The sequence below is a fragment of the Diuraphis noxia genome, unplaced genomic scaffold, assembly GCF_037042655.1.
Source record: "Diuraphis noxia isolate RWA-SAM2 unplaced genomic scaffold, SU_Dnox_SAM2 contig0002, whole genome shotgun sequence".
Taxonomy (NCBI): Eukaryota; Metazoa; Arthropoda; class Insecta; order Hemiptera; family Aphididae; genus Diuraphis; species Diuraphis noxia.
In genome coordinates this window covers 35022920-35253623 of record NW_028301712.1, presented here as the reverse complement: position 1 = coordinate 35253623, position 230704 = coordinate 35022920, and the positions used below count along the sequence as shown (strand labels likewise).

Sequence of the window (230704 nt, the reverse complement as noted above, 5' to 3'; positions counted from 1 at the left end):
TTAATCCGTTTATAGATATTATATATTGTATTTTATTATAAATAAATATAGGTAATGCTGCATTTTGCATTTTAAATAATATAAAATAATATGTTGCTTAAGTAGGTATAAAATAATTATTTTATGGAGTTAGATAAGTTTGTTTCCCGTGTGTAATTATGCTTATTATAAATTATAATGATAAATATGTTGATGGTAAAAAGTGTTAAAATAAATACATTTAAATATTACTAAAATACCGAATGCAAGCCAAAAGTACGTGTACCAAAAAAAAATATATATTATAAAATAGAGAAAATTATAATTTTTAAAAATAAAATGAAATAGGAGCCAATTTTTTTTTATATATATATTTGTGATTACAACTTCATTTAAAGTTGAAGTAAATAAAATAAAACGTAGATATATAAATGTATATACAATTTAAAATGTAGACAAATTTAAACTAAGATAGCCTGAGACGCCATTGCTTTTAAAATAAACAGCATATTTAATTATCTAGCTTATAATGCTAATATTATACTATATAAACCTATAAAATATTTACTTGCAGGCTGCAGTTTAAACATTTTAAAAAGTACTTGTATCTTCTAAAGTTATAGCAAAAATTAAAAAGTATGGTGGTAGTGTTTCTGAAGTTGTACTGAATACTGTTCAGTGCTCCTCCTTTATACTTAATTTTATACCTTAAAATATTCTAATCGTATATAGTTTTATAACGATGATTATTGCACTTTGAAATATTTAAACAATTCATCGCTCCAGTAGGCAATAGTAAGCTGCTTAACTATACAAATTTAAAAGTTTGTTGGACTCAATAATTTACGACATTCCGATATACGGCAATGGGATTTTAACTAAAAATAGCTATATCGCACTAACGCAGTAATTTTATAACAAACTCAGATTGTAGGTGCCTACTTATATTACAATATATTATCATATTATGTAACAATAACTAAATAATGAAAATAGGTATCATGTTAGAACATAGGTTCTTAAGCTTTTCTGGTCCATGGACCCCTTTGAAGTATAAAATAAAATCACGGACCCCCCCTCCCCCCAAAAAAAAAACAGTATATATATAAATAAATAAACGAAATTTTTGTTTTAATTATTTTTTAATGATAAATCTAATACGTAATACTACTAATTACTAAAACTATAATAAAAATGTTTAATGTGACACTTGCTGTTGTCTTGATTGCAATATTGCTTTGAAATCTGGGACCGTATTTGGACAGAGCAACGCGCATATATTCTTTAATGTCCAACCGATTTCTTGCTTTATTTTTAATTGTGACCATTGTGGAAAATCCAGACTCACAAAGATAGGTAGTTAGCGAATGGAATCAAAAATTTCATTGCCCTGGATACAGTCTGCTCTCGAATAAGCCTTTGTCAATGAACACCGCAGTCATCATAACTTCTATTAGATTGGTTGGTAGAGTTTTTGATGTCAAAGCGTGCCGATGAAGAAAACAATGAGTGATGATGATCACTCATTTTTCAAGTGGCCGAATGCGGGCAAGACATTATTATTGTTATCTTAAAAACGCTATCAAAACAAATTTATTTTTGGGTTATTTATAAAAAATTCACAGCTACTCCGTGGACCCCCGAGTCACCATCTATGGACCCCCGGTTAATAACCAATGAGTTAGAACGATACCTCTATACCTCTAGATATATCTCTACGGTTCTACGTAAGTTTACCCGATTATTAAATGGAAGTAATTTCATTTCATTTCATAATTAATATTTCGGTGCTATATGATTCTTTTAACTCAATTTTGAAAACAGGCATAATTGTCTGATGTTGATATTTTGGGTAGACGCCAATATTATCTTGAGTATAATATTATTATCTAATATTTAAGGCTAATAGACGATCAATCGTATTTATTACACGTTATTGAATAATGTGTTTCTATAAATTCATAATCATATCATCATAACTGTGTTAATAAATATCTCCAATACTTTTTAACCTTTACATATCAGATTTTCCTACAACAACGAACACGGAAATAGCTTTATATGCGGACGATAGTGTCATTTATTCTAGTTCCGATAAAATCGAAAATAAAATAGTAAACATCCAAACTCATCTTGACGTAATACAAATATGGGCGCAAAAATGGAAAATCGTTCTCAATCCGACCAAAAGCACAGCAGTTTTTTTCTCACTTCGTAGACCCACTAATTATAACTCATTAAAAATCAACGGACACAATATACCATGGTCACAAAACATTAAATATCTTGGAGTCATTCTGGACAAAAAACTTACCTGGAACCCACATATATCCTCTAAAGTGCAACAAGGATACCAACGTTTAAAAATTTTATACCCATTAATAAATCGGCAAACATCACTGAGCTGGAAGTGCTCATTACTACTATACAAACAAATCATTCGTCCTCTATTACTATACGCTGTCCCTGTCTGGGGTCAATGTGCACCTACCCACATAAATAAAATCCAAGTTTTACAATCCAAAGTTCTTCGTGTGATTTAAAATGCCCCTTGGTTTGTGCGAAACGATGCCCTGCACACTGATTCAATAACCTATCGGCAAGATTCTTCTGTCATCTACGCAAAGCAAGTGGTCCACAGCATTACAGATTAAATGTCAGCCCCATCAATCGAAGACTAAAACGTGGTCGTCCCCATGATGTCCTAAAGTAGCTTATCTTCAACCTAGTTCATTATTACATTATATTATGTTAATACCTTTTTTATAAATAGCCAAAAAAAAAATTGTACTTTATATAACTAAGTTTAGATGATTTTGTCAGGAAAACTTTATAATTAATAAAAAAAAAAAAAAATAACTGTATTAATCCATCTATAACGGAGATTCGTTTATATTGTGAATTTTAAATATTTTAGCGCGATGCGTGTAAACTAGCAGATTCATTAACCATATATGCGTGCAGTATACAGGGTGATTTTTTTAGCGTTCTCACCGGTTCACTCCCATATTACCCTTGTAGATATACTCGTACCCTACTACTCTAGTACATTTTTTTACCTAAATTTAGATTTTTAGAATTTTAAAGTAGACTTAAAGACAATATTTTTTGTACTATTTAGGAATTCCTGTGTGACTAATTTCAATTTTTCAAATGAGAACCCCACTTTTTTACTCAAAATTATTTAGTGGATAATTTTTTTGAAGATGTTTTGGTTTTTAAATTCAAAATTCCAATGAGTAGTTTCTGAGTTGATAAAATGTTTATTTTAAGGATAATAATCCTTAAAAATGATTTTATAAAAATAAAAGCTATATGTTATGTTAAATGTATAGTATTTATTATACTTGGATTATTTTACAAATTATTTATATAAATAGATCATATTTAAATCAATAGTAATTGTTAACTTTTTCAAATCACCTGAGCGTCCTACCTACTTAACCCATTACTACAGACATAATATCCTTAAGACACAGTTACATAACACAAAAACTAGCTTTAGATATTATCAAAATTCTCAAAAAAAATCTGCTCAGTAAAAAAATAAAAAAGGAAGGTTCCTATTTGAAAAACTGAAGTTATATAATCATAAGTATTGTTATTACTCACAGGATCATTCTTAAGTTGTACAAAAGAATGTCAATGAATCGAAAAATGGTCTCAAGTGTATTTAAATCGAAAAATCTGAATTTTAATGCATGCATAATTTAATCGTAAAAATAGGATGAGCATGCTTAAAAATCACTTTGTTTATATATATATACGAAAATAAAATACGAGTATATTGCACTATCGTACTATACAGATATATAATATATTTGTGATTTGGCCATTTGGGTCCTCGCGAATATGCCATCATTTAAATTGAAAAACGGAAATATGTAATGGTATGCGAAAACACGCGCATAAACACACGCGGGGGAAGAGGGGTGGATGAGGACATTAGAAGAGTGTAATATATTTATAAGACACGAAAAACATAATAATATATCATCATATTACAATAATATTATTATATTTTAAGCGCCGCCCCATTGCGCGCACGCTGTGTGCACAAGTGCATTTCTATAATATTATATTTTGCCCGTTTCAGGTCGGCTATTGAACTGTTCGCGTTGTGGATGATGGGTATCGCGTCCGCCGGACACACCCGAGGCTACGGGATCTCCGGCGACCGGTGGTGACGCCGAAGCTTATATACGCATTGTACACGGACTCAATGTGTAGCGGGGGCGTTGGTATGTATACGTGTGTGTGTTTATGGCGTGTACTGCACGATATAGATGATGATAATAATAATAATAATAATAATAACACGTCTTCGTCTGGTGCATAGAGTATGTGGTGTGCAGTGTGCACGCACAGAACGTGACCGGACCCTATGGCACGGGATTAAAACGCTTCGCATGCGTCCACCGGACGGCCGCCCGTCGTCGACGCCTGCACTGTCGCCACGGTAATCGCTGCAGCCGCCACCGCCGCGTGTGGATAGCACGGTCCGCGTCTCCCCGGGTACACATATATAGGTAGTGTATACACATAATAACATGGGATAATATAACGATATGAACATTTGACACACACGTTCTTGACTCCCGAGACACAAAACCATATGACTATAAACAATATCATAATACAGTATCTGCGCAGCAATAGTTCAATAATTACAATTATTCACAAAATATATAAACATTACTGTTGCATCAGTAACAGTATAACGCCGAACCGTAGTTCAGGCAATAGTTCGATTGAACTGCTTTCAAAATAAGGCGAGTGGGTAAAATAAAAGAGTATACTCCCTAATCTTGTAGATGCTATAATTTTTTTAAACTCAGAAATGTCATAATAAAATTATTTATTTATAACAATTCAAGCTTGTTTTTCAGTCGTTTGAAGGGATGAGTTGGCCAATCGAACTATTCAACTGTCAGTTTCAATTTCATTCGGCGTGGCTGATGAGCAGTGTAAGGTTAAATGAAATGCTATGCGTGTGTGCATATCATAATAATATATTATGTGTATATTATGTGCATGAGTGCATGAGTGCATGTGTAATATGTGCATACTATAGTATTCATATTATGCATAGCCACATATAGGTTATACTCGTATTTTAGAATCTATTAGTCTAAAGCGTATTAGTGTGTATAGTCTACACACTAATACTGTCTACACAGTAGACTGTATCAAGAAAACTGAAAAAAACATTTATTATATGTTATTATACTAACTCACTACAACTATAAAAGTACTCTATAGAGTAACCAACTATAGTTGGAAAAATGTTCGTTCATTTAATTTGTAATGAATTATATATCAATATACCACCATGTTGATATTAGTATGTGTAAGTATAAAACTATAGGAACTATTCGCTGTGTGTAGGAGTTCTGAGACCTGAATCATATAAATTATAATATGATTAAAGACTAAAAGGTGTTTATACTATTGTCATTTAGGTATAATGTAGTATGTACGATGTACCTAAAAATATTATATATTAAATATTCTATCGATTAAAATGATAAAATAGTAAGTTGATATCGTGGTTTAGTATTTCCTCTTGCTGTTAAAAATTAATTATGCACACATCTTTTTTAATTATACCACCTATGCTTTAATATTATACATAGTATAATTTCTTACTTTTTTGTCGCTTCATTAACGGACACTGTAACTGACCACAATAATATAATCGTTTTCATTATAATAATATTATATAAAAATATAAATGTATAATTTTATTATACTAATTTGTTATCATATACTTATTTGATTTTAATATTGGTTCGGCAACTTTCGATGATATTTTAGAAATTATCAAATTGACAAAACTGATGATTTCTGATTATAGGTAGACAGGGGTGGATCTAGTGGGGGTTGCTAGCGTGCTAAAGCACCCCCCTTGGTTCGTGTTGATCATTTTTTATTTGATATGAAATCATTTTTAATTTAGATGGATAATACCTATAGATAATAAATAAATGGGTGCGTTCGTGTGACGGTTATCACCATAACCATAATATTATGTCATGGTTAACCTGTTATCGGCGGTTATAGTTTTATAAGAGTGATCATAGTGATATTTTCATAAATTTACAAAAAATGAAAATGGTGTGGCGAGGCGACGTGGTCACATATTCCTCACAAAGACAACACTGACACATTGTGAGTTGTGACTGTTAGCACGGATCACATGTCAAAATTTCAATATTCATACCATTTTTTATAGATCACACTATATGTGAATTAGAAACTAGATTCAATGATAGATTTGTTAAAATTATTGCTTTAGAAAGTCTAATTCTTGCATACGATAATTTGTATGACATAAATAGTATACTGTAAACTAGACGCTGCCAAATTATATGCACAAGATATTCATATTCAGAATTGGAAATAACTGCTGAAATAAATTAATGGAAAAATAAATGGAACAATATTGAAACTGATGTCTAACAAAATGCTGTTGAGGCATTATAGCACATTGTGATGATTTTTTTCCCAATGCAAAAATTTTATTGCAAATGTTCTTCACGATTCTGCGGTTACTTCAGCCACTTCTGATTTCTGAACAATCGTTCTCAACTTGAGGAAATCAGAAAAATAATTTACTTTCAACAATGGTAGAAATAAGATTAAATGGTTTAGCCATATTAAACATTCACAAAAATATGTCTGTTGACGTTGATAAAATTGTGGACACCTTCCAGAGACTAGAATCTTGATGATTTCTATGGTTTAGGTTCCTGTTCGGTTCCAAGAAAATCTTAAATTTCGGTTTAAAAAAAAATAAAACTTTGGTTTCGGTTTTTTTTCGGTTTAAAAAAAAACTATAATTTATGTTTGGTTCTTTTTGGTTATTACAAAATGAAAATTACGTTTCCTGTTTAGGACTTATAGTTTTATACTTTAAAACATTTTATTCAATTTCGATTCTTTAAAAAATATTAGTATTTTCAAATTTTCAAAACTCAATAATTGATATCAATTATGGCAGGTCAATAATAATTTTCAACCAGATATTTTACCAGTTGCTTAAGAATTAAAACTAATGAGAAGACTAAATGAGTAAAAAAATATTCACCACTGTCATTTAATGAGCATATTATTAACCTTGTTTCAAATAACCCTTTTTGTTTTATTTAGAAAATAATGAGAACAAAATCTTTAGAAGATTAGTGTATGTGAAAAAATATGATTTATTAATGTTATTATTATTTTAAATAAGTAAGTGAATGATTTAATTAAATCTGAAATGAAGAAATAAAATTTTTTCCAATACTGTGATTTTATTATTTTTAAATATTGAAAATTGGTACCATGATAATTGACATGTAAAGTAAAAATGTTCTAATTTAACCTGTTTGGTGAATGACGATGATTTCTAATAGTAATTGTAGCACCCCCCCCCCCCTCCACCATAAAATAAATCTATATATCCACTACTGTAGTCTGTAGGTAGGTGATAATGGGACACAAATTAAATTTCAGCATAAATGTTTGAGTTACAGATCCCTACGGGATATCGTCTGCAGTTCTTTGAGTTGAATAAAGTTTTACAGATATAGAGATTGAGTTTAAGCGAATATTCCGTGCGCCCGAGTACCTACCTGCAGTGGAGTAGAAAATAATATAGGTACGTTACATTATACTAGATGTCTATATATGTATATATATATATATATATTGTGTTCGATGACCTTATTTATGCTCCACCACACAAAAGTTAATGAACTGCCATGCGTTTAATATATATGTATATATTTATTTATATTGTTTGTATTTTATATTACACAAAAAATTATGAAAATTATATGAATGACCTAATGTTAACGAGCAATACGAGCATCTCCAAATTAAGACGCATGTGTATAATAATGATGTTAATTGAACCCACGAAGTCGTTACGTACGTTTGTTTGTTTGTATGTAAGAATCATCGTGTTCTAGTTGTAATTATAATATATAATTTCATATTTTATTCACATGTCATAAATTATACATTTATACACTGCAATCGTCCAGGCGGTGGCGATCAACAATTACGTTTCTATGAACTTATTATATAATTATCATAATATTGCGTGATTTATGAATAATAATACTTAAATATATTAAGTGAATACCTATTCATATATTATTATAATAAAATATTATTTACAATGCGGAAAATACGTGCGATAAGAAATTATGTCGATAGGTGACACGCAGGTATTGTGGTTACGATTAGGATTATTTCATGAAGTTCCTTCTACCTGAACTCGGAGAATCGATGTAACTGTCGCAATGGCGCCAACGAGTAATGTTTAAGCTTTAGAGGTGTTCGCGGAACGTGTTATTTCTGCGATTCGACTATCATTAAACATTTAATTTTATCGAATTTTCAATTCTTTGTTTGGTATTCAAACATTTCAAACCTTTTCTGTAGGCCGGCCAGATATGACTCGAAGAAGCAACTATTATTTTTATTTTTATGAATAATTTAATCACTCTTGTCTTTGATATACTTATACAGCGACAATAGTAGTAATACCATATACAAACCGAACAATGACCAATGTTATTACCTAAATCAAGTTCTATAATTAATATTGTTAAAGTAAGAAATAAATTAATATGTTTTTAGTTTGTTGAACGTTTAAGTTTATTATAAAAATTGTACATTTTATTTATGTAGTTTTTTCTTATTTTCTTATTATTTTATTATTCGTAACTTATTTTTATGACAACCTAAATTAACAACTTGAACAACTATAGATGCACTAACTATTACCTGCAGGAAAGATAATAGATAATAGAATAGAAAATTGAAGTACTTTTACAATAATGTGTAATATATAGAGATTTTTTCCATAAAAACCATATTTTATGTAAATAGTCATCTAATTTAATAATTGTGACATAATATATCATTTTGTTTTCATGTATAAATTATAAAATGCAAAACGATAGTACACAATACAAAATGTTTTGGTATAATAATAAATATGTTATTTTACTTTTAAATGAAACAACTTAAATTTTAAGAAATATGGGTACCACCAGTTTCGGTTAGAATTCCTAAAGAAATCGAAAAAAGTTCTGACTAATTTTCAGTTCAAGTATTGGGATTTTTAATTTTGATTCTAAACCCTGTATTTTTTTATGTCTAATCAAATAAGTACAATTGATCAATCAAGAACTAGAAATAAATATAGGTAGTACTCAGTCGCATACTCGCACCATGATGCATGTCTTCTATTAGTGTTAGCTAGTCGATTGTTTTTATTTCGAATATTCGTTATTCCACCGTTCGATTGTCCATCAAACATTTAAGTTTTCTAACTTTCGTTGTTTATAAAGACAATTTCGGCGAGATAAATTAATTATAATGTGTGCTTCTTGTGATTTAGTTAATTACACTTGAAATTCGTTCAAAATCTTTTGGAAGTCGTTCTGAGTGCAGCACGTCAAGCGTGTGTTTGTTATGCATTTTTTTTTTTAAATCTATTTAAGCCTCAACAACTAGGGTTATTGTCTAACATTAACATTAATAAAGAATAAAGATTTATTGATACATTATAATATAAGGTTGTAAAGTTTAGTCCTTTGTAGAAATGTTAAAATGTTGCTGTAGTTTTCAAGACTGGGTCCAAGTCTTGATGATCCGGAAAGTTTAGAGATATTCTGGCATCGGATTATGCATTTTTATATAATTAAATTTCACGCTCGTACTCAATGGTGAATGGTAATAGTGTAGGTTATAGGTATCCGAAATTATTCCAAAACGTCCAAATTGGTTCCCGAGCTATTATTTTAAAAGCATTTTTGAATTTTCCGCCCATTTTATAAGGAATTATGACCATATTAAGCAGTTAAAATTAACAATTGTGTTTTTATTTTTGTCGTTTTTGCTTAATAAAAATACTGCAGCCATACAGGTCAACATTACATATTTTATAATGTAATCAACATAATTAAATTCAAATTTTAAAATTTTATTTTCTGTAACTCATTACTAATGGTAACCCTATATAAAAAAAATATATGTATATATGAACCCTGTACAATCCTTTGTAAGCCCAACTTAAAATAAGAATATTAGGGAATCCTTTTTTAGTGCAACGATTGCACTGTAATCAGTGTAACCTGACATGGTGGTACCTTTTTTTCCTGTTCAAAAACTAGGAACGGGTTACTAGGGAACTCTTCATCACAATATTACCACCTGTCCATGTATCATTTATTCACCAACATTGCAATTTATACAAAGGTGGGGGCTCTAACCACACAAAAATGCTAGCTTTCGGCCAACAGAAAACGACACTTTTACCCTACTCGTCCACCTCTAACGTGCCTGCAGACAATGACATGGCGGTACATGGAAAATTTTAAATTTCTAACTATCATAGTTTTGGTTGTAAGTTGATTATAAACCAGTCAATTAATTAGATTATAGTTTGCACTTCTTCTTTTATGTACAATAAAGGTATTAAATATAAAAAGGTATAAATATTTAGTTTTTAATTTTTATAATAAAATCCGAGACCGTGCAGGCGATGCTTACGGTAGGCCTGCTCTGACGAGATGGTACTGGCGGCTCGAATTCCCGAAGAACGCTGGAGCCAATTCAATCTATAGTATATAGATTTACTATATATTTGTATTAATCCGTTTTTACTCTATACTGCAGAGTGTAGACACACGTAGTACACACAAATAACGATGGACGTCGCCGCGTCGGTCTGTCATTTTTATATCTGCATTTGGTCTCGCCGGCGTGCACACATTATCGAATAATTCGATCGATTCCTATCTCTACCCGCGAGTATCGGTAATTATGATGAAGATGACGACGAACCAAGTGCCTACACATACTACCAGTATAATAATATATTGCGATAATTGATAGATGTCTATTATAGATTATAGGAGGCAGGAGCTCGTGTATAAACGATGGATAATATATTATGTATATAACATCTTTCCTTTAACCGCATTAATCAAACGCGTTTTGATTCATCATAATACAATTTAATATACATTTTTTATTATTTTTTTTATTATTATTACTTATTTAATTATTAACCATTAACCATCTCCACCTTTCCGCCAGTTACCATATCGTATTGTGTGTTTATATGTATGTGTGTGTGTGTGTGTGTGTGTTCAGGTACACGCGATGGTTATATACACACAGTATCGTGTGGCGCCGGCGCCAGACGGACAACTCACACAGTCACACAGAAGTCTATTGCATATAATAAACTAGCTAGGTATATGTATAATATAACATATATACTCTATTACTCTAATATATATATATATATAAGTATATACCTATTATACCTATAAAGATATACACTAGATACACTATCATATATACGTATTTATGGTCTACGCTATTCAATTCGTTAAATATTGTTGCTCGTTTATTGTTTGTGTTGTTATTGGTCCTGGGTTCTATATAGAAAAAAATACACACTTAATATAATAATAAAGTGATTAAAAAAAATTATGATTGAGCGCATTTGACGAGACGCAAACCCCACATCACGCATTTAAACAGAACAACCTGATGCCGATTCCATATATATTAGTATATTACATAAAAATGTACATTACTAATATAAGTCGCGGATATCTTATTCTATTTCTTATGCACACATTAACTATATTTAATACGTGTATAATATACCATCACCATCGTATGGATATACGAGTACAACGTATATTTTATATTATACTTCCCCTATGGCGCCAAACTATCCAGTATATTACATTATAATGATTTAAAAATTGAATGCGATTATCATTATTACCATTGTCATTATTATTTCTTTTCTCGTGAATAAAAATATGAATTTTGTTTACACGTTATTTCGTATGAACACTATGAACCGTATGATTGTCATTGGGGGTATCATACAATTTTGTATATTTTTTTTCTATTCGTTTATAATTATAATACGCAAGAAGTAATGTTATTGTACGTTTTTTATGTAATAATAATCAAAGTATACGGATATACGTATATAGTAGTACGGATACTTCAATAATAAATCAAAATTATAATAATTATTAACTAATAACTAGAGCGAGGATTTGTATGCATTTGCATATTTATTCTAGTTGATCGTATGATATGCTATAAGTGAGCACAAAATTTGTTTCATGGCATAACGATTTAAAAAATGAAACTTTGTTTGTGCATATTTTTGCATATTTCGTCATTTTTCTATTTTAAGGGCTTATTTTACAATTTTAATTGCATATTTCATCTTTTAGTGCATATTTCGATTTTTTTTTGTTTTATTGGAAATTTTTTAAATTTATACTATTTTCAATTGTAATATAAGAAAAAAAAATTATATTTTTATAGTTTCAATTGTTACGATTAATATTAAAATATCAAAATATAGGTAAGTAAATTTATTTTAGGAGACATTTTTGATATAAATTGATTTCTTTATTTATATATAGATTAAAGCTACCTGAAAATAGTGAAAGTGGAAAAAATAAAGAAAAGTGTTTTTAGTATTGTTCAATAATTTTTATTTATAATATATTGTATTAATTAAATGTTCTAAAAATAAATTTTTTTATGCATATTTTTTTTTCCATGCATATTTTAACATTTTAGTGCATATATTTATGCATATTTAAGATTTTTTAGCGCATATTCGATTGATTTTTAATGCATATAAATCCGCGCTCTACTAATAACCAACTACAAGTAATAACTACGTAGGTACTTTATAAGGAATTCCTAAATTTAAAATTTTCTAATTTCAATATTTGTGTGGCCTGTTTGCTAGGGCGGTGGTAAACTCTCCCGATTGTATGGTAAACTCTCCCGATTTTTAAAACTAGTAAACTCTCCCGATGGTAAACTCTCCCGGATAAGTATTATGTTTACCTGAAAGAAATGTGTAAACTCTCCCGGGTCAATATTATGTTTACCTGAAAGAAATGTGCAAAAACTAATATAGCTATAATAGTCAATCTCAATTGACGTACAAAGTGATCGTTGTTGTGTGAGTAAAATTAATAATAATTAATAAGTAAGTATAAATATAGGTACCTATAATAAGCAGCATTAAGCATAAATACCGGCTCAATTGTTTTAATAATAATACCTTAAATCAGATAAAAATACAAAACAGCCGAATAATAAGTTATAAAAATTGATTTTTAATTTTTGCAGTATATTTATATTATTTATTTAGTAGATATTATGTGTTTAAATTGTTTCATTAATTTTTTTCCCGTGGAAAACGCATAAACCATATTTATATTTGTATAGTACTGCAACGATGTCATCGCATGGTTAATAAATTGGCTAAATAACTTTTCATCCACACACACACACACACACACACACACATATAAACATCATAATAATAAACACAAAAAACCTAGAACAGGGATATACAGACGGCGAAGGGATTGCATAGATGTAGTGTAGAGACTAGGAGCTATAGGAGGGGAATACGAGTATATGGTGGAGGAGAAGGAGTAACGGAGAGTGACAAAACGCAAGACTGCAGGAACAGTATAGTCCGTGTACTTAGAAGATATCTGTCGGTTAAAATTAATAAGTCTGCGAGCCGACTACTGCGAGACACGAGTCTATTTGTGGTGTCGGGGGTCGTTGGTCTTTATAAACTGTAGTGTTTCTGTGAGAGTGCACATATATATTTTGTGTGTGAGTATGCATTATATTGGCCAGGTTCTAGTAACCGAATTAAAAAATGAAATTGCTTATGAGCACAAATAAAACTATATATTCGATAAACACGTGTAGGATGTGTAGGTAATAATGTATTATAGGTACTTATTACAAAACTACCTATATATTATATATTGTACTTTAATAAAATTTACGTTAAATTTATAGTACCTATTGGCAGGCGTCGATAGATAACGTATATATAATGGGTGATCGGATTTTTAGTGACGAATTCTGAACCCATATAAACGTGTTCTAAACCACTGTACCCTCACCCATAGGCTACAGTAAAAACACTAAAAACCATCTAATAAACTTAGGTTAATAACCTTAGATGTCAAAACCTTAATTCAATAAAATAAAAAAATAATAATATAATACATTTAATATTTAGTAATAGGTATAGGCTGATATACGGGTTTTGCTCAAAATCGTTTTCCGTATGTATAATGGTAAGTATAATATCAAATTTAACATATCTATTAATGACTCACATGACATCAAATGTACAGCAGAGTACAACAATATTGTACACGCCTGACCACCTTTTTTGTATGATTTGTAAACACATGTTCAGCTTATTTATTTAGTTATTTTAAACAGTATAAACTGAATCGCGGAAAAAAAGTCCGAAGTAAAAAAGTCCTAGGAATAAAAGTCCGGGCAAAAAAGTCCGAGGCAAAAAAAGTCCGCCGTAGAAAAGTCCTAAGCCTAAAAAGTCCAGTACTTATAATATTATATTATCAAAAAAAAAAAAAATCAATGATAATAATTATAATATATAAATAAATATAAAACTATCAAAATAATTAATCATACAAATAAAATATAATTATATATTAAAATTATTTCTTAATTAAATTAAGTATTAATTTTTCCTTTTACCTAATTATATGACGTACCTATATCGGACTTTTTTACTCGGACTTTTTGGTAGTCTACCGTATAAAATTAATAATTCATCAAAAATCAAACGACATCCAATAACGACAAATATCCAACTTGATTATAATAGAATAAAGTAATGATTGATACAATAAATAATGTACAACATGTCAACATACAATGCATGGTGAATAGGTACCCTTCTGTAACCTAACTGATTTAGTGAACGCCCGGTGTAAAAAGACGCCACGCTATAATGAGGCGTGTCTCCAGCTTACTACTCATCTTATAAAAGTATAACAAATCACATTTTACGCGGATTGTACTCGAATTTTCACGTTTAACTTTTTTATAAATGGATTAAATTGACCTATTATAGAATTTAAAGTTGAAATTATAATTTAAGACATCTGTGAGGCTCTTACTGATAATTTTGAAGCAAGTTTTATGATAATTTTTATATTTTGCAGTTTTAAAATGCACATATAAGCTGCTAAGTTATTATAATATCAATATATAAATGCCTCTAATATACATGCCAATAAATAATAACTTTAAATTGTATAATAATCAATTGGTGTCTTTAATTTAAAAAATAATAAATTAAAAATGATTATTTTGAACGTATAATTTGCCCTGTTGTACGATTTTAACTTGTAAGACGGAGACAATACATCATATAGGTGTGGTGTGTCCTCTTAAAGCCTAAAAGAGACAAAATCTGGGTTATAAGTCATATTGAAAACATTGTATGGCGTCGCCAACGTGATGTCCACGGATGTCACAATTGACGTCAGATGCTTGTCAGTTGTCTGGCGTATTTATTATATTATTATTATGGTTATACGATAAAAAAAAAAACGTCTCATTGTCGATGTTAGTATTATTCCTATTTCCTAAGGGCTAACTGCTAAGTGGTTCCATGCCGGCGGCGCCCCTGCAGCTATATACAAACTGCCAAGAAGAGAAACAAGACATAATATAAAAGACGCGGACGAGAATTTATTATATATTCGGTGGGACGGCGGCGTCTTAAGGATTTTCGGATCTCGTTCCATGTTTAATATTTAATCTCCAAAAAATTCTCGTCAAAGTCGTTTCAACCGACTGCCCCGGTATCGCGCGTCTGTTGTAACACTTTTAACGTTTAATTATATTAATAGTATACTTGGCGGTGTCTTCGCAATCGCTGATATACAGCGATATGCATGCTGCACTGATGACAAGTCAAGTTGATAACTTTTTATATATATTTCAGTATACAGGATGTTTTTTTATAAGCATCCTCATTCCGTTTTTTTTCAAATGTATAATACAGGCGATAGGTATTTTTTATCGAGAAATGGAACAGAACCACTTTTATAATACTTCGTCTCAGCGATGGGCTGCCACATCACTGTTTATTGAATCAAAATAAGTTAACATTCGAACATTTGACAAAAAAACAATTAAAACATAATATTAATACCTACATATAGGTAGAAGGCGCTCAGTAGAGTTTTACAGTCAAGCATAATATTACTTATGTTTTATGTATATTGTGTCAGTTCTGTTTAACACATGTTTGAAGTATTAGTGGTCTGATTTCAGGACTGGATATAGTTCCGGGTTAGCAGAACTAAGGTCTAAGGCCGGGGCTATACACAGCGTATTCCGCCGCGTTTCGAACGCGGCGTATTCCGCGGCGTTTTCCGTCGAATTCAAAATGCATTGGTTTATATCGGAGTAGCTATACACGACGGATGTAATACGCCGCGTTTTCATCCGCGGCGGAAAACGCCGGTCGGCTTGCGTTTTGGCGGACGAACGCCGAAGTAATAAAAACGCAAACTCCTAATTTTACATTGTTTTATATTAGGATGGGCTATACTGGTGACGGAAAACGCTGCGTTTACACCATAATTTTATGAATACAATAATTTGACGAGGATATTCAATATTTTATCTATTTAATTTAACTACCTACTCATAAATAATAAATAGATTGTATATTTTATATATAGGTAGGTATTATATTATATTAATTTTAATATATGTAAAGAAAAATGTTAAATTATTTCATATTTGATATGTAGTATCAAAATATCTAAGTAAATATTTTAATTAGTTTAATTAGTAATTGATGTTTATAATTTGTGTTGGTTACCTAATTTTAATTTATGGAAGTATTAAGAACAGTTTTGTAAAGAACAATCGTAGAAAAGTTCAATAGGTGGTGTTGTAATTAAAGAAATTATAGAAATAATTATTGGTAGAAATTATTGGTATATCAAAGTGCATTGAAGCTTCCTCCTATTTCCCCCCTGACAATAACTTGAAAATTGAGTGATGCTAGTTGCGAGGACACTAGGAAGAGCATTTGTAACTTAAAACAACTTTGTGAATAAAATGGCCTATGTTAAAAACAAAAAAATACTAATTTACCTATGTAAACCCCAATGAAAGTATGGAACAGTACAATATTGTCCATCATATAAATTATAAGTTATAGGTACTCAAATATAAGCCATAAACATGAAACCAGCTAATAATAAGACAAAATTAAATAATTTCTGTTTTATTTTTAAACTAATATTATATTATATAATATGATGGGATATTAAAACTATTTATATAAATTATTTTAATATATTGTGCATTATTTTTCATACCACCGTGCTGGTTAGCTGTGTGACTCGAGCCGTACCTTCGAGCTGTAGGTAGTCTTGTTTTGAAAATGTATAATAAAATTAAAAGCTACCAAAGTATTTAAATAGAATTGTTATTTTAAAATAACTATTGGAAAAATATAAACGTGTGATCATATTATTTTCTTTATTTGAGTGTTCGACACTGTGACGTTGACATCTACGGACTCGTGGTCAACTAATCATTTATTATAAAATTAATAAGTAGGTATATCACATTTTGTGCACCAGTATTATACCTTTACTAAGGTAAGTAAAATTATTAATTTTTTAATTGTGTTTAAAATAATAAAATGTATTATAAATTATTTGTATACATTATTTAACTTAATTTTCTACATTACAGAAAAATATGTCATTTGATACTGATTTTTTCATTATATCTATTGAACAAAAAATAAGTATTTGGAACACATCATGTATGGAGTACAGAAACCGTGATTTAAAGTTAAAAGATTGGGAAGATATTGGAAAAACTATGAATCTTAATTTTAATGATTTCACTGCGAAACAAAAGGATGACTACAGTGAGTATCTACATTATAATAATAACAATAGTATTTATAACCAAAATTTATTTAATAATACGCATTTGTGTGATCATAATATAACATAATAGAAAAAAATTATTATTATAATGTTCCACCTTAATTTAATCACGTAATGCTACTTATTGTAACATGATAATAGTATTATTATTAAATATTAATGTACCTAATACATAAAAATATATTTATTATTTAGTAAGAAATTATTAAATTTTAAAATACTGCCACTCCAACAAGCCTTCTGGGCTATTAAAATATTTAGCATAATATTCTCTGACGTCTTTAGCGTTTGTACCTGATGATCCTCGAAATACAGTGTCTATTGAATCCAATTCACAACAAAGTGTTTCTTCATAATTAATACCATCACGTCTTCTCACAAAATTATGCAAAACACAAGCACCTTTAACTATTATTTCTGCAAAATCAGGTTCAACTAGTAAAGGGGTATGAAACACCCTCCATTTATTGGATAGTATCCCAAATGCGCATTCCACAAAACGCCTAGCTCTTGACAGTCGCAAATTAAAAACTTTTTTCTGGACATCCAAGTTTTTTTTAGGATACGGCCTCAATAGATTTTGGTGTAGACCAAACGCTTCATCACCAACAATTACGAAGGGTTGTTCTTGACCGTGGTCGTCGTTTGGTAGCTTCTTAACTCCGGGTACATTTAATTTATTGTCGTATAATTGTTGTCCTAGGGGAGATCTTTTAAATATATTACTATCTCCTTCTCGACCATATGCACCTACATCCACTGTCAGAAAACAATAATTAGAATCAACCAACGCCATAAGTACGATAGAAAAGAACTTTTTATAGTTAAAAAAGTCTGTTCCACTATGTTGTGGACTTATTATACGAATATGCTTTCCGTCCACTGCTCCTAAGCAGTTTGGAAAGTTCGCATTCTTATAAAAACCTTCCGCAGTATTCAACCATATTTCATTTGTTGGTACAGGCATCTCTAAGGGTTGTAACTTTGTCCACAGTACCAATAAAGTTTCCTTTATTATCACACGAATAGTGCTTTTTCCAACAAAGAAATCCAAATGTAATTGATTGAAAGTAGCTCCAGTTGATAAGTACCTGGTAAAAATAATAAGATTTACTTAACTTAAAATTTAAAAAAAAAAAGGTGGGCAAGTGGATGTCGCTCTGCTGTACAGTAGGTTACAAGTGGGTCACTGTATAATGGATGGTATTAAATTTGAATTCAATGATATAATATCATTGTATAAGAAAAACGATTCTGAGCGGAGACGGTATGTCAGTCTAGGTTTAAGACATATTATATACTTATCTATGGTATTAAAAAAATAATTCACCTATAATAAATTCCAAATACATCAACAACAAACCGTGACACTATCACAGATATATAATAGTTTACTTTAGAAGTTTCAAGTACCCAAAAATAATATTGTACAATCACAACAAAATAACTAAAAAGAATATTCTAGGTTTTTTAATTTGTAATTCGTCCAAATTTGAACTTAAAATGACTATAAAAATAAACTGTGTTTATGTATTTTTTAGATTTTTTCTTAACATAATTATCTACTTACGTGGAACCTTGTTTTAAATTTTCAATCCTAAGCTATAAAAGTTGAACATTTTATAAATGATTAACTACAAAATAATTATTAAATTTTAAATTTGATAAATGTTGTCCAAATTTGAACTTTAAATGCTTATAAAAAAAAAATTGTGCCTATGTATTTTTAATATTTTTCAACTGCTATTGTAACAATATAGCAGGAGCCTTGCATTAATTTTTCACGCTTTTTTAACCAACAAATAAAATTTTATTGATATTTATAGAAAAAAAAACTAAAAAAATTGAAAACTGACAATGTCCGTAAACAGTTCAAAAAGGGTCGAATTATTTTCAAAATTGTATCGTGTATAGAAACTGCAAATATAAACAACCAGTTAAAATTTCATGCATCTACGATCATTTGTTTCAGAGTTACACCAAAAACCAAAATCGATTTTGATAAAAATCAATTTTGCGTAAAAATTCCCGTTTTTCCTTAATTTTTCTTTTGTTTTTCACGTCGCTTTTGAAAACTACTGAGAAATTTTTACTTTTGACCCCCCCAAAGTACCAACTAGATTCACTTTCCTATCAGAAAAGTTACTGTTGAAGAAAATCGAAGCATTTTTACTGTCCTAAAAGGTGATGACAGACACAAAAAAAAATAAAAAAAAACACACATCATTGTAAAATCAATACATTCATCGCTTCGCTCAGAATCTAAAACTCATAAATGCCTAGCCTCGAGTATTAATTTATTAACAAATTTAGGATTCTGAGTGGAGCGATGAATGTATTGATATTACAATAATGTGTTTTTTTATTTTTTTTGTGCCTGTCATTACATTTTAGGACAGTAAAAATGCTTAGATTTTTTTCACCAGTATCTTTTCTGATAGGAAAGTGAATCTAATTGGTACTTAGGGAGGTCAAATATTTCTCATTAGTTTTCAAAAGCGACCGGAAAAACAAAAGAAAAATTAAGGAAAAACGGGAATTTTGACGCAAAATCTGTTTTCGAGAAAATCGATTTTGGTTTTTGGTGCAACTCTTAAACAAATAATCGTAGATGCATGAAATTTTAACTGGTTGTTTATATTTGCAGTTTCTATACACGATACAATTTTGAAAATAATTCGACCCTTTTTGAACTGTTTACGGACATTGTCAGTTTTCGATTTTTTTAGTTTTTTTTTCTATAAATATCAATAAAATTTTATTTGTTGGTTAAAAAAGCTTGAAAATTTGATAGAAGGCTCCTAGTATATTGTTTCAAAGGCATATGAAAAAAATTAAAAATCGTTAGTCACAGTTTTTATTTATAAGCATTTAAAGTTCAAATATTGACAAAATACGGAAAAATCACGAAAATTAGCAAATTATTTTGTGTTGAAAATTCGTAAAAATTTTACTTTTAAAATCTAAGATTTTAAAATGTAATACAAGATTCCTTATAAGATAACTACCTTTATCAAAAAAAAAATGTCCATAAGAAAGTCAAATTAAGTTTTTTTTTATAAGCATTTAAAGTTAAAATATTGACAAATTACGTAAAAATGTCGAATATTTTCAAATTATTTTGAGTAAGAAATGTATAAAAACTTTTATTTTCAAATCTAAGAATATGCTTGCAATTTTAATTGAAATTCATATTTTTTTAGTTAAAGAACTTCAGAAGAAATGGAAGAGTTTACGCGATGCTTTCAGAAAAGAACACACCAAGTATGATAGATCTGGTTCTCAAGCATCAAAAAAACCGAAATATTGTTATTACGATGCTTTGTCATTTTTAACACCGACATTTACAGTTCGACAGTAAGTTTAGCCTACTTTGGTTACAAAATAACAATATATACCTACATTAGCTACTTTTTATATAGAATTAATTTTTAGGCTATATACTATACATACATGATAAAATGTTCTAAATGCTTTGACTTAATTTGAACTTTCTATAGACATGAGAATTTTTCGGAATTTTTTTTAAGTGGTTGAAGTCACAATTTTTACAATTTTCGTCAAAATTCCTAAAATTTGCAAATTATATTTTTTAGTAACAAATTTTTTTTTTTTTTATATATCTAGGAGCTGAAAATTTAATAGTAGAATCTTCATATGACATGTTAAAAACTAAAAATCATAAAAAAAAAAATGTTTTTTTACAACTTTTTTTATACATATTTGAACTTTAAATTTTTGTAAAAATTAAATATATTATAATATATTTTACGTATAGGTATTTTATAATACACAATGACATTTTCAAAATGTTTAGATTAATTTTAACTTTTAAACTAATGCCCAAATACCATGAATCTATACACACTGTTCTAGAGCAAGGTAGTATATTGACTCAAAAGTGAATAACAATAGTATAATATGATAAACATATTATTATGAAATAGGCTGACAGATCGTTATTACTTATTACGCTCAGAATCGTATTTTGTTTACAATGATAATATACCATTGAATTCAAAATTGACACTCAGTGACCGATCACTATCGATACCACCCAACCTAACCCACTTCCTCAGTCCTCACTTTTTTTATTTCAGAACATCAGGTAATATTTCACTATTTTCACTCGAAAATACTATGAATATGGAAGATGAAAATCCAACAGAAGATTCACCAGACATTGACGCTGATCCTTCTTGTGATTTAACTGCAAAAATCGATACACCCACCATGAACACGCCTTTGCCAACATCCATCTCGGGAACAAAAAAAAACACGAATAGAAAAAATAGTGATTCGCCTTCTTTATTCCAACAGAAACTTTTAAAAGTTTTGGATAAATCTCAGAACGAAGATGATGATGACGACAAACATTTTCTTCTGTCATTATTACCCAGAATGAAGGCAATTGATAACGCCAGTAAAATGGATGCTAGGATTGAATTGATGCAGGTCATACAGAAATATGCCAGGAAACGTCCCGCTGAATCAACTTCACCATATTGTCTACCCATACAACCAATTCAATATCCACCATCTATGCCAACTTTGAATACATCTCACGAATATGGCCTGCAGGTTCCTGAGAATGTAATTCCTGGCTCAAGTAATAATTGGCCACCCCACTATTAGATCAAAATTTATTTTCATTTTTTATTATTTTGTTAAGCACAGGTGTTAATATTATTTTGTTTAAATATGATACTAGGTATTTTTCATTTATTTAATTTGATTTTATAAGTTGCATATAAAGTGTTCAATTTTGATTTAATTAGAAATAATAGGTAATAAAGTATTTATTCAAATAAAAAATTGGTACTTACTTTAGAGTAATCGATAACCTTTCCACTGCCGGTATTGTATCACCTTTGATGTTTTGTTCTTTTTCCAAATCACTTTTTACAATATTTAAAAGTTCATCAAATGTTTTTACAGACATTTTATAATAACTAAAAAATTTTTCAGGAAATCGTCGTAAGTCCTCATATATTATATTGAATTGGCCCTTTTCTGCCCTTTTTTTCCCGTAGGGATGTACCGCAAACTTCCTGTGTACAGATTTCTCTCCTTTTTCTTCCAATGCCTCATTTATGGCAATTATTAGAGCTGGTGTAATTTTTGGCATAATGATAATTGATAAACCTACTCCTACGAACTGACTAGTGCAAATGATCGATCGATGAGTGTCTATTTATTAATTTGTGCTATTCGATTGCGATTAATATATTTATTATTTATATTATTGATACAATAATTATGGGATTTACCATTATTTTTAAATATTGTATAAATATATGAGGCGGAATACGCTCGACGGATACGTCTTGTATAGCTCGGCCGTCGGAAAACGCCGCGGAATACGCCGCGTTCGAAACGCGGCGGAATACGCTGTGTATAGCCCCGGCCTAAGATCTGATCTCCGTTCGCGTATTAACTCCTTCGTATTGGGAAGATTCTCTGTATAGCTGTGTTAGAAATATTGTCTACTAGGTAATAGACATAAAACATTTATGATTATGATCAAACATAAAATATAATATATGATTTACATTTTATTAACTTCGTTTATTTGATCATGTTTATGCGAGTCTAATGTATATAGCCACAGTATTATAAGTTCTAAATATAGGTACCTAACTTTTTTACATATTTAAAAGATTATACTCAATACACCATATAGGGATGCATTTGTATATATCTAGGTATACATTATAAGTTTTAAAGCTCTAAAATCTAATATACATCATGTCATCATGTTGATAACATTTTTAAATAAAATATTCTGGTTAAAAACATGTGATAAAATTATTTAATACAATTTTCTATTTAAAAAAATTTCTAACATTTTTTTTGAAAAATTATATCAAATATCAATTATAGATAAACTTAAAAATGTCAAAAACCATTATTTAAATAGCTGCATTGGTAAAATGTATAGTTTGAAAATAACCCTGTATAGAACAGGGCGCTTTTGGGCCCATTAGCAACCCGTTATATCATGGTCGATTAGTCTTTTGAATGTTTTACTTGACGTTAGCATGTTAATAATGCGTCTGAACTTAACGTTATTACTTCTTATTAATAATTCTTATTATACGTAGATAAGTATGTATATATTATAAATATGCGTACGTATACTGTGCCTACCATTATATTGCGCGTCACTGCCAAAGTGCCAAATCAAAATGGTTTATGTCCGTATCCACACATAAGTTGGTATACATTTAACGGCTCATTAGTTCACAGCAATCCCGAGTTTCTTTTAGTTACACAATTTGTATTTTTGCGTTAAGTCATGTCAACGAACATGAGTTTACTAATCTCATTTGAACGACGTATATAATATTATAATATAGTCATCCGCAGTCACTATATAACTGTATAAAAACTCAAATCGCGTGGCAGTAGGAAATATAAAAAAATATTTAGTTGATTTGACGAATATGAGATTGGTGGTTAGAATAAAACAACAGCCTAAAATTCGTTATAAAAATTCAGTTTGATTTAAGTATATTTTTTCTTGGTGCCAGTGTTGTGATGAACAGTTCCCATCTGTTCCTGGTTTTTGAACAGGAAAAAAGTATATTTATATTGTTGTACTATAGCTGTAAAACCTGATTTTACCCGGAAAAATGAATATTTAATACAAATTACTGTGCTACATATGTGTATCTCAGTTTTAGTGTACCTATCTCAATTTTATATTGTACCTCAGTTCATGCTAGCAAATTCACACAAATGTACCAAGATATAAACACGGGTATTTACTTAAAAAATTATTATTAATCTAAAATAATTACAAAATAAATATTTTTGTAAAAATATTTTAGTTTTAGTATCCTACTATAGTAATAGTAATAACTACAGTGAAAATTCCATAGTTTGGCATGAAAAAAAAACATCACTATTCTAGGACAAATAGGCCATTAATAATCAACAGACATGTTGTGTTACATTTTGTGAAGTGTGAATCTATATAGTTGTGATATTAATAATTATACGTTGTTAAAGTGACTCCGATGATGTATTTAGAATACAAAGTACGAATAGTTAAATAGTTCATCAAACACATTGGAATAATTTATATTCTAATTATAGTGCATTGTACAACTATACTTTAATACTTAAATTCTTAAAAAAAAGAGGTTAATGAACTTTGTATAAGGATTGGATGTAATCGTATTTTCATGATTTCATGAGTATTATAGACATTGGACGAAATATTCCTTTGATTTCAAAACTGAGTCATAACTCATGGCATCTGCAGGGGATGCAGGGGGGATGCCCTCTATTTTAGTAAATGTCAATTGTATTGTCATTTGTAAAAAAAAAACATATGCCAGTATTATCAGACATTTTTTTACTTCCCCCCTCATGTTTTATATTTCTGCGGACGCCCTTGCTCATATAAATGTAATGTTTTAGCCACAAATAAATAGCATTGGACCTCAATAATATTTCATTAAATATCTTTCACAGTTGTCGATAGTTTTAGCACCTATATTGCATTTTACAAATTATATCTTCAAAATAAAATTTAGATTCGATTTCTGTTCATTGTAGTTGCTACTTGAAACCTTTGTACAAATTATATGTCTGTTTTGACCTCTACAAAAAGTATAGTAATAATAAAGTATATAATTTTCAATTATAAATTATGTAAACATTGTAAAATGTGTGATGTTATTTCGTAAATCCATAGACGATAGACACAAATATTATAACTTTGATTACTGATGTCTGATTGCAAAAACCCAAAAAGTTCCTCTAATGTCCATTACAACTACAAAAACATAAGATACAATAATGTAGTTACTTTTAACTGCACTAATTACTTAATAATAGATTGATGATTGCTGTTTAGTTTTCAACTTGAGTGCATGTGTGAGAAATATTCACACAAATTATACTAGTTTTATCCTTAAAAGATTAACCCCTAAAAAAATATATATATATACCAACAAACATACTTAAGAGTATAATGCTACGAGTATAACGTAACATAATATTGTTTAGAATTCTTAATCTAAAAATTATCTTCATATTCTAGGTGCTAATAGTTACTATCTCACTTATTTAATATTAACTTAAGAACAATACTACCAAAATATCAACTAAATTGATAGTTCTTTAAGAAACCCTAACCGTATTCGATGTTGTTATTTACAGTGTTGTAGCATAATATGATATAAGATAATAGATAACTTTTCTTAGTATACTATTATTATTGCAGTTGATGAAGTTAGTCTTGTATTACAATTTCTACATCCAGTACTCACCCACCAACTCTGAACCCACCTATTTAAAATTATCGGGCAACTGCGCTTCATAATCACGGTCAACACGCCACTGAATTCAAGAACAAAGAACATTTTCCTTATGATGTTCAAAATGTGCTATGCGTATAACTTATATGAGTATTGAGTGACGTGCATTATAAAATACACATTTCTCAAATGATCAATTAATTTGGTAGAAAATAGGTCAAAAATGTGCAAGATGTGTTAATATACTTATAAATAAGTTAGTTAAAAAAAAATTTACATACAATCATTATTTGCACTAAAATTGTGTTTAAAAATTAAAGTCAGTAAATTATTCGTTCTTTTTACTAACAAGGGACAATATAGTCAATAAGTAGATAGGCCTTAAGCCCAGGTTCATATTTTATATTTTATAATAGTACTGTATTTTGCAGAAAAGTTAAAAGTTAAAAATCATATGAAATTAAACTCAGAAATAACGGTGCAAAAATTATATAATATAACATATTCTTTATATAGTATTATACATTTATAACTTTTACACATTTATAACTTTGGTGGCATGAGATCTTTTACTATAGTTTATCACGCGTTATTAAATACGAGCGAACTCTTAAACTTTCAATCCCCCCTTCCCACCAAAAAAGTTCACTCACCTCTTTAGTCGTATACATTTTGTTGCCAAATTATTAATTTAGTTATAATGCAAAACTAACCAGGCATTGCCTACAGATGTATCGTAGCGTTTTGATACAAAAAAGTCTTGACAGGCGAATACTTTTATGATCTGCTATATTTTACGATCATAAATGAATAACAATATAATATTATGCCAATTTATACATAATTTATTATAAGTCATAAGAAATAATTATAATATCATCGGCATCCACTAATTAATAATCAGGCGTGCAATTAGTTTGAAGTTGTGACTGATCAGTAATCGCTCAAATTTTATCAGAGCAGACAGTACAGCGAAATATAAGTCTAATTTAGGCCAAAATCGTTTTAACTATACCTATGAAAAGTTATTGCACATTTTAGACATTAGTTTTTCGTTATTTTAAGGCGTATTTTTGTATTTAAGCATTTATTTTGTTCATAAAAATTATATACATATTTAATATCACACATAATATATGATAACTAAATATACACTTTACTTAAATTTTAATGAAAAAGTTATTAAAATATTTTTTTATTAGTGTCTAAATACTAAATATGGTATATTGTACCACACTGAATCTTAATTTATAACATATATCAGAATCAGACCCACATTAGATGGACGCGCCATATGTCAGCTAATTAACAACGTAATCCATTTGCATTGTTGTTATAGCATATTAGCATAGCGTGAGAACTAAATATATGTATATTTGATGATATTATTGTGATTAAAATTATAAATTTTACTTTCAGGCACGGTGGGAAGGTGGGATACCGTTTGTCTCATCTAGAAAATCATATTTCCAGCACGGTGATATGAAAAATAATTCACTTAGTAAAATATTTTTTCCCAATTACTTTTATTTATTTTTCTTCATTTTGTGATATAAAATAGCCTTAAGAGGGCGCAACACCCGTATTTGTTGTCTCAGTGTTACAAACGCGAAACATAATAAATGTACGCTCAGCAGTTCACGTTTTATTCCGTTAGCTTACTTAAAAATTAGAGTGAATATAGACCTATTATGAAACTTGATGCGGTGAGAACATTATCTGTGCTTTGTTGGAAGTATTTTTAACGATAATTCAGTTTTTAAGCGAGTTATGCACGTATAATAAATTGTAAAATAAAAATGCCCATAACTCACTAATAACTCACTTGTATATAAGATATCGGTTCGTCTGTTACGAAGTATAAAAATCAAGGGTACAAATTTTAACCCACTGTGAAACTCTCGAGATTTGATCATGACTTCATGAGTATTATGCGTGCGCCATATAATACTACCCTACCTAGTACCATTGAGTATAGATAGTATAATACTATAATACTATCTATACTCAATGCCAGTGGCGGCGTGAACTATTTTATTTCATGAGGCAAGTATATATGCTCGACCACCACCACCTAAATATTATCACACAGACGCTTCATAACTTATATTTTATAATATATTAATAAAATAATAACGATACAACTTTATAGTGTTTCCGGTTTCGTGCAGTTACCACGATACCACGTTATAGTACACACTAGTACACTACACATAGTGTATTTCCACTTTCCAGTAACCGTGAGGTACAAATCATCCTAATTATTATATAATTAGTATAAATAGTATTAGTTGACCACTTGACCATATGTGTATTTTAATATCCATTCAAGGAGGTACCACCACCTAATCGGTCGTGAGGCAATTGCCTCATGAAACACCCTATCACGCCGCCACTGCTCAATGCTAGTACCTAGTAGTACCTAGTAGTACCTAGTAGGATATACGATATAATATACTATGTATACAAATTATATTATAGTGTTTGGACATTTAAATTTATAAACACATAGGTATTGGTATACGGCACACGTAGTAATATGTATAAATTGATAATTTATTTTATATTCATAATTTAATGTAACATTTAATAATAATATTAATATAATTATTAATTACCCATCATATATTTTATGACGGATACATACTATTACAATATGTGTAAATACAATTTTTCCAAACGCTTTATCCTTCAACATAATTAAAAAAAGCAATTATCCTATTTTTGTTTTTAAATTCGCATTGTTAAATATATTTCAGAGTTTCAAAAATGAGTTCTCATCTAAATGCTGGTGAAATTTGCGATGCTATATAATTTCCTAAAAGATACGTATTTTTATTTTTATATTATACTTGTATTTTACATGATGATATATTGAAATTATAATTTAAAAAAAATGTTTATAATACTTTTGTACCTTGGTAATGCATCATATAAAATTAAACACTTTTTTCATGGTGGGACATAAGTAATCCCACGTGGCACCTACAATAAGTTTCTAAAAAATAATGTTAATTGTTTTTTAACACCGAAGTCTTATTAATTATTTAAACAATAATTTACTTTATCACCTAAATTATGATTTTTCTAAAAAAAATTCTCCTGTGCAATATTGGTTAAAATCAGTGGCGTACCCAGGATTTTCGAATAGGGGGGGGGGCTAAATCTATATCGGTATCTCAGGTATCTGGTACCATAATGAACGTAACGTTTATGCTTTGCTTATACTAGGTCATTGTTACTAAAGATAATGCGTTGTATTCAATACCGTTTTTTAGAAATATCATGGTTTGTACTTGGTCTTTTATAATATGAAATGTATTCCAAAAATCCAAAATACAGCCAATGGGGGGGGGGGGGCTAAAATGTTTAAATAATTATTAAAAATCGTGCGTGAAAGAGTATGGGCGTTAGATACTACCATTGACCTTTTAGTAAAAGGTCTATGGATACTACTACACTACTACAGTAGGTTAAATTAATTTCGTCAAAAAAATTACGATTGAAAATGTTATAATGAGTATAAAATATAATAATATACTCTAAAAGCTTCATATACCCACGAACAATATTATAAAATCACAACAAAATAACTGAAACCGTTGTTCTTGGTAGTTGGTTTTAATATGTAATTACGACCAAATTTGAACTTAAAATGTCTGTATAAAATAACAGTTTACCGAATATTTATAATCAATGATAATAGGTATGTTTTGAACATTGAACTAAAAATAATAATTATTATATTTATTATTAAACTTATTAATTATTATCATATACATATAAAATATGTTTTATATGTCTGTGACACGGATTAATATATTAATTTAATTAATTAATATATTAATCCGTGGTCTGTGATTATTAATTTATTATATAGTTCAATCCATAAATAATTTATAAATCCACCTTGGTTCAATCACTGAATAGAATGGTTTTGAAATGTCGTGATAAGTGATAACAGATAACATAAAATCCCTTGAAACGGACATATTGATTGGACGTTTTCCCTCCAAAATAACAATGTAACGAACAAACGAACATCAGTCACCGAAACACCGACATTAAATCGAGGACGCTCGTTTTCATTTTCAAGTTTCAGCATTCAGCAAATCTAATAATTCTAAGTATTTGATTAATCGCTCGGTTATATTCTCTTCCTCCTGTAAGTGTCTCTCTAAACATAGCTATAAGATTCTTTGTTATATTTAATACAAAAGTATACTACCAACTTTAGGACAAGCATGTCTGCTTTTACAACTCCTCGCAAGTCTCTTCGGTTACGTAAAAATGAACCATCGCCATTTTTAACAAACCGAAAACGTGAATTATTCCCAGTAGATAATTGGGATGAAGACAGCCATGACATTATTCCTCTGCAATCATCTCCTGAAGTGTATGATCCTGGACTTGATTCTCCAGAATCGTCGATTAATATGAATTGCACTCCAATCACTGAATTAAGTCCATCTATGAGTGATAAGTTTGAAAGACTTATGTCGGGATCAAAGAATGGACATGAATGTTCAGCAACAATTGTCATTGAGGAAACTCCAAATTCTAGACGAATTAAAAATGTTAACACAACACCATTTGAATCAGAGACTAACAAAGCAGCTAAAACTCCTTCAAAGAAAAGCTTTGGTTTAAATAATAAGACTGCATTAGGAGTAAAAACAATAACATTTTATGGCAGCAATCAAGTAAGAAATGAATTTTAATTATTGAATTTATAATTTAATAAGTACATCGTACATGCATTATTTACCAGTATATATAAATTAGTGTGTGTGTGTGTGTGTGTGAATATGTTTTAACTAAAAATTTGGCACAATATCCTTTGCGTTATTAAAAAATCAATCTTAATCACTAATGTTTTTGTTTATTGATAGATATCATTGGAAGATCTTCGTGTTAAAAGATTTACCCGCTTGAATTATAATCCAAAGGTAAAAGCTAAACTGTTTAAAGATACAAAATCAACGAGTAAGAAAAGACCAAGATCAACCAGTCAAGAACAAAAATCCAAAATAATTTTGTTTCCTGGTGTCACATTGCCATTCAAAAAAAAATCTTCTGTAAAAAAGCCATTCATCAAAACAGAATTATGTGATGAAAAGGATGATTTAATTGAAAACAATGAAGTAATTAAGAAAAACAATTTTGATTTTTCAAAACCATCTTCTTCTTCAAAAAATGTCTGGACTCAATATATTAAACAGGAAAAACCTGAACGTATAAAAATTGAAGATTCTGATAACAGAAAATTTTTTAAATCTAAAGTAATTCATAATGATACATCAAACAGGTGAGGATATTTTTTCAGTTTATATTATTTAGCAAATCAATATACCATTTTTAATATTTTTAATTTTTCTTGCAGAAAAGATAATAGCTTTAACTTCAAAGTTGTAAACTGGGGTGATGAAAATAGAATGAGCACTGTTGATCAATCTGATTTTAACAACACAGAAGTACTTGATGATGGTGCACTTGAACAAATTGGACAAGAAGTTAATGAATTAATAGAATTGTTAGATGATGAAGATGATGACGACGATTCTACAGCTGTACGTTACCCTGGTCTTGCAACAAATTCTACTAAAAGAAATCATGAAGATCAAGATGGTATAAAATTATTTATATAAATATCAAACTTAAATTTTAATTGCATACATTCTTTAGAATATTAAATTATTTAATATAAATGTGTATAAAATTTGGGATAATTTTTTTATAGAATAAATTTTTAACATTTATATCTCATTCAATGATAACTTAAATAATTATAAATTATTATTTAGATGAAGATTCATATATGGAACTAGATCCAAAACGTTTGAAGTCAGATGTACAAAGTCACAACCATATTATTTTAAGAAGCCAAATGCCAGATTTAATTAGAGATGCTTATGCTAGTGATGAGAATTATTATTCAGCTTATTCATCACAAAAAGAGTAAGTAAGAAAATTATTATAATTAAATTAAATTTTCAAAATTTAAGATAGTTGACATATCTCAACATAAACCATTTAATTAAATATCTATTTATTATTATTTTTTAGTGTGTCAAATACATTTGAATTAAATAATATGGTCTTAGATGAACCAATCGATACTTCAAATAATGCTTCTGTAGTTATAAATGAATCACCTCAAACAAAGTTTTTCCCTATTTTTACCAATCAAACACCTTCACCTAGTCATATTACATGGTAATTGTATATTTGTTTTTTATCTTGAATTATTCATTATTATAATATGTAAAAATAACTACACTTTTAAATTATTTACTATAGTGAAAAACCTACGGCACGGAGAATTAAAAGAATTATTGATGCTACTCAATATCAAATTGATGCAGGTCAAAAGAAATTCGGTGGATTTTTGTGCAAACAATGTGGTCTTTATTATTCAAGAGGTGAACCAGAAGATGAAGCAGAACATGATAAGTACCATGTAGCCAAGAATATCTTCAAGTATAATGTATGTTAATTAAAATAAATTGTTTCCTTTTATGACCTAAACATAATCTTTATTTTATAGAGCTTTAAAAATGAAAAAGTACTTTATCAGGACACTAATGAACGTATTGTTGTCATATCTGGATCAGATCCTAAAATAGCATGTACTAAGGCTTTAGAAGTTATATCATTTGTTGATGTAGAACTTGGCTTTAATACACAAACTTCTGTTTTACCTACGACTAAAAAGGTATTTGTTAAATTTTTCTTGCAATAAATTAATTTGTATTATTAATGACATTTTCATGACACTGGTTTTCAATATTTCAGGTTTATTTGTATATAAAAGATAAACAAGTGATAGGATGCCTTGTAGTAGAACTAATATCTGAGGCTTATCGTAATCTAGAAACTGAAACAGAAGATATGGTTATTGTTTCTGAAGAATCATATCCTGTAAAAGTTGGTGTTAACCGTATTTGGACAAAATGGGACTGTCGTAAAAAAGGAATTGCTTCAAAACTTCTAGACTGTTTCCGGTAAGATTTTATGACATATTGTATATTTTATCGCTTATTGTGAGTTGCAACTACCTATACTCTATTGAAAATGAGATCTTAGTGATCTTACTTCTCCAAGTTATTGTCCCTGACTTTCCGACGTATTGTCAATCACTCCTCGTAAAATCCAGTGTTTTGGAATGAAGCCTCGCCCATGCACAGAAGTTTGCTGGCGAGATATGAATATATGATCTCATTTTGAATAGCCTATATGATTTTCCATTTAACTTAATTATGTTATTGTGACTACTACAAGTTAACATTGGTTATAATATAATTTGTTAGTGAAATTTTTATTTTTTCTTTCTAAAATAATATAAATGTTGGTCTACTCAATAAAACTTAAATTATCAAACATATAACAGTGATGTACAACTGTCGTTAGATAAATTACTGTGACTTTTCCACAAAGTATTGGCCATAATATTAAATTGAAGAAATGTGTCAAGAACTCATATAGGTATCAAATCTACATTTTATTTCTGAATCAGATGTTTTGGAAATGCAATGTGAATATGTTGCAAAGCATTAGTTGTTTGCATACCTTTTTATACAAAGTTTTGTATGAAAGACTTACTCATATTTTTTACTGTAGATAAAAAATGTCCTTAAAACTATATAATCCAGTGTTAAAATGTGATAATTTTAATGCCAGGGTTAAGTTAAAAGCAAAAAATCTAGGATACTTTTTATATTGATTAATTTTTTAATACCAATATTCGTTATTTTAGTAAAACCTATGCCTATGGTCATATATTGACTCTTGATGAAATAGCATTTACAGTACCCACTCGTGCCGGAAAACAATTCATTAAAAAATACACAAACAAGAATGATTATTTAGTCTATACTGGATGGTAATAATAAGTTTTCATTTCTAACAATAATTTAAAATAGATTTTTTACTATTTATAATTTTTTTATTGTTAAGATTAGAGTATTAAAATATGATATTTTTATGTAATTTTAATATTTAATATTGACCAACTTTTTAATACTAGAAACTTATTTGATTACTACATCATTAGATTTTCTTCAAGTACAATGTTTTCATAACCTAATGACAATTAAAATTTTATTTTTATACTTATTTAATTATAATATTATAAAAAATGTTTATTTATGCAATTCAAAATCAAGATTATTTAAAAATACTTAAGAATTATGTTAAATTAATATTATCTTAAACTATTTGAATCAAATAAGTAAGTTTCTTCATTCGGATTCATTTAAGTGTATAATATTAAATTTTGAACTGTAAATATGCTTAGTCCTAATGTGAACAATTTGTATAGTTTATTTACTTAACTAGTGATAGTAATATTTGTGTATTTTCTGTCTTATGCATAATATTTATTTTTAATAATTTATTATAATAAAGCTGTGTTTCATTTATTTGTGATTTTGATTTTAGAAAACAAAAATTAACATGTTTTTAACCAATTGCTTTTTTGAATAATTTTACAATAACAGTTAAATAAACTTACCATCTTATATTTTTTTTTACTATATACACAGGCACCATGCCGTCCCTAATTTACCTAAATTAGAGATGGTCCACTGCAAACCTAAGTTGACATAATTATATTTGAGTAATTAAGAAGTTAAGATAATAAAAAGGAAATAGTTTAAAAAAAAAATAATTTTGAACTACAGATATTACATTACTAATAATTTAACTAAAGAGAGACTACATTATATTTTATTTTTTATTTTTGGTATTATATTCCAAACATTTTAGTTGTTAGTTATAGTTAAACCATCTAAACGTGTATGCATTTTTAATTAAATAGTATATTATTTAGATCGTTTTTTTTTTTTTTTTATTGTTACGGAAGTATAAAAAATAAATACATCCACACATCAAAAAATTGATAAAACAGTAATTATAATTTTAATATTTTTTCATAATTTTATTATTCCATTATAAAGTTGCTTACAAATTACTTACTATTGATTTTTTAACTGAAAAAATAATAAATTAAACTTTAATATAATTGAGATCCAAAAAGGAATTCACTAGTGTGTACTAGTGATGTTACAATCAATAAATTTTAACATAACAGTCAAGTATAAAAAAAAGTATTCAACTAAAATTTACATATTGATAAATTTAATTTAATTGAAATCAGAAATATTAAATAATGCTTAAAAATTAAGAGTTCTATTAAGCATGTATTAAATGATTAAAATTATATATTATATCAAACAAAATACCTAACCTGACTATGTAGAATGAATACACATTTTATTAAATACATTCAAATTGTAAAATACAACTTGGTTAGACTTTGGGACAAGGACAGATTGGAGTAAAAACCAGCTTTGGCTAAAGAAGTTAACAAAAGATTAATTCCAAACATGGCAATACTTATATACTTGAGTTGGATTCAAAACCCCGAAATTAATTTTTATTTTGCTGATAATACTGTATTTCACCTTTGAAATTTCAATGTGAAAGCAAAGTTTGATTATTTTGGTAACAAATTTATGTCTGCAAAGTATATATGACTCATTGCTTGTTCTGCTGATATTCTATGTGATGGATTGCATACCAGAAGTCTTTGTAATAAATCTCGCATTTTTGTTGTTGATTTAGGCACAACCTAAATTAATATATACAATAAAATATTAAACTTCAGTTTCATTTTTATATTATTTTAACCACCAACTTGAACGAGTGTCATATTAGGCTGATACATCGGCATGGGCTTGAAGTCAGGTAGAGTTGTCATGTTAGGCCATGTCTCGTCGGTAGGCGTTCCCAAAAGTTTAAATATCCGTTTTAATTGATCATCTACATCTGAACCAGGAAATAGAGGTCTTCCAGCATTGGCTAACTCTAAACAATGTACTCTTTTATAAACTGTGAAAGAATAATGAAGTCAAAAAAATATACCAGCAAATATACATCCAGCAGACCACATATCAATAGACGTTGTATAAAGTTTAGCACCAAATAGAACATCAGGAGGCCTGTACCATAAAGTGACAACTTCTGCAGAGTAACATTTAACTGGTATTCCAAACGCTCTAGCCAAACCAAAATCGGCTAGTTTTAATTCTCCATTCTTTATAAGTAAAATAAAAATAATATTGATTATTTGAATAATATATTTTTAATAATTCTAGTTTTGTAACCTTATTTATAAGAAGATTCTGTGGTTTAAGATCTCGATGCAAAACATTATGACTGTGACAAAATGCTAATCCGCGTAATAATTGGTACCTAAAAATATAAACTTTATTTAATTACATATATCTAATAAGAAAATTATTTTTTAATACATGAATGATTTCACAACATTAGGATCAATATCCCCATTCAAACTATCAAAATATTTTTTCAAATCTTGATCGCAGTGTTCAAACACAAGTACCAATTTCTTATCACTATGAAGTACATCATAAAGTCGAACAATATTCTTGTGTTTTAACTCCTTCAGTAAACAAATTTCACGTAAAGCCGACGATGGAACACCCTAGAAACATATTCTACTTTAATAACAGATATGAGTTAATTCCTTACATATATACCTCATCGTCATCATCAAGTCTCACACGTTTCAATGCAACGATCTCTAGAGTTTCACGATTTTTGGCTTTGAAAACCGTACCATACGTACCTGTCAATGATTATCAAACAGGTTCATAATGTAAATCAATATACTCATTGCATTGAATGGACTTACCCTCTCCGATTTTATCAAGTTTTTCGTATTTTTGCATGTTTGTAATGAAATATATCAAAAATTTTGTACGATGAGAATTATTAGCAGTTCATCTTCTAACCAAGTCTTATGTATACAAATTACAAATAAAATTAAACTAATTAATGCCTAGACAATAAAAAAAAATATATAGAGTGCCTATACATAAAATATATTACAGTCTGTATGCAATGCAGCGATGCACCACAGCACGGAATACACTTATTTATTCTGTATTTTCGTGAGTAGTGTGGTTATAGATATGTATTATAATATCTATGAGTGAGAGTACCGACAACTGTAACTGTACAGTACACTGTCTACTATGGTAAGTATTAAGTAATAAGTATAGTATACTGTATAATCCACGGTCTTAGACCATAATTTGGTAAATTTAACTTTTGGAATATACATAAAAAAATTAAAAAATAAAAATTTAAGATAATATAGACTATAATATGTTATTATATATATAAAATATTATGTGATAATTGTGATATAATATAGATGATCGAATTGGAATAATGCTGTTGATAATGGCTTATCGGAGAAACTGTGCATACTGCAAAGCATGGACCAATTAGATAATAATATACAGGTCGGGAAACGATATGGCTGGAGGGTGTGAGAGGTGCTTCGAATTTTTGTCAATAATGGCGCTATCTAGGTATCCAAAACAAAAATTAATAAATCGGTATGCGCCGATGCTAAAATAACAATCTATGGGAACACTAATCATTTTATAAGATTTTCGCGGAACACAACCGTAAAATGAAAAAATTTACTTTTTATGAGTTATTTGTGCCTAATGATTTTTGCAGATATTTTCAATATCTGGCCGTATGTACGATATTGCTACTCTCATTTTCACTTCAATATTTCTCAGCCTTTCTCGTTTCTTTCTTTTGATCACGAACTGCTTTTGATATTCATCAATTTTGAAAATCCAAGCTCACAACAAGTATGAGGTTGAAAATTGTAATAAAATTGAAATTGCTTTATCAGAAATTTTTTTAAATTCGGTTTGAAAATTCTTCAACTGTTATTTCAGAAAATTTTATTTTTAGAATTCAATCTTTTGTTAGCGTTATGAATTCTTTCTCTTCTTCTAACGTAAATTCATAATTTGACGTTGTTGAATGTAAACAACACACCCTATAGTATGTAGATTATAAGTAAAATTATTCACACTGTAGTACAGCAGACGCTGAATAGGCATTTTGTATTACTAGCATCATATTCGTTCTATGTAGTAGCCTGTAGGACGATTAGTCGTTGTTTTTTATATTACGCCTCGGAGCACTATAGTTATTCGTATCAATTATACATATTATTATTATATTATTACATATATCCGATCTTATTATTATTTACCTTTAGCTTCTGTGTATCTGGTGTACTTCAACAGACGTGTTGATTGTAGAAAATGGATTTCGTATCCAATCATACTTTTCCATATTCAATATTAATAATAACATACATTTATCGCACTGAAAGGAGATGCTTATGATATATTATTCAATTATTTGTGTTTTTTGGAAGGTGGATAACGGCTACATTGTAATTTTTAATTATTTTTTACCAAAATATAAAATTAAATTAAAACATGAAATACTTGTTGATTTTATAAAAAAATCAGAATTATAAAATCTCCATTATTTCAAGAGATATCTCAATGGGTAAATCCTCACGGAATACCCTGTAGTATACAATACCATTATATATAATATAACTTAAAACTTTCCAATGTATATGGTGATAATTATAATATTAAGTGCTTATAAAGTCCAGTATTTTTCCATAGATAAAAAATAATAAAACAATCAATTAAAAAATATATATATATTAGTAATGTGTTAATGTGTATAATATTTTAAAACAAAACATTAATAAAATATATGACAAAAAAATTATTGTAATTATTGTTTTACAATTATTTTGGACCATTACAAATTTTTCTAAACAAATTTCTGACTATAGTCGAGTAATAACAATATAAGTCAACCCCAACGTTCTAATTCTATTTCTTTTTCGATTCGGCTCAATAATAAATTAACATATTCTTTATCCAAAATCTACTGTTTGTCGAGTGATAGTAAAAAGAAACCAGATACAAATAATTGCAAATTGGCTATCGGGGGAAGATATTTCTACAGATAAATTTTTAACATTGGTATACTACTAAATTCTTTATAATAAATTTTATATAATCTGTGCTACTACTACTATATATTATCTATGCATGAGGCAACCTGTATAATCTATAAACCGTGGATAGATCTATATTCTATATAAAACTTTACTTATACTTATACTACTAACCGGACATTGATTTGTAAGAACGGCCCTTAATCTGTGATAATTCTATGATAGATCTAAGGTTGATACCACGGATATAGATATACGGATATAGTATCTATTCTTTATCCGTGGTTGATACAATATAGGTTGATATCAGCTACAACCACGGTTTAAGATATATATATATATATATATCTTAAACCGTGGCTACAACCATGTTGGTCTGTGATAACGTGATATACTGATATGAAGATAATATGAAGATAGCACTAAACTTATGTCAACATTGTCAACAGAAACAGTAATTAACATTTAACATTATACAATATTCTTTAATAGTAAGTAGGTATTGTATTGTTACTATGGTCCAATGGCTTACAAAATTATTTTAGTATTCAAACGTGCCACGTAAACAATGTACATTTAATTATTTGTTATAACACAAGTAGAATGCAATTAAACAATAATCCGTTCTGATTTTTAAACTTGTTTAGTATACAGCAATCAAATACTCTCGTCAACTGCAAGATTTAGAAGGCTGATGAACCATGTTACCTCCACACAATGGTGAAATAATGCATCTTAATGTTGGTGGTACTAGGTAAAGAATAATGTATAAGATTAATACATTGATGATGATTTAAATTATTGCCTATACTACCTGCATTGTAATATAAATAATACTTTAGGATATTATGTATACTTAACTTAAACAATAAATACATTTTCTAGCTTACTCAGTGATAGATGCATTAAAACATTATACAATTGTTACATTACCATTCAATTTTATTATTATTTAAAAACCTAATTCAATTCATCTTCCCATTATATTTTAAATCTTTATTTCCTCCTTGAACTCTTTTCCTTTTTTTCCCCATGTTATTAATGAGACTAATGTGACAATTTCACATTCAAAATCCCTACTTATTAATGGAATATTTCTTATGTTAACCATTAATAATATCCCAATAAACATGTTAGAAATTAATTTAAACTTAAAAACAATTATGATACTTAATTCAAAAATATCTGTCTCTAGGTTCTCAACATCTCGACAAACATTAACGTGGGTACCAGATTCTTTTTTTACTGCTCTTTTAAGTGGCCGTATTTCTAGTCTACGGGATGATACAGGTGCTATATTCATAGATCGTGATCCAAAAGTTTTTGCCATAATTTTGAACTACTTACGAACACATGACATAGATTTGTCTGGTACTGATATTAGAACATTACGCCATGAAGCGGAATTTTATGGTATTATGCCTCTAGTCAAACGCCTCATTCTGTGTGAAGATCTAGAGCAATCGTCATGTGGGGACATTCTGTTTTATAGCATGTTACCAGCTCCAAGTAAATACAAATTTCAATATAATTAAATACATTTTTTTAAAGTGTTAAGAATATTATATTGTATTAAATTTTACGATTTAGTATTCTATTTTATTACCAATATCTTCTTTTAATTAGTTTAATTTAAAAAAAAAAAAATGTTTTTCTGAATAATATTCTTAGATCCTCCTATGCAAGAGTCCGAAATAAGTAGTAATGCAACTAAAGTAGATGATCAAACAAGACCTGGTTCAATAGTCCGTGTCCCTGAACCAGCTCCACCACCAAATTCACCATCATCAATACCTCATACTCATGGTTATCAAAGGTTGGTAAATAAATATATAATATTCTATAAAAACTAGTATCTACAATTCAATATTTCATAAAGTATTAGTTCTAAGATAAAAGATTGGCTTATAAATGGCAAAACATTTTTCTAGTCGTTGTCATTCACGAAACTCATCTTTAGACATTTCTCGAGTTACTGTAAATGGCCGTGGATCAGTCATTAATGGACGTGGCAACGGTAATAGTGGACACTCACGAGCAGCTTCTCTTGGTAACCATGTACCCAATCACCATTCCAGAAACTCATCAGCTGATCTCAATAAGTATATTAGAAATGATGCATTAAACTTGGTTTTTGGTTATAATCAAGGTTCTAACTGGGCTGATCCATTGCGTGTTCAAATCATCAAAGCTCACCATAATTGGATTGTAGTCGCTTATGCTCATTTTATTGTTTGTTACAGGTAAATAAAAACTTTTGTGTTTAGGAAAATTATGTAGTGGATTTATAGCTCTTATAAATGGTTTAAAAATCAAAACCTTTGATATGCATTAAAATTCTCATAATTAATAATTAATTGATAATTATGCTCTAAAAATGTAAATTTTAACCAAAATTAAAAGAAAATAATTATACTATTATTTCTTCAATATGAGCCGGTCAACGATTAATTTCGATTGATCTACTTAACACACATTTTTTCCCTAATTTTATTGTTATTAGTTTAATATGAGTATAAAAGGTATTTTGCATCCTACTATATTATGGACTGTTAACATAAAAAAAATATACCAATTCACCACATCCAAGATTCACCAATTTTTTCAAATTGTCAATAAAATACAAATGAATATATTAACATTGATATTTAATATTTATATATCATTATAAACATAATTAAACTCTATATTTCAATTATAATATGTTCTTTATTACAAGAAAAATATTGCAAGAAATTTAAACTGCTGAGACAAGTAAATAAATAAATAAGCTCAGCTATATCTTTTATAGTTGATTCAAATCCAAAAGGACATTTGTGTAACCTATCTTTTGTGGTAAATAACTCTTTGCATTCAATTATTATTAACTGTACTTTTTCAGTTGTCAATTATGTACTGTAACTTATTTTATGTTGTATTTTATTTTGTAAATTGGAATCAATTAATTTATTACTAAAACATTGAAATATAGTGCATAGACAAAAATTACTTTTAAATCTTTAAATATGCACTAAAGATTAAAAATATAATTAAAAATTATTTGTATTTTAATTCAAAGCACAATGTAACATATTTTATGTTTACTTAACACCAAAAATAAACAAATACATTAGTTTTGTAATTGAAATTATTAGGTAGTTTTTTTATAACAACCTAATACTTATTCTTGAATGCTTAAACTATTTAGTATATTCCATTTCATCTTAAAATTATTGTTTTTGTAACTTAAAAAATAATATTATTATATAAAATAACAGATTGAAAGATTCAAGTGGTTGGCAACAAGTTTTCACATCGCCGCATATAGACAACTGTATTGAACGAATAGCAATTAATGCTAAAATGAATAGCCAAAATGGTAATTCTGATGGTTCCTCTGTCATGGTTGCTATATCATATGGAAATCAAGTGCGACTTTGGGGAGTATCAGAACAGGGGTCACGAACCAATATAGGTAATATTTATGTTATATTATTTTAAAAATGTATAAATTTTAATTAATAAAAAATATGTTTAGGTACATTCAATTTGAATGTTCGTGTAGAACATTTATTCTTTATTGGTAGCCAACTTGTTGCTTTATCCCCTACTGGTAAAATAGGGGTTTGGCATGCAATGACTCAACATTGGCAAACTCAAGATGTAGTACCAATCGCATCATTTGATACAGCTGGTTCATTTCTTCTACTTGGTTGTAATAATGGATCAATATATTATATTGGTAAGAACTATATAAAAATTATATGATTTCAGTACAAGTCATAAAAAGAACACTTACAGTTCATACATTCATTAAAATAAGAATACTTTTTCTAGATATGCAAAAATTTCCATTGCGAATGAAAGACAACGATTTACTAGTAACTGAGCTCTACAGAGATACATCAAATGATCCAATCACTGCTATTTCCGTTTATTTGACTCCTAAAACAAGTAAGTTCTTATGAATAATAAATTACAATATCTCTAAGAATACTCGGAGATTGTCATAAAAATCAGTTGAGAACTTTTTAAGTATATAAACAATAGACAAACAGGTTTTAAAATGTAATTTTTTACTTAATGCAATGGGATATCTAGGAGGAGGAAATTGTTGTGAGCGATATATCTCCCTGACCATTTGTTTAGTCAGTTAAGAGTACGTAAAAGTGGTATTTGTTGTCTCTGTTTTACCAGTGCGTAATATTGTAAATTTACGCTCAGCCATTGGCGCAAATCACCAAAAAAACATTAGGGGGGCTTAAGCATCAACAATTTTTGAGGAAACAGACCAAACTCGTGAGGGGCTTCGCCCCTCACACACCCCAATAGTACTATGCAATATATTATATAAATAAAAATATAAAATAAAAATCAAACAAACACAACTAAACATTTTATTATTATTATTATTTATTTATTAAAAATGTAAAGGCAATGTGCGCTTATTTTCAGCAAACTTATTTAAAATTATGTCTTTATCAATGACTAAATCGCTCTCAATAAGAATTATCGATAAGTCAGATAGTCTTTCCTGACCAATCGTGGTACGTGTCCAAGATTTCACAATTATTATGATATTATATAATATGTTTTATACGTCATTGCAGTTTAATATATCCAGACGTAAACTCGACATATTATATTATAAATAATTAAATAAATATAAAACTGTTTTTGAATTTTTAATAAATGTAATTATTTTGAAAATGTGATGGTAATAGTACTATAAGTTATAATCACGGGATTCAGGGTGCTAGCATTAAAATTCAGGGTGCTAAGCACCCTTAGCACCCCTGCGATTTGCGCCTATGCGCTCAGCAGAACATTTGTAGCTCCTTTAATTTAAAAATTATAGTGAATCGACCTTTTATGAAAGTGTGTGGTAAGTACATTATCTATGTTTGTATTTATGTTTATATTTATGATAATTCAATTTTTAATTAATTATGAGCATTTTTAATGTACTGTATATTATATGCTCATCACTTGCTTAAAAATTGAATTATCGTAAAAAACCAACGTACAAACACAGATAATGTTCTTACCATCAAGTTTCATAATAGGTCGATTCACTGTAATTTTTAAACTAAAGGAGCTACAAATGTTCTGCTGAGCGTAAATTTGCTATATTACGCACTGGTAAAACGGAGACAACAAATACCCCTGTTACATTCTCTTAATTATTGTTGGTTCAAGAGATGAAAAAAAATATCCTAGTTATGCCTCTGAATCAAGTCTATGTAAATGCAATGATTTGATGCATGCATTCATCTAATTTAGTCAAGTAACCAATGGCAATCATTTAAACTAGAAAGGTTATTTCCATCATGAATATCAAAAACCTAGTGTGAATTTGTGAACTCTCTTTAAAATATAAATTTTTGAAAAAAAAAAATAATTTCAATATGCTCCTAAAAGTGGTCAGTTAATCAGTCAAGGCGTGTTCAATTATGTGTAGATTGAATTATTTTTTTTAACTCATCATGTATATAAAATATAGATACTTCAAAAGTTTCAAAAAGGTACTCTCTTATAAAAATTTTAAATTGTTATTCTTCATTTAAATATGTAATTTTGTAAAATTTTAACTTAAAATATCTATAAAACAAACTGTATTTAGGTACATATTTTTATATTTTTTTAGGGTACAGTATGAGAAACCGTGTTATACATTTTCAATTTTTACCTATTAAATTAAATATTTAATAAACTTATAACTACAAAATAGTTATAAAAATTTGTAATTTTGTTGATTTTCATCACTATTCCAACTCTAAACGCTAATAAAAATATATTGTGAATATACTATCAATAATTTTTAGTAACCTAACTATAGGTTTCTTTGTTTTCCAATAGCTTACTTTTTTTGTGCATATACTTTTGTGACCATGTTTTGAAAATTTTTTTAAATGTTCATCAAAACTTTGTAGATGTAATAAATAATAAATTATATTTGTAATTTATCAGCCTATAATACTTATATTAACTATTAATAATCTTTCCTAATAATAAAAAATAACTATTAATAATGTAACAACTAAACATTTTTATAGTATAATATGGCTCCTCCTAAAAATATCCCATGCATCAAAATATCCCTCGTTCAAAATATCCCCCGTTAAAAATATCCCCGTTACAAATATCCTACGTTGAAAATATCCCTGTTACAAATATCCCAATTCAAAATATCTCTAGTAGTATTATCCCTTAATTTATAACAATATACATAAAAAAAGATTTTTAAACTTTAAACTTTTTTTAACTTCTCATCAATTAGGTTATAGTTATATTAACATACATATTATTTGTAAATCATAGTGTATAATGAATAAAAGTAGAATTCAATATAATAGTCATTTATGATTATCTCATTTTCGATATCTATATATTAAGCCGCGTAATCAGATACTATTAGAACTTGTAATAGGAATACCTGTATTTTGTTGAAATAATAAAAATGATAAAAGTGGTTCTTAATTATGAACATGTTACTGTACTTAACTATTTAAAAGGCATTGCGTGTAATTTTCATTTTAAAAAATCTTTTATATGTATATTTTATTTAAAAAATAATGTTAAAAGTGTTCTGTGTTATATGACTATTACATTGAATTCTACTTATATTCATTATACACTATGATTTACAAATAATATGTATGTTAATATAACTATAACCTAATTTATGAGAAGTTAAAAAAAAAAAAGTTTAAAGTTTAAAAATCTTTTTTTATGTATATTGTTATAAATTAAGGGATAATACTACTGGAGATATTTTGAATATAGGATATTTTTAATTGGGATATTTGTAACGGGGATATTTTCAACGTAGGATATTTGTAACGGGGATATTTTGTAACAGGGATATTTTTAATGGGGGATATTTTGAACGAGGGATATTTTGATGCATGGGATATTTTGAGGATGCACCGTATAATATGATTTATATTATATCTCCCTAAAAGTACCAACGACCCTGGACCATTCTATAATTTATTTTATAACATTTGCCAGCCAAAAGGCGAATAGGATCCTGCTACCAGCAACTTTAACAACACATTTTCGTATTAATGACATTTTTCCTGAGTACAATATTTTTAGCTAGTTTTCCTGGACACTGTTAAGTCATTCCAAGATTTTGTTGTACTTAATTTTTACCTTTGCAGCTTTTTTTAAGTTTATACTTCCAACAATAGAACTTTATAAATGAATTTTGCTAACATAGAGTTAGGTCAGGTGCCAACTGTTGGCGGCATAAACTTAAAAAAGAGCTTTACTATTTAAAATAATGTTGGAGTTCTTATTTGGAGTTTTAATCCGGCAATGTCAAATCATGTTTACATCAAAAAAATTGCAAATATTCCCACTATGCCACAGCGTATTTTCAAGATCATTATTGTAGCGCCACGGAAAAGTTAATAATATAAATCCAAATTAATTTACGGCAGCCCGCGGCCGTATGGCCTCCTACAATGATATAGTGCAGAGCCGGCGGTATAAAAATTATCAATACCTAATTATTTTTATACGGATGCCGGCGGCTGCATGGCAGTCAATGTGTTAAAAGAAAGTTAATATTTATTTGTTTTCCTTCAATATTCAATGATAAATATTTGCTAATATCTTAATGTATTGAATTAAGTGATGGAAGTAGCATATTTATTACATGATGGTCTTACAAATTTTAACTAATTTTGGTCTATAAGCTTGATATATTTACCTGGAATAATTAGATTTCAATCTTGAAAAATATTTGAAATTGTTAGCCTATATTCAGTTATTGTGTGAAAAATGTATTTGATATTCCAATTCAAATTGCCTTGAAATCCTATTTTGATTTATTTAATTCCTCAAGTTTTAAGTGTTTACTTCTCCTGTTTTTTTTAATGTAAATGAAACAAATATTTATCAAAACTTGAATTCTTCGATAATCTAGAAAACATTTTTTAAACTCAAAATATGTACAAAATTAAAATATGATCATTTATTGATCATTCTAAATTTCAAAATAGGCTTGAATTTTAACGGACTTTTAGATCAAAAATGGTTTAAGTTTACTTATTTTTTTATAAGCAAAATATTTTTTTTAAATTGAATTATGTTATGTGTATATTGGTGTTTAAAATGTGGACACTGGACAATACTGAAGACATTCATACAATTTATATAATTTAAAACACTGTATGACATTACTCAACCATATGTATTAAAGCAATTTTCTATCAAATACCCTTCGAATAGAAAAGGCATAACCCTACATTTTTTGTGTAGCTACAAACTTTTAGTCCACATGATTGGATAAATCCATGGACGGGTATTTTGGAATTGATCATCAACAACTGATGGCCCAATCTATTTGAACAATTCAATATGTAATGATTATTATTTTACTCAACCAGAAAACATAATTTAGCATGTAAACATTTTTCAAATAATAATTTTATACTAGATAGTAATATAGTATTATTGTATAACACTTAAGCTATTTTAATAACTTACTTGAAAAGTAGTGCCAGCATTTTAGTCCCTGCCATTCTCATTACTCTCACAGGAAAATTTAACGTACAAAAAAAAATGTATTGCTCGGTTATTATGGATTGTGAATATGTGTTGTTTCATAGGCTAAGCATCCATAACTAATGATAATGTAGAACTCTATATCATGAACTTTAAATGAACAATAAACTGATTGGTCTTCTTAATTTCAGTGTGTGTGACCACAGTACTCTTTAATTTATAAAAACTCACTTTGCAGACATAATTTAATGATGTAAAATTATATTGCTCATTCCATAATTAAACTTTATATTTATATGTATTTAGTTTATCATAACGAATTATGTACATAATTCCAATATATCCATAACATATTATTAGAATTATCATTATTATGTAGTTTTAGTCAAGATTTCAATAGTTTCAAAAACTACACTTTTTTATAAGACTTATATTTCCAACAGTCCATTTATATATATTTTATGAATTATTATTGCTTATAAGGCAACTACATAAGTGCATAATTTAATGTAATTATAATTTGTTGTAGGTGTCAGTGGTAATTGGATTGAAATAGCATATGGTACAAGTTCAGGTACAGTGCGTGTGATCGTTCAACATCCAGAAACTGTAGGACACGGTCCTCAATTATTTCAGACATTCACCGTACACCAAAGTTCTGTTACCAAAGTTTGTGTTTTAATACTGATTTAAGTTGTTATGTTTTTTGTTTATTTTTATCTGTTATTTTCTTATAGGTTACGCTGTCAGAGAAATTTCTCGTATCTGTTTGCAGTGAATACAATCATGTGAGGACATGGAGTGTAACTAGATTTAGAGGCATGATTTCAACACAACCTGGTTCTACTCCAGTTGCTTCATTCAAGATACTATCGCTTGAAGAAGTTGAGCCGTGCATTAGCTACTGTGCTGGAAATGATTGTGGTTAATAACTTTTTATATGTTAGACTATATATCCTTACAGAATAATTTAATATTTTAGTTAATTTATGTATCATATTTTTCTGAAAATTAATATAGGACCATATGGTGAGCAAGATGACGAACAAGTATTTGTTCAAAAAGTCATGCCCGAAACTTCTGAACTTTTTGTTCGGCTTGCATCCAACGGTAAAAGGTAATATGTGTATAATTTAAAGTAATTATATATATTAGATTACCATAATTTAGCTTAATAAGATAAGGCCCAAGAAGTACATAAAAAGAGAGTAACCTATGTGATAAATCACTGGGAAGATTATTCAATAATGTCACATGATATTGATGGAAATAATTATTGTTTTTCTGCTGACTACTTTAATAACATGTTAAAATTTAATACTTATGGAGGTTTATGTGAACTGGTGGTAGCCGGAAATTATTATTGGAATTTATTGAGGTGTACCTCAATGGTAAACTGTGTGAAAAATTTGGTTCAGAAAGGAACCCCGTAAAGAGATTTCGTTTTAGTTCTATGCAAAATCTATCTAATGGAAATTTTGATATTTATTTACCATATGAAATGAATTGACTATATCTGTATCTGATGATTGTGATAACATACCCAGCTCTCTGAAGCTCACTAAAAAACGACGGAAGAGATTTACAAATAATATCAGAAAAAACAGCTTATTCAATCTGCTGCTAAATATCAGCTGAAACATCAAGAAGTTCATAAATTAGCAGCAGCCAAGTATATATATATATAAAATAGAAGTAAATAGTGTACAAGTTAATAGATATGAACAAAATAATCCAGGAGGACGATCAGAAAGGCGAATCCTTCCATGGAAAATAAAAGCTTTTTCCGGCATGAAATTTGAATCGGAAATGGATTATGATAAATAGATTATATTATGAGTCATAAATGCGTATACTGCGATGCTTTTAAATTCAAAGAAGTGGCGCCTGGAATGTGTTGTAGAACTGGTAAAGTACAACTTCCGATTTTTTTTACCTATTCCTGAACCTCTTTATTAGTTTGATTATGGGGTTCCATCCTGATCACAAATATTTCATGGATCGTATTAGAAAATATAATAACTGCTTTCAAATTACATCTCTTGAAGCAAAACAAATTATCGAAGATGGATTTAAGCCCACATTCAAAGTGAAAAGTCAGGTGTATCATTTAATTGGCAGTTTGTAAGCTTTACCTCAACAGAACCCTCAATTTCTACAGATTTATTTCGTTGGAGATGATGAGAGAGAAACACGCTTGAAATGTAGCAATTTTGCTGATGTAAAGCAAAGCCTGGTAAAACAATTACAAGCAATATTGCACCATTATAACCCATACATAAAGGACTTTTAAATCACATTTGAAAGAGTACCTCAAAATAGTAAAAACTTTGAAATTATAATACACACTGTTAGAAAACCCGAAAATGCTCACAGAGGACGTTATAATGCACCAACAGCAAGTGAAGTATCATTGGTCATAGTTGGCTAACAATTCGAAAAACGATATATTGTGTTACAAAGTCATGATAACAAATTGCAATATATTAGTGAATTAATACTCTGCAGTACCCGTTACTTTTCTGTCATGGTGAGGATCGTTATTCCATTAATATCTCTCGGATTGATCCAAAAACTAAAGTACCACTTCAGAAAACAGTTTCTGCATTGCAATTTTTATTCTTACCACATCATGATTAGATAAATGGAAATCAACCATTTACTGTTCTGTATATCACTTATGTAGTTGATGCGTACGTTAAAATTGAAACAGAGTGGTTAAATGTTATTAGAAACAATCAAATGCAACTCGGAGCTGATAATTAAATAGGTACATCTTAGAGATGCTATTGGGAGACAAGATAACGGTCTTGCCCATCTTGGTCAGATGGTAGTGCTTCCGTCATCTTTTACTAGCTAACCGTGGTATATGCATGAAAAAACTCAGGATGCAATGACATACTCGTATGTTTGTCATTATAGTCGTCCTGATGTATTCATAACTTTTACATGTAATCCTCGACGGAAAGAAGTTTCAATTGCGTTACTATTTGAAACAAAAGTCCTAATCGTCATGAAATTATAGCTAGGATATTTCATTTAAAAGTTAAGACGTTAATGAAATTGTTTACAAAAGGGAATTTGTTTGTGGAAGTGCAATGTTTTATTTATTCGGTCGAATGCCAAAAACGTGGTTTGCCACACATACATATTTTGTTATGGCTAAAACAGCGGATTTCTCCAAATGAATTAGATTGTATCATTAGTTCGGAAATACCTGATCCTGAAAATGATTCTCTCTTTTACGATATTATCAAATCCAATATGATCCATGGGCCTTGCGGTAATGCAAACAATGGATCACCATGTATGGAGTCAGGTAGCTGTAGCAAGAAGTATCCTAACCTTTCATTCAAGAAGCACAGACAGGAGACGATGGATATCCAAAGTATAGGCGAAGAGCTCCAGAAAATGGTGGTTTTAATGTTGAAATAAATGGTAAGAAAATTGATAATCATTGGGTAGTGCCGTATAACCCAGTGCTTTCACGTACATTCGGTGCTCATATTAATGTAGAGTACTGCAACTCTGTAAAATCTATAAAATACGTTTGTAAATATATTACAAAAGGAAGTGATCAAGCAGCATTTGGTTTTGAAAACGATAATGATGAAGTCAAGCTTTATGAAAGTGGTCGATATATCAGCAGCTCTGAGGCTTCTAGCTTTTCCTATCTACAAGAGATTTCCAACAGTATTCCATCTTTCTATGCAAGAAAACGGCCAGCGTGCTTATTTCAACCTTAATGACTCCAGTCGTTTAACAGACATGATTAACAATCCACCAAAACTACTCTTTTAGTATTTTACGACTATGTTAGGTTAGGTTAGGTTTAGCCTTATACAAGATGATGCACTATCCCCGCTACTGTTTAACTTAGCACTTGAAAAGGCGGTAAGAATGATGCAAAATGCAGAAAGTGGGGTAGCGGTCAATGAACATCGAGTGCAGATTTTAGGTTTTGCGGATGATCTGAAAATCCTTGGTGAATCACTAGAGGATGCTTTAAATCGAACGATGGCTCTCGAAAACGCTGCAGCAAAAGTAGGGTTACAGATTTATGTGGAAAAAAAAAATTCTAGAGATTCTCGACAGCGATCCATCACAAGACATATTTGAGTCAATAGCTTTCGAAAAAGTGGAAGAATTCCAATATTTAGGAGCGCTTCTTAGTACAAAAAATTATTGGTCACGAGAGATAAGTGCAAGGATAGCAAAGGCAGAAAGAGCCTTTTTTGCATTATCAAAATTTTTCAAGTCTAAAGCGTTGTCTAAGAAGACAAAACTAAGACTATACACAGCAATAACAAGGCCTACTCTCACTTATGGGTGTGAAGTATGGACAACAACAAGCGTGACGAAAAGAAGACTTAGAACCTTCGAAAACAAAATATGGAGAAAGATCAGTTCGCGACGCAAGAACAAATGATTTGAGAAGAAAGTTTAATAAGGAATTACAAGAAGAACTGGGCCTAGCACCAGTCACTAGCTACATAAAGGGACAGAGATTACAGTGGTTTGGGCACATAATGAGGAGAAGCAAAGAAGAAACTATAAGGACAGTGATAGAATGAGACCTCGAGGCAGACCAAGGAAAAGATGGCTTGACATAATAGAAGAGGATCTTAAGACTGTGGGAGTTAAAGAATGGAAGGAAATTATACAAGATCGAGAGAAATGGAGGGACATAGTGTTGGCGGCAAAAACTCTAATAGAGTTATAAAAGCCAGTTATGATGATGATGATGAATTGTAGGTAACACAAAAAACTGTACACAGGCAAAGCCGGGTTATTCAGCTAGTATATATAATATATTATTAATGTATTTTTTTGTACCTTTTATTTTATTTATTTAAGTAATTTACAATCTATACAACATCATGTACAATGAGCAAATTTGCTTATTGATCGAGTGCAGGAATTTTTAGGTCTTTGTGAAGATTATTGTTTGTGAAATACCAAGGAGAAGATGTTATTAATCGTAGGCAGATAGATTGAAAAGCTTGAAGCGTGTTGGTATTAGAGGGCTTTGCAGAGCCCCATAACTGGATACCATATGTCCAAGCTGGTCGAATTATTGATTTGTATATAGTAAGTTTATTGGAAAGGGAAAGTTTGGATTTTAAGGGTGGTCTGAGTATATGAAGTCTAAAGTTAACAGTTTTACGTTTAAGTTTTATGTGTGGGCTCCAGGTTAAGCGTTTGTCGAGAATTAGCCGAAGGTATTTAACTTCGTTTTCCTTAGAAATTGTTATGTTGTTTAACGTAACAGGTGGAGAATCGAGATTACGTAATGAAAAAGTTACTTGAATAGATTTAGTTTCGTTTATTTTAATTTTCTATCTGTTTTCCCACGAGCTGATGATATTTAAATGGTTTTGGATCATTTCACTGGCTGTGACGTGGTTTTCGTGGGACGCGGTTATTACCGTGTCATCAGCATATGTGCCTAAAGATGTATAAAATGTCTTGGGTATGTCATGAGTGAAAATCGAGTAAAGGAGTGGAGCGATGTCGCTTCCTTGTAGGATTCCAGCTTTAATAGTGTAACGGGTTGAGTAGGTGTTGTTTAGGCGAACAGTAAAGAAACGATTTGACAGATATGATTTTATCAAGAGGAAAAGAGGGGCGGGTAAGAACTTTTTAAGTTTGTACATTAGTCCGTCGTGCCAAACCCGATCAAAGGCTTGGGAGATGTCAAGGAATACTGCTGTACATAACTGTTTTTTTTCCAGGGAACTGGATATGATATCGACTGTTCTGTGTAATTGGTGTAATGTAGAATGTTTTGATCTGAATCCGAATTGTGTGTGTGGAATTATGTTTTTTGAAGAAGCAAAATTAATGAGTCTTTTTAAAAGAATTTTCTCAAAAATGTTTTAAGTTATTTAAGTTCACTGTAGAACATTTTCTTTTCTTCTTTTGTCGTATATCTCATTTATATTCTGTACCAACTCTGCATATTTTAGAAGCTCCATGTTCATAGGTACATTCTAAATATTTTTATCGTTTGGAAGTTAATATATGCATTGAATAAGTGACTCTTACAAGTCAATAACAATTAACTGTAACTTTTTACATATAGTATTAAAACAGCCATTAAAATATTGACATGAAATTATTTACAAAAAATCCTAATTTTTTAAAAAAAATTTTATTTTACGTAGCGTATTAATATTAGGGGGATTAAATATTGAAAATATAAAAATGTTATTCATACACCATGCAAGATCTTGTTCCTCTCCCATAATATGACCCTGGGGGTAATGTTGAATAATAATACTGTCTAGTGCCCAGTGGTGTAGCTAGGAATTATTCAAAAGAGGTGGGGGTTATCTTTATGCACATCACTAAAATCGTTTAACCTTAAGGCCAAGGAGGGGTTGAACCCCTGACACCCCACGGCTACGCTATTGCTAGTTCCATTGACATCATTATATCTGTGTGTTATTATACTATACCTTTCTGTATCACTATTATGTGTGTATATATTTGTTTGATTTTTAGTATTAGTCTGTTTAAATTTCAGAGTTTGCATAATTCGAGCTGTGGATTGTACAATAATCACTTGCTTTTGTGTGCATGAATGTGAAGGCTCTAGTCGCATGGGATCAAGGCCTCGACGATTTATACTAACTGGACACTGTAATGGAGCTATTCAAATGTGGGATTTGACCACCGCTTTAGATTTAGCTAACAAATGTCTGCGTGAGTACAAAAGTTTAAATATATATAATTAGGGCTTGTAAGTTATTTATTTTTACTTAAATTTTTCCTAGTCTTATTAAATGGTAAGTTTAGTTAACATAAAAATTAAATTCAAGATGACAGGTTTCTAAACCTATGATATAAAATTGAATCTTGCATATATTATTTCAGTATAATCACATAGTTTTTAAATTTAATAAGCATTTAAAATAGAAAAATTTGAATTGTTTTAAATAATTTTTAACACATTGTTATTAGTTTTGTTGTAAATACATGCCAATTTTTTTGCGCAGATCAAAAATAAAATTTGTTGAAAACTTTAGTTAGATTTCATATTTAGTACCAAGAAAAGCATTTTAAATAATAAAATCTGCTCACCAATCAATGAATATTACAGTATACAGTGATCTGAGTTCAAATATAATTTTTAATATATTAACTAATACTGAAATAATTAATAAATTATTATAACTGCATTTTAATATAATATAAATTTTGGTTTGTTTGGATCCAGCAGTCTCTATTGATGAGGATTGATAACATTTGTGACGTCACACTAATCATGCGTATATAAACATATATATATATATATATATATATAACAAAAACATAAACCATTTAATGATTAAAAAATTAGACATTTTTTATTTGTTTTCATTAGCTGATGTAAAAACAATTATAAATTAAATATTAATGCATGTAAAAATATAAATATATTTATTCATAAAATTATTTTGTTTTGTAACAGAACCTATTCCAAATGGAGGTCCAACAGCTGAAGAATTGTTACGTTTGCTTGACCAGTGTGACCTGAGCAACAGTCACTGTTCAACACCTAGTATATCTCCATACCCAGGGACATTAATCACAAAAGGAAACACAGCTAGATTAAAGGCATCCAATGTGGCTTTTCTCAATCAATCTCAACAAACAGACGCATCCACTTCAACATCATCCTTGTAAAATGTTCTTAAGTATACACATTGAAGCACAAATAACAAGTTACAATCATAAATTCAAAAATTAAAATAACTCATGCAAGGTTAAATGCAGATCATTATTTTTAAAATTGAATACTCATGTAGGCATTATAGATAGCAGATGTGTAATAATTACCAGTATTTTAGTTAATTTCATTAAATTTAACTATTCAATTCAAATAAGAACAAAATATATATATTTTAAACACTTCATATGGTTTATATTATATTATAGGCACAAACTCAATTATTTTTTGATTACATGTTAGTTGTATTTCTTTAACGGTAACTATAAATTGAAGATCCTTGTTTTATAAATATTGTGCTACAAAATGCATGAAGTATATATAATTATATATGCAACATAAAATATTTATTTACTTATAATAAATATGGGACCAATTTACCTTTTCAGTAATAAATAATATATGATTCAAATTCTTAATTTTTTTTATATTTAATAATTAATGAAAACTAGTTGTTTTCTCTACACAAAAATAATATATTTCTAAAACATATTAACATTTTGATAAATTTATGCTTATAAATTATCATATTGTTGAATTACATTATCATAATATCATGTAATTTTATTCATATATGCTTGTTGTGGGCTGTTATTTCGATGTTGTAGCATTAACAAACTCAAAACATATAGTATCAATATCCAGTTACTAATCAATTAACAGTGTCAATATACTAATGATAGAAGTGTATTATAATAAAATGGGCAATTAAACAAGCTATTTTTAATCAATCTTTTTTTAAATCTATCATTATTAATTATTATCAATGTGATACTAACAGATTATGTGATACTAATAATTACTATATTATATAAATCTCACCAAACCACCAATTAGATATTGTGAATATTTTTATGCTAATGTTTAAAAATTAAAATGTATATGTAGATTATAAAATAATGATACTCGATTAGTTGAATTTCATACTAAAGTTTAAAGTTGTAATTTAATTCATTGTATTACAGTACTTATGTAAGTTTCATTATTTTTTTATTATTTACAATAAAATATTTTTTATCATTAAAAATGTTGAATTTTACGAATTTTGTTCAAATTTAAATTAAATAATTTAACTATAAGACATTTAAAATTCAACTATAAGTTGAGTAATAATTATGCCTTAAACTAGCCCTTAAATAAACACTGAATACTATCCATTCAAAAATAAATTAGATATATTTTTGAATTTTTCCTCTCTAACTATCAACTAATCTACTGTTTCAAATATCGTTGATATATGAACTATGTGATCCTAAAATCCTTCATATCTATAAGCTTGTTAAGGTGTAAGTGTGTTTGTCTGTAATATTTGCACATTGTACAAATAAAAACAGTTAATTATTACTTATTAGTCATTTTTTCAAACATTATTATAGCTTACTCGTTTATAAAGTTTATTAAATTGTTTATATTTAATATAATTTAACTTATTCACAAAGAAAAGTAATGATTTTTAGCATTGGCGGATAACCGGGGGGGCTTGGGGGGCTTTGCCTCCCCTGATAGCTGCAAAGCCCCCTCTAAAATGTTTGCCATATTATAAAAATATTGTACAGTTCAGTAAAAATATTAAGAAACATTTTTTTAAATATATATTGTACATTTCAGTTAAAAATGTTGAGACAATTTTCATTATATTATATACCTTTACAAGGTGACACCCGTTAGATCACTCTGTATATAAATAATTTAGAACACATACATAGCACTGTTGAATGATGATATGATTTTTGTTAAATTGTTATTGACTATTTGCAACAGTTTATTGAAATCTGAAATGACTGTTGCCAGAAATTTTATAAATAAAATCAACAATGATTAAACTATTGACGATTTGAAAACATCAATAAAAAAAGACATTTTTCCAAATGTCTATAAAATGCTTCAAGTAGCACTTACTTTACCTGTCAGCTCTTCAACTTGCGAGCGGTCTTTTTCGGCTATGCAAAGAATAAAGACGTGGGTGAGAACTTCTATGTATCAAAAACGATTTACAAATCTTTCTATTCTACATATAGAGAAAGATGTAACAAAAAATATGGATACTGAATGTATTTTAAATGAATTTTCTAAATCCTCAAGGATGATGGTTTTAAAATAAAACATTTAAGACAAAATTTAAAAATTGTGTTAAAAATTGTTAATTGTTAAAAATTTTTCGATGGATATCCGCCAATGATTTTTAGTATAACTTATTTAAAATATTTTCTTATCACAGTTATTTCTTAAGTGAATTGAAAATACTGTATGCATATTATTATGTACTAATTGATTGGTAAGGTTAGCAATTACTATTATTTAGATTTAACTAATTATTTCTTAACAGTTTTTCGTGGTTTATATCAGTTCAGTTGTTTATTATACTACACTTATCAATGTATTTTACATATTTATGTGGCCTCACAAGTTGTTATTTAAATTATTTTATTCTATGCATATTCAATATTTGTAAAAATATAGTAAATATTTTTATACTATTTATCATACCATATTACATTATATATATATTTTTATAAGACCTATGTCATGTATAATTATTAATAAATACAATGACAATCAAATCATTATACTTTAAAATATGGATACATTTGCCTTGTTTTCACTTTAAAGCAACTGTAATATTATTTTAGAAAGAATTGTTTTTCATTTTTTTTTTTTATTACAATACTTATAAAGAGTATCCCACGAGGATTTACCCATTGCGACACCTCACAAAATAATGGAGATATTAAAATTCTGGTTTTGTAATAAGACTCATAGGGATAATAACTACAATTATTTCATTTTTTAATGTATTTTAATGTTTTGGTAAAAAATTAAAAAAAAAAATTTTTTTATTTAATTACCTATTTCCAAAATAAATTAAAGATAGCCATTTTATAGAGTTTATTTTTCTGAAAATATTGACACTTCAAAATTTTATTTTCATTAAATTCCTGATTTTTAATATTTTTTCTAGTTTTGAAGAAATAAAATATGATTATAACTAGGCACACTGAAAAAATTCGGCCGGTCAAGCGAGCATGCACACTGAACAACGGGTGACATGTTTCATAATACTACAATATTCAATAATTCATAATTTTTCTCGAAACTAAAAAAAAAAATTAAAAATTAAGAAATTAATAAAAATAAAATTTTCAAACGTCAATATTTCCAGAAAAATATTACTATAGTCAATTTTTTTTGGAAATAAATAAAAAAATATACTTTTAAAGTTTTTATCAACACATTAAAATAAGTTAAAATATGAAATAAATCAGTCAGCAGCTCTTCTACCTATAGACTGGATCTTTAGCTTTTGAATTCATAAAAAGAACTAACAATCATATTTTATCTATGTATGTAAAGATAACTTTATTTTGAGTTGTCGATCATTTTTTAAAATGACTTGTCTACTTCATGCTTAATATTAAATTTCGAGCAGAGTGATGAATATATTGATATGTTTTTCTCTCTACGATCATCTTTTTGTTCAGTAAAAAGCTAAAAAAGCTTCAGCAATGAATATCTACTTAATTGTGAGTTCACTCAAAACTTTTCTATTCAAAATTATTAAATATATTATTATATTGATATACACAGTGCACTTTTTCAAAATAATTAAATTGATTCTAAGCTGTTGCCTGTCGCCTATTTACACCATTCTACAATAAGTTGGTGTTGAATATTGAATCAAAAGTTAATAATTTATAATAATAATTATACATATTATTGATATAATAAATGCAATGTTTTTGTTAAAAATCAATTCAACCTCTGTATAAACAATAGTAAAATAAATTATTATTATAGCAAGATAAATGTAACTCTAAATAAAATATTTAGTGATATCAGTTGACTAAATGGGTATTCGCTCAGAATTATTTTTGTATGCAATCATTTAATTCATATTTAACACATATATTAGTACATTAAAGATTTCAGTACCTAGCGTATTGTCTATAATTAACAAGGTATATTTTGACACCTATTGTACTGCAATATTCTGCCTGAATATTGCAGTACAAAATTGGTTACCTTAAGTCTCCCATTTTTCTAAAAGGCATTTTAGAATGTGTTTATCTTACAATGATGAGTATATTTTTTTGTGTGTACACAATTAGTAGATGAAATAATGTTTTGACTTCAGTAACTTTTCAAATAAGAAAATGAATCTAGTTGGTGCGTTAAACTAGTTAAAAATTGAAAATTTCCTATAGTTTTCAAAAACAAAGGGGTAAACAAAAAAAATTAGTATATTTTCACAAAACTGGTTTTTAACCAAATCAATTAAGTTTTTTATGGTAATTTAAAAGCAAACTATAGATGCTTTGAATTTTTACAAAACGTTAATGTGACCATATTCTATACAAGATAAAATGTTCAAAATATTTTGAAACTATCGTATAGAACAAGTAACAATCAATATTAAAATTATTAGTTAAAGCTGTTAAATAAACTATACCTAGATACCTATTGGCTAATTTTATTATTATATAAATTTAAATTTAAATATACAGATTTTTATGTCAATCTTTTAAAATGAAAGCAAAATGGATCTAAATTTTATTAGTCAGATACCTAATATAGATTTCAAACCCAAGACCACAATTTAGGCTTAAATTGAGTAAGATTTTATATTATTGTCGATATGGAATTGTGAAAAAAATAGTAAATATTTCATATTCATCAAATTCTTAAAACTATTTTTAACTCAATAACCAAATTGGTAATTACTATAAAAATAATTATCAACCGGTAACTTGCATTTAAATCTAAAACAAATAGCCATACATTTATATTATTAACCTTTTTATTAATAATTTGCTTATTAAATAATAGATAGATACTTACCATAATAAATAAGCAACAAAGCAAACATATAGCCATATAGGTATGTATAATAACAATGCATTGTATTATTTATATTACTTCTGTCACAGTTTTATAATAAATATTAGATGTAAATATAATATCAGTTAAAGAATTTAATATTTATTGTAGGTATATGAAACTAATATTTATTAACTTTTCATTTCAACTTACACATAAAAATGCACATTGAATTGTATACCATTTTTATTATAATTATAAACTATTATTATTCAAATTATCAAACATATTTATATGTTTCCAATAACAAGAAAATTATATTACATTAATGAAAAATGTTGTATTTTTATTAATATTTATCTACTTTTTTTAAATTCTAAATATGACATTAAGTCTAATCTATAACATCATCTAAGGTTTTGTCTGCCACATCTTTAGCTCCGTCCATCATTTCTCCCATACCATCTTTCATATTCTCATATCCATCCTTCATTGGCTCGGGCATCGAAGGTAAATCTATTCATTAAAAAATAAATAAGTTGGAAGTTAATATTTAATTATTATCTTATAATCTGTATCACTTGTATTTACATACAGACATACAGTGTATTAACTATTATTTATTGCAATAATTAAATTAAAAGAATTTTCAGGCATTTATTTGGTTCGGGGGTTTTTTATAAACGACAAAAAAAAATTTGTAAGGTTAGGAATGTACCTAGGTACTCTCAGTTTGGGCTCAAGATGGAAATCGAACACAAAACCATTAACTAGTTAATAGGTCTATGCACAATGCACAAAACGGATAGGAAGACGGCTGCAAACGAGTTATGTCCCAATTTCTGAATTGTGTCCCCAGGTTTTTTTTTAAGTTACACGAGTTTGTTCTTGTGATTTTTTTCAGGTTACACGAATTTTGTCTTTAAAATTTTTAGTCCTACAAGTTTCGTACACAAATCATTTAATTAATATTACACATACTCCAAAAATGTAAATGATACAGTTTTTATGAATTCAAATTGTGAATTTTATCTTTTACAGTATATTATGTACAAATATAAATTTAATACGTAATACAGTTGGGACACAGCTCATCGCGTGCCAGAAATTTCATTGGGACACAATTCGTTGAATGCTAAGACCTAGGCAATGATGAATAGATAGGATAGCCAACATTTTATCACGGATAGGACTTTAGTAACTAGTAGACGATGAAGAACAATATTGACACATGGTAGGGAGTGATGGAGGCGATTGTTATAGTTACGGTAAAGGACCTAATCGGCCCGAAATATCTGCGTATTGTAAAATATAAATGATAATGTAGGTAATCTAAACTATGTTTTATGTTAACCTATAGGTAATATTCAGATTTGTATTGAAACGCATTTAATTGTACTTAATTATTGAATCAAGTACCTATTTCCAGAAGATTCCTATTGCATTTTTTTCATAGTTGTGGACCTAAACCTAATCACTATAGGTATTATAAAAATTATAAAATTATAACAATCGGACCAATAGCGCTGAAGTATTTTTAAAAATATTGTGACCGATTAGGTAAAACATATAAGGTACCAAGTGCACCTTAAAATATTCAAGCCGTCTTGATGAGGGTTTGCCCCCCCCCCCACACACACACACACACTTGAATCTAATCTTTTATAAAATTGTTTATTTAACGCCTAAAATAATTTGCAAATTTTCATGATTTTGTTTAATTTTGTAAAAATTTAAATTATCTGAAGTTATAAAAAAAAGTTGTTATCGATCTTCAATATTTTTAAATTGTGATTATAACAACTTATACAGAAGAACAGAAGACTAACAAATAACAATCGTAGATACTTTAAATTTGCTTATATTACTACTTTCTATACACCGTTACATTTTAAAAATATTTTGACTTCTTTTGAGTTATAAATAGACTTTATAATAGATATGAGAAAATTTCAATTTTTAAAAGTTTTTTTTTAATTACTATTGATAAAAAAATTTTTACCTGGTCAAAATACTTTGTAATTTAAAACAAGGTTCCTCATAAGTTGTTGTTAATGGTAATTTAAAAAAATAGTGAGTATATCCAAAATAATTTTTATTAGCGTCTGAAGTTAGAATCTTATCTAAATTCTTCAAAATCATTTAAACTTGCAAATTACCACGAGTTTCAAATTTATAAAATGTTCATTTTTAAAGATAAAAATTGAAAATGTAAACCAAGGTATCTGATTAGTAGTTGTAGTTTATAGTGTCACCAAAAATTCGAAAAAATCATATGTATACAGTTTTTATTATTGCTAAGTTCAAATTTAAACGAAGAAAAATTTATGAGAGATTTATACGAACAAAAAAGAAATGGTTTAGAGGTCTTTCGATTTTAATTTCATTGATTACTTCAATAAAAAGTAAAACCTAAATATGTTATACGAGTAAGCTGATGACAATTGAACCAGATTGCTGACTGCAGCTGACGGTTATTAAATTGTTGTATCATGCATAATCATAAAAATTGTTATTATTAAAAATGTTAACGAGGTTAAGTAAACATGTATGGCGTATGCAGTAAAATAGTATTAAATCTTAGTTAGTAAGTTTTAGCAGATATAGAAAAAAACAAACTAGGTTAAGGTTAAGCAATATAAGATATAAATTATACTAATGATAGTACAAGAAAAATGTGAAGTGAATACTAGTGGTGACGATCGTGTGGCTCGGTCACCACAATAGACACAAATTTTTATTAAAGGCACAGCTGATTTTATTTTTTTGTACATTTATTTGAGTACAACTGTGTGCCTACGTCTAAAGTAATCGGCGTTTACGAAAATATTGTAATTTTAAATTTATCAATATAATATAAGGTTAAGACATGGAGTTGTATATTACAATCAGTTTTTTAATTTAATTTAAGAACTATTCTATATACGTAGTATTATATTTAAAATTTTAAAGTATTTGAGAATATAAATTTAATATTTATGTACCTATGTCAAAATGAATAACAGATTATAAGTATAGATCCTGTGGCTTATTCCAAAAATTTCAAATCATTATGCTACTTATAGTCCCCATAAGCCACAGTCCACAACCATATAATAACCACTATTACCATTTACCAACCACCTCATCAAAAAAACCTAGACCCCGTGTTCGGCGCCACTGAATCAGACATTGCATAATATATATAAATGAGATTGACTTATATAGTTATATCATAAAATTTAGAACATAATTTAAAATTTTATCTCGCATTTGAAGTCATTCAACCTTTTACACTCTGGTTTCATAGTAACTGAATATTGGAATATGACCATATAAATGTCATTGTATATTATAAATAGGACATAAATTATAAATATAGATATTATACTCACACGAGTAGTATTTATCAAACGTATCTTTAATATAGTCAATACTACTAGTAGCTAAATTTGACATTCCATTAATTATTGAATCTTCATCTGGTTCACAATTTCCTCGTTCAATCTAATTCAACGATAAAATATTTTATACAAGTGTATTGACAATATTATTTTTATACCTATTGTATTATAGTAACATTAGAAAGTGGTATAAATTATTTTTTAGTATTATAAGTTATAACAAAAAAAGTTTTATCTTACTTGGTAAAAAATACTGATCAACAACAAAAACGCTAAAACAAATTTCATGATTACTATTGGAATTATTTCTCGGTAAATCTCAAATGAATCTGAGAGTGTCAGTGTGAGTGACATTTAAATTTTATTGTATATATAGGAAAACGAGTATCTGTTTAAGGAATTTTTATTATTCAAAGACATGATCACACTCTACAATACTACACATATATGCATATACCTATATAGTTTCTTAACATAGACTGTATAATAATTTAAATTTGCCTATAGTTATATTATGCTAATTTTAAATCAATAAACAATGTTGTGTACTAATGTAAGATTCATACCTGATTAATTTTACAAGGTATGCAACAATTTAGAAATAAACAAGTCACTATATATTGGTACGTAAGGAACATGTAATTTTACGAATATGCAGAGGCGGATTTATCTTTTTTACGGCTATAGGCACCAAAAATTTGCCGCTCTTATAATAGGTGAAAAAGTTACAATACCCCTCCAAAATACTTACTCTAAATATTTAATATATAGACAATAGTAGTGGACATCCATTTTAATTTTTAGACTATTTTTTTCGCCTGAAGTTATTTAGCCTACTTTGAAAAAAATGTCAATGGTTGTTCACTGAATTTGAATAAAAACCTACAATGATAATTTTTATTAATTATAAACCATCATTCATCAATAATAAATATATAGTATAATCAAAAACTGTTTTCTATATAATTGTTTACTATAACATTTATAGGTAATGACTATAAATTATAATGAACCAAAATAGATTGGTATACTGAATATCATATACGATGTACTATATGTTTGATGTTTTTTAATAAAACACTACAAAATTTGCCGCCCCCCAAATTTTGCCACTTTAGGCAGCTGCCTACATGGCGAAATCCGCCTCTGCGAATATGATTCGTCTGTTACTGCTTTATTACTGGATTGTACAGTGGCGTAATTGAGAATGTCATGGGAAGAATTATCAAAATAAATATTGTATGGAGGGTTTGCCCTAATTACTAATTAGTACGGTAGAGGACTTGTAATAAAAATATTCATTTTACAGTGATCTGTTTTTTTTTTTGTGAATATATACACGATTTATAGCAAAAAAATTTAATGATTTTCTTCAATATTTTGATAGGAAAATTAACTTAGTACCTACTTAAAAACAAAAACAAAAACAAAATTAGAAATTCTGTGTAATTTTCAAAATAATCAGGAAAAACAACCCTAAAAAAAATTATTCCCCTGAAACAATTTTCTTACTTTATTTTCAATATTTTCACGAATTTTCACGTAGTTCTCTTTAGGTTTTCTGTATAATTTTAATCAATTAACCTTAAATACTTTAAATATTCACCAAATGTTTGAACTATTATTTTTATACTTGGTATGATTTTTAATATGTTTTGACTTTTTGTGCTATTTATAGACATTTTAAATTTATTTTTGTAAAGAGTTGGTTATTATTCAAACTGCTTACATAAACTATTAAAAACTTAAGTAGGTAATAATTTTTTAAGTATTATATAAGTCTCCGCTTAGAATAGTTTTTAGTAGGTACTAGTAACTCAATGAGCCAATATAACATTATTATTAAATTAAAATTTAACTCATGCAATATAGAGTGAGTTACTCACTGGACACCTACTTCCGTACAGGTACCCACTAAGAAGTCATGCCGCGATGGAAAATGCCGATTTACTGTAATAGGAATACCCAGGGGTTAAAGTGGGGGGGGGGGGGCGCAGGAGGACTCGGTCCCCTTACCTCTGACGGCGGTTAAAAAGCGTCCACTTTAACAAATTAGGATTTTATACATTAGACATTATACATAAAACGATATATGGAACGCTAAAACGCTTAAAACTATATGGAGACATTAGTCTCCTCTGGAATTTTTTCCCACTTTAACCTCTGGGAATACCTGCTAGTTCTTGCGACTTTATAATAATAATAAATATAGATGCATATTGTTGTCGTCGTTATACGAATACGACTAGTAAGTATGAACGATTTCTATTCTAAGTTCTGATATCTGGTAATCTGCCCATAGTGTTCGGAAAGACAATTATGTAAAAATAACAAATATGATAATAGAAATATTAAAATATGTTTAATTTTTTTACCCAATTATTTGAGACTTGCAGGGTATTTCAAAAATATTTCAATGTAATGGGGTGGCCACCAGGGTGGCCTGTAAATATTTTGGGTGGCCGGGCCACCCCAGGCCACCCCTCAGTTACGTGCCTGGTCATATTAAATTATTTATCATTAATTATTTAATATGTGGAATGTGTGTGTAATGTGTATACTGTATACGCATTACCTAAACACCCTTCACACAAAATTTGCCTCTTGGTCTAGTTGTTTATGAAGGAGAGGAGTCCATTAAAATATTGAATAGATCAACTCCACTGGCCCTTCATTATAGTTTAGAACATATTATTGTTAAATAAATCCATGCAAACGTATATATAGTATATATTATACAGTCGTCACCAGTTATTGGTATTTAAAATGTAAGCAGCAAATTATATTTAAGTTGTTTGGAATTTGTTTACCAAATTATTTTCTAAGTAGTAAACAGTTTATACTATTTTGAATATTTCATAATTATTCATATTTGACTAATTATTTCGTCACAGCGTTTTGTTATTTGTATTCATTATTTTAAAAGTATGATTATCAACAATCAACATATTGAATATATCAAGAGTGTTTTCAGAAATATTTCTGATGAATTTATTCAAATTCCGATTTTTAAAACTTTTTACCTACTAATAATGTCGTCTAATTTATTGCTTATAAAGACTATGTTTTAAAATTCTTTAGATTTTTTTGTACTTCTGAAGGAGTGTGCTGAGGCGATACAAACTTCTGTTTTTCAAATCCGACTCCTAGTTTTTTGTTATAATTCATTAAGTGGGTATATATATATTTAATAATAATGTATATATACCTAATTTTTAAATAAAAATTATAACTGGTAATTGTTCAATTATTTAAATGCTTGTTGCAAAAATATAAATAAGACGTACCTTATTTCTAATATTTATTCACATTTTATACACTTATTATTGGACCATTTTTGAGCATTCAGAGTTTGAATTTTGACAAAATACGTAAAAATCTCAAAAATTCGCAAATTATTTTAAGCTAGAAATTTATAAAAATTTTTCTTTTTAAATCTAAGATTTGAAAAATTAATACAAGATTCCTTACAAAGTTACAAGTTTGTCAAACTCTATCACAAAAAAAAAAATGTCCACTAGAAATTCAAATTACATTTTTTCAAGCGTTTTAAATTTAAATTTTTACAACATTGAATTTTCACTAGATTTCTCATTTAGCGATTTTCTTATTTTGGTGTAATTCTAAAACAAATGACCGCATATACTTGAAAATTTAACTGAATGTTTATATAGGCATTTTCTATATTTTATTTAATTTTCAAAATATTTTGATTCGTTTTGAGCTGTTTACCGACATTTTAATTTTTCAACATTTTTAGTTTTTTTTTTCTATAAATATCGATAAAAATGCATTTGTTTGGTAGAAAAGCTTGAAAATTTAATACAAGGTTTCTAACATATTTTTACAATAGCAGTTGAAAAATAAAATAAATTCATAGTCACAATTTTTTTTTTACAAGCATTCAAAGTTTGAATTTTAAACAACATACGTAAAAATCACGAAAATTTATGAATTATTTTATGCTAGAAATTCATTAAACATTTTCCTTTTATATCTTAGAATTTAAAATTTTATATAAGGCAAAGCTCCTAACATATTTTTACAATAGCAGGTGAAAAATAAAAGAAATATATTAATACATTTTTTTTTTTACAAGCATTTAAAGTTTGAATTTTGACAACATGTGTAAAAATCACGAAAATTCGCAAATTATTTTAAACGAGAAATTCATAAAAAATGTTCTTTTTAAATCTAAGATTTGAAAAATTTTAATAATCTATAATTTATCCTAGACAGATACACCGTCTCCACTCAGAATCGTTTTTCGTATACCTACAATGATATAATATCATTGGATTCAAATTTAATTCCATCCATTCAGTGGCGTAGCCAGGATTTTTCAATGGGGGGGGTTTACGGTTTAGGTATATATAAAACAAATTATTTCAAATTGTATTGTACTTCAAATTTCAATTAAAGCATTTATTTATTAATGTCAAACAAAATTTTAATCACATTACAATATTTACATCAACCGTATTCTTCTTGTTTTAGTCGCTAATTTATTTAGGACATCATCAGGGTCTATTATTATATCATTATGTATATTCATCATTGCTAAACCATTCAACCTATTTTCACATGTGGTGTTTCGTAAATATGTTTTCAATCTTTTTAATGTGGAAAAAGATAATAACCATAAATAATATCTTTAATCGTGGTCATAACCACAGTGTTTTTGAAAACTCGTGCAGATAATATTAAAAATATAATATTATTATTATTATCAAATATCAATCAGGTTTCTGTCGTTTCTGGACGAGTTCTCTGAATATTCAGAAACGTTTTATGTCATATATTTTCATAGATAGTAGGTACTAGAATTAATGAAATATATCATAATTTATTAGATGTTGAAAGTCAATTGGGGGGGGGGGGGTTTAAACACCCAAAACCCCCCCCTGGCTACGCCACTGCATCCATTACAGTAACCCACTTTTATCCTACTGTATACAGCAGAGCGACATCCACAACTTACCCGCTTTTTTAAACATTTAATTAATACAATACCTTCATTCAAAAATATTTTCTCATATTGGTATACATATTTAATTTCCCCGACTATTGATCCTCGGTCACATTTAAGAAAACTGTTTATACCTACAAGCAGTGCTCGACTTGGGGGGGAGGGGCGCAGGGGGAGGGAGTACCCTAAGTGATAACATATATAAATAAATAAACCTAAATAAATAGTTTTTTTTTGTTTTGTTTCAATTGTTTTTGAGTTTGTTATATATTATTTTATAAGTTAAAAATATAATTTACAATATAATATTTACATAATTTTTTTTTTTAAATTTAATTATTCATAAATATTTCCTATATGATTTAAAGCGGTGTATTAGGGGGTGTGAGTGTGTAGCCCCCGTGGCTTTGTAACGTTTAACAAGTGGTGGGGACGCTCTTTTTTTAAAGTAAACAGAGTCCCCCTACTTTAATTTTGTCAAGTCGAGCACTGCCTACAAGTATAATTATTGATTTATTTTGATATTAATCGAAACCATAAGAAAATAAAATGTTTTTCTTATATTATAATACTATTATAGGTACTAAATACACGAAAATATGCACTAAAATATGAAATATGCAATTACAATTTTAGAATAAGCCATTAAAAAAGAAAAATATCGATAATATGGGTTAAAAAAGTTTAATTTTTAAGGTCGTTATTATCATGAAACAAATGTTGTCCTCAATTGGCATAATTATACGATCATCCAAAATAAATATACAAATGCATATATACAAATCCGCGCTCTAGTGATGCCTGATGAGCTGGTTGAAAACATTTCGGTATAACTATACGGTTTGAATCATAGCTGGCTAGAGTATTACTCAATTACCTATACAAATAACACATTTGAATACAAATTACACAGATATATTCTATACTATTACTATACTGTCTATACTAGTATACTAGCTACCACAGTCCACAATATAGATATCAGTGACAAATAATAATATTATCATAATGCAGAACTGCAGAAGCATCAACACTCATCATAGACAATATACTGTGAAAATCAAACATAATTTTTAGATAACCACTTATCGCAACTAATAAACGTAATTATTTTATATATCATTAATTTAGATGATTGACATGAAAAATGAATTATAAAAGTTTATTCAATTATTTTGTATGCTTATCTTGAAATAATTATTTCAGTTTTATAATAACTATATAAGGTAAAATTAATTTGGTGTGTACACGGTAATTATTTTTATGTAAGAGGAAATTTGGTGGACAATGAGTGTGTAATCACCGTATTGTATCACGCGATAAATCGGAGTGCTCTAAGGGAGACATTCCCGTTTGAAACATTTTAGTTAGGTACCGTGGAAGAGCTGGCTGTGAACGAAAAAATAGATACTACTACCTTTCACAAAAATTCTACTATTTTATAAGCTATAAGTTTTAAATCTACAATAATCAATACTATTGAAACCTTTTTAAACATCACATTTTAACACATATCTTATTAATTATAATAATAAAGTTTATACCTAAATAACTCTTTTTATTAATATTATATTAATGATTAAGATAAACCAGTAAATATTAAATAGTAATACACTGTCCACTTCAGTATACATCAACATGGACACAGTACTTTTTGATGTGACCCATTGGTTAAAAATTGATTGTAAATCGCGTTAGTAATCCATATGCCTATAAAAAAAATGGCATGCTTTCCGCACAAAGGCAATTATATTCAAAAAAAATTTAAAAGTGGCGGATTACCCATTAGGCTTGCGAGGTTCGAGCCTAGGGTGGCAATTTGTAGGGGGTGGCAAATTGTTTCATGTTATTTTATTTTTATGAACAAAAAAAAGAAAAAGATACTGGCATTCAAATGGGGTACTCATAAGTCATAATGTTTAGTATCTAAAGAAATTAATTGCTACTTGTTTCTTGTTATAACTTGCATTATTATACAATGTTTTGTTAGCCCCCCCAGAATTTTAACCCTAGTTGCGTCTATGGCAACAATAGGACATCTCCATATTTTGGTCAAAATTAGTTTTTTATTGCACATTAAATTGTCATTAATAAATTATTAAGAAAACAAATAGCGTCGTTTGGTGCAATAACCAGAAAAATCTGATTGTTAAATACAGAGAATCAATATTATTTGAAATATCTCTTTCAATATTTAGTATTGCCAGTGAGGAAAAACGGTCTTGAGTCATAGTTGACCGTATATATGTATTGATACGTCTCATTGTCGAAAATGACCTCTCACATGATGCTGAAGAAATTGGTAAGGTCAGAACTAAATTTAAAAGTTTATATACATTAGGAAAAGTTGAAATAGTATTATAAAAATGATTAAAATGATATCGTTTTTATAACTCTTGATAACAATAAACTCACAAAATATTATGTTAAGTATTATCGCCGATAAATAATTACAAGAGTGATCATTTTAGTATTATCATTCATTCATTCGTCACAAGTTCAATATAATAAGCACAATAATTTATATTTAACTATTTTAACTCGACGAAATAATCAAAAATAATACAAATAATTCTGGGGGGGCTATAATTCGCACTGGGGGGGGCTAAGCCCCCCCCTCCCTAGATACGCCTATGGATATCATATTATAAAATATGGAGATGATTTGTTTTTACACTAAAAATATTTAATATATTACGCGAATAATTCCATAATATATATATACATACTGTATTATACATATATATTATAAATAATTAGACATCTCTCGCATAGTCGCATCTCCGATTCCAAGTTTTATTTTTTGGTTTTGAAATCATACAAATTTTATTCTGATAATTGGTCACTAGCCACTATAGGCTAGAATAGGGGTAAGTGTTTGCCACATATAACGTATACAAACAGACAATTTATTAATTGGAGATGTCTTCTTCTTCTTGCTCCCATGTCTTCATTTGTTTAGTACATACACTATAATATTAGGTATATTATAACTTATAAGACTATTATATTTATTAACATAGTTCGTTCGTTTTTTTCACCACGGACCGCGGTAATTTTACACCATGTCGACATGTCCAAGCGGGAATGTTCGCCACTGAGTAGGACGAGTAGGTACCTACATAGATTTGACCGTAGTACACATCACGGGGAGATTACACAGTCGTCGTCCACCTATTGTCAGCTCACACAGTAATATTTACCATATACACATCAATATATCATTTTTTTTGATTTTTTTTTCATCCTATGTAAACTCGATTCGCCAAACCTTACTATAGAACTGAAATAATTTGTGTTATTTACTTGAAATAATTATTTCAGTTTTATAGTAAACCAGTAAGGTTTGGTGACTCGAGTTTCAAAGGATAAAAAAAAAAAAATAATAATAATATGTATGCGGTAAATATTTGTGTGCGAGGCGGAAATAGTTCGACAACGACTGTGTAATCTCCCCGTGGTGTGTAATACGGTAAAATCGATGTTCTCAGAGGCGTACGTCCCTCTTGGACATGGTGTAATTACAGCGGAGAAAAAAACTAACGAACTGTAAATATACAAATGTAATGTACTTACATACCTACTACTATTGATAATATATTAATATGTAAAATCAAGTTAAGTAAGTACAAATGTACGATATTATTTTAACGGTACCTACCTATCTATTACTTATTAATTTAAAGTGACGACACTTAAGAGGACGTGATACCCGCATGTGTTGTCTCTGTCTTACAAGTGCATTATATAGTAAACTTTACGTTCAGCAGAACACGTGTAGCTCCGTTTGCTTAAAAATTAGAGTGAATTGACCTCTTATAAAATTTAAAGGTATGATTGTTATCTAGTCAACCTCATATGCTTTTTAATATATTTAAATTTTAAAGGAAGTTATGAGTATTTTAAGATGCACAAAAAATTCACAATTTTAAAATACTCATAACTCGCTTTAAATTTGATATAAAATAAAAAGCATATGAGGTTGTTTAGATAATAATCTTACCTTTAAATTTTATAAGAGGTCAGTTCACTCTAATTTTTAAGTTAACGGAGCTACACGTGTTCTGCTGAGCGAAAAATGTACCATGTTACGCATTTGTAAGACGGAGACAACACATGCGGGTATCTCGTTCTCTTAAATTAACCACGCTAAAAATTGTTGGCCTAAATATTTTGAAATTATCATTGTGTATACCTACTGTATGTCTGTGTAGGACGTAGGTGCTACTTCAAAAACATTATTCAAATTTAACACATTAATTACAGCGATACCCACTTGGGACTGCCAACCTATATATTAATAATTAATATATAATTTTATATAATACAATCAGTGGCGTGGTGAACTAAAAATATAGACCCCCTTATAGAAGACCCACCCCACATGTATTTGCATGTAAATAAGTACAATCCTTGATACCCACCCCCCAATATTTGAAAAATCCCAGAGGCAATTGCCTCTGAGATTACTCTTTGCCACGCCACTGAATACAATAATAATTATTATAAAACGTCACTAATATGATATTGCAGTAACGACAGATAACGTCACAATGTGCCATATCCTGTACAATGTTATATTTTGTATACGATAAGAATATAGGTAGGCGTATGTCCTAAGTAGACAATAGTACCTACATATTGTCATATTGGTGTGTTTTTTAGCAATTTAAAGTATAATAGTATCAATTAAAGATTATATTAAGTAGTTACATGCCAACATTTATAAAGGGTTCTTTAAAAACAGATAACACCAAATGGCAAATTTAAATGTTCAAATAAGCTGCATGCCCATTGACGGTTGCTTATTGAAAATGGCTTCCTCATTTTTGTACTAGCACAGTCGCACCTTTAGGCACTAGTCTCTAATGCTTTATATAACCCCATATAGGATAAATAATATTATCTTAATTAAATTGTTGACTGGTTACGAGGAATTATTGTTCCATACAATGGTTCGGCGTTATAAATTATAATCAATATAGGTGCATATTCCTTCTTTAACAGGTCCTGATTAAATCGGCTTAAATAGAAAATAGAAATTATGACTTATGAGACATGAATACAATATTGTCGTATATTATTGTGAAAGTGTGATACCAGATTATTATAATAATTATAATATGATATATTAATATGAGGTGGTTGGGAATTGGGCAAGACGTAGTTTGTCCCAAATAAACTATGTTCCACAAAAAAGTTATTCCAACAGACTTTGTTCCGCAAAACATTTGTTCCATTGGACTTTTGTTCCATAAAATATCTGTTTCCATCTACTTTTGTTCCATAAATATTTATTCCACAGAACACTTGTTCCACGTTTGGAACAAATATTCGTGGGACAAAGACGTGTATTGGTATAAATGGTTTATGGAAAAAAAGTCTATAGGAACAAATGTTTTGCGGAACAAAAGTCCTTCGGAATAAATATTTTGTGGAACTAAAGGTAAAATTTGGACCTTAATTAATTTAGAATAAATAGGTATATCGTGGAACAAAAGTTTTGTGGAACAAAAGGTAGTGATCCGAAAAAAACATAGATAATATATATATATATTATCTATGGAAAAAAAGGGAAGGCAAGACAGGACAGCACAGGTAACAGGTAACCTACCCATTATAATATTTTAAAATTTATGCAACTCACCGTCACGGCGTCACGATCGTCATGCACTCATGCTATCACTATACACTATGCAGTACTCTAATATTTCTAATTTCTAAATTTTTTATTTTTATCGTTTTAAGTTTTTCACTGTGTCAATATTCAGATTTCAGACCAGTGTTTACTGTCTAGACGTGTTCGAGTTATAAATTATAATATGTTTCTATTATAGTTATGACATGATTTTATGGTATTCATATTTCATTTCTAATTTACAAAATTAGTCTTGCTCCTATTAACAATTCTATTTTATATATATTTCATCCGTTTCAGAACCGCTTTCCTCCCGGGAATTATATGTTTGTATTATTTTTAAGTAGTTTTATTGAAAGCCTGTTGCTTGAATTGTTATACTGCTGAGAAAGTTATACGATAATCATGAACGACGATGAACTTGCAAGTCTTGAACTGTAATCGTTTTTTAGATTAATAGTTTTATGTCGTCGGCGAATGACAGTTATTGATGTTTTCGTTTATTTTTAGCAACAATATTTCACAAAAGTCTCCTCAATTGTTACAAAATATTCCGACTGGTGCTGTTGGACCGGGTAGAGTGGCTCCACCGATGACCACGACTGCAACACATCCTCCAAATACAAGTCCTAATCATCCTCTCAACTTGAATGGACAAATAATTCAGAGAAGAGGTGTCCCAACGCAGTATACTATTCCCAACAATATAAATAATACTTATGGTGGAGCTTTCAATAATTACCCTTATAGAGGTATGACAAACATGAACATGGGTGGATTCAATCCTTACAATATGTATGGGCAACCAACAAACCTAACCAACAATACACACCAAAATCCGTAAGTCTATATTTTGTTTCTATCAGGCACAGGCTAATAGCCACTAGTACTAAACAATTATTATGTTATCTCTTGTGTATATTATTTATTTTTTGATTACAACTATTAATCGACTAGTTTTTCTCAACAGTTTATACATTATTTAATTAATTAATAGTTGTAAGTTATAGTAAAAATGTAATATATATTTTAGACTATTAGTACTCTACCTATCAGTGGCATAGTGAACATTTTTTATAAATCACTAGCTGAACCCGTGCACTTAGTAGCCCGTTAAAAATCTCTTTTATGGTCCATAGTTCATATTGTGTGTTAAATTAATTTCATGTGATGTACCTATATTTTTATACATAATGATAGATAGTGGTTAAAATATATTATAATCTTACAACGATATTCAATTTCGTATATCATTATGTAATTTTCTTCGTTTTTTCAATATAATGTTGACAATTTAAATATTCAATTCAATGATATTTAAGCATAACACTTTTTAACTTAGCATATCTTCTACCCATATGTCTAATAAAATTCTGTACAAAATTTTGTCGCAATCAGTCCAGCTGTTTAAGAATGTATATAGGACTAACAGATAAATATATATAAATATATATAACCATCACTAATAACACAGAACAATTAATAACCGTCACTAAAGCAACCATTAGTGGTATGTATTTGTATGTTTACAGCCAGCTTTTATATTTATATATTATTATTATAAAAAAAGTTTATTAAATAATTTGTGTTCTTTACTTGAAATATTATTTTTATAAAATTTAGCGATATTTGATTGAAAAATTAAAAAAAAAAACAGAAAATCTAATAAAAAAATAGTTGATGCGGTAAATATTTTTGTGCAAGGGGCAAATAGACGAACAATTTTGTGTAATCACTGTATTGTGTTACGCGGTAAATCGGTGTTCTCAGAGGGGAACATTTCCCCTTGAACAATTTTTTTACCGCGTAAAAGCTGGCTGTGAACATACAAATACATACTACTACCATTTATAAATAAAAAAAAATGTCCATCCTAAAAATAAGTCCAGCTGATCTCAAGAGCACTTGTTTGTTTAAATGGTTTCTGTTGACTACCAAAAAATATGAATATTATTTATTTTATTTTTTACTGGGCAGATGGCGCCACTTTAATTTCATCACACCCTCATCATATTTCTCTAACCCGATAACTTTCTCAATTTTTTCATCCGTAAGAACCTTCTCATGGCAATTACGACCCAAACAAAAAAAGAGTGAGCGAAATCGGTTCAGCCGTTCTCAATTGATGAATTGTTATACATTTTTGTCTCCATTTATATATATATATATAGATTATGCAGGGTATATATTTCAGTATCTATCCATCATAGGTGGTTATTTAATCAAATATTTTAGGGGCTTGACATTTTTACATTTATAAGTAGATTGAGCAAATATAAAAGACAAAAATATAGCACTCGATCTTTTTAAATGAACGATCCATTTTGAATGAAATGCCTAAATATTTAATATCTTTATGGTACTTAAATATTATTATTATTATTATTTTAGTATTTATTGGAATTAGCTATTGTCTATTAATTATTTAAAGGCAGATATTTTTTGTATAAATATGTTTATTAAGTATCTTAATTACTAAAAGAAAATCATCAATTGCTGGGCACTAACTAACAAAATATAAAAATTAGAAATATTGCATAGAGACATACATCACAAATAAAATCATATACCTAGGTATATACAAATAATAATGTACACATATTTTACTATATTATGTCTTATTGTTGTTCTTTTACGACGACTTGGTAATTTCCGCCTCTATGCAGGGTTGTGATCCATTATGAAAAACAGCAAAAATAACTTAATGTTAGAGTAATTGAATTTAATAATTAAAAATCGGTGATCATAATAATATACCATGTGTTCACCAATCTAAGGAACACTGAATTTCTCAGCTGGATAATGTTGGAATAAATCAAATTTTTTTTGACGAGTTAGTGGTATATAAATACACATTTTTAGATATATTTCAAATTGTTAACCCTTTTAGTACGCACAAGCGCAACGCAACTTTTTTTTTTTTAAAGCGACCGGTATTTTTGATACCAAATTCGGATAGACTGAATTTTTTAAAATAGTTTTGACCAATTAATTATGGCTCTAAAACCAAAATTGATTGATTGAGAGCCATTCACATTTTAATAAATAATACATTTTTACAATTCATTATAAAATGCATAAAATCATTTATTATTATTTATTATTGGTTACTTTTTGAATATTTTTACGGGGGTTTTTTTTTTATACATGTTATAAATAAGATAAATATAATACGGATATATAATTATTTAATTAAAATTGATTACAAGTTACTACTGTATGCGTAAAAATATGTCGGTATATAATTTTGTATCTTTAATATTTTTTAATTTCTAATAACAACTTATAAGGACCCTTGTATTTAATTTTCAAACTTTTTGAGTCAACAAAAAATGTCGGATATTGATAATTTAAAATAAATTATTCAAAGAAAATTAAAAATTAAAAATGCCTTTAAGTATCTGAGTCAAAATATATTAAAAATTGTATCATGTAGGTATAGAAAAATAAACATTCGTTGAAAATTTCAAATATCTATGATTATTTATTATTTATTTATAACACAATAAGATAATTTTTTGATTACATTTTTTTTTTTTTTTAATTGTTAAGAAAAAATATGAGGAATCTTATATTAAGTTTTCAAATCTTGAATATAAGTAGAAAATTTTTAATGAATTTCTAACTAAATAATTTGAAAATATTCTTAATTTTAATCAATTTAGTAAACATAAGTAGGGTAAAAAGCTACTCAAATTTTTCATAGAAATAGCTTAAAATTTAACGTTTATTAGTTTTTTAGGTACTTAAAAAAACCTAATCAGACTTAATTTTTATAGGCACATCATGCATCTGCTCTGTTGCCTAATGGGTTCAGTCTGGACCTGTGTAGACTTATATTTACACAATTTTTCCGAATCAAATTCAGTCATTTTAGAAAGAATTTTTTTTCATTTCATTTATATTGAAATACTTATATGTTTCAGTAGTAAATAAAACAAAAAAAATTTATAATTTTCAGTGGTGGTATTTTAATATGTAGTTCAAACACATGTATCAATTGTCACAGATATTTGATAATGCAATAGTTTATTGTAAATATCTGTGCCCTAGACAAAGAACAAGTGTGAAATGATGTAAACTAACTCAAATAAAAAAATAGTTAAACATCAGGTAGTCTAATCCATAGAAAATATAATAAGCTAATATTAAAAATTTAAAAATTCATTAGGTATATTACATGGAGTAGAGGTGAACTGTTTGTACAAAACTTACCCCCATGTTGAAACATTTATTTAAAAAAAAATTTAAGCTAGGTAACAAATAATATAAAGTTAGATCATCATAGCTGCCGTGATCATCCGTTCCTATTATTTGTATTGATGCCTTTAAATATACCTAATATCCAAGTTTATATTTAATTTTGTATTCTTACAGATTTGTAATTGCAGCTCTTGAAAATTCTCGTCCTGCTTTTGATTCAATACATTCTGTTGTTGAATCATTTAACTCGGTCAGTATGATGTTAGAGTCTACATTTACTGCAATACACACGTGTTTTCAAGCATTATTAAGCGTAGCTGAGAATTTTACTCGTTTAAAATCATTTATGATGAAATTTTATTCAACTATTGTATCATTCAAATTAGTTCGTTGGTTTTTAACTAAACTTTTTTATCTTTTAAGTAAGTAAAGTATTAATTGTAAACAACATATTATGTTTGCTTAATATAATAATCTACTTAGAAATGGTTAGAAGAGATAGAGGATCAAGTACGGAAGAAGACTTATGGACAGCTTTATCATCTAAAAATAATCATAAAGAAATAATTTCATCTGATGGACGATCTTGGCCATTAGTTGTTTTTACTGGATTGCTAGTCTCTACACCATATCTTGTATACAAACTACTCAATCCAACAACACCAGAATCTGGTTCTATTGTCAATAACACTCTATCTTCAAACAGTTAGTAGAACTTTCATATTATAATTCAACTAAAAATCAATATTTTATAATTTTATATAGGTGGGTCGCAATAACTCGAAGTCGAAGAGGGATAAAGATTTGATTCGAGATATCTAACTAATTAACTGGGGAATAATTTTCTAAGGGAATAAAAAAAAAATTTGAGTTATCACTACTCGACTGTACTTACCTTCATACACAGCATATTGAGGAGTGTTTATTTGTGTGGTGGGATGGTGGTGCAAATGTATAATTTTAATACTATTATTTTTTTTTCTTTGGGTGAGTGGGTCTATTCACAAAAAAATTTCAACAACAATTTTTTTTAAATTAATTTAATTCTTCATTAAACAAATTTTGACATCATAAAAATTAAATAATTTGATTTCAAATATGTTGGATGTATAATTTTCTGTATTTTTGACAAGTGCTGCCTAAGCTTATTCTATCAAAAGTAGTCTTTTAATCTAAAGTAGTCATTATCAATATTCATACTGTTTTCCTTACTGTTTACAGCGAGCATTACTATTGCACAATGTGATTGGAATAGTACAGATGCAAACACTATTCCTTTGGTGAAAGGAAAATCTTATTTTACATCTCAAGAAAATATAGCATCAGCTGAAAAAACTGGATGGCTCCTTGTCGCTAGCAATGGGCAACATGGATATGCACCTTTGATGGGTTTTAAGGAATTTAAGACTGATAATCGCTCATCAAAGTCTCAAATTCAAGATAGTATGGCCAATGTGAGTTTCGATCCTATACCATCAAATTCACTTGAACAAATGCAACCAAAATTATCAACTCCAGTCACTGATGTACATGGTAATCCAATAGCTCTACCTCACCCATTGGTAGATAGTGATAAATCTAACATTGGCAAGCAATGATAATCAAAAAACATTTTTATTATTAGTTGTGTATTTGTTATGTGTTCTCTTACATATATAAAAAACTTATCAAATATTAGGAATTTTCAGGCTTTAAATGTAGACATAAAAATAAATATGAACAATATTTATTTTGTTTAATATTTTATTATCAGTATCAAGTCTGAAACATACAAAACTCAACAATACTAAAAATTTGTTTCCATCATATTTGGTAAGGTTTCACTTTATACTTATGATTTTTTATTTATTTTACATTCATTCCATAGTTATTTTTTATGGAAGTAAATCAATTGTATTAGCTAATAAGTCTCATTATATCATTAAAACGAAAATGTTGTTATTTTTTTAGAGATAAAAAAATGTTTGTTGGTTAAGTTTTATTCTTATACAATATGTCTAAATATATCAACATTTTAAAAGATAATTACATTATTGAATTTAAGCAATATATTACATTTATGCTTATTATTGTATAAAACATAATATTAATTTATGTATTATACAATATTATATTATGACGAAACAAGTTTAATTTTTATAGTATATAAAAATATTTTATATGCCATATAATGTACTGATATACTAAATTTCAAAAATAATAAAAAATTATGGAATTCTAGGTTTTAAAAATTGTCTTTTTATAATTTTGAAATTAAAAACTTTTTCTGTGTAAATATGATGATTTCTGTGATAATAAAAGTGTATTTAAACTTGACTTTAAAATTTAATTTTTGCCCTTGGGCATAAATTAGGGAGAAAAAAATGCCTTTCCCCAAATATTTCTTAACAACCTCAAAGTGTAGTAAATTATGTTATAAATGTTAATTGATATTTCAAAAGATTTTTAAACATATCTAGTGCCGGTAACTTTATTTCAAATCTGTTAAGAAGACGTGATACCTGCATATGCAGGCCCGTCGTAAGACATTTTCCGCCCTAAAGCGAATAAAAATAGTAATTAAATTTCTGTATTTTTTGGAAATTTAATATTACAATTTGCCGCCTCAATTTTTTTAAATGTTATGCCGCCCTAAAGCAACGCATTGGCTTGCTTGTACCCTAGTGACGGGCCTGTGCATATGTTGTGCTTACAAGTGCATAATATAGCACATTTTATGCTCAGCAGAAAACGTGTAGCTTTTTTAATTTAAAATTTAGAGTGAATTGACCCCTTATAAAATTTAAACTAACAAAGCTACACGTGTTTTGCTGAATGTAAAAATTGCTATGTTACACACTTGTAAGACGGAGATACATGCAAGTATTAGGTCCTCTTAAGTGTAATATTATACAACCTCAAGTAGAAGTGTAGAACCTAAATAAATAAATATTCATCTACTGATTATCATTAATATTGCCATGCACTGAAGTTACATATCTTTTGGGTTAATACTAGTAACTAAGTAGTCAATACCAATAATTAGTTTGTTTTTATTCATCATGTAATAAACCAGACCTGTAAAAAATTCGAAAGGAGAAATAAAACTTAGGTGTGTTGAAATATGGCCAAACACAAAACAATGGCGTAGAACCAAATTTTAGAACACTCATCATCATTCAATTAATTAAGTTGCTGATAGTGTGGTATGTGTAAAATTAAAATTTAACAATATCAATGTTTGTTTGAACACTTGAATGACATCCTAAATGGAGCCAGGATTGTATTGATTTTATTATTCTTATTTAGTTTATTACTGAATAGTAAGTAAGGTATCTAGTAAATAATTCGTAGTACATTTCTAAATTGATGGAAAAAAACCAAAAACAGCAGAAAAATTAAAATATCTATGGAACACCATTCTTTGATTAAATTGCTTTTTAGTTGTAGTTAAGAATCTACTTTTTCACTGAATATTCGTTTAAAAGTTTTAGGGCTGTATTCATTCATAGTCTTTGTTAAAGATAAAGAATTTTTTTTTTTTTATTGAGTATAACGAGTAACAACAGCTAATAGCTAGGTCATTAGCCTGTGGTTGTAGATACAATATTAATGGATATTAAAGTTATGATTGAATGTTACATGATTACAGATTAAGTTATACAGTATTATATATTTACATTATATATGGTATGCATAGATTTAGCTTGCAATTTAGATTTGTTTGTCAATTCCAATGGATTTGAAGAAGCTATAGATCAGTTGGTGTAATGTTCTTCAAGTGCTTCCTCCATTGAAGAAGGTTGGTTGAGAATACTTCTTGCGTTGACATACAGTGGGCAGTCTAGGACTATGTGTTTTTGATCTATAGCAGTTCGTTACACTGGATACAGAGAGGATGTTCTTCATATTTATATGTATATAGGTGAAGTTAGTATGACCGATTCTTGTTCTTGTGTTTATGGTTTCGGAACGTCTAGATATATTAGCCTGGGAATGCCATTTGGTAACTTTTTTTTAATTGACTTTAATTTGTTTGACATTGGTATTTCATCTCAGGATGTTTGCCACTGGTAGTGTGTGTGTTTATGATTTTTTTTATATCTTGGTATGGAAGAGTAGTAATGGATGAGGACAAGGTTGAGGCGATTGTCTCATTTGCCAGTGTATTCGCTTTTTCTTTCCTGGGATGCCTGTGTGAGAGGGAACCCACATGAATTCAATCACTTTTTGGGTCAAGGAGATGATGTTATGAATTTTGGTAAATCATCTCATTAGAGGAGTTAGGTGCTTTGATGGCTAGAAGGGCACTTAGGGAGTCACTGATTATTAGAATTTTATTTGCGGAAGTTGACTTGGCAAATAATAATGCTTCTTTGATGGCTTGAGTTTCCGCTGTGAAGTTACTGACTTCAGGGAGTAGTTTGAAGCATTTTGAAGTATGGCTTGTGTAGTAAGTGAATCCTACTCCGACACTGGTTTTGGAAGCATCACTGTAAATTTGTTTGAAATTTTAGAATTTGGTATGTAAAATTTCGTTAAAGATTGCTGTAATTGCTGCATGTGGAGTGCTGTTCTTTTTGGAATGAAGAAGCTGCATGTTAATTTTAAGGGACCATTGCAGATAAAGTATTGTTTAAGCTATATTTATGACTCAAATGAGATTCATAAACTAGACTTTTACTTGAGAAAAGAAAAGTATTACTTGATTTTAAAGTTGGTCCAGACCTACCTTAAGTAATATTATTGCTACCTTATTTTTACCAGGTGGCATGTGTACAATTTTTTTTTGTCTGAATTATATTTATTTTATTAGGAATATTTTTAAACACCCTATATAAAAGATAAATAATCATAACTTACTACAAAGTCAAATCTCTATATTATCTTCAATTTTAATTGCTTGATTATAAAAGCTGAATAATTGTTAATCATTAATAATATATCTGTGATATGAATATAGCCCAATGCACAGTCCCTACTCACATTTTTTATAGGTGACTGATTGGGCACTGAAAATTTAAAATTGATATAAAACATATATTATGGTGACCTCAAGATGAGGTGTAATCAAAACCTACTATACAGCAAAGCAGATTACTCAGATTTTCTATTTTATAAAATTTTGATCAAATTATGTTATACATTGTGACCAATTCCAATTTAACATTGAAAATTAATTAATTAGACCATTATGGCTATTAGGAAAAAAAACTAAAAAAAAAATCAAGCAACATTATAAAGTTGTAAAATCACGTTTTTATTAGATAAAAATAAGGATTTATAAATATGGTTCAGGAAATTCAAAAGTGACTTCCCTACCAGTCAGCTTTCTGTACACTGAAGCGAAAGTATCCACCTGTAATAACAAAATACATATGATTAATAATTCTAAAATAATTATCTATATTATTATAGCTGTAGCCAGATCTTTATTTCAGAGTATTCAAGAAGCTTGTGCATCAAAGTAAGCTTAGTGGGGAAGTGGGGTTTGACTCCAAACTACCTTCAGAAAAATTCACATTTTAATACTTAATAGATTTTTTAAACATAGATAAATTAGCTATTTCTTTTTAACTATCAAACATAATACATTGTTTGGACAAATCAAGTGTTAATAACATCAAGCTATAAGTTACAAAACTTTGATATAATGACATATAAAATCTTTATTAATTGATAAGTTATATAGAATACTAAGTTACTTTAAGATTATATTTCACAGTGGCGGCTCGAGTGCTCTGAAAGTGGGAGGGCGATATAAAATTGCTTATTTATGGAAAGTATCGAACACAAATAATTTTAATAATAATAATTTATTTTAATCTGTATAATATTTTAATACATATAAATTATTAATTATTATACATATATATTTTAAATTGTCAACACTTATTTATAGATAGAATTGATTAGAGTTACGACGGCACAAAGTAAATAATAAATACGCAAGTTCGGAATTTGTGCATAACGGCCAACGGGCGATTAAAATCATCGCCCCGGCAGAAGTATTATTATTGTGTTCCCCCTTCTTAGTTTTTGTATTCCAACCATAGTAATGACGAGCGACTTTTAACATCGCCCAAGCATCGCATGTACTGCTTGTAGTGGTAGTCATGGTCGTACCCAGACATTTTTCGAAGGAGGGGCAAATTAATTTTAAAAATAAATGAAAATTTTTATACATTTTATTTATAGTAAATTATTATGTTTCGTCATTATTACAATCATGAATTAAAACTTTACAATTAGGTAGGTATTATTATTACAATTAAAACATTTAAAACATTATTATACCAGAATTTTACCAATTGCTGTGGAAATAACATTATTCCAGGAGGGGGGCAAGTGCCCCGTATTGCCCCCCTGGAGACGCCCATGGTGGCAGTCATTGGCCAGAGAAAAATGAGAGTACAAGAATATACCGGGCTATCACCTCAAATAGCACTGTAAATACTCTACTTCCAATAAGGCAGTATCCGTAACATTCAATTAAGGTGCTATATAAGATTTTTTCAAGGTAACTGTATCTTTGATATTTACAGTTATGACTTACCCAGTGTGACAGGGCCGGATTTAGGGGAGGGCTGAGTGGACTGCAGCCCAGGGCCCCACCAATGTTATGATATTTCAATTAGGATACAGAAAAAATATTTTATTTATATATTAAATACTCATATTTACACATATGTAATTAAATAATATTGAACATTATTTGGACATATAAAAAATTTAATTTTACTAACTATAATAATAGATGTATTCGCATTTGTTGACAATAAACGGTGTCTAAGAATCTAGATAAGATAGGTTTTTAAGCCATCCGTAATCGGTGTTGATTTTCAAAACATTATTAATAAGTTTGTACAAATGAAATTAAAAAAAGTTCCAGGCATTTAATTTTAATTACCTGACATTATTATTTTAATTATTCTTTATTTAATTACTTACATCTAATATTATGATGATATTACTTATACTATAGTTATACTTGATTTGATTGTTTTTATAATTATTTATAATTAAATAAGTAGTTAAATTGATTTTACTATAGTAGTATACTAAATATGATAAAAAATGTTATTTAATAAGTAAAAAAAATATATTTTCTGATTTATGTGTAAGGGTCCCCCACAATGAATTCCATCCAGGGGTCACCAAATACCTAAATCTGCCCCTGGTGACTAATCAATGGTACATCAAATAGATTAATATCACTATACCAATAATACGAGCATAGCATAATTCTACAGCACAGGTAATTTAATAACCATTTTGCCAAACAGGCGAATAAACCATATTTATGAAGTTACTTCCGGTTATAAAGCAATTATTATATTAAGTGCATACAATCAATTCATGATAATTATATAGAAATTGGATTATATTATTAGTAAATATTACTTTTAATTTATGAACCAATAAATTAGTAATTAGTAATTACCTTATGTTCAATGTTTGTTTGCTGAGTTTTGTCCAAATGTACTTTCATAACTTGTTTACCATCCAATTTCACACGAATGCGTTTGCCAACAATTTCAGCAGGAAACACCAAATCATCCAAAATAGCATCATAGACCCACGTTAATGTACGGCTAAATAGATAATTATAATAAAAAATAAAATAAATTTAAAACAAAAAATTTGACGAATAACATTTTATAAATTGGGTTGTATAAAATTTAAATTAATTTAATCAATTATTATAAATAATAAGAAAAACAGATAAATATGTAATTTTGCAAAATTTAATCAAATTGTTTGATTCAACAATGCAGCAAAAGAAGTTCACTGTTAAATACAACAATAATTAATACAAAAATATAATTTCAATTTCAAATTTATACCTTCTGGGGCGTTTTTGTTTGTTTTGGGTGCGAGTTTTTCTTGTTGGTTTGGGCAAAATTTTTCTGTCACCAATGAAGACAACATGCTTACCACTGAATTTCTTTTCCAATTCTCTAACAAGACGAGCTTGAATTTTTTGGAACTGTGATCTTTGTGGCATCGGTACATAAATAATGATACTCTAAAATATAAAATTACCAATGAATTATCATTTATATATTTTAAATAAATAAAGAATTTCTTAACAATCTAAAGAATTGCCAGAGAACCAGGGATTCTTAACTTATTTCAGACATACACCCCTCTCTTGAGGATATAAATAAGTAAAACTAATATGATATCCCATATGATATTGTTGCCAGATTTCATTATCGTATAAAATTTATTACCCACATAATCTTAAACAAAGTCTGAGTCATCAATATTAATCTTAAAAAAAAAAAATGACAGAATTAAGAAATATAAACTATACTAAGAGTAAGGGCAACACATAGTGGTTAAACCGCCTAACAAATTCATATTGTTTAATTTTTAATGCAACTGTCTGATACGCATTCACACATACACGGTAACAGTTGCAGCTGAAAAATTGACCGCTTTGTGTGGTCCATGGCTAAAGGTAGAAATACTATACCTTACATGCATATCCATATTTAAGAACAATTCTAGTTTAACAACCTATCAATTTTTTTTTTTTTAAGTGCCGTTTTGCATGCTTTTTAAGAATGTATAAAAAAAAGGGTCGGACAAACTTTGTTTTGAAGTTATCAGCAAATAGTTCTAGTTATCTGTAAAAGTTCCATATAATATACCATCATATAACAGTCTAAAGTTTATACAGTATAAAAAACACAACATGAAACAATTTGATGGAAACTTATCCTGAGTATATTTTTAAATCAATAAAACATACCTTTTTGCCTAAGAGCTCAATTTCTTTAGCTTTTGTAATATACAACTCACGAAGTTGAGCTTTTAAGTCACTATTGTTTTCCAATTCCAAAAGCGCTTGGGCAATGGACAACTCAAACTGATCAGGGCCTGCACTGCCCTTTTTAACAATTTTTGCTTGTGTTGGGATAGGCATCTGTAAATAAATAATTATATAATTCAATAAAATACCCAAGAGTTTATTGGCTTTTTGGAAAAAATAGACATAACATTTAAAAATAAATAAAAATGCATACAACTAAGAATTTTATTAAATTTGCTATGCATAAAATGTCCAAAATATATTTAGTTATAAATATATTTGGGTACTTTACATGGTAATAAAGGTGTACCTATCACCTTATACTAATGTATCAAAAAAAAATAAAAAAAAATGCCTTATTAGGTTAATCGACAATTTTTTAGTAATTGTTTTGAACGTTCGTTATCAGAACACCTACTATCACTTAACCTAAGTATCGTACAAATACAGTATATAATGTATATATGCTACACGTTTGTTTAATCTTATAACCTAAATCTCGACAAATTTACCGATAATTGTATGAAAAAAAAATTAAATTAAATTAATTTACTGAACTAGCGGCATTCTATGATAACAGAGAGTTTTAGAACTTTAATTTCCACAAAATCTAATATGATTTCTATGAATTAATGATGATTTATACTCGTACACGCGCACAGGCACAGCGGTAGATAACTAACATTAATATTTAATAGTTCAATAATTATATTCATAACACCGATTACAACCTAATATGAAAACAATAAGAACAGAATTACGGAAACACATACCTTGAAGCTCGAGTAATGTAACGAAAGGACCGAAAGAACGACGATAATCGCAGAAAAGTCGAAACTTCTCAAGCTATCACATGCATCATGCACGTTCGATGAAAAGAGAGAGAAACTTCGGCGCGTCGGCTTCTGCAAGAGTCGAGATAGCTACCCAATAACAGTCCCCTGTTGTACAGGCTAGCAAACTCATGAAAATCGATTTCCAGCACTGCGGTATAATCATTTTACGTTTTTTAAGATTTGCAAAATGTAATATATTGAAATTGATTATTTCATTAGATTAAAAGTATAAGATTAAAAAAAACTAAAAGCGATTGTACTATTATAAATTGTCTATAGTGTTTTTATTTTACATAGATTTTAGCATAAATAGCACATTATTAATTAATCGACGGTATCAGCTGCTGCAGCTGCTGGGAATCATTCATGATGTAAATAGAAATTCGTGATTGTGAGCAATGAAAAATAATTTTATCGGCGTTACCAACTTATCCGTTTTTGCTTGAAAGGCGTAAACTATATCCTTTTTTTCTATTCGCATATTGACCTTCTATAATCATGTGTTTAACCCCGTCGCGACAACCAGAGTAAATTTTCTTTCTTTAAACCGCTTATTGCTCGCTACTTTGACTTTCCACTTTCCCAGCCGAGTCCTGGCGGAAAAATTCGTCGTCTACCATCTCGACCGTAGGAGTTAAGTTTCGTACTTAAAAAAACAATCCTAAATAAATAGAAATGAATTCAAGACTAATAGTCCTGGGATCGAAGCTCGCCTTCCGAAGTTCACCGCGGATGTTCACTACCTCGGCTGCGAGGTTAGGCACAAGCAAAGATGAAGGTAAGCGATATTTTTTTCATTTGTAGTTAGTTTTCTGCAATTGCGCTCTATTAAAAATACTCACCTACTTATAATTGTTTTAATGTCTAACCTTTACTGTAACAATGGAATACTATCTTGACTAGTTAAGACTGGTTACGAAAAAGGATCTTTTATGTAAACGCTAGTGTAAACGTATTTTAATTATTAATTCTTGCTGATTGATTATTTTCTTTTGATAATAAAATTAAAATTTTATTTTCATTAGTCCTATTATAAATTTATAATAATACGTTAATTGCAAATTGTACATAGCTATCTGGACAATATAAAACTATTTTTTAGGTGGTATTTATTATTTAATAATTCTACCTACATATCTGTATCTATACACCCCTTTAATACCAATTAGAAATTGAATCATTAGATTCTATTTTATGTCTTCTTTAATAAAATTCATATTTTATTAACTTATATTTAAATCTAAGTATATATTTAGTATATTACAATTATTTAAATTTAGAAAAACAAATATACCTAGAAGTTTTTAATTAATTAACTTTAATGTAATAATTAGTCATATTGATAAGGTTTCATTTGGTTATTTAAGTATTTTGAATTTTAAAACCAAACATTGATGAATTTACACAAAATGGATTACAGTAAATAAGTTTATTATTTCTATTAGAGGAAGATACACAATATGTTTAAATTTATAACTTAAATCTATAATATATTGGATGCAATTTAGATGTTTGTATGGATTTTTTGGCTACATTTTAGGTATCGTTTTTAAATACTGTATCATTGAACATCTCAATAGCTGTTGAGGATTACAAATCTGAAGTGGAAGGCAGCTAAATACTTTTTTTCTGGAAAAAGTTCAACTATACTTTTAGTACATAATTGATTATAGATAACAATTAAGATAAGATTTGATAACAATTTTTACAATTTTTTTTTTTCAAGCTTACATCTAATTGTATTCAAAAATCTAAATGATTCATCCGAAATGCGTAGGTGTATATACTTAGCTTTTAGGTTTAAAGTAATATAACATAGTATTTCAAACTCATTCCATGTATAACTGTTGCGATCGACTAATTCTTAACTTTCACTGTAGACTGTGATTGTTGCTAATGTTGGACGATTGTGGTCTTGAGATCGTAGAGTAACACTATGCTTGAGAGGGTGGATGTAAATAACTTGTATCACAGGAAAACTCATACGTTTATAACACTAACTAAAGTGATTAATGAGTAAATATATTTGAGTAAATTGGGTACAATTGTAGAGCACAGCTAAAGTATTTATTTTTTTTTTAATTAAAAAAATGGGTGGGTGTGTTTAATTGCATGACCTCTCAAAATACCTTTTTTAACCACTGACTATCACATTCCTGTGTTTTATAACATAATCATTTAGTAACGGTACAGTTATAGGAAACCCTGGCTCTCATTATTTTAAACTTAAATAATTAGATCATAATATGAAAGCCAAAATTTAAATTTAAAAAACAATTTATATTAAAATATTTTGTTTTATGTAGCATAAATAGTATAGCAGTGAAAAAGATAGTAAATTTTATTTTTTATTTGTAATAGTTCTATTTTTTAGAAACTTTAATATTCAACTTGAAAAATGTTTGTCATATTACCTAAGTGAGATTAATATTAATATTTTATATTGGTAAAATTATTTTTCACAAAGTTAAACGCATATTTTTATCAGCTAAATTGTTAAAAAGAAAGATTTCCATACATTAATTTAAAAAGTTTAAATAGATTAGAGATATTAGAAATGATCAAAAATTCTTCAACAATTCATTCTCAGGGTCGTTTAAAATTTTCTATTTGCGCTAGGTATAATATCCCATTGTTTTTTTAAACTTTTTTCTTAAATTTGTCATTTATAAAAATTATAAAAAATATTTTTGTTGTATACTTATTATTTAATTTATTTTTATGATTAAGTTTTGTGGACTATGTATTTATGACTGATACAATAATAACTCATGCATTATATCTTATCTAATATCTATTATCAGTACTTATGAAGGGGAAAAATAAAAAGTAATTTAATTAAATAACTTACTTTTCTAATGAAATATTTCTATTACAAATTATTTTAATACTTATCATCAACTCATTAAATAATCCTAGTAATAGTGTTATTATTATCAATTATTATTTTCAGGATTTCCCGATCCATTGGATTTAGCTACAGGTATCGAAAAAAAAGAAATGCTTTTGCGTCTAGCTGGAAATGATGTAAGTTTTATACTATTAAATTATCTTATTTATTAGGGAGTCTATTCATTTTTATAGAACTAGTATTTATAGCATATAATATGTTATGTTGCATTATAGGACCCATACAATTTAAAATCTATTAAGCGAGGTGTGGGAACCAAAGAAACACCAAATGAAATTCCATCTGCCTTTGAAGCTAGAATTGTTGGTTGTGTATGTGAAGAAGACTCATCACATGTTAAGTGGATGTGGCTACACTCAGGCGAGCCAAAACGTTGCTTCTGTGGACATTGGTTCAAATTAGTTTACAAGGAAGCACTTGTTTAGATAATTATATGTCGTCGTTGTTCAACTATATTCAACAAGTTTAGTCCTGCTCCAAATATTTTTTTGTTTGTAAAATTGTTTTGTCATTAAAAAAAAAGTATTGTTGGCATCAGTATCAATTATTACTTTTGATTTTTATTGTTCGATACAGACTGAACAGTATTAAACAATATTGTTCCTTGAGAATTAGCTTTATATCAATGAAAGCACTTATGTTTTTCTAGGTCTTTTACAGTTTGCAGATAAATAATTAAAAAAATATTTTACCAAATAATTATATTATTTTATTATTTTAATATTATCTGTTTTATTAAAGATCTTAAGTTAAATACGCAATAAAATATCTGATGGTTTCTCAACAAACCATGTCTTGGAAATTGGAATTGCTTGCAAGAGCAGTGACTTAACAGACTGAAGGTGCTTTCTCCCTTACATATTTTGTGAATTATGATTATGATATAATATAGTAATTAAATATTCCATTGTGTAGTCTACAAGTACTACATGAGCAATTATGGAGACAGCAATTCGGATCTCGTTGGACGACTATTGTATCTTTAATCGTGATTAAATATGAATAATACGATTTTCACAAATATAATTGTTATGTATGCAAAGAACAAGTTAGAAGTGTACAACTTTTATTATTATATGATATCCAAACGAACCTAGTTCCTACATAATATGTTAGTATAACTGAATGGATTTATCTAAAATATTAGCTGATTTTCTTAAGTATAAATGTAACTATAATATAGAAATTCACTTAAGTAATAACAATTAATTCTTCATAATATATTTATTTATAATAATAAACGGGTCAGGCCCTTGACATTTACAAACATTAATAATTATTAATTTAATAATACACATACATAATGCTAAGACAGATAATAATATACAATAAAAAATAATTAGTTACAAAATAAATTGTTTATATGCCATTGGTCCTATTAGCTAATATCATATGCAAAAGGATTCATTGTATAAAAATTTGTCACAGATGGGACCTGGATTGAAGAAAGCACCAGAAACATTAAAATGCATCCTCACTAATATATTTGGAGCATCAGCTTCCCCACATTTTATATTAATAACCTGATATATTTATTTTTAAATTAAAAATTAAAAGTAATCAGTTTATAGATTTTATATTTAAAAAAAGAATATTGTAAAAATACTTGGTGTATCGGAACTAGGGCTGTGTGATTATTATTTGAAGCAAATATTTTAATTTTTAATTAGGATGTATTTTGCATATGGCATGGTTAATTATTTTTTCCATAAACATTGCATGTAGTTATCTTAATTAATAATACCTTATATTATCATACTAGCATAGATATTAGATATACATTATACATATAACCTGGTTTGAGGGTAAATCGTTATTGTTACAAGATTTCATAAAAATTTAAAACTCAAACGCCCAAAACATTTTTCCTATAATGGCGCTTCAAATTTTCTTTATAGCTGTTTGAATCAAAACTTATAATATGGAAAACTTAGTGTTGAATTTTTTAACCTTAGATATAAATACAAACAATTTTATGAATTTTAAACTACAAAATAATTTGCGAATATTTATGGTTTTGACGAATTTTTGTCAATATTTGAACTTCAAATGCTAATAAATAAAAATTGTGCCTATGTATTCTTCTAATTTTTTAATCACTATAAGAATGACTTATGATGAACTTTGTATTAAATTTTCAGGTATTTTGATTCGGCCAAAAATATTTTATCGACACTTCAAAAAAAAAAATCAAACACTTAAAATTTTTCCTATAATGATGCTTCGAATTTTTTCTATAGCTTCATGAAGAAAAACTTATGGAAAACTTAGTGTTGTATTTCTAATCCTTAATTATAAACACAAAATTTTTCAACTTCAAAATTATTTGGAAAATTTTAGCGTTTTCGACAGATTTTGTAGAAATTTGAACTATAAACGATTATAAAAAATATAATTGTGACTAACGATTTTCAATTTTTTTTTTAGCTACAATAAGAACAACTCATAAAGAACCTTGTATTAAATTTTCAAGTATTTTTTGTCATCCAATATTTTTTGGCCGAATTAAAATACTTGAAAATGTAATACTAAGTTCCTCATAAGTTATAGTGATTAAAAAATTATAAGAATTCACGGGCATAATTTTCTTTTATAAGCATTCAAAATTTGAATTTTGAATTCACACGTAAAAATTAGGACAATGTTCAAATTATCTTAGATAGAAATTCATAAAAAATTTTGCAAAATAATATAAATTTTAGTTTCTATTAATTCTAATGATTATTAAGGTTGATTTTTTTCCGTTAATTCATTTATATTGTCTTTCATATTGGATGTTGATATGCCTTGTTGCTTATAATTGTGAACAATGTTTATTTTTCTAAAAATGTATTGAAAATGTCTGCTAGAAAAGATTAGTGCAACCGAAAACAGTTATCATTTTAGGTCTATACATTGTTTAAAAGCAGTTTTAAGAATATTGGTGTTTTGAAATTCTATGACTTCCATCTCTAAGTTAGATTCAACGTCGTCAATATTAACAGACAAAGAGTTGAAATAAATTGTTTGTTTTTCTTGTGTGTAAAATCAGAAAACCATATTGAAAATTCATTTTGTAAGTATTCAATTATATATTTAAAAATTAATTTTTACATTATGAAATTAAGATTTTAAACACTAGTATATATATATATGTATAGAGTACACGGGTATAAGGCCATGGGTTACCAGTACCAGCCCTAAATAATAATCTTACCCTTAAGTATTGTTAAGAGATCACTTCACTCAAATTTCAGAAATTATTATGATTTATTATTGTAAATGTAATAGTTTCTCTGTAAAGTCTGGGCAGAGAGAAAAAAATGCACTAACATCCTATTTATAGTTGGAATATATTTATATTTTAGACAAATGCGGTGATGTACAGATGTGGATGCAACATGGCATGTATGAGCAATTATGGGTTTTATGGAGAAAAAATATTACATTATGTACTTGTGATTGTTTTCTTATAAGTTACCTATTTGGGCCGGTCAAATTATTTTCCCCTTCTATTAAACACAGAAATAACGTCATTAATTTAGAAAAAAATAGGAAAGCTGGACAAAACTTAATTAAGTGAATAATTTGCATCTTGAGACTATTTTTACGGATAAGGTAAGTTAAAGGTTGATATTTTATGTAAAAAAGATTATTTTATTAATATTCAAGTGACATTTAAGGGTATACAAAATTAAAAAATATATACTATAATAAATAACATAGACAATAAAAATATAATAATTTTAAATAAATATTCAATAGAACAAAAAATGCTGTTTTTATGAGAAAAATTGGTATACAATTAAAAAAGCGTAGATGGATATTTTTATAAAAAGCCTAAAATAACACATATAATTCCACATATAACTAAATTAAGTAAACCAAGATTACGATCTTCTCCAAATTTTCCCAAATGCCAAATTATAGTGATGACTAAGACAAGTTCAAGTAAATATTCTGTTTTTGAATTTTCTTGTGATATTTTACCCTATAATATTATAAAAATAATTTTTGTTTAGAATTAAATGAAATAGTTAATTTAATGAAAGCCAAATGAATGTGTAATTTAATGAATGTTATTTTATACACATTGTTAAAAAATGTTAAAGTTTTTGTATTATTCTTGATATTTCTGACTTTAATTTTAATTACAGGAGCATTTTTTACTATACCGTCAAAATCTTTTGTTAATAGAAAAAAAATCAAAAGAAATTATGACATACTTTGACCTTTGCCTAAGAAATAGTCAAGTATTCTATTTTGAATAATCTATATTCTAAGACTCATGTATTATATGCTTAGGTGTTTATCGTTGTTTTTTAGTAATGTAGATATTTTACCAATAAAGAACATATTCTGAGTAGAAACCAGACCGTTCTATTTTACAAAACTTCGATAATTAAAAAAAATATTAAATTTTTTGAGCTATTTGATTTATCACCAGCAAATACAAAACCTAATAGGTAGCTCCAAGTACGCTATTTTCCCTTTACGGGTAGTTGGATCTGTTTCGTTATTGTGCAGATACATTACACATTAGTACACTTTGAATATTGAATATTATCCAAAACAAATTTTTAATGTTAATAGGTTGTCTTATTTTTTCAAAGATCCATTCACATTGTTTAATGTATTTGTGATTAAACTACACATTTAAAAATATCAAATAAACTACACCAGCATTATTTTACTTTAACTCGGCAGTTACCTTTTTTTGATAAGCTATTACACCTAAGCACCATACAAGAACTCCAGTTATTAAATGCAGCATTGAGCTTCTTTTTGATTCATTATTATTCAAATTTTGCTTTAAGATAGAATTTTCTTTCTCTAGCAGATCAATTGATGAAACATTTAAATGGATCTTCTTTTCTTCCATTATAATCTTTAAAAAAAAATAATGTATTCATATCAAGTAGGCAGTAGTTTTATAGCTTAGAGGTCAAAATTACAAATATAAAAATACTATTTTTAAGATAGTAAATACGTGAAATTATTAATTAAAATGAGATTAAAAGAATAACTTTTGAAAGCAAATTATTAATTCAAACTTGAAAAATCAATTAATTCTATAACAAATTTATTCATAATAAAAATAGATAATGAACTTTAATTATTATAAAATTTACCTTTTTTAATTCTAAAATTTCTTTGAATAACTCTTGTTGTTTATTTTCATAGCCATTTATGATACATTGGTATCTTTCATTAATAAAATCTATTTTCTCACCAGACTTGTCGATTACTCTATTATTTTTTGGTCTTATTTTTTTTAACTTTTGTTGAAAATGCTCATATAACGATTGAAAAATTGATAGTAATTGAAGAGATGCCGAATCCTTTTCTTTAATTATACATAATATTTGTTCTTTGTAGCATTCTTCTAAACTATTTAAATTACACTGATGTTCTTTGCTGAGACGACCAAATTCCTTTTTATAAGCATTATGTATTGAAACAATTTCATCATTAGATGTCTCACTCAATGTATCATAATTCCTAATACAAAGAAAAATTTTTTCAAATTTTTAGATAATAAATAGATCCTTTAGATTTTTTAAAATATTATATAAATACTCCAAGTTCACAAGGCCAAAATTATTAGTTAATAATAATTAATTATTAAGTACATATTTTACATAAATATTTAAACTGAGAATCAATGTTTTAGTAATTAAGACCAAATAAACGAATAAATGTAAACCAAGTGCTTAATTGTATAGTTGTATATTTTCTTATTAAAATAAAAAAAATTAAAAAAATGTAAACCAAACACATTTTCAACTCATAGTTAAATTAAAAAAAACATTAGTAAAGATTATAACACTAAGAACTTAATAATGTAATACAACTTTATTAATATACACAGTAGTCCATATTAATTAACTAGAATTTAAAATATTATATATAATGTTTTGGAATTGAAGAAGTAGGATACTTGCTTTATTAACTTAACTAGATAAATAAAAAATGTTACTTATAAGTATTTTAATCATTTAACATTTTCCTCTTTCTTCTTAATATGATATTAATACATTGATGCATAGGCGTGCACAGGGGGGATGCCGAGTATGCCATGGCATCCCCTGCAGTCTACTCAGATAGCTTATTGTTTTATGTTTTTACTTTTAATAATGAAAACTATCAATATTATCATAATTTTTATCACAAATGTAACAGAGAGTTCTGTAGTTATGTATTACATTTTTTTAGAAAAAAAAATTCTGATTTATGTTTATTTTATTTTTTTTTGAAGAGAGTTAAAAATTGAGTTATTTTGAATTATATTGGCATAATGGCATCTCCTGCGAATAAAGTCTGCGCACGCCTATGCATTGATGGTAACATTAAACAAATCAACATTCTACTATACCTAGTCACTTTTATTTATCAACTGTTTGGGTTGTAGTCTTGAAGTTAAATAAAATATTTCAACAACAAAAATACTAATCTATTTGCATAAAAATAATCTAAAATAGTACTCCTTTAGACCTAATATTAATTATCAGCTTTCTATGTAAGTTATGCCACACAATCGTGAATTCATATATTTAATATTTACATTAAAGACATCTAAAAATTAAATTTTAAAATTTAAAATTTCAAGTTGGTTATATGTATTGCTGAAGTAAAGACAAGAACGTAAACATTAACCAGGAAGTCCAAATTGATAACTAGTTAATTAAAAAGGAATACCACAGGCAGTGTTTCAATTGACAATTTATTTTAGTTTAAAATACTTACCACTTTTTCAAAATATATTTCAAAATATAATACTCACATGACTAGATAAAATTGTTTTGATACATGCAAATTGATGCAATAAAATATAAAAGTAGGTATAGGTAGTAGAAATTATAATATTAATTATTTGTACAATACTTAACGCAAATGAAAAATGAAAAGAATTATTACTAAATATAATTGTTTTTTTTTTTTTTTTTTATCATTCGTAGACGGTACGCAACTATAAGTACAGACTTGGATAATGGTCAATTACAATAATTTACAATTTATTTATAATACCTAGAATAATCACAGACCATATAGTCTGTGGTACCTTGGTATCTATAATATTACCCATATTCGTTTGTTTGTATTTATATATAAAGATATATATTTAAATATAAATTTTATTGTTATAACCCATTTTTGAAAAACAAAAATAGAAAATAGAATATAAATTAAACATTATTAGTTATCAGATTATCAAATAACTCGGTCTTCTAGTTATAATAGTCCATTCGTTATTATAATAGGAAGATTTCTAATTCTCTTGGCTTCTTATAATTTACACTATTTACAGTCTGACAAGTTTAGCCTGACTTAGATCTGTTTAAATAGAACTATTGATTAATATGAAGTTAAGAATATAAATTATGAACTGTTTAGTCATAGAATATTCTATGGTTTATTGCCACTGTAAATGTAAAACGTTCATAAGTCGGTTCACATTAATCATTACTCACTGTCCACTGATAAAAAGCATGATGCCCAGGCGGCAGGCGCCCAGGTTTGAACTTTGAAGTTAGGTACTTTAGTAATCGTGTCTTAAAAGTTAAAATATTAGAAATATAAATTATTCCTTTATCTTTAAATTTAAAAATGTTATCAAATGTTTCATTTCATTAATATTAGCGGGAATAAGAGATGGTTTAGCCAAAGAGATCTTATAAATGGTTAGCAGTTATTGGCAACCATGTTTTAAATTAAATGTGTAACCATGCCCCATGCCTGTAAAAATGGCTGAGCACGACCTGTGAAGTTTACATACAAAATAATAATGTAATAATCTTTCGATGATAACCATTTTTTCGAATTATTTTATTTTACTTTTCATCTAAGTTAAATGTTACTACGATATCAAGCCAAATAATATTCCTAGTTAATAATGAATAAAAGATACTTTCAGTAGATTGTTTAAATTTAATATTTTTTTTTTCATTTAATAACCATCGTATTATTTGATCGATACTTGGATACAGAGTTTACGGTAAAAAAACATAAAGGTGAGTTTACCTAGAATTAGGTTTGCTTATAATAGTTATTTCTTGATCATCATTAAATACGAAAATTAATTTTTCTTTCGATGTTTAATTAATACCAGTTTTTGAATTTAACTCGAATTGCCGCTTTGTGGTTTGTCCATTGACCTGGTTTGGTAGGACATGATCTTTGGTTCTGTTTACAAGCTAGGTAGAAATGTCTTGTAACCATTCGGCACAACTGTGGTTATAAATGTATAGAGTACAGATACCATTGTGGATTTGTGGCAATGTCCGGCGTCCGCTCTCTGTTATAAGTGTTTTGACTTATTATTTAATCGAATTATCGATATTTGATTTGTTTAATATTGTATTTAATTTTTGCAAATTACTGTAAAATTATAATTCACACACCTACAAAATGTTACGCTTTAATTATAAGTTATCAAATTTCGATAATTAAATTGAAAACCTTTTCAAAAATCATCCCTATCATTGCTTTTAAACAAAATAAATCTCAACTATACTCACAATAAAGATAAACTATATATTAACTATAATGTAATATTATTGGAGTGATATGTAAAAATGTAATGGTAATTAAAGTATATTGGCAGTTATAAAATGTCTTCATACCACAATGTTGAACATCTACTTATTTATATTATTTATGGAAATATCAAATAGGTTACAAGTCAAAAATATATTTTCTAATGTGTACCTATGCATTTCATTATAATATTAGGTACTTTATGTCTTCCTTTCATAAACGTTTTAATTCTAAATTTCAAATCACAATATTAATAAAAATATGTTTTTTACATTGTAGCATGGTCAAAACATAATATTATTTGTACATCAAAATATCAAATACACTGGCTTACATAAGCACTGCCCCTGTAAGACATGTAGATAACCTTTAAATTAAAATAAATCAGAATTGTATAGGATAATTTAAATAAAATGTGTACATACTACATCAGTGGTTCTCAAGCTTTTTTGATTCACGGCACATCATTAAACATCACAAATTTTCGCGGCACACTCAACACAAATGTAATGAAATAAATTACTGTTATAAATATTTTTACCAGCATAATTACAAATATCAGAAACTTCTCGCGACACACCGGTTAAGAACTACTGTACTACATACATATTATTGTATTACTATAACAATATGACTAGGTATATTAGTTACACATAATATAATTACCAATTTATATAGTTTGATTTTAGATTACTAGTAGAATATTTATTTATTTTTGAAGCTGGTTTAAGCCAATATTTACTGCTAAGGTGCCTAAGAGCCCCTAAGCGGCCTAAACACATCTAAAACTGTCCACTAGTTTAAATAACCATTTTTTATTATCAAGTATAGATTATTTAGAAACAATCAAGTTATAAACATTATTTTATGTACTTTTTAATAACATATGTATATGTATATGTGTATGTTTGTTTTTTTGTTAATTGAAAATAGAAAATATTCATAATCTGTATTATTTTTGAGTAATATACAATAAGCAAATTGGTTATAACTAGAGCTCGGATGTTGTTGCACTAAAAATGTTATAAAATTGATTGCATTATTGCTGTGAAAAAAAACCAAAATTGCAATAAAAAAATATATATTAACAAATTATTTTATGAAATGGATTAAGTCATTTTATTAAGTAATATTATAAAGTTTTATTAGATAGGTTTTAAACGAGTAGAGAATAAAAAAGATTCAAATTCTCGTCAGTTGTCATTAAAAATCTGGTAAATTGTGCGGTCTTCTTATTTTTTCAGAAATCTACAAATAATTTTATCAAAATTTAAAACTTTTTATTTAAACTATTTTTGATTTGTTTTTTTAAAAAAACCTTACTTTACCTTAAAAATTATTGCACTGTATAATCTAACAAAAAAAGTGAAAACAAAAAAATATATAAAATTGTATTGAAAATGTATTGAAAATGACGACAATCAACAAAATTGAAATAAAATTGAAATAAAATTGAAAAAAGGTCAAAAAGTTGCATTTAAAATTTTTATATATTAATTGGTACTCGTTTGAAATAAATTTATAACTTACTTAGCAACGAATCCGAACAATAGAAAAAAAATTTCAAATGCAACAACATCCGAGCCCTAGTTATAACATATATTACAAGACATGGTCCTATGAATGAGTGTATCATCAAGTATAAATAATAAATACATTTTTTAAATAAAATCTGAAAATTTTGTGAATTCCGTAAATATGGCTAACACGCAAACAGACCTAGAAAGTTTATGGTCAATATTAAAATCTAAAATATTAAGAAAAATGCTTGCGGCTAATGAAAATCTATTGCCACACTATTTAATTTGAATGTCAGTAACGCTCAATAAACAATCTGAACAATTTATTTATAAATTTTTTGGAAGATATAAAAAAGTTTATGTTTCATACAAATTTTGACTAATACTGATTGTATCATTTGTTTTGTATACACAAAGAACCTTAAATGTATTAAATTAAGTTATTTTTTTTATTGAATTACAATTTTATTAGATAATATTAGGTACCTACATATTTATTTATAATTTTTATTTTACATGTTGTTTACTGTTTTCTCGGTAGATCACACACTAAACCTTAAAATGCCCAGTAGATCACTCACTTTACCAATGCCCTACTAAACTACCTAATTTAAAGATACAAATTTAGGGTTTCCCTTAGTTCTTGTAATTTAATTGCATTGATAGGAGATTGCAACACTAATTTTTTTTGAAATTACAAGGAAAGTTGTATGGTAACATATTCAAAGCAAGATTAAAAACAAAAAGTTTCAGTGATTGTGGATGGTTTTATAATAATTTCCTAATTAATTGGTTGTATAACAAGTAATGTTTAGATTTTGAGGTTGTGGAGTGGCATATGACATGTGTGGTTATTTAAACACCAAATACATTAGTACTGTAATAATATTAAGTTTTTTAGTATAAATTAAAACTTGTTAAATGGATTTTAAAAAAAGTATTACATTTTGAAAATATTGTTAAATTAAGGCAATACATTTGTTTACTGATCATATCTGAATGAATCACTATGATGGTTATTGGTTATATAACCTCATTAAGTTACTATTTACTAAAAACTTGTAGATAACTTAAAAAATAGTATGTATTTTTGTTTTTATTAAAACAAGTATAGATTGTATTATTTTAATATATATATATATTGGTCATTGGTGTCTTGGGGCGAGATCCAGTACTCCCTCATTAAATCTGTTGATATACTTACATATTATCCATTCTGAATTTAATATCTAATGAAGTCTTATTGCATTGTATGTATTGTTCGTATCAAATACATCAGAAGTTCATTAAGTTTGGGTTGCATTTATATTTTTGGTGGGTCACATTAAGTTTTGTAATATTAACATATATATTTCAAAAATGTTAAATATTTAATATTAGATTATTTGAGAATGAATAAGTATAAAAATAAAATATATTATATTATAATATGGATAAATTAGAATAAAATATATAATACAGTATTTTCCATTTACCTAAATCTTATAGAATGTGTACATTGATCTTTGAATTTAGTTTTATCATTCACGACGATTACAAGTGTACCACTGACATGTCATCATTAAGCTGCTGGACTAATAGTTATCGCGATTATAGTGATCACTGATTATCAATTTAAAAAAATGCCATTAAGAGGTTTTGGGTCATCAAAATTTGAATATTTTGCAAAAGAGTCATAGCTTGAAAATTATGGGAATATCTGAAGTAGATGACACATGTAGTCTGTTAAATTTTTTTGAAAATACATTTTTGTATGATATAGACAATTTTTTTTAGGTTTCCTAGTACCTAAATGATAAAAAATATTTTTTAATTATAAAGCATAGAATAATAAGCTATTATGCCAGAATAATAATCCAATCTATATATATTATATAATCATAGATTTAAGAATCATTAGTCATTGCTCATTACCAGTGGCGGCTTGAACTTTTTTCCCTCAAATCACGTTTAATATTTATACACCACCCACCCTAAAATATAGTTATTTACTTATTATTGTACATTATCTGCCGAGTACACATATTGACATATTATATTTATTATTTATAATTTAATATTTAAATACCAACCTGCAAAAATGGTCCAGTTTATCTTTTCCAACCATCTGATGGTTGTAATTAACTTAGGGTGGATATGATAACAAAAAAAAAAATAATAATAATAATAGAAAAGACAATTTTGAACACTTTAAATATATTTTTAATATTGCTGTATTATATACATATCAAAATTAATAATTATTCTATTATTTAGGAATATTTATGAATTAATGATGTAATATTATAGGGTTTGTAAGTAGTGCTTTTACTAAAATCTAACACAAACCGGTGGCAGTTTTTCTAGAGATGTTTTTTATTTGTGGTGGGTGGACTAAATAGTATGTATAGTGGTCTCCATTCTCCTAACAGTCCTAACTGGAGTCCTCGGTGGCTTGGTTCTTAACAAAACATCAAATATTTATGTGAACAAAATTGTGTGTTGCATTATTGTTTTAATTATTTGAATATTTTTATAATTAACATTCAAACTTAAATATGAAATAATAATTTAAGGAACAAATTCACTTTAACTACCCAGCACATTTTTTTTTTGAAATATACGCATTTCTGCGAGTGTATATTATGATATAAATACTAGTATTTATAACCAATGGTTGTACTTACCGTTTTCATACTTTCATGTCAAGTAATAATAACAAGGCGGGGGGCAATATCGTGTTTCAGATTGAACGGCTACGACTGCGCTAAGACTGCTTACGACCAAATTCAACATTGGAATAAATTATTATATTATTACGTTATTAGTGATATTGGCGTGAAAGAGTCGTTAATGGTGAATACGCTTGTGCTACTCGTAGATGGCAGCACGTAATACACAGTTTCATCGCTATTAAAACGCGCCGCTGGAATACTGAATCGTAGCCGCGTGAGTACATATTGAAAATCATAATAGTATTTTATGTAATGATATTTTATTCATAACATTACCAATGCTCATTATTCGATTGAATTAACGTAATATTATAATTTTGTATTTTCAACGAGTAGTGAAACTTCGTAGGGTGTTGGCCTGCACCGTGCGCGTCATTGGTGTTTGTCTGTGGTGGTGGTGGTGGTGGTGATGGAGGTTTAAGTGGAGAGGCGAGTAGATGTGTGTATATTATAATAATATAAAACAATAATAAACGTAATGACATCGGTTATGAATTACGATTTAAGTCCCGGCATTGAAAATTTATTATTAGTGGTACTCGACACTACTGCAATGGACGTTTTGTACAACGACTTGGTGCCCCACACAGCGTTAATGCGAAATTGCGAACGCGGTGTATACGTTTCTCTAACATTTAACTACGAACCGACCAACGGGCTAGTTATAGGTAGACCTACGTTATAAAATACGTCTTATAATTAAACAATATTATTATTATTATTATTATTATACTCGATACCGCTCGGCGTTGGCCATGTACACGACGCAATAATAGTTCAGTCCAATATTTTATTATTATTACAATACGTATAGAAACACAATATTATTATGGCGGTTTACCGTTGAACTCGGTATGACACTTCGTAACAGGAGGGAAAACAAGCGCAAGTTTCGCATATCCTCTAAACGGCTCGTGTGTGTGTGACGTGTGTGGTGCATTTTTGTGTAATTATCGTAATGATGAATATAATCGTATACAAATGCTAATATATCTTATTTTATCGACACGAAACCTTTTGTTTAAGTGTGTGGGGGACGGGGGTGCTCGAAGTTGTGTGAGACAGACCATCATATTTTTGTTGTTGTGTTTTTTACAATGTTGTATTCAATCTGTTTTAAAAAAGAACAATAAAAACAACTGTGGTAATAGATAGCAATAAAAATTAAAATAACATTCACCAGTGTTTTTTCAAATTTTAAAGTCAACGCCGTTAACGTTGCGGAAGGTCGTGAACGCATCAACGGCTTGTCTGGTGCTTCCCTCCCACCCTCTACAATATAGTTTTCCACACCGACATCAGCTTTGTCCTCTTCCCCTTTCCTACACGTCATTCACTCCTTACCTCTTCCCCTTTTGTTTCACCACCGCAACCTGTCCTTTTCATCGCACATTGTGTGTATACGTATAAATTTTTAGTTTAATTATTGTCGTCCATTTTGTGTGTGTGTATGGTAACACCACATCGCGGCTTTTGTCATCGCTGCCGTATTACACCCGGTTCCGCGGGTTATATATTGAACGTTTTCGTTTATCCCTCTTCTTTACCATTGTTTTTCCTTCAATATTATCATATACCGTGAGTTTAACGGTCCTTAAATAGCGACTGCGATCCTCTTTCTTTTAGAAACGTGTGCGACCAGTCGCTTAGGTTTCAAGCATAGGTGTGCGCACAGAAGGAGAATAGCCCGCGGCCCCATACTAAATGCATAGATATCTGATATATGTACTTATATCCATTTAAGTGAGTACACTCATTTTCTCGAAAAGTATAAACATTTTTTTTTTTTTAATAAGAAAATATACAACTATATAATTAAGCACAACAAGTAATAATGATGAAGAGGATTACATAACATGAAAAATGGCACGATGTAGTAGGGCTTCCAATGGAGCTACCTATACTTGGGTATTTTATTAATTAATGGAGGAGGTCTCTAACCCATTTACGTTTGAGCCTTCGTGGAGCTTGTCAGGGATGTGTTGTGAAGCAAGATAACTAATGTTGGGGTTTCTATGGGAGCTAATTTTTTTGTGGAGTTTTTGGTAAGCAGTTTTAGTGGCTTGGTTTACATAATTTATTCTCAGGTCAGAGTGAAGGGTTTTGTTACTTACATACCAGGGGGATTTTGTAATAGTGCGAAGGCAGATGGATTGGAATGATTGTATTTTTTGAATGTTACTTGGGGCGACGTTACCCCAAATTTGAATACCATATTACCATAGAGGAAAGATCAACATTTTGTAAATTAGGATTTTGAGTTTAAGGTTTAATTTTGATCGTAAGAGAGGACGTAGTAGATGTAATCTGGAGTTTGAGTTTAGTTTCTTTCTTTTGTCAAATATGTGGTCTTTTCAAGTTAACCTTTTGTCGAAAATGAGTCCTAAGTATTTAACTTGGTTTGTTGGGGGTAATAATTGGTTACAATGTTTGACTGGTGGACAATTGTTTGGGTGAAGGGAGAAAGTAATATGGCTAGATTTGTTTGTATTAATTTTTATTTTCCATAGTGTGAACCAGTTTTCGAGTAAGTTGAGGTGGTGTTGGAGTTTGAAGCTTGTTATTGCGGGATCAGAATCGGTGGCTAGGATACAAGTGTCGTCGGCAAAAGTATTGAAGATGGTGCAAGAGGTTGTAGGTATATCTGCAGTGTAAATTAGGTATAAAAGAGGAGAAAGATCACTGCCATGGGGTACACCGGCGTTAATCATAAATTGGTTTGAAATTGAGTTGCTTAGATTTACTTGGAAAGAACGATGAGTGAGATAGGATTTGAGTATTAAATAATATGGGGCTGGGAAGTTTGTTTTTAGTTTGTGGAGGAGTCCTTTGTGCCATACTTTGTCGAACGCTTGAGCGACGTCGAGGAAGACACCCGAGCAGTATTTTTTTTTGCTCAAGAGAAGATGGGATGGCATCGGTGAGACGATGTAGAGGGTGAATAGTATAATGGTGAGCTCGGAAGCCGTACTGTGAGTTAGGAATGATTTTATTTATTTCGGAGATATTTTGTAGGCGTTTTAATAGAAGTTTTTCAAATAATTTACCCAGGGATGGGAGGAGGCTGATTGGACGGTAAGAAGATGTTGAATTTTTGGGTTTGCCAGGTTTGTGTATTAGTATGATTGTTGAAATTTTCCAGAGTGGTGGGAAATAAGAAAGTTTGAGCATTGCATTGAAGATGTGGGTTATGTTGAGAATTGCTTTATTTGTAAGTTGTTTGAGTATATTGTTTGTAATGAGATCGTGTCCAGGGGCTTTTCCTACCTAACCTAACCTACCCTTGCTTGGAATGAAGTGTTTGGGAGGTGTAGAAGTGGGTAGAGCGCTGATTAATGATTGGTTGATTTTATTTAAATGGTTAATAGGCGGGTTAATATTGTTAGGTTTAAATACTTCGTAAAAATATTCGGCAAATGTGTTCGATTTTTCCAAGTCAGATATGACTAGCTTGTTGTTGGGTAGTTTTATTGGCGGGATAAGTGCTTTGAGTTTTAATATGTTTTTTTGTTTTACGCCAGAGGGAGCCGTTAGTTGATTGAAGTTTGGTGATATTATTTTCATAATATTCTGAATTAATTTTATAAAATTATTTTTTTAATATGTTAGAAATAGAGTTGAGTGTGTGTTTATCCAGAGGGTGTCTAGTTGATTGCCATCTGGCTCTTGCTCTTCTTTTTTTGGGCTAACATTTCTTTGAGCATTTTTTGGGATATTATTAGATTTAGTAGATTTATTAGGGTTGGACGAAGAGTCTGAGACATTAAAAATTTTTTTTTTAACTTTTAGGTTTATATTTTTTTTAAACCGTATTATATTTTAATTTTTTTCACCCTAATATTTATTGACAAAACTATTATAAACTTTTGATTTTCATATGGTTACATATAATGAAAATATGAATTAATAAAACCATTTTCTCATGAATTTACGTGTTAACATTTTTATTTTTCGTTGTTTGTGAGAGTATATAGCTATAGGTAATAGCTCCTCAAAGTATTGATGGTTTTTAGTATCAAACTATTTGCTATTTCAAAAAAAGTTAATACTCTTCGAGATAATTAGTGTGCTCACTTAAATGGAACATCCTAGATGTATACTATATTAAATTAATTTTTGTTATTTGTATATTAATTTAAGAAATTGGTACTTTATAAAATTTACAATTTATTATTTAACTATACTAGTAGTCATTTGTACAAGAATAGGTAGTTGTTCAGACCTTTTTAATGTACCCCCTCCCTGCGGATAAAGTTTGCGCGCGCCTATGATTACACGCTGAATAGTATTTCCCATTTAAGTGTATATATTTTTTAGATAAGTACGTAGTTAGCAGAAGCACAGAATGTGCAAACGTCGTATGTTCCACTTTTCATCGAAATTGTAGTAGTAAGATTTTAAAATATTATTCTTCGACTGTTTGTTGGCCATTTTAACATGAGTTAGATGTTGTTAGGTTACTCTTGGCGATTCAAGGTTAGTCCCTAACCTAACCCCAAAAAGTCTTTTCAAAATATAAATGTATTCGCACTTAAATTTAGACTGACTTCAATGAAATCAATAGTCGAAATAAGATTTTAATAAATTTTTTCTCACTTCTTTCAATATTTTGGACTTCAAGAGAGTCATATAAAAATATATATTTATAAACCACCTGAATCACCCAAACGTAGACAAAACGATGATTCTAATAATATATTAACACATTCATATAAACTTTATACTAATATCAGTAATAGTGTAAATTTAAAATTTGTCCACGAGTTCAATAATTAATATAATAACTTTGTATAATAATTAGTATATTAAAATAATTAAAGATTAAACACTGAAGCGCGTGTTAATTGTTTTCTAAAATTCAATTTTAATTTATTATCCTGTGAAATGAGTTTTTAATATATCAGGTATAATATTATGTTCATATTGTACATACACATTACTTTGATTTCATATGTTATAGATTCTAGATAATATTATTAAGATCTGTACTCTGTAGCGACTAGCGGTGATAAAATATTGTTATAATATTTACATATTATCAAGTATATATTATAAGAATTTGCTAATAGGTTACTTATTATTAGGTAATTATAGTTAATATAAACAAATCATAGGACATTATTGGTTCTTAGATTACCTTTATCCATAACAGTTTTACTTTGCCAGTTTAATTAGGTATGGCATGTATTGTTATTGCACGTTTTGCGATAGAAATTGTAAATCGCAGGCATACGTGACATTCAAAACAATATACTAGTTAACTTCATAATCTTGTACCTAAATAAAATATCAAAATACAACGAGAAATGATGCAGAAAACAATTAAAACTTTGTAAAATGTGTAAACTCAATCCTTCGAAGTGGTGTACCTCATTTTATGGCATTCCAGATATGGATTTAAATATTTACAAAGCCATTTCTAAAGTTTGATTAAAATAATAAAACAAAATATTTACTATTTAATTTTTGATGTTTTTGTTCTAAAATAAAAATTCTTTAAAAAGAAAAAAATGCCTACATTTTTTCAACTCAGATTGACTAAAAATTGTGGAAATGTTACCGCACTATTTGTTTTCTCTCTCTGACCCACGTGCAATATAGCAAATTTTAGTTCAGCAAGACCAACCCTGTGTTATAATTTTTAATATTATAGTGAATTCTCTTTTTATCAAACATAAGTTTAGAACATATTATATACTATATTCCTATTTTATGATATTTATATTATATGTAAGTTATGAGAATGTAAATTATTACAATTTAAAAAATTGTTTACATAATTAATTGTACCTATATAACATTGTAAAAAAGCCATGTTGGGACACCGGTAAAGTTTATAGCTTAAAGTTTGATATTAGGTGAATTTATTTAAATATTAAAAGTAATCATAACATAGGGTTGGTTCTGCTGAACATAAATGTGTGCTATGTTGCGCGAGGATCAGTCAGAGAAAACAAAATATTTGTGTTAACATAATCTTAATAGTTTGGGTAAATTGGTGTTAAAAGTTACTCGTAAGACGTAACTGGAAATTTAAAATTTAAAATATAATTAAATTTATATTATTGCTTTATTATCTGTTTCTGTTTGTAATTTTCTTATTAATTATCATAAGATGATAAAGTTTTGATAGTTCATTTCATAAAATAAGAGACTTATTAACCTAACCTAACCTAACCTATGAACAGTAGAATTTGTTTTGAGGCTATACATACTCCATTAAAATGTTTTAGTTTTTAGAAAATAAATGTTTGAGTTGATTAAGTATAAAATAAGTAATAAACTAATGAGTAATTGAGTAATATACAGTTTATTAAACAGAGTGATTTTTTAAGCATATTCACCCCCATTTTAACCATGCATTTATTCGAATTCTGATTTTTTGAATTTTTAGCTGACTTAAAGACCATATTTTCAAATTTCTGATATTTCTTGTACCTATTACTTTAAGAGTATCTTATGGCGATCCCAACTCATAATTTTCAAATAATAACCCGGGTTTTTTACTGAAAATTATTTAGTGGATCATTTTTTTTTTGAGAGTTTTGATGTTTCTAGCTATATCACATAAGTATCGATATGTCCAGTGGCATAACTAAGATTTTTGGGCCACTGAAATAAATCTCCAGGGCCCCTTAATTTTTTTTTAAATAAGCAAAAGATAACTCTTCGTTATTTTATGTTGAAATTGATTTAAAATATGAAAATAATATTATTTTCATATTTATTATTTGATTGTAAAATCTGTAATCTAATATAAAAAAATTATATTGTTAGGTATAGTGTATAGACTACGGTCGTCATGAACAGTAAGCTCTTGGCGTTTTCCAACCTCGATCACCCGATTTTTACGCCACTGGATATGTCATAATGAGTAATATTATCTATTGTGTAAATAAAACAGTATATAATAATTTGTTCGCTAATATAGGTAGAAAAATATAGAATCATAGCAGTTGCTACAAAAATAATTAAATAATATCATGATCTGATAGCTTATAAATATGAATTATTTTCGGAGGTTTCACTACGCTATACCTATAAGGCCCATTATCAGATAAATTATAAATAATATTAGTGTGCATGTAGGCGGCTTATAATAGAAATCACACGGGGCAGCTGGTTAGTACAGTATTATCGTGTTATTTTAATACAAAAAATATATATACAGGAATGTCAAGGATATTATAGTGCCATCTTTGTCCGTTGGTTTCTATCTCACCGCAGGCTATACCAAGTTCTGCGTGTTTGCCAATAGTATTTTGTATTATCTTCGACCTTGTGGCACAGTCAACTCCTCAGAGTTGGCAAAACAACAATACTGAATAATTGTATCATTTGTATACCTATTAGTTATTACCTAGTAATAGTTTTATGGAACTATGTTTTTAGCGGTGCAACACGATTGGGCATTTTTACCTGTTTGGTAGAAATCCACTTAACATTTGGGTACTCAATATCCATAAAATATATATCACAATAAGCCATTAAAATGAAAGATATATGTACCAACAAAAAGTATATATGCCATATATTATATACTATAATATAGGTACCAATAATATTTATGATAGGGACTGGGAAATAGGCACATAATCTAAAATGTATTACGTTAAATTTGTAATTTTGTATAGTAAATAATAATAATAATAATAATATATTATATATTATTATGAATATACCTGTTATATATTCAAATTGAAAAATAAAATAAAGATACCATTTTTTCCCCTTGCTATCGAATTTCCATTATTTTTGGCAAGACACGTTTACTGCTTTTTATTGATCCATGTTATCCATTGATCGATTGATCATATATAAGTATATGATTTTTTATAAATATACATATAATTTTACATTTTTACTTATCTACAAATGTCAGATACCTGTTGTTTTAAGAAACCTACATATATATTTATTATGGAATTTAGTGCCCAAACGTGTTACGAGTTACGACATTCAACAAAAATAGTGACCTAACCTGTTGTAATTTTAGAGAGTAAAATTTGTTTACTACTTATTACTTATTAGTTATTGCTATGATGATAGGGTGTTATGTAGTTGGTTTATTGATAGAACATCAATTACCTACCGAATTATCTTTGTTCTATGGTATATAAATAATAAATGCATAGTATTTAATATTAAGCTACAAACAGTGGTGATTGGAGAGTATACGCGGGGGTATGTGAAGTATATATATTTACTATTTGACGATTAGCGTATTTAATAGCCTGTCAGTGCAATATTTGTTTATTTCTCTCAAGCCAACGCGCAACATGGTTAGAAGTTTAGAACGTATTCACCTAAAATCAATTTTATGACTTTAAGTAATCTTAGATCAAAATTACTCATTACAAAAATTAAAGATGGAAATATTTTTGAGCGTTCGACATTGGTTTTATTTATTTTTATTATTATTTGACTTTAAAAAAAATAAATGTTAATATAAATAATGTTAAAATTATTTTGAGATAATGTTTAGACAAATGGATATACCATACCCTCAACAATATTATTATTTTTTTTTTTTTTAAGAAAGAAACAGTCCGCGGCAGCTGTGGATATTCGATGCAATATTACATTTATATTATTATTATTTATACATCAACAGTTGACTAATCGTAAATACACAAACAAAAAACAAAAAGAAAGAAAATTCAGAGACAAGGTTGAGTTTCTAATTAAATTCCTCAACATTATTATTTTCTATCCAATAGAGAATAATCACCTATTACAAAAACCACAAACTCTATCGTTTTTATAATGGGTGATTTTACTCTAATATTACACTAAAACATTAAAAATAGCGATTAATTAAATGTATGGTCGATGAGGAAATAAACACGATTTTAATAATGCAAACATTTTAATATTTAACTATAGTTTTTTAAGGATTTTAATGATTTTAAGAATAATTTTTGTTTTTTAACTCAATTGATTTGTTACAAGCATGATGCATTTGCACTGAAAACTAAATATATCTGGCACATGCCTAGAAATGTTTGTTATAGGGGTTAAACTCAAAATATAACCATGGGCGGATAGGCCACCGGGCAACCGGACATTTCCCGGTGGGCCCCCCTTCGTATTTCGGTAATGGGGCCCTTTAATATCATGTATTATAATTTTTTTTTCATATGGGGGTCTCTTTTTAATTTTCCGGCAGTCCAAAAATGGCCTATCCGCCCATCAATTTATAACATTACTATACTCAGTTCACCGAGAGAACGCAACTAGGCGATGACCAAAACTCGTCCTTCCTCGCACATTCCCTCCACTTACCAGTGCGTGGCAGTGCTCACCAGTCGCCGCGTGGTAGGAGAAATTCAGCTCGAAATGACGGAGCTCAATAATTTGGATACGTGAACGAGTTGCTTCCTCCCGGTGAACGGAGTAAAAAAATAGTAATTTTAGGTAGAAGTAAAAATTATATATTTATATCTTATAAAAAAATAATAATAAACATGTTTTATTTTCATTATGGAATGAAGGTATTTCTATCAATTAAAGATCTTTTATAATTTGTATATTTAATTATAAATAATTAATATTATAGATATTCATAAAAATCATACTCTTGTTTTTTTTTTTTTTTGAATTTTGTTGTTTTTATTTTTAGGTACCTATCTATTATATATTATCAAATAATATAACATATCATAAAATTATCATACATTATTTATTCAGTTAATAATTGACTAATCAATTACAATTTTACTTAAATCAATATTTTAGTATTTAGTTTAATATTATGGATTGTAATCAGTAGCGTAGCGTGTGTGTATGCTATTGTATGCACAGCATATACTTCCCAAATTGATAAAATAATTTTTCTTCATTATCAATGTTGTCAATAGAAAAAAAGTTATTGGGAGAGTTGAAAAAAAAATCAACGTTTTATGATGAAGTAATCAAAGCTTTCCTTACTAAAAATAGAAGAATTGATTTAATATATAAGTAATTTTGTAGTTAATAAGTTTATTATTTTTAAAAAGTGATTTATTTTTTGTTCTTTAAATATAATATTATATATAATATATAATATATATTATATTTTATATGATATATATTATAATAATATATACTAAAAATTACGTAAAACTTTGTATGTTTCGACGTTTCGAGTTATATTTTAAGACTACGTTAGTTATATTTTAAGGCTACGCCCCCCACGATTTTATTAACTTACAACTTCAACGCTTACACTAAGCTGAAACGCACGCTACGCCACTGATTGTAATTCATAATTTAAAATAAATACAAAAACATAAATTTATCTTCAAGTGAAACTTCAACATTGAGTAAGTCTGTGTAAATTATGTATTCAATTTGAATTCAATGTTAAATGTTCAAGTTTTTTCATAAAAAATCTTACATAAATAGAAAATAACTCAATAATTTCAAATATATATTAGAGCAGCGGTTCCCAACCTTTTTAGTTTCGTGGACCACTAATTTTGTAAGAAAATATTCGAGGTCCACCCATAGCATACCTATATACGTTATCATAAAATTATAATATATATATACATGTATAGAATATAGTTATTAGGAATAAAAAATTTAAAAAAAACATTTGTTTAAAAAAAACATTTGTTTAAAAAAAAAACTTAATTATATTATATATATATATAATATTTAATATTATACCTATGGCTCGCGGCCCATAATTAGAGATAAAAGTATTTAGTGAAGATTTCTAAAGTTAATAGTTATTAATTTTCAAATTAGAATAGAGAAATATAAAACTCACAATAGGTCAGAAACTTGCTTACAACCATTTCCATTTTCTCTTATTTTTTTTCAGTTCTTTTAAATAGTACTGGTATACTGAATATACTTTGGTTTTGGTTTGAGTGAACCAATTAGTTCAAATTGCTACCAGAAACTATTCTCAAAGTAGAAAGTCGACGGTTTTGGTTTAGTCGAAGTAGTTGTTTTTACAACTGTATGGTATCACTGTATTGTTTAAGACCAATAGTACGTTCCCACCCGTATATATTGCTTCAATGTCTGAATGTCTCGTCTTAAAATCGTATCTAGACAAAGAAGCTTTTCCCATGCTTCAGGCATGAGTTTGACGTCACAAATTCATTTTTTGTAGCTGTTTTAAATGCTATATGTCAACATTTTCAATCAGTCTAATATAGGTTGAAACCCCTCTTGTATACTATACTACGTGTTTGAATAGAAAAAATGTTAATTATTAATCTTTAATGAAATTAAATTATATAGCACTTGTTTTATATAGATAATTAAAGTTTGATTTTGACTAAGCTGAAAATGTTGTTTGCTTCATATTGTATTGAAAGGAATAAGACTACACAATGTAATTTTGTATATTTTTTAAAAGTTATCAACATCTTATTTAAATAATTTCGTTTTTTTGGTTATGATTTTTAAATCAGTTTAATGCTTATTGAAAAACATTCATTTTAAATTCAAAAAGATTATATTAATTTTGATGAATATATACATTATTGTACACTGACGTCTGAGATAAAAGACGTTGTTCCTTGTTGAGTTATAATCAATAATGGCAATAATATGAAAACGATTTAAAGATCGTATATCGATTTTATTCTAGTTGTTTATTAATAGAGGTCACAACTGCATTAGTAATTGTGGCGCGACTATATCCAATATTTAAATAATATTATCTGATACATAACGGCTTATACAATTTGTATTAGTAAAAAATGTCGAATAAATTATGATAATAAAAACTTTATTCAATTTTACATTATCATAATATTTTTACGTAATAAGCTTATATAATAATATTAAGTATAAATAACATTTCTATTAAGATTTAATTTATATAAAATATGGTGAAGTAACTATTGTTTGTTACTTAAACATCTTTTATTTAAACATACAAATGCAATGTTCTAAAATATAAATCTGGGATAGTGGGTTCCGTTCTGCTGTTTATTAGGGGTCGTGTGGATCACCGTAATAGATAATAATATGCTGAATTTAAATTCAATATTATACCAATAAAATCATTGTATAATATGAACAATGATTCTGATTGTGGTTACTGATCAGTCAAAATAATCTGACAATTTAAATCATAATAGTACTTTATTACAAAAAAAAAAAAAAATGAAATCGTTATTCTTCGTTAAAATGTCTAATTTTGTCCAAATTTTAACTTAAATATATACCAAAAAAGGCTTGTTTATATAATTCCTGGATCTTTTAGTTACACTATAAAATACTTAGGGGAAACCTTATTTTAAATTTTCAATCCTTAGCTATAAAAATCAAAACATTTCTTATGCATAAATAAATGTTAAAAATGTGTCTATATGTTTTAAAAATAATTTTGTGTAAATTTTGTGAAAAGGCTAATTTTTGATGAAAATTTCAGGATCTACGGTCATCCGTTTTTTAATTACGACAAATAAAGAAAATCGTTCCATCAATAATAAGTATTAGTTCACGGGTCCGAAAAAAATAAAAAAGGTTTTTGGGCATTTAATGCATTAGCTGAAGTGTAAAACTATCAATTGTCTGAGTTAGTAATAGAAGAAAGTTGGATATTTTAAGTGGATTGGTTTGATTAAAGTTACAGAATTATTGTAACAATTAAACAATAAGAGGTTCGAGTGGGAATATTTGGAGTTGCAAAATCTGTATATTTAGTGGGTTGCTAACGATTCTCATCATGCCGTGTATAATATACTATTATCTATTACAGTATTACTAATTAGCAATTATCACAAGTAGATCGCTTGTTATACATTCGTAGTCATAGATTTGAGATCGGCGCAGTATTTGAATAAAATCTCACCTAATAATGGAATTATTACAGTATATATTTAAAATAAGCTATATAAGGCACCTTTTTAATTCTTTACAATGCTGGAAGATCCATTCTAAACATACAAAACTACAAAAGCTCTTAATTCTATAATATTCACGAGGAGGCCGTTGTATATCCGCTCCCACTCGTGCCGTACAGTAATAGTAATTATAATAGAATACTCCGTAGTGTCTAGTGAAGTAGTGACTAAACAATGGATACATTTCTTTAGGGCTATGTGAAGTCGCGCGTGCGTGTGTGAAAGAGAGCGAATGTGAGTGTGGGAGAGAGTGAGTGAGAGGAGTAATACGTGCGAGTCAATTAGTTTTACTGCGGTGTTGCCACATAATGTCCATGTACACATTCTGCACGGCAACACTGTAGCATGGAAAAACCTCGGTTCGCGGTCGGTGCCTGCGCGTTAGAACACTCACGAGGGAGAAGTTGTCGGCGGCCCTGTTCACAGTCGTGGTTACTACTTCGCAGTATTTGTCGGCTGGACTAGTGTTTACTGTACGCGTTCATTCACTTTATCCACTCTCTCCATCACTCTCACTCATTTCTCTCTCCCACTCTTCATCTCCCTCTCACCATGACGTCTTAAATTTGTTTATATTATTATTACTGTTCCGAAAGTATTTTAGTATTTTACCATCTGGAATATACATAAAATTAATATATAATATTTATATCAAATTTACATATTATGCAATAAATTGTTGTAAAATATTGCAATATATTATTAAATCAATTTTTCAAATTACGTTCACTGACTAATAACAATAAACAAGTATTAAATTTTGTGCTTTGAGTTCGCCGTGGAAATCGGTTTGATTTGATTATTTAGTGCGGCACATATAAATAATGAATAAACCTTTTGAAATCGGGTTTTAGTGATTTGTTTTTTCTCCTTTCCGGGCCTTAAAATCTAAACTTTGTTCGAGAAATATCGGTCTACTGCGGTGGGTGCGTTGTATACTGGATCACAATGTTTCCGGTGAGTGACACCATATTATTATATTAATATGTTGTGATTACTGATTATATTATGTTCGCCAACACTTCATGTGACATTTCATCCTACTTTTAGCAAAAAGAATCTTCAACTGATTTACTTATAACTTGGGTTATAAATTTCGTCATAAAAGCATTATAGATAAAATAAATGTCTATGTGCATTTGATCAATAACGTGGCCTAGATTTTATATTTTATATCGAATGACGAGTGTTTTTTTTTGCACAAACAAAATCAAATAATTAATAATCTACATTTAATTCAAATTGGAGTATTGTAAATTTTATTAATAAATCACGTGACGATAAATATTCTCTAAAATTATTCAAGAACTTTAGGTAAGTAAGTAGTCAAGGCAACACCCACATTAACGTGCCTCCAGTTCGCTCCCTTCTTGTGCTGTGATACAAGGGTGGTGTATGGTGTATACTCGGAGGGATGTTTTGCACATACACGTTTTTAGTCATTATAATAAAATGCCAGTGGCATAGTTCAGATATTTCAAAATTTAGTTTTGTTTAAAATATAATACCTATTTAAACATTTGGTATTGTATTACTTTTTAAAATTAAAATTTGAAACAATGTTTTATTTCATTTTTATAAGTATAGGTACAGGTCTATTCCCTTGTACATGAAAATATTGATATTTTAATCTTAAGTGGTTATGTCTTATGTGCTATTTATTAAGAATAGTAAAAAATCTGTATTATTCATTTATTTGGAAGTTAAAATTAATGCATCGATGGATTAATATACAAATATCAATTAGGTACCAATCATAATATTTGAATTATATTCCCGGGGATTTAATTCTAAATTATTAAACATTTTTCTACTTTATATTCATTAATATATTTATAGTAAAAATAGTGATATTAATAATAATTAGTCATTATTTAGGCATACAATTTTTATTCAATATCGTATAGGTTTATATTTACTTCCCATTTCGATTTTGCAATAATTACGATTTTGATCGTGAAATGGTATGAAATTTTAATTTTTTATTTTCTTGAAGTCGACAACAGACATTTCTCAATCGTTTTAAAAAATACTTTTAATTTCTGTTTTCTGATGTTATTCGTTCTTCAAATCAAATTATGATTGCATTAAGTTTATTATAATATACAGATAAATAACATGTTAAAATATAGTTTGTTTTAATTTACTGGTAGAAACGCCTTTAGTTTGCAATTCGTATATTACACTAGCACAGAGTAAATTGACCGACACTGTTTAATGTAAAAAGGTCTGGCGGTTTCATTGACATGTTATTAAGTCGAAAGATGAAAATATTATGTGATATGTTTCAAGTGTTTTTATATGGATATTATTAAATTTTAAAGTTATATAATATACGTTATATTTGTTAGACCACAATTTTTCTTTTGTCATTTGTCCTGATAAATTATAATTATGATACTAGAAAATTTTTTTCTTTTTCAATTTTTTATAACAGAATTTATTTAACTATTTATGCACTTCAATTAAGTTGAGTTAATTATAATGAAGAACTTATTCGAAATAATGTGAACTGTCATAAATTTTTAGACCTTTACATCAAAAGTTAATATTTAACATATTTATAATTAAATTCCCTGATTAAAGACCGTTAAAATCAGTAAATACATTTAAAATAGTCTAAAATTATTATTAAAATTGAAATTCTAGTTTTTAATAATATTCTTTTCTTTAATAGTATTTTTTAAATTTTGTATTTTAATTGAGCTCATTATACATTTCACACTTAAAAAACATCAACAAGGTTTTCATAAATTTATACCCTCCATACAATAAATAATTGTAGAACATTTTGATGAAATATTCATAGCCTATAACAATAAATATAGGTAAATATTTTGATAGAAAAATTATTTCTAACTTCATTTTACCTACATTTCTGGATAAATAATTAATAATAATATCTAATATCAAAATTTTGATTAAAATCGTTTTGAGCCAACTATAGTAATTTGAATGACAAAAAAACATCTGGTAATAAGAATTTAAAAACAAATTATTTTTCTTAGTCTATATACCGACGCTTAAAATTATAACAATAATCACAATTAGTAAACACATAATAAAATAACTTTCCAGTACTATGACAATCACCTTTTGTGTATCTATTCCTCCACCCTCTCTTCTCGTCACACCTAACTTATACACACACGTGTGTTGCGCTGTCTGTGCCTTGACACCAATTCAGCGTGTTTGAATAGGTTGACAACCGTAACTGCTGCAGTTGGTCCTTGTAAAACGAAAAAAAAAATATTATTTTGTAACAGAATAGTTCTTCAGTAAAAACCGTTTATATCAACCGATTTTTTTGTGAAACTAAAATATATTTAATATACAATAGAAGAATATAGTATATTCAATATTGTTTCTTTTTTATTAGATATATAAAAAAATTAAAAAAGTATGAATATGATCATTTTTCATTTGTTGATGTAAATATCTTGTATTTTTGTGTGCATATTTTTCTTCTAAAAGTTGTAGTAGTAATTTGTATGTTGTATCAAAATTCAAAGGTATCAATAATTATTGTTAAATAATAATAAATTATTTTAAAGTACTCGAGGTACCTAACTGATTAAATGTATCCAAAATCATTAACCCATCTATTCTTATACATGTCAATAGTCGACAATCGTCTACAAATTATCAATAATGATTTTAATAGACATATTTGTGTTTATTACTATTATTATTCAATTTTGCTGTCTTGCTATTAGGTTACGCAATTATAAAGCCTAAAATTTAACGTTGTCGTTTAAAGTAGTCAAAATGTAAACAAGTGGTTCTTGATTTTATACTTCCAAACAATTTAAACCATATTTTAATTTTAAACAAAGGTAAAAAGTACGTTGTCTTTTTTCTTAGAAGCTAAAATATATATGATTTAAATTTTTTATAAGGGTATTTTTAACTAATTTTAATGGAACCATATGTGCTATTCATATTATTAAAATTTAAAACTCTCTCCTGCCACCACGTGTCCACTATTGTACACACATACAAATTAAATATTGAATTCAAAAATGGCATCTTTTATTTATAAAAAATTTTCTGCAAATCCTCAAATATATTTGTTTATTATCTTTAGTTCAGTAATATTATACAAAAATAATACCGAATAGTAACTATTATTATAGTTAACACCTGCTGTATGTATTTTTTCAATTATTTACCTTTCTTCCGATTGTGGTGTAAGGGACGGCATAAGAAAAAACTATTCAATATGTACTGTAAAACCCCCAGGGATAAAACGCGTGTGTTAATACACGACGTCAAAGAACGGGTCTGTCCCAATTCTACCCCAAGGTACAGTGAACCCCTTGTTACAAACCATCTGGCTGCGTGCGTCTATGAATAAACAGAACGCATTTTTAAGACATGTGTTAGAATATATTTTGTTTTAAGATGTATTATTAATATTACTTTCGTCATTCATTTATTTTTGTCATTAAAGATTATGTATAACAAATGGTTTTAAAGATGCTTATTAAATATTGTAGTAGATATTCAGCTTAAATATAGGTTCATAATAATTAATAATTAATATAATAATAATATTATTATATTAATAATATTATTACATCTGATCAAATAGAGGTATGCATTATTAATTTTTTTAAATCGCGTTCCCAATTATTTTATTCTACGTGTAATTTGCAACCGTATGGTATAACTTCTATTGCCATTCTGGGCGTACTCTCTCTTTTGGCTCCCGGGGACCAGGGCCTGTTCCTAACTAGGTCAACACCGCCTCCGTAGCTGCCACCGACGTCGCCGCCACCGCGGTCACCACTAAACTTATCTGATTGCGCTTCGCGCCCGACTCGTTAGTCGTTTCCGTTGCATGTGTATTGATTATAAAATATTATTAGTTATTACATATTATAATATATAAATATATAAATATAATTGAACATTTATTGAGATTTGATGCTAATGATTATATTATAAAAATACGTATTCAAAGACCAATGTAAAGTGAAACGTTATATAAAATGTAAACGATAATGGCTGTGTTAGCATAAAATATTAAGTTACACCAATATAATATTGTTCTTTAAATGCGTATATTTGTTATTTGCGGGATCTGTCCAATTAGACTAAAAAGACTCGTATTTTCTCCAAAAACATGCCAAACCATTTTTATTTATTTCTTGGCAGTTACCTATTAATATTTATTTTAATAAACTTATACAATTAGAAAATTAATATTAATATTGTTTATCCAGATAGGTAGGTATATACTATATATAAACACTTATTAGTTATTTTTTTTTTAATTAGTTGTTGACATCTGCACAATAATGTTATATTGATTAATATTTAATCGCACCATCTTGTAATTATCATCATTGCTGTTGTGAAATTAATTGACGAACCAATACTCAACCATTTTCGCTTTCACGGAACGTTTCTTTCGCTTTCGCGATTTTTTCACTCTTCTCGGCTTCTCCTGATGCCTTCCACAGATTGCACTGACACGGACCACCGGAGGACAGTTTAATATCGTGACCATAATTAATATTAGTGCAAATCCTAATGACTAATTATTGTTTGTATAGTTATTTATATACCTATTATACCTATATGTTTATAAAAAATGTATTCTCTAAATAGTTTTAATGATTAGAGTGTGTTTAATAATTTAATATTTGATTCAATTTTCGATTGAATAAATAATAAAATACACAATTGTTAAATAGTTTGTGTATTAAATTTAAATATCCGATATTAATAATGGTTTTTTTTTTAATTTGTGTATAAATATTTACACACAAGTAAGCGCATAATATTCTATCTGTGCCTCGTATTTTTAAAGAGTACCACTACAATACTGGGTAAATTCTCCACGTGTGTATAGTTGTGTGTGTGTAGTGTGTGTTTTGTTGCCGTGGGTTGTAACGGTACGATAAGAGGGTGGACGGACCAGGGAACACGGCGTAAATATATGACGGTTCCCTACCCATGGAAACAGCTGATGAGAATTATTCTGCAGATGCCTCAATTTAAGGCGGGACAGAAGTACAGAACGGTCGTTTGTTAGGGATCGTGTTATCGAAACCTGTACCATATACTAAGCATTGGAATATTGTATAATTCTAAATTACAACATCGGATACAAAATATTTTAGATAACTTATGCTCATAAAGTAAATATTTTGAATAGTTCATAATTATACCATGTTAATAATTCATATGTTTCATTAAACACAACTGTTTAAGATTTTTATAACTATTAAAACCTTTATAATTATGAATTACTAATAAATGATTACATTTAAAAAGTGATAAATGTATTAACTATTATAGAATTGGATACAAATAATTACTTTTCAAATGTAATTAAAATAACATATATGTATCAAATATAAATATAAGTACTAAATTATAAAATAATAGTAATGTAACATAATTAAAATATAAAGTTAATTTAATTAATATAATATTGCTAACAAACAGAACATGAAACTATAAAGTTAATAACAAAACATTGCATTAAAATAATGCCTTAAGTACATTTATGTCATAAATACAAACAAAAAATATATTTTAGTATTTACTGTGAATCTTTATTGATGTTGGCAATCCTGATTATAACATTATATTTTAATAGTAACACGGCATATTGCCTATGTTATGAAACAAAATTAAAACATTATTAAAATTAACCATGTATTTTACGTTTTCATAATGTAAGAAATAAATTATAATCGTTTTTTAAAATATCATAATTTTATTTATCACATTTTATAATTAGGTAACATTTTTCCTTTTTATTATTATTTGAAAAGTAACAATTTTTATTACAACCACGGGTTATATACAAAGATTGTATTTAGGTAAAAAATAATCCTTTTTAGTATCTTTTATATTCAAATTTTATGTTATGATAAATAATATCATATTTAATTGGCAAGTTTAATATTGTATTTCATTACAATAATCTGGAACTTTGTGGAACTTATCAGTGCGTTAGAAATACTTCACATAATATAATCCACTTGAAATAGTCTGTTAAATAAATAACTGAAATGTATTTTCAAATTAGTATTTTGGGTATTCTTAATAATATTAATCTTTTGAATGTTGGTTCTCGTATTTACATTTTGACATACTTACAAATCATACTTTTTCATTTTTTTCGATTTTTAATAAAATGCAAGTCTTATAATATTAAAAAATATTAAACGTAACAATTTTACCTACTTTGTATAGTCTCGGTAAGATTAACTAACAACCGAACCAACCTTTTTTTAAGAAATTAAAAAAAACGCTTTTTTTGTAAGGAGAACCCGCGGCAACATAGGCCATTGGGTGTGAGGTGGTACGGTAGGGGTTATTTTTGTATGTTTGTTTGTAGGTTTTTAAGTGGGTAGGGTTGTAACACGTGTTTGTGTATGTGTGGCAAGGATATGTTGCTAAAAATCCCGGGTGGTCACCCATCCGGGAGCTAGCCACTGCGGCCGGTACGTACGCTCAGTGCGCGTTAGTTAAGTATAAATACAGTTCACTATTTGCTATTTACTATTGTTATTAATTTTGTTAGCTGGTCATTCAATTTTTTATAATTTTTTTATTTTTTGAACTTGTTATCTGTTGAGTTGAAAAATCAATATTTGGTCTTAGAGTAGGTATTAAAAATCATAAAAATTTAAAAACCATATTTTTAGGAATAAAATATTGTTATGTGTTTTACGATTCATGAGTTATAACTTATAAGTGATAGAAATTCATGAAACATATTTGAACATCCAGTATCCCTCAAAGTAAATATCTTTGCTTTGAATCACTTAAGTTTAGAATAATACGATGAGTTTTATCATTGCTTTATATAACATTGTGCTGAGTGCTCATCGCCCTAGTATTTCTGTATATATTTTTTTCAAAATATATTTTCACAAAGTATAAAGGATACATACAATGGGAGTATAGAGTTTACACAAAAGGTCTATAATAATGAAATAGCTTATAATCTAATCAAGTTGCAGTTCCGGTCATTGGCCCGGAAATTGGGACTGGGCATTTCGATCATCACCTACCACAGTACCATTATGACATACTCGTTGAACGAATTGGCTTTTATTAGAAATATTATTATAAAATTGTACATATTACTTGTCAATTCAGTATCCCGGTGAACTGATTTAGCTGTAGTAATTGTTACTTAAGTAACCCACAATTTAAGCGCTATTGGTTTTTTTAGTGTCCGATGTACAAATATCCTAATATTTAATTATTTATAAATTAATGCGAAATGCAGAAGTGACTATACTAAGAAATATTATTTAACATCATGATCTTTACACGAGCATTGAGCATATTGTTAAGTATTTTTTTTTTTTTAACATTTTGGTACCTATCTTTTTTTTCGTGTGTAGACTATTGTCATCATAGAGATCAATTTATGATCACAATGAAAATAAAAAAATGGGAAATGAAAATCAATATTTATATTTATAATTTATTGTGTGATGGTGATTTTAAAACAACATTATTATACTATTCTCAGGCATCCCAACATTTTTATAATATGATATTATACAGGGTCTCCCGCAAGGATTTTTAATAAGAAATCGCAAGGATAAGAACTACAATTATTTCATATATTTGTTTATTTGTATGTTTTGGTAAAAAAGTTAAAAATATTTTTTTTTTATTTAATTATTTCCAAAAAATTCACTATTTTGAAGAGTTTATTTTTCTGAAAATATTGAAGTTTCAAAAGTTTATTTTCGTTAATTTCCTAATTTTTAATTTCGAGAAAAATTGCGAATTATTTAACACCTGAGTGTTACCAAACATGAGAAACGCTGCGCCGTCCTCGTGGTCGTACGGCCAGCCTACCGTTTTCAGTGTGCCTAGTTATAATCATATTTTATTTCTTCAAAACTAAAAAAAAATAATGAAAATAAAATCTTGAAACTTCAATGTTTTCAGAAAAATAAACTCTACAAAATGGATATCTTTAATTTATTTGAAAATAATTAAATAAAAATATATGTTCTTTAAATTTTTTACCAAAACATTAAAATTAATTTAAAAATTAAATAATTGCAGTTCTTATCCCTATGAGTCTTATTATAACAAAACCAGAATTTTGATATCTCCATAACTTCGTGTGATACCGCAATGGGTAAATCCTCGCGGTACACAGTGTATCATATTTCATGGTCATCACTCATTACGATCCTACTGGTTATTTTTGACTTATGTAATTGTTATCATTTAAATATAATACATTTTCTTTTTGGGTTCTTCTTTTAAAATATTATGTATCTTTTATTTTCAATAGGTATTGTTCAATTTCAAAGTTTATGAACTGATTATTAATTGATAATATTAATATTAAGTGAAATTTAATTTACATTTTAATAATTTTCTATTATAGTTTTTCTAGAATATTTTGTTAAACACAAACTTTTTTATTTTAACCATCAATAATATGCTTATAATATAAATCTATTTGAAGAATATATTATACAAATACAACTATTAGACGAGTTACAGGCATGTGACTGAATATTGTATGTAAACTTGCGTTTACTTGATGCAGTAAAATGTTACGTTATTATGGATGTTGTCTGTATTTACTATTTTTTATGGTATGTTGTCAAAAAATAAGTGCAACGCGTTGGTGATGGTGGGCGTTTACGGCACTGCATACAAATTCTAGTGATTGGCGGGCAAAGAATTACCGGTGAATCACGGGTGTTCGGGGACTATCGAAGGAAGTATCTATGTAAATTAATTTCACAATTATTATTACCGCCAGTAGGTCCAGGATGAGGAAGGGGTAGAGGAAATCATGGAAGGACAGTATTCTAAAAAAAATAATAATAATATTAAAACAAATGGCCAAGGCCGACGGCGGCAGTAGCTATTGAATACGCCGTATCGTCGTTACTCGTTACTGCAGTCGTTTGAAGGTTACAATATGAGAGGATCACAAAACTGATACGATTGGCAAGTGTTTATAAGTGGGGGCTATAGTGTATATAAGGAGTGTAATGAGATAGGTAAAAAGGTAGGAGGTACTGTATAGGTACAATACATCGTTGTCATGTATAAATGTATTCTATCCGTGAGAAACTGTGGTCACTTCTCTCGTTATGGAATAATAGTAATAAAAAAGTAAATTAGATTTCTGAAAGAGAAGAGCAAGGTGGACGGACGGAGAGATTGCCATCACTGTTATTACTTATTACTATTATAGTGTTATTATTGTTATTATTATTACTTATTATTATAAATTGCGTACCTACCTATGAATAATATTGTTCGGAGCAATCAATACTATACTTTGATTCCATCCAAATTAATGTTGTCCTTGAAAAATGTTTCTGAAAGAATCTGTCTATATTCATTTTGAGTGCATTATTGTAACGTAGTAATACCTTGTAAAATTAATCAATGCAATGGGTTTTACTTAAAAACCTCATCAAATGGATTTTAGATCGTATTTATTTATTTTCGTTCTTAAATTCATCGTTTATAGGAAATAATGATAAATTAAATTCATGATTCATTATTTTTATTATTTTATTTTATACGCCTAACATTTATATTAAACTATAAGTTTGAACGTTTTACCACACCTATACTGGGTAATGGGCATTATTAGAAACAATTAACTGAAATTATAATTTGTATACTTAAAATTAAATTTTAACATACCAAAATATTATAACGCATTTAAAAAACCACACAAAAGTTTATATAATTCAAAAAGTGGTTAAAATGGTGTCTACAATCTTTAATTTGCTCATTTTATTGTTTGTAATTTAATTTTAAATTCTCAATAAGATTAAATATTTTAAAAATTGAATAAATTATATATATGTAGTTACTCCATGTTTAACCATAAACCATGCAACATTTTAAATGTTATAAAAATATCTCCTTTTAATAGATAATTAAATATTATACATTTTTAAATGTTTTAATCTATTAAATAACACTCATAAGACACTCATTGTTTTAAAAACTATTAATTTTTTAAAAATAATTATAATTTGTTAAAAAATAATATTTTTATACTTCATTTGCAGCATGCATACGATTTAATTCCTTAATGCTAAGTAGAATATTTTTTAGAATTCTCCGATATATTATAAAAATCGAATTTTTGACTTGAAGTTTTTAACTGCTTAATATTTATTAATATACTAGGTATAGAGTATAGTTCGAAATTTGATTTCAATAGATTGAAATACTTCCATTTAATATTCTGTTTAGGAATATGAAATTAAAAATATTTGAAAAGAAAGGCTTTTAGGTAGGTAGGTATTTTGTTGCTTATATTATTATATATCTAATGCCCCCCTCCCCCTAAAATTTGGTCTGGCACTGGCATGGTTCATTCATTTCAACGATACTTTATTTTAAATTATAAAATAACAACATTTTGTGGTTTTATTAAAAAAAAAAGAGGAATTCGATCTTTTGCATGATGTATCGTTCATTTAGAAAGTTCAGTAATAGGTATATGAATTCAATCATACATTATTTCATACCGAAAACGATCCGTATTTCATACCGGATTTATGATATTAATTTTATCACAATTCACAATATAGTAAAAATATTTCTGTAATATTGTTCAATATCATTGCTCTTTAGACCATTATAAATAGATTTATAGTAAAATAGCTCAAACTAGTCTAAATGTTTTGAACATTTCACATATATAAAAAATTATAAGCTGCGCAATAACAATAACTTTCAAATCATAATTGATTTTCTTTTTTGGTTACAGTATAACTATTATTTTTCTTAAACATCAACATTTTGTTAAAATTTGATTTTCATATATCTGAAAAATTGTTATTAAAAAAAAAAAATAATAACTTATGAGCAAAATTATATTATGTTTTTAATGTTTAATCGTGAATAAATATGGTCTACATATTTCATAAATATTCTATAGAATAAAAACTAAAAAATGTTTGATTTTATATCAACATAAATCTAAAAAAGTCGTGGATGTCGCTCTGCTGTACAGTAGGTTACAAGTGGGTTACTGTAATGGATGGAATTAAATTTGAATCCAATGATATTATATCATTGTATACGAAAAACGATTCTGAGCGAAGACGGTTTATCTATCTAGGATTTATTATAGATTATTAAAAATGTTCAAATCTTAGATTTAAAAAGAAAATTTTTTATGAATTTCTAGCTTAAAATTTTTTGTGAATTTTTGTGATTTTTACGTATTTTGTCAAAATTCAAACTTTGAATGCTTATAAAAAAAATTGTGACTGAATTTCTTTTATTTTTCAACTGCTATTGTAACAATATGTTAAGAGCCTTGTATTAAATTTTTAAGCTTTTCTGCCTAACAAATAAATTTTTATCGATATTAATTTAAAAAAAAACTAATAATGATCGAAAATTTCAAATGCCTATGAATAGTTCAACTTAATTTGAAAATTTCATGTATCTTAAAAATGACCTTTGTTTTAAAGTTACATCAAAAACCAAAATCGATTTTGTCAAAAAATGAGTGTGCTTAAAATTTCCCGTTTTCCCCTTAATTTTTAGTTTGTTTTTCTCGATTATTTAGAAAAGTATTATGAATTTTTTACTTTTGACCCCCCAAAGTACCAACTAGATTCACTTTCTGATCAAGTAAGGTACTAATGTCAAAAATCGAAGCATTTTTACTGCCCCAAAACGTGATGACAGACAAAAAAAACACACACACACATCATGGTAAAATCAATACATTCATCGCTCCGCTCAGAATCTAAAATTAAATGTCTATAAATAGTTTGAAAATTATATCTTGTCATAAAATGCTTATATAAATATTTGATACAAATTTCAAGTATCTAAGGTTATTCATTTTTGATTTACCACTTGTCTAAATAAATTTTGCCGAAAACTTTAAAAAAATTCTGTTTTTCTGCAATTTGTTTTGTTGTTCCAATAGCTAAAAATCTAAAATTAAATATTGTAAATATTCATGTATTATAAAATTAAAATATATAAACGGTCACAATATAAAAAACATTTTAAATCCGCTAATATTATATAATGTCAAGTACACGTGACCTTGTCTAGAGACCATGGACATTCCCCTCCTCGTTATTGCAGCCCCACTTGTGTAGTAAAGTATAGACTATAGGTGACGTGCGTGTTGTGCGCCGGCCGTCCCCACAGCCTAAAAGGTTTCTGCAAATCGCACTATCTAACCGTGTTTCGCAATGACTTAATGTCATGCCAACTATAAATACATTTTAAAATGTTTCGTACAAGCCCACTCTTTTGTGCGTAAGCAACAACGATGCATAATGGGTACTATATAATAAATTTAAATAGACACAACTACCGCAGTAACAGCATTTTCACTTGTTTTATTCTGTGCATTAACATACGCGGTGCCCCGTTTGTAGCAGTTTTTCTTAAGATGGTGGCGTTTGTACCTTTTGTTACTTGTTGTTTTCGAGCGCGTATACTTGAATTTATAGAGCCACCAATTATTAGTGGCCAATAATCAGCATAATAAATTACCGTTATAGACTATATCAGATTTTCCTAGATTCACTACATTTTATAAAAAGTCTGGTCAAAATACTTAAAAATTTAATCTAATGTTATAAACAAGGGGGGAGCATTGTACCATAGCTTATAAGCAGTATTACAGTCATTATGTATTATTTATAAATGTACGATCTGAGCTTAAATTTTAAACAGCCTAAAGCAGTTGCATAAGTACACAATTTTATTGAACTTTGTTCTTTTAAATACTACAATATTACTGTTATTAGTTATTACAGTGCGGTGGCATACAAATGCAATAAACTATTATCTACAACCATAACCTAGGCAATATCAACAGAAAATTGTGTTGGTAACGAATACAAAAACTTGCGTGCTCAGCTCATCAGACACATTTCTAGGGAGGCCAGAACCATGAGTTGGTTTAACCCCTCCGAAATAGTCGTCGGGAACGCGGCCATTCCCTCTGGTTCTTGTATTATTAGTAGATACTCGTTTATTTTATTTTTACTTGAAATTATTTAAACGTAGATGGCATTTTGTATTTTTCCTTCGCACCATCATTGTAACGCCCTATAACGTTGATGAAATGATGACTACCGTTTTGTTTAAATATTGTACACTTTGTTTTTTTCCACTCGACCGAAACAAGCACAGGTTGTGTTTGTTTCCGCCCTCATTCGAACATTGTCGGTATATGCGGTAGGAAAAATTTCGTTCTCTCTCGATTCCACTGCTACTTAACCTGACTCTTACTTGTCGTTTTGTCCCATTGTTATTTAAAATTTATCCTCATTTTCTACATAATATATCAACTTTATGTCGATAAGAAGAAGAACATTACATTATGATGATTAAAATATGACGTGGGATTAATTTTGTGATAATGGACTTAAATAATTTAATGAAAATCAATTAAGTTTTCATATTTTATTTATTTATTAACGAAGTAATACTATATTATTAGGATATATTATACCTACCATTATAAATGTTTCCAACGCTTTAAGCCTATAGGCAATCATAATAAGTCATAATATTACATAAAACTCATATTTTTTGAATTATTTGTAACTTTTTCTAAAATCACCAACAAATAAAATGCAGCAGTATTTTATTTATAGAAAAAATGTATTCTTGATACTTACTCGATATATAATATATATACCTAACATGTCTTTTTAAATTTTAAACATTACCTATATCAGAGATATTCTGTCTTTTACCTTAACTAGTGTGCCATCCATTATTTTTTAAAATAATACTGGCCAAATAAATAAATGTTTTAAAAATACATGCTATTTAAAAAAAGTTCAAATGTGTTCGCGGATCTCAAATTATGATGATGCGGGTCACATGTTGAAAAACCCTGCTGTATATTATAGGTTCAAATACTACAAATGTCAAATACCTACATTAGGTAATAATAAATAATAAATACCTACTTATAATGTAATACGAATTTTTCATAATTAATATTTATATAAACTTTAATTAACTACATACTGTAGTAAGTTTTTTATTATAAAAAAAAAGAACAGTATAGATATTTAGTTTCTAAGTAAATACATTTAAAATCTACATTTTTTTTGTGGACGAGTCTGCATAATATTTAACTGTTGATCGGTAGTTGGTACGGTTACGGTAGATAACATTTAACAGTAGTACGGGGTGGGCCTGAGAAACGGAAAAATGTAAAATAACTCTTACAGACGTTTAAAAACTTTTTTTAAATATTTATTATTAAAAACATAGAGTACATAATATGCCATTTTAAGTTCAAAACACTAAAATATCAAGTTCGGAAAATAATCTCAGTAAGATGGTGTTCTTTCCTCTGTATACATTCCTGGAATCGTGTATGGAGGTTTTGCATGACTCTTTGTTTGAGTTCGCTGAGCTCCCGGTGGTTTCTTTTTGAGAGCTGAACCTGTCTCCTCAAAGTTATTAACCCAAGTTTTAATTGCTTTACATGATGGAACACGATCATGGCGTCCCAAATTATAATGGCGTCGAAATTCCCTACGAGCGGCAGTCAGACTGTCGCTATTTTTGTAATACGCCTTTACGGCAATAGAGCGTTGCGAACCGTTCCACTGATCCATGTTTACTAAATGGCATGATTTAAGATATACTGGTTAGACGACGAGTAAAGATAATTGATTTTTTTGTGACTGGCAAACTGAATCGCCATATCAGCAGCTGCAAAAGCACTAATGAATGGCGCTTCCAGTGTGCATTTCGTGAACTTCATATTATCATTTTTTTCCCGGGCTTTTGAAATAAGCTTTTTACAGAATGATTATAAAATTTAAGATTAGATAAGATTAGATATTTTTTTTTTACTAGGTATATTGCTAAGCGTTTAGTTCGTAAAACTAAATGTGAAATGTGTGTTAGGGGATTAAAAACGCCTAATATCTCACAGGATTGTATTGGTAAGAAATCAGATTTGGTAAAAGCAAAATCCAAAGGCTATCTTACTTATCCTGATAGCAATTTGTTTATAATTATAAAACACATTGAAAATTGTTTTGCAATACATGCAAATTCAAACAATGTATTTGAAGAAATTTTTAATGAATTTTTTAAACTATATAAAATTAAAATTTGCATGTACTGATTCTCAACATCAAACGGATATGTTAACAAATATTTTTACTTATTATATCACAATGCGTATGAGACAATACAGTTACATGCAAAATCAAAAAAAAAACAAAAAAATCAATAAAACGAAAAAAAAGTTATCTAAGCTAGTAAAAACTTGAATTGTAAACTTGAATTAAATATTTGTAATTTTAAATACATACTTAATAAATTGTTGTTATTAGTCATTACTGTAAGTTGTCTGTTACTCTGTTGGTTATTAAGTTATTTAGTTATTATCAGTTTTTATTAGTTTGAGAACAGGTTCTGAAGTATTTTTCACACTCCTAGTTCCAAACTGGGGAGATACGGAGATATTCAATCGGGGACTTTGAGATTTAATGTCGAGATATTTGTTTATAAATTAACGGAAAACGGATTGTTAATGACAAATGCGCGGGATCAGCTAGTATTAATACATAATTTTCTCGTTTGGAGCGCCTATAGTCAGTTCTGACCACGGCTTAAGATAGAATGGTTGCACATCGGGCTATACTGCGCAATGTTAGAAGGCGGTATACGAGAGTTCTTATCTAACAAACGAAAAAGTGAACTACTACTAACGCTCTTGGTGGTTGTTAATTGGTACTACAGTATTAAAATATTCCCATTTCCCGCCATAATATTAAATTATTGCATTTTCAATAATAAATATAATATAATTGAGTTAATAAGTAACTCAATTATTATAATCACGATTCACTGATCTCATACTCTATCTATATAATAATTAAATGACAATGTTATGTTTATGTATTATCTTTTAAACGAAATCTCATCACTGTAGTCTGTGTTTGATAATTGGTTTTGTGAATATTCAATTACGTTTATTGCCTTTTTGGTCATTATGCCTAATTATTGTGAAATTCATGAGTCACATTGTGCGTCCAAAACTCTTTTTAGCGTTCCTAAAGAGGACGAAATAAAAAAACTTTGGGAGGATGCTCTAGGTATTAAATAAAAAAAAAGTTTTTGAGTGTGCGCCTCACATTTTAAAGAATGTGATATTATTAGCACATGGGAGTCTGGTGAAGGACTTAATAAGTACACCATAAGTTTACTTCTTTATTGAGCTACATACAATAAGAATTTGTTGTATTATGAATGATATGATATTATTCAATACACTATATACCTATGTGTTAAAATATGTTGTAGTCTGTAGGTATTATTTTAATTTATAGATATGCTTAAAAAAACACAAATTAAGAAAGGGAGCAATTCCATTAAAATTGTGTGAACCAGAAACTTCAGAACCCGCAGTGGACCCAGTGGATATTGGAGTAAATAGCAATTACAATTTGCTGATAGATATTATATCTTTTACTAATATGTAAATTGTATAGAGGCTATTACACACATTGCTATTTACCAAATAGTAAATTTTAAATTAGTGTTTATTTGTTTTGGGATATAAAGTTTTATTACATAATATGTGAAGCCACTACAAGCACCTTATTATTATTGATGAAATAATTTTTCATTTCATAATTTGATGAGTTTGAAACTTTAAAGGATTATCGGATTATCCATAAAATTTGTAAATTACTAATTAGTACTTTTTGAATACCACAATATAAAATAAGAATAGAATTTTGATGATGTATATGTAAGCAACTAGATAGCGGTGTAACGTAACTTTTAACAGATTTCTGATAAGAACAATTGATGATCACAAAATAATGACTCGTTGTGCAACCATTCTATCTTAAGCCGTGGTTCTGACACATAATTCAGATTACAGATTCTGTTTGACGGTCACGTTATCACATTTCGTCGTCTAACCAGTATTATCTTAAATCATGCTAAATGGCAAGTACCTATGAATTTATTGATGACACTACCACGTTTTTAAATAATTCCCAGTGCATCCAACTTAACTTTCAAATTTTTCCGTTTTTCGGGCCCATCCTGTATATGCATGGAATATGCCTATTCCGTATATAAGGTACACACTTCATATAATATTGTCTTCGTAGGTACTTAACTTTTAACTTACATTATATTGTAAATGTAAAAAAGTCATACAGTCTGATATAAAAGTAAAAAGAATGTTGGAAAGAGTGATTAAAATTGAAAACAGAATAATATTGTATTGATTAGTAGAGACGTTTGGCATGAAAAATTGATTTGAATACGAGAAAATATATTATGCATATCATATAACAACGTTTTAGTTGTCTTTCAGCATTCACTATTCAAATATAAATATTATTGTATTACATCATATTAAATAATTTCGTGCATGATAAACGATAGGCAGTTTGATACTAATTATATTATCGTACATTGGTCGGTGGTTGAAAACTATCATTGGTTGCTTTTTTTTGTTCGTGGCGCCGCGCTGGCGACTAACACTGTTTGGAGGTAAAGGGAAGGGGTAGTTATGGAATTAGAATTTTACATATATGGACCGTCAGACGTGTTTGTTTGATATATTTTATTATTATTATTACGTTTGATTATATACTGTGGAGAAAATATATCATCTTCTACGGAATCGACGATAAAGCCGGAAAAAACTAATATAATAAATTACTACAATTATGAATATATATTGTTGTATCTATACGATACGCGGTGTCAACTAAAAAGGCGACGACAAAAAAGATCGATGACGCTTTTTGCCTTCAGTGGAAGGGTGGTGCCTGTTAGTCTTTCTCCCCTACCCTCCCCACCCCGCCAATCAACCTTTATGCAAGGGGTCGCGCAAAACGATCTATGGCGTCGTTGTGTTTCGATTTGATTCGGGGCGGTGACTGCGACGCCAGCGGTTGTGCCGTTTTTAGTGGCGTCTGCTGTGAATTAGAGCGCAAGCGCCGCCGCCTCCGATAATACGCATTTTGCTCGCGCACAGCAACAGGAGCGAAACTGCACGGGTTGGCCCAGGTCAGTGATGACACACTAAATTTTAACACATTTGGCCGTTGCCGCCGACGACGACGTCTGTCTGCGCATACACACGTTGTATGAAACGCACATGTGCCAATAACGCGTCATTTTGCGCGGTATACACAAACGAGCATGACGTTTAGACGTAGACGGCCGATTAATGATTTTATTATATAATGATGTACTACGTGTTGCAATATTTTATATTTTATATTTTTATTATATTATATTATTATGTTAAGTTGCGATTATTATCGTTATTATTACGCAAATGAGTGATGCGCTTTTGACCCAAATGACCGGCGCTGACCCATTCCCTTCTATCAGCATCACTGTTATCCTCCGTCGACCAGTTTTTGTAAATAAATCTACCAGTATAATCGTTTATTAAACAAATACCTATATCGAATTATATGTTTAATGTTATCGTCTTGAGATTTATACCGCTTTTTAAACCGAGCATATTATTATTCTACAACGTTTTGTTTATTGTTTCATACTATCGCTGATGTGTTGATTTAAAATCACCTATAGATCTTTAAATTGAAATTTGTTTACATTTTGAACCGTGCAAGAGCACACATTTGTATCGCGCTTTAACTCGGCCGGTTTACTAGTCTCAATGCGTACCTTAACATGTTCAAAATATGATGGATTATTTAATTTTAAAAATATATAGAGAAGGTCAACGCATATTGTTGTATGCTATAGAAACAAATATAACAATAATTATATCTTGGCCAAGAATTACGCTTTTGAAGTAATTGTTTAATGCTGATGAAATAATCTTTCGGTATAATTAAATTTTTTTTTTCTATTAATTATCGTCAATTAAAGTTTGATAAAACTACTATTACAAACTCCTTAGGTAGGTCTTCTTTGTTTTAAACATTTGTTGTCTTTCCAACAGCTAGCTGTGTTTATAACTAATTATCCGATTATCGTTTAGTAAAATATATTAGCATGTAATCAATTTAATTAGGTAGTTAAATCTTACACAATATCAAAAATAAAAAAATACTTGTTGGATTTCATAGTCAATGAATCCATTAAAGTCATTTTAATTATTATCGTCTGAAGATTATGTCATTTTAAAAATACACCTTTTATTGATGAGGATTCGTCAATCATATCTTTATAAGTTTGTAAAATAACTTTTCTTGATTGACTGACTGACTTATCATAGCCTAACTGGAATCGCTGAAGCTATGAGTATGGCATTTGGACAGTAATTTCATTTTATGATATAGATACCTACTAAGAAAGAATTTTCTAAAATTTACATATCAAAGGAGTCTACAATCAAGAACTTTGTGAATCGTGATGGAAATTGAATTTTTTTCTTTTTAAATGGTTGCATTTGTTGCAGATTATAATAATAGTAGTAAAAACTAAAAATTATGGTTTTTATTTTTTTTTTCATTTAAAAATGGACAAATGTTTACATTGGTATAAGTATGCATCAAATCGCCGCGTTTACATGGCCTTGATTAAAGAAATTGTATCTTAAAACCAAATATATTCGTATCTTATATATCCTCAAAAACTACTTATTTATTTTTGACAAAAATCGCAGAGATTTTTTTAGAAATATAGGTGAAAAAAAGTTTTGAGAGTTAGTAGTTTAAACGCTTTTAACCACGTTACCAATATACCAATTGTTATATCCAATCAGTGACTTGTGGTTGCCCCTCTAGGTCTAATTATTTCACAAAACTAGATGCATTGACGTTCATTTTTTCGTGAACTGAAGTACATTAAAACAGAAATACGCTCAAACCGAGATATCCCTTTAGAGCGTAGATATTAAATACAATTTTCCGCGACGAAAAAACTGCATACGGTGAAGCCGCCCGCAATTCAGTTAGAGATTTAACTATATTAACTTATTATACAATATTACATATATAATTAGTATATCACATGTTTTTTCTTTGATTGTACATTAATATTTGGTATTTAATATTAGCTCTTAATATATTAATTAACAAGTTAATATTTTGTACATAGGTACATTGAAAAAATTTCATTATAGTTGTTTTTATTTAAATGTTCGTACAAAATATTCAAACATGATGTCTATATATTGTTTATTTTTAATTTAGCTTATTTATATTACTTGCATATAATTATTGTTGTTCTTTTATTTTATTCATAACTAATGAGTCGTGATTTTTTGTTGCAGGTATGTTTCAATCATTACAAAATATTCATAAATCAATAATATAAAAATAAACAATAATTTTGTGGTAAGTAAAAATGTACTTGAAATTACATTTAAATCTACACGTTTTTTAATGGAAAATACGTATTTATACTAAATGATTAATCATTTAATCCTTATTATTGTGTTAGGGTACCTTATCTAACTTAGGTTTTACACTGAGTAAATCAAATTTTTAGGGATCAATACTTCAAAAAGAACGTGATAGGAATATTATTTAATTTGTTTTTATTTATATCATTATTATTGTTCTTATTGTTAAGCCATGAAGGGTTCCCTATTTTAGATTTTATTTTTAAAGCTAGGTAGTTGATAAATATCAAAAATATGTCCAATGTCCATGTGTACTTTGTATAGACATTTTAAGTCTATTGTTCATTTAGCAAATTTATCATTATATGTACGAGATTGAAAATTCTATAAACTGGTATAAAGCCTCTTCAATTTGGATTTTTTAAAAATTAAAACCGATATGAATACTAATATCAGTGATTAATTTTTTTATACGTGAGATTTACTTAAAATTAATTTCAAATTAAGTTTTACTTTATGTTTGTTCAACTATGTATCTGATAAATTATCTTGATTGCAAAAAATTATGAGCGTTAAAGAATTTTTAATACTGTAAATTAAAGATTTTTTTTGGCTTTTTTGTTGTTAAAACAAAAAATAATTGTACCTTTTCATTATTCACTGTGCTGTTCGTCAATATTTTATTGGTTTTCCCAATTATTTATAAAATAAATTCTTGAAAAATTGGTTTTTTATTATTAATTTATGTTAAGTAGCCATAGGCCATAATATATATAAATATTACTTAGTGACAAAAGGTGATGAACATGATTTACCTTTTAATTTTAGTTATGTTGCAACCTCTTAATTTTATGTGCAATTGATAACCTATTAAATTTGATAATATAGTAGTATACTAATACTAGTATATAATATAAAATAGAGTCAACGAAGTGCGTTTTTTCTTTTACAGTTTTTGATTAGTTACATATTATATTAAATAAATACGGAATTTTTGCCGAATTCTGATCATTTTACATTTGATACTAATCTGCGACAATCATTTTTATGTATACCGATTTGAATATATTTTAGAATTGTTTTGTATTGGTCTTGAATAGATTTGCCTATAATTGTGAAGAATTTTATACTTACTGGAGAGTCTGATTAAACAGTTTTTACTAGTTCAGTTTCTTCCATAATGCGTATGTTGTAGAAAAGTATGTAAAACTGAAAACGTATAGCTGGACTAAATAACTAAATTTAAATTGACTATAGTCGCATGTACACAAAAGTGTTCACGATGAAAATTTAGATAAAATCAAGGTATATGATTTTATTGGTAACTGTAGCAGTGTTTTTTTTAACTAAAAACGGAAGACTCTAACTCTGATTTCAAAAATATTTCTCCTTGTAACATTAAAATAGAATGACGGGCTGTAATTATACAAGGATATTAAGGTTTTGGGATCTATTTCCAGCATGATATTCGTAGGATTGTTAAAATACGTTTTTTATTGTTCATATTTGGTCCAACATTCTTATTTGGTCGACTGAAAAGAGCTACTTCATTAAATGTCATTTTTTAGAAACCATATAAGATTACGCAAACCAAAAACTATACTTATTGAATTTTAAATCACCAAGAATTTGATCGAACCACATAGGTGCTAACATACAACCAATAGAATGTATTAAGTCATACCCCAAATTAAAAAATACTTTGAAAAATGTATAGTAGGTACTACTACTTCTGAACTCTTTCTTCGATATTTTATTGGAAAACGCTGGAGATCAGTATATTTATCTAATTTTTAATTGTATAATAATTATTTTATTTTATAAAATGTTTATTGTGCTTAAATTGTTTAATCCTATAATTTTATTTTTAATCCATTTCTTATTGAGAATTTGATTTATTTTTATTATTTTGAATTTGTATAGTCGTTACAAACTAACCAAGTTGTATGTATTCTAATTTTCTGGTAGATCATTCATATTATGTTATTAAAGTACTTAATTAATATTAGGTGGTAAATCACCTGCTATACGAAAGCCTAATTATCTGTTATAAAATTTAATATACCAACTATAATAATACTTATTGAAATACTCATTCTGGTTTTATTTTTTATCAACGACGTTTTATGCTTTTTATAATAAAATTAGGTTAGAATATAAATGTAATTCTTATGAATGTAGAATAACTTTGCATTAGATCTCTAAAGGTTATAAGTTATAACAGGGCCGTAATTAAGGGTTATGAGGGTATTTACAGATTTCGCTAAAAACATAATCCCCCCCCCCCCCACAACTAAATTCCTAATTAATCCTTTTAGTTATAATACATATGTATTATTTATTATTTATATATGATATCTATTAGGTATGTGACACTCTACTTTGATAATTCCTGTTTTATCATTATATTGTGTATGAACTTGACAAATTTACCTTTTATACATCAAAGCAGTATAGTGAAAATGTTGAAAGTATCTCGTATATCTAGTTTAGGATGTAAAAAAAAACATACCATGAGTCATTTAATATAAGATAAGAATTTATCTTTGAATATGGAATATGATAGTAAAAGTTAACTAGGTACTAAAATTTTAATCATGAACTTTTTTTACCATAAAAAATATATCATCATTGGTTCGTGCAATGCATTACATATAAAATATATGCAGAGCACACTTCGTTATATCTTCTCTAAGATATCATTGATTAAATAAGAAAACAACAACTATTGTAAAAGTGATAGTTCATCCTTGGCGATTAATGATTTAATTTTTTTTTTTTTAATATCATACATTATTTTATTGTGAACGATTTTTTTTTATCGGCTTGGGTATTATGATAATAAATGATACAGATGTTGTATTTGCACTGTAGGAGAGGAATGTCGTTTCATAACGGCATTTATTATTGTATCTTTTTTACAAGATACTCATTTGACAATGACGATGAAAAAATTATCTGGAACGGCTATAAAGGTGAATCAAAAATCTGCAATTTTTAATTCTTACCACCTACTTACTTTATCTATTTTTATTATAATATCGTGCGTGCGCGTGTTTGTTTTTACTTTTTCTACCACTGCTGCATTGTTGTTAGTAACGAGTTTATGTATATATAGTATTATATATTTATACTATGTACAATAAAGGGTTATTGGCCTCTCTCTCTAACCTAAAGACATTATGACAGTACCTACTTCTGACGTGAACTTGTGCAGTGCAGCGGCAGCGATGTCATGCAATAGCTGCTGCCCCCTCACTTGTCTTCCTCGTTCCGGCCTTGGGTCCGGTTAAACTGCCGGTGTTGCATCGCGCGTACATTCTGTGTGTGGGTGTGTGCGTATGTGTGTGTGTGTGTGTGTGTGTGTGTGTGTGTGTGTGTGTGTGTGTGTGTGTGTGTGTGTGTGTGTGTGTGTGTGTGTGTGTGTGTGTGTGTGTGTGTGTGTGTGTGTGTGTGTGTGTGTGTGTGTGTGTGTGTGTGCGTTTGTGCAATAATAGAGGAGGTCGATGCAACGCCCAACTTTTTCAAACAGTGTATATTCGTACTTATATGTGTGCGTTGTGTGCACTGTGCCATTTCGGTTGTCTTGTGCAATGGACCAATAAGATGTTATACAGAGGGTCTAGACCAAGGCCATCGTCACCGCTATCGTTTCTTCTCTCTCTCTCTCTCTCCCGTCTTGTCTAGTATACTGGTGTATATAGTAATCGTCTTACAACATGCATCCACCGTACCGTTAAAAAAACCACAGAGTATACTCGTATATCGGATTTCCGTATTCATTCTACGTAACATTCATGTTAAATTATAATACCATATCTACAACTCGACTTACAACCACTCACATATTCAGAAATATATAAACATGCAATACATTTATTGTCGTCGTTATTAGCCGCAGGATTATAGTTGTATTAATTAATATATTTTTACATCGTATATGGCGTATATTGATTGTCAATTCATCCTTACATTTAGTTATTTATTTAAATTTACTATTACTTAAGTATTATTGAATAACGATCGTACGCCTTCATTATCAACTTTAATTCATTGATTGCCCTTGTAAAATGCTATAATTTATTTTCATTTTTCATTTCATCGGCTTTATATATTATTCATATAATCCATACGCTCTATAGCTTTGAAAATAACTTATTTGTAATTGATTGACGGGATGGGCGGGTGGCTACTTAATCATCGGATGTGTTAACCTGTTACATGAATTTTTAAATGTTGATTATTGTCTGATAAAGAAAGTCATTAAAATAGCGTAATAATATATGTTCCATGGAGATCTGAAAAATGACAATTGTACTGATATCAGGAACTAGGAACCTTTACTATTATCAGAATACAATAATTATAATAGAAATATTATATATTATATAAGAATATTCTGATATTCGTCTAAAAAAATTTAACTAGGTATTTAGTTATTGAATATAACAATTTATTATAACCAACGACTGTTTTTCCATTTTATTTTTTGTAATGAAACTCGAATAGTTATACGAATTACACATTTACTTATTTAATTTTATTTCAATAAAAGTCTTATCATACTTTGTATAATTATTCACATTTATAATTTAACAGGTTAAAATATTACGTATAGTTTAAGTTATAAAAATTCTAAAGTAATATAAATCAATCCATGACTCCTATTAAGATGGAAAAATATCAATGGATTAATCCTGATAACCATAGTATTGCTGTTGACGACCAGAAACAACCAGTTTTAAATGAAAATGGCGATCTTATTGTTTTGGACAACGAAAGTGAGTATTGTTTAAAAATGATCTTTTTCAAGAAGTGTATAAATACATTATATACAGTAGGTATATAATATATATACTCTTCAAAGTTTGTCGTATAAAGAAAACGTTTTATTTTTTACACCACATTGTCTGAAGAAAAATTATACAACGAACATTTTTAGGCGGAAAGTGTATAGCTGTTCCTAACTCGGAGGATGTATTGGAAATTTTTGGTTTTGGGTATCATGGGAGTTACGGGTCTCCCCCCGGGTCTCCAAAAGATTCGCCTGAACACGATATGAAACCAATTGTCCAAGTCTTGACAGGTAAATATATTCCTATATTATTATAATATACGCACTTAATTGTTTATCCGTTTCATAATGTAATTTGTAATAAAAGTATGTTAGGTATGCGATGTGGGTAATAAATATTTGTGGATTCCCTTTCTACATAACCGCTGTTCCACAATTTACGATTGTAACTCTGTAGTTGACGTCTGATTGAAGGTCTCGTTTCTTTATGTACGATAATATTGTTGCCAGTCATCAATGACTTATCATTAAGAAAAAGACAAATTCTTGTGTCTTGTCTTATAGTTGATTATAGAAATTCTTAATCCAAATTTATTAATTTTATGCATAAATATTATCATGATATTATTATTAAATGTATTTTGAATTGAATTAATTTGTAAAAAAATCCTTAATTTTTAAAGATTTTTTTTTATTGTCCTCAGCATAAGTTCCACGTATTTTACTCTTTACCTATTGAGTGCCATAACCTTGAATTTCATATCAAATTGTCTTAATTACAATTTTTAATTAATTATACAGTTTATAAAGTAGGTATACTCAATAATAATATATATAACTATCTGAGTGAATATTTTTTTTTTTGGTTTTGGTTTTGAACATTTAAACATTTAAACATTAGAAAACAACACTGTTCTTTTTTTATATTCAGTAATAATCGACTGGAGGGGCCATTTTATAAGCCAGCAGGTATAATGCATTTGTTATAATTGATAATGTTTTCGAGATTTTTCTTATAATTTTATCACCACATATTAAAGTTGTTTTTAACTCTATTATTTTTTGTTTATTTATATAGTCATCATTTGATTGTAAAACGAGCAATAATAATACATTTAATGAGCCATAAAATATTTTTTAATGGTATTATATAATTTGTTTTTACTATACAGACATTCATACACCAATATTCAGTACATGTTAAATTTATAATATCATTTTTAAGTAAACACTATTTTAATGATAAAAAGTAAATTTAATTGATAATAATGCTGTACGTGTCTTTTTTATTAGATTAAAACATATTATATAGGTAATTGAACAAATATTTAACAATTTTAATTTCGGTCGTACCGTTTCTTTCGTCCTATGTTCTTCCTACCGATTCAAGATTGGTTGCTAATGCAATGCTAAGATCACATTTCGCAATGATAGTTGTATTTTATGTATAATGTAATAATGATTTCGACTGTTAACTACTCCATTGCGTTATGACTTATGAAACGGATAATTAATTATTAATTATTTATATTCATAAACCTTATAATACCTAATAAGCCGGTGTTAATTGTTTACTGATGGGGGCGGACTAGCGGTCATAAATGGCACTTTTCGTGTATGATTTATGACTGAGCTACAATATTGTACTCAATCTCTCTATATTGCACTTTATCAATGCTGGTTATCACTGTTGTATGTTTACTACAGCTCCACTATAACATAAGGTCTATGGATATTATACTACTTATTAATATTGTCCACCACTAAATATACAGGGTGTCTCGTACCACCCAATCGTCTATTGCTGAATAATATTATACTTCTCATCTGCCAGTATTTACACACAAAATGTCAAAATATTGACATAAACAGAATATCGGTATCTCATATTTTTAACAAGCACAAAAACCACATTTTTACAATTTTTCTGTTTCGAGTTTAGGCCCTTTGACGCCCAGTAATAGTTTTCCAAAATCGTATTTCACTGACGGGGTGGAGGAGACATCCGGTATGTACAATATTTATATAGTATTATACTTCATCTAAGAACATTCATAATTTCAAAAACTATTACCTTTTTTAATACAATGTAAAATATTTTTTTACATAATTCTAGATCGTTACAATACATTTACACACAATAACACCATTGAACTTTTTTTTTTATTGAGTTTACGAATTACGAATAATTAAAGTTTCGATGATTATAATGTAGTGAACCAACATTTTGCAGGGTACCCTTGATCAATCTAATTTGCTCATCAAAACTTAAAATATTAATAATTTGTGAACTATATATTACCTACTTGTTCAAAATTCGAATCTAAACACCGAAGTAACCCATAAAATATTATTTTTATTTTTATTAGAATCATCTGGCATTTAGTACATGTTATTATAACCTCTTCCCCTAAAAACTAAATTAAATTAAATAAGCGTTACCATACGAAATCTGTGCATCACTGTATTGCAGACGCCGATCAACTTCTGTGGAGTATGAGGACACCGTGCCAGAAGGATATCGAAGCGACCAGAGAGATGCTAGGTTTAGTGGCCTCTAAAAAATACCAGGATATGTTCAACGACCAATGCACGGTCAAGATTCGGGTGTGGAAGCGGATATGTGAGGAACTTATGTCTAAAGGTTACAGAATCGCGGATTCGGTGAATGAAGGTGGCATTAAGTGCCACCAGAAATGGCGCAACCTAGAGAAGTCGTACCGGAACTACTTAATTAGTTCGACAGATCCGAATAGTTCGGCGCCTAAAAAACCACCGCCGTACTTCGAGGCGCTGCACGACATTCTCAAGCGGAAGAAGAAGTACGCGAACGCAGCCACGTACACGCAAACGGTGGTGGTCGGCGACGACATGGCCGACGCGGACGCATCTAGCGTCAGTGGCATGCAGAATCATCATATGAACGACTCGGATGTGGCACTGGACGACATGGACGACATGGACGGCACGAATGACGACCACTGTTACGTGGTCAACAGTTCTGGTCACGTGTCGAAGCGGTTCAAAGTGGACCCGCTGACGATGTGCTCGACCACCAGTGGTGGTGGCAACGGCGGCGGAGGTGTCGGTTCGTCATCGTCGTCCCGCCGGCATCATCACATCCAGCAACCAGACGTGCTGGAACAGATACTGGAACAGATGGTCCGCGTGCACCGGGACACGCTGTCCATGCACGACCGGCACTTTACCAGGATGGAGAAGCTGATGAAGGAAAACGCGACACAGACCAAGCGACTGGCCGACGTCATGAGTCAGTTGTTGCACAATAGCCGTATGGACGATTGTGGCAGTGGCAAAAGCAACGACAAGTCAACCGGTATGACGTCGTCAGACGTTGAATGATAAGAGTCTCATGTGACTCTTAGTATATATAAAGTGTATAATATTATTATAATATATTCGCGAACGACGGACGTGGTGCCGATGAGGAACACACCTCTAAGCGTCAAGTTCATATTTTTTTTATTTTTTGTGTACTACAGAATAATGTACGCATTTCGACAATTTTCATTTAACCCACATCCCTAACCATAAATTTAGGCTCTCAATTTATTTCGAGTTGATATCAAATGATTTAAATAATATGTAATATCAAATATACATACGCATTTATATTTAAGACTTAATAAAGTAGCGTGCCTTTTCCATGTATATTTGTAAAGTAGTGACGTTCAGTGGTTCATCTTGTTCGGTATTTTATTCTCCTCTTGTGTATAATTCATATTAATTATAAGTTATTTGAAACCATTGTACTATTATGATAATAAAACCATTATTATAATATACATTATTTGCATTTCATGACTTTGTGTATATTATTATAACACCGCACACACACTTAAGTATACACAGGTACAAGTCACCTTGCGGCTGCATCAGATTTTTATGGTCGGTTTCCGTGTATTTTTACTTAAATAAACAATCAAAAGCAAGTTTTTGAAAACCTTGCTAATATATTCACTAAATTATTTACCCACCAACTATTACACGATGTAGGTAGTGAACTGTATGTATTTCCGTCCCGTAAAATCCTAGGTACCAGTGTAATGTATAATATACCACGGTTACTATTGATTAACCGTCATAACAAAAAAAAAAGGTATGTATACGAACCAGACACAAATAATACTGTTTTCATATATTCTAAAAGTCTTCAAAATATTTTCGTCTTAAGTCAAACGTCATCATTCTTTTTTTTGTAATTTCTTCGTTTACCATCATATCAACATCGTATATGATGCAATTTTTCTCACGCTATAAAAATCCTATGTATTGTGAATGTGCTCTAAGAATCAAAAAATTTACCATAGGATTAATAAAATTGTTTCCGTGAGTATAACAGTAAGATGATGGACGTAACCATTTCGCTTATTTAATGTTCTATGCGCTCTCCATTTATCACTTTATGTATAATTTATTGAGCATCTCGTTTTTGGAAAATGAACAGTCTACATTCTACATTATAGATCAGTAGAACCTGAATATCACCAGCATGATTCAAAAATTCAGGGTCCTTTAATTCGTTTTGATAACATTCGGGAAAAAGATAATAATAATAATAATAATATCACAAGTTATATCACCTGATTATGATAAATTATAGTGTGTTTGACAATGGGCTGTATTTTAATCATATATTAGCAACAAAATGATACTATTGATACTACTATAGTAGTATTAATAAGATTATTAAATTATAATAAATAAAGGTCGTGAAGTGGACATCTTGCACGCTTGAGTCGGCGTGTATAGGTGGGTCACGTATTATAGATTGTAAAATTTCTCGCTGCGAACAGAATTAATGTGGTTGAAAAAATTGATTGCTGATTTCTTTTATTTTTAATCAGTTATTGTGTGTAGCTGGAAGTTTTGATTGAGTGCAGGATACTACAAACGAACCATGGATCATAAGATATTGTTCTAAGAACTTTATATTGATAACTTGTATTTTGCGTATGTGAGTTCTAATCTCCTAATACAATTCCTCTCACAGGGACGCCGTATATAAGAGGTAATGGTCGTAGAATTTACTTTCAAAGCTTTTAGCCTCTGGTAGCCTTATACTGTAGTTTGAAGGTGATAATATGTGTGGATTTCGCCTAAGTTTTCTGTTCAAAATTACACCGAAGTATTTGATGTTAGGCAACGGAGGAATAATGTATACAATCATTTTTAAATTACTAGCAGTTTTGAGACGACGGTCGGTGAAGAGGATCGCTGCGCTTTTTCGTTCGCTTAAAATTATTTTCTTTTTTTTCCGATTTTTTGAATTTTGTCTCGATGAGATTGAATAAATTTGAGTTTCGAAGTGATTAGAGCTTGAGTATACCAGAGGTGGCCAACATAAATACGTCCACGAACCAAATGAATAAATATGATGATATCAAGAGCCAAAATATTAATTATAAATACATTTTATAATTTTTATAATTTTATCATTCATAAATAAATATTGATTTTTTTTAATAAGACGCCAGCCGCAAGTTGGTCATCCATGGTATATATATACACTCTCGTCTGCGTATTATGATATTTCAATTTTGTTCGTTGTAGGGAAATCCGAAACAAATAAGTTAAAAAGTAAACTTAAAATTTTTGAGCCTTGAGGTACACCCGCGTTAATTAGTCTAGTTCCCGATGTTATTTCGTTTATTCGGACTATAAAACAGTGAGTTGAGAGCAAACTAAGCAACTAAGCGTATGCATTGTAGTTAGAGTGTATTATGTGTTTAAATTATATAAAAGTCCGTCGTGCGTCGTGCCAGACCCGGTTAAAGGCCTAGGCTACGACTAAGAAAACTACCTGTATGTAGTTTTTTTTTTTTATCTATCGTTTATATATTCCGACGCAGAAGTTGTTGAGTAAGTGGAGTGATTAGATTTGAATCCAAATTGGAAATGCGGGATAGCATTTATTGCATTTAAGTAATTGGTTTTCCTTGAGGGTATATAATTGTTTCAAATATTTTTGAAACTGAAAACAAAAAGCTAATAGGTCTTTATAATTGTTCAAGTTCGAGTAATCTTTGTCATTAACTATGTAATTTCACAGCACAATCGCTTCTATTAGTACTATTAAATGCTTTATATTTAAAAACATCCAAAATCCAAACGGAACTCTGGCATACGTTGGTACTGTTATCAGTCTAGTAGTTAGGTCAAATTGTGGGGAGGGTGCGCATGTATAAAAGAGTCGAGTCGGAGTAAAGACTGTACTAAAATAACAATGGGTTATAAATTCATCTGCGTCGCCTTGTGCATAGATATTATGCATGCATGTATTATATTGCAACGAGGGGTCGTGCTAAATCCTCATTACCGGTACTGCACTTCCCCTCCAGTCGACGATCGTTTTTTTTTTCATCAAACGTACCATGCATGCAATGTTGTACGCAACACGCACGCGGTACTTAACATCCGCGGCGTGCAAAAGGGTGCAAACGAATACAATGCCACGACGGCGTCGTCCTTAACCTGGGGCAAGGTCGATTTTCTTGTCCCTTCTTCTGAGCCCCGGCAATGTCGCGCGCATTTTTCTGTGTGTGTGAGAGAGAGTGTGTAAACGCTCTTATGACATGTTAGGCATTTGGCATTTGGTTAGATTTAACGCCATTGGTATTTTTTTGAAGACGATGGTTTATGCAGATCCGCTTGTCAATCTTCAAGACTTAAAAAACATAATAATACAGGCAGCATATGATATTTTAAGTGAAAACCAAATCAAAGCGTCTACTGTGACTGAATTTTTGAGACGACTGGAATCATGTTTATAATAATATGATCGAACAATTCATACGATAAATTTATCTAGTACATTTTATTTTTTACCACGAATTATGCATAAATCCAAATTTTGTCTTACTCTAATTTGGTCAGTTTTTAAAATCGAAAAAATTTTAAATCGATCCGAAAATATGTACTTGTATTTAAGTACTCACTATCACCTCCTGAAAGCCCATCTGCATGAGATATTCAGCGGTGCCTATACCTAATATCGTATATACACTAAAATATTGCCGTACGTATTTTGTTACTTGAAAATCTACACACTTTGACGAGTAACGGTTATAATAATAATAAAATATTATTAACGCGTGTGTTTTGTAATTGTTATATACGTCTTTTATTCGTTTCTTAATCCTGTTGTCAAGTCAAACATCAGTTTCCTGCAGGCGTACCTAATAAATTGTGCTCTATACGATTTTAATAGGCTTTTAAAAATTATTTTTAATCATGCAATCTCGAGAGTCCACATATTTCTCAATTTTTAGCCGATACTAACGTATAATGTATACGGCTCATCATTACGACGGTCTTCAAATTGTAGTACCGTATAAAATATAATAGGTACCGCACAGAGCCACAGACTGCAGGCGACTGCACGAGAATTATTGTGTTTAAACTGAAAATGTCATATAAAATGTGCACGCCTCATTGCCTCGTATACATTATATAGTGTTTGAAAACTCATTATGTTCCGGGAAAATAGTCTTAATTTAATAATTTTACTCGGATAGAACAGAACAACCACAGTTTTCTTCTGTCCTACTTATTTTTGTACTTGATTATAATTTATAAATAATATATAATTATATTGCTTTTGTTTTAGCATTTGCTCCTAAGAACCGTCTCCTTCCAAACACGTCAGAATTCAGTTGTCTGACTAATAATTAGTCGCGTGTACGTGATTAATATACTTGATAATATGTATAAAGTTGCATGTACACCTATATACGTATGATGGCTTATGCGTATATAATATACCTATATAGGTAGTCAAAACATGGAAACGATGCCAAAATAGCACGGCAACTTACTATAGCAAGTGAACTTATACGTAAATGTTTATGTGTCAATTTCATTTATAATAACTATATGCACTATTCCAAGATTCTGCATTTGACAGCTCAATTCGTTAAGAATAGATTGCGATCTTTGATCAATACGTGTTTAATAGTTTATACACGTGTTGGCGCTTGTTGTTTTCGCCGTCAAAAATATGTAAATTTATATAGGAAATATCATATTATAAAACTTCGACGAAATGTCATTATTTTTATTTTATTTGTAAATTTACCAAGTTAATAAAATCCGATATTTTACACCGTGAATAACTTCGACATTCATGTATACGTATTATAATTAATGCAACTAAATATAGGACATGATCAAAAATATTATGTTGCTAGTTGCTACCCGTTTCTCTTAACTTTTTTCCCATAAAATAACATAATCATGACGTCATTATTTTTTTATCTATATCATAGTTAAACATCATATTATAAATTACAACCACTCATCGTCTATGAATATCTGAATTCGTTATTTAGTACTACATAATATATATGTGTGTGAGTAAGCTTACTATTGTTATAGCTATCACAATTCACAAAAATGTTTTATATTTTACTTAGGTTTTGGTTATGTACGTATACATTTTATATTGTAAAGGTCAAATAATATTCATTTTAAACCAATGTGCCTCTTATAAATAAAGAGAATAATTTGAAGAAAACAAAAAAGGTCTCTCTCATAAGCGCAACTAGGAAGAGGGCTGGGGGGCTTAGCCCCCTCCCAAATAAATTAATCAATTGATTCTTAAAATATTAATAAACTTTTAAAAATTCAGCTGTATTTATTTATTTTTATTTTTTTGGAAAGTTTTTAAAGTTTAAAATTATTTTATATTGCCTACCTTTCTATAAATAGTGGCTAATATACCAGAGTCCTATACTCGACATATTTCATCTTTCCTATGATACAAGTTTTTATCGTTCGTATTATGTACGCACTGGTTAATTGGCGATTATCACTGAAAATCTGTTACGACTTACGGGTACACTGTAAATAGCGAATAAATACGTACTTAAGATCTACAATGGAGCAAGATAGATTTTGTAATTTATCGATATTAAATATTGAAAAAGATATAGAAATTGATCCCGAGGTAATTTTGGAACAATTCATCACAGCCATCAACAAAAGAAAAATGAATCTTATATAATATGTCAAATGTCAATAATTATTTCACGATGCATATAAAATATATAATTAAAAGTAAATGTTGGTATTAATGGTGTTTAAATTTTAAGATGGCGTTGGGGGGGCATAGCCCCCCACGGGTTACTTTTGGTATAATATTGAGGTGGGGCTATAGCCCCCCTAAGATTTTGTGCTAGTTGCGCCACTGATCTCTCTGCATGTAAAATTAGTTTTATGTTGAAGTGAATAGACACACTTTTGGTATTACCTTGTTATCTGATGACGGTAAATTGTTTTTTTTTTTAAGAAAACAAGTTTGTTGTATTCATTTTGACTTGGCATTAAAAAGACCGCTGGTTTCATATGTGATATTTTCGCATATAAAAAGGGCCTTACTTGTTTTGCTAATTTGACTTCGCAGCAGATTTAACACACCAATCGAATTTCGTTAGATCAGAGACCATCATACTACGTTAATATACATCCAGACTTTGCGTTATGAATTCTGCGATGTAACCATAAACCGGGCTAGGACATGCAATCCGGTGTGTAGGACACACATATCAGGTACAAGTTATAGTCACCAGAAAATCTACAATATAGTCTTGTTGAATGACTTCTACAAGACTGAAATAACAATAAAAGTATAGCATATTTTACGGCAACAGACAATTTATAATAATATAATATAAAACCGAGTTTTCATAAAAATAAATTGTTGATCTTTTGATAAATATCATGCGGATTTCAGAAAGTTTTTGGTATGAAATTAGCTATGATACGTTTTAAATGAATTTGGCGGAAATACGACAGTAAATTATTATATATGTATTATACTTAATATGATAGGTAGACAGCTATGAATAATTCTATCACGATACATTTTTATTTACGATGCCCATAAGTAATGTGTGTCACCATTTTTTTAAAAATAATTTTTAAATTGACAATTTGAGGTAAGAATGTTATTTTACTATTTTTGGTTGACGAAAATATTAAGTAGTTGCTGCACATGCAGAGCACAGCCGCACTGGTATTCATCAGAAATGTAGAAGTATTTGCTCTAACATTCGTGATTTTCTCGGTCAACTGTACACACTATAGCTACATCGAGATACCGTAAATGTGCAGTGTACCCATAATATATTATAGGTATACATAATAATAATAATAAAATTAATCATATGTTGTGGGTGATGGATATGTATAATAAAAGATCATTCGTATTATGGAATAAATTCATTCACACGTCACACCGATAACATTTTTGAAATGCGTCCAAATATTGTAATAATTAAATATACCTCTATTGGAACTCAGCGATTTAGGTGATGCAAGACGCTTACAATAATTGATTAGAAATAGAGGGTGTCATCTCTCTAGATTAGGTTACTCGATATATAGACGTTCTAACCGGCGCTTGTGTATTACCTATTATGTATGCAAGTACAATGCGTTGCTTTTATAACAATGAAAATGTCACGTCATTTAAATTACTATTACCTTTTTTTTTATATCTTAATGGCCTGTGGCCATACCTCGAAAAATGTATTTAATCCAAGTTGAGACGTAAACGACTTTCCAACTCCACACCTCTTTGCTTTAAAATTTAAACATTATTTAATATAATATTTATGTGCAGTTAATGTTATAAAAAAATATGTATTATACTTCTTACACAATTACACACTTACTGCAGTACGTACACCGAGTCTTAGACACAGACATAGACATATAAAACAATTAGATAGCGGACTGTGAATTACATTCCCATAAGAACGTTGAAGTCGGGCCGCCATAGCCAACAGGGCAATGTTTACTTAAAATCTCAATAGATAAGGTACCTATATTGATAAGTGATAATAAATAATAATTCAAATAATGAAAAAACGAATTTCTTTTCATATTCTATAGGTAGTCAAAATGTCAACTACAAATAAAATTACATAAAGTAGTAATAAGTACATAATATACTACAGTACAAATATTTATATTAATTTTGTTATCATTAATAAATATTCTTATCAACCATGCGATTTTGTAAACATTGCCCTGTCGGCATATGGCGACTGACTTCAATATTATCCCGTAGTCGGATATCTAGTTGTTTTATATGTCTATGGACACAGAATACAGATTATTTATTATGTTAGTTCTAAGTAAAAACTAGAAAGTAGCATCACTTCTAATCAAAGATCAGTAGGTTTCATTTTCGAATTTCGTGTAGATTGCAAAATAATTTACTAATATAGCATATAATAAAAACCGATCGCTTCATCCTTAACATCTTTTCAGATTTAAAAATTATCATAATTTAAATTTGGGACATCAAGATAAAACAAAATTATAATTTTTTTCAATATTTTATCCAAACTGATTAAGCAGAAGAAAATTCAGATGATTTAAGAGATTAGTTCTCTAATGTTTAAAATAAATATTATATTCTGGCAATAAATATATTGGTAAGGGGAATTTAAATTTAAAAAATAACTTATATATGTGTTAGAAAATCATCCATAAATTCCATCATCAAAATATAAAGGAGATCTTTGGGTTAAAAAAACACGCCCCTAGTGGCAACAAAAAACGTTAAAATCGTCGAAATAATTTCATAGTTTACCTGTCTATACATACCAATTATCGGGGTGATGAACGCAGAGCGACAACTGTTGACGGCGTCCAAAAGACCGTTAAGCATAATAATGCTTGAACCAATGAACACGAGGGCACGTTGATTGAAAAAGAAGGGAAAAATTCTAGTCGTTTGCATCAATTGCAGTACTTATAGTATTGGACTTTGGTACGTTGGTACGTATACGGTCTGCGAATTAGACGTATTGCATATTATTATTCATAAAATGCATAGGCGTGGGCAGACCTTGCTGACAGGGGGGGAGGGGGCAGAATGTATTATCTATTAACACGCATTATCAACGCGGTATCCCTTGTAGCTTGAACAAAGTTGGACCTTTGACAACACAAAATATTATCGTGCACCGTATACTCAATATTTTCAATATATTATTATTCATTGACTCATTGTAATATAAAATTATATTATAATGTTTTTTTTTAAACTATATTTGGTAGAAAAAAAGTAGCCCGCAGGAGGGGCAACTGCCCACCCTGCCTCCCCTCGTGCGCACGCCATGATAAAATGTAATAATTAATAAGTATATATAGGTATATATGTTTGCGCATTATAGTACCTATATATATATATAAAGAGAGAGAAGTATTTTTGTAACCAACCATGGTCGCGGTTATACGGCTTAACGTTTTTTTCCGCACAATTTTCAAACCAGACGCGCTCCCACCAGACGCACGCATAATATGCACTATGCAGCCTCTCCGCGGTCTGAGAATGCGAAATCGTTTGGCGCGCGCACGACGCTTCGGGGGCCGGTGATTGTTATTTCGTATTATTATTATATTTCTATCCTCCGTCCATGGAATTATATTGTATATTATTATATCTGATCGGGAGGAAACCAGTTACTCTTCCTCGCGTCAGCTCACCGAAAGACATAAAAAAAAATACCCCGTGCTTCTTTTCTCCCTATAGCTGTATATTACAATGTAATAATACGTTTCCAACGTACAATTTTTTTAAATTTTTTTTTTTGTTATCTCTTGTTTTATGCACGTCGTAAATCCGGTAACACTGTCCCGGCATTTTATACGATATTATAATACTATTTGCTATTTTGTACATTATCAAAATGTGTATAATATACCTAAATATATATATAATAATAATAATAATAATATTATTACTATTACTATATACAGTCGGATAAAAAGCCTGCGCTGCCTCATCTGCAGTTCTTATCTCGTCTGCGTTACATTTAACAACACCAAGTGTTCTGGGTAGTATAACCATCTGTATCTAAATATCAAACTTCTCCAGTTGACGGAGAAGTGTTTTTTTTTTTTTTTCTTAAAAGGAAAACATTTTATGCGAATCTTCGAGTTTACGATTACTGCCACGACCTGGAGTAACGGCGACGGATCCTCGTTTTATTCGTCGAAACGAAATCTCATCACACCACAACAATTCTGGATCTAGAACATTATTTTATATACACATGCACTATATTATATTTTGCGCTCGTAAATTTTGATTACCTATTATTTTATTCAAAACGTCTGCGGTGTCTACAGTATAATAATAATAATAATAATATGTAATATGTATATGCGTGATGCGCACCGCTATTTATACTTTACAGTCATGACATGTATATTACACAACTGTTTTTATATTATTATATATGATAATATGTGACTCTACTCCTCCGGGTACAGCGAATTTGAGTATAATGTAACTTTGTGAAAAAAATCGTCTTCGAATAATATTATGTCAAGGGCCCTCTTGTACATAAATTCGAATGCATGTACAAATATAATCTACTGTAATATATACATATTACATTTAATATTATAATATATGTGAACGGAATTCGTACACACTTTAAAATTCGCACGCGTGGCCTGGAGAACTCTTCGAACATGGGTCTGGTCATCGTGTGATATTATTATTTTTTACAGTACACCGCAGTGGTTCCCAACTACTGCTGGTCACGATCAGAATTAAGTTCTTTGGCGTTCCGATTATTATTTTATTTTTTTGTTTTTGTTTTTGCTGTCCGTATTCTAAAATTATTTCAAATTGTAATCGCCATATTTGTTTTTAATTAACGTTTTCGAACTGTATATGAAAATGTTTACAAGACTGCACGAATTGCATGGCCGTCAATCGCGATGATATATATTTTTTTATATTGATCTTGAAATTATTACTAATTTCTGCTTCGACATATGAGGTCATTAGCTTTACATTTAATGTTATTCTAGAAAAAATTAAAATCAATTTTTTGAATTTTATAAGTTCACACTTGTTGGAAACCACTACTTATATAATATATTCTGTTCACATCATACATCGATATACACTCATACATTTTATTATGATTTAATTATTGTGTATATTGATACATTCATGCTAAATTTTTATGAACGCAAACAAGGCGGGGCTTGAAAATATTGGTCCTCGCTAATTTGTCCGGTATTTTCATAACCTCACGACCCGGATTGTATCTATATAGTACCTATATTCATATAATGAAAGCGACGGCGTCTTCATGCATTGACAGTGTAGCATGACACTAAAACGCATTTAATTACCATTTTTTACAGCAAATCGTAGCAGTTATTTTGTTGCACCGTACAAAATGTTTGAACGAAATAATAACTTGACGAGATATTATTATAAAATAATATTCATTAAACATTCATAAAGTTTGCTGAACGAGTTTTAGATGCACATTTTTCACACGTACCTGTGTGTAGTCTGTTGGACGTTGCATTAATTTTATTTTATTATCGCTGCGCGTACGTAGAGAGCGTAATTCGACATTCTTAATTTTTTTTTTTTTTTTGAAGACGCGTAAAATATTTTAAACGTGTCCTTCAACAAATAATAATATATAATATACTGAAACAGTGAAACGACATTTTTTTTCCTGTGAATATCAAACCGCTGTCTCATTATTGTGAATACATATATATATATATATATATATATATATGGATATAGTATGTAAATAGTAAGTACATATAAAATAAAAATCGTGTGTGTCATTAATAAATGTTAATAATAATTATTCGTCGTCCGTCACTTGGCCTCGGTGCATGGTCACATATAATTCGTTCGGAAGTAGAAAAATAATTGGAATAAAATATACGATAACAACACACTAAAATATACATCGCATCAAGTTTCAAGTATATATCTAAGTTTGAATATACTATTTTCCACATTACAGTGATTGAAGTTGTGTATGCCAAGAACTTTTAGGTACTTATGTCTTGCAAAAAGTCTGCTTGTGGATCGGTGACTGTAGTGTATACATTTTTTTTAATATTAGAGTATATTAATGATGTATAATAATACACACCTATACTTTTTTTTTTCATTATATATTTTAGTAGATTACAAAATTAAATTTATCCCTCAAAGCAATGCTGTATGTATCATTTAGCCCATTTAGGGTAGCAACACGGAAAGTTTTTATTTCCACCGATTAATACCGTTGAAGAGGTATTGGAATTTTACGATGAAGAGTATAACGACCTTTTTAGCGTTTATGTGACGCATAAAAACCGATTATCGCAATAGGTTTTGGATACGAAAATTCTGTAGTAACCGCTCCTGTTGAGATCTAGGTATGCTTAAGTACTATGTATAAATACGAGTGAGTGTATGTTTAGAAGGTACATATGTATAAATATAATATATAATATATAATATACTCGTATATATATATATATATATATCAGAATCAGTTCACTCGTTTGATCTCGTCGTCGAGCAAAGGGGCTGTTGACGGTAATGGTTTGGCAGTTCCGACCGGAAATAAACTTCAATGTGGCGACAACGACCGTCTCTGTACTATATAATATTATATGCGTACATGGTACGTACCCCATAGGCATATCTATTATTATACTACGTTATTAACGCGGCTTGACATTTGACAATGAAAAAAAAAATAATATGTCTAATAAGTGTAATATGTTCGTTCGCGACGCATAAAAATCGTGAGAATATGTGTGTGTACTTTCGTGGCATATTTTTATTTAATGTTTGTTCCACCAGACAAGCATGTATGCGTTTATTAATATACGCGTATATAATAGTATATGTATACATCCGTTGGTACCTATAATATATTCATTTAGGATGATAATTATTCGGCATAGAACAATAGTGAAGTTGATGATGTCGATTTATCGATCGTTTCTTGTTCACCTGAAGGAAAACCAACATGAAATAATATATATTGTATAAATTAACGAATTCGGGGATAATCGCATTTCATTAGACGCGTTGTCGTTAGTAAATAGGATGACGTATATTATACACATTTTTGTATGTATTACATACCTTTTTGTATATATTATGTGTATGAGTTTATTATAAATAATCTTTCAAAACTGTTTTTTTTATAATAGGTATATTGTAAACACACAATATATACCTACATCGGTATACGCTGCCCCTGGGGTGACTTAAACATTTGGTTCTTTGATTTTTTTGGTTCCTCTTTCTTCTTCATTCTTGTATATATCACGTGGATATATACCGATTAATAAGTGTAATGACGAAATTCAGTGTGCGCCGCAAAACGACAAAATATTCCCACCAAATAGATTTAAATTAATAATTATTAATTTATTAATATTTATTTGTAATAAAATCACGCGTAATATATAAGATTTTTTTTTTTTAATTTTCACGATCAAAGATAAGTGTAATTACAGAATGGTTACAAAATGCCATGATGTTTTTGTTTTAAATGCGTTGCAAAAAAAAAGAACCTGCCAGTTAAAAAATAGGTCAGAACATTATACGATTCGCGACACTCGTCGTTAGAGTTCTCGCACCTTTTAAATATAAATGAAATTGGTTTTGTATTCATGATAAATCGATTCAAACTACGTTTCCTTATAAAGCTGCATTGTTAGACTGTATATATTACATATTATGTGTTTAATGTATATATATATATATATATTATTATGTAAGTTGAATAATAATTCTGGTTCTGCGAATGCTGCTGCGACACAGTCACGATAAATTTAAAAATAGCATTTACTACAGATTAACATCGTTGTTTAAATTTTAAACACGTATATTTAAGCTTCGATATTTACAGTGTACACCTATACTTGGACGATATAACAAACAAAGCTGGTGTAATCTAATTGCATATGTTTTAACGCTATGAGAAAAAAATTATAGTTAATTATAGATTATTATGTGATATTCATTTGTACTACTATATTTTATATGAAAAAGTAATAGTCTGACCTTAGAATTGAAATAATTTTGAAGTAAAAAATGGGGGAAATTGATAACCACTTTGCTGTACAGTATACCTTGTCAGTGAATCAATGTATTTTTTATATGATGTGTTAAATATGAATTCAATGGTAATTCATTGCATACGTATATGCTCTCATAGTCTCATTACATTGTCAGCTTATACTAAGTATATTTTATAATATAACTTATGATGCTATTTAAGTAATTTATTTTATTATTAAATAATATAATTTAATTAATTATTGTTGAAAATACTACAATGGAAAATATAATTGTACTTATAAAATATAATAATACACGTTAAAAGTTTCAAGTACCTACTTAAGAATAATATTTTTAAATTACAACAAAATAATCAAAAATATTATTTTATGTTTAAATATCTCATTTATTCCTAATTTGAACTTAACACTTAACATGTCTCTCTTATGTTTAAGAATTGTTGGTTATATTATGAATTGCATATAAAGAACCTTGTACCTATTACATTTCAAGATTTTTCTAGATTTTATTTGGTTTCAGAAACCACCCGCTGAAAAATTTAAAATTGAATCATTTTTACTGCCCCAAAAGTTGACGACATATAGAAAAAACACTCTAAAATCCATATATCAATCGATGCTCTCCGAATCTAAAAAAATACAATAATTGTTGCCGAAGTTTATCTATTTACTATATTACTTATTAAGTATTTATGTATTATACGACTGTAATGATATTATATTGATAAGATTCGACTTAAAGGCGTAAAAGATACATACATTTTTTTTCACTAAGAGCTTTAATAAAATTGATCAGTTACGGTCATAAACTTACTAAAGTGTCAGCAAAATTCAAATGAGATTTAACATCTAATCATGTCAGCAAATATTTTAAATTAAATTGTCAGCGTTTTATCTTTTTGACCGAATTTCTATTGGATAACTTTTCATCTATATTTTTGGCACGTTTAGAATCGGATCACACGGACACGGGCTTAGCCTTTTTTTCAAACTATAGAAAAATTTGAATTATAACATTTTGTTGATGTTAGACCAACTAAATAAACGAAGAAAGATATCACATATTTAATTTTTATAATAATATGGCAGTAAGTCATAAATGAAAATTATAATGTTTTTCTACATTTATACGAATTTTTTTATACCTTAAAAAAGCTTTATGCTTACGAAAAAATGTGACTCGATAGTTGAACAGATCCTATTAAAAACGACAAGGTCAATACATTTTATACACTCTACATATGTACCTTATGTACTGATCCATATAAATTATGAACTAGGTACCTATGTACGAGTTCGGAGTTATACGTTTTGTTACTCAGAATCATTCATTTGTATGATTACTATAAATATATTATTGTGGTACACATAACAATATATTGCGCTTAAATTTACTAAGGTGTTTTGTCCGCATGTGCAGTAATGCGCCGCTATTTAGTTATCTATCAGTGTGGTTATCTTACATTTTCATGTTGAATAATTCAAATATTTCTATCGTTATATAATTTTATTGCTGGTGATTTCCAGTAAGTGTAGTGCGAAAAAAAATGTTTAGTTTCTAATGCGTTCTATAATAAATTCATGAACAATACCTATATAACGTGTGGTAGGTACTGTAATAGTCTGGATGTGGGGTCGAAACACTGTATATTATTATTTATTTAAAAATAAACATGCTATTATATATCCTTAAAGGTATTATTTATGTGTTTTGTCACAAATTTGGCGTTATGTTTTGATGGGAGGAAGGAAGTCCTCGCATTGGACACGGTATCCAACGACTCCAATTGGAGTCCCACAGCTAGGCCAAAAAATTTTTTTTTTCATTTGTTTTTTACTCAAAAGTCATAAAATTAACACTCAAACTGATATTATTTTTTATATGATTTTAATTTTCTTATCGGTACCTATATAATATAATATTATAATTTTGTTCTTAAATAATATAACCTACACCTAGATGCATTTTGTTTTTATATTCAATAAATTAACAATTATCAATTTGTATTTATAAACAATACATATAACAGAACAGAACACATCAAACACATGTTGAGAGAAGTCATTTAGCGATGAAATCTTATATAATTTAATGAATTATTTTAAATTTCGTTATATTACTTAACATGAAAAACAATTTATAATATTATTCATGTTAGGTTGTATTATATAAAGAAATAAAAAGCCTAATACATGTATATGATATTATTATTCAATAATTAATACATAAGCAATTATCAGTATACCTGTATATAGTAGGTATGTTATATTAAAATTGATAATATACTACAGTATACACCATACTGCTATGTTTTTAAGAAGATGTCAGCACAATATTTGTTTTTTCTCTCGGACCCACTTGCAACAATGCAACATGGATAAAACGCTTTCACTTTTAAAATCGTTTTTATGACTTTTGAGTAATCTTAGAGTAAAATCACATGTTACGAACATTATATAGGATAATATTTTTGAGAGCATGACCAGTAGCGTATATAGGGGGGGGGGGGGGCTAGTGGTCTGCAGCCCCTCCCGAAATTACAGTATTAACTGTTAACTATATTGTAGTCTCTAGGTGCTAGATAATTATTGTTAGTCGCTATATATTATAGCCTACCCCAAAAATTAATTCTATATGACTATATACGCTACTGAGCATGACATATTATCGGTTTTATATTTTATTATTACTTGACTTTCAAAAAAAAAATGTGTAAACTTAAATTATGTTTAAATTGTTTCGAGAAAATAGATAGACAAATAGATATGTTTATCCTCAAAAATATTATTCTCTATCGTTTTTGTAATGGGTAATTTTACATTAAATTACTCAAAACATAAAAATAAATAAATCTGTGTGAATTAATTTTGTCAATGAGGCGTGTGGCTCGGCGTGGGCCAGAGAAAAAACATCCAGTGCACTAATATCCTCTTAACAATTATATTTTTTTAACAGACATATACGCATATTTTTTTGCAAAGTTATATTTATTTTAACCACCGTCGTCAAGTTGACACGTAAGTATAAAGAACACGGGTAACAATATAATTTTTCGCACCTAATTTTGTCTAAATACAACGACCAATATATATTATATGGTAAAAAAATCGTTTTTGTCCAAAATCATTTCGAATATATCATCCAACTCTTTACTTTGGCAGCCTACTGCAGTGTGAAGTGTGCCGCTGAATATTATTCGCTCTAGTTATAAATGATGATCGTCATCCAAAGGTACAGTGTGGTGTTACGAAAATATCGATTTGAGGTGCCTGCGGGAAGTTTGTGAAGGATGAGGTGGAAGTGCTTAATGCTATTATACGCACCGTTCGATCACGATAGGGGAACGAGAAAGGTCGACATCAGCAGTGTTATAGCAGTATAGTAGCATTTGTCGTACTTACGCGTCGTCGCAATAATGTGGGACAAGGTCCATTCGGTTGCATTCGATGAGTTTTCAGGGCAAGGTCTTCTATACCAGCAACACTAAATACTGTTTACCTAAACTACTAACCAAAACTGCAATAAGAGTAAGGTCGGGGGGGGGGGGGGTCATTTCTATCCCGTTTATGTGACGTTATTATTGTTATTGAATAGTGATCATTATACGACTTTTTAACGGAACATTCGATGGCGGTATGGCACATGCGCAGAACAGGGCGGTGCGTCATATACCTACTCCCACGTTATCAAGGCCGACCTTTATAACGGGTAAAGGCCGTTGGTGACTGCACCGCCCACACTCATCCCTTACGCTAGTCCGCCTGCCATTTTAACCTCGTCTTTCACAAGTCCCCGCTGTCCTGTATACACGGACACGACCAACAAATTTATAGAATAGTAATTCACGTCATATTGTTAAAAGTTTAAAACACGCGCCCAAGTATATATAGGTGCACGGTGTGTCTAAAACTGTCAGTTTGAGCATAATATTATGCAACACGCACGAAATGACATTTTAAAATTTGTAATCCTATACATTTGACTACATAATAGTTATTGGATTTTGGTGCAGTGATTAAAACTGTTTATATAGTTTTACTTCTTAACTTCGAAAGTTGGCGGTTTTACTTGCGATTCCCGTTGAGATTTAATAGGTTTTCCAAACTTTCTCTGAACACACTAATACACAATGTACCATAAATAATATAATATAAACTGTGTGTGTGTGGTTAGGTTAAATGCTGCACCATTTTTCGAATTTTCCGACCTCATATTGCGCATTTGTGCGGTAGTTCCCTTTTGACCACCCTAAATGTCACCATCTATTATTCGATGTTCGTATGACGTAACCTTTTTGTCGACCGTCTTTTGATTGTTATTTATTAGTAATCGTTTTACTCTTTTTTCATATTTCGTATCGTTTACCGGGTTTTCTCCCATAACATTGCGCACGCCAATACGCCATCGTAAAATGCTTCCAAGTACCCGCACACACGCCATTGATTGCTATATTTTCACGTATCATCGTTACCTACCGGTTCGATATTCTCTTGTGATGATAAATCATTAAATATTTATATTTATTCTTAAATTGAATGTTAAAGTACTCTTACGTAAACACAAACTTATAGTGGTTTAACTTGTTGGTTGTCAGGGTGTAAATATCAATGACATTTAATATAGTGTACCTATAGAGTCTATACCTTTCGATTTAGTTTCGCAACGAAATTTCGTACTTAATTATATTTATATCGTATATTATTATTTTTATATTGTTCCGTTCTGCACACATTTGTATATATTTATAAATATATTGTACATTATACCTATACAACCGGTTGATCGAAATATTATAATCGAAACTTTCTTTCATGTTATAATATTATATTCTATACTTTTCACGCGTGCGCACGCCACATGCGCCATTTCATCTAGTCGCAATTACTGTTCGGTGATTTGACAAAAAATAAATAAAATGTATACAATACATCGTATAGTCATTCCACCTGCATCAATTCGCGTGGCGTTATTACTTATTCTAATACTCCTTTTTCGCTATTCTTCTGTAAATATTATTTTTATAGGTTTTTTATGTAATAACACACGGATATCGTTCTTTGTTCGCCAACGAATAAAACTGCACCGGCCTGAGGCTACGAGGAAAACATCAGCGATGTTATAATTGTATCCACGATTCTCACTGACAACTGACAACAATGGCAAATTTTATTATTCTCTTAGATGATTACGATGACGCACCACGACCACACTATTGTTTGTCATCAGTTCATCACACTATTCGTCCGAACCAATCGTTTCTAAAGTTTGATGTGATGTAATTTTCTAAAATGTGTGTTTTCTCCCTCGTTGCCTCGTTGGATAATTTTTATCTAGATTTGACATTCGGTATTACATGAGCAAGTAAATAATGTAATAATTCGTCATACTAAATCTATATCGATCACAAAATATGCCTACAAATTACAAAATAAAAAATAATAATATATTTTTATTATGTGTCTTACGTTTAATTATATAGTCATCCTCGTGGTAGGATAAACTAAAATACGGAATAGGGGTCAAATCAATATAGTAAAATATGTAAATAAGCTTATGCTATTCAACCATGGTATTATATATTTATACGACCACGACGAAACTCCCATTAAAAGAAATATTTTTGAGAATCCAAACCAATAATTTATTACATAAATTTATGTAATCCTATTTGACAATTTATTCAATAATATATTAATATATGATTTTTTTTTGTCTATCAGGACATAATATTATGGATGTTTCGCTGTATTGTGGCTCTATATAAAATTGTCAACGATGACACAGAACTAATAAATATATAATATGTGATAATTATCATAATGATAACAATATGAGACTGTTAATAATCATAAATAAGTACCTACCATAATTATTATAAACATTTAATAATTGTATACTTCCATTTTTCATTTTTCGTTTAATCTAGTTCAAGTACTTTAATTAATTAATAATTAATAATTAATATTGTAGTGCAGTTATTTTTTTCCTTCCGAAATGTCAAATATCCAAACTATTATTAGCTGGTTTCATAAAATATTTTCCTGGATACACCGTTTTCATTATTATTTTTAAAATTTAATTATTTATCAAAACATTGCTGTCGGAAGTACTCGTATAATGTGTGTCTTAATATTTTATTTTAAGAATTAGCTCGTTAAATTCTCGGAGGAAGTAAAAAACGGATGTGTATAATATGAAACGCTATATAAACATCGCCCTAAACGGCCAAACCTATACGTAGGGTTTTCTTAATTAAATATTTTTTCTCGGCGGGGAGCCGTCTATAATATAACAGATATTATATTAAACTACGAAAGACGTCATTATCCATTATCCAAGATCGTGTATTTTTAATTCCAAGTCTGTAAAATTAAAAGTGCACGTATTATTAATATTTATTATTGTTATTAGGTATAATTATGTTTTATGTGCATTATTTTAATTTTATTATACTATGTATACCGTTATATTAAATGCAATTAATTTGATTGCTAGCGAATCATCTAAAAAAATGATGAGCACACGAAAATTACAAAAGTTTCTCGAATCTGTTGTTTTTTCATTGTCTTGGGAAAACGTGCAAGATCCAGTGCAGTGCACAATCTACGTATAATTTATTATGCCACTAGGTCGATACTGTCACATGAACACGGTATGGTCGGTATGTGTTAGTACCGTGGTGGATAAAATTCTGTTGGAAATTTATACAACGATCGCGTGAGACCCGCGTTAAAAATATTAAAAATGCTCACAACACACAAAAGTAATACCGAGTACCTACTACTGCAGCCGCTTGCCCATACAGTACTTTTGCAGTTTGGTCATGTCTGTGAACATAACTGTTTTAGATTTCGAGCTATATGTAAATTCGTTGATATTGTATTTTATAGCGTATGTTTGCAATTATTGGGTACTGACTTGAACATTTTGACGGTCAAGTATGGTTCACGGTCGTACGGTAGGCGCTAGCAATGGGGTTTGACGTCTGGAATTTCAGATTTATGTCGATGATCGCGTGGTAATATAAAGTATTAATAACGTTGTTATTTGCCGACGTCTTCCAAATTACAATCGCGTGTTAGTTTTCACCCAGTGCGTATTATAATATTATAGTAATAATATGTAATGACGGCGATAAAAATAAATCCAAATTTAGTAAATCATATCATGTTTTTCTCGTATTATGTTACCATATTATATTATTATATTGTACCAAACGATTATGAAACTAATGAGTAATGAGTAATAAATAACAATAAACCACCTAGACATTAATAATGTATAGAAAAAATTGTGTAATTGTGGAGCACTATATCAATATAACATGCAATTACAAAAATCTACCTTACGGCAATAATTATTATTGTCGTTAATAAAAAATAACGCGATGGTAACGTCCTGCATTGCATCGAATGAATCGAATAAATTGCCAAAACTGAGTATGACGTATTAGTTAAATTACATAAGTCTTAATAAAGTAAGTTATCGAAATGAAAAACAACGAGCGTCATCGCTCGTCGGCCCGCATTTTTCCATAATCATTTACCGGCATGTTAACTCTGTGTAATACGGACGTTGTTTGTCGTAAGTTATGTGCAGTGTAAGTTACACTGCACGTTTACGCGTACGTTCGTGTGTACTATCGTTATCATAATTTCATATTTTGTGACCTAAGTAAATTCTTGGCGCTATTTTCGCGACATACAGTGCTTAAAAAAATACGGATCAGTAAATATAATTTACGAAATTTGTTGAAATCGACGGCGCCCACGTAATAAAGGTACAATCATCAGATCAAGAAATCGTTAAATAATTCCTAAATCATATTAAAATGTCTCTTCGTCGAAGCCAACGGATGACCACGTATGGTTCGTAAATCTTTCGTTTTGCGTCGTGGTGCGATGCATTATACTCTTGACGATTTCATTTTTATTCATAAACAAAGACTTAAAGGACAATACAGTTTTACCATAATGCTATTCGTTAAACTTGCACATAATATAGGATATCAGTATGTCACACAAAAAAGTACACATGATTATGGTTCCGAAAAAAAAATCAATCATCGCGAACGGGCACAACGTTGTTTTGCCTCACTATATCTAAACAGGTACCTTCATTTTAAGCACCTAGTTAATACAATATTTGGTTACCTATTCGAATTAATGAATTGAAAAAAAAAATTGTAATTCGGTGTCACACGATTATCGGTTTGTCATTCCGAACCCTGCCTACACCAAATTGTATATAATGATACGCATTGTATATTAATATATTATACTATCTGTATACCGATACGGCGCTATTATTTTATCGATGGTGTACCTATACAACATATTATTACCTAAACATTACATACGTAAAGGCGAAGTAGACGTCTATAACATTATTACTTTCATTTTTCTGTTTCTGTTGTAGATAGGTATTGTTTTAAGTAGACATCATAGTCCGCCTAACGAATCCAAAAAAAAAATCCCCTCGACCGATTTTAACTATTTATATGTTACGCCAAACGTAATGTGTATGCGTTATCCATTGCTTTATCATTGAGTACAAACTGTTGGCTTATTATGCTACCTGCATATAACCAGTAACGCTAATATTATTATTATCAACGATAGTATCGAAAATAAAATCCTATTCGTGATGTGTCCAAGTAATTTCCTCAAGTTAATATCCGAAAATAAATGTTTTGGCCATCCGGAAAAAAAAGCATTGGTTTTGAAGCGTAATACCGATGCAACATTGCACTCAGTTGATAATACTGTGCAGATCGTCGTGGTTTTGATTTTTTTTTTTGAAATTCTGTCGTTGACCTTGGTGTAAACTAGAAACTCGTACCTACTCGACGACCGATGTTTGTTTTATGGAGAAGTCACCGCGGTATTAAAATACAGTTAACTGGACATTGGTCACTATTCTGTTCGTTGTCGGCTGTTTTCTCTGTGCGACTGATTTACGTATTTATTAAATATTTATCTATCTGTTTTACCTATTATCGTTATTGCGTGTATACCATTTTCGCGTCACGGTCCTCAAGAGTGTGCAGTACTGCGATGGAATTTCTGCGAAACGAGTCTATTATAATATTTATAATACTACGTAAATTATATTTATAATAAGCCTCAATCTCTTTGTAGATTCGTATCACTTGACTACTTGAGGATTACTTGACTGTCCAGTGTCCAGGTAAGACGCTCTCGGTGCGCCTGGCACCTACATAATATTAATTTACACACAAATTCCTCGTCAGAATATTATACATCAAATTGTACTTCATTTCTTCGGCTGTACAGCCGTTATTTATAATTTATTGGATTTAAACCGGGTAATATTATAATGTTGATTATGTATGAGATACAAGTTTAGAAAATTCAAGTAAATTCTTGGTATAAAATAGCAGCGTAATATAACACATTAATAGCAATTATTCGTCGTAAAAAATCAATGGATCATAATATAGTAATATAGCCTATCACTGTATTGAATAAATAAATTGGGTAATATTGGGTATGGCGCTTGATGCTTGTAAATGGAAAAATGTCACGTTGCCTTTTAAAACTAATATGCCTCCGTGCCGTAACCATGAGAAAACACACCCATCTTTAAATTATTATTAATATTATTGTATATTATAATACTTATACGCTATCATAATATGTATTAATCGTATTTACTGTATTGTATTTGAGTATTTCGGTTGTCGAATGACTAATATACTATGGCAGGTATATAGTAAAAATGCTCTATTGCATGCACCAGCCGTTAATCGTTGTCTATCTGCAGGAGTCGCGCATTTTACCATAGTTATTTCCAACAATAATCTTTATGTTAAAATCATTGGAATGCATACACGGTTGTCTCATTATTAATCAAATAACGCAATATCAAATTTAATGTAGGTATCCTAGTTAAATTGTTTACGATAATAATATATATACGCTTACGTACGTGGTTACTAATTGCGGCCGTCGTTGCAGCTTTATCAAACGACATAATAATATGGTGTAAAATTATAAAGCGGTAACCTTGATCAACAAGCACCCGTAAAATCGATCAACTCCGTTTGATCGTCCGAATTACGTACGCCACAAACCCACATAAATAAATAATAATTATTTCGTAAAGCGTCTCCTCCAAGTTGTAGATACTTGATACCGTGTTTATGGCATCACTGCATCAATTTTCACGATCATTACCGCTCCCCTCTCCTACTCTTTTATAAACAGTCGTCATATCCAGCATAGACGATGAATTTTTCTTCGTTGTCTACTTGTCTAGGGACAGACAACTGTCGGCTATAGGTCATACGAAATGTTTCACCTTGACCGTCCAATTAAATAATTATGTCGTCTGAGAGTCCGGCGTAAATTATTGCGAACGTGTTTACTGTTTAGTCGTTCAGTTTGACGACGACGGACTGCGTTATTCCTTACTATTATAGTAAAAACGACGAATTTTAATATTATTTACATCAGTTATACCGATCTGGGAAATCAATATGATTAATATGAAATGAAGACTGCGCCGAGTTCCAGTACTCAGCTTATACTATCACTTATATTTCGTTAGTTTTTAGATTAATTTTTAATTTTTTTCTCGATAATAAGAATATTGGCGACTAGCCACCGGCACCGGGTTACATATTATTTAATGGGCCAGTTGGCTGAGTGGAAAAGGAGCTGCAAAAAAAATTTAAGACATCAAACGGTATAAAAAGAAATGCATTAAGATGCATCAGATATATAGTTATGGCCGTTATGGTTAAGTACGGATTTGAATGCACTATAAAGAGAATCACAATATATTCAAATATAAAAAAAGAATTAGGTTATGGTAAAAATAATGAACACGATAAAATTTAGTGCCTGTTAAAATCGTTAAAAATAACGACGAAAGTATAAATCGTGAAAATTATGCAGCAAAATGATTTAAGATTCGATCAGTATAGGGAAATTCTCGTAGAATATGATAAATATCTCGTATGAAATAATAATATAATTATTTTAAGAAAGCGACGCGTGCACTGTTAACTACACCTAAATAGAATAATCACAATTTTTGAATTTTGTATTTTCGTGAATCGCGTAATAAAGACAGCGGTTGAGTCATAACCGAAGCTGTAGTCGTTTAAAGCCCGAGTCTTACTTAGACAACTCATCTAGACAAGTCGTATCTGAAAATGCAGGAAATTTATACTTCTGCTCAGAATCTATAATGAAAGTTATAACTTGTGACTTTCAGAGTATTGAAACATAAAAAGTATTTTAAGGTATTAATACATTGGTTGAAATGTGAGACCCCTAGTTTTCTATAAAATTTGATAAATAAACCTTATGTTAAATTAGAAGAGACATTTTTCACTATCAGAAATATTGGAATGCATTGTAGGAATATATATATATATAAATTATAACAATATCATTAAACATAATATTCAATAATATGTAATTACTAATTATGTTTATTGGACAATATATTGGTATAATTAAATATTAATAATTACTATGGTCAGATCATTAATAGTAATTACTATATTTATAAGTCATAGCGTTAATATATTTAAAATTATTATGAAGTGTAAATAGTTTTTTCATAATTAACTATTAAAATTTTCTGTTTTCCTAATTATTATTTCTCAAGGAAATATAATTCTATTCCTTCTTTTTTACGTAACTAGAATAGTTTCTATCCGGCCTTGAACTGGCTGAACACAAATACACAACACGATAAGTAATAACTGATTAATGATAACCTTATTTTCTATTTAGTTTCCATTTACAATAAAAACATATTAATATGACCCATCCAATATAAATTCAAACGATTAAATTAACTTTGTCTGTACTGCATTAATGCAACAGTGGTTCACCTATTTTCATAGGTTCATTTTATTTTTGGCTGCCAATTTAATCGAAGCTATAAAAAAATTTAAAATACGAGTTTTGACCTAACCTAAAATTTTAGATTGATATTCTTTAATTATTTTTTCGTGTTGATAATTTATTATTTTTCTTAACTTAGTAATGGATATAACTTCCGTGATTTATTGTAATTTTAAATTAAAATCAACAAGCATGTAATATTTATTTATATTTTTAGAATTTCATTAAATTATAATTCTATGATATTTTGTTAATTTAAAATAAATTATGAATATTTTGTGAAGCCCAGTCAACTTATATTATTTCAATTTACTCATATTACACTCTTCAATTTATAATTATTCATTGCAACATTTTATAAAAATGTATTCAATCAACAACATTATTCTATGTTGTACAAAAAATTTTAAGTTGTAAGAGTAAATGTAATGAATTTTATAACAATGTTATTTTTAATAATTATATTATATTATTATATTGAATTGTGTCTGCCGCCGGAAATAAATAATATTTTATTTTCGTTATTTTCCTTATCATTGTTTGCAAATTGCAAGTAAATAATTAAATATTTAAATTATAGTGTAATCTGCGGAATCATTTTTCTCTGAACTTAAAAATAAATTTACGAAACAGGTACTGATTATTACAGTTTATTGGCTTTTACTTTTAAGACATAATGGTGTTAAATAATTAACGAATAAACAAACAATTAGGTGCCAATCTATTATGAGCATTAAAATATGACCAAAAACCAATTACCGATATTACATGTATAATATGTATATTCTATTTCGGCATTTCATATTATTAATTTATTAATTATATCATAATATTTTATATTAAGCTGGTATAAATATGAACGACTTCCATAGGACTAAATTTCATTATTTTGATGTTTACATAGTATACGCATTATTTCCAATTAATTTCAGTAACAATAACTAAAATTTAAAACTGATAAAAGTATATAACCACGGTATTACATAATAGATTACACATTTGTATTGTGCTTGAATGTAATGTTATGGTAACGAACCTGATGATATTTCATATTGTGTTAAATATTTTTGGTACATTGTTAACGAATAATATTAAATTAATACATCTAACTAAGGAGTATCAATACCCATAAGTCTTGCACGACAAAATTTGTGATACGAAAATGATATACATTTCGACATGATATTTTCTATAATATAGCGTAATATCGTGTACAAACTATGCATAAAAAGATAATCATTATGAATGAAAAATGTAATATTAAAAAGGTTTAGTTTGAATAACCTTTTCAGAACTATTAATTATTATAATATGTTATTAGATTTTAGTTTTTTTCTCGATGTGGTTGGTGTGATTTTTTCGAAAGCAAAGAATGTTTTTCTCTATAAGATAATAAAATAGATTATAAATTACTGAAATCATGAGAATCCCCTAATTAATTTAAAGCCACAACATGAATCGTTTTATCGACATATGTGGTATTGTTATTAGTTATTAGTTTATTACTCACTACTCATTACATTATAACATTTCAATTAACTAATATATTGCGTATCCATCAATAGAACCAAAGCTATTTATATTTCTCGATTAATGTCAGTCGGCGAATTTAACTCTTAAGATTATTTTTAATACTATAATAAACTGCAGTGATTTTGGGTTTAACGTATATCCAAAAAAAAAAAAAACGCAATTCCAACATTTCTTCTACAAACCAAATTCGTAGATCTTAAAATCTTAAAATCATTTTTTCGTCTGTTATTATGTTTATTTATAAGACATATGTATATCACTAAATGTGTAAAGCGGTGAGGAATAGATTAAAATAGATTGTCCAGTAAATAGTAAATAATAATTAATATACAATTGTGTCTAAATTTGCATGATTAATCGGCAAATATTTACATTATAAAACAGTTTTAAACAAAACAAAATTAGTTGTAAAAGGCGTGTCCCAAAGTAAGTACCTATTGGTGCTTTCAAATTAATTAAATTTATATCTTAAAAATCTTCGAGAAATTTTGTAAGTACAACGAATATGAATATAAAATGAAATTTTGAACACCATAAACCGCGAGTAACCATTTCATAATAATTGTATATAATAAAAAAATTAGACCTATCGACTACTACGAAACTACAATTGGAAAAAAATGATATTTTGTAAAAGTACTTGGAATACATCAATTTTGAAACCGAAATAAAATTAAAGTTTTGTGTTTTTCTAATCGAAAGTCATTTTTGGAAGCCTAATAAATATTATTAAAAATATGCATAATAATGTTTACTGACCTTTCACGTTGGAAATTTAGCGTTAGAAATGGTATTATTAGTGTTTCCGTGGTGGCAAAAATAACAATATTGTCGTGTGCATAATTATTATACCTTTACCACCCACCACAGCGATATCGCCTCAGTGTACTAATGCCGTTATCTAGGAAAGGCCATATAATAGCACTCGGACTGACACATTTCTATTTTCGCTCATGTTTTTTCAAGTATAAAATATTATGTACATCATGTACAACACTGCTGTCGTTGTATGCTAAGTATGGTATACATTTTGTTCTTGAAACACAATGATATTTTCGTGGTTACTCGTTCTATAACTAGATGAATATTGAAATGTATTAATTTGATATTTACAGTTCAAAATGTCTTATTAATAGTGCATTACATAACAGATCGTTCCTCTAAATTATATTTATTAGAGTACACACTCGTTTCACAGAAACAATATTAGAAGAACTGAGCCTGATTTACTGAAAAACAGGCATCTTCATTCAATGCCGCCAAAGGTTTCTTTTATAATTTAGGCACTAACTTTTTTTTTTTTTAATATTAGTGACAAGCCAATCAAGTTTAAATAAGTGTATATCTAAAAGTGCGTCCAGAATTTTTAATGGCTTTAGACTAGTCGACTATTTAGCGTGCGCAAGCTCGCGGTCTTCGTCGGCCTTGTGGAAAATACATGTCCAAATGATGCAGCATTTGTTTTTCGACTATAATAATTTAAATTTTAAAAAATTTATAAAAAAAAGTTCTGATGCTTTGCCGGAAATGAGTCCACATACATGCGGCTTTCTTTGATGTGTACCTACTGGCCTACTCGGATGATAAGTAATTTTGCAACGCGACATTCAAAAAAACTGAGCAAACTAATTTGTGACGTCACACCGAGTGGCAAAAGCTGCTCCGTCTGGACGTGTCTTAATAAATTATTATGAATCATTTATGAGTAATAATAAGTATTAATTAAAAGATTAGACAATATACTATATGTGCAATTGTTATTATTTATTTTATTGTGATCGCGGTATAGGTGACGTATTCGCTAACCCAACACACATTTAAACATTTAGAGTACCTACATCATAATTTAAGAACTGATTCTTTGGTTTCTCGTGCAGCTTCACGGGGATAAAAAATGTGGAAAATTTGTCGATCATAGAATAATTTTTCATCAACCTTTTTTTAGAATAATTATTTTTCATATTTCGAAATATGTATTAAGTAAAAATAAAACCACGTATAATATTTATTTTTAATTTGCACATTTCTAATATAATAATATAATGATTTACAGACTACTTAAATTATAAATAACTTTCTTATAATAGAATTATGATTTCATAATTTGAAGAGTACCAAATATTTTCACGTAAAAACATAATTTCTAGTATATTTCACCTGCAGTGTGTTGAAAATAATTTAACTGCAAGATAGATTATCATTTCAATATCGGGTTAGTGCATGCTATCATATATCAAACTAAACTTTTGCAAAACCTAAAAATTAGCTTTCTGTCAAAGTATAGCCATAGTAGAAAGTCTATGGGTGCTGTTGGCCACGTCCGCAGGTAGTCCGTTTGTACCTATTGTGTGATGATGATGTATCCGGTCGTCGAAACTATAGACGTTACGAGATGAGATTCCATCGCCCACGCTATCTCATCGCGTAATACACTGTGTATGATATATATAATTATTATTTTGCTTGCAGTGTGTACACGTCGTAACGTCCAGGTTTATCTGTTTCACTAATTAACGACCGACCGACCGGCGCGTGCGATTAATTTTATACACCTGCCTCGCCCAGATTTTTTTGTGAGCGGGGGGGGGAATAGTGGGATATTGTGTGTTATAAATTACATTATTACTACGCGTATCATTATAATCACCATTATTGCCGCGATACACAACGAGAACGCGTAATATGTTACTACATATAATATAATGTAATATTAAAAGTTATCATATTTTTGTTGTTATTATTTTAATCCATAGTGAATTCTGCATCGTATTGTCGAAAATGACGTTCGCCGATGGAGACCAGAGGGACGATGCGAGCGAGCGACTGCTGCAGATATAATGTGTGTGCGAGTGTGTGTGCAGCGCGAAGGGAAAATCGATACCACCGGGTCCCATACTCCCATATTATTATATATATATTATATATCGTGTGTGTGATAGTTCTCCGGCTGTATACATACAATATATAACTTCGTATCGACGCCATGGTCGGGTGGAGATACGAGGTATATATCCGTATGTATACCTATAGGCTTGTATCGCCGTTATGATGAGATGATGGTTTTGAACGTAACGTAATATTATTATATTATACATGATATTACATAGGATTAATCGGCTAATTCGGATCAAAAGCGAGAATTCGTTGGCATAGTGTGCTGCTGCAGTCTCCCGTAGAATTTCACCAGTGCAGCGGACACGTATAAAATGTTTATCGCATACTATATGTACTACACAAAATGTACCTATATAAAATTTAAATAATATTATTATAGTCGTGTTTAACACCGGATCGAGCACCGTTTCCCACTGCACGAGTTTGCTCTATTTTGATTGGACCGAAAAACGTAACCGTAAAAAAATTCAAATTTCATGTCCCTATATTTTTATATAAGTAATAAAATAAAGTATGACGTGTGTATAACTCGTTCAAGATTATTAGGTGTAAAACTATATTTTTATCATTTTCGATACATCTATAAATATATTTCAATTGGATTCAATTTCTTCAAAGTATCCAAACATGTCATACAAGATTCATCACGTAAAATTAAAATCCTTTCAATGCAGGTATACCTATAATATTCCGACGTTCTGACTATAGCACTATACACATCCTGCAAACTATTCGAGTAATCTCGATTTCGGGATTTTTTTTTAGAGCCGTTTTTAACAGCATGACTGTACATATTATAATTACACGAAAATATAACGTATTATCGTCATCGTCTTTATACACACTAACTGTATAATATTTTGAGACGTTCAACGATATTTATTTTCCCGGAACACGGCAGATTATAGCAGCCGCCAACCGGTATTCCGCGATGACGCAGCTTTACGTTAATATAATATTATAATTTGTAATAATGTGGTTTTATTATTGTAGGAAGTCTATACGTGGACGTCCGGTCGTGAAAATGGCGAATTTTCGCCCGTTGGTTTTTATGGTTAAAGCGCTCGCAGGCGTTACGACTTGGCGGCTATGGCGGCTATGGCGTTGCAGGCGGTGGATGGTTGTTGCATACACACGCTTGTATCGGTCGGCGGTCTTGTGTGATTTATCTCAAGGCAAACGAGTATGGAGAAAAAAAATAATAATAAAATAACAACCGATACGGTCGTGTTTGCGGGTTAGGTTAGGTTTTTTCCGTGCTCCGCGGGGATATACCTATATATTATTTATACATGCATAAAACATAATATACATCTACTTTATTATATGTGCGTGTACGCGACTGAATCCAGAGACTCGGTCGAATATAAAAATATTTATTCGTTTTTTACACGAAACACGTGAAAATGGTATGTACACAGAATACCGGTCACACCGTCGCTGCAATGGCGAGATGACTGCGAGTGAGATTAACGTCGAGGTGAACCGTCATGAGGAGCAATAATTATTAGCTCTCCCCGCGGATATACGTTCGGATGATGACGATATTCAGATATTGTTGTATGGGCCTCTCGATCGGTTTTTTCGTCTCAAAACTAACTGCAACTCCTACGCTGCGCAGTATACGTATAATTATATTAAAATATGACCGTTGCGATGAGCCATATTGTTTATGCATGTTATGGCCTGCTTGTCCGCATAGAATTTCCCCACGAGAGTGACCGCGCCGGTTTAAATTGTGGGTTTCGTCCATCGCGGTAGAGATATACCTCTCAAAGGCCCTCCTCGGCACCCTCTTCTATGATGTACATCAGAAATGCACCGCCGCCGCCGCTCGCCCCGTTCATATGCCGCGTGTGACCTATACAATGTGTGCCAAAACCGGTTTCGGTCGTCGGAATATAAAAATAAATAATAATGCACTCTCGGCCAAGGGGGGTGGACGGTGGCGGTTGTGGTGGTCGAGGTGGTGGCCGCCGTGGTGCCCGCGGCGGCGACGCGGCGTCATAGTTGCTGCGCTCGGCGGTGTGACTGACCCCGTGGCCGTCGTCCGTCGACGCCACTGCCGCATTTCTATAGGACGTGATACATAACATTATTATCATTCGTTGTTTTATTCCTCATCTCACTTCGCTGCCGTCTGCCGGTTAAGTAACGACGACGTGGTCGCTATTCGTACATAAATAATAATACAAGCATGTCCGCTGCAACTGCGGTTTTGAGTGAAAAACTCCGTTACGGTTTCGTTCACATCGTCATCATCACCACCGGCGTTGTTGTTATTTAAGACTATTCTCTGTGCGCCTACCAACCCATTCGTTTTCTTTTTTGCTCGTCGTCGGTTTCACTTATGCGCGTGATTGCAAAACGGGCGGTATTCATCGAAACCAAAATATATCATTGTTGGTGTAATTAGTCCGCGGAGATGGCATCGTTCTCGCGTCTAAATGGCTCGTTCAAAGATATTCAAAAATAAACAATAATAATATTATCTATTCAACACATATACCGATAATATGACACACGTAGATCCGCGAAAAATCTAAAGCCCATATAAGTGATAATAAATAATAAATATTGAACACGCAATACGACCACTGCTTTTTTTTTTTAAAGAAACGCGCGGAAATTGACATCATCTCTTTTACAAATTTAAGTGTTAAAGTGTCTATACAATATGCACTCTGGGACGACGGACGTTAAAACAAAAGTTTTCAAAAATGCGATGCAGAATATCTCATTTTTCACACATAAATACGTTATGCTTTTATTTATATATATAGGAATTAACGCCATTCGACTTTTTACAACAAAATTATTTACAGTTAAAACTGTTTTGACAGATCTTATGAATTAATTACGTAAAAAGCTTAAGGCCTGATATAGCCAAGAACATGATTGCTGAGTTGATCTAGCAAATGGGGTGCGTCAATAACAGTTCTCTTATTTTGTCCAAATAAAACGATACCTGGAAGGATACGTAACTATAGGCCTGTAATCATGCTAGTTTGGATGGTCAGTATGTAGACGGTAAATTGTAAAACTCAAAGATCTTGTCGCTGGATGTCACCTATAATATTATAGTATACATAAGACATAACGCCCTTATATAAGTTTATAACGCTGAAAAACTTCTGGTAAATTTCAATGAATGTTGATGTCGGCTAATAAAACCTTGTATAATAGGTATATGTGCGAAGCTCTATTTCAAGGAGATGCCGTGATTTCCGAAGCATTATTATTATATTGTTATATTGTACAAATGTTTGATAATTCAAAAGAGTTAGTAAGGATATATTATTATCCATTCTGATTATTTCGAAATATCGTGTCATTCACGCGCAATAATATATATAGTTATGTAGGTACATACGTTACGCGCTCGGAATCACGAATTCACATTGACCTTGCGTCGCATACAAATAATGTATAGTATAGAGACTATAGGGTATTGGCTTTTGTGTATAATGTTATGAATTATAATGCACATTATAGTTAATAGTTGGTGTAATTTTATATTTTCTTCTTCTTCTTCTTATTATTATTATTATACATGTGCTCATGTTCGTTTGCCCGGTTCATTAAAGCACTTGTATAATTTCAATAGCAACTATATCCACAAACATTATGGCAATACATATTATGCTCTACTGGCTACTGCTGTCTGTAAACATTACGTCAAATCGACCGTGGTAGACCCGAAACCGTAAAAGTGAAACAATTAGGCCAATGCGGATATCAATTAATTTGCACATTGCACGCTATAGTTTTACGGTATCCGACTGCATGCGTACCTAATCTTTTTCATTGAGATACTGCAACGATTGGTGTACGAACTTATAATAATGCACCAATGTATGCCGCAATGAACTGACTTATAAAATATTATGTACCTGTCACCTCCTACTTATTGATTGTTATTTTACTTTAATAAATAATAGTAAAAAAGACGTTTAATTTGCTTTACACACGCTGCACTTGTTGGAAAAATAATCAAGTCCGTGTTTTTTCACTTGTATTTGTCATGTTTACGCATTGTACGCATCCTTACCGGTTGTGTTTGCATAACTGAAATGTACATCGTATGACCTTTGAACAGATAGATCAAACAAAAATGTATATTCTCTTTTTAATAACCCTATAATATATATATAACTTCTAAGAACCAACATTATATTATATTAAACAGTGTATCCGTGTTATGCAAACAGCAGACAGTAGTTAAAATAATATGGTTAAGCGCTTGGTGTAAATATTAGTGTGGTTTACCATGTAGAACTATACATGTACAAAAAATCATTGTTAATAATATACGTACTTGAAATCTAATTAAAAGAATGGAATCGTATTGTGTTGTATACTTGTATAATGCATATAGTTATATATTACCAATTACCATAAAAATTTAACGTAAATAGGTACAGCGGATTTCATCCGTCGTTGCTTGATAATATTTAAACGTTAAATATTATTTAATAACAACTACAATACCGTGTTCCGAACAACATTCGACGTACTATTTATCGGTAAAAAAACAATTTCATTGCTATGTGTACAACACAAATTACAATATTTCCCGGAAATACTTTTACGATCCGTACAGTGTAAAAAAGTCGAGATTATAAAAACAACACTACACGGGGCAGAATTTTTTATTATCACTTATATGATTCTTATACTTCTTTATTATTCTATATATTCGATGGCGAGTAGTGGCGTGTTTAGAATTTTTTCGAGCGACGTGAGGTATTAAGCTCGAAATTTGCATTATAAATTATCATATCTATACTGCCACTACGAATTCGTTTAAATTGTTCATAGGTAATAATATTTTTATAGTAACTCATATAAAAAAATGGTTTATTTTTACCTATAAAGAGGCATACTATTATGTTTATTTTAATCCACGTCGAGCACTAAAAATATAGAACATTTTTTTATGAGAAATTCGCATACTTTTCATGGATTAACCAAACATGATTTTTCGTATCTCAAGAAATTGAAACGAAACGATAAATTAAGTTTCTTATCTCGTCCGTATTCACCCGAAACGGAATATACTTACGTGCCACAAGCAGCCGACACCTTCACCGTATGGATACTGCGGACAACCAAGTATAAGCTAATTAGCATTTCACAACTTTATCGTAGGCGTGTGTGGCAGATTATTATTGCACATTATAACCGTGTGTTGTGTAAGTATTTAAAATTATGTGATTTCGCAATCAGACTCGTGTGCGATCATTCATTATTGTTGATTATGCGCTTTACATAGAAACTGGTGCATTATTATTTGATGCATCGTGGGGTCATGGTTCACGTCATCGTCTCGTCGTCGCGGCCATGACCGGCAATCGACGAGAGTGAGTGGTCACAAATCAGGATCTTTGATCGCGCCACCGAGATCCGTAGCAGGATCTCCTTGTACCGGTTTTACGACCGCCACCGCTTACCGTATTTTTCCTTTCGCGCAAGCTCGCTTCACTTTTGGGAATCGCTCGCGCACGTCTCCACGCGTCCGTCCAAACGAACGATCGGGCGGCGGTGGTCGCCACTGATTCCCCCCCCCCCACACTGCACAACCTACTCATCCAACGACCATCCGTCCGTCGACCGTTCACCCATTCGAGCGGTAAGCGTGACGGGAAACGCCCGGCGCGCCCCTCCGTCCTACCACCACCAGCGTCGCGTCCCCGACCCCCGGACGACCGACTCTAACCGTAGCCCCCACCCAACCCCACTAACACGGTGAACGGCGATGACGTCCGACCGCTAACGACGGGCCCCGACCATGCGCGGCGGCCGGGCGGCGTGCGGTTCGCGTTACCCCGTCACGGCGTCGCCGGAGCAGTACGCGCCGTCCGTTGAGCACCGTCTGTTGGTCTGCGTGCGTGTCCGCCGTTGACGACTTGGACTACGATCTATTCGATCCGCAGTGACGCGAGTGAAAACAGTCCGTGCATGTTATATCATTATTATTGTTGTTGTTATATTTTGACGTCCGATTTTTTGCGTGCCGCTACAAGTGTTGTGTCGCCCGAATAAATCGTTCGTGTGTTGTGGTGTCGCGTTCGAGCCGCTTTCAGTGGACGGACGTGGTTAGTTATACCTACCACATAATATTAGTACAACATACATTGTAATATTATTGAGTAAATAATAATAATACGTTTATTCAGTATTTTCTCTCTCGAAATAGCACGGAATAATGTAACGCGTCGTTAAATGTTTTGTACATATTATACTGGTAATTTTCGTCAGTGTAGGTGGTTTTTAGGTGCTCGCGTTTTCCGTCCGCTCGATAACCGGATATGCGTTTCTACAGGTCATAATGTTGTGATCTGGTCTGCCCGCGTTGTCGAGGTGTTGGTTGGTGTGTGGGTCCGCGGATTTGGGTCATTTTAGCTTTTTACAATCGTTACACGAACGTCGACGACGCGTTTTTCGTGTACATATTATTATTATTAAATATTACTGTCGTAAAACAACAACAAACCCGGTCGGAAAATCGTTAACCACCCTCGCTGCACCTCGGTTACATCGTCAAGACTTCTATAACTCGTACCATATTTTGGGACGCGACGCCCCGTGTTTGACATGCTGCAGGTCATAATTATCTCTCGCGGGTGTTGTGTTCCATCGCCGCCGTGACGAAACTTCCGCCCGTGAACACAGTAGAGCTGGTGCTGACACACATCTGCAAAACAGGACGTGGAATTCGTGTCGTCATCGTCGTCGCGTTTTCGTAAACATTCGTAAACTGCCGTTACCGCGTCGTCGTTGTTTACACGTCACGGACAGCACCACCAACACCCCCTCCTCGCCATCGTCTTTAATTTCGTTTGGAGTGCGTGCCCGTCGATTCTGGTACATGATTGTACATGATGTAGATGCACCCCCTCCTATGCATCCAAAACTTATTAGGTCCGATGATTTTTCTTTACCAATATAATTATTATGTCTAATGAGAAGTATTCGTGACCAATCTGCGAGGGTGTCTACTATCATATTTTAAAATTTTCCATATACACTAGTAGTAAAAAACAAACCTCCGTTCCCAGACAAGAAGACATGAGTGTGATACTCCTTTGTCGGTAACTATTTACAGCCGTTTGAATGCGGATTTTAATCATCGTTCAATCGACAAAAAAAAAAAATCATTTCAGCTGAATTTATTAATGAGCTCTGAACGCGGGTTTTCGTTTTTTTTCGGTATCAATCGAATAGTTTTATTTTAATTTTAAAAAAAATACGTTAAATGCTTGGTTTACTGCCTTCATTTCCGAAAAAAAACCCATATCAATAAGCCCTGGTTTTATTTTAGTCACCCGTACAATATATTTTAGTGCATTTTGTTATTTATAGAGATAATTCAATTTGAATTAAACGTGTATTTGAGATTTGCGTTGTTTACTCGAATTACTCGTCGTTGGTAAAATCTTAATTGGCTCGAATACGCATGTTTTTTTTAAATTAAAAATGTACATGCCAAACAATTAGTTCGCGTCTTGCCCATTGTTAACGACGACAATATTTTTTTTCACTTTCCAGGAACGGTTCTGTTATTGTAATTTTAACGAACCAAAATAATAAATAAAAAATATGATTATAATGCATAAATCGTTATGAATGTAACGGATCGCGACCAGCGAAATGAATCGATTACGGCGCCGATATTGAAACCATAATGCCGCCCCGCTAGTGTAGATATTGTACCAATTGCAACTGACGTTTTATTATGATGCAAAAATATCTTTTTAAACTCTAATTTATTGGATTATACAACACAATTTGTTTTGTTTTTTCCTTTTGAACATACTTGAGTTTGAATATTATTTCTCCGTGTGCGTTTTATGCAATTAATCCTTTGTAATCAAAATATTTTCATTTTATTAGGTAGTTGAGTTATATCTAGTTGGATACATTTAAAGTCTTGTTGATTATGATATAGTTATTACCAGGGATGGAGTGGGAAGTAAATGGCCCAGTTTTCCATAACAATTTACAGTCCTAACCCATTTTAAACCGGGCTTTTAATCTATTAATTTTTACAAAGATGTATTTTTTCCACGAATACCGGCATTTTTCTGCACCTTATCAAATACATAATATTGCGATTACAACATTTATCATACCATATGATATATAGACAAAATAATAGTTGTTAAAATTATTACCATTTTATCAATATATGTTTATTAACAAAATAAAAATCATAATATGACAAATTAAAGTTTCTCAACCATTGCTATAATATTAAATAAATAATTATTAAATAGTTATTACCTACTGTAGTTTAATAATAACATACTTAAATAAACGGATTGTGAGCTGGGGTTTGGTTAAGTCAGGTTAAGTAGAAAATATGTGCTTAAATAATAATAGTAATGTGATAAAAATATGTACCATCGAGGACTTGGGATTTAACAAAAATAATGCTAGAGTAATGACTCATTACTAATGAGGATGCTACACCCGCATGTGTTATATCTGTCTTACAAATTTACAACTTTTCAAAAACTGTTTTGCTCGGAGCAATCACCGTTTTTATTTTTTTTTATAGCACTAACAATTTTTTTTAGCCATTTAATGAAAAAATCTAATGTTCTCAAACAGATAACATGCGTTTATGTTATCCAAATAAAACGCTACGACATAGATATAGTTCTTCCTTATATGTTATGGAATTTTAGTAATTCCACTATATATATATTTACTTTATGGAGTATAGTAAGTTGTCCCGTTCAAATCAGTTTTTGCTTTGTTGTATATTTGTAAGACGGAGACAACACGTCATGCGGGTGTAGCATCATCTTTAAAATATGTTAATGTTTACATTTTTACAGATTTATTATTGCTTAAAATGTATATTTATTATATTTCGATAATTATTATTTTATGTTACTCCCGAGGTTACGCCACTGCATAAATTACTAAGTAAGTTTAAAGTTATACCTACGTGTGATTTCAAATGACATCTGGTTTGTTTGAAATGAAGCACTAAGCACAGATTTTGAATAACTAATTATATTAAAAACCACATAATAAAACAATCAGTAAGCTTCTTTAGTTATCTAACTAATGCAAGCGGTCCAATACAATAGAGACTGAATAGTGAATAATTGCCCTAACAGACGCAAACTTCAATGTGGTCATCTCCACGATGCTTAAAATCAGTAATTCTACTTAATTTGTTATTGTAAAAACGAACAATAAAACAAAATAACGTATTTGTTAAATATTATAAAATTATCTTTCTATGATTATTATCCATTACATTTTAAAATCCAGCTGGTAATCACGACACTGCGTAATCATTGCTTGTTAATATGTGATATTATACAAACACTAAAATTGTAGATTTATGTAGGTATAATACCTATATAAGTTCAATCAATTTGAGTCTGAAAAACTTTTTAATAATAATAAAAAAGAATATAAGTATTAGATTTATTATTATTATTATTATTATCGCACGCTTTGGCGATAGACAAAATTCCACAGTCACCATAACGCGTCCATTTTTTTTTTAAATTACATAATATTTTTCATGAGTAATAAAGAAAAAAATTTAAATTCCATTTTCTAAATTCTACTCTACATTTTTGTTGGCAGGTCTGGAAACAGTCACAGTAGCAATAACATTGTGACAAGCAGCCGTGTCACGTGTAAATATATAAAGTGCCTGGTGTATCGTGAAGTGTCGTATCGATTTTTATAATTATAGTAAAAAAAGTGGTGTTTTTGCGTCGGTGTGTGTGCGGTACGCGTCTCGACGAAGACGACGACGAAAAGAGTGCGCGGCGTGTGTGTAGGCTTGCGGGACATGCACCAACGTGGCGACGTTCAAACAGAATACGGTCACGACGAGCAGGCCACCATCGCGAGGTGGTGCGCGTAGCGGCCGAACCGCGGTGGTGATCAGCACGCCGTGCCGGGCCGCAGCAGTCCATGCGTGATAACGTGCAACCTGCACGCGGCTGCAATGATGGACCAGAAATGTGACGGCGGCGGTGGTGGTGTCGTTGCTGCCGCCGCCGGTATCGGTGGCGGCGGTGTCGGCGGACTCATGTCGTACAACCGTGGCCGTGGCGGCACCGAGGTCATCATCAAACCCCGTAGTCCCGCCGTGGTGCAGGTGGCCACTGGTGGCGGTTACCACGGCCTGCCGACGGCCAACGACGCGGTCATCGTGCGCAGCCCGCCTGGCGGCCACTTGCCCGGGCCGCAGCAGCAAGTTCCCCCGTCCCGCAACGGTTGTTCCACCCTGTTCAGCGATATCGCTGGCGTCAAACGACTTAGGCCCGACGATTGGTTGGCCGTAAACTCGCCACCCGCCTCGTCGCCCGGCACGTCACACATATCCTACTCGGTCATATCGAACGGTAGTGGCGGCGGCGGCGGCGGTGGTTACAACTCGTCTCCAATGTCGACCAACAGTTACGACCCGTACAGTCCGATGAGTGGCAAAATCGGTGAGTGCTTCAACACAATTTTTTTAAAAATTATTTTTAAGTTTATAGAGACCTATTATAATATTATTATGTCGAGTAGCACACTAGCACGTCTCCAACGTCTCTTAGTCCACCCAACCCTCGACTCACATACACCTTAACACTGTGGCGAGTTGTCTGTAATCGTGCCAAATTTAAATCTATCGTATTTCAGCATCTCTTGTTGGGTGATACCCTAGTACTTCCCTTTATGGATATATCTTGTGGAAGGATATTGTAAAAATAAAATAACAGTCCTATAAATTTATTTTTATGACTTTTCGTCAAAAAAATTCTCCTATTTTGGTCGAGTCGAACGTTTTCGTAGCTATAGCGATAAAGTTTTTCTCAAGTCGTCACAGTTTTTCGACGTGCGGCCTATTAAGTTCGATTTGTGTAATTATACAATATAAATATTAAATATTATGTGTGCGTCCGTATTTACTTGGCCTAGTTAGCAAATCAAACACTCGAAACGTCGCGGTTGCCGGTCTACTATTATTATTACTATTATATGTTTTTATAATTGCAATAATATCGTATGGTCGGCAAATAATACGCGAGGAGAAAAACAAACCGAATGACCACATTGTACCTACCTGTTAAGAAATAAAAAAACGAAAAGCCTTGTGATTATTATTTGGTAGGTGTTCCTGGACATAACGTCTTGATACGATTTTCGCTTTTTATTGCCGGCGTCGATATTTTCACGAAAATTATTATAGTAATCGTTTTTTATACATGCGGCTTGGATATGAATAATAACAAAAAAAAAATGAAAAAATGAACTTGTTACTCGTTGAATTGGCCACGCGAGTTATACACTCAACTGTAGGTATATACGTTTGTTGTATATCTCCGACTATACTTATATATCATATTATGTACACGTACAATTTAACGACCTTGGTGGAACTATAGGAATATTCACGTCGTCGATTGCGTAATAACCGAACGTTTATGTGTGTATAAATGCAGCAAGAAATATCAATTATCTCTATGTAATAATAATAAAAAACTTATAAACGATTAATTTGTGTACTATATATACGCACATACCTAATATTGTATTATTATTGTACGTGCTGTATATGTTATATTATAATACATATTATATATAGACATATATATATATATATATATATATATTAAATACATATTATATTATTATAATATACGATGCGCACACTCAACAGGGTATCAATCACGTAATTGGGTTACGGAAATTTATTCAAAGTTCGACGGTTGACCTCTACGGACCTCTGGGTGCCAAAATGTTTATTTTTTATTTTTACTATTACAAAAGAAAACATTACTTCGCTATAAATGGTGAAAGAATAAAGTAATATTGGGAGCTATTATACATAGTCGTTGTCGTCGCTGTTCCCGTTGACATCGCTGCCGTTTTGATGACGTGAAGGTGGGGATTATTAATTTTGGGATAGACCTTGTATGTTTACGCTCTACACAGCATATATTATACATATATCTATACACCACACTCCCGCGGACTGATACGAAAACAAATATGTAGGTCATTGAGCCTCGCGTGTCTGTATATCTCTTTTTTTCCCCTCCACTCTGCTGCAATCTCTCACCGACCCTCAATTTTATATATATATATACTTCACTCGTTTTTCGAGCCACCGGTACAATATATATTTTTTAGTTGTGGTCTTTAATTTTTCTCTAAAATAAAAATTATAAACATAATATTAGTAACCGCCTTCGAGACACAAAATAAAAACCGCTTAAAACAACACCGGTAAAAATAAAAATAAATAATAAATAATTTCAAACCCAGAAAGGGGAATATATTACATTATTATATATATAGCGAGTTCGTCGCCTGCTGGTGCGTTTTCTTTTATTCTCTCGCGTCCCATCATCATCAGATAATGATAATAGTAATAATACTAAAGCATATTTCGAACGTAAAAAATACCTAACGGTACCTACAATAACGACTATATACTCTGTAGTTTTCTTCTTCGCATCCGTTGCGGTGTGTAGCAGTGTGCTCGTCGGAGAACAATATCGCCCTTGGGTAGCTTAATCTTAGGCGGCCGCGGAACGGTGGTACATTAATATTATAATATAATAATGTTATGTACGAGGGAAAAAGAGAGAAGGCCTTTCTCTTTGTCCAAATATCGTAAAAGAACGTTTCATGTATAGACCGTCTGCTGTGACAATCACAATCTTACCCGTTGTATGTTATAACGGATCAGTCGGATCACTGCAGCGAACTTTTTATCAATTTTTAATTATTTAACATATCGTGTGCCCGATGAGTGTAAAACACTCGACGTTATTGGCTCATTATATTATATTTATTACTACTATGTTAATCTGTATATACTAATGATTTACGCTCATTTTTTTTTTTATCCACGACAATAACTTCTTGACCTTGCAAACTACGGTGGAGGGTTAAAACGCTCGACCGATAAAAATAAGTAGGCCAAACTTATACGAGAAATACAATTTTCCGTGGTGTCCATGATAATATAAACGCGATCGTAGAATATAATATTACTATACCGCATGGTATGTACTATGTACACAAACGAATATACATGACTGTAATATTTCTTTCGAAAGACGTCGAAAATTGTTACACGTTATTACACACCTTAGAAGTGTAATGATAATGAATAATGATATACAATAGGTAACGTTTTTATTTTATTTGTGGTTAGATAGCTATACAACAAGGTGACTGTTAGGCTACCTACATATTAGTGTATTGTATAGTGTTTTTCTCCTGTTAAAACCAAATTAATTAAATCGACGGTTACTTTAAACTAAAAATCGCATCCGAGCGTATACGTACACTTCTAATTGAGCGTGTTTTTGAAAGTTAATGATAAAATAGTTGAATTATCTTTAATTGAACGCACGTTCCGTCTGTGAGATAGAATAACTCAAATGCGGGTTGATGTGGTCTGTTTTTTATATTGTGTTTGTTATGTACATGCTACCCGTATGTGCATGACACATTAATTGGTTGAATTTTTACAGTTTATAACGTTGTATGTTATAACATATTATGGCCCCTCACACATGACCTTCGTTGTATTAAAATTCATAATAATATTCTTTTTCATTTCTTTTCGGCGTTCCATCCCCTCTGACGTATGCGTGCGTTAGCATATAGCTATGTGGGCGTCTGATCGTTCAAAGGGTTGTGCAAGTCAAGGACTTTCAATTCCAAACGGTCTGATCGTGACACGACGATAATATTATTGTTGTTTTTGTTAGGTTGTTTAGTGATAATTATTTATATCATTATAAAGGGAAATCGACGAGGATTTTATGAATCAAAGGAACGCGCGGTGGATGGACCGAAACGAAGCGATGACTATAATAATTGGACCAAGGTCATCGGGCGATGTATTATTTTCTTTGCGCGTCGATGATTTCAGGAAACGCACGTTATCGAAAGGGATTGTGGAAATCAGTTTTACAAGTTATACATCGTAGTGATGTACCTTATATAAGTTACATTATTTTTTTTTTATGTATATGTATGACCTAATACGTATCAGAGCATCGTAACGTTGGACGTCGGTAGATAAATCACTTTTTTCTCCCGACGATGACGAATACAATACACGGCCGTCCTGTATTGTCACCCGGTAATGAACCGTGTGTGCTCGAAAGAAAAAAACTAAACGTTTAACACATACAACGACTACGGCTAACGAACGACGGAGCGTACGGGTTAGATAACTGCAGTGGCCGATGGACGTGACTACTTTTTTAAGAGTTTACAAAATAGTGAAACGTCGTCGGTTTGGGGATATTATTATACACCGCGAGCCGGTGTACTATATAAGTAGGTCATTTTAAGCTTAATATATTATATTATTATTATTATAGAAAGGGAACCGACATTTGACCTATACCCCGGAGCTGGTTAAGCAGTCGGATTTTTCGTCGTCGTCTACGAGTATACGCATACACACGTGTGGCTGAATTTTTTCTCTGTCATCATTGTACAGTATTAAATTTGCTGGAAATAATCAAAGTGAAATCTGGGTTTTTTTTATCCGTACGGCAATAGAGTTTATTTAATATTATTGTTATTATTGTCATTACTACTGATATCCGGTCCGCTATCGACTTTTTTTTGTATTCAACGATTGATATAAAAAGTATTTATCAGATTTTGTATATCATATTTAATACATACTCGTATCATAACGAGAGTTTTTTTTCATTTGTGATTGATTAGACTTTGGTCTAACTGATCCATGTGAATAGTAATTCGAATGGTCGGTAACTGTATAATAATAATATACTGTTTACTGTTTGGAAAGTTCTACTTCTAACCGATTTTCTTACTGCATAAAAATAAATTTTAATTTTAAACGCGATCGACTAACCAATTATAATCGCTCACTATATATACTTACCGACTTAAGCATATTTAAACAACTTGTACGTCTATCCGTTGAGCGTTTTAAATAAATAAGTCTTGTACTATTATAATAATATTATTATACAAATGCGTTTAGTACTCAATTTGCTTCGCTGCATGCACACATATTTTCATATTATACATAATATTATGCTCGTCCGTCTATTATAGAGCGGGTCCGGCGTTTTCTAAAATTAAAATTTCTACGACCCGACTAAAAATACACACACACGTCGTACTCGTACGTGCCGAGCGGATGGTAGGTTCCAGTCTACCGGTACTATCGTGTTATGGTGTTGTGGTGAGGGGGAAATGCAATCGTGAGAGGGAGAGATGAATCTTTCACTTTTCGAATGGGGACACGGCGGCACCGAAACCAACAGTCGCCGCGTCGGTAATGGCGTGAATTGCGTTTTTAATACTTTCACTATATATATAATAATATAAAATAATATAATAATATACGAGTTTCAATAACGTCGCTAGTCTGTTAAAATAATAATATATACTCGCCATCGTATACGTATAGCGCGTGATTGATACGCGTGCCCATCAAAAGCACTAGTGGAATAGTGGAATGGATTTACGAAAAATAAAAATTAAACAGTTTAGGTTACCGTTATGGTCATTTTTAAATATTTACAAGTTACTTGTAACTTGCTTGAAATATTAAAATATCATTAAAAATCGAACTCACAGACGCAGTTTACGTTCTTTACTTACTGTATGATAATTAGTCAATTCATTAAATTTCTAAAGCTGATAATGCAATGCTGATGCTGTTAAATTCAAATTTGCCATGTTACGCTTCGGTCAGAGAGAGAAAATAAAATATATATATTTATTAGGATTGCAGGGCAATATAGAATAATATTGTGCGCTACAAATGAATCGTTTGGTAACGGGTCCTGGTGTAGAGAGTTTTTAATTTTGTTTTTTTTTCATCAACCGTTTGTTGCGTGCAGCGTGCGTACATAAAACGATAATAAATCATCGATTTTTTGTATTAATTAATTTTGTTCATAATTGTGGCACAGACGAACAATGTGCCGTGTTACATATCGATATCGCCGTCGTTGTGTTTCGTTTGTCCGCGTAAATCTGTCTGTAATCTTCGTTCGATTAAAAAAATAAGAATCTCGACGAGATTATGCGTTTTGTTATTTTCACTGGTACTGGTTTGTTCATATACTACAATATCATTATGTATGTGGCATAAACTGTAACGCCAACGAACGAACAAAAGAGAAATTAAATTCGGGAATCAATTGTTTTTTTTTTTTTATTGATTTCTCGTCTACATTTTAGTTTTTCACGTCAGTGTATTTTTTATTCGACTAAAACAATCCAAAGCGTCACTACAGTTTTGGATCATTATGGTTGCAAGTTGAACCGAATCAAGCGTAAATCATTAAATTAAAAAAAAAATTAAAATCGTTCAAGCCCCTAATTAGTTTAACATTACATGTTATTAATGTGTTATTCACATTTTGTTAGTACTCCATTATGATGGAAGTACTAAGTAATAAAGTATATTATCCGTGAGGAAGTTGTTTAAGCTAGGTTGTTATTGTAAATTTCGAAAAAAAAAAACAAAATATGTTTTAAATAATGTTATTTTTAATGTGTCTATACCATAAAGTAATAATATTATGTACGCTTATAAAATTGTATGTAATTATATTAACTAAACAAATTTACAATCTGTACTCATTTATACAATAAAAAATAAACAAATACAATGTATGTCATATAAATATGATGTTATAAATTTAGTAGATTGAGAAGAGTTTGGTTTTAATGTATACCCACTTGTATAGTTGTATTTCACCAATAATCGTTTAAAAAGCGGAACTTAATGTATTGAGAGTTTAATTTTTCAAGTCTTTTTTTTTATAGCGGTTGCTATATATTACAGATTTCCAACAACGATGTAAGAAAACACTTCGTACCTTGGATTTCAACCATAGTAAAATTATGCTACGCGTTTTGCGGCTAAGGTCGTTTTATCATCCGATCAAATGCTTTATAAATATTATGGAAAGCAAAATTCATTATTAGTTACTACCTACCATAACACGCGTGTATCGGCCGTTATCCCACGATCCATCGAAATTCTTTTACATAGTCTATAGACGCGTACACCATTAATTTTCCTTAATAACTAGGTATTATCCGGTACCCAACCCTTCCCAGTCCCTATAGGTACCTAATTAAGTATATACAATATATTTACCAGCATAATAAATAATAATAATATTCGATTGTAATAATAATAATCAAACGCCTTTAACCACGTTTCAAACTTTTAAAAAATGAAATAATTTAATGTTAAACGCGTGGCGATTAGGTTAGGATTCATCTACATAATTTTATTTTGGTTATCTAGTACTATTATATAGACTTAATTGTTGTTAGTCAAATTGTATGTCGGATACTCGGATAAAACACATCAGAAAACTTATGTACACGAGACCCCCGGTTTAGATTCAGACACTCCCACACAATAATTATCTAAACCAACGTTTGTTTACTAAGTATATGGTATATAATATTAGTGGTCGCCGTACTCGTCACACACGCACGTGTTTGATAGAAAAAAAAAATGATACGTTTTGTAATAAGTCAATGTTTTTGCTTTACGGATTTTGAAAAATAGATTGTGTATTGAATCTGAGAGAATCTCCCTGCACCTTCATAACAATTGTAACAAATTATTTGGTAAAAATAAGTATCGTCGTTCGTCGTTGTAACGGATAACGGTGATGTTATTGTTGTTTTTGTCGTCTGTTGTTGACGTTTAGATTTTCGTTGTTTTGAATAGTTCCGGTGAGCTCTAGTTCGCTATCTAGCGGATGGATGAAGTCGTTCGGTTTGTGCTCATCCGACAGATGGCGCCGGACGTTATGCCTGGTCTGTCGCAACGACACTGTAACTCATCAGTCTTCAACGGAATTTTGAATTGCCGTATTTATTTATAATTTTTTTTATAATATTAATTACAGGTACCTCTTCATGGACTAAATTAATCGATACGTAAAGGTCGAGAAGACCAGTCGTTAAATTTTGGACATTACATAAAAATTGTATTACATTGTTAAAATTTTGGAGTACTCACCGTCGAGTTTGTTTAAAATTGTAATTTTAGCAATACAATTATTGAAAGAAATATCGTTCGTTGCGATCTTTTTTGGTATTACTTACTTAGTAATTTACTAATCTGGAGATAGAAGAGTGTGGACTGCGAAGTGTTATATATGCGATCCAATCATTTGTAAACCGTTATCAATAATATTGAAATAATCACAATTTCGAGGAATAACGTTATATTATTATTAATTAATAAACATATCCGTCAATAAATGTTTTTAATTCTGATTGGGATTAGGTGGGTTTTACGCGGGCATTCAAGTTCCCCCAGTTGCACTCCACCATAGTACCCAGTGGCGTATTTTGGGTGATTTCTCGGGGGGTGTCAACATTTATTGAACCTCAAAAACAAAATTTTTACTATTATTTACTAATGTAAAAAGACATTGAATTAATTTTAAACAAATTAATATGTTAGGAATTGACAAGAAGTTTTACATTTGATAAAAATAGTATACTATAAAATAAGTGACAACACTAATGTCCAATATATTAGGACTTTTTTTTAAATATCGGGGGGTGTCAAGACATGGAGGACACCCCCCCCCCCCCAAAAAAAAATACGCCTCAGCTATAATCGTACAAAATTTAATATACAATATAACGACCGTGTGGCACGATAAACATAAACGACAGCGGGCGAAAATATCCTATTCCACCCCCATTGCTATATTATGTATGCGTAAGCTCGCCTGAACTATAGGTACTGACTACCTATATATTATATGTGCATGTGTTTTTTTTTTTTGTAAACGATTTATTATTTTCAACGACCCGGCCCAAAGGTCAGTAATATGTTTACGATTAAACGCACCCGTCCCCCCTACCCCTTATCCCGTACATCAACACCGACGTTCTCGCGCATACCCATTGTAGGTCAGCAGCAGCTGCCTGCCAACTCCACCACGTTTCCCGCATTGTATAATATAATATAATATATAATATCATTACTATTATTACTATTATTATTATTATTTCGTTTTCATTGTCGTTGTAACGTAACCGTGTACCTATATCATTGCTGTGTAGCGCATTACAATAATGGTAATACGCTCCGCCCGACGACGTTTGTCGTCGTAGTCTATAAATGGTTAAGTTTTTTCCTCTCCTATATAGCGATAGGTACCTACCGCTGGCGTCGCATTTATAATATTTATACACATACATGAAAATATTGTATTATCATATGTCTCGTACGTGTACGTTGCTCCTGTCTTATTATACGATTTATATAGGTATAAAATAATATACTTGCTATATATACTCTGTAGCTTGCAGTCTGTACGTTCGGCCTATTAGATTGCGTTCGGTCGATTATACCACCGGCTATGCAGTATCTAAAATTATTACACGCGCCGCCTTATTTTCGATGGTATTATATTATTTAAAAAGCCATGTTCCTACCCACCGCTTCGTGAATTACAATAGTGGCAATATACACAATATATGTCGGTTTGGGCCGAGTCCAATCAACCTGTCAACCCGTGACAACCGAAACTGATTTTTTTCCGTTCTGACGAAATTCCCCTGCTTTATCCGCCACCACAGACTGCAGTAGACATGAAATTATCACCTCCACCAGTCCACCATTACCATCACCGTCGTCATCATCACGGTTATATAAATTATTATGTGTGAGTACACACACGACGACATTGATTTTCTATCGTATCGTTTATTTTTTCCCGATCATTTTCCCGGTCTCAGTTTTTTGGAGGTTTTTTTGTGATGCCAACTCAAGGACATTTTTTTCACGGTGAAAAATCGACCATCATCGTTTATACTGTGCCCCACGGATCCACTCTCAGGCATACAAACAGCTGCATCGATCATCGACAGTCGACCGTCAGTATAATGTTAATACTTATTATATACACACGTATACGTCATATAATACAGTACTTTAGTGTATATTTTTTTAAAAACTATAGAGCGTTCCTCACGTCCTAATAAACGTGCAAGTGTTATTGTGCAGCAGTGCTCGCATCGTGTGTGGGGAGATCCGGGACAATAATATATTACGCCAACGTCAACCGACAATAAAATATGTATACGTAAATAATTATTAACTCATGCGCGTACCTATATCTGTGTACCGAATAATACAAATGAAAAAGTGTTATCGAGGTGGTTAGTTAATAACGCTCTTACAATGCGTATTGTTTTTCTGGTTTTCGGTCGGACCGACCCACGACAATCGTTAGGTACACATCATAAGCACATAATATTATACATCGCGCGGGCGATATTATGATATTGCAATTGCAGCGGTGTTTACTGGCCGTGACGGTCGATGCTTCAATAGCAGCCGTGTGAAATGGCGGTCAATAGACAATGAAGGTAGAAGAGTGTACGGAACAAATGACCGAATAATAAAAGAGGAGAGAAAAAAATGAAAAAAACCTGAGAGGAGAGTCGAAAGACGAACGTAATAGTGACCGCAAAAAGCTCTGATCAACGACGAAATAACAGCCAACAGCGCTGTGGTCATTCGCATATTATTATTATCATTATACGCGTTGTGATCCGTCGGGAATCACGGAGCGTTTGATAATATACCTGCAGCATGGCCTAATAATGCGTAATAATATTTTTCCGTTTAGTCATCGCCGCCTCACTCTCTACACAAGATATTTATTATGTAGGCATATATGTGTCCTGCAATATGTTTACGCGTTGTTATTATTATCGCGTGAGCGGTTGTCCTTGGAATGGACACGCGCTTGTTCGGGGTGTGTGTGTTATGAACATATTATTTATTATTATTATGATTTTGTGCTGATCTCTGGCCGAGACGCGTAGTATTTTAACGCGTCGGTGATTTAAACGTCGTCGGTGTATGCACACAGCATACTAGCTACAGCTGCAGCCGTTGGTACATATTTTGAATATCTGACGTAACCAGGTAACCCGCGTGACCCGATTAATAACTGTGGCGATTTGCGTTCGACGACTTCGGAGCGAGAGAGATGTCGTCATGCTTTGCTCGACGAACAGTATTCGGCACGTGCGAAGTTCGTCTTCGATATTATAACAATATGATACCATCACCTATACCAGCTGTACTACCAGCCATGTATAACGTCGAACGGTGCAACAGGTCGGACGAAAAGTTTATCCGGAGGCGGGCGGACAAATACCTCCGGTCGTCTGTGCATGCGTCGTTTCTTTAGACACAATAAACACAATAATAGTATAATATTTCAGTTTCTCGCGACCAAACACACGCGCTGCACAATGACGCCGAGGCCCAGAGGCACAAACACCGCACATTGTTGAGACGCTTCAGTCGTACAATATAATAATATCATTACAGCGTTTCGTTCGTTCGGTAAGACCGACGTGGACCAACAATATGCGCGTGCGACGTAAGGATGTAATATGATGTAAAAAAAAAAATTGTTTTCGACAAATTTTAATGAATAATAAAATATAATAGTAATTGCATAGGTATACCTTAACGGTCGTGGAAGTGGGCATATGCTGCAATTTCGTGAAGGTTATCGCGTTCGGATGTGACGCCGAGAGAGAACGTTTGTCGTCGTCGATTTTTGGCGGAGGCCGAGAAAAGATTTGAACGCATAAAAAACTCCACGTTATCGATCGAAATATCTCGTGTTATAACAATGCCAGCGGGAGTTGAGCGTATATTATATTATTGTTATTATTACGACGTTAACGCATCCGTGACAAGCAAACTGAAAAAAAAAATTATGGCGGCTGTGCAAAAACCTATCGACGCTTGTGAAACGTTGCCAATGAATAATATATGTGCATACTTGTGAGTTCGAAATAAGAAAAACGAATCTCATTTTAAATCGGTCGAACTGAGATCCACTGCAGAATATCTAAGTCCTCCCTCAGAGGAAAACGAGCCCGAATTACCTATAATACTTGGTTCAATGTTCGGTATTTGTTTAAATTCGATGGATAGGCGATAAAGCATTAAAATCCGACGGTCGTGATTATACCCGGAAAATTAATTGCCTGCCTGTGCATTATGCTTTTTTATTGTGCAAATTTATTGTCACTTTAATAAGTTTTTTTTTATCTTCGTTCGATCGCAATCCGTTCGAATTTTTGTAGCGTGGGTGTTTTATCAACAACACGATTGTTGCAATATACTTAGTTTTCCTTCATATATATATATATATATATATATATATATATATTTATATCGATTTCAAGTTGTAGTATAGGGGTGTTCACGAAAACACTCATATACTTAATTCGTTTTTACAGTCAGTGAAAAAATCATAAAAGCTGAGGAAAAAGCGTAATTGTTATTTTTTCATGTCCTATATAGCTTTTAAAAGTGTATAATTAGAAACAATTATAACAATTTGGGAAATTTTTCATGCAAGATTGAAACTTTTATCATCATCCAGTGGGCAACTTGATTATTAACAAAGGGAAACATCGGAAACGTCATGTATGAATGAGATTGTTGTAAATGACAGCGCGACCGCTGTTGTGTTGCCTATATTTGTGTTTTTAGGCGCGTTCTCTGATTTTCTTGGCTTGAATTACTTGACTGATGCCTGAATAACGTTTTAAGATCTAGGATAAAAACCATAATAGGTATTGTATTCCGTTCTATTATGATTTTATTTTGATCCTACTTTTTGACACACTATAGGTACGATATAATTGCTTTTAATTTTTTAATCACCTCGTTATAGCTGTATCTATTTAAATTTAAGGCTTTACTCCAGCTGTATAATAATATTTATAATTAAAATGTTCAATTGTATTGGTACATATCACGATTTAATAAAGTATGATTACCTAACCATCCAGGCTTTATAAAAGTGGTATTACATGACTGACAATATCGATATGAATTCAAAGGCATCGTGATACATTGTGATCTTTTTGATCTACAGCGGCTACAGGTGGTAAAGTAAAATTTATTAAAATGCTATTTAATTAAAATAGTATTTAAAAATTATTTTAATTTTATTATTTACTTTTAATATTTGATTATATTAGTATACAGATTTTAATAAGATCATTATATGACACGTACAAAATGGTTCACTATGAGCGCTAGTAATATATTAACTGGATTAATTTTCTGTTGCATCTATCATATAGCTCGTTGGACAACCAAACTATCTTAAATTGTGGCACATTGTACTATAACATTATGAATAACGTGTTAGAATTTTGATGTATTTTACTAGTTTGCCTGAGGCTTGACGTCATATATTAGCAAACGTTAAAACCAATAACGTGGACGGAGTATTAAACGTATTACGTAATCGAATGTCAGATTCTTATTTAAACTACTATGTTCGAGCAATGCAATGAGAATTGGTTTGTGGTCTTATAAAAAAATATAAAAATAATGATATACTTTTCGTATTATTTTTTGCTTTTGATTACTATTCCATTTTATAGTCATTATTATTGCTGCGGTTTGATTTTACGCGTAGAATATTAACAAGATGAAATTATCATTGCATTCGTATTAATATCTGTGTTATCATAACACTGTTATGTATAGTTTGGTATACTCATATATATTATAATATAATCTATAATAAGCGAAAGCAAATTAATAATGTTAAAATTAGGGTCAGGATTTTAAATCCATACATTTTTTTCTAAAAATAACCTAAAAACTACAAACTACCTTTAAAATGCAATATGTATAATTTAATTTTTAATTTTTGATCATATAATTAAATTATTATTATTTATTAAATATTGTATAAATGAGTAGGATTTTTGTTGAAAATATAATAAAATATTGACATGTATAATATTTATGATATTATGTGTTATTTTTAAGACAATATATTATGATTGTTTTGTTTTGTAGGTATCGCATGAAAATGAAAGATAATTAACAATGAGAATGTTTTTAGCTTTTTCATATTCCTATAAATAGGTTAAAAATTAAAATTACTATGAAAAAATGCTCCAAAAACATATAGACCAAAAATATAATTGTTCGTATAGTATACATGAAAGACATTTATTGCTTTGAAAGTTGTACCACATTAGGTACAATAAAATAAGATGCAATTATATGCATTAAAATCTGAGGCTTTGTGGTTTATGATGTATATACGAGTACATACTGTTATACGGTATTCAACGTGTTACTACATCAGTCATCGCTTATGTATAACATTATAATATTATATATAGTCTATATTGGTATGTTTTTATTTTGCAATAAGCAACGATCATGTAATTAGACCGTAAACATCTCGGACTCTGTGTACAATAAATATGTGCATTCGCAGAATATTTTTTTCTATTTCATTTCTACATTTATAAACGCAGATATTCCCTTTTACGATCGTAAGGTACGAACAATCTCCAGATGGTTTGACCAAGATCGTAAATCGAAATCGTTAATGTAAAAAACTACTCGGGGAAACGTAGGTCGTGTGAAGTCGTACACAGCCGTTGTACAGTATATAGTATATATATATATATACTATATATTATATATAGTATATATATATATACTATATATTATATATATTTACTATATAGGACCTACTATATATTAATATCCCTCCAGAGAGCTATAATAATCTTTTTTTTAAAACCTGCAAGGAGAGACGCAAAATCAACAGATGAAACTGGTTCTTCTCTCTCTCACACACACACTATCTATACCTGTTATACACGTACACACACTCACATAAACGCACACACGCAACGCGTATTGCTTAACGAGTTTTATTCACCGCGTGTGTCTTATATTACAAGCACGTCGTAAAGAATGTCTAAGGGTTAAGAATACCGAGAGAGGGTTGTATAATGTGTAACACCTGCTGTACCTAGAGGGGGTTGCTGGAGTTCGGCTTTTAACCCCGCGCACTGCAAGGTGTGCATTGAAAACCGCTTTTAAGAAACTCACCGCCGCGGCCCGCAGCCGTCCCGTGCTGCTGCTGCTGCTGTTGTTAGGGTTTGTCTTTATCTGACCGAAACGCATAATATATTACCTACTAAGAAACGAAAACCGTTTTGATGAAACTCTATAAGCTAGAAACTACCGCTACCGACATGTCGTATCTTTCCGTCCTATCCAATAATATTAATGTTAAAAAAAAATCCTGCAGAAGAACTGCTTGTGATCTTCTCGAGGAGAGGACCGTGTGCGTTAGTCACGGATTTTCTAGTATGAAAAAATATCCATTAATCATCCACGTATGATACGAACAAATTTAATTTTTACCCCTTTAGATATTAAAATGTATGACCACATTTGAAAAATCTCCCGACAATCGGCCACGTGATCCGACTATGTTATAACTTTTAATGTACCCATGTCATATATAATGTTTTATAATATTCAAGTTTATATTGTGCGTTTTGTTTTTTCGTAAAACATGTTTTTCTTGTAATATAAAAATAATTGTTGTCACCTATTTGGCGTTCTGTCGAATAAGAAATAGAAACTTTGTCTTTGCGTTCTATACCTACGATATTTCGTTGAGGAATATTGTCGAAAATGAAGATCGTCACTTACCGATTATTTTTTTTAATTGTATAAAAAATAAAACAATGATTTTCCTATACGACATCGGTTGTGCGGTGGCGGCGAGGTAGGTAGTAAATTATTCTCTCCACACACGTCGTATAATAACCGTATCGTAAAATACGGCGTCGTTGGTAGAACGGACGAATAAATGTGTGTATAGGGTAACTTATAAGAATTTTAAGTGCATCTCAATACTAATATAATAAATAATAATCTACTATAACGGGTTACCGATCGGATGTATTATATATTTTAAGATTGCGTATACTACGCGTGCTGCTCAGTGCGATGACGCCGAAAACTCGTATAGGTATCATAAATACTGTACATAGCACATCGGCCACGGGTTCACTGGTTTCGGATATATACAAACGATAAATAAAAAAATAAAATATTAAACGTTGTAGTCGTCGTTGATGCCGCCGCCGCGGAGAGAGTAGTACTTTCACTTGAAAACGTCGTGGCCGAGAGAGTACTCTCGCGTGTGTCGTAATAATATCAACGTAAGACCGTAGGAACGTTTGTATATTCTTCCTTTTCAGTCGACTCGCTCGTCGTTGTGTTTTGCTCTGAAACATTATAATATAATATTATTGTGCTTTATATATAGTCGACTGCGGTCGCGGTATAATAATAATAATAATATAGTCTTGGTATAGTCGTCGTCGTCGTTCGTACGATGATGGTGGGGGTGGCGGAGGTGTATCGAGCGGGCGGGCGGGCGCAAAGTGTTGGCCCTGAACTTATCCCCACCCGGCGGTCGTGACTACGGCGGCGGCGGTACTCGCGTGTTGTGTGTTGATATCGGAGGCCAATGCCGCCGCCGCCCGGCCGCCGCACTCTCTCTCACCTGCAGCCGCCAGTTCAAGTTCATCGTTCCCGCAGTGTCATCCCGTCGTGCGTTCAAGTCTCCTCTCGTCGTAGTCTCTGCCGCCGCGTGTGTCATTTTTCGTTTCCGACACTTTTTGTCAATTTTATACTTTCCGAATCTTTATTATTGATATTCGTTTTTGAAACGTGCGTGTGTTCAACTATTTTTGTTACGTTTGTGATCGTATGCATTAATAGTGATAAAAAGTTTTGTGTTTCGGTTCGGTGTTGATTTTATTTCTGTTTTGTTATATGTCGTCTAGATCGCAGACGGCTCGCTGTATGAGGTACTAGACTATCATTTATATAATTACGGTTAACGAAATGGGTATCGTGTCGATATGTTATACCAAGTCGTATACGACCAAAGACAAAATTCTGATTACGACAAAACTGAGGTACGTCCCAATGGCTAGGAAAAACACAGGTTACATTTTTGGTTTTCTATAATTAACAATCTTTCGGAATTTTTCAAATTGATTGTTCAGAATAAACCTTTAACTAGTCAATATCCTGCCGCGTTTATGTTGTGATCATAACGTGTGTTTTTTCAAGCCAAGTTGTGCCCTCTAATAATAATATATTTATTTTTATAATGTATATAATTTATTAAACTTTTTCCTCATTATTTTGCTTGTCGATGATATAAATACCTGCTGTACCTGTAGTTATTCTGTTGAATAAACAAAAACCTGGTATGTGATAAAAACATGAACACCTATGATACTGAAAACATTAATATATTGCAGCACTCAACTTAAATCATGCTGCGTTTTCAGTGAAAAGTCTTGATATAGCATATCGAAACGATCACCCGAAAACACCTGAATTAAAAACAACATGTTTCAAAGCCGTTTATTTATTCGTTCCCCGAAATATCAGAAATCAGGCACGGTGCATCATCTCTGCGTTTTAAACTTTTGATGCTAACGGTGGTAGGAAAGAATAAAATAAGGCGTTCCGTCGCATAAACCGAACACTAATTAAAAGTGGGTAAATGCATACATTAATATTTTGTAGTATTTGTTCATATTATGTATATAGGTACATTATATATATATAGTGGGTAGGTACGTTATAGATTTCTATATTAAGATGACATTGTAGACGACGTCGCTCGTATCGCACCTGTATATATAACGTGCGTGGAATGTGGTTTTTTTTAATGGACTTTTTTGAACAGTCGTCGCGATGTGACATACAGACGGGCTCAACATTAACGACCCTACGCCTAAAGTATAATAATAATATACATACTTACTCGCGTGTTACAGATAAACAAATAATCGCTTAGCGGCTAGCGCGCTTAATGGGGTATGTGAAATAAAAATATAGATTATATTACTATCGACTGCGTTTTCGGTAATACGAAGTTCGTTTCGTAAAATATATTACATATTTAACGTGTGCATTTTAAGTATCTATAGTGAATTGTTTTGCGCCCGCGTTCGTATATTGGTCCTTGTTTCTGATTTTAGAAACTAATACAATTTCGACCTCACAACTGTCGATCGGCCGTATTCGTAAGTACTCTCCTATACTTTGGAATCTCAGAATATTGCGTGTGCTTAAGGTCAGCCGTAATAATCTGTATGGACAATCATCCCGACATCTGCATAACATAATAATGTTATTATGTTATATCGCGGCGTACGGAAAAAAATAAAAACCGTATTTGATGGGCCAGCGTCTGAACACAAAAGATTCTATTGTGCGCGCGCAATGACGTCACTTTATTATTAAATCGCTGCTGGTCCCTCGCGTACATATTATTATAATAATGTATAATATAATGATATAGAATAATATAAGAAACACATTCACGTGACGATACTGTTGCTGCGTCGTTGCGACGTCCTAAAATAAAAAATAATAAAAAAAATATCAACCAAATTAATTTCTTTACTCACTCACCGTCCGCAGGGTTAGATGGGGTGCTAGACACTGGTGGCATTGGCTCTCCAGATGGGTTTTAGGTTTTATTTCCGGTATATAACTCCCCTTATCAAAAGGTTTGGAAGTCATAATTATAGTAATATTATTATTTCATGACCAGTCTCAAGTTGGGTGAGTTGGTATCAAACGGAAAAAAACGGTGGCGAAACACGTTGGCGGGTCTTATCACACACACACCTAAACAAATAAACACATTAGTATATAGAGGATGTTTCCGAACCCATTTTACAGAAGTACAGCTACTACTACCTTGGTTATTTGGTCGTGCGCTCGCGGTCGACCACGCATCCCCGATCGACAACCATAAGTCAGCTGCGCCTCCACTATTATTTACATGTAAACCAGCCGAACAAGCGACATGCTGCGACTCGCATCACAGAACGACGGGGCTATGACTTCGTCGTCCGAAGTCACCTCGTCGTCATCGTCCTCGTCGGCAGCCGCCTCTACCGGGTTCTCGGCTACCAGCATGTTCATCAATGCATTCTTCAGCTCCAACATCAACAGCCCTATGACCCGGGAGAGCTTTGAGTTCCTGCAGGACCTTGACGACAGCTTCGGCGAACAGCCCACCTACACCACCCACCAGCAGCGGTATCACCAGGACACCATTATGAACCGGTTCATGACACAGCACAACAACAATTCGTCCACCGTCCCCGTGATAACAACAGGTATATGATGGCGGTCACCTGAGTTTATGTACATATGGAATGATTGTCCCGTCGTCAAGTGGTCGAGGTTTATTTTTATATTTTTTACAAATATCGTGTGCTCTTGCTGTACGATAACTAGCAGGGTTTTTCGTTCAATACTATCTGGTGGGGATTATATGTACTGTAATTATATTATGTTCGTTTCTAATGTTATTGTCGTCGTTCATAATGTCGATATGTCGACAGTTGCTCCAGTATTACCGGTTTGGTTTGGTTCGATTAATAGAAATGTTCGTTTCGATTCGTGTATAATATCTTAACTTCAAGTATGGTTGAATGGTTTGGAAAATTTGACGAAAAAAAATCTGTAGGTATATATTGCATATGCGATATGAATGCGTGTGCGATACTAAACGGATTGCGCGCTTTGCAGTCTATCTCAAGTTTCCTCTCAGGTCTGTCATCTGTATACTCCAGGAATATAACCTCACCGCCGACGATAGTTTTTTCTTCAGACGTGTCTTGAAAAAATAACTCGTCCTATTGTAAATGTATGTACAATTAATCTTCCATTGAATTTAGCATATAATCACCGCCCCTGCGAGACGTCTCCAAATTACGAAAAGAGACTGCTATATTCTGTGAAAAAAAAAACAGAAAAAAAGTTGAATCTTATTCGCGACATATTACAGAGTACAGACATAAAATACTGTAGTGGTGAACTAGTCGGAATATCTCGAAGAGGATCGTACAACAAACTCGTTGTGATCGTACATAAGCTAGTACGCCTACGTTTTGGCCCACAGACACAATAAACGCATATACGAATAAATCCGCTTGAATTCTTCGCGTGTTTTATTTTTTTATTTCATATATATATAATATTAAAACACAATGAAAATTGCGTATTTGCTCGTGACCCGAAATGTCCCGTTTCTTCCAGTACCAAACAACTAATTTTTTTTCGTGTATCCGTACAATTATTGTGAAACGACTTTAGTACTACTATATACTTGGTGACAAATGACTTATGTAATGAATGCACAACGCAGATCATGTGAGCAGATTATATACATCACTGATATAATATTTTGACGGTTATTTATCGAGGTATTTCAGTATTTTGTGTTCCTTTTAGATTTATCAAATAAAATTTTTAAAAAAGGTATCACCTGTTTCATTAAAATTCTAACTCAGATGTCCATAAAAAATGATTGCGACTTTTTTAATTACACTAATAACAACATATATTATAAGTGATTTCGTATTAATATTTCAAGTTTGTTTTAATAAGCGGAAAATGGTTTATCAAGTCCATAAATATCTCAAAAACTATCCGTGGTTATTAGTTTTAGAGTTTCACCACATAAAATTGCTTTTAGAAAACTGGTTTTTCGCGAAAATTCCCGTTTTTCCTTAATTTTTATTTTATGTTTTTTATGCTTTTAAAAACTTCAAAGAGATTTTACTTTTGACTCCTTAAAGCATAAACTTGTTTCAATACCTATCCTACCAAAGAATATATTGAAGTAGAAAATCGAATCTGTTTTACTATCCCTAAAGGTGATGATAGACACCAAAAAAAAGTTGATAAACGATATTTAAAATTGATCATTGTAAAATCAATACTTATCATCACTGTATAAAACTGATAAATTCATATCTAATATGATATTTTGGAATTTTGCTAATTTTGTGTATATATTCGGTAGACTTACTATATTACTTTTTATTGATATAGGTGTCGATTAAATTTTAGGGCGTAATATTCCCATGTGAGTTGTAGTTATTGTGGGCTTTATCTGAACAATCGCTGTTACGTTATATAGTGAGTAATGACCATTAGCACCAGATTATTTTTAACGTATGTTATGGAATAATAAATTCGTTTACATTTTTACGTCCTGAAGATATTATACCTATACTTAGGCTATAGTAATTAAAATGTTTAAAAAAAATTGTTTACTAATATTAATTACGATTCGTGTCAATGACTGGTATAATTTATTATTTACTATTATATTATGGTTATTAATTTTATATCTATTTTTAATGCACCTGACAAAATATTTTTCGTTAATCTATTGGTTTTTTTCTTGTAAAAGAATACCAAATAAACCGGTTCCGATTATTTCAGTTAAATCGCACTTGTGAGTTATGACTCAATGGTCACAAGTGCATTGGGAGTGTGCCATTACGCGATAAAATTTCTTATCACGTTCGTGCAACTTCCTTCCGCTCCGGCAATTTGTTAAATCCTACAATATGTTTACCGTTAAGTCACGATAGGTTTTCTGATCAAATATTAATATTATGCTTATCCGGTTGAGTCCTTTGAAATATTACGTTATTTAACAATGCATTATTTTGACGATTGTTTTTCTCTCAAAAATTACCTTCTAGTCTTAGTAATGGATTAAAAATAGTTTTAGTATGAAGCTCATTAATATTTATATTATTTGAATGCTGTTTTGAGTCATCCTAAATACCTATACAACAGTGATATTAATCTAAAATATGAATTTGTTTCAGTTCACCATGAAGTAAACATTACATTTTTGTTGTATGTCTTTATCTTTAAGAATTTTAAGGTTTTTAACTGATTTAGTGATTTTAGCGCTATTCCATTATTTTATTAACATCATAACAATATAATAAACTATTAACATTTAACACAGTCTTTATTTTTATAGTATACATACCTATTATAAACAGATAATTAAATATTTATAACTACAATGATTGTTTTTTATTATTGATCGTAATTAAATAATGTCCATTATTCATAATTTTTTTTCGTATAAATTGAGCTTTGTCTAAGATCTTTAAAATGTATGTGATGGTCTCCACGTCTGTTCCTATAGTACTGCCATAGAGGCATTGGGGATGTTGTGGCTGCAGCTGAGTTTGTTTATGTATTTCGTAGGCACTGGAGAAATTCTGTAATCTGTAACAAAGATTATTATTTTATAGTTTTTAATTAGTCCAAGTATTTTAGATAATCTATTTATTTGGATGTTCGTGACTATTTTTATCTGCATAAACCTGCTGACTGCCACCAGAACGGACAGGCTAGATACAGATACATATATCATATTCATATTCCATTGCAACATGTATTGTATTCCTGTATTCCTATGGTTTTTACTGTTTTTAGGTAGGTCTCCCAAGTCTTAAATTATAATTTAATAAGTTAAATATATTTTTTGAGTAAACATGATATTTATATTATATTATTTTGAATTTTTATCACAATGAATACACTTCTTTTTTCAGTATTTTTATTGCATATTTAAACGCTTTTATAAATAATTGTTATTATCTTGGGACCTATATTTTTTTAAATATAGCCCTGTTTATTACTTTTAGAAAAATATAAAAATATAAAATTGTGTAATAAAAATTAAATTATCCATGTACTTAATGAACTACCTATACTTATTAGTAATTAATTAAGAATTTAATTTGTATGAGCTTATACTATTATAGCGTTCAATAGCCTCGAGTCTGCATACACATTTTATGTTGATATGCTGTTTAATACGATTTAATACGAGAGTTAAATTCGAATATTAATTTTGTTCAACCTTGTACTCGCAAAAAAATATGAATAAATACTATTTAAAGTACTTACAAATTCATATTGTTAACACCACACATTAGAATCAATAAATTAATGTCAGTCATGCGTATTTAGGGGATAAAATACAGCAGTTTATCAAACTGAAAAAAATCGATGGTGAATAGGTACGACCCATGCGAATACAGCCAATTGCTATCATCTTAGTCATCGATATAAAAGTTAAAATTGCTTTTTAAGAACTTACTGATCTGAAGACTGAATTAAATTAATTAACTGATAATTTATATTATGCTTAGTAATTCTATAACATTTTTTTTTTATTATCCACTTAATATTGTATTATACGGCACTTGTTGAAATCCAAAACCGAAATAATTGTATAATTTATTTTTTATAATTTAGTGCGTGTATTGTCGAGTTTATAAAAGTGGTAAAGTTTATAATTGCTTAAAGTGCATTGTAGGTAGTAGATACATCAATGCAATCGGATACGTTTACGACTTTACGTAAACATTGTAGTTCTTATCCACTTAATTATTTTTCTGTTCATAATTTCCCTACATTGCGAAATGTACTTTATACACATAATTTGGAAGTTTTTTTTTACATTACGGAAAATTCTCACCATGGTGAGCAATCTGACATCACCACCAGCAGCAGCAGCAGCAAAAATAACAACAATAATAATAATCACTGTTCACTTGACCGTGGCAGTAGGAATGAACCTTAGTCGTCATTCTGTTCCACCGAATGCACGTGCCTTTAGTGTTTATACGCGTGCACACGTTATTATTATCAACGTCGCGGTCATCCGACTGAGCAAATATACTTAATACAGATGGCAATAATTATAACGATTAACATATTATTATTTTTCATTCTCTCCACGGTGTACGTATAGATATTTCCCACAAAGTGCAGAGTCTTTTAGTGCATAACAGAGTGTGTACTTAAGCTGAATTACGGCGTCTACTACCTCCGTTTGGCTGTATGCCCTTCACAATACTACAGTCAATTACTTTAATTTTTACGATTAAAAACCTCAACTGCCACAGTTAGTGCTCTTTGAAGCAGCGTGACCATTGAAAAATGTTTTGAAAATCGTCACCTCATTTCCACAATATCTCACTGTTGAATCCCAGACGTAAGTCCGATTAGAAAAAAAGTCTGTACACATTTTTCTATTTTCGGACAATAAGTCCAATAATGGAATTAATTTAATTTACAAGATAAAAATATTATTTTATGTTCTGATTGGTGAATAATAATATTTATTACCTATAGCTTATTCAATTATAATCTTAATTTGTATCAGAAAATTAAATACCTTTACGTATTTTAAAATAGTAATTCTGTGAATAAAATAATTTGTAATTTTAGACTTTTAGACTTCTACTACTCCTAGTTCAACCCATATATTATTAATTATTATAGTTAAATTAATGTCTTCTAGTAAATGTGTTGATATATTTGTTCCAAGTTCCAACATTTACTGTCGAGATTATTATATTGAGAGAAAAAACTTATCATGACGGAAAACTATGCAATAACAACAATGATATAAGAAAAAAACCAATCTTATTTTTCATTTTTGTCTTTCGTTCTGGTTGTTATCTAGACCGCAGATCTTCGCGGTTTTCTGATTCTACGGCCTTCGCGGGCTGTGATTCTGTTTTTTACTCACATCATATACGTCGTCATCTGTTCCGCTTGCCGAACGCACAGATTGCCCAGCGAACGAATAATGTAATATGCGCACAACCGTTTCCGTCGTCAACGTCATGTATACGTAAAATGTAAAACATTAGCACGTAACTGCGAGTCGAATTTCCGTCAAAAGCTTTCGATTTTTTTCCCTCTGTCGACGTTGTTTTATGTCGGTTATGACGACAACAACGTCAGATTTCTACTTTCTGTCGCTTCGCTCAACACCATAAACGCTATCGACCACGTAAAAATGTTTTATTTTTATTTTAACAAGCGCATTACTACTTACAGCTTTTCATTCTTTGCTCACACACAATACACAATCGTCGTCGTCGTTGTCGTTAACCGGTTTCAGTTCTTCGAATTCTTCTTCGCCACTGCAGTGCCGCACGCCATCACTAAGCACATATTATTATTATTATTACTATTATTATTATTACCTCTACAACTGCTGCATCGCGCGCGGGACTCAATATTACAGTATACACAATATGATACAAAATAATAGCGTTTCGTTCCCGTGGCGTTTGAGATCGATTTTTTTTTACAATAGGCCGCCGACGACGTCGTATTATTTTATCATTATTATTGTGTGTGAGTTTATATTGTGTGTCTTGAATATTATTATAATATGTACGTTCAGAGATAGATAGAGATATTTACACTCGATAAACCGGTCCAAAAACATTGTCTTCTCCTTGCAGTCGTAATTGAGCCGAGTCGCAGAAATTTAAACGGTGTTTTCGCTCATCCAAAACCCTAATATCGACCGTCTTTCGACGTTTGAGTGCTCTGTGACGACGACGCCGCCGCTGCCACTGAGGTCATGCTTATGTACGTCGATGGTTCCGGTAATTAGCGCGAAATATATTCCATTCGCTGCCGGTGCACTGGTGTGTGGAGAGCTGCGTTGAGCGTTCGATGAATATTCATTTGGTTTTAACGTCGAATAATTAACATCTGTCCCAGTACCTACAAAACGTCCGGTGCGCGAAAACCGTGAACGAGATAAACGAGTAGGTATACGCGAATTTTATATCAATTTTATGTTCGCTCCTTAGCTCCACCGACATCACCGGCAGCGTTGGTCGTTTCTCGAGTTGTTATATATACAGTCCACACACTCGTAAATGCGACTTTTCCGATAGATTTATCATCGGAATGTGCTTGTTTCTATTTATTTTTTATGTAAATGCGTGTGTGCGTGTCGTGCGCGAGGTCTCTCGAGAATTTCTGTTGGGTTAGGTCGTGGGGGGAAGAAAAAAATGTGCATCTCGCCAGACGTTTAAAAACAACGCACACACAAAAGCAATTAATCTCTTGGGATTTATATTTTTTTTCCTTCTAACCATAAAACAATAAGGCAGAAATGCTGTGGTTGTGTGTGCGCGCGCGCGCGCGATATCTATTCGTTTCTATTTCTATATAATATAATACTATGTTATAACTTAAACTTATTAGTTATTACTATTGCGAGAGAGCGTCCGTCGTGTCGGCGACTGTTGCGAAACGCGGACGGCCTTGAACATCGTCGTCGTCGAATGATTTTTCTTTAGAATAATGATAATAATAAAAAAAAACTTGTCTATTATATATTATTATTATTATTATTATTACTCATCCGGTCGCGTTTGACGACGCCTTGTATAGGCGTTAAAGTGTCCGTTTTCAGATTTCGGTCGAACAAGAAAAATAGCAATAATATATTGTAAGCTCCAAAGGTAAATATAAATGTACTTCGTAGTACCAAAATATTAAGTATCTTGATAGAATCAAACAATTTCTCGTTAATGTAACTCGAAGTAGTAGGTATTTTAATATTTTAACTTGACGTTTAATAATAAAAAAAATAACTTTTATTATTAGTTACAATCATGGTAAAACGAAAACAAAGTGTGCGATTTTTTAATTTCGGTTTACAGCTAAATACGAAACGGTCGCACTTTATACAGGTGATAGTTAGTATATTCAAGACCCCCCGTATGCAAGCAACCCCCAGACCTTTTCGTCGACGGCAGTTCTCTGCTGCGGGTAACTTGGGCCCTCGTCGCTGTGCAGGTAGCAGTCATCATTCTGATAAAGTGATAAATAATATTATTACGATGGACACCGTTTGAATACACAATGCGCAGTGACAAAATAATTACGACACGATACTATCCGATTCGAAGGGCATTAACCCCGCATGACTCAATGCTGCACACACGGTGTTATTATTATGTTATTATATTATTGTATACAATATATATATATATATATATATTATTAAAATATAATGTAGGTATTCGAAAAGATTTTTGGAGGGAAAAGATTTGTATATATAATAATAATGTATAGATATATTTCGTTCTCGATCACAAGGTCACTGGGTTCGTCCACTCCACGACGGTGTCAGTTGTTCCCAAACAGGTTTTCGGGTTCTGTTTACTTCCTCATCTCCCACACCCCGGCCTCACTCCAACACTCTCCCGAGACGAAAGTAAAACATAATAATATTATATAGGTACAAATTATACTTTACTATGATTATGCGTTATACTGATATAATATGTAATAATGGTTACGTTTTTGTTTAAACCGTTATTTTTTCTCCTTCCATGTGCAGTCAAAGAAGAGTTGTCACCGCCGAACAGCCTGTCGGGAGTCAGCAGCCATTCGGATGGGTTGAAGAAGAAGAAACTCAACCACCCACCCACGACCGGCGTCGTCAACACCGCGGCATCGGGCCCCGGGGGTGGCGTTGGTGGCAACGTGCTGAACAACCGACCTCCCGAAGAGCTTTGCCTGGTATGTGGCGATCGGTCGTCCGGTTACCATTACAACGCGCTCACATGCGAAGGGTGCAAAGGGTTCTTCCGGAGGAGTATCACCAAGAACGCCGTGTACCAGTGCAAGTACGGCAACAACTGCGAAATCGACATGTACATGAGGCGGAAGTGCCAGGAATGCCGGTTGAAAAAATGCCTAACCGTGGGCATGAGGCCTGAATGTAAGTGTTACACAATTCGTATGTTTATAATAAAATAGAAAATTGATTACTAACGAAAAAATAGAATACGTTGGGTTTTCCCGAACTGCAAGTGTATGACTTAATACACTCTAAGTGTATAATATAAGTACCTACACTAATATTAGACGTATGTAGATTACAATTTAAAAATAAGTTTAGCCCCCCGGATTCCACAGGAAATGCGCAAATTGAGTCCGCAATTTTACGGGCTAAAGACCACCATATCATTTGGCAGGTTTAGGCACTAGATTTAAATTTGTACCCATATTATCAGAATCAGAATTTATATGATATTGTAATACCTAATAAGAATAATGTGACTGAAGGCTCTTGTAGCCTGTATATTTTAATTCTAAAATTTGATCAGGCAGCATAATCTTGTTTACGTTTACCGAAGTGGCTCATATTTTGGAGAACTTTTTAAAAAAGCAAAATAGTACGGCCTACGCCGTCCACGCCTTAGTCGCATATAAATAGTTGTTATATATAATACATCATACACGTATATATTATTATACCTTAATGTAATAATTGTGCAAATTGTTTTAGATAATGTGTGAGCTTAACGTATGGCCAAAAACAGTCAAAGTTAATTATTGTTTGCATGTAATTTTCCACGTGTTTTTTGAATTTACAATACAAAACAATTGTTGGTTATGATGATGGCCATTTGGTTTTCATAAAAGATGTAACTGATATGATATGTTAAATATTTAATAAATCTAATTGTTTTGCTTGATTACTATGCGTGTGACATGTGTGGATTGTGTATGTATTTTATACTAACTATATTTGAATTATACAGTATTAGTGTAAAATATTGACCTATGTTATCAAACTTTGACTTAAGATCTTACGTTGGCTCCTATCATGTTCTAATTTTAATGTAAAATGTTAGAATTTTAAAATAGTTTGCTTTCATAATCATATTGAAAAATCGTAAAAAACCAAACGTCAGAACAAAATATAATAAGACTAAGTTTGTTCTGCTGAATTATTTTCAGCACAAAAGTTATTCAGTAAAAAAAATTATACACCGCAATCCGAAAGCCGGCATATTGACAATCTATTTATAATCATATTGTTTTACTAGAATCAATAATAAACAACGAATATTTGAATTCAAAATTAATAATAACACATTAATACTATAAAAATACAATTGTCCTTCTTGATGGCCATTGTGTTTCTTGAAATTGTTTTTTTATTATATTTTATGTTTTGAAAATGTGTTAAGAATGGTTGGACGGAGGTGTGACAAACTAAACAGCCGAGAATAAATACTTAAAATAAATTTTGAATTCAATAATTTTACAAATGTAATTTAATAAAATATATTGTTATTATTAATTGCTACGTAAATAATAGGTATATAATCAAGTATACATTATCTCGTTAAATATGGTACCTATATGTACCTATATAGGTATTAGTTATAGTGCAACTTCACAGTCGACTAACCATAACATAACATAACTCATAATAACACGAAGTCATGGACATTTAACCATAAAACATGTTATAACTTTCATGCAAACTCGTATATACAGTATACTAGTATACATATTAATTAGTATTGTATAGCCGCAATTAGTTATTAAAAGAAATAATGAATGGATCATTTTATAAGTTTTAATTGTGTGTATAATACAAACATTTTTGAGTGGGGCCAAGAAACGACTAATATTAACATAAAACCACAAATTTATCTATATTATACGATTAATGACTTTCATTTTCAGACCATATTTTTAAGGGCATTGAAAATATTTAAAAAGCTTTGAGAATGGAACACTGGTATTAGATACTTTTTATAATTTTTCAAATTTGAAACATCTCAATCAATATGCTTTAATAAAATACGTTGGACGAATCGTATATACTATGATATGGTATTATACAAAAATTTTCAAGGAAAAAATGTCCGAAACCGAGAATGTCCTTGGAAACATTGTCCGAAATTAAGAATGTCCGAGGTGAAAATGTCCCAAACCAAGAATGTCCACGGTAAACTTTTCCAAAATCGAAAAATCGATTGATCGTTATATAATAAAATGGGAACACCCTGTATCACATTAGTTATCCATGTCAAAAAAACACCCTGTATGGCTGTATATTTTCTATACTATATGACTGTGGATACCTGAAGATATTTATAACTTCTTACCTAATTTGTGATGGACATCATTTAACGGTTATTAGTTATTACGATCAAATTATCGAGACAATTTTGTTACAACGTATATACACGTAGGTAACATAATTAATACATTTTAATTTTTTTTTGAAATATTATTATAGTCAATGTTGTAAATACGCATTTAGTTCTACTATTATGTAGGTACTAGGTATACTGTGTATAATATAATATTTTATTTGTTGGTACATATCCTATTTTTGATTAAAATTAAAAAAGTATGTTAGGAGTACAACAATAATGAAAAAAGTATTGACAGCTTTTTAAAATATTTATCATTGACGTTCATAAATTTTAATTAGGTAATATGTGTTTGTGTAAATTATATGATTTTTTTTTTTGACAATTTTACCATAGACATTTTTGTTTTTGGACATTTTTTCCTCGGAAATTTTTACCTAGATTCATATTATATAGACCCACCTAACAAAATAATTGTTTTTCGATTTCATTGAGAAGGCCAGCAGTTTATAGATCGGTAAATTATCTTACACAAACCAACTGTCTACAAAAAAGTGCCCGATTTGAAGTTTTCTTTTTTCCTGTGGTATTTATAAATATAATAAATTATATTAATAAAAAATTATATTAATAATAATAAAGAGTACGGTGTTAACGATTCGATTTATGCATATCGTCGATTTGTTCGATTATTTTCCGTCGACTAATGATTGTGTCATTATGTACGTGTTTGGCTGGTAGGGGGTGTCAAAAGTGTATGATGGATTGGTGAGTTCAGTTCTAACCTCCATAAACATAGAAATTACCTGTCATCGTTGTTACCGCCACTAATACTCGTATAATTTACCATCTATGAATGTCGAATAATATTATAGCTACGACTATTGCTCAAAATATAATGACGTGAGTCCATGCCAAGTATCTGAAATAACGAGAATTTTAATAGTCACGCGGTAAACGATGACAGAAAATCGAACTTGACAAAATCCCCGCGCTCTCTATAATATAATAGGTAGTCGTGGAAGCAACCTTGACCGGTTGTGGTAGTTATGGTACTATTGTGAGCTTTTTTTATTATGGTAGGTACGTTGACCTTTTTACGCCGTTATTATAGTATATTATTACACTGATATCGATCGACTCGCCAGCATTTTTACTCGCGATTTCACACCGCATACTAAATTACGGTGGGTCTTGAATTATTATTTCTTGAATAATAAATGAATTTCAAAAGCAAAACACGTAGAGGTTCACAAAACGCCGTTTGTGTTACCATACTTCCATACCCGGTGCGTGCTCGATGAATTCGTGCATGTTACCCCGTTTCCTTTGACGATAAAAGCTTTTCCTTAGTCCAGTGTAGTTATCTGTTGTTTTCGACGTGGCCGCACACTCGTCGGTCGCCAAGTAATGTACTATCATACTGACCGTAACATTATGAACTTCATGTCTGTCTAGTTACGTTGTTATACAAAAATGTTATTTTGATTTCTAAACCATCATTCAGGGTGGATGATTAAAACCAAATCGTCTTTTACAGTTTTTGCTGTATGCCTGTATTTCTTATACAATAATTATATATATAATATATATTATTTATACATATTATGTATATGTGACATGTGTAATATAATACTTATACTTTTTTCAATTAAGGGGGGAATTTATGAACATATTTCTAACGTTTGACAAACATTACTTTTCATAATATTTATTGGCTTTTTCTCAAAATGTTGAGGAGTGTACACTAATTCCATAGAAGTTAAATCATACACATAATAATGTTTATGTTCAGATATTATTTTAATGTGTTACACTGTTATTAATAGTATCTTAAAATTAAATGTTATATAATAAAAATGTTGTTCAACTTTTATTAGGTACTTCTATGAAACAAGTATTTTTTTTATACTCATTTAATTGTAAGTGTTGTTTTTATGTTTTGAAGAGTTAGCACGTTATAATAATCATTAATTAGACATTATGGCTCCGAGTAAAGTCCATTATTTTAATGGGCAATTTGGTATTTATATAAAATATATATTTATCAAATAAATCTTTTAAAGTTGTTACAATATTTTCATTCATAGTCCCAAGGTAATATTAACCTATAGGCTATAACATTCATAAATTGCGCATCGAATAAATGTAATAAGTCATTAATATTCTATTAAAATGTATACTAATAACTAATAAGTAATAAACATACAATTTTAATGTTTCGAATTGTGGTGTGCATTATTATGTTTTTTTAAATCTACGAATATTTGATTAGTTATACCATAAAATTACATCAAATAATTATTATTTTACTTCAGATATTTATGCAAAGTTTTTAAATATGACATTTTTTTTTTTATTTAGGTGTTGTACCTGAAGTTCAATGTGCAGTAAAAAGAAAGGAGAAAAAAGCTCAACGAGAAAAAGATAAACCAAATTCTACTACAGATATCTCTCCTGAAGTAATAAAAATAGAACCTACAGAGATGAAGGTAATTACAATCATAATTTCTTCTACAAACTCATTTCATATCTGTATTTAAAATGTTGGTTTTTTTCTTAGATTGAATGCGGTGAACAAATGATAATGGGCACACCTATGCCGACTGTACCTTATGTGAAACCGTTAAGTTCTGAACAAAAAGAGCTGATTCACCGACTTGTCTATTTCCAAGATCAATATGAAGCTCCTAGTGAAAAAGACATGAAACGTTTAACAATAACTAATGTATATACTTGATTAATAAAAAATATATCCACAATCCATATCAATAATATTAATTAATTTTTATAGCAAAAAGTGGATGAATATGATGCAGAAAAACAAAGTGATACCACATACCGAATCATTACAGAGATGACAATACTCACAGTTCAACTTATTGTTGAGTTTGCCAAACGATTACCCGGTTTCGATAAACTTGTAAGAGAAGATCAAATCACTTTACTCAAGGTAATTATTTTACATAATAAATACATTTTTTTCTGTATGATTGTCTTAAAGTCATTTTTTTTTTTTTTTAAATAGGCTTGCTCAAGTGAAGCTATGATGTTCAGGGTAGCTAGGAAATATGACATCACCACTGACTCAATAGTATTTGCTAACAACCAGCCATTTTCAGCGGATTCATATAACAAAGCTGGGTTGGGAGATGCCATTGAAAACCAACTGTCATTCAGTCGGTTTATGTATAATTTGAAGGTGGATAATGCAGAATATGCATTATTGACCGCCATTGTCATATTTTCGAGTAATTATTTATTACTAATTTATGAATTATAACCATGCTATAGTGATATTTTCAGTATAATAAAGTAATTTTTTTTTTCAAATTATTAGGTAGACCAAATTTACTAGATGGTTGGAAAGTGGAGAAAATCCAAGAGATCTACCTAGAGTCCTTAAAAGCTTATGTAGATAATCGAGACCGTGACACTGCAACTGTACGATATGCACGACTTCTCTCAGTACTTACAGAGTTGCGCACATTGGGCAATGAAAACTCTGAGCTATGTATGACACTGAAACTGAAAAACCGAGTAGTACCCCCATTCTTGGCCGAAATATGGGATGTCATGCCATAGTAAATTGCTTCAACTAGTTACCTTGTACCTGGTCACACCATTAGTGTTACTTGGTATTATTTTGAAGACTGTCAATATTTTTTGTTCGTTCAGACCCCTGACAACCACTTGGCAATTATTTGTAGCTCTGAACATCAATTTGCTATTGTTCTTGGATGACTATTTAAGTTACAGTTTACTAATCTTAATGAAATAGACATATTGAAAATTAACTACTATCTAGCATGTCAGGTCATAATAGTTTATGTCTTGTCTTAAATGTGCTTAAAAATAGCTAAATATTTATAGTTTGAAATTGTAGGTAAATTAGGAGTTGTTTTTAAACACAAGGTGTATAGGAAAATGTTAGCACTCTTAGATTTTGTATTAGTATGTTTGAATTCACTCCTAAATTAAGACATAGTACTGTTAATCAGAAATTGTTTTTAACTATGAGGGTGCTATATTGTTTCTCTGTTATCCTAGTGTGGTTTTTGAGACTGTATGTTTTGTACCTGCGTGTTGGATTTTTCTTTTTAAAATTATATGTACATAAATATATATATACTAATATATATTTATAAATGTTTATCAATAAGACAATTAATTTTATTATAACAAATTTATATAAATATATATATTTTTTTTTTATATGAAATGTAAGAAACATCATTTCTATTCGCGAAACTGTGATATTAGTTTATAATAAATTGTATATTATGATAAAAAATATACTGTGTATACTAACATCTATTAGTTAATAATCATAGGGCGTTTGATGTAAACGTGTACAAACATAGGTTCAGGGCTTTAGGTAAATGTGGCACTCTTTTATGTACATAATTAAAATATTATTTTTTTTTTATTACTTATTATTGTTATGCTTTCAAAACCTAAATGAGCAATTCTGTTAATGGAAAGTATTTTATAGCAAGTGTATTTAATTACAAAATATTAGAAACAGTTTTAATTAGATGAAATTCTATATATTTTAAGTACAAAAACAAAATTACAAATAGAAAATTAAAATAGCTATTATTAATGTGTGTTTGTGTGTGTATTGAGATGAAGACTGTAAACATCAATGTTTAGATATTTATATTATTTTATTATTATTAATATTTTAGACCAATTGTCTTCTAATTGCTTTACTGATTTCTATCTTAATGATCAATAACTTTTAGGCCGGTTATCGTTTTCCTTTTTAATTTATTATTTTTGTTTTCATTTAATATTAATTCAAAACATTTTTGGTTTGGTTCAATAGCTTTGATGATAGCTTTTAAAATTACGATTTCTGTATGATACATACTTATAAATTTTCCTTTAAGCTGGTTATATATTTTATTCTTTTCTGTTGTTTTTGTTATTGTCATTAAAACTAAATTTATGTATCCTACCAGTGCAATAGTTATCAAGTTTATTAAATGTTGTCCATAGTTTTGTTTTCCTGGAAAAGGAATTATTTGGTGGTATATAATTTTATATAAATTAATTAAATACCAATTTTTCTTGGGTCATAAGTGTAATTGTTTGTTTTCAAGTAGATGAATAATTATAATATTTATAAATTAGGGTGTACATGGTGTTATTTTTTAATATTATTACTACCTACTAGATATCAGCTATTTATATTCAAGTGAAAATGTGAGTTTAAGATAAGACTTTGTTTTTTTAAATAATTGGTTTACTCATATTAATGTAAAACATACTTTGAACAACTTAATTTAATTAAGTTTTGTTTTTTCCCATCTTTAAGTTTGTCTGTATCATTTTTTTTTTGTTTGTTTAAAATAACATTCAAGTACACTCTAAGATATTATCTACTTGTTGAAGATACCCACTGTTATATTTCCTTAATATTGTAATTTATTTTAACAATACAAAAAAAAATTATATTATTGACAGAAATAGTTAAATATGTTAAAAAAGCTCTTTACCAACTGATTCAATTTGGAAATTCCTACCTGATATTATAATATTTTTAAGAGATAAATAGTTTATATAATTTGTAGATGAAATGATGTTTTTTACATTCTATTTATCTGAGTTGATATCTTTAGTAAAAACAATTTCACTCGTAACCGCAGAAAAACCGCTACTTGTCAGTTTTAATACAATAAATTATATATTTATAATGTTATGTACATTTTTATGATTATGTTTGTGCAAATGTTAATTCTTAGGAAATTGAGTGTAATTTTAATATTTTTTTTGTAAAAATTTTTTTTTTTTTAAATACCATTGAAAAATGATCTTGTTCTTTTTTATAAATATAAGAATGTGAATTGTCATAAAAATATTATTTTGACCATAGAAAATATAAGAATCCAATGTTAAAAATTATGTGTTACATATAACAGCCTCACGTTTGGTTCTAAATTTTTTTCATTAATCAATGAACTCAAATATTGTATTCCACCAGAAGATGTTTATTCTATACAAGTTTAAAATGTGGCCTTAATATGTAGCTAGTACCGAAAGGTCAAACATTAAACTCTTATGTTTAAGAGATTTGTGGCCACCGTTGTGAATTGCATTTTGCACCGCTGACACTGTTCATGTTTAAAATGTAACTCATATGACTTTACGTGTATTTGTAATTATTGGAGTGTACCATTTAATTTTATCACATCTATATAAAAATAAATATAAAATATCTAAACGAGTTAATTTTAACTTAGACGTTTTATCACGCATAGGATTTCTAAATTCACTGCCCTTCGAAACGATTATGCCGTATTTCAGCGCACTTGTGCAGATAAATCTCACATGTCACTGCCATTTTATTCTTTTTATACTTAAAAAAAAATGTATTTAAAAAAATTAGTTTTTATTACAAAGTTTGATATTGTCTCAAGTAACACGTTAATACTCTCTCAACTGTGTATCATTGTATGTAACCCGTGCAGTTTTTTTAGAGGCTATTATTTTGGATAAAAAAAAAGAAAAGTTCTACAAATATTAACGATATTTAGACATTTTTTGTACTTTTTGTTTTTATATTATATTTTTTACATGTATAGGTATAAATACGACAAGTACATTTTTTAGATGCGCTTTTTTTTTTTACGAAATTTTGATATTAGCTACAATTCGGTTTTATAGAAATAAAATAATGCTATATACTACTACTACTACTACTACTACTACTACTACTACTACTACTACTGCTACTGCTACTATTGATAATAATAATAATAATATTATTAATAACTATGGAAGGCGAAATAAAAAATTTGTACTTTTGTAGATCACAATTATAATATAACTACTTACTTTTGAGTGTATATTCTAGTGTGACACATTGCATAATTTTGTGTAGACAGTTTAGAGTGTTTAGACGATAATCGTATATAATATTATTATTGTAATATATTTATAGTTACAGTCGTTAATATTTACCGAGTATGATGTACGGTTGCAGCAAGCTGTTGTGACTGATAATAAATACCCAAAACATGTAAAAGTCTTAAATATATTAATTGTAACTAACGATAGAACTATTGTTGTTAGATGCACAGTAAATTACAACAATAATGGTTTTTTTTTTTAAATTTTCCATTTTATAATTTTTTTTTTCAAATGGGTGCGCATGAAATCCTCAATGAGACTGACGCGATGAGAATAATAAAATTATGTTAAAGGTGGCTGAAAATATGTTAAAATGTATTATCATATTCGTTGTTGCGATGAATTAAAAACCGATGTCCATCGATTGTTTGCAGGAAAAAAAATGTTTAATATTATATTTTTTTTTTTTTTCATTTACCTATTCAATTACTATGTTCTATGATGAAATACTGTTTTTTCTACATATATCCACGTTGTTGTGTCTAGACGTTTATACTAGATAAATTATTTTGATATGTAATCAAAGACGAGAAAACTTATTGGTACGCGCGTGCAAAAAAAATATATACTCATACAGAACAATTTGGAGTATTATACTATACGGGAGAACAATGTGCTACGAAAACTAATAATTAACATTATCTATATTCTATTTATATATATATGTATTATGTTATAGTATTAGTGTGCTAGTACGGGATGAAGAGCTGTTGTTAAAATGTACGTGGAACGAACTTTAAACACATTTTGTAAAAAAATAAACATATGATAAAAAAATAAAAATAAAGGACTATATGATAAATATTAATCGTTATTGTTTTGATATTATTATTCCATTGCCGATTCGTCGTTACAGTTTTTTAGTGTATGCCGGTGCCAAAATATTTGCAGCCTGCAGGCCAATTTCTAATGATTACTAGCAATCGGCTTATATTTATACAGCTATAATATAATGTGCATTGCAGTTGATCAGTATATATATATACCAATATACCTAGTGGCTGATAAAATTTAAAATATAAACAACTTGGAATGCAATTTTTAGACAGTATTTTTCTTGACATTTTGCCGTGAAAGTATCATTTTTTTGTGATTTATTAATACGATTTATAATAACTATGAATTTAAGTGCATGACCCGGCCGTGATTGTATTTTGCACAAACGACAAATTATTGTGCTATGTAAAAATTGTATCTTTATTATGAAAATATGATTTGTTCTTTGTATAGGTAACTATCACTTAAACAGTGTCATATAGTCATATATTTTTTTGTCGGAGGGACACTTCATTTTTCTCTCTCGTTTTTCTTACGCTGGAATGTCTTTTTATTACCTTTTAATTTATGATCCCCATGTTTAGAATCTTTTACAAACATACAATTACATTATTTTTCTTAACTGCGTAATTCTGTAAGCAACGGTACACATTATTATAAACATGACAATTGATTTTTTCATTCAAGTAATATTAGGTAAGTACCAACTGATAAAATCTCAATATATAACTTTTAGCTAATAGCATATATAATATAATAAAACAAGACATGGCTATTTGGACATATTATGGTAGTGGAATACCGAATAGGTAGCTAAAATTTAAGGATTCTCTGTGTGCCTACTGCCTATATCATTACAATTTGCTTTCAAGAATAGTGTGTTAAAAACAGCTTGAAGATGAAGCACAGAAACAAGTGATTTATCATAGATTTACCTTGCATTATGTTGATATGAATAAAAAGAATTTATGTATGTAGGATGAGGTTGTGGGGCACGTCAACCAGCTGCCCTGACTACAGATTACAGTTTTATAAAATAATACTATTGTTGTCAATTTTCTCGTTATATAGTTGGCCAATTGTCAGCAATAATGTATTTGAAGAGCAATAAAAATACTAAATTCTATTTCAATCTTAGATCTAGTATTTTAATACACATATTGGCGCTTTGGTTTTAATTTTAACGGGTCAGAGAGTTTTACAAAAAATAAACGTAAACAAAAATCACTGCTCCTCCAAATGTCGGATTTCAAAAGAGGACTGAGGTCATGAGAGTAGATAGTTTGTGCCTTAACCCTTGAGTCTATATGCCTACACTTCTCTCGAACGAAAACCGAGAAAATATTATACTGAACAATTTTAGGGGGCTATATTTTGGTAGTTTGCTACATTATCGATATCTTCATAGATACCTAATGTTTAAAAATTATATAAGCGTCTAATACGAAAATCAAATCTCTCAAGTCGAACATTAAAATATATTTTTACCGTCGCGTGCGATACGATTTTCTATAAATTCCTTTTTCAGCTTAGGCATTTAAAATTTCGAATTTTTTACAATCTGTTGTAGGCATGTAATACTATTATATGACACTTGAACTACGCGAACCTATCGGTAGGAATGCGCAATACGACCGAGAAATTAACGGTTTGTCACATAAATTCGGTGTAGATAAGTGATATTCAACAAAAATGTGTACACATTATATTATAATGCATAATAGTTATCACGTTTAGATACGTGTGCATTTTTACAAGTTGTATTTATCTCATATATTTTTAGAAATTGTTACGAGCTTGGATAAAGTTATGTATCGGTTGCGCAATATAGTTATTAACTTTAGGAAGACGATAATATTGTAGGAAGCATTCCATTAAATAACCTTGGAATAATATTAAAATTGTCTGAAATTTAATTCGGATGAGTACAGCCAAAGTCAGTTCCTATCCAATCGTTGTATTATGTTAGTGCTATGTATTATATGTCATACATGATACATCCATACTCGCCCAGTGGTCACTGATTCAGTTTCATTATTAAAAATGTTATTCATTTTTATCAATATAATAATCTGAAAATTAAAGATTACGAAGGAGTTTGCACTACTTTTATTTTAATTTTGATAAAAGAAATTATGAGTACCAAACCTTGTATTACATTTTTTAAATGTAAGCATTTCTACCGATCAAAAAATTTAGTGTTGACGTAAAATAATAAAATTTATTCTTACCGAATGGCTTCTAAATTCATAGTATTGAACATTTAAACAACATATTATTGCTATTTAATTTAATATTTTCAAATAATAGATTTATCCATTTCGAAGTCATCCCCAGGTAAATAGAAAACTAGACAGCCAAATGTGACTGTACGTGATTCGTGCAGTATTAGGTAAATGCTGTAATAATATTGTAATTCTGATTTTTTTTATAAAACCCACAAGAAAAAGGAATACAAGTACTTATTTAATGTCTTAATTTAATTTAATGTTTTGGTAAAAAAATAATTAAAAATTACATTGTAGCTATTAGCCCCTCCAAAAAAAAATCAAATAATTGTATAATATATCATAAAGCATCTTCTTTTAGTGCGATAAATATATGTAGGTACGCATGACAGGAAAACAAATTAATAATGAATATTCACATTACAAATAGATATTATACTTTAATGCATGCTTGTGTTAATGCTCTGTAGTATGCTAGTATAGCTATAGGACGATTCCGGTTTTTTTTTTCGTACTATTTCTATAGGATAAAGACTATTAATTAAGTATATCATAAAGGGGAAACCTGGGTAAGACGGGACAATCGGTAAAATGGGACATCTAATTTCGTAATAGAGAGTAATTAATAGGTTTTAAATCAAACCAACCATTATCAGTTAACTTAATGTTATTTAGGTAATATAGAGTTTTTCGTTGTAACGTGTTTCGTTTTAAAGAGTTTTCACTATATATGTTTAATTGTAACGCACACGCCCTTATACAATTATATAGGTATCCTAGTTGTATTAAATTTTACAATATATTGCCTTATTATTATTAATTATACTTATTTGGCGGCAGTTCCTTATCATTATGCTTTTAAAAACCTAACCTTCCTAACCTGTGAGGAAGGGAAGGTGCATAAGTTGCATACTAGTAATTGATGATATTATCATGAGGTTATCGATCTATATGAAAAATTAAATACATTATAATGTATGATACAACTAACGTGTGCTACGAATTCAGTGGGATGGCGATAATTTTAATATTTAATCTAGATTTGTAAATTTGTAAAGTGATGTCAATCGAGTATATTGGTGGTGTTGGTGCAATCAGATGGGCTGATTCTGCCCCGCTTCAAAACAAATATAAATCAGTCTATTTCTTATATAAAAATATCAAAATTAAGTACAAAATATTGTGCATAACTTTTTTTTATAAACTATAAAAACCAAATACCATCAAAATCTACCTAATTAGCCATAATAGTAAATATTATAACGTAAACCCTTTTACTTTAGGTGATGAACCACTTTGAACACACATTTAAGTATTGACCAGTTCTCTTATTAAAAGAAATTTATCCATATATCAACTACACGGTTAGCATCATAGCGTTTTATCCCGCCAGTGATAATGGTGGAGTGTGTCATCAATGGTCAATCTATTGGTGCACAATAGTATATTGTGTGGCAAGGGCGGGAAGTGAGCCACACATACTATTTTTTGTCACGCCCCTGCGTTCATGGAAAAGGTTATGCAGGGATCTATGCAACAATTATAGACTATTCTACAAAAACAATTTCATGGAAGACATTTACTAACGCATCGTTCGACGCACTTATCTAGGAACAGTGCAAATTAAATATGTTTAAATGTTTATGCGTCATGCAAGGAGGTTATACTATACATTTAAGATGTAACCAAAAGTTTATGTTTTGTAAGAACCGTGGTAGGTATACATTTTAATTTCTGGTTGTGCAGGGGATACGCGCCCGGCGGTCGGCACTTTTGGGGATTTCTTCTTTTCCACCCGGCACTTTTGGGGATTTCCTCTTTTCCGCCCAGCACTTTTGGGGATTTCCTCTTTTCCACCCGGCACTTTTGGGGATTTCCTCTTTTCCGCCCGGCACTTTGGGGATTTCCACTTTACCGCCCGCTGGACGGAAAAAGGACGCTTTCGAACGCTTCAACCGTTGTCGAAAACCAAACTTTCGGTGCAGGCGTGACAAAAAGTAATATTTTTATATTGTAGATATTGAAAATTTTAATATAAACTATGACTTAATTTCAATATTATTTATCCTAATTTAAGTTTCACTTAGATGTGATGTATGATTTTTTATATGATCACCTTAATATGTGCAATAATAATATAAACGATTTTCTGTCGAAAAATTAATGTCGAGATAATCTTAATCCAAAAAAAAAAATGTCTATTTAAGATAAAAAAGAAGATTATTTACGACGAATATATTGGTTGGATAAATAATAGTATTGATATTTAAAATTGTTACAACAATAATCACTAGTCGTTGCTTTTTTATGTAGGTTGTGACTACTCGGGCATATTACTCATGCACCGAGAGTCATGTGGCCGCCTCAAAACACTAATCACGGTCGCCAACCACGGATCGAGGCCCAAGAGCCGGAGTTTCGTGGATTTTTTATAATCTTAATAATAATATAGTGCGTTTGGACCAGGAACATGGGTGACCGGCAATAAAATAACAAACCTCAATTTGCGGAAAAATTACACATTTTATTATATGATAATAATTTAAGTTGGGCGCCGAGAAAGCCACGGGCATAAAGCTCGGCCAGAAAAGAAATTAATCAAAATAATAATAATAATTGACCCATAATAGGTTATAAATCAATCATAATAACAACAATGATAATCATTTATATTCACATTACCTACCAGCCGGCTCCGACATAGCGGTCACCGGCGGGTGATATAATATTGACACCAATATAATATACATCATTATAATTAATACTGAATAAAGAAAAATACTAATACACACTAAATATATAATAATCAAGACCCTAAGTACCAGCCACGGTTAAATAATAATAAAAAAGTAAACGTTACATTGCCAATACTTTGGTTTGCTCATGTGCCGCCCTTCGGCGCACCACCGAAAGCGGCGTCTACTCGTCGCTCATTCTGTGACGGAAAAAAATGGAGTGTCGTCTCGTTGCTCTGTCGTCCGATACCAAGCTATGGTGGTTGGCACGAACAGGCAAACGGCGACAGAGGGGGTCAATGAGCATAGGTTTAATAATAATGAGCGACTTATACTGTGGGTGACATGGTAATTGCAGGTATGGTGATCGTCGGTGTGAGTTGACCTTTGCAGTTATACCTATTCCACGGGTACAAAGAGAGGAGTGTGTCAGGGGCGTCATTTGGGGGGTGGAAGGTTGTGTGGTAGCACCCCTTACTTTTAGAATGTTACCATTGGCCTGCGCCTCACTGAAGCCTAAAATAATGCACGAGCCACGAATGCACAATTATTTATATGATTAAAATCAAATTGTAATAACCGGTCTATAATGTATGGAAATAATTGAATGCAGGATAATATACACATACGTATGTATATATCTATTTTTATATGGCCTGGTGAAATTTCAAAATGGCCTGCTTGAAACTTCGCACACCCGAAAGAAACCTGAAATGACGCCCCTGGAGCGTGTGTGTGCTACTGCCACATAGGTGATGTGGTCATCGATCGGCGGAGACTGAGGTAAACGGGATTAGCGGTCTTATCGCACCGCGTCCAATGTACCTGTAATACCTATATAATAATATTATATGTGCATAGGGCATTTGCGTTGGACGTCACAAGGTTCTTCAAAAAAGAACGCCAAAAATCTGCTTGCCATCTGGGTAATGAAACATTTTTGCGAAAATGAAAGTTATAACGGCGCACATACACACGAGCGCGTAAAAAGGTGTCTTTTTCAAGACCAACAGTGTGTACGAAACCACACGTTGACAATTTATACTCACACTTTTGTCAGGAAAACTTGACTGACAATGGTGGTTTGTGAAGAAATAAGTTACAAGAGGCTGACGAGGGAAAAACGCACGCACCAATCAAGTACCCCACAGCTACAAAACTTAAGTCAGTCTTCATAACCCTCAACTTTCAAAACATAATAGTACAATCAGGTGCCACCAGCAACATACCTGAAGCGTATCCCGTATATTATTATATAATTGTCACCAATAAGTGACATATATAACGGCCGTTTCACGACCGATCATCCACTTAATTGCAGCCTTGCTGCACGCTATCGTTTTTGATGCCAAACCCCGACGACCGCCAGTTGTCAACCAGTTGCACACCAGCGACACACAATACCGTGAAGTCGACTCAATGACCAGCCGACGAATACCCCACGCCGATTAGGACTAGTCTCCGTGGAACCAAAATTGCCCTTTTCAGGACAACCTCTATATTGTTTATGTCACCTCTCTCCACAGCGCACCTGTGTAGGTCACACCGAACGAGACTCACGAAACGGATTCCACTTTCATAATAAGTGGCCCCGACGTGATCAGATCTCGTTCCCCGCCCAATTTATGTACATACTACGAGCTATATAGTATTTATTTTATATTGTAACACGTTGTTCACATGTTTGTTCAAGTTTTTTGATTAATATCAAAATATATAAGTAAATACATTTATTTTATGAGACATTTTTGATATAAATTGATTCCTTTTTTATGTATAATATATCATAGACGAAAGCTACCTGAAAATAGCGAAAGTGGAAAAAATAAAGAAAAGTGTTTTTAGTATTGTTCCATAATTTTTTTTTATAATATATTGTATTAATTTAATGTTCCAAAAATGATTTTTTTAATGCATATTTTTTTATTTTCCATGCATATTTCCATCAATATTTATCGTAAATAATCTTATTTTTTTAACTTAAATAGACATTTTTTTTTAGATTAAGATTATCTCGACATTAATTTTTCGACAGAAAATCGTTTTTATTATTATTGTACATATTAAAGTGATCATATAAAAAATCATACATCACATCTAAGTGAAACTTAAATTGTATATAATATTGAAATTAAGTCATAGTTTATATTAAAATTGTCAATATCTACAGTATAAAAATATTACTTTGTGCAACAATAGATTGACCATTGATAACACAATCCACCTCCGCTTTTGCTGGAAGCTGCGTCATTCATTTCCTCCGTGCAATTATCATCCTATTAATAGAAATAGGACTAATTAGTTTTACGACGTAAGTAATAAATTATGTACTACATTACACATTAAAGATTTTACCTTTAAACAATACCTACCTATGAATTATCTTAAGATTTTATTTAAATAACGAATTGTATGATAAACCAGATTTATTCATCCTTTACGTTATATCCGTTTCCCGCCTCAAACCTGAGCTACAATAAATTAGTAGAATACGCTAAGCCATGGGTCACCAAATGGCGGCCAACAACTTTTATCCGGCCCGCATACGGCCCGCAGACAAAAAATAAAACACACATATTACGACAACATTCTATGCGCTATTGTTGTAAATTATTATTTTTGTTAAATTTTATTGGTTTTCACCGACAACTGTTGATAAATTGGTCGCAAAGCATATCTTATCAAAACTTTTATTGGGTCATTGGGTGACTGCTAGTTGACTTTACGTCTACCTAGTCAGTCCGTCGATTACCGCCGTTGTATTACATTGTAATTTTATTCGTGTTAATTGCATTGATTTATTTTTTCGATTTATAATAGCGGCTAAGCTATTATACATTGTAATATTTTATATATCAGCGTAATGCTGGTATTTTGACTTATTG

General features: G+C 30.0%; 11 protein-coding genes and 1 long non-coding RNA gene across 25 annotated transcripts; 7 read left to right on the top strand and 5 right to left on the bottom strand.

Annotated features, from left to right (window-relative positions):
* The first annotated feature begins 16670 nt into the window (after positions 1-16670).
* LOC149058381 (uncharacterized) lies at positions 16671-22667 on the top strand. Its single transcript, XM_089219637.1, has 3 exons — positions 16671-17794; positions 21020-21173; positions 21917-22667. The coding sequence occupies exons 1-3, from the start codon at positions 17620-17622 to the stop codon at positions 22449-22451; spliced, it is 864 nt and encodes a 287-aa protein (XP_089075763.1). The 5' UTR covers positions 16671-17619; the 3' UTR covers positions 22452-22667.
* A 7425-nt stretch (positions 22668-30092) lies between these two features.
* Positions 30093-34915, top strand: LOC107168279 (uncharacterized). Of its 2 annotated transcripts, XM_015517630.2 has the most exons (10): positions 30093-30251; positions 30324-30789; positions 30979-31394; positions 31470-31714; positions 31891-32044; positions 32153-32302; positions 32387-32573; positions 32634-32801; positions 32882-33090; positions 33843-34915. In XM_015517630.2, the coding sequence occupies exons 2-10, from the start codon at positions 30331-30333 to the stop codon at positions 33970-33972; spliced, it is 2118 nt and encodes a 705-aa protein (XP_015373116.1). In that variant the 5' UTR covers positions 30093-30251; positions 30324-30330; the 3' UTR covers positions 33973-34915. The 2 variants fall into 2 exon arrangements, with proteins under 2 accessions (XP_015373116.1, XP_015373118.1); XM_015517632.2 differs by having other exon boundaries at positions 30099-30789.
* Positions 34916-34997: 82 nt separating this feature from the next.
* On the bottom strand, positions 34998-37276 carry Cdk5 (Cyclin-dependent kinase 5). 2 transcript variants are annotated; one of them, XM_015517634.2, is made up of 8 exons: positions 37001-37276; positions 36804-36908; positions 36649-36737; positions 36400-36593; positions 36253-36340; positions 36011-36182; positions 35784-35953; positions 34998-35717 (listed from the first exon to the last, which is right to left on the bottom strand). In XM_015517634.2, exons 2-8 carry the CDS (start codon positions 36838-36840, stop codon positions 35583-35585), a joined length of 885 nt encoding a protein of 294 aa, XP_015373120.2. In that variant the 5' UTR covers positions 36841-36908; positions 37001-37276; the 3' UTR covers positions 34998-35582. The 2 variants fall into 2 exon arrangements, with proteins under 2 accessions (XP_015373120.2, XP_089076032.1); XM_089219906.1 differs by having other exon boundaries at positions 36804-37276.
* A 2093-nt stretch (positions 37277-39369) lies between these two features.
* Positions 39370-56523, top strand: LOC107168288 (BTB/POZ domain-containing protein KCTD3). 2 transcript variants are annotated; one of them, XM_015517644.2, is made up of 13 exons: positions 39370-39460; positions 39617-39723; positions 40165-40478; positions 40641-40785; positions 40901-41212; positions 42227-42423; positions 42487-42690; positions 42786-42902; positions 47995-48134; positions 48203-48389; positions 48486-48582; positions 53995-54173; positions 54922-56523. In XM_015517644.2, exons 2-13 carry the CDS (start codon positions 39671-39673, stop codon positions 55134-55136), a joined length of 2160 nt encoding a protein of 719 aa, XP_015373130.1. In that variant the 5' UTR covers positions 39370-39460; positions 39617-39670; the 3' UTR covers positions 55137-56523. The 2 variants fall into 2 exon arrangements, with proteins under 2 accessions (XP_015373130.1, XP_015373129.1); XM_015517643.2 differs by having other exon boundaries at positions 39383-39539.
* Positions 56524-60222: 3699 nt separating this feature from the next.
* LOC149058380 (uncharacterized) lies at positions 60223-63777 on the bottom strand. The gene is made up of 3 exons (XM_089219000.1): positions 63618-63777; positions 63369-63480; positions 60223-60510 (listed from the first exon to the last, which is right to left on the bottom strand). Exons 1-3 carry the CDS (start codon positions 63729-63731, stop codon positions 60389-60391), a joined length of 348 nt encoding a protein of 115 aa, XP_089075126.1. The 5' UTR covers positions 63732-63777; the 3' UTR covers positions 60223-60388.
* A 10205-nt stretch (positions 63778-73982) lies between these two features.
* On the top strand, positions 73983-80503 carry Pex13 (peroxisomal biogenesis factor 13). Its single transcript, XM_015519950.2, has 6 exons — positions 73983-74201; positions 74285-74421; positions 74495-74824; positions 78362-78609; positions 78671-78892; positions 79409-80503. Exons 2-6 carry the CDS (start codon positions 74390-74392, stop codon positions 79783-79785), a joined length of 1209 nt encoding a protein of 402 aa, XP_015375436.1. The 5' UTR covers positions 73983-74201; positions 74285-74389; the 3' UTR covers positions 79786-80503.
* Positions 80504-83402: 2899 nt separating this feature from the next.
* Positions 83403-87919, bottom strand: LOC107169975 (small ribosomal subunit protein eS7-like). 2 transcript variants are annotated; one of them, XM_015519952.2, is made up of 5 exons: positions 87761-87919; positions 86928-87101; positions 86014-86195; positions 85611-85761; positions 83403-83525 (listed from the first exon to the last, which is right to left on the bottom strand). In XM_015519952.2, exons 2-5 carry the CDS (start codon positions 87099-87101, stop codon positions 83448-83450), a joined length of 585 nt encoding a protein of 194 aa, XP_015375438.1. In that variant the 5' UTR covers positions 87761-87919; the 3' UTR covers positions 83403-83447. The 2 variants fall into 2 exon arrangements, with proteins under 2 accessions (XP_015375438.1, XP_015375439.1); XM_015519953.2 differs by lacking the exon at positions 87761-87919 and adding an exon at positions 87202-87222.
* Positions 87920-88300: 381 nt separating this feature from the next.
* Positions 88301-91274, top strand: LOC107169976 (cytochrome c oxidase subunit 5B, mitochondrial-like). The gene is made up of 3 exons (XM_015519954.2): positions 88301-88601; positions 90777-90850; positions 90950-91274. The coding sequence occupies exons 1-3, from the start codon at positions 88499-88501 to the stop codon at positions 91157-91159; spliced, it is 387 nt and encodes a 128-aa protein (XP_015375440.1). The 5' UTR covers positions 88301-88498; the 3' UTR covers positions 91160-91274.
* A 666-nt stretch (positions 91275-91940) lies between these two features.
* On the bottom strand, positions 91941-98469 carry LOC107169974 (uncharacterized). Of its 2 annotated transcripts, none has more exons than XM_089218990.1 (4): positions 98186-98469; positions 95846-96215; positions 95425-95601; positions 91941-94704 (listed from the first exon to the last, which is right to left on the bottom strand). In XM_089218990.1, the coding sequence occupies exons 1-4, from the start codon at positions 98203-98205 to the stop codon at positions 94543-94545; spliced, it is 729 nt and encodes a 242-aa protein (XP_089075116.1). In that variant the 5' UTR covers positions 98206-98469; the 3' UTR covers positions 91941-94542. The 2 variants fall into 2 exon arrangements, with proteins under 2 accessions (XP_089075116.1, XP_089075117.1); XM_089218991.1 differs by having other exon boundaries at positions 91942-94704; positions 97498-98469.
* Positions 98470-98543: 74 nt separating this feature from the next.
* Positions 98544-146257, top strand: LOC107170188 (uncharacterized). Of its 4 annotated transcripts, none has more exons than XM_089218986.1 (7): positions 98544-98725; positions 103498-103699; positions 137569-137632; positions 142240-142421; positions 142583-142726; positions 144378-144443; positions 144909-146257. In XM_089218986.1, exons 4-7 carry the CDS (start codon positions 142298-142300, stop codon positions 145796-145798), a joined length of 1224 nt encoding a protein of 407 aa, XP_089075112.1. In that variant the 5' UTR covers positions 98544-98725; positions 103498-103699; positions 137569-137632; positions 142240-142297; the 3' UTR covers positions 145799-146257. The 4 variants fall into 4 exon arrangements, with proteins under 4 accessions (XP_089075112.1, XP_089075113.1, XP_089075115.1 ...); XM_089218987.1 differs by having other exon boundaries at positions 103474-103699; XM_089218989.1 differs by lacking the exon at positions 144378-144443 and having other exon boundaries at positions 98561-98725.
* LOC107170189 (ecdysone receptor-like) lies at positions 117156-222887 on the top strand. Of its 6 annotated transcripts, none has more exons than XM_089218983.1 (8): positions 117156-117296; positions 185261-186120; positions 212599-212982; positions 217526-217653; positions 217725-217889; positions 217956-218114; positions 218190-218412; positions 218502-222887. In XM_089218983.1, exons 2-8 carry the CDS (start codon positions 185631-185633, stop codon positions 218744-218746), a joined length of 1794 nt encoding a protein of 597 aa, XP_089075109.1. In that variant the 5' UTR covers positions 117156-117296; positions 185261-185630; the 3' UTR covers positions 218747-222887. The 6 variants fall into 6 exon arrangements, with proteins under 6 accessions (XP_089075109.1, XP_015375735.1, XP_089075110.1 ...); XM_015520249.2 differs by lacking the exon at positions 117156-117296 and adding an exon at positions 181490-181743; XM_089218984.1 differs by lacking the exon at positions 117156-117296 and adding an exon at positions 181570-181585.
* LOC149058379 (uncharacterized) lies at positions 207366-210635 on the bottom strand. The gene is made up of 3 exons (XR_016190177.1): positions 210283-210635; positions 209971-210226; positions 207366-207650 (listed from the first exon to the last, which is right to left on the bottom strand). It is a non-coding gene; the product is annotated as an uncharacterized LOC149058379 (long non-coding RNA).
* Positions 222888-230704: the final 7817 nt, after the last annotated feature.

Excerpts from the sequence above, each read along its gene's own strand:
- LOC107170189 (XM_089218983.1), top strand. The coding sequence starts at position 185,631 with ATGATGGACCAGAAATGTGACGGCGGCGGTGGTGGTGTCGTTGCTGCC. Across the intron at positions 186,121-212,598 it reads TCCGATGAGTGGCAAAATCG|TCAAAGAAGAGTTGTCACCG; the intron begins GTGAGTGCTTCA and ends TTCCATGTGCAG. Across the intron at positions 217,654-217,724 it reads TAGAACCTACAGAGATGAAG|ATTGAATGCGGTGAACAAAT; the intron begins GTAATTACAATC and ends TTTTTTTCTTAG.
- LOC107168288 (XM_015517644.2), top strand. The coding sequence starts at position 39,671 with ATGTTACCTCCACACAATGGTGAAATAATGCATCTTAATGTTGGTGGT. Across the intron at positions 48,135-48,202 it reads ACCAAAGTTCTGTTACCAAA|GTTACGCTGTCAGAGAAATT; the intron begins GTTTGTGTTTTA and ends ATTTTCTTATAG. Across the intron at positions 48,390-48,485 it reads CTGTGCTGGAAATGATTGTG|GACCATATGGTGAGCAAGAT; the intron begins GTTAATAACTTT and ends AAATTAATATAG.
- LOC107169976 (XM_015519954.2), top strand. The coding sequence starts at position 88,499 with ATGAATTCAAGACTAATAGTCCTGGGATCGAAGCTCGCCTTCCGAAGT. Across the intron at positions 88,602-90,776 it reads AGGCACAAGCAAAGATGAAG|GATTTCCCGATCCATTGGAT; the intron begins GTAAGCGATATT and ends TATTATTTTCAG. Across the intron at positions 90,851-90,949 it reads TGCGTCTAGCTGGAAATGAT|GACCCATACAATTTAAAATC; the intron begins GTAAGTTTTATA and ends GTTGCATTATAG.
- Cdk5 (XM_089219906.1), bottom strand. The coding sequence starts at position 36,840 with ATGCAAAAATACGAAAAACTTGATAAAATCGGAGAGG. Across the intron at positions 36,594-36,648 it reads GACTTGATGATGACGATGAG|GGTGTTCCATCGTCGGCTTT; the intron begins GTATATATGTAA and ends ATATGTTTCTAG. Across the intron at positions 36,183-36,252 it reads AGAATCTTCTTATAAATAAG|AATGGAGAATTAAAACTAGC; the intron begins GTTACAAAACTA and ends TTACTTATAAAG.
- LOC107169975 (XM_015519952.2), bottom strand. The coding sequence starts at position 87,101 with ATGCCTATCCCAACACAAGCAAAAATTGTTAAAAAGGGCAGTGCAGGC. Across the intron at positions 85,762-86,013 it reads AAACAAAAACGCCCCAGAAG|CCGTACATTAACGTGGGTCT; the intron begins GTATAAATTTGA and ends TTATCTATTTAG. Across the intron at positions 83,526-85,610 it reads AAACAAACATTGAACATAAG|GTGGATACTTTCGCTTCAGT; the intron begins GTAATTACTAAT and ends TTGTTATTACAG.
- Pex13 (XM_015519950.2), top strand. The coding sequence starts at position 74,390 with ATGAACGACGATGAACTTGCAAGTCTTGAACT. Across the intron at positions 74,422-74,494 it reads GAACTTGCAAGTCTTGAACT|CAACAATATTTCACAAAAGT; the intron begins GTAATCGTTTTT and ends GTTTATTTTTAG. Across the intron at positions 78,610-78,670 it reads TAAACTTTTTTATCTTTTAA|AAATGGTTAGAAGAGATAGA; the intron begins GTAAGTAAAGTA and ends TAATCTACTTAG.
- LOC107169974 (XM_089218990.1), bottom strand. The coding sequence starts at position 98,205 with ATGCTTTTTATCAGTGGACA. Across the intron at positions 96,216-98,185 it reads ATGCTTTTTATCAGTGGACA|GAATTATGATACATTGAGTG; the intron begins GTGAGTAATGAT and ends TCTTTGTATTAG. Across the intron at positions 94,705-95,424 it reads TAATAGCTTATCAAAAAAAG|GGTAAAATATCACAAGAAAA; the intron begins GTAACTGCCGAG and ends ATAATATTATAG.
- LOC107168279 (XM_015517630.2), top strand. The coding sequence starts at position 30,331 with ATGTCTGCTTTTACAACTCCTCGCAAGTCTCTTCGGTTACGTAAAAAT. Across the intron at positions 31,395-31,469 it reads CATAATGATACATCAAACAG|AAAAGATAATAGCTTTAACT; the intron begins GTGAGGATATTT and ends TTTTTCTTGCAG. Across the intron at positions 31,715-31,890 it reads AAATCATGAAGATCAAGATG|ATGAAGATTCATATATGGAA; the intron begins GTATAAAATTAT and ends ATTATTATTTAG.
- LOC149058381 (XM_089219637.1), top strand. The coding sequence starts at position 17,620 with ATGTCATTTGATACTGATTTTTTCATTATATCTATTGAACAAAAAATA. Across the intron at positions 17,795-21,019 it reads GAAACAAAAGGATGACTACA|TTAAAGAACTTCAGAAGAAA; the intron begins GTGAGTATCTAC and ends ATATTTTTTTAG. Across the intron at positions 21,174-21,916 it reads CCGACATTTACAGTTCGACA|AACATCAGGTAATATTTCAC; the intron begins GTAAGTTTAGCC and ends TTTTTATTTCAG.
- LOC107170188 (XM_089218986.1), top strand. The coding sequence starts at position 142,298 with ATGACTCCTATTAAGATGGAAAAATATCAATGGATTAATCCTGATAAC. Across the intron at positions 142,422-142,582 it reads TATTGTTTTGGACAACGAAA|GCGGAAAGTGTATAGCTGTT; the intron begins GTGAGTATTGTT and ends GAACATTTTTAG. Across the intron at positions 142,727-144,377 it reads AATTGTCCAAGTCTTGACAG|GCCCTTTGACGCCCAGTAAT; the intron begins GTAAATATATTC and ends TTTCGAGTTTAG.
- LOC149058380 (XM_089219000.1), bottom strand. The coding sequence starts at position 63,731 with ATGTCACTCACACTGACACTCTCAGATTCATTTGAGATTTACCGAGAA. Across the intron at positions 63,481-63,617 it reads TGATCAGTATTTTTTACCAA|ATTGAACGAGGAAATTGTGA; the intron begins GTAAGATAAAAC and ends TCGTTGAATTAG. Across the intron at positions 60,511-63,368 it reads GTTTGATAAATACTACTCGT|ATTTACCTTCGATGCCCGAG; the intron begins GTGAGTATAATA and ends TTTAATGAATAG.